The sequence below is a fragment of the Drosophila persimilis genome, unplaced genomic scaffold, assembly GCF_003286085.1.
Source record: "Drosophila persimilis strain 14011-0111.01,24,50 unplaced genomic scaffold, DperRS2 tig00000780-arrow-arrow-pilon, whole genome shotgun sequence".
Lineage (NCBI taxonomy): Eukaryota > Metazoa > Arthropoda > Insecta > Diptera > Drosophilidae > Drosophila > Drosophila persimilis.
This window is the reverse complement of record NW_020825353.1, coordinates 734156-990521: the sequence shown is the minus strand read 5'-3', so window position 1 is coordinate 990521 and position 256366 is coordinate 734156. Positions and strand designations below refer to the sequence as shown.

The following is a 256366-nucleotide window of genomic DNA, read 5'->3' as shown; positions in this document are numbered from 1 at the left end:
CTTTGTTTGTGGGTTGCACGAACTTTTGCTTTGTCTTTAATCCCCGCCGAAGAAAGGGAGAATCCTTTTGATTGAAATTTCCCTCTTACTGCTGGCTGAGTGCAAAGGAACAACATCCAATTTACACAAATGATATTGAACCGAAAAAGGCAGAAGAGAAACCACGGACCGGCATAATTAGACCTTGTCACGCCCGGGACGAGACCTGGAGCCCCTCTCCCTCTCTCTCCGAACATGATTTGCATAAAACTCGGCCGGGGAAATTTTAAAGCCTCGCTGACCTTTCGTGTATCAGTCTGCAACCCAAAAACGAAAACTCCCCAAAAACAAAAACCTTTTTAATTTACACGACACGTTTCTCGAGTCGCATTTTTTGTCCGGGAATACTCCTCACTGCTGGGCCAACAGCAACACCTTCAACAGCAATAAAGCCGAAAGCAATGCAAGAAATATTGAAGCAATCAAAAATGTAAATGTCACTACGTGAATTGTCAAATGGTAAGAGCTAAAAAACAAATCCTTCGCTCAGAACTGCCCCTTGGGCTCTTTTCTGTTCTCTGAGTGGGTGGGCCGATAAATCTGCTTTAATTTATGTTGTTGTTGGTTGCGTATTTATCGCAAAAAGTTAATTGCCAGACCGTGCTCTCTATTAATCATATTTCGTAATTTGTTTAGCCTAATTAGCCATATACATAGATGGAAAACCGGGGGGAGTAGTCCCCATGAGATAAGCCACAGACAGGCTTTGGCCTGGATTGCGGATCATTAGCGAGGGTCCGAAGAGTCTTGTAGCACTTCTGGCACGTGGAGAATGTTGCGAGAGGTCAGTATTAATTAAATTTAGAAGGATATATTCATAGGGTAAATTTTTCTCGGAATTAATTTAATATTTAATTGAACTTCGTAGATATGTTCAATTAAATTGTAACCATATCTTCCAGGATTCTATTATTTAAGATTATTTTATAGGACAAAGCTTCATGCTGAGTCAATAAACTGCTTTAAGAATAATTTTAAGTGAAAACAAACCAGACCTTCAGGTTTCAGCAGCCACTGCTTGAACCAAACCTTCAGGTTTAGTGGGGAACTGCTTTAGAAGTGAAAAGAACCAACCCTTCAGGTTTCAGCAGCGCACTGCTTGATCATATTCTGCGTGAGGGGAAGAGCAGCCATAACTTAAGGTAAATTCAACATTTGAATTCTGATCTGTTTCTCCAACATTGTAGCATTGTCATTGCGTGGTCTCCCCAATCCGTTTCTCCATCACAGTGTCAGCCTTTGGACGCCTTTCGCATAATCAAATTAAGTGACAGACAAGAAAATAATCTTAGCAACAATGCTTGTACGACTGTGTACTCGGGTTTTGTACCCGAGAGTGGCATCTGCATCAGGTTCCGTGTTGCAGGCAAGTCAAACATTAAGCGAAATGTCGCCTAGCTATTATTCAGCCATTTCGTGCCTTGTCGACAAACAAAATTAACAGCCAGCAGAAAACATCTACCAACAGGCAAACACAACACACACAAAAAGAGAGGAACGAGTTCGAGTATAAGCCACTCATAAAGTTTCGTAACTAGGCAGGCTCCGAATCTGAATCTGAACCTGAATCTGGTTGCTGTTTGGCCGGAGGAACTTCATTTTCGTTCCTTGTCGGCTTTTTTGGTTCTGTCCCAACAAGCGCGCGATTTTTTAATGCACAATTCTTGTAGTGCTGGGAGAATTTCGCTGTACTGTACGAGTACCCACTCGCTCCCACTTTCCATGGACTCGTTGTGTTGCTTGTTTTGGCCATTAACAGCAATTACAAAATGGGAAAAAAACCTGCCAACAAAAAAATTGGGAGTGGACGCTGGGCAAGAGTAAAGTTTTAATTATTTGGACGTCGCTTTGTCCCTTAAGGTACTTTTTTTGTATTCAGTTTTTGTTATTTTTGTCGAGGTAAACTAATTATGCAGCGACTTCTGTCTTCTTATTTGTAATTTTCGGTTTCTGTAATCACAAGCCCCGCGAAAACTTGCGACTTATCAAATTAAAGGCGATCCAAGTGCGGGAAAAACCTGCCACCAAGAAAATCCCATCGCCCACAGTGGCATACGAGAATGTGCCTGTCGAAGGCGATAACATATGCCAGGGATTGCTTCGGCTCCTCTTTGGCATTTGGCAGCTGCTGGTAAGCAGCTCACCCTTTTATGTGTGCGCGCGAACCCAAAATGGCCATTTAAATTGTGCATCTATGCATGAAATACGCCCTGAAAGCATTTCAGATAAGCGGAAGCTAACAAATAACCAGAACGGGATCACGTACATGTGTGTGTGGGGCGGAGGAAAGCGGAAACAAGAAGCGTTGGCAGTTCAGGCGCTAATCAGTAACCGAGAGACGTTTATTCAAGACGTAATGTGCAGTTTTACAGGAAGAGAGGCGCGGAGTAAGCCAGGGGAACCGAGCGGTAGGCCAAAGGATTGGCCAGAGGGGCAGCGGCATACTTGGCGAGCACTGGAGCAGCCAAAGGAGCAGCAATTGGAGCGATCACGGGAGCAGCAGCGATTCCATTGTAGTTCCTTGCAAACACCTGGCTACTGGTGGCGGTGACAACAGGACCAGGAGCAGCTACGATGGCGGCAGGCGCAGTGTACGCCAGAGGAGCACTCAGGAAGCCGGGCTTCGCAGAGGCACAGGCCAGGACGGCGAGGATGACAGCAGCCTGCGGATGGAAATCGATTAGGTAACGGACTCTTAGTCTTTCAAATTGCATACTCACGAATTTGAACATTTTGTTGGAATGTTGTGAGCAGCTCGGGAACTTGAACTTGTCTGATGTCGCCTAACACCATCCCGGGCGGTATTTATACCATGGATACAAGACGGGACTCCGACTGACTCAAACTCCGACTTCGACCTCGCATTTAGTGGCCAATTCGAAGCGCTGTACATTCAAGAGGGGGAAACACCATAAACACCACAAAGTGCAAGTGAAGCGGGCCAGGCGTGGCATTTAAATGAACCACATAAGCGTACTCGTACTCGTTGTGGACATAAGTCAAAGCTGCAGACAGACTTTGGGTATAAATAAGCAGAGCTAACGGCAGTGACAGTATCAAACGCAATCATCCCTCGAAGAAGCAAGACCAAGATGTTCAAATACGTAAGCTTTTCTTGAAAGAATGCTGGATGAGCCGACATTGAGCAACGTCTTTCTCTTCCACATACAGGCTGCCGTCATCCTCGCCATCCTGGCCTGCGCTTCTGCCAAGCCCGGCTTCCTTGCTGCTCCTCTGGCCTACAACGCCATTCCTGCCGCTGTCGTTGCTGCACCAGCTCCTGTTGTCACCGCCACCAGTAGCCAGGTGTTTGCAAGGAACTACAATGGAGTTGCTGCTGCTCCCGTGATCGCTGCAGCCGCTGCTCCTTTGGCTGCTCCAGTGCTCGCCAAGTATGCCGCTGCTCCTTTGGCCGCTCCTTTGGCCTACCACTCAGCTCCCCTTGCGTACTCAGCGCCTCTGGCTAGTCCTCTGGGTTACTCATCCCCTTTGGTCCATAACACCTATAACGCATTTTCTGCCCCCGCACCGGTTCTGTTGTAAGAATCTAGAATAAACAATACAAATCGTTGAATCCATAATTACCAGCTTTTCACATGGCGGGGACATTCTTAAGTGAATCATCAGCTGTCTAGGGTGAATCGCAAACAAGACGGGAGCCACTGTCCATATGCACGGCACTCCGTTTTCCCCGTGTGCATGCAGCTCACGTAGCCAGCGGACGAGTTATTAGTCACTGGTGGTCGCCGCTGGATGCGTGACGTTCAAGAGTGCCCAAAGAGTTTCGTTTGTCAGGTTGTTTTTTGCACGAAAGTTTAATTGGGCCAAGGTCGCAGGGCCGCAAATGGTTTTTAAAGTCCAATGAACTTTCTAAAGCTTCATGCCTGTTCGTAGTGAAATATTGAACAAGGGCCCATTGACACCGATTTCAACTGCACTGTCGGCAGCGACGAAAATAGATGACTTCCACAAAATAATTAACCAGGGGGATATTTTGTCAATTCAATCGGAGTGCGAGGCTGTAATTGAATTTTTATTAGCACGAATAGCAATTATGATTTTAACAATGAGAAAAATATATATAAAAGATAAGATGCACAAATTCGAGGATGAGTATTATCTGCGGAGATATATGATCTTATATAGTATGCTATATAGTATATACGATGACGTTTCTGGAGTCGAAAATACCCTTTTATTCAGTGGCCTGCAATAAGTCCGGATTTAAGTCCCATTTGAATCCAAATCCCTTTGGAATACAATTCGAGCCCTTACAGCGTTTAAAAAAGGCAACTGTCCATGAATGACGGCTCAAATTGGTAGGACTACAGACCGACAACATTATATGCCACCAAAAATAAAAAACCGGTATTTAAAAAGCAAATTATATTTAAAAAATCCTTAAGAAACTAAAGGTAAGAAACACTTAGGTACAAGGGAAAGGAAAAATTCGACACTGAGGCAAGGAATGCTCCTTACGAATGTGCACTTAGAGATGTGTACCTGAACAAAGAAAATTCCGAAAAGGAGAAGCAGTCGTTGATTGAACGGGACTGCATCGACGAGGTTTGGGCAGGCCAGTTTGCTGCCAGTGGGCGAAAAATAAGGCTCTTCGCTGCTTGATGGCTATCAAAGCCCCCAACGGCATTCATCGAACTGAATATCAAAACCAAAAAAATGAATTGTCTGATCTTATTTTTAAGGTCACAGGTAACCCTTCGACCTTGACATTATTGTAGCAGCTTACCGAAAGCTGACCAAATAAAATTACACCGAAAAACAAATCAATTTCGTACAATTGAATCTAACGAACAATGGACACCAGCTGCGGTCTATGCTGAAAATAATTTGTATATCATTTACGTGACTTGCATTAGATAAAATTCGAGCTGGAGAGCGTTTTTAAGGCCTTTGTTTAAGTGCTACCGTTAAATCCAATTAGTAAAGACTGAAGTCCTTCCCAAAAAGTAGCAAAGTCGAAGTTTCTTAAATTCTGATTTCGTTTATTGAAAGGTTCTTAAAAAAGGACCGGGGCGTTATAGGCCAGAGGAGCTGAGTAACCCAGAGGACTAGCCAGAGGCGCTGAGTACGCAATGGGAGCTGAGTGGTAGGCCAAAGGAGCGGCTAGAGGGGCAGCGGCATACTTGGCGAGCACTGGAGCAGCCAAAGGAGCAGCGACTGGAGCGATCACGGGAGCAGCAGCAACTCCATTGTAGTTCCTTGCAAACACCTGGCTACTGGTGGCGGTGACAACAGGAGCTGGTGCAGCAACGACAGCGGCAGGAATGGCGTTGTAGGCCAGAGGAGCAGCAAGGAAGCCGGGCTTGGCAGAAGCGCAGGCCAGGATGGCGAGGATGACGGCAGCCTGTATGTGGAAGAGAAAACGCGTTGCTCAATGTCGGCATATCCCGCATTCTTTCAAGAAAAGCTTACGTATTTGAACATCTTGGTCTTGCTTCTTCGAGGGATGATTGCGTTTGATACTGTCACTGCCGTTAGCTCTGCTTATTTATACCCAAAGTCTGTCTGCAGCTTTGACTTATGTCCACAACGAGTACGAGTACGCTTATGTGGTTCATTTAAATGCCACGCCTGGCCCGCTTCACTTGCACTTTGTGGTGTTTATGGTGTTTCCCCCTCTTGAATGTACAGCGCTTCGAATTGGCCACTAAATGCGAGGTCGAAGTCGGAGTTTGAGTCAGTCGGAGTCCCGTCTTGTATCCATGGTATAAATACCGCCCGGGATGGTGTTAGGCGACATCAGACAAGTTCAAGTTCCCGAGCTGCTCACAACATTCCAACAAAATGTTCAAATTCGTGAGTATGCAATTTGAAAGACTAAGAGTCCGTTACCTAATCGATTTCCATCCGCAGGCTGCTGTCATCCTCGCCGTCCTGGCCTGTGCCTCTGCGAAGCCCGGCTTCCTGAGTGCTCCTCTGGCGTACACTGCGCCTGCCGCCATCGTAGCTGCTCCTGGTCCTGTTGTTACCGCCACCAGTAGCCAGGTGTTTGCAAGGAACTACAATGGAATTGCTGCTGCTCCCGTGATCGCTCCAGTTGCTGCTCCTTTGGCCGCTCCAGTGATCGCCAAGTATGCCGCTGCTCCTTTGGCCGCTCCAGTGATCGCCAAGTATGCCGCTGCCCCTCTGGCCAGTCCTTTGGCCTACCACTCGGCTCCCCTTGCTTACTCAGCTCCTCTGGCTAGTCCTCTGGGTTACTCAGCTCCTCTGACCTATAACACCTATGGCGCCCTTCATGCCCCCGCACCGGTCCTTTTGTAAGAACCCTTCAATAAACGAAATCCGAATTTAAGAAACTCCCACACGTACTTACTTTTTTTGCAACACCTTTCATTTGTCTAAAAAATTTATTGAAATGATTTCTTGCACACATCAATTGAGTTGGATTTTGAAGTAAAACCCGCCGTATACTTGGATCCAAATACATAGATGGCTGAAGTGGAAATTCATTGGGCCTTAAAGTCTGTACGCTTTCTGCGTACTGGGTGGGGTTTTCATTGCTTTCACTGTCATCGTGACCTCTAGCCATATTTTGTAAAAATCGCCTAAAGTATTGAATGTAGTATTTTATTTATTTTGTAGTATTTTATGTTTGGTATTTTGGATTGGTAATTACTTTGCCAATAAATACTACTACCCGATACTCAACGAGTTTAGGGGTATATACGATTTGTGGTGACAACGAATGTGTGTAACACCCAGAAGGAAGCATTTTCGTCCGCCCTCCGTCCTTTCAGATAATTCAGAGAGAATAACCAGATTGGATAAGATCGGTAGCATCGGATCCTTATAACCAGAAGAAACAAATGAAATTGCAGTGGCTACCAATCCCTTGCATGCGCTCTCCCTCTCTCTCTCATACACCTTTCCTCGTGCAGTGTGCGCACTCTGAGAAGAAGAGAGATATAACAATATAATTGTAAAGAAAAAAATAACATAAAAACTGATGTACTAAAAACTGCCAAACGGTTTGTCTGGTATCGCTAGGTACAGTTAAAATAGCAATTTTGGTTCACTCCATGTTTCCGTAACATATTTCCCTCCAATTGATTGATTTATTTCAACTTGCTTTTATAACTCTTATTTGAGGTCCATGGGTCTTAGGGCCTTTGTTTAAATTCCACATTAAAATCCAATTAGTACAGATTGCAGTCCTTTCCAAAAAGCAGCAAAGTCAAAGTTTCTTAAATTCGGATTTCGTTTATTGAAAGGTTCTTAAAACAGGACCGGTGCGGGGGCATGAAGGGCGCCATAGGTGTTATAGGTCAGAGGGGCTGAGTAACCCAGAGGACTGGCCAGAGACGATGAGTAGGCTAGGGGAGCCGAGTGGTAGGCCAAAGGAGTGGCCAGAGGGGCAGCGGCATACTTGGCGATCACTGGAGCGGCCAAAGGAGCAGCGGCATACTTGGCGATCACTGGAGCGGCCAAAGGAGCAGCAACTGGAGCGATCACGGGAGCAGCAGCAATTCCATTGTAGTTCCTTGCAAACACCTGGCTACTGGTGGCGGTAACAACAGGACCAGGAGCAGCTACGATGGCGGCAGGCGCAGTGTACGCCAGAGGAGCACTCAGGAAGCCGGGCTTCGCAGAGGCACAGGCCAGGACGGCGAGGATGACAGCAGCCTGCGGATGGAAATCGATTAGGTAACGGACTCTTAGTCTTTCAAATTGCATACTCACGAATTTGAACATTTTGTTGGAATGTTGTGAGCAGCTCGGGAACTTGAACTTGTCTGATGTCGCCTAACACCATCCCGGGCGGTATTTATACCATGGATACAAGACGGGACTCCGACTGACTCAAACTCCGACTTCGACCTCGCATTTAGTGGCCAATTCGAAGCGCTGTACATTCAAGAGGGGGAAACACCATAAACACCACAAAGTGCAAGTGAAGCGGGCCAGGCGTGGCATTTAAATGAACCACATAAGCGTACTCGTACTCGTTGTGGACATAAGTCAAAGCTGCAGACAGACTTTGGGTATAAATAAGCAGAGCTAACGGCAGTGACAGTATCAAACGCAATCATCCCTCGAAGAAGCAAGACCAAGATGTTCAAATACGTAAGCTTTTCTTGAAAGAATGCTGGATGAGCCGACATTGAGCAACGTCTTTCTCTTCCACATACAGGCTGCCGTCATCCTCGCCATCCTGGCCTGCGCTTCTGCCAAGCCCGGCTTCCTTGCTGCTCCTCTGGCCTACAACGCCATTCCTGCCGCTGTCGTTGCTGCACCAGCTCCTGTTGTCACCGCCACCAGTAGCCAGGTGTTTGCAAGGAACTACAATGGAGTTGCTGCTGCTCCCGTGATCGCTCCAGTCGCTGCTCCTTTGGCTGCTCCTTTGGCTGCTCCTTTGGCTGCTCCTTTGGCTGCTCCAGTGCTCGCCAAGTATGCCGCTGCCCCTCTAGCCGCTCCTTTGGCCTACCACTCAGCTCCCATTGCGTACTCAGCGCCTCTGGCTAGTCCTCTGGGTTACTCAGCTCCTCTGGCCTATAACGCCCCGGTCCTTTTTTAAGAACCTTTCAATAAACGAAATCAGAATTTAAGAAACTTCGACTTTGCTACTTTTTGGGAAGGACTTCAGTCTTTACTAATTGGATTTAACGGTAGCACTTAAACAAAGGCCTTAAAAACGCTCTCCAGCTCGAATTTTATCTAATGCAAGTCACGTAAATGACATAAAAATCATTGTCAGCATGGTCGGCAGCTGGTGTCCATTGTTCGTTACATTCAATTGTCCGAAATTGATTTGTTTTTCGGTGTAATTTTATTTGGTCAGCTTTGTACACAACTTGCAATAATGTCAAGGTCGAAGGGTGACCTGTGACCTTGGAAATAGGATATTCATTTTCTGGTCTCTGACCCATTGCATGCCAAAAGGAAGCGAGCAAACTTCTTCATTCGCCCGTGGTCATGAGCTTTTTAATACCAAAATGTGACAGTCGCACCGTGTAAAATGATCTTCACTGGCGAAAAATGTCTAGAAATCAGCAATTGGATGAAGGCGGGGGTGGGCCTTTCCTCTTTTGCTGGGAATTATTATTAGGTCGAGGGATACTCTGACGACTCCACGTCGCCAGCGCAGTTGGCGCAAGATGAATTCAAAGCAGTTTTGTTTCCTATAGAGCTTTATATTTATTTTAAAAATATTATTAAATTATCACAGAGGAACGCCTTAAAAAAAAATTGGTTGAGGGGCTGCGGCATAGCCCAAGGGTGTTGTGAAGGGCAATGGCGCAGTGGCAGCATACTTGGCAATCAGAGGAGCCCCAATGGGCGAGATGAGGCGTGTGGCAATCGGAACTGGAGCTGCAACCGGCAGAGGGGCAATCACGGGAGCCGCAGCAATGCCATTGAAGTTCCTGGCCACCACCTGGCTGCTGGTGGCGGTTACAACGGGAGCAGGCGCAGCAAGCAGTGGGGCGGGCACAGCGGACAGTGGAGCCGGGAGGAGCACTCCTGGCTTGCCGGCAACGCAGGCGACCAGAGCAAAAACGACAGCCACCTAGTAAGACGGAATAAGATGATGTTCTAATGTTCAGGAGAATGCTCTACACCACTTACGTATTTGAACATAGTAATTCTTCGGCTTGCGTTTGTGGTTGCTTGAAGAGCGAAAATGTGTTTGATGCCCGGCCATCGTATTCGATTTATTTTTATAGCAAATCGTCAAGCGAACGTGACGAAGGGCCCGCAGGAAATTAGCATTCAGAGCGCACGCCTCTACGGCTAGCTGTAATAAGTGCGCTGTTTTAGTTGCGTGGCTATATCTGTGCATATCTACGCGTTTATGAAGTGCAACAAATAGACAAAGTAAAGAATTTACAGTTAAAGGTGAAGCCAAGTCAGGGAATCAAGATGAATCTTTATTAAAGTTCCTCCACAAAATATCTCTAAAATATTGAACTATATCAAAAAATCCTAGCGGTATATTTGTGTACCTTTATTACCCAAGAATTTTCGAGCTTAACGCCAGTAACATTCGTCAGCTACCTCCGCTGATTAGATAGAAAGAAAAACGGGAAACGTTTTTCCATATAACAGCTTGGAAAATGAGCAGAAAATATTTTATATATTAGTACAAAAATGTTATGTCCGACTCACTTCGCAGAGCTTTGCAATTTGGTAACGTAGCGTCAGCTCATATTATGGCTTATATCTTTAAGCCCGTACATTCGATTGTGGTCCTTTTTTTTGCCGAATATTGAGTTGTTTAATTACCATGCAAACATAAATAAAACCCTTTCAAAATTTGATTTTTTCATTATGTTGTTTTTTACATTTTATCCTACAATTGTCACATAACGACAGAATGGTAATGCCACCTTTAAAAAAAAGAGATTTTTAGCATCATTCTCGATTAATCATGATTTGATTTAATGAAATATGAAACAAATTGAAATTTCCAATGAAAAAGAAGAGCAGCGGTCTACCATTTTTATTCACAAGGGTCTAACCCTTGTGGCAGTCAAAAATAATGTTGCCATCTGATTGCTGTTTCCCGAATAAGCACCTTCTTTCTTTTCTTTTATTGACTTTCGGTATAAATTAAGCTATTTGTTGTAACGTTTTCTAAACAAACCCCAAAAGGTCAGTCAACTACCTTAAAACCGCATCCAACCTTGACCCAAATTGTGCAAATAAGCCATATTGTAATGTCTCCAGCTATAGAGTCGAATTCCGTCCAAGAGTCATTCATGTGTGTGTACTTTCTGCTGACCAACGTTTGTGGCCAGGGACGTGCTCAAAGTGCTTAATTGGCCAGGTTCCATGGGACTGCCAACAGGTCTCTCTCGCTCTATGTTCGCCTCGGGCCAAAGACAAAGGGTCCATGGGTGAGATATTTTCACTTGAATTATTGTTATCACTATTTTGTTACATTTTAGAGATGGCAGAAAATAAATATCGAGTAGGTAGAAGGCGGCCCAACCAAAGGAAGCCTCAGCTGGGAAACAGCATTTTTCCTTTCCGATTAACCTACTTTTTTCTTCATATGCCTGTCATCAACCAAATGAGGTAAATGCGGTAAATTCCCCCTGAAATCAACAATGCACAATCCCTGCTCTTCCAATACAAGTAAGCCAGACTTACTGACTGACTGCATCAGTCCAAGTACGATATTTGGCTGCCCTTCGGGTTTTATGCTGTCCCTCAAAGACCTAATCAAACCAACGAACCACCAACCACCAACTAATATTTGCCGACACTTATAATGGGCCAATGGTCACGTTGCCACCAGAATTTCAAGTAGCCACCGACTCGCCCACGTTTTGGTATAAATATGCCAGTGGCTGCCTCCACTTGTCATCAGTCAGCGCTTCGCTCTCCACCCTACAAAACCCAACCAGCCCAGAAAAATACACCAAAGTACCCTCAACAATGTTCAAATACGTAAGATTCACATTTTTGTTAGGTTTTTGATGACTAACTAATGGAATTTCTATATCTTATACAGGCCGTTGTCATCTGCGCTCTGATTGCCTGTGTGGCCGCCAAGCCGGGACTACTCCATGCTCCACTGGCCGCTCCCCTGTTTGCAGCTCCTGCTCCCGTTGTGACTGCAGCCAGCAGTCAGGTGGTGGCCAGGACCTTCAATGGCATTGCGACGGCTCCAGTGATTGCCCAAGTCCCCGTGGCTCCCGCACCAGTTCCAGTCGTTAGGACTGTTGCAGCTCCTTTTGCTGCACCTCTGGCTGCTGCTCCTTTGCCGGCTCCCATTGTCCGAACTGTGACAGGTCCAGTGCCGGCACCCTTTGCAGCTCAATATACCGCTTCCTTTGGAGCTGCCTACGCTGCTCCCTTCGCCCATCCCTATGGTACACCTGTCATTGCCAAATACTCGGCTCCCTTGGCCTATGCACCAGCACCACTGAACTATGCAGCGCCCGCCCTGTGGTAGAATTAACCAACAAACCGTCCCATGTGTGTTCAATGACTGATAGCCCATAATAAAAATCGTTTAAATTGGTGAAAAAAAATTGCTCCCATTGTTTGTTCAGGCCACAAGATTGGGCTGGTTTTCAGAGAGACAGAGAGAGAGAGAGAGAGTATCCTCGAAGAAAAATTTATCCCGCAGCATAAGTAAAAGTAACAGCAAAAATCTAAATTCTATTCAATCTGTTTTATAGATTAATTATTTGGAAAAGCATTCAATTGAAATTGAATTATCATTTGCCAGACTACTGTGGACTGCTGCTCAGGATCCTCTATGGAAGTGAAGGAAGAGCATTCAACTGCGAACCTCGGCACTTTTAGTTTTCATCATTCTTTCCTCCACTTTGCTCTAAAGTCGAAACCCCACCTCTGTGCTCCCCCTTATGGAAGGACCATGTAGAGTCAATCGTTTGTGTCGCGTCGTCGGGTCTTATTCGGGTCATTTGTGTTCCATTGTCCCACAGCACAGTGGCCCCGTCTACGTTTCTTAGAACGAATTATGGCACATGAGTCGGTGTACCGGTGGGTGAATGGTTTTGGGTGGTGGTGGTGGGTCACCAGGTTATGGGGGGTCACCTGCTCCAGCTCCTGCTCCTATGGCAAATCGTTTTTCATTCCCTTTTCATCGGCATTGGCCATTCATTTGGCTTTGGCAAACAATGAAGGAAGCGAAGCGCATTGAATGACCAATAAATGTTAAAATAATTTCTATGCTCCCTTTTAACAGAATTTTCAACTTCAAGTTTTCCGACAGCAGCAAACGACAGGAAAAAAGGAAATTGGGAAAGTAATGCAAAGTAGAAAGCGAAAACTTAAACAGCCAAAGAGATAAGAGAAAAACATACACGCAATTTCTCGCTCTACTCTCCTCCGCACACCCCGTACTTTCTGGCTGGGAATTTTCCATGTCGACGTTGGTTGATTTTCAACAGCAGCGCAAACGCAGCAAAGTTTATCCTCAATTAAACTTTTTGTTGTTGCGGAAAATTGCGCTTGAAGTTGGGTCCACATCCGTCTATGTGTGCGTATGCTCACACACATGTGCTAGTGTATGCGTATAGGCCATACGTCCGGACCCACGAGCCAGCTCTACCGCAATCCTCTTCCCATCTTATCCCGCTGCCGTTCCCGGTACCGCTCCCGCTCCCATTTCCATTTCCATCCTCATCTTCATTTGTTGGCTTAACTTTTAACTCCACTTGCCTTAATTTTCGGGCCAAGTTTATTGTTGTTGCTCATCTGCTCGGCACAATTTTTCGGTAATTTCCGCCCTTGTCTATAGAAAAAGTACCTACGAACTCTTCAACTTCCCCATTACTCTCCTTTCTTTGGGTGGCGGACTGGAGCGGATGGCTTTTGCCTAACCATCTCTAAATCTTAGAATTTCATTAGCCAGCCCGCTTCGTATGCGTTTTAATTTGTTGCATCATTGCCTTGTCGAGTTTTTCTTTTAATTGATCCAATATCAAGTTCTGGCGGGCTTCTTCAAGCCGTACTTCTTCATTACGGGTCAAAAGTTTTTAATGCATATTTTCGAGTAATTACCAAGACTTTTTCATTATGTTCTGCACCATGTTTTCGCGGCTTATTTGCGGCTGCGCTGCGGTCCATTAGAAGATGCGATTATTCAATAAATGCATAGATAAGTATTTGTAGATGGAGATAGGGATATTATGTAGAATATGTTACCTTTTAGGTTTGCTTGTTCTCGTTCTCACATTAAATTTTCACGAATGTCCTCGTCCATTCGATGCCTATCTAATATCACGCATTGCTCATTTCGATATCTGCTTGATATCCAGGAAACACACACACCGCTGACTAAATTCTTAAAGGACTTTACCATCGAATCGTATGCTCCTATGGTGGTAAAAAAAAAGTAAAACCGAGCAGACAAAGCGAACGAGACGTTTGTCGAACCCGTTCTCGGTTGCGGTTGCTTAGGCCCCTTTTGGATCAGTGCGGGGAGGAGTGTGGGTAACGGACATGGCCAAATAACGGCACTCAGTCACTCAATGCGGTTGCTTAGCCTTTCAGCTACAGACCGCAAAAATCCTGCAGCCTTTGCTGGCATTTGATATGACGAGAAGAGGAGCGAGAACGAGGACGAGAGAACGAGCACGGAGAATGAGAGCGACGCGCATTGCACGGCGTTTGGTATACGGAGTACGTGATTTGTTTGCCAGAGCAATTTACATGCCCCGGCAATGGATGGATGAGAGATGTGGCACCACAGCGATGGGCTGATGGCGATGGGAGATGCCAATGGAGATGGAGATGGAGTTGTCGAATGCCGGATTCTTCTGCGTGTGCTGCGTGGTTGTGGGTTGCTGGGTGTGGCTGATGCCACTTTGACATTTGGCACCCTCAAAAACCAGAAGAAATCGCGTTCTCGCGTGAAATTTTCAATTTCCGTAAGCCAGGTGGCGTTTGCTCTCTGCATCGAAACTTTAATCTCGTAATGCAAAGCGATGCGTGGTTAAGCGTCTAAATAATGAGCGGCTGTCGAAGCTTCGCGGGCGATAGGGAGACGAGACCAATTTGCATTCACGCTAAAACCAAAACCAAAACCAAATGCAATTGACATGTCACAATGGAACGACGCGGGGCGAAGCTTAATCAGAACTAATAGAAAAAAGCGCTCCTGCCATGGCCAATGAAACAAAAAGCTGCGAGATGTCTGGTCCTGGTTGGTCCTGGCTGGTTCTGGCTGGTTCTGGCGCCGCTTTGGTTCCTGTCAATTGCAATGAGCTTGGGGGATTTCGCTGAGCTAAGCCTTTTCCAATGAATGGGGATTATTGCATTGATTTTTGTCGATATTACGCATACGCAGCAGCGTGTGTCAAAGGTGCCACAATATAGGGAAGAAATGAATTGAAATACCCTGGGAATATAGGTTGTTTGTACGGGCATGTACGGGTACTATGTATGTACATATATCTAAGTATTGTGTGTATGTACATATCCCTTGAAGGGTAAACTAAATGGGAATTTTTCACTTAACTGCATTCATCTAAAAGGACATCAAGATACGAGAATTTTCAGCAAATTTCTTGCCTCATAGCCTAAACAAAGGAAAGAATTTCTCGGATTGCCTTCTCTTCCGGCTATCAACCCTTTCTTTGTTTCTATGTGTGTGCGTGCATGTGTGTATATATGTATGTATGGGGAATGAGGGAGAAAGTTTTTCCCGAAGTTTTTCTATGTGGAAGTCTTGTCCCATGTGCGTGAGGGGGGGCGGCGGTGGTGCGAGTGTGCGGGGGTGCGGGTGCTGACACAGCTTCTTCAAATCCGCTTTTGGTAACGAAAACGAAAAATAATTAATTAAGAAGTGCAAATCATAGCAAAATTATGCGGGCTGCCAAATTAAAACGAAAGCAAACGCCACCAACAGACACATCACAGAAAGCCAGGAAATTGTGGGGATGTAAGCAGAATTACAGATGTGTTTTCGACGGCGGCGACACGAGATGAAAGATACACAAAGTGAAAAGGAAGGAGGTGCTTCCGTCCATTGGAAAAGAAAGTTAATGAAGGATTGCGCTGCCTTTCTGCTGAAAGGTGGAATAAAGTTAAGAGGATATATTTTTGTATATAGACATGAAAAAGTACTGACACATGGAGATGTTAATAGAAGAAGAATACATATCCAGAAAGTGACGTATCGATTGCTATTCGAAAACTCCAGCAATAAAACTTACCCGCAACACGTTCCAAGTTTATAAATTCGCAATCTAAAGAACAATCTGTCTGGCTCTAATAAACTGCTGGCCAAACAATTTGCGGTCTGATGACATATGTATGTACAGACTATCCTGCACAATTTCTCTTTCTCTGCCATCAGAGGGAAAAGCGAAACTCCTTGGGGAAAAGTGTGGAAACAAGTGCAACTGCCAAGGCTATTTAAAAGCATCAACCTCAACTCCAGCTCTCCGTTCAACTCCTTGAGTGTCAGCTTGGATTTGGTCTTGGTGGCCACCAGTGATGCAGGGGACCGAGGCTGAGGTCGATACCGGGGCCGGGGCCGGGACCGGGGCCTCCTCGCCAGTCACAACACCTGAGGGCTCCAAGAGATAGAGAGTATATTCCGGCACTATAATCACGAGAGGAGTTCCCTGGGTCGACTGTATCTGTCTGTGTATTTAAACTTTTGTAATAATCTACGGCAAATGCGCAATGTCAGCGTCTTTAGATGGGAGAAACTCCCTTAACCAAGCTAAAAGTTGTGGGGCGCCATTTTGCTTTTGCTATTTGTTTTGCGACTTTTGTTGACGCTGTCTCTGTCTCTGTCCCCGTCTCCTAGATCCAGATCCAGTCCCAGATCGTCCTCCCTGATGCTCCCATTGCCTGGCGGCGCACAAACTTTACCTTTGCCCAAATTTCATTTGCAAACATTCCGGGAGAGTCTGCAAATTGAGTGTTTAATTGCAATGAAGTTGCATTCTAGACGTCAGTGGCAACATATGCATCAGACTACCCCAGGAGTCGCTCCATGGAGCGGAATCTCTCTAAGCGCCCGACCAGCTATTGTTGCAAATTCCATGCCATGAATAAACTGCCTTGAATGTGGGAGTGGATGCTTGAAAGCAGTTTCGGGTGGATGAAATTGAATTTCGTTCCACAATACTAATCCAATTAATCCAGTTTATTTGTAGTATGCAATTCTTAGGATTCTTTGTAGGCTTATGCATAATTTCTCCATGAGTTCAATTTAATTTAAAGTATTTATTAACAGTCTAAAAGCATATAATAGCCATTTAACCCTAGGACTGCATCACACGTCATTGCGTCTAGGGGCCTAGTGTTGGCAAAAAGTTGAGTTTATTTCGAGCGTAGGTGCATCTATACAGAATATTCTATGAATTCATTATGGGGCCCTGAAGACACTACTAGAATGTGGCCTATAGGCCTATATATGTTTATAGGCCAATGTAATAGCCTTTTTGAATTTAAACTGCCGCGCGTTTGCTATCGATATCGGAATAGACGAACTGACGCAGAATTGGCTTTGTAAGGAATTGTAAAAGAAACTGTCTTACCGCCAAGACGCAATGACGCAGCCCTAGTGTGCTCTTAAATATTTTCAAATAATCTAATCTATATCTATATACTAATTTTTAACTGCCTTCCAAAGACAACAGCTCCAAAATTTCGAAGCCAGAGTAACCCCATTAAATTGGCTGTGCGGATCGGCTCGTCAAATCGTATAGATAGTAATGTGGTTGCGATACAAAGAATTACGATGCAATTGGGTATACTATTTGTGATTTTTCGAGTGACTCTACATTCATCCCTTCATCTTTTTCGGTGAAATTTATAACAATGTTTCATTGACCAACACTTCAAATTATTAAGTTCATTTTATCCGATATTTTCCATCGAAAAAATCTCTGACTGGTAGATCTTTTGGATGAAAAATAAAATAAAATTTCATGAAACGGGGGATGTTTTTTTTTTGTGTGTAAATTAAATTGATTTTGGTGAAAATTCAGTAAGGCTTTTGGTTTCACATCGGTTCTCTAAATGTTTGGGAGTTTTCTGTGAGAAAAAAAAAGGAAAGCAAAGGAGGCAAACGTCACATTTTAATAGCGCCAGAAAGGCGAAAAAAAAGTGCTAATAAAACGAAACACAACTAAAAATTAAAATTCTCGGCTTTTCACCTAATTCGTTGCCCGTTTTTCAGACATTATGGCGTGTCTAAGAGAACTGAAGCTGGAGATCAAGACCCTGGAGAAGATTTTTACGAAGGACCACGAGCGCTTCCAGACCCTGAACTCCAGCCTGGACGAAATGGAGTTTCGATTCATCGACGCGGCTGGCAAGCGATACGAAATCATGGCGAGCATTACACCGGATTACCCATCGTCGCCGCCAGTCTGGTTTGCCGAGAGCGAAGAAACCAGCGTTGCCAGTGCCGTGGAGATGCTCAGCACCACGGATGGGCCCGACAATCACCTGATCTGCCAGGTGCGCATTCTGCTCCGCGCGCTGTGCCAGCTGTACAATGTCCCAATGCCGGGCGATATGGACAGCTTGAAGTTTCCTCTGGACGTGCCGCAGGATGAGGAACCATTTGGATACTGCGAAGAAGGCGTCTCCGATGAAGTCGAATTCGGTTTTCCTGCTGAGGAAGTCGACGAGCAGGAGAGCGAAGGCGAGACCGAGGAAGAGGGCGAGGACGAGGACGACACTGAGATAGATCTGGCAATAGAACCGGTAGTGGATGATGACAGCAATAAAGGCTTAAAGAAAGAGGATTTGGCCACACTAAACAGACTGCGTGGAGAGCTAAGGAAAACCCATTTGGAGGGTTCCCAATTCTGCTCTGTACAGTCATCTGATCGCTTGATGAAGGAACTACGCACTGTTTATAAATCGGATTCCTTCAAAAAAGATATGTTTTCTGTTGAACTTGTCAATGACTCTATTTACGAGTGGAACGTACAGATCAAGTCTGTTGATCCGGACAGCCTTCTTCACAAGGATCTGTTGAAGCTGAAGGAATCTGGCGAAGACGGAACCATACTACTTCGCCTTAGCTTCAACGATAAGTATCCATTCGAGCCGCCATTTGTCCGAGTCATTTCTCCAGTCATCAAAAACGGATATGTTCACTCAGGCGGTGCTATCTGCATGGAGCTGCTGACGAAGCAGGGTTGGAGCTCCGCCTACACCGTGGAAGCGATGATAATTCAAATAAGCGCCACCCTCCCCAGGGGAAAGGCCCGCGTGATGTTGGACCCGCCATTGCTTCGAGAAAGTATGTATAGTCTTCCGCGAGCCCGGGAGAGCTTCAGGCATATCATGAAGTATCACGAAAAAGGTGGCTGGTACACACCCCCCAAGAGCGACGGTTAAGGGGAAGGAATCACTCTGACAATGCAACCCCACCCACGCCACATTCTACAATACCAAACACACATTCTAAATGGGGTTTAAAGTCGTTTAGAAAAATCCATTCAATAATTCACTAGCAAACGAGTAAAAAGTAACGTTTAAAACACATTAGTAAATATTTGAAATGTAAGCATGAGCACAAGAGCACAAAAATCAGTAGATGAAGATCACAAATTCCAGAGTTTATTTGTACCGGAAAATCACCACTGTAACATCAAAAACTATAACACATACCAAAATAAGAAAGTAATTGTCAACTTGAGCACGAAATGAAATGATTAAAAAGAGCATTGGTCTTAGAATGAAAAGAGTGAAAATTCAGGATGAATATTTATCAAAATGTTCAAATAAATCATAGTTTAATAGAAATGATTTTTTGTATATACATATGTATACCTTTTTTGGACTAACTACTATTAGAGGGGTTGGGTTGGGAGCTTCTTTTCCAATTTTCTCTCGCCAGACTTGCTAAGCCCAAGAGTATGCAGCTTTCCCTTGGAAGCTATCGAACACCTCCGTCGCAGCCTGAAAGTATGCAATCATTTTGTGCGCTCTGGTAGCAGCTGATTGCCAGCCGGTAGGTTGCGCGCTACCCAACACTACAATTTTAATCAGAGTGAAAACAATGCCATTGCGCGGGATTATTGTTATTTTAGTTGTGTTATTCGGTCCTAGTGGAGTGATATTGGGAGATTTGGGGTCTGGAAGGCCCCATGCCCTTCTGCGCTGGCTGGGGCACTTCTTCAATCTGGAATAGGATTATCGTTTCGCCCGCAAGCCCGAATCGGTACGTATCCCTTCCTGTTGGAATCCAACACGCTCACTTTTGTGTCCTTTTAGGCAAGTCTCAAGCTGATTTTTGGCTAAACACCGCAGTGCACTGGATGAATGTAATTTCAACATTCAACTTTGAATAGAAATGATGAAGGTATGTATGCATGTGATCTACTTCAGTTTCCCCAGTGCGCTGTTGCCTCGAACCTCAGACCGCCTAACTCTTGCTCCCCCGTCTGGGGATCTTGGATGAGATGAGCCAATCATTTCACTTACGTTTTCATATTGTCAAGCGTCAAAAGTAATTTGCATTTAGCAAATATTTGCGGCCCCGGCCTGGGCCCGGGCCGCAGGAACCTCTCAGCCATTTACCACTTGACGGAGAAACATCAAAGTGGCATCCCGCCATGCGTGTCAAAGGCGTCGGCATAGCTTTAAGTGTAACTTCCTTACCGTTTCGTTTCGTTCCGTTCCGACTGTCTGTCGTCGTGGAGTGCCACGAGGTGGGGCACCGGCACCCTTTCTCTTTTCTCCCCGCCTGTGGCGTCTTTGCGGTGCGGAGGCGTCAAAAGTGACGCCGCGTCAACAGCGGCAATGGCAATGGCAGCGACAGCGGGGATGGTATGCGACGTGGCCTAAAATGAGGTTTCAACTCAAGTGTTCGCCAGGACTGGGCCTCAGGCCGTGGCTAATTTTTTGATGGATTTTCTTTCCATTCCTGTTTTTTTCTTTTTTTCTCTTTTTTTTTCATTTCTGTGGTGTAGAGCCCTCTCCCTCATCGTTTATGTGTCCGTCTCCTGCTCTGAGGCTTTATGGGCGCCTCTCCGTATTTTTTCAGTTGGGGAAAACTTTAAAATGGATGCGAATGCATTCGACAACTTCTCACCTGGCCGATCGAACCGTGTCCCGAGTTATTGTTTCGCTCGCGTGTACGGTGGCGATAACTTTTGTGTGATTTTTTTAGGCGGGTGGCGGAATTGGTGGCGCGACTCGCGCGGGCGAGGCAAGTGCAAAAGCCTTGCCAGTTTTCGTTGTTGTTTGCTTTGAATTTTTCAAATCATGCCTCCCTCCCAACCATTTGGCAAAGCTGTTTCTCGTCTACGGCTGCCTGCCGCAATGCTTCTGTGCATTTTGTTGCACTTCGGTGTGGCGATGCGGTACGGTGTTGCCGTTGCCCCCGTGGGTGGTTCAATGAATTGTGGAATCGATGGACAGACAGACATATTCGATTGAATCCCTGTGGCCATGGAGCCGTCAGCTTCTTGAGTGCAGGGTGTCTAAGTCGAACCTGTTTACTCCGCATTTTATAAGCAAATTGTTAAAAACTTGTATATCATTCGACGAAGGAATTTTCTGTAGCCGCAGTTCTTAAACTATGGAAAGAAAGGCTCCTAGTATAGAACATATCCTTAAGATAAATCCAGTTTTTACCCGATAATCTCTCCCATGAGGAAGTTGCCCTTTGTACAGGCGTGTGGTTCCGAATAGTAGTTCAAGGGCTCCCAACTCATAGGCCAACCCTCTGGCACCTTTTTCCCACACATTTTTTCCCCAACTTGTTAGCATTTTTAAGCGCCAGAGTTGTGCTGGGGAAAAAACCTCTTTGTTTTGCTTTTGACGATGGCTCTGCTCTGTGTCCTTCTCGAATCCTCTCCTGCTCCTGCTCCTTATCCGGCTCCACATGGCTGCAGAGGGCGCGTGCACGTGTTCAATAACAATTGTGTTGCATACTTTAGTGCAGCAGGACGAAGGAATCGGGGCAGGACTCCAGGATGGGCGGGCATTACGTTTTAAAGTAGAGTCTGCAGGCATCGCAAAGCAGGACGAGACGACCAAAGCGTCAAACGGTTTACAGCAAATCAATTAGAGCCGAGAACTTTTCCCAGCGCTAATTGCAAGAGATTTTCCTTCTCCTTCTCCTTATACTTCGCCTGCTGCTTCTCAGCTGCTTTTCCTAGTTTTCCTTGTTGACTTTGTTGTTTGAGAGCGCGCGCTGAGCGGCAGCCAAAAAACTGAGAATGAAAATAAAATAAGTTTCAGTCGGACAAAGGATAGCCCGTCTCCATTCGCTCTCCCTCTGGCCGAAAAAATTGTCGGGGATTTATCATGGGAGCGCTTTGTAAGGCTTTTCGGCTCCGTCCTCACCATTCTCGGCCCGGCCATGTCTGCATTGCGTATTTCCTATTCGTGCAGCTGGAAATTAATGTGCAAGCCTTTTAATTACACGACAAATAAGCAAACAGCCCAAAAACTTTTGCTCACTTTGTAAGAACTTGAAGATAGAGTGGCTATGGAGACCGGATAGGGGGGGGTGCGGATTGCAGGGACGGCCTCAATGAGAGATGAGAAAAATCACTTTGAATTTTAGGGCTGCAGAGATTTCCCCAGCGAACACTCGAATATTCGATCATCATTTATAGACGGGACCATCCAACAATTATTTCCTTGTGTCTCTATAGATGAATAGATGAAATGTTTCATAAATGTGTCTAAGATGTAGGTCGAAACCATCAGAGATCATGGATCAGTGATCAAGAAAGCGAACTGAAAGGCTATCCCAAGCCTCTTGTTTTCATTGAATTTTTCCAGCCCTGATTGCCCAAAGTCCGCAACATTAGTTTGGCTTATTTAAGCCAGTTTTTATGTGTGTGCACTGGCCACTAATTAATTTGGCTTTGACAGAAAAATAGTGGCTAAGAAATGCCTGCTGCTGCCTGGTTTCGGGGACACACTTTTTGTGTGTTTGTGGCAATGCAGTTGATTCATGACTTTTTTGCAGCAGTTTTCCAGCGTTCCCCCTTATTTAAATGTAAAATCATGGGAAAATTTATCAAAATGCAGCTTAATCAGCTTTATTTGCATTGATAGCATTTGCATTGCATTTTTCAGCGAGTGGAAAACAAAAGGAGCTGATAGACAGAGAGTTGCGGGGTTGAGGAGAAACGCAGCATGGCGTAAAATGCATTAAAAGCGAGGCAAACAAGTCGGACCGGCAGCAGCAGAACTCCCTCTCTAGTAGGACCCCAGTCAGAACTCTGCGCCGCACCTCATTCAAAAGTTATGCATTTTCAAGTGTCTGCGCGAAGGTCCTGGCTGCTTGACTGCTGGACTGCTCCTGCTCCTGGTCCTGGTCCTGGCCCTGGTCCTTGTCCTGGATTGTAGTCCGTGTTCCCAATCCCGGACGGGACGGCTGCTCCTGTGCCAGCTCCCGCTGTTTACAAAGCTACTTAATCGAAGTGCTACCAATCCCGCCGTCGCCGTCGTCGCCGCCGACGCCGCTGGCATATCCTGCACATCCTTCCATCCGCCTCTCCTTCTGTGTACATTAAATGCAAAAATGTTTTATTATTTTCTCCTTTTGGTTTTACCAGGTTTCAGCGTTTTTTCCGCTGCATCCATTTGCGTTCTGTTTGCTTCCGGTTTTCATTAATGGTCTTAACATAAAAATACAATTTGCTGACGTTTAACTGGTTTGGCGAACGTTAATAAATTTTTAAGCGCTGTTTGATTTCATTTTTTCAATTCCCCCCGTCTCCCACCCCCCGTCCCGTCTGTACCCACCTCCCCACAGTCTTTCCCTTTGTCTGCCTTCTCCAAAATGTATTGAATATTGATTGATTGCATCGCCGCGGCGTGAAGCTACTCCACTCGTGCTCCAAGTGTGGGGCGACACCTCAGGCTGCGACCAAGGTGCTCGCTACCATCCTCATCCTCCCGTGCTTTTTTAAGTGTGCGGCCTAAGGGGCTTCCGCCTGATCACCCTTCCAATCAATCTGTTTACGCTTTTGGGATCTGAAGCATTGGTATGGGTATGCGGCATTGGGGCATGTTTCGCTGCGTGTGAAGACTGAGATTGCTAGACGCTTATGGGTTGGACACGGAATCAGCTTATGATGATGAATCATTTGATTCTGTTTCGGAGAAATTGTTAGCGAAGAGATTGAAGACATTGGAGGCAGGGCAGGTCAGGGCAGGGTACCCCTCACTGGCAATTAGCCTTTCTTGTTGAATTCAAACGAATGTTGTTGGGCAAATCTGAAAACAGAAGGGCGTAGGAAGGAATGTGTATTTCATTTACATATAGAGATGAAGCAACAGCTATTTCTCTGGCGATAAGATTTCAGTATATCTGTAACAATTCGACTCTCACTCTCAGCAAATAAAAGGAACAAATAAATGAGAATCAATCACTACTTATCTGACAATTATCTCTGGAGCATCCCTTCGCATTCCTTTTCTAACCGCAACCACAACTCTTAAAATTTTTAATTAGCACAATAAAAACTGTCAAACATTTCTGTTAATTCGATTAAACAGTGAAAACAATGTCTGACATCTGACAGCGCTGACAACTGCAGTGCCTATCCGCACACAGCACTGCACCTGTTACTGCAGCAATAAGCCAAAACAGAAACTCGAATTCCCCTCAATAGTACTCCACAGTAGACAGTACACAGTGCACAATACACAATCCACAGGCCATACTCCAACCCCACTCTGTCAGCCTTTTCATTTAATTGCGGTTGACTTTTGGGGTTTTGACTTACAGAAGCAGAGTGTCAGAAGGTGGTAGGGGGTGGGGGAGGGGTCGGTGGATGGGGGAGGTTGCGGCGAGATGGCCCAGTGAATCGGAGAGTGTGTGCCCCTCTCTCACAGTCTGCCACTTGGCAACAAAATGCCAATCATCAATCAAGGTGATTTGTTTCAATGCCCCCCAGCCGCACATTTCACGCTGTTGTGCACCACTCCAGGATCCTGGATGGACAGACACTGATAGCGGTTGGATAGGGGGGAGTGGCAGCGGTAGGGGCAGCGGCAGTGGCAGTGGCAGTGGTAGTGTGATAGGGTAGGGTATCCAGAGGTTCATTCAGCTTGGCACATGTGGCCAATCACTTGCATAAACTTCAATTGCTCTCTCTCTCTCTCTCTCTCTCTGTCTCTCTCTATCTCTCTCTGCCTCTTGCCTGGCAGTTGTTGTTCATCAATGAATTCAATCACGAAAATGCTGCCCCATTTGCCTGCTGTCCTCCTCCTCACCACTCACTCAGAACCCACCCAATACATACCCCAAACAGACCTACAGACACAACACACTCCTTGCCACACGCTCAGTCGTTGCATATTCATGAGGCAGCAGCAAACGTTGGCCGCCTTCTTGTTTGAGTTACTGACGTGGCTTTGATTTAATTGCCTTGATTTTGTCTATAATTTATTTTAAGCCTCATTCCCGACAGACCCACAGATTTCAACGAGCGCCATTTTTTCCGGCACAAAAAGTTCTTTCTTTTTGTCCGAGCAAATAATTCGTTTGACTGCATCCATGTGGAAGTGGTCGTTTCTGATTTTTGTTTTAATGCACACAATGCTACCAAAATGGCCCCAAAAATGTGATCTATTTTAGTGCATTCCACAGTCTGATATAGAACCGTCTCGTGCGTAAAATTGTGCAAGTATTTCCATGGTAGTATTTCAACCTCCTTCCTGTGCGACTTAAACCGCAACAACACATTTTTTGACGCTTTAAAAAGTGTCGGGGGTTACCGCCACGAGCATTTTATTCCCCGTTCACTTTTGTCGCCATTTTGCTGCACGCCAAGACCAAGAGCAAGTGAGAACCCCCCAAGACCAAGAAGAAGTTGTAGTCTCCCAGGCATCGCTCGCACTCTCTCTCTCTCTCTCTCTCTCTCTCTGCTTCGCTCTGTCACACTTTTTCTACCGTTCTCTGTCTCTTGCTTGCAGTCATGTTTCATACTTTTATACAGATTTTTTGTTTTTATTTTGCGTGTAATACTTTTTTTTTGTTAAATTCCGAAAGAGGTGTGCGCATAAATTTTTCGGTGCCCTGCAGGCGAATTCTTTATGCAGAATACTCCGCAGTAGCAGGGAGCGAAAAACTTCCCGAAAAAAAAATGGGGAGGAGCCGAAGAGCAGCAGCGTTCCAAGGGAACTAAATTCAGTTTGGGGCCAGACTGATTGTAATTTCATTTGGCTCCTCTCCGCCCACATCCTTCCATCCTTCCATACTTCCACCCACCCATCAGCCATTACCGATTTTGGTTATTCCATTTTCCAGGCGACAACAAATGTCATTTCCTGTCGCGTCGCCTTGTGATTTGTGACCCGAGAAATCGTAATCGCACTTTATCTATTAGTTACATTTTACCCCGGCCTGGACCTTCTTCCCTTCCCTGTCCTTTTGTCAGAGTCCCTGTCGTCGTCCTTTAATGAAATTTACTCGGGTCGCCCTCCGTTTTCTATTTACTTTTGTGGCACAAAATTAATAAAGGCACAAGGAGGTGGGCCGGCCCCTTCATCGGGCAGCTTCCTTTGGTCCAACGGGAGGAGGGGCCAAGTGGAAACTTAATCCCCAAGGAAATTATGTGAAAAATGTGCGTGGGTTTTGGCTTTTGTCCGGCACTTTCCCTGCTGATGGCTGGGCCGGCGAATGGGGTGGGGGCATGGGGTGAGGGGATGGATCCCTTTTCATTTTCTAAGTTGTTAAGCGGCGAATAGCTGCAAATATTTTTGCTGGCCAACTTAAAACATTCAAACATTCAGCGTAAGGCAGGAAATACGAGCATAAACTGTTGGCAGTTGGCCGTGGCCCGTGGGCGGTGGGCGGTGAGACGGGTCGAATCAACGTGAGAGCAACGTGACCCCTTTTCCGTTTCGGGTTGCCATGTTTAGGGTTTGTCTTTTTTCCATCTCTTCCCCTTTGAATTGGAGGTTCATTTTTAAGCTGCGCAATTATCATTAAGTGGTTGGTCCCTGCCGATGGTCAGTGGCGGCGTTCCTTGAGAGGGTTCGTATAGTTCCATATTGCCAAACTGCCAAAATGTCATTATTGGTATCTAAAATATCCAAGTATTTGTCTATCCCATGCATCTGAGACCCAAAACCTGATGATAGATCCCCCACTATCCCCAACTTCGCCCCTGCCTGGACATCCCCTTTTCCCCTCTCTCTTTATCTTGTATTTTTTTCTTGTGCCTGGTTTTAGGTTCTTTTCTGGCAATTGTGTAAAGGTTGCCGGCAATTTTGTTCAATTTGTATGGGTCTCTCTCTTTTGTGCAGCTCTTCGTGTGGATGTTTTACGGAGCGAATAATTTCCATGCCACGCTGCGTATGAGTTATGCGAGTCCTGCATAATCCAGCCAGCACACACATAAATACATAAATACATATGTATTCACGTTCGGCAGAGAGTTGGTCGCGTTTGATAGATGGATTTGCTTCTTTGCGTGCAGGGGCCCGCAATCAGGACAATTGTATTGGGGCCTTTGTGAGGCGCCTCTGACAGACCAAAAGTGTCAATTACAGACACGGACACACATACTCGTACTCGTACTCGCACTCGCACTCGTACTTGTACTTGTACGATAGGGGCGGGGAGTGACAGAGAAACGGAGATGGAAGTTTGTCCTAATGCTTATGTAAATGTCAGGTCATTGTTTTGCCACAGACATAATGCCGTAATTAGGCAGCAGCATAAGCAATTAATTAGGTTCGTTAATGCGAAACTAAGTCAGAAGTAGAGATGAGTTACATAAAGTTGTCTTGCGTTTAAAGTCGAACCATACGCACACGCAAGCATGCACTGTAGATTCCTCAATGAGAAATCACTACCTATACAGCGATGGAGTATCAATGTACAACATTCAATTCGAAAATGTCGGCAATTAAATAAAGAATTTGCCTTTTCCTGCTCAAAAATATGACTGTATAAAACGTAATCAAAACCCAGCCATCTAGAAAATTACTTGGTTATTCCCTGATTGTGTGTGATAATTAAATATTCGACATTAAGTCTCTGAGCTGCTGCTGGTTTCCGAATGCATCTAAATAATCACCAGGTCACCAGACGGCAGGTCGCCTCTTCCCCACCGTAGTGGGGTCCCCAACACTCCTTTCAACGTCCATTCATCACCTGTGTTTGTATGTGTGCGCGTGTGTGTGTGTATGTACGGAGCGACTGCTGAGTGAGTTCTGTTTTCCGTCTTTATTTCATTTTAATTACATTGCATTTAAATTTTACATTTGCTCGGGGCGAATGATTTTCCCGCCTGCCCCAGGGCCCAGGTAGTCAAATCAGGCGTATGATAAATTGATATGCATTTTCAATACGATTACTCTCACATATATCAGGGATATTCTGAAATATGCATACGTACGTACATATGCGTGCTTATCTGTTCTTTTCGCCCTACAATAGATATTAATAAAGTTTAATGCATAAATTCTCTTTACTTGAATTATTCTTAATTACACACCCGCCCACAAAATCCTGAGAAAGTGGCTTGCAAAATCATTTCAAGAGAAAACAAACCAAAACCTTCTGGTTTCAGTGGCGAACTGCTTGAACCAAAGCTTCAGGTTTAGGTGATGAACTGCTTGTAGGATCAGTTCAAGCGAGAACGAACCAAACCTTCAGGTTTCACTGGCGTACTGCTTGAACCAAAGCTTCAGGTTTAGGTGATGAACTGCTTGCAGGATCAGTTCAAGCGAGAACGAACCAAACCTTCAGGTTTCACTGGCATACTGGTTGAACCAAAGCTTCAGGTTTAGTGGATGAACTGCATGCAGGATAAGTTCAAGCGAAAACAAACCAAACCTTCAGGTTTTAGAAAAGGAACCAAACATTCAGGTCTAGTCGATCGACGGCTTGATCGAAGCATTTTCCAGTATGTTTCCCCAGGTCTAGCTGATAAATATTCAATATTTATTTAATATTAAAACCTATCTCTCAAGAATTTTTCAATCAAATCATCCAGATTTTATTCTTTTCTTAAACCTTCTCGTGGTAGTAAAAATAGCAAACATACATATGTGGAAAAATTGAAATTTTAATTAAACTTCAACTGAGAGTTAAAGCTATGGTCGAAACGAACGGTGGATGGGGAGCGGGCTTCGTTTATCCAGAAACCAAAAACCAGCCGCAGAGCAGCGAACCGTCGACCGCCGAAACATTTCAAAGACAAGCCACCAACAGCAGCAACATCGACAACATCCACAACATCCACAACACATCCTCACGCCAGCATTGGAGAGGATGACGACAATGGATTAACTCAAACCTGTAACTGCCTGACCGCACAGACACTGAGGGGGAAAGGAAGAGAGTGGGAGACAGAGTGGGAGCCACGAGTGGGTCCAGTTGATGGCCACATGTCACAGACATTATGGAATCATGAACTTACATATGTGCACCTGAATGTGTTCGTGCGGGCGCGAGGGGCAGGAGTAGACTCCATTTTGCGGTGGCGAACAGCGATTGCGGTCTGATTGGAGATGGTTTCGTGATGGCATTCCAAGGTGTTCCGGGCTCAGTTGCGCGTGTAATTCTCAAAACTAATTATTGAATGGAACTGTTAGCGGTAGTAGATCCTTCTTGAGATATGGTATGAGAGCTCCTCACGATGCCATAACTAAGACCCCCAGACACATGGCATTTCAATCATCAATCAAAGTGTTTTGTTACGACTTTCATGCGTCATGTTCATGCCTCGCTGCTAGCCCAGACCCATTTCATTCTCTTTCTTGTACGTGGAGTAACTGCCTCACAGCCTGGTCATGTGTGTAGGTGTGACACTGTGACACAGCAGACGACATTTATGGTGTCGCCGAGAAGGATTCGCATCAGAGAGCCGACAGACAATCAATCACATGCTCGAAATCAATTGCGGAATTCTCGAAACGAGCCCCGGTCCTCGTTTTCAATTTCATTTTGCTAAATATTTATGAGGCTAGCAGCTTCTTCCGCCTACTCTCGATTTGTAATCCTAATGAGGCGTAATTAGAAAAACATTCGATTCCGTTTCAATCGTATCAATCAAAAGGCCATAGCGCTTTTTATCAGCCCGTCGCCCCCCCGGTCCCCCCCGCCCACTGTTTGACCATTTTAACGAAACTTTAACAAACTTAAGTTTCAATTTTCTAGCGCATTATTGGTAATCCCTCTAATCCTCCGCCTCTTTTTTTGTTTTGTTTGTCGTTCTTGATTGCTGCTTAAACTTTTCTCACTTTTCATCGCCCCCACTTGTTTGTGATTAAGCTTTATTGTAAAGAGCTTTTTGTGCGCCTTTTGATTTATAGATATTGGATCATGCCACACCTCCACCCTACTCCCAGTCCCAGTACCAGTCCCAAACCCCTACCTATGCCCATGACTCCTCCTCCTGTGGGACACTTTGTATATGGAGTGTCGGGCACGGAGTCCATGCGCTCGATAAGCTGCTATGGAAGTACAGTATTCAGAGGAGTTTCTGAACTCAAGCTGGGACCTTATCAGCGTATTCGCTATTCGGTGTAGTCCCTATTTCGGTTCTGCGAATTCTGTTTGCGCCTTTATTGCATACTTTTAGGCGCACCCGAAGTTGTTTACTGCCAAACGCCAGACCACCCTTCCGTCCTTGACAGCCGCACAATTTGCTGCTGCGTTTTTTCTCCGAGCCCTCGTACGAGCACGAGGGTACGAGTATCTCTCAGGGCTTGTTTGTCTGCTTCTCTTTGAGGGCCCGGGTTCTCTCTCTCGCCTGCCGCCCTTTGTCGGTGGCAAAAAGTTTGTGCACTGATTGCAAACTTGTTTCAATTGTTTCGCAGACCAAACCGAAGAACTGGACTGGACTGAAGGTTCGAGGTCGAGTCGGGGCAGGGCAGAGCAGAGCAGAGCTCTGGGTCTGGGTCTGGCTGGGCATCGGCATCCGCCATGAAAGTCAAGGCAAAAGTCGAGCGGCAAGAGCAGCGAGCACTTGCATATTTCTGTGGCTTAGTTTCCGTTTCACAAACGAAATGAAATGAAACGAACGGCATAAAAACCCATTGAAAATTTGCATACGAAAATGAAATTCAAATAGGTTTTCCATGTCCCTCACAATCAGTTTTCCGGATGAGACCAAGCCACACAAAGAATAGAGGAAACTTTCGCTTTTGCTTTCCGTTACTCCTGCGGACTGTGGTTGTTGCTGCCAATGCTGCTGTTGCCAATGCTGCTTTAAGCCCGATATTTATGATCTCATATTATGCTGAGGGGATATTTCATATTTGTAGCCCAATCTTCCCTTTTTGACATGGCTATTTTAATCTCAATCTTTTGACAGGACTTGTTTGCCAAAAGCCCCGCTTGGGCTTCTATGACGCCTGTTATCAGCGGAAAACGAATTGAATGCGAAGTAGTTTTTCATTGAACGTTTCGCCAGGACTTTGAAATGCAAATTTATCCAGTTTGGTCCTTTGTCTCTCTCTGTCGTACTCCTTCTTCCTGCCTGGAGGCTGGAGGTCTGGGTTACAGACACTCGAGCGGCTCGAAAGCTAATAAAATGCAAATTTTTCATCGCGTAAACAAAGTAGACGATGTCTAGAGGTGGAATTTGCAGGGTGGGAATATCGTATATCGCACCAATACTCACCTTGGGTCCCCAATTCGATCAGAATTACAATGGATAATGGCATTTCTAATTAATGTTTAAGCCTCTTCAATCTCCTACTCGTCGCTTGGCCCAGCCTCTGGAGCGTCTCCCATCTCTAATTGTCGATGAAAGCCGAATCCCCAATTCATTTCCATCAAAATCGGCTTCAGATTCGACTTTGGGCCTCGGACACTGGGAGGCACTCAACAGCCAGGCCAGCCATTGATTTAATGGTAAGCTGTTGAATTTTGATGGCTTTTAATTGTCTTAAGACCAGTCGTAGTTCAGCAAAAATCCAATCAGGACTCCTTTGATAGAGGCGTTGCGGAGAGGGTGTTGAGTGTGGAGAGTGGAGAGGGGAGAGGAGAGACGTACTGTTGTCAGCACAATAGTTTGGAATTCCACTTAATGCTGACTACTGACCCACTTATTGGTCACTTCTGTGGCAATGTTTCCGCTGGCCCGTCCACCGCTGCCAGGGGCTTCAGGCCACCCAAAAACCACTTGACTAAACAGCACTCAAATTTGATTTTGATTTATGCTCTGCTGCTGCTTCTCCATTCTCCCTCTCTTTGTCTTTCCCATCCTCATCCATTCCCATGCTCTTGGCCATCTCTGGGCCCTTCATCCGGGGCCAACTACAATTGCAGGCTCATAACTTTGGCATCTATCGTCCTTTCATTCGTTCCTTTCATATTTACATGCTTCTTACACGCGCATTGGCGTGTAACGGAAATTGAGAAGAGCTCCTTGAACGGGGCCCCTCTCTCCTTCGCTCCCTCTATCGCTTTCTCTTTCAATCTTTCACCAAAAGGGTTGTCCGAAAAGGTTGCCACTACCCACTATCCCCCAACCCTCAACCCCGAAAACCCCAAACCAATAGAAAGCTTATGGAGCAAACGTTTTTGGTATTTTATATTTTTTTTTGTTTTCCGACTGCATCCTTTGGCCAAGACACGGACACTCCAACTCCGACTCCAGCCCCCTCTAAACCCCCTCAAAACACTCACAATGGAAAATACAATTTTCGCAATCTTTGCTTATCTTTTCATCTCTCTCTGTGGCTGCTTTTGCTGCTGCCTCGTTGCTTGTTGCATGATTCGCTGTTGCTGCTGCTGTTGTTGTTGGCCAACCAGAAAATCGGTAAAAAGCTAAGGCAACTGGAAAAGAGGGTAGGGCAGGGGGTAGGGCTTGGGTCCTGCGGGTGGGGAAATATCCTTTGTTTGTCGGCATTGCCGGTAATGCCAAGTTGTTGCAGTAAGCACATAAGCATCAGTTATGAGCGAGAGTTGCTTCAAGGGTTTCTCCCTATTCAGTGGAATGAGAAATAGTAGGATCGGATTTGAGGAGTAAGCAAATCGTGGAATTATTGGTATTATTTATGGATAATAGCACATATGCACCATGTACAAACAAAGACCCATCAATTCCAATGGTACACGATTTGTGTGGGCTGGCTTTTGAGCTGGCTCCAGGCCCTCTTAAAGCTCTCTTAAGTCCAAAGAGAAAGCCAAACGTACTTACGCAATGGAGTCGGAATAGTCTTGTCTGTTCTGCAATCTTTGAGCTTTTACTTACTTATATTTTAGGCCCTAGTCACAGTTATTATTTTAATCTTACACATACAAATACCGTCACGGATCGATAAATATATACCCTTATTGACACTGCCTCTAATTTCCTAAAATTACCCACGCATTATCATCTGGCAAAAGCTTTGATTGGAAAAGCCCTGGATACCGCACCTGGAATGGGATATCATTTCCATTTTTTACCATTCTATTTTGAGAATTTTGTAAATTGTTTTTTCCTATGAACTTATGGAGCCACCCTCATTCGGCCTCTTCTTCTGCCCTTTGTATTTCTTATTGCTTTTCCGGGTTTTATTGTTGTCATAATGTGGTGGCTTGTTGCTGTTCTTCTCTCTCTCTCTCTCTCTCTCTCTCTCGTTGGCCCCGTAACACCTTCCTTCTCTTTTCCTTACTCCCTCTCCATATATATGTATATCTCTGTGTCTTGTACTGCTTTAGAACTATTGCCAGTATTGACTACTCCGCTTGTTCTTTCCACCTGCGCCCATCCGCCCCATGGACCCATGGACCCATGCTCATCTCTTTTTCTTTTCATTTCTGCATTTTTTTTACTGCTTAATGCCGGGACATGGACACAGAACACCAGCATGCGACGGGTGGATGCAGTCCACTCCACTCCAATCCGCTGCAAGGATCCAACAGTTTATGCTACCTTTTTGTCTTCTCGGCATACCATACCGCTCGGCATTCGCTCCCGCCAGCTCAACCATTTTGCCAGGCTTCTTTGCTGCATTTTTTATGGGCAACACACAAAGGTGTATTTTACTTGCCATAAGCAAGGATTGCATACATTGTTTCCTGCATAGTCCTTGTATCCTGGCTGATGTTCTTGTTTCTCGGTTTCTTGGTTTATGCGTCAAATGAGGATATTCAATTTGAGCTTGATATGCATTTTATTATTTGCCGGAGCAGCAACGCGAGGGGTCAGGCAGGGGGGATTGAAAATCAAAGCAATCATCATGCGCCTGAATGGATCCAACGGGGAGTCTGAGACTCGATTACATATTTACTCGAGTTACACCTGCAATATTCTTATGATTCATAGGGCGGCTCACGTCTTGACTGCAGCAGTTTTCTCCAGGATCTCCGGTATCTCAAATGCCTTCGTCTAACAATACGCACGCAATTACCGCACGACCGCAGGGGGAGGGGGCAGGAGGGCAGGACGGCAGGAGAGACAGGGTCCATGGGCGAAGAAAACTTCAACTCCCCAATGCTTGACGAAAGTTTCACAGTTGTCCTGATGATGATGATGGCGATGGCGCCGGGGCCACAAACTTTTGCAGGGCTCTAATTGCCCAAGTGGCTTTCGAGAGCAGCGTCGTCGCCACGTAATGGAGAAAGGAGACCGAAACTTTTTCCCCAATTCGACAACATCTGCTCCATCTTCAGATCGTGCTCCTCTAGGGCTCCTTCAGCAGTCCTTCTCCTGTAGTGCTCCTCCCACACTTTTATTTCACTCACAAAATGCACAATCAAAGCTGACCGTTGGCGTTATTAACACAAATGAAAATTGTGCAACATACACACACACACACACACCCACGGACTTATAGCCGTACCTGTACCCGTACCCGTATATCTCCCTGCCTGTTACTTATATTTCAATTTATTAGATGGTCAACTTTTGTAGCGGGAAGTTACCGGAGGTGCAGGGGCAAGAGCAGGAGCAGGAGGCCAGGCCAGGCCAGGCCACTTGCCCTAATGAAGTTCTGGATTACAGAGAGATGCGAGATGCAATCAGAGAAACTTCCTCACATATGTATGTGTGTAGGTATGCATTCACCTTCGTATCCCCATAAAAGTTGCACCCGGTCAAAGGCCAAGACCGGCTCCTCTTTATGCATATTTACATTTTACCGGCACTTAACCCCCTGGATCTTGCATAAGCTGAGTCCGAAAACGAAAGGAGTACGGATATGGCCAAGAGAGGAAGTACATACGTACCAAGGGTAATGTGCAAAGGTCCCTAAAATGGGAGGATATTCTGGTCTCTTGGGTGCTGCAATTATTTGTTGTAATTTACTTTTGTGAATACGGTCTTAACTAATAATTGATGGACAGTGTCGCTTAGTATTTGTCAGGGGGCTATTTATTTGTGGCACCTGGAAGTGGCAAAGTCAAGCCAATTGGCGAGATCAAAGAGAGTGACAGGCAAGACTGCGGCAAGCGTCGGAAAAGTATTGAAATTCCACAAGATCTGGCTGTTTCAACATTTGGATTTGTTGAAGGTTGCTACCATTTGAAGGATACCAAGACGCTGCTACATCCTTTAGTACTAAGACATGTTACACGATTCGGACAAGCCTGGGAAACCAAAAATTCTATGAGAGTTTCTTGTGGGTTCATCAGAGTTCAAGCGAATCACTGCAGTACTGCAACTTGGGCCTAACCGCAAGCAATAACTAGCCAGCAATCCTTCTGCTAGCTGGGAAAAGCATCCACAAGCAAGGACAAAATTGAACCTCAAAATAATTTCCGCTGTGTATGGGACATGGGACCCTCAAAACATTTCATTTTAAAATGGAGACAGAACCAACCATCAGAAGCAATATTCAACAGCTTGCCGTTAATTTGCGAGGCGTCAGCAGCAGATAGAGAAGGACCCAAAGGAGAGAAGGACTCCCCAGTGGACCTTCCCCACTTCACTGACCGATTGCCCCATTTCCGCAATCATTGGCTTCATCAATAGCAGAGACAATTTCTGATCTGACGAAGGAATTCAATCTTGTCGCGTGCTAATGCCCCCCACATTGAATTTTTAATTTAATTTAGCTGTAAGCAGACAGCAGCACACACCCGAAAGGAAATGTGGTGGAGCGAGGCGAAAGCTTACAGAAAAACCAATTTGTTTTATTAAACTCTTGGCGTTGATTTTTGCATAGAAATTGTCTAATCAAAAACAAATTTCATTTGAATAGTGTTTGATGTCGCGACGTGACTGGCTTTCGTGTCCTCCGAAGACCCTCCCTATGAGATCGTTGCCAGGTGATAGCCAATAACGAAAGGGAGGAGCAGAGAGAGGGGGGCGTACGCGTAAGACTCTCCAATCTTTTGAAGGTTCAAAGTTTTACCGTCGCCGCAAAACCCACCAGCTCTCACACCTCCTCCTTCTGGGCAATGGCAACCGCAAGCGGCAAGAATTATGCTATTAAATATATTTTTTTCAATTAGCCCCCGTCTCGCCATGGCCGTCACGTCCTTTCGGTTGTCTGTCAAAATATATGTACACAATTTGGTTTTTTTTTTGTTTTTTTTTGGCGTAAGCATCATTATTAAAAAGGCCGCACGCTGCGTGCAATTTCATTTTGGCCCCAGACCAGACCAGACCCTAATTAGACGGCGACCCAAGACAAGAGAATCGGGGGAAGGCAACAGTCAAAAAAATTGGAGAGTTTATACGATGCAAACAAATTTTAATTAGAAACCGCAAAATTAACTGGAGAAAAAGTGCCGAAATGTGAGAAAGTTGAACCGCAAAATGTTGCCAAATTATGCGGTTGCACTTGTTCTCCCCTCCTCCTCATTCAAAAAAGAAAGTTTAAATTAAATTTTCCCGTTTTCGGGTTAAAGTAAAGATGCTCATTGAATTTCCATCAAAATTCAAGGCAGATATGCATATTAATATCCAGTAAAAAAAATCTCATAAAAATAACATAACATTGCAGCATGGTTTTTTCGGACTCGCTGCCACACGTTGCCAGATTGCCACATTGCCACATTGAATATTCATTGTTAATTGAGCTGTAAAAAATGTGACGCTTACAGGCCCTTAATTGTTTACTAGCAAATATCTTTGGGCCACGGACAGAACTATTAATTGGAGCAATCTTCAGTCACAAAGCTTGACAATCACGGCACCAGTGCGAGAGTATTTTCCTCTGCTTTTCAGCCCCATTCAATTCCATGGCTGTTTGGTACCGAGGCTGTTTGCCATATAAATACCAGCGGGTAAACATTTCTCGCCCATTTATATCCATCAACTGCCAATAAATCATTACAAAAAATCGTTTTGTGCTAAAAAATATATATATATGTTGGTATGTATGTGTGTGTGTGTGTGTGTGTGTGAGCCATTAGTCATGCGAGTGTATTTTTCGGGGGCAGGGGGGTCTTTTGGAAATCCCGCAAACAACAAGAACAAGAATTGTTCAATATTTGCCAACAAGCATTTTTTGGTAATGTTTCAATTAACTTGAGCAAAAATATTTATGAGTCTCTGCCCTGCCCCATAAAACGTTGTTGTTGGGAATAAAAACGCATTGAACGAGCCGCACACTCCGTCTCCCTCCTGCCCATGTATCAGGCTCTCTCCTTCCTGCTGTTGCCACTCTTTTACTGCCATAAACCGACAACATAATTTGCGTCTATTTGAAGCGTAGCATACTTTTTAGCGCGCACACACACAGGCACACAAAAGCAATCAAGTGTCGCAGGAAACAAAACACACAAAATGGGAGAGTCTCGCTCGAGATCGAGTGAGAGGTCGTTGGGCAACGGAAGCTTATGCGTGACAAGCAACAAAAACATCGGCAAAAATTTCGTTAATGTCGCTGTTCCGTTCCTCAAATCCCTTTTGCCCGTCGAATCGTCAATCAAATCCGGAGCATACTTTTAAGGGCACTGAATTTTGTAGCATCCTTCTGCGAGCAGTTCTGATTGTGTCCTGGAATCTTCTTGCAGAATATCAATTATTTAGCATCCTTGCTTGAGCTTAGGACAAGTTTGTATGGCTCAGCTTTATTTCTCTCTTAGACAATGGCGAATTTCACTTCCGGAACATCCACAACCACCCACACCCACCCACACACACATGCACAACACCCACAGACAGAGAGAGGCATAGGCCCTGCTACTAGGCCCGGGCCACTGATGTAGACTTCATCAGCAACGGCTGGCAGCCCAAACGACCAAAAATCAATGGGCTGGAAAATATTTATGATGCCCACACATATGAGTGGGGAGTGCCTGGACTCCCGAACCCCTGAAGACCCCTTTGCTCACAGCCTGCTCTCGCCTTTCGCCTTTCGCCTGGTGTGAAGTTTGGCGAAAATGGCAAAAGTTGACAGTTGCGTATGCAAAAGTGTGGCAAGGGAAGTGGTCCAGGGGGCATGGTGTTGGAAGGGGACAATTAACAGGGCATAAAAATAAGTTTGTGCAACTGACTCGGCTCTCTTTTTGCCCTGTGCCTCTGCCTCTGCCTCTGCCTCTGCCTTGCCCCTCTTTTGTCACACTCTGTGGAGTCAATGAATATTTTGTGCAACATTTTTGCAGGGGGGAACAGATGCAGACGAGAATGCTCGGCAGCCGCAAAAGAATTTGCCGCTTCAATGGTCTTGCAGAGGCATCCACATCCCCCCTGTGCCTGTGCCCGTGCCTGCCCCAGCAACAGATTTATAACTATATAAATCGAAACCGAGTCTAAAAGAGCTGCCATTTTGTTTTGGGTTTTTGGTTTCGTTGTTCTGTTTCTCTCTCAATGCCCTTATCTATTTTTTTTTTGCACCCTCTCCTGCTTCTTTCTCGTCTGCCTTTAGACTCCGCTGTCTCTGTCTCTGTCTCTGTGATTCCTTATTTTCTTTTTTTCGTTGTTGTTCTGCTGTTGCCACTCGTCGAATGTGTTTTGCCTTTTGTCCAAAATTTATTGTCTATGTTTATGGCGAGTGGGGGCGATGCCGGGAGTTGCAGCATACAAATCGTTTACTTCTTACAAAAGTCTATCGATCTCCACTACAGAGAGAGCCAGCCCTCTGTTCGTTCAGTGCCTTGTTGTTTGATTGTTTGCTTATGGGGTTTTTGTCTTCTTTGAGAATTCTGGGAGTCAAAGTAATTATCTTGTAACGGAAATAGATATTGGAGAAGCACTCTGTGGGACATTTTTGTAATTTTACAGTTTCACTCGTATCTGTCGGCTCACTAAAGAGAGATTCCATAGCTGGATTTCGGAAATTCTCTGGTATATTCATGGGGTCAGTTTTGAAAACATATTCCTTTGCAGTAAAAACATGGAAATTGTTTTTGGGCTGTTGCTTCAGGTTGGAGTCCCGATGTTGTTGCTTGGGCTCTCCCCGAATGCTATGTGTACTTTGGCCACAAACAAAACATGGTCGTAGCCAAACATAAATGTGGCCTGTAGGCGTTGCCCCTCCCCCTCTGTTCAGCCGTACACACGTGACACACGACTGATTGATCATATATTGTGCATATAAATATGAATATAAAAATGATACGAGATGTAAAAGAAGGCCCATTGCCATTGGATGGATTAACCCTTGAGCCTTATATGAAGCTGTCACAATTTAACTAATTTGATGCGACAGAACAGATGCAGACGGATGCCTAAGAAACTAGTCAAACAATGGAAATCGATTGGGAAATGGCAATAACCTGTAACCGGTTTAAAGTTGGATTGCATTTCCCCAGTTTAATGAGTGTACAATCATCTTGTTCCTTTCTCTCGAAAAGATCCTTTCGGCCGGCTTTGTTGCTTAAAATCTCAATCAAATTTACATTCGCCGTTTCGCCTCATGAGTCATATCCTTATCCTTAATACACAGCTCCATGCCCTGCTCATCTGCCAGCACTCCTGGGGGGCTCCTGCATTGGCAGCTGGCCGTAAAATACTTCCATTCCGGCTTCCGTTGCACATTTGCACAAACAATTGCTGAATGGACCGCAGCAATGGCGGCATCCTTTTCGTCCTCGTGCTTAATGGCCTGAACTGCTGTTTCGGGAGGTTCCTTTCAGAGCAGAGCAGATACGATTGGGTGCCCCGGCCTGGGGGAAATAATTTTTATAAATATTTTTCACTTGGACAATGAGCAGGTCCAGGAGCCAGCACCCAGCCAGCAAGAGGGGACGAGCACTACCTGGCGCTGCCTGGTGCCTGCTGTCTGCCGCCTGCCGCTTGCCGCATGCGTTTGGGGATGTGCTGCTCATCAATTGACACCGCGCGTTGCTTTTAATTGTTTATGCATGGAGTGTAAATTAAAATTAAATTGACTGTGCGGCGCGGCACGGTGCAATGTTTCACGTTAGAAAAGCTTTTCCCCCCCCACCGCCCACCGCGGCACTTTCCCACCTCCGCATAAATAAATAAAAAATGATCATGGCACACAAACTTAAAGTTGGATGCAACCTCAGGAATGCTTTTTCTCTCTCCATATATATGTACATGCATACATTTTTTTATTTATATATTCTCCATTGCTGTTGCCGTTGCCGTTGCTGTTGCTGTTTCTGTTTCTGTTGCTTTTGTTGCAGTTGTTGTTTTTAATTAAGTTATAAAATATTAATTTGCCGTGTTTTTATGGTTGTTTGTCCACGTTGCAGTGGCGCGGCCGCCGCTGCTGCGGTTGACATGCATTTTGTGGTTGCAATTGCACAGAGTCCCCCATTCCCGGAACCCCTCTCGCAGCGGGCTTGTACTGCATGTGCCGCCGCCAGAGATGCGGCAGTCTCTCAGGTTTATTACGTAAACGCCTCCAGTGCAGCATTCATCCTCCACTATTCTCCCACCACTATCCAGCATCCAGCATCCTTTGCCCTTTATTCCTCCCTCTCTCTCTCGCTCTCTCGCTCTCTCTCTCTCTCTCTCTCTCTCTCTTTCGCCGCCTGTCAGAGGTTGCCTTTTAGCATTTTACGCGTCATTTAACCCGCTTCGATTTGCCGCTGCCTTTCTCCTGCGCGCCCTGCTCCATTCCAATCGTATGCAAAAATTCTCCGATTTCTTTGAAATCGCAAAACCGGCATGGAGTTGACAACTGTTGCCCGGGCGGCAGAGCGCTGCAGCGGCTGCCGGGCTGGCTGGCTGGCTATAATTTGCGATGGCATAGTTGGCTGCGTGTCGGGTTGCTCGGCCCCCCCGGTTAACTGGTGCTGATTGACTGGGCTTGCCAGTGTTTGTGTGGATGGAGCCCCGCTTATTTTGCACGTTTTTAATTCTACCCCTAACGAGCTCCAGGGTTAATTCTGGCTTAACCCAATTCCCAATTAAGTGTCGAGCACTCCGTTTCATGTAAGATGAATCTCGATTCAATCTGATTATGGCTTGCTTTCATTACATTTCCGATGGAATTTCATTGCCCGGGAATCCATTTTCCCCTTTCGTTTTACTTTTCCTGTTCCTTGTTCTTTTTTTACTTTGTAATTATCTTAATTTAATTTTAAATGTTTTCTGCATATCGTGTTGGGCCAGCATATGATTTATGTAACCTTTATACGTATGTAAGCGCCGTTATTGTTATCGGAGCCGCATTACCGTCTCTGTCTCCCTGTCTTTTGCTATCACTGTTTGCGTAAGAAGCGAATTGATTTCTTGGTTAATGCGGGGATAGCTTTCAATCGTGTTCTCACTTGTCACGAAAGAGGAAAAGAGGGGCGACCAACGACCGCTAGTCATGTTCTAGTGTGACTTCATTTATCCCCTTGCCAACCACCTAATGACATTTTTCCCTTTTTGCCGCCACATCTCTCTCTTCTCACGCCATCGCCAGCTGTTATGTGTATCTCGCTCAACGGATAGATTTTCCTACAGTCTATATTTCAAATATTTAAAGATACCTTAGCCGTTAAGTGTTCCGTTCAGCAATGCCCTTTGCGCGGTCTGAACCCCGCTTTAATAATCCATTTAAGACGCTTCCTGTCTGGGTTTATCTCTTCATTCATTTTAGTTATTCATTGACAACTTGATAATCCCCTGCAACTGTTAATCCCATCTCACTTTTTCCGCTCCTCTGCTCTGGTGCTCTACTGTTGTTCCAGTGATTCCCGCTGCTCCACTGCCGTCATCCACTTCCGACTGTTCGTTTCTAATCTTACAATTCCACAACCTAACCCAACTTTCGTTGTTGCTGCTGCTGCTGCTGCTGCTGCTGCTGCTAAGGACTGTAACATGACAGCTGTCATATGTTGCCATTCCTATAGATACCCCTGCATAGTACAGTGTGTAAGAGTATGTGCGTATTTCTGTGTTTCGGGGAGGGGGGCGGGAGACTTATATATAGAACACATTTCATGGCATACCCGTGCTCGTAGTTTTTTGTTGGACTCCCTTCCATACGCTCTTTTGCCTCCCGGAGATTCCTCCGCTGGCTGGCTTTTGTTTTCTGCTGCGTTGTCTCTCTGTGTTCGTTATTCAACCGTCTCATGCACAAACACGTGCTCTTTCCGAAAGCTCTCACTATGCTCTCTCTCTCTCTCTCTCCCTCTCTCTATCGCTCCGCTGCTTGCGCTCTCGTAATCCACTGCGAGCGTAAAAGCGCAAAGCTTTCTGCTGCTTTCTGCGTTCTCTCTTATTCTGCTCTCTTCTGATGGCTGACTGGAAGTCGCCTCAGTTCTTGAATAAAACATTTCCTTTCCCTTGTCGGGATTCGTTATACTACTGCTCCACATTTGCCCCATGTCTTTGGCAGCATGTGGAGCTCTCGGCTTCAAAGTAGGATTTTTGGGGGGCGTTTTATTCGACCAATCTATAGAAATCTGTTGGCTCTGTTGAACTGATGACGCAAACACCTGTACAGGGTACATTCATAGAGCATTGGTGCTCATTTGTGAGATGTTTTGATGCTTAAAACTTTTTTGATTCCCCTCATTTTATGAACATGCTCTAGCCACCATTTCCTGGGCAGTGTCTTTCCTTAAATCCTCCTCCATTTCGTATTAAATAACATCCTAATCATAATCAATACCTGTCAAATGCACAAGCGGCCAATTGTTTTATCCACAGAGAATGAGTAAATAGCAACAGCAACAATATTCAGAAAAGGAGCAGACGACGACATCCGTTTTGGTGGCCCTTCAATAATGACATTTTCCAGATCCCCATCAGAGTGGGACAAAGACAGGCAGAGAGAAGGAGAGACGGAGAGACAGAGAGACAGCAAGGGAATCTGGGCTCATTAATGTCTTTCTATTTTTTGGTTTTTTCCTTTAGCTCTGCTTTTCTTCGGTGGCCAAACTACTTCAATTATTTGCTTTCCTTTCATTTTTTTTGCCATTGAATAGAATTTAACGCTCATTGTTTGGCTGTTCCTGGTCCCACACACCCGCCACTCGCCACTCGCCACCAGAAACGGACCAGAGCCCCCATCATCATCCACAGCCTCAGCATCAGCATCGTTTGGAGCGCCTTTGTTCTATGCTAATTAAAAGAATTTCCAGCAGGTGTTTGAGGTTTGTTCGGGGCAAAAAGACAGCAGGAGAGCAGGAAAGCAGCGGGAGGAAGGGGAGGAATAATGGAAAAAGGGTCACTGGCAGCAGCATTTAAGCCATTGTTAAAATGGCCTCGCCTGGCCTGGCCTGGCCTGGCGCGGCCGGAAAATGCTGAACAAGAAAAAAACTGTTGCTACAACTTCCGCTTATTAGTTCACACGTTTATTTATAGCTAATTGATTTGAATTGATTTGCAATGACTTCATTTGTGGGCCAACTTCATCTTTGTCCTCCCACTTTATATAGGTTCAGTTATCCGCCCTCGCCCCCTCCCACCACTTAATATTCCCTTTATTATTCTGCTGCTGCTGCTGCTGCTTCTGCTCCTGCTCCTGCTGGAGCCGTTCTTTTGTCGAGCACTGGCCCAGAAAATGTATTTCTTTTTGGGTCCTAGGCATTTGCATAAAGTACTTTTCAAAGAAATAACAAAATAGGAATTGCAGACTGAATTGTAGACTGTGGCGCGGCTCTTAAATGCTCATCGTGTGTTCGTCAGGCTAAAAATTATCCCCCCCACCCCCAATTTGTGGTCTATCCGTATCTCTGACAGTTAACGAAGTGTAAATATTTGTACAAAAGCATCTGATAGAAGTGGTTTGCATTATATTTGAGCCGCAGAGTGTTTTCCGTAATGATCTATTTGTAATTTGTTTTTAATGTGAGGTGGTATTTCAGTCTGATTTCGTTTTCTTTTGTCATTATTCTGGATGGTGTTTATCTGAAGAGATTTGTTAAGTTTAAATGGTTTTTGATGGGACAAAACGATTGATTTAAGGCGGTAGTGCATTTCCTACTAAATAAATGTGTATTTATTTCGCATGTTTCCGCATTGTCAGGTCCTTTCGTTGGCTTGTTAATTAATGTCTATAAATATGCTAACAAGCTCACACAATTAGCCATACAAAAAGCCCAGGTGACAGCCTGTCGTATGAGTAATTTGCTTTATATTTACTTTAGCCGCTTCAGCCAGGCGTTTAACGAGCCCAGCGACTAGACGTCTTAAGCTAAAGACGCCTCCACACACCACCCATCCCGGGAAAACTCTCTTCGACGGTTTGGTTTTTCTTCACACAAGCATCTTGTACGAGTAATTTCAATATAATTTTCTTTCACGCAGGACAGGTAAATACTCTTAAATATTAAGGTATACGAGCATGGTGACGCACTGCGCTTGTGGTGCATACATATATACATACATCTGTGTGTGTGTGTGTGTGAGTGGATGTGGCTGCAGCTGCTTTTGTTTGCTAATATAATATTTTGTTGCATACTTAGCAGCGCTCGCAGCAAAGCCAGGTCCAGGCTTTTACCTTGATTTTACCACTTACCCTCCCTCCCTCCCTCCCTCCAGCATTCTCTGTGGGTGGCTCCTTCTGGTGCTTATTTGTAAGCTTCTGCTTCTGTTTCTGCTTTTACTGATTTTGCAGTTCACTCAACTTTTACTTTGGCCTTTGGTCGGTTACCTGTGCAAAGTCTAGACGGGCTAGCGCACACACACACACACACTCTCAGATGTACATGCCCTGCCATGCCTAGGCATGCCTCGCATGCTTGTACTCGCACAAATACCAACCTAATATGATAGACGCGTTAAAACCCTTTTTACTTTATTTTACTTCTTTACTTTGCTTGGCTTTTCCTTCTTCCATTTTTCCCTTGACTTGGGCCGCCTCCTTTTTCGTGGCTGCGTTGCTGTGGCAATTTAAGGCAACAAACATTAAAACGATAACAAATTTCCACATTCCACCGTTGAGATTACAAATTACGACACAACACATAACCCATGGCCAGGGGGTTAGACGGGTGGCTCCAGGAGAGGGAGTGGGCCAAGAGAGGGTGGCATCATAACTTCAAAACAGTTGCAATTATATAATGAGGCAGCGGGCTGGCACTGAGAGTTTGTTTAATCCAACATATGTCGGCACTTGGCCTGCGAGGGTCGACACAACAGCCTCTGCGTCCCTCGATCCCGATGGAAATGATAGTTTTTCCCACAACTTTACATTCCTCCCTCTCGGCTCATGTGCTCTATGGCTCGTGTGTGAGTTTGCTTTGGCTTTGCCCCCTGCTATATGTTTTTTTTTTTAGTTTATCAGACATTTCCTGCGGCGCTTTTTGCGATTCCTTTTTGGAGTAGTGTGAGGCGGCGGCGGCGGAGGGGGCGGTATGGGGGAATCAACTTTTGCAACTATCGGAAGTCGTTAACGCCTTCACACAAACAGCGGCAGTGGAGCAGTGGTGGTGGCAGTGGCAGTGGCAGTGGAGCAGTTGGCCAGCCGTCCTCCTCCCGCCACACATGTCTTCCCTTCATTAATGGGAACAGCAGTAGCTTCGCTTCACTACGCTCTCTTTCTGCCTCTCTTGCTGCCAAATCTTTCTGGTTCCTGGTCAGGGGCTGCCATGTTTGATTTCTTGCCTCATACGAGTACTATGTGGGTTTCTATGTAGGCTAACTTGTGTTTCACGCTGTCAACGCTGTACACCGCACCCGCCTCCCCAAAAGGACACCCCGTTCCGAACGACCTACTACGCCCACAATGTTGGCACATTAATTAATTGAAATGCTGCAGGCCGTGCAAAGAGCGAGAGGGAATCACCAGCCACCAGTGGGTGTGAGCGACAGTCAGAGCGAGAGAGAGGCCGGGGGAGAGAGAGGAAAATAGTCCAAGTGCTAGAGCGAGAGATGGAGTGTGTTCGTTCTGCTTGTTAGTTTAACTAGCGCTTGGCAATTAAACGAAAATTAATTATGCTACCTCGGAACAAGGGACACCCGCCAGGCGGGACGACAGGCATTCGGGCAGGCAGGCGGGCAGGCGGGCTGGCAAACGTTAAAAAGCGTTAACCTTGAACTTAGGAACCGCAATTTAGTTGAAACACTTGCACGCACCCATACCAATGCACACTCGTGTACAGGTGGCATTAAACATGCAAATTACCGAGTGCCTTAACCCTTGTGAGAGCTTCAAGCGGTTGGACTGCAGTCTAAAATGGGCTTCAGAGATGTGTAATTATGGGGAAAATAAATAAGTGTTCTCCTTGCCGCAAATTTACATCAACAGACTGCAGTCCTTTCGCTCACTCGTCTAAGGTTTAAGGTTTCAAGTAGCCCGAGCACTTCCTGAAGAAGCCAATCAGCGAGCCCTTCTCTCTGGTCTCTAGGCCAGCGGATATCCCCCGACCGCCAGTTCTCTATCTTTGGCTAATACCTACTTAACTTTGACTTTGGTGACAGGCGACGGCTTTAATCAATGCCACGTCGTCTCTGCCACCAGCGGCGCAAGGTTAAGAAGTTCGCCCTGGACACATAATGCCACATCTATCCCCCAGTCTGTGTCGCTGTGTCTCTGTGTCCCGCAGTCTCGCAGTCGCGCAGTCTTCACTTTAAAAAGTGAGATGGATGGCATTGGAAAAGGCCCGAGAGGGCGAGAACGAGGGAAATTCATAATCCGCGCAAATCATTTTTCATTTTTTCGCTAGTTCTCGAGCGGCAACGGCAGCGGCAACGGCGATGGCCAAAGTATTCCGGCCATCAATCAATTTCATGCTGCTTGAAGATGTAAAACTGCTTAAGTTACGTTGTACTTACATTTCACTTCACGGACTTCTAGTCCGAAGTGAAGTTTTCCCACCAGCTCCGGCTCCAGCTCCACCGCCAGATCCTCCTGCTCTGCTTCTATTGGTTGCCTTTCACTATATTTTTTCTACATTTTCTTTTGGGGCTAGTGTGGGCTTGTCTAAAAAGCCAAAAGTCAGGCAAGCATAAACTCATTTTTATGCCCACTAATGGTCGAAGGACATCCTGGGGTGGATTGGGCCGAGTGGTAACTATAATCTGTGGGAATACCGCCATTACTTTGAACCTTTTCTAGGATATGCCCTGCGTCTCTTCCCACTCAAAGAAGGTGCCTTCTCACTTGTTAAGTTTTCGCCTGGTCGTTACGTTTCGTTAGTCGTCTGGCCAACTTCTTGTGCTCCTTCTGGCTGTTTGTGGCTCCTCCTGGCTTCTCCTGGCTCCAGCTCTGTCGGGACTTCTCCTGGTCTGGTTATTGGTTCGCTTTTGGCCTCCATTTCGGTAGCTGGCGGCTACCTTGTCGCTGCTGTTACATTTTATGATTTATGCCTTGTCCGGCAGTGTCATGAGCCCAATTAACATTTTGATCCAGTCCAGCGGACCAGCATTTTCTGGCTTGTCAACATTTTCGCTTTTTTGGTTTTTTGCTTTTTTGCTTTTCGTTTTTCCCCTCTTCGGCTTTCCTTTTGATACTCCTAATTTGATTGCTAACTGTGGCTCTATTGCATTTGCTTGGTGCTGCTGCTTCTGCTGCTGCTGCTGCTTTCTGTGCCAAAAGTTCACAGCAATTATTTGCATATGGTAGCTCCCTGGGTAGTGGGTGGTGGGTGGTGGGTGTTTCGAGTGGGTCCCAACCTATGCTTCCAACTCTCTTTGCTCATTTGCTTTTCACAGTCGCCGCACAAAGTAAACTCTCGTTGAGGGCCAGCGGCTTTTATCTTTTTTAATATTTTTCCCTCTTCGTTTTTCTTTTTTTTTTTTGTTTTTTTTATCAGCAATTGTCTTGAGTGCAGTGGGGGGAGAGGGAGGTTTGGGGAGGTACTCGACACATCAATTAGCCGAACGGTTTCGGGGGAGCGCAATCCCCAGGTGTGGACGAGTCATGCACTTTAGACTTTTGTAATCGCTGGCAACACACAAAAGCAACAGCAACAAGAGCAACAAGAACAACAAGAGCCTGGAGCACGCATGCATAGTTAATAAATGCTAACAGGAAAAAGTGGAAAACTGTTTGGAAATTGAAGGATAGATGTGCTTAGATGACTTCAGTGCATTTCATCGCTAAGACTTTATAAACACGGGCACATCTGATTTGATCGTTTCAGAAAAAGTAACATTCAAAGAAGATTATCATGAGGTATTTGGCAATGTGATTCGTTCACCGTGACATGCTATCCGTAGGTCACGCCTGCATCTCTGGTACACGCACATTCTGTTTAATCTGCCGTTAAGCCAAAATGGTTTGCCACTCGCTCCTTCTGTCTCGACTTTTGGCAATTTAGTTTATTTATAGCTTCGCAAAATATGAGCTCATGTTCGAGCCGCACTGCTCTGTCTCTCTGTCCCTCTCTGTCTCTCGCTCTTTCTGAGTACTAACATGCTATGCTGACACATCATAATTTCTGCAAGTGTATGCGTGGCCCTGCAAGTGTTTGTGCGTGGGTGTATGTGTGTGTGTGTTTGTGCGTGTTCATGTTTCCAGTTCATGTTGTAATATTTTAATGTGCGAAGCGACAACTGCTGCCGTTGTCGTTTTCAAAGGCAAACACCACTGCAGAGAGCGTGTGCTGGGAGTCTGCTCAGCCACACCCCCTTTGACCCGATATGCCCGCCTCCCACCACACACAGAATTAGGTATAAATCAAAGATTCTGATAGCATTAATTTAGCTTTTTCCCAAGGTCTTACATCATTCCAATATGCTGGCAAAACGATCACAGTCGGAGTATTTTCGAGAGAAGACATTTGCTAAATTACCCAAGACATATATGTGAATATAGGTCCCTGATGTTATCGGATGAGTCCTTGGAGCTGCAGGAACGAGCATGAACGAGAGTGGGTTTAAAGGGAAATTGTGGAATCTCTTGGAAACTTGTGAATCTCCAAAATAAGTAATAATTAACCTTTTCGATAACCCACATCAGTTTTCCAGTGGCCGAATCATTCAATTTCATTGCATTATCAATTCCATGCTCGCTGTCAGTCTCCCACCGGGGCCTCAGGGGACGAATCAACAGACCTGAAACCCTTCTCAACTGTTGGGCGTCAGCATTCCATTCATCATCATCGCCTGGCACTTGGCAAATTTGCACAGACCCAAAGAGAGATAGAGCCAGAGCCGAAATACAATTAAAACCCAATCTAAACTCAAATTTCAAATCACAAAAGTTATCAGTTACCTTTCAGAAAGCAGCAGCAGCAGCGGCAGTGGCAGCGGCAGCGTCCAAACTTTGGGAGCCCAGTAACTGCAAGTTTGCTGTTGAATCTTTGGTCAAAAGACACTGAGTCCTGTCTGTGGCCCATACCCACGCACCTTTCGGCAAACACACTCAATTATACACAGACACACAGGCTCAAACTTTGGTGGAAAACTTCTCAGCCAGTTGGAAAATCAAGCGTATCGGCATCTCTGGCGTTTGCTGGGCCAGCCCAGCCCAGAAGTGCATTTCTATTTCCTATTCAAAGCTAGTTCCAATTGATTAAGTTTCTGGTTAATGGCTTGTTTGGATACCTGGCAGCAGGCGATATTGATGTGCGATATGCAACATTGGGGCAGATTGGCCACTGCCTCGGGGGTCGACGCGTATCTACTAGTATTTGTCAAGTGTGTCCCTTTGGCTTTGTGTGTGTGTGTGTGTGTGTGTGTGCGTGCAAAACTTAATTCCGCATAATTATTTCGCTTTATGCCATAAAGCAGATTAAAAAACTTTTGTTTTTAATTAGAAGCGCAGCTTCGCAAAACAAAAGAAAGCCGCGCGCCAGGAGCGGGGCAAGCAACTTGAGAGTAACTTTGCAAAACATTTTTTTGTGCGCATATAAATTACATGGAAAGAAAAGCGTGAAAAGCGCGAAATGCGCGGCAACATTTTTGTGCCAAAAAAGGAAGAGGATGAAAAAGTACGGGTAAAACGCAGATGAAAATCAAAATTAATGCAAAGCTCTCTTCTACTACCAGACAATGCGGCGTATGCGCAATGAGCTCGACAATTCTGCGGAAATTACGCATACGCCTCGTGATGGCCTGTGTCTTGTGTGTGTGTGTGTGTGTGTGTGTGTGTGTGGGAACCCTTTAAGTTGCGCCAGAGAATGTGAATTAATTTCATTTTAATTAAGTTCCCATAAGTTTATTAAATTCAACTGGCAAGCCCCAAAAACACATCAACAACCGCCAAAACTCAAGGCGACAGCGCGACCAAGAACTACAAGGATGGCAAAGATGACGACTCCTGGCACATAAAACGTTTCAAAATTAATTAACAACCTATTTACATAGACATTTTGACGGTTTTCGTTGTTTGGACTGTGTGTGTGCCTTTCTACATAGGTAGGGGCACGGCATAGGCAGGACGAAGACGAAGACGAAGACTAACACGAGCACGCAAATCCTTTGACACAGGCTCTAGGCTCATTGTCGGAGAAAGGACTTGAAGACGACTCAAATACATATTTCTGAGAATTGTATTGGTACAACAGATTGCTTTCGGTGGCAAACTTCTCCAAAGGAAGAAGAGTTCAATCTCTACGGAAAACTTGCTTACTTTGCTCTTCAGTCCCAATATAACGTTTAGAACACTCCCTGCCGCTGTATTTCTGTTTAATTTCTATCTTTTGTGCGTTTTCAATTAGTATAAACTTTTAAGTTAAGCAAATGTTTGGCAAAGCCCTGCTCTGCAAATTGCCAAAACCCGTTCAACCAAATTAGTTGTTCAATTTTCCAGTATCTGCCCGTCCGTCTGTCTGTCTGTCTGTGGCGACGGGGGAAATTTTGTGCTTATCGTTTCATTGTTTATGTTAATTTTGGCTCATTTAATTTTAGTATTTTACTGTAGGCCGCCTGTAGCTCCATAGCTCCATAGCTCCATAGCCGCCCCCTGGAATGTGTTGCGGTCCGTTTATCGTCCGATGCGAGAGGCAGCAGAAAATGAAATGCGGTATGCAAATTGTGACGTTTTTGTAAAACACCAAATAAGCTTCTAATTAAGTTTTCATGATTGCCGGGGCATACTCGTCGTATAAATGTTATGGAAATGTTGTGGAAGGAGGGCCCTTATCGAATGGGCTTTTGGTTGCACGGATTTAATTGGAAATGCTTTTTGGCCAAGTGGAAGTGCTGCGAAAATTCTCTTTTCGGGCATAAATTAAGGGATAATCTTTCCACAAATTAAATATCTTAAAGTTTGAGAACTTATTCCCTCCCCAAACCCCCAATAAATGAGTGTCAATTATGAGCTGAGCTCAGCTCCCCACCCCCCTTCTTTGGGGGCTTCTAATGGCTTAATGCAACGAAAACTCATTCATCAACTGCAAATCGCTGGAGAATTCTCTTTTACTTACCGCCCGCTGGGTTTTTCCTCTCACTTTCTCAATGCCATTAACTCATTTTGCATGTCAGATGCGCTAAAAACAGAAATGTCAATGCATTAGGTTGACTGTCTGCACCTACCGCCCATCCCATCCTGCCAACCTCCCAGCCATTGCCCTCCCCAGAGACTTGACACCAAAAATACAAAAAAAAAAACTAAAAAAAAAAGATGGAAGCAAAGTAAACCAACATGATTCTAGAGTCAGAACGCTGCCACGGCTTGGCCTGCTCTCATCGAAAACAATGAGCAGAAATGTCGTGCATAATTTAAGGGAAAATTCTTTGGGAAAACGATGTCAAGGTACGAGCGAGTATTGCTGAATGGTTGCCGGCGGGGCAGGAGGGCTGCCGGCTGCCGGCTTCGGGCTTCTGGCTGTTGGCTGCTTACTGCTTACTGCTGGAGGCCCCCGTCGGTTATGGCAATGATAATGATGGCAGATTTCCCAGAAGGGTTTCGCCGTTTTATTGCATTATCTGGAACTATTTGCATTCGACAGCAGCTGTGAAAATGTGCGCGTAAAACCTTTAAAAACGAAAGTACAGCATTTAAGGAAAGAATAAAATTAACATAAATTTGTGGTTTTAGAAGAGCTTTTCTGAAGATTTATTTGCCGTTTAAGGTTTAATAATTTAAGGGGAAACCTTTGGTAATTGCTTCCCTGCTGTAAGGTTACATTTGTATAAAATTTGCGCTTTTTGTGAGGTCTCGGGTGTAGCCTCGACTTCTACTTCTTTCATGCATTTACGAGTATTTGCCATTCAAATGCAAACGCTTTGCTCATGAAACTCAGCAATTTACAAATAAAAATATTTAAATAAAAGTGAGGATATATATAAAGCATTTGTCAACGGTTCCGCTGGCCTGGCCCGGCCCGGCCCGGCCCTGGCTTCGTCCTCCCTTTTCCTGTTCCTGCCGCCTTTGGCAAGTCATTGAGGCGGCTCCAGGTCCTGGTCCCGGTCCTGTTCCTTGTTGAAAGCTGCATTTCCGGTCACTAATACAAGAGTCAAAGTACAAAGTTGCTCGGCTTGGCCCGCCCGCCCCGAGCTGCTGCTCTTCCTGCCACGGCACTTAGCCAACGCCATTTTGGGGGGAGGCCATATCTGCGTCTCCTGTTTCCAGCTCTCCATCTCTCCATCCATTGCACTCCTACTCTCTCTCCCTCTCTCTCTCTCTCTCTCTCTCTCTCCTATCCATCTATAGATCTATCTCTCTGTATGTCGCCGTGCCTCGCTGATGATTTAAGTGCACTTTGATGCACATTTTTCGTTGCTACTTGCAACAGAAGCAGCAGAACAGTAGTAGTAGACGCAGCGGCAGCGGCAGCGGTAGCGGTAGCGGTGGCATCATCGTAGGCACCAGCATCAGCAGCTGCCCCAGATAATTTAATTAAATTATACGCTTCCTTACGTGCGTTGGGCGTTGGGCGTCGGAGAGATGGGGGGATGGGGTGGGATGGGTTGCTGGGGCAGGGGTGCACGCCTTGCCTCGCTCTCCGGGTTAGAGAGTAATGGGTTAAGGGGGCAGCTCGCATTTTAATAAGGTTTGTTGGTTAGCTAGTTTTGAGGTTGAGCTGAGTGTAGTTTTGGCTTAGTTTTATGTGCACTCCCCGTCCTCGTCCCCGTCCCCGTACCCTTTGTGCCACAAGCCTTTGGGTCGGCCAGCCATTTGGGTTGGAAAGCCAAAGCAAAGCAAAAGAGTGGCTCTGGTCTGGGGTCCTAGGTAAATGAACTTAAAGCGATATTTTATCAATCCGTCGGCTGTGATTAGGGCTTACAAAAAACGCAACTAGAGAAATGTAATCTTTGGAACCCCTTTTGGCAGCCATAAATCAACGTCCTTGGCTGTCAGGACTAGCACGCTTTCGTCATAATAGGAATATATTGCATTTGTTAAAATATTATGTGGAAAGCAGCTCCCAGCCGACAAAAAAGAGTGAAAAGTTATTCGTCAACGTCATAATGTTGCCTGTTTCTGGGGCTGCCACATATGAGACAGTTCCACAGGCTGCAGCCAACATCAAACATATCCAAGCAGCCACAGTCACAGCCACAGCCACCGCCAGAGCAACAGCAACATAAACAGCAGCAAAACTACAAAATACTTACCCAAAAAAACATAAAGTAAAACATATATTTAGTGTTCATAAAGTCATAATGTTTTCATTTCATATTTGAAGCCTTGCAGCCACAACTACCTCTTCTTCTGTTTGCAGATGGTCTTAAAGTGCTACGAAAAAAGTAGGAAAGGCCAGGGAAAGACCAAACCTAACCTGCCCAAAGGTAAGCAAACTCTCCCCAAAAACACAAAAAAAAAAGAACAAAATGCCAGCAAAACAAACTTTAACTTCAACACACACACAGAATGTCTTCATTTTCACCTGCTTTCCTCTGTTTTCCTCTGTTTTCCTGTGTGTCCGCTTTTCAGCTCACGCCTAACACAGTTACAAATGTGCAAAAACAGCAACAAAAGCAGGGGAGAAACCTCAGACCCAAACATATTTGCATAAACAGAACCTCAGTTTGATGGCCCTGAAGGCCCTGTGACCGACTGTGCGTTGCCCCACTATCCAGTGAAGTTTGGGAGCCTTCTTGTAGGAATACTTATATGAAGAGACCGCCAGTCTATTTTCTATAGATCTTCACCCAAGCAGGGTATATCCACTTCGGTTTTACACTGGATATTTTCCCTTGAAGTTTTCTCAACATTTCTTGTTTGTTGCGTTGCTGTTGCCGCTGCTGCTGCTGCTGCTGCTGCTGTACTTGTGCCATCATCAGGTTAGTGTTTAACCTCTGCAGAGTGCTGCAGTCCACTCAAAAAGTCTTTGACTTGCCATTCTTCTACCCTCCCCAGCGCGCTCTTCTGGCCAGGCCAAGAGCCAAGAGGCAAGAGGCAGGAGCCAACCAACCAGTAAACCAAGGCAGCCGCCAGTCAGCCAGAGTTAACCAGGCGCCACCGCCATTCTCATCCGCATCATCAGGACGGTATGGTGGCTCGCTCTCGTTGCCTGGCTTTTAACCACTCGGCTTGCTCTTTAACGCGTTAACGGGTTAAGTTGCCTTTTGTGACCATGTCGCTGCTGCTGCTGCTGCTGCCTCTGCTCTGCTGTTGCTGTTGTTTTTGTTCAGCTTAAAACAACACAAATGCCGTCGCGGGTCATATGTAATTAGTCCGGCCCGCCCCTCCCTGGCTTTGTCATAATCTGAGAGCGAAATGATCCTGTGGCCACACTTTAAAGTCAATTTTGAGGTTACCGTAAGCCACCGCAGAAGCCAAACCCCTAATCGACGGCAATTATGAAGTGGCGTGAAGATGGAGGCAAATTTTGCGACTCCGGGAACTCAATTTTCGGGCTCTGTTCCAACAACTGCGGCTACTTCAATTCTTCAAACCGTTCGCGCTTTTCCCCGTATTCATTTCACTTGCAGCCTTGCCCCCGGGACGAGGCAGAGGCAGAGGCACAGGCAGAGGCAGAGTGCGGCTGCGGTGAGTGACAGTAGCTGACGGCCCCCCGATGTAGGCGTGTTCTGTCTGGGATGTACCCCCTTCTGTTGCCTCGCCTTTGCCCTCCGATCCTACTGCTGCTGCTGCTGCTGCTGCTGCTGCTGCTGTCTGCCTGCTGTCGCACAGCCTGCGGTGCTCTACCGTCCCTCTTTTTTTTTAACTATTTTTCCGTGTGGCAGGACTTTAATTTTTGGTGGGTTAGTAGATTGGAAACTCCCTCGGCTTTCACTGGCTTACGAAATGCAATTTCAGCCCCTCTTTCCTGTTGAATGTTCTGTCCATAAGCATATAATGAGTTCAGGATGGAGTTTGTAGGGCTTTTATGTGAAGAGGTGCGCAAATTGGTAGATATTTTACAGGGTTAAGGGAGGCCAAAACTTTCCTGAACCGCGGGGACAGCTTTAATTCGCCGTCACATCTGATAAAGGATGATATTTCCATCGGTTTAAGCCCTCCAGTCTATCCAAATCGTAAGGAATTTAGATATTCTATCTAAATATTAATCTGAATACACTTTTAATGTTCTTTAATCACAGCTAACCCGAAAACTCTTTGGAATTTCATAGACCATCTCCATTTCATATTCCAGTCTTGGCCACAAAGGCAGATCAGGTCGCAATCTTTATTTGTGGGGACCACAAGAGGACCATCTTAAGGGCCGCGGAAGGGCTAAGTTTCCTCCATTTTGTGGTTTTCATTTCAGAGAATCTTTTCCACGCCCTTTGCGGCATTTTTCTCCCGCAGAACTTTGTCATAATTTTGCAGCAAGGCACGTCGTCTGTGCCACGGCACGGCACCAGCCTCGAGCCTCGGGCTGCCACGGGTCCTGGCTAGGCTGTCAGCGTGATAACTCCTTTTCGTGTTAAACATTTTCAACTTGGCTTTAGAGTGTGAGTGTGAGTGTGAGTGTGGGTATGAGTGTGAGTGTGAGGGCGAGGAGTTGTATGGGTTATGCAGCAGCAGCTGTCGACCGTGTGGACACACACCAACAAGCCCGCACTCGCACTCACTCTCACACTCACACTCACAGTGGGGAGGACGACGCGTCGCTGTCGACGGTCACACTCTCAGGCGTCCGTTGCATGCCTCGTCCTGGTCCTGGTCCTCGTCCTCGTGCTCGTCCTGGGCCACGACTCTTTTGGAGTCAACTGCATGTCAGTTTTGTTCGCTCCTCCAGCTTTCGCCTGCTTTTGATTACAATGCTGGTTATGTTCTCCGTTCTCACTGTGTGTGCTGTGTGCTGTGTGGAGTGTCCTGTGTGTTGGTAGCATCCTCCTGCTCGTCCTCGTCCCCATCCTGTTGGCTGGCATCGTTTGCCTCTGATAACACGTTAAGTGCGCTTGTTTATCCTGCAAGATAATTTGGACAAGTGTCACCTCTCGGATTTTCACGCGCCGGCTAAAAAATAAAAAGCATCCGTCGTCAGCGCCCAGGCAAAAATGTCGCAACTTTTATGAAAATATGAAATGCAAGCCGGTCGGTCGGTAGGTCGGTCGGTCGGTCGGTTGCAACAGATTTTCGTTGCTGGCAGCAACACAGGGTTAACTGTTGGCCAGAACCAGAACCAGAGCCAGAGCCAGAGCCAAAGCTAGACAGCAAGGGCCAGGATCAGGTGCAGCTCCAGGTAGAGCTGCCTGCGACTTGTCTCATTTTATTTTGCGGTCTCTGGGCGTAATTTTGCCCGGCAACCGTTTGCCTGGCATACTTTTTCTCCGCGCGGAGGCAGCAGCACCAGCATACGCGTAATTGGTGTTTGTGGTTAGTTTTTGGGGGCAGGATCCGGCATAATCAGGCATCCTGGGGGAGGGCCTGGAAGATGGCACTTTAATATTAGTTTAGACTGACAGCAAGCCCGGCATAAATGTCGCAGATTTGCAGAGCGGGAAATTAATGCCGCGACGCATAGGGAATGTGTTGAGTGACCTAAGCCATCTGAGAATTACTGGAAAGTTTTGCCGGGGTTTTAATGGCGGAAAGAGTGGAGCGGGAAGCGGGAATCGAGAAACGGGAGGAGCTAAAGAGCAGCAGATAAAGAGCTCCCTGATATTCGAATAGTTACACTGAGATTTAACAAAGCATACCAATCGGTTTGCTACGAGAGTGGAGATGGTAAATGGTAGATACTATCTAATTGGTGGTTTATTGGTAATGTCAAACTGAACTAAACTGATCGCTGGTGATGCTGCTGCGACTCTCCTCCTACGACTGTCCGCTGTCACTCTTCTTCTCTGATATGCCCTCCTTCTGCTGTCACTGCATATTTGCTGTCGATCTGCCACTCATCTGCTGTCGATCTCGCTCTGCTGTTACTGTTGTCCCCATCGCTAAACCCCTACTCCATCAAAAGGCCATCTGGCCCACACCTTCCTAAAACTCTAAATTTAATATATTTTAATTATTTTAAAGTGTTTTACTTAGATTAAATATGTGCCGAATTGATGAGACTTTTGAATATTAATGGGTGTGATTCTTTTTACAACGCAATCTCTTCTAGAGACTTCACCTGAGACCTCCCTTTAAGACTGTAAAAGATATTGTTTGGGAAATAGGGAGACAAAGAATAAAGATTCTGATTCCAAGTATTCTGCGCACCAGATGTTCTTTAAAGTCAATGCAATATTTTAGTTAAAAAAAAAAAAAGCAACGCACAGTACAAAAACGAATATGAAATCTGTATTGTGTGGCTTTCAATCCAATCTTCTTGGTGGCCAAGTATGGTGTGCTGGCATCGGCCATCAGCAAAATCAGCAGCAGCATCGCAGGACCCTGGCGGTACATGGCAGTGGAAAAACTCGGGAGGCCAAAGGCCCACGACGATGACTGTCAAGGGAGTGCTGCGATTCAGGAAGCTGCAACGATCAGGATCAGGGCCAGGATACAACTTTGGATGCGTAATATGCCACCGTATCGATTCCCACCTCCTTGAAGGCGTCTGTCTATGCCTCCTTCTGCTGCGCCTCCTTCGGGGCGTACGCCCCTGCTTGTTATATTGATATATGATGATATTTTATGTAATTCTCATAATCAAATGTCTGTTAGCATGTTTGGAGAATGCCTGAACATACCATAACCCATAAACCATAAACCGGAGCCATAGCCATAGCCATAGCCATGGCCACAGTCTAACAGCGAAAATCTAAGCTCAAAAGCCACGAGCCATCATCTGCATGAGGTTTTAAGGCTGGGAATGCGCATGTCCAACCGAATCTCTGACACATGGAGCGTTTTTTGACAGCCATCAGATGTTTTGGAATGTTGGCGCCCAGACCCACTCGCAGACACAGACACAGGCACAGGCACTGGCACAGACACGACACACACAGATACACGCGTGCACGCATACACGCCAACACGCCAACAGCAGTTGTTTTTGTTAACCTTGCCCAACGACGAATGACGAAAACAAAACAAAAACGTGGAGAAGCCAACGGTTGGTGGAACCAGGGAGAACACGTGCATGGGAAAAGAGCCTGGGACGACACGGAAAGAGCACAAGGGACAGAGAGAGAGGACCGAGCGGAGCAGGCGCGACCAATCAGCTGAAGCTGAATGGAAAGTGCCCGAAGAGAGAGAGCGAAAGCAGTAAGAGAGAGAAAAAGCCCGAGTAAAAGCTTCATTTGTGGCCTGCCTTCTTTCAGGGGCGTCCAGGATTCCGATTCTCGAGTCTGTGGCCATGTCACACCGTTCGAACGTCAGTAGTTGGAACAAGGACGCGTACCGTGCACGAAGACCTCGCGCACAAGCCACACGGAAATCTCCTCTCGTCCACGTTGCTCAGCCAAAGAAAAGCCCCCCGCAATAAATATACAACAAAATTCTAGGAAAATAAGCAGAAAAATATCACCATCCGCATAATTATACCACAATTCCAACTGTCAATTTCTGCACCGCAAGATGAGAGAGAACCCCACCGTGTTGTAGTTTTTTTTTTGTGATTTCCCAAAAAGAAAGTTGAGAAAGTGGCCGTTACGTGTACGCAACGTGTTCGTGTTTCGTGTGTGTGTTTATTTTTTTTGTTTTATTGATCGCGCGTTAAAACAAAGTTCAGCGCAACAAAAATTTAGTTGAAAAAAATGTGGCCAGAACAGTGAGAGAGACGCCTCCCCGCCGAGAGGTCTGGACCAGTGCAATGCAGTGTGCTGCTGGCAGTCAAGGTCGCCGCTTCTGACCAGAAACATGTCACAGACAACAACATAGCGCCAGCACGAGACTCAGCCAGAAATAATAATATCACAGAAGAAACCACCAACCACCAGCCACCAGCAATAAGGAAGCATTTAAGGCGTTTTGAAGCTACTTGAAGCCATCTTCGGCGCATCAGCACAAAAACACACACAAAAACTTAAAGTAAGCGAAACCAAAAAGAAATTCGAATTTTCCCTACGTGTGACGTGTGTGGCAAACGGGGCGGGGGGGGCGAGAGAAAAGCATCCATTCTCGTTTCCTGTGCTCTATCTCAGTGTCAGTGTGTGTGTGTGTGTGTGTGTGTTTTTGTATGTGTGCCATAAGTTTATCTTTTGCTCACACACAGAGGGATATGTACATAATACAGATCCAGATACAGGGGCAATACAGGGGAGAAGGCAATCCCTAAGCCGGCTACAAAGACAAGTCTGCCTGCCACTAAAGAAAGGCAGCCAGCTTTTGTGGCACTTTTGTAGGACAACGAACTACTAGAAGTATCAACTGTTGGATTATTTTCGTATTGGTTATTTTTGTGTGGGTGGCAGAGGGCGAGGGGGACTGACATAGTTTTTGGCCTTTCTACTTTTTGGCAGGTAGGCCCCTGCATAGCGCAACTACGAGCATATAAATAGCCGTGTGGCAGGTCGGGGGACTGAGATTTCCCAAGCCAAAGTGCTTAACTAATGAAAATTGGACCCGGAGGCCTTTCACTGCACTGCACTGTCTGCCAGCAAGTAGATAACACAATTTCTTTATTGTTTTGCGATTAAAAGGACAATTACTGAATTTCATTAAGGAAAATCCTGCGAAATCCGATTAAAGTTATGGACTAAGAGAACGCCTGGCGTATCTACAAAAATTCTTCAAAATCATTTTTGCGTCATGATTTTGCTGATTTTCAAGAAAGTTCAAAGCTTTTGAAGGAGTTTTCCTCGAGCTCGTCTCGAGTTAATTTCGCTTTAAACATTGTTGATGATGCCCCCATAATGTTTTATCTCCATTCGCCCTCTTGAACTTTGTCATTGTGCCGCCCGAAGGAAGGAAGGGGGGGGGGGGGGGGGGCCCCCCCCCCCCCCCCGCCCACACGCCCACATGAGTTATGCATTGTATGCTGGGGGGACGGGACTCCTTTTGCTCTTATCCAAATATATTTCCATCATCTTCTGGATTTGTGTGTTGCCCAACGCATTACGGCAAATATTTGGCCATTGGACAACATATTCCTGTGTTGTCTTTTTCCGTGTTTTGCCCATTCCGTTGTACGTGTACGTGTACGTATACGTATACGTATACGTAACGTATTCGTATTCGTATACTCGTACTTGTTTGTTACTTTGGCTTGTGGGCTCTCCGAAAACGAGGTCAGAGCAGCAAATCCAAGCCGTAAGCTCTTCCCAAAACAGCTGATGTCAGCATAAAATGTGTGCACGTAACGTGTTCTTCTTTTTTTTGTTTCTGCTTTAGACCCAGGCCCCAGGGGCAGACATACAAGTGACCAAATTTGTGGGCTGTGCGGACTGTGTGGCCTGTGTGGATGTCTAGTTGTAGCTGTAGGTGGCAGCAGCTACTCGACCATGGCCGAGAGCAGTGTCAAAGACTTTTTGCCGGGCTTTGATTTATCAGCAATGCACCCCGGAGGCGCTTGTCACACACCAACGGGCCAGCACACAGTTCCCCGGCATAAATTAAGTGTTTATTTTGGGCCAGGCCAGGTCTTCAGATATCGTTACATTTTATGTAACTAGGAGCTCCAAGCTCATACATTTATTGCATCCTCTTCAGGCACAGAGAAGTACGATTAGTAACGCGCACATATTTCAATGGTACACGATTTGTTCAGTGTCTTTGTCTGGATTCTTGTGCCCCGAAGCTCTTCATAATCAAATAAATTTTGGTGTGACTAGGTCAAGTGGTTAAATGGCACTATATGTGATCCTACATTTGTATTTATGTGTATATATGTATGTACTTCCCCGAATGGGATTCCACCAAAACCTCTTAGTCTGTACTGACCTGCTCCCAGAGCGAAACCCCTATAAATATGACTAATAAACATTTGTGTTACCGCTCGGCCACACACACAAGATTCATGTTATTTATATAAGCTTCTTCTATATTTAAAGCTAATGCCATATGCACATTTCAATCTCGTGGCAGCCAAAGAGGGCGCAAAAAACCACTCAGAGAAACGGAAGGAGAGAGAGGGGTGGGGTGGGGTGGGGCGGGGGAATAAAAAGGAAACTCTCGCTGATTTATGTGCTAGTTTTGCCAGCGATTTTTCTTCTCCTGGTTGGATTCGTTTTTTTTTTTTTTTTTTTTGTATTTTGTTCATTCTTTTTTTGTAGCACTTTTCCCCGTTTTCCCCGTGTGCCGTTCTCTAACTAGTTTTTGAGAGTTGTGCAGCAGCATTTTACTCCAATTAAATTTTCATGCCATATGAGCATTTTGTACAGCAACAGCAGTCGGGGAAGGAGCAGGAGCAGCAATAACAACAGCGGAAAAGGAAAAAGGACGAGAGTGGCACACAACGCGACGCTATTTTCAATTTCCGCTGCACAGAAGCCGAGAAAGGAATGCGATTTTTAACACAATTTCACTTTGCAGAGCGAACAACAACAGCAGCTGTGTGTGTGCGGTGTGTGTGAGAGAGTACTTGGCATAGAAATGTTGACGACTAAAAACAAGAGCCCTATTGCCAGGCCCAACCCCAACCCCAACCCCAACCCCATCCCAATCCCAATAGCAGCCCGATTCGACCCGACACATCGACCCAGAAAACCCTTCGACTGACTCTCCGACTGACAGTTCAAGTCAAAATGCCCTTTTATTGAGATTTAAGCTGTTTTTGGGTCATTTCCGAATTGTGTTTGTGCAACAGAGAGTGTGACAGACAGAGAAAGAGAAATAGGGTGAGAGAGAGCGAGAGAGGGAGAGGCGCAGCGAACGATTTTAAATATTAAAAATCCTTGTAGAGAAACTACTACAAAAGCAGCGACCAGCGTATAAAAATCAATATCAAGCAGCGGCCAGAGTTGAAGGCTAAACGGGGCCTCGGCCGGCTCCGGCTCGTTGTCCCTGCCCTGGCAAAATAAAAATAAAAACGAACACAAAAAAGGCATTTAGCCAGCGACCAAAATGGGCATTTTGCATGCATAGATACATAGATAGATAGATACATGGTAGCAGCAGAGCAGCGGCACACAGAGGATGTGTCGGCACATGATGAAAAAGGATGCGAGCACAGAGCACACACACGTCTCGTCTCGTCCCTGGAACAAACAACACATAATACACAAAGCCAGCAACAGCCCAGCAAAAACACAGAAAAAACATAGAAAACTTTTTAAAAAGCTTGTTTTATTGGCATTTAGCTTCTACTTGTTTGAGAACATAATATACAACGTGATATTGTAATGTAAATTGTTGAACCAACACAAAACAGTTTTTTCTGCACTTATTTGTTTCATTTTTCGTTAACTGAAGTTGCAAATGGCTTTCGAGTGGAAATTCGGTTTCAAACAAGTGTTCCCTCTGAGCAAAAAATCATGTTTGGAAAGTTTTCATGTGGAAATAAACAGAAAATCTATTTTAAAATAATACAATTGGTTTATTCTGGAGGAATCAATATCCGCGTCTAATAAAGATTTTCACATTCAGAGAAACACCGAATAAAAATAGAACAAAATAACAGAAGCCAACCGATGGGTTTTTATAAAGGAAAGAATTATCGAAATATTCCCATAGATAGAATCCATCCGGATTGGAAAGGTTCGAGTACCTTTTATAGCCTCAATCAAATTTATGATTCCGACATACCATTATCCAAAATGATGAACCGAACCATTCCCTGGCCAACATAATGGATCAAATATATATTACCCTAATGTGACCGACATTTTATTCGGGGGCTTCCGTGATACTTTCACTTTCACTTTGGCTTTTGCCCTCAGCCCTTTTAATGGCTCTTGTTCTCCCACACCCCTTTGTAGGCCATTTCTGTTTGGGGGCTTGCTCTTGGCCCTCTCGCGTGTATGAGTTTAATATATCGTGGCCATATAATACGCGTATATGAGTATGTGCTGTGCTGTTTGCTGTTTGCTCTTTGCTCTTTGGCTTGCATGCTTTGAGCCCTGTACCCGAGCTGGCTAAAAACAAATTACATATGAGTTAGCCCGCTCCGCGCTCTTTTGGCCCAGTCCTTTGCCAGTCAGGCAGTCAGGCAGTCAGCTTCAAGGCCGCAACAGCGGTCAGGCCATAGTCGGTCAAAGTTGGTTTTTGTTTGGGTTTAGCTTTGGACTTGGACGTTTTGCAATTACATTGTAAAACATTTCTTTATGGAGAGCCGGGAGAGCCAGGCCAGAGCAGCGGGAACAACGCCCGCTCTAATGAAAAATGTTTCAAGGCAGTGGCAGTGGCTGCGGCAGTGGCAGCGGCAGCGGCAGCGGCGCTTGCTTTTCATGTTTTCATAAATAATTAAATTTCTCGTTTTGTTGGCTCTTTGTGAAAAAATGGGCACAGGGTCGCCACTAATTAGGAGCGTATTTCATTTGGACGTCTCTTTCTCTTGCTGCGGAAAGGGTGTCCCCGCCCCCCGCCCCGAAACGGATGCATGAAATTGCCTCTGCTAGAGAGACATCAGGAATAGAGAGTAGCTTTCTTTCGAACTTCTATGGGCAGGACCTTAGGCCAAAGACAACTTTAGATGGTCTCTTGGTCTCTGTTGTTTGATTATTTGTATCTTTGTGCAATGGTTTAGCTCTAGGCAGAAGATACAACTGCCATTTTGTCAGATTTTTCAGATACATCAGTTGTTACTGGAACTATCCCACGATTGATGCTACCTTAAATGCTCTACGATGCTCAGAGGCCCCACAATTATCCCTACAGCAAAAACAATCTGTCAAAGTATTGTATATGTAAGACCCTACCCTGATTAAATCGATGACAACTTGTTCATACAAGTTTCATTTTTCTTAGCCATCCTTTTCGTTTCTTTTCGTTTCGTTTCGTTTCTTTTCTTTTATTGTTGTGTTCTCCCGTCTAAAGCGAAATTGAACTGTGCCATTGGCAGGCCCAAGAGTGCTGTTGTTTGCTGTTATACTCGTACAGCCACGCCCCCTCCTATAGCCACATACTCGAACTATGGCCCGTATTCCCGCTCCCCTTTCTTATGGGGACGTGTCCGTTGCGCTCTGTTTGCGTGATCCGGAGAAATGCAAGTCCATGCCGGACTGCCGAGCCCCTGGCCGCAGTGTCGACTCGACTCACATACCATTTCATTTCCCAGCTTTTCTATTTCACTTTATTCGTAGAAGGAGAAGGAGACTGAGACGGAGACAGAGACGGAGTCCCATTCCGATTCCGATTCCCATTCCCAATCCGATGCTCTGTGGCTGTTGTTGTCAAAGTTTATAAGTTTCGTAGAATTTCTGGGGGAACGGCTTCGGTTTTGGCCGACGTCCCACAGGCCAGGCATCAATTTGATCAGCTTTGGCGCCAGTCTTTAATATGTTTTCAATTTATTTTGCAGTCTCTTCATATTTCGAGGAAACCTCCAGCAAAGTTTATTGTTTTTCTTGCTCAGAGAGCTTGTTACACGCCATTTAGTTTCACTTTGCATACTCTCGTACTCGTCCTCGTCCTCGTCCTCGTACTCGTACTCGTCTGTGAATGCATCGTCGGAAAAATGTTTGCCAGAGGAGCAGGAGCCACAAACAAATGCGAAATGCGAAATGGGAAACGGGAAAATATTTCGACTGCTCTTAAACATTTTCTTGCAGATTGCAATATTTTGCTCACACACATGACAGCGCCCCACTGCCTCTTTCGCCCCCTCTCTTTCTGCCACCCTGTCTTTCTGTCTGGGGAAAAGTTGGGAAACGAATTTTCTTGGCCAAGGCAATTGCTTTTTGTGCCTTGCATTTTCATAGCGTTTTTTTTGCTCTTGTTGCCATTTTGCTGTGCAGCTAATTTGAAAGTTTTCTTGCATATATTCTAGTATGAGAAATGAGAAATCAAAAGATTCTCGAATGTTTTCGCTTGTCACAGAATTTGTTTTATAGCCCCCAGAAGTTTCAGTTTTCGGCTCTCAGTTTTTTGTTTTCGATGTTTCGAGTGAATGTACTCGTAATTTTATTGACATTCCTAATTAACCATAAATTGAGAGAGTAAAATGAAATTGAAAACCCATTTTGCAATCAAACCGTCGTTTGGCTTTTGTTTGATTACAGCGGACTGTTATCTATTTGCTGTCACAAAAATGCAATCAATTAATTAAAGAACCAGACAGAGTTCACGCTAAAAAAAAAAACAAAATAATCAATGGGAATTTATGTATAAATATTTTGCCAAAAGCGTTTCAATTGGAAACGCTCGAAAGCCCCCTCTATCGCCTCTGAAATCCACTGACAAAGCAAAATTGAAACGATATTTTTTAGTGTGTTATTTGATTTGCATAAAGGACAAATAAATTGCCAAGATAAAATTCCACAAAACGTATCGGAACACATGTGCTTGAAGCTACCACAGAAAATACGTGACACGAAGCACAGGACCGAACAGGACAGGACAGGACATCAAGTGCCAATAAATACCAGAGATATCACAATAAACACGAACCAGCCCCCAAAAAAATGGAAGCCCCAATCAAACAAGCAAATAGTTAATAAACAATTGCCGGACAAGAAGCTGGATGAGGCATGTGCTTTCTATTGAAATTTTATAAGCATAGATGTGTGTGGATCACAAACAATTTCAGCATCGCCTACAGTAAAAAGAACCCCATTCGAAATGGCTTCTCCCCTTTGAATACCATCGCCCAATTACCGACTCTCCATCCGCCTTTCTCTCTGACACTTTCTCTCGTTTTCGCTGATGAGAAATTGCATTTTCTAATACGCGCCAATACCGCCTTGATTGCACGCCCCGAAAAAACTAGGCCACAGAATACGAGTTCGAGTACGAGGACAACAAAAACCAGAAGACAAAAAATTGAGAAATTGAGGACGTCGCCTTTCGCTTTTATTTCCCAGCACTCTTTCTCTACTCCTTCTCCTGCCGCTGCTCCGGCTCCGGCTCCCGCTCCTGCTCCTGCTCCTCCTCCGTTGGCAATCCCCCCTGCGGCAGCTTGTCAAGTGGCTGCTTCAGAGCTTACGGCTCGACTTGCAGAAATGTGGGCTAAGTTTCGTCGAGCCGTGCTCTCGTCCTCCATATTGATTGCATTAAAGACGGGGCAAAATCGTTTGGCAAGCGCTACTAGCGGATAGATATTACGTATACGTATAGGGACAATACATTAAAATTCAATTTACGTTCGCCCCGATTCTGGCGCTGCTGTCTGACAGTTTGAACTTTAATTAAAGCCACCAATGACAGGGTGATAAGGGTCATTGATTAGGAAACATGGTCGATTATTTGCGCAGGCACGTGTGCACACATACATCCACGTAAAAAGGATGGAACCCCCACTCCTCGCCCCCTCTGTCATACAGACAGAGAGAAAGAGACAGCCGCATAATCAAAAATCAAGAGGGAAAAAAGTTAATGTGGCTAATGTAATTTATTGTCCCAGGCGTCGCCGCAAATTGAGACGACATTTTTTTGGGGGGGGGGGGGGAACAAGCGAATGCTTTCCTCCTTTCTCTGAGGCGAACATCTCTCTCTAAGATACGAGAATACATACATATAGAACATCCTGAATATTCAGGCGCAAAACATTGTTGAAATTTTTTGACTAATTAAGTCGTTCGGCGGCGGTGTCCTTCCCGTCTCCGGCCCTAATGTCGGGCCAACACGCAAACACGTAGACAATCAACGCCATCAAAGGCAATGACAATGGGACACCAGACCCGACCCCACGGCAGAGGTAGGGTCCGCTCCAGAGGTAGATTCAGTGGCAGGCTTAACATATTTGAAAGTTTTGTCGCAGCTCTCGGAATGGAATGGCTGTTCCTACTACTGCCATTATTATAGTTATTTGTCAGCATTAGTGCAGTTTGGAAAGTGCCGCTGACTAAACAAATTAGCACATTTTCATGTTGTTGTGCAATGAAATTGTAGGGAACTTGTGGAGTGGCCTAATGAGGGCAGAGCCGCCTCGGCAAAGAGGTAAATGACTACAAATGGGGCTGTAACCATTAGTTGGCGGAGTGGCGCTGGATTTTGGGCGAATGCGAATGCGGCTGGCAATAAGGAGGAATCTTTGAAAGCGGATGGCGTTCTATGGGTGATATGGGAACATTTTCATATGCGATGGTGCAAACTCGGAAATTTTAATAAGAGCTAGAAAAGAATTTAAGGAACTTTCATATAAATCAGCCATTAAATTCCATTAGTTCTCTGATATTCGTACAATCACCAGTCTTTGTTTCATGGCAGACACATTCTCTAGATTTTTATTTCAGTTTTTTGTTGTATAAAGTGCTTTCCCATCGGATATACACGTGTGCTTTTAATTAAAGCCACAAAAATGCAGCACTCAAGGGGCAGGTACATAGATACACATATGTATAAATATATATATACATATATGTATGTATATAGAGAAGGAGACAGAGAGACACGTTTTACTGCAAGCAATTAAACCATCACGCATACATTATAATTTTATTTTAATTTTAATATTTATGCGCCTCCCCGAAAGGCGCACCTGTCGCCCCTGCACCTGTTTTGTGTGCCATAAAACGGCGCCCAATTACTTAAAACTAACGAAAAATATCCCTCCCCCTCCCCCACCAACCCGACGCCACAAACCCCAAACATTGTCCCCAAGTCCCCAAAGCCGCACAATTTTCCTTTCATAAATATAAATATCACACCTTTGCGCCACAGACCTACACTATGGCCAAAAACCTTCATGTATTTATGTACGTGTACGTATTCTATACTCATATATCCTGTAGCATTTTTCGCCTAGTTTTTGGGGCTCCTTGCGGGGCAGGCCAAGACAATGAAAGCGGCTCCAACTAGTTTAGTTATTCGTATTTGAAGCCCTGCTATCCCTGCGATCCCTACTGTTCCTATCCTTATCCACATCCACATCCCGAAGTAGTGTGCGTAGTGTGGCAACGACTAGAGTGTATTCCAAGTAATCAAAAATGCAAATCGAGCCCATGAATTTCGAATTAGTTTTTAGCCCTGGCGCAGCAGCAGAAGCAACAACAACCACCGTTCCTGAGGCTGGAGGACAGACCAGAGGCGGCAGGGATGGTGGCTGTACAACCAACGCGGATTTTAGGCTAACGAACACACGTACTCTCCTGTACAGGGATATCCTGGCAGAGCCTCCCTGTCCTTCGTTTACCCTCCAGCTGTACGTGTAACAAATTTGTATCAGTTAGGCCCCGTGGCCAAGAGGATTCTCCCGGGCAGCGTTTACCTGGTAGCGTAACCAAAACCTACAAAAAAGACAGAAACGAGAAAATAGTTCACGGCGGCATGGGCCTTAGAGATGGGAAACACTCTCAAATTCGCGGTTGCCTCCATCCGCAGTAGAAATCTGCTCATCTTTAGAGGAACTGGACCTAAGAGCGTGCCTTTTACTGATGGAATAAGGTGTGAACATGAACAAAAGATATCTCAAATATCTATATATATACATCCCGCGATGAGAAGCCACCAGCCAGCCAGAAAGTCGAAAAAGCGAATTGCCATCTCTAGTGTGCCGGAGAGGATTAGATCACTGTGGGTCTTGTGATTTGTGGCTTCTGATTCTGCCTATCGCTGCCCCTGCCACCAGCCCCTGCCACCAGCCCTTGCCACCAGCCCCTGCCACACTCTGTACGTGACGCGTATTTCCGCAAGTCTGCCTATCAAATATAAAGTGCCTGCAATTTATATTTCAACACTGTGGCAAGTGGAAGGGAGGCAAACCAGAGCCAAGCAAATCAATGTAAATATTTTTAAGAGAAACGCAGGAAAAGAGAGAGAGGAATAGTGGTGGGGGAAAAAGGTTAAGGAAACCGTAGAAGAGTAGACAGAAAATGGCATTGGCCTGCACTGAAGTCAAGAACTGCATTTGTCGGCTTTTTGGGTGTTTTCTTTCTATTTTTTCCGGGCTTGGTTTGGTTTTGGGAGCTTCTTCTGCTTCCTTAACCATTCCCAGTGGCATTTTCAATTTTACTTTATATGCAAATTTGGCATTTTGTAGCAACTGCTGCCATTGATAGCTCTCCGTCTGAATATCCCTCCACTTCTCTGCCTTCCCGTTCCTTCGCTTTCCACAATTCCGGTTCAGTCTTTTCCCAGTTTGTATCTCTTTTCCCGTTCTGACCCTGTATTTAAGCCTGCTTTGCGTTAAGGCCCGGCATTGCATTTGAATTTCTATAAATTTTTCATTTTCTATTTAGTTGCACCGCAAAATAAAATGAAAAGAACCAACTTTCCCCCACAAACAACAACACCAATAACACCAACACCAACAACTACGATTAAATCCCCAACAAACATTCTTTCAACGTGTTTACGGCTTTATTTTTATTTAATTTGAAATTTATTTGTATGTGGATGACATTGTGGATATTTAAATAAATTAAATATCATGGAATATCATGGAATACAAGCTTAAAGTTTCAATATTGGCCTGAATCATTTATGAGGAGAGTCCTAATGCTGCAAAATAAATGCTTAATTCTGTTAATACTCAATTGGGGATTTCTTAGTTTCAAATAAACCCCTATTTGCAATTGGATACAACTTTGAGATACAACTTTATCTTTGGCAATGTTCTGGGGTCAATGCTTTAAATATATCCCGATACACATATACATATGCATGTATGTTATCGAATAGAGACACAACTACGGAATGTAGCCTCTTTAGGAGGGCACTCAGGCACGTCGACTCTATTCGCACACACAACACCTAAAAGCAACGTTTCAGCCACCAACTGCCATTAATCTAAGACACTGGTAAAGCCGCCACACGTAGGATGGTAAAACCCTCCTTCTCCTTACCCCTTACCCCTTGCCATTCATGCCTCATGCCTCGTGCCTTCTTCTTGTACTCTAATGGCACTCTGCTGCTACTCCTGCTGCTGCTGCTGCTCCTCCTGCGACAGAGTCTAAAAAGCCGACCGAAAACTGTTTGCCATGGCCTGACACTGCCACCGCCAACGCCAACGCTAACGCCGCCGATGGGCAAAAGTGTCAAAGTGCTAAAGTATGTTCAAAGATTCATAAGATTAAACGCAAAAGCCTGGGCATCGCCCCAGCACCAACACCAACACCAGCAGCGGCGCCATTTCCATCTCTATCTGCCTCTTAAACATCTCTATATCTATCCCTAGTTATCTTTGTGGTGTATTTAGCTGATAAAAGGTAGGGGATCCAGTGGCAGAACATGGAAGCTCCCTCTCGTCATCTGCATGCCAGTAATTCTTTTCTGTTGTACCAGAATTTAGATGTCGATTTGCCAAGGTATCACCAGTAGATATGTGGCTGCTTAAATGCGTATTTTCTCCTTAGAGAGTATCGCAAAGTCCACTCATTTCTTAGAGCTTTTCCTTCACTGAATGTCTGACGGGGCGTATGCGTGATATGTGGGTGTTAGAGTGTGTTGGCGTGTGCCTCATTATGCCGGACCGAAGCAAAGAAAAGAAAATGGAAGAAAATGAAAAGAAAAAAGTACTCGCAAAGAAATCTGCAGTCTAGTCCCCGGCCCTGGAGGCAATCGGCGTTCGGTGTGGCGTTGTCTGTGGCCAGTCCTTGAACCCACCTCAAGTTTTCTTCTCCTTTATTTTCGGCCCAGGCCAATGCATGCAGCAGCATTAGCTGCTCCTTATCTCCCAGGGAAAGTTCATTGGCCTTTTGGGTTGTTCTGGCGGAGAAATGATATGCAGAGATAGCGTGAATTTCAATTTGCACCCTTTACCGCCCAGCTGCTTGCTGCTTGCTGCTTGTATCTTTTGCTTCTTTTCCGGATTCCTGGCGAAGTGAGCGCGAAAAATTTAAATTGAAAATGCAAAATGCTCATATGCAATTTGTTCGGCTTTCTGGCGTAGAGGCAGCGGAGCGGCCTTTTTACGGCTTTCGCTGGGCATAAAAACGGTCCACGACGGCGCGCGGTCCCTACATTGTTGTCAGTGTTGTATGTAGCTTGGGCTACACAATCGTTTGCTTTACGAGCGGAGCTCCACGCCCCGCGCCTCTTGCCCCTCCCCCCATACACATGCTTACAGAACCAAAAGCATTTGGCATTTTATGCGAAATGTTTTCTCAGAGAAAGAACCGTCCGGGATTCGGCATTATAGTTGTATGAGACTGCTGCCTTCTCCCCACTGCCACTACCACTACCATGAGAACTGCCACTACCACTACCAATTCCGACTCGCAACTAAAAATTCCCCGCACACTCCACTCCACTACACACGCAGGAGGAGATCCTGGTGCTCCCAGAGGTCCCTCCGCCTTGGCTTTAAAATTAAGTTTACATTTTTAATGTGGCAAAAACTCGCAGAACTGCTGGATGGTGGCACTCCGTCAGTTTTATGTGTTGCCAACTTTAATGGTCATGACTCTTGGTATTTCCCGCCAGCACGAGAAATAGTTAAGGGCTAGGGAGGTGGCGAGTATGTGGCAAATAAGTCATATCATAGGGCAAATGACTTTGGGTGTAAAATGCGAAAGGAAACTTGATTAAATTTCTGTGCAGGCAAGTGGAACATAGTGCAAGACAAATGGCCAAAGATAGTGCTGATTATGGCCATATATCTTGAATCCAAGGCCATCATCCAATGCGCTATCTTCAATGATGACAATGAAATGTTCGTTTATTTTGTCTCCTCTGATTAATTCAGTTCCAGCCAATTCCCAATTATATATTGCTCATACGCCGCATTGTCTCCGCCGCAATACATCAGAGGGCGTACCCTCTGCCCGTCTCCCTCTGGGGGCCGCAGCTTGATTGAGTTCCGCGTTGGCCAAATCACGTTGCAACGTTGCCGCACAGAGACCATGCCACGATGCCACGATGCGACGATGCTGAGCGAAAACGAGAGGAGAAACGAGACTCATTAGACCGAAGCGTGATGCGTGACACCAACTTTAAATTGTGCAAAGACAAGCGGCAGGACCTCGTCTCAATCCTCCTATGCCCTGCTCTCCTCTCCTCTCCTCTCCACTCCTCTGCTGTCCACCACACCCTCTCCCTTACATTGCAGGCGTAATCTTGGCCATTACTCAAAAAGTAGCTTCCCACGTAGACAGCGGAAAAGCAGAAGAGAAAAAAAATGGCAACCAGCAAAGAGCTACACTGGAAGAAAAATAAACCCGCATGAAAAATGAAATTAAAGTGAAAAATCATTTGCAGCAAGCATTAAACAGATCATTTTAGTAGACTCAAGGTTTAGCATAAATTTAACATGTCTTGAGGGCTATTTTGTGTTATTTTGGGAGTCTGTTTTCATTGTGTGCTTTCCCATTTTCCCTATGTGTAGCCTGCTCCTGCTCTGCGGATGACATTCGTAGTCTGTTTGTGTTTGTGTTGGCGTTTTTCCGCCGTTGCCCAGCAGCGTTTTCCCACGAACCCGCACTCCAACCCCTCCAGCCCCCCAGTGTTCTTCTGGTCTCCGTCTCCCGGCCTTGTGCCTTGTGCCTCTGTCATTACCACCGCTTCCACTCTGGATTTCGCCTTTGAAATCACAATCCACTGCCGCTCCTCTGTGCCCCTCTCGCCTAATGGCTTTGTTATGCTAATTTCTGACGCCTTCTGGCCATTGGAGGCGCCTCGCCTTTGGCCTGTACTCCTCCCCCTCCCCCCACACACAAGTGCTGTTCCTTCTTAATTTAATTATAAATATTATTATTGTTTCTTCTTCCTGTTTGGTTCATTTTTTTATTTTGTTTTTAGCAAAAATTGTTTCATTTCCAGGGAAATGGAAAAAATACAAATGTTCTCATTTGCAGCATCATTTTTAGAGTAATTTTTACCAGCAAAAGAATTTCCATTTTTTCTCTCCTCTTTGATGGAGGTCTTCTCGTCTTCTCCTCTGCTTACTTTGAGCAGCTCCCAACATTAGATTCGCTTTTTTTTTGGCCTAGATGCGCTTTATTTACGAGGTTTCAGAGAAGGGCCAGGACCCAGGACCAGGAACATTGTCATCGCCTGCGTCACTGCCATTGTCTCCCTGTGTGCCAGTCATCACCTATAGCTGTCTCTGTCGCTCTACCGTCTTCTCCAGCTGTCTCTCTCGTTCCAGAGGGTGAAGGGGAACTCTGTCATTCGGTAAAAGCGACTTACCCCGTAAGCCTTTCATAAGCATCGCATAAATTCATTGTCAATTGTGGCAAATTTTTACCCAGCCTGTCCTTCATGTCCTGTCATGTCCTGTCCTTGTCAGTGGCCCTGCCTCATGGTAGTTCCATATGTAGTTTCCGTTTCCTTCTCTCTCTCTCTCTCTCTCTTTGTAATTGCTTGGGTGTGAGTGCGTGCGTCTGCATGTGTGTGTGTGTGAGGAGACTTCAAATTGTAACTAGAATTTGATTGTGTCGAGGCATGAGAGTGCATTGATTGGATTAGCTCAGGCAAAGGCTGCTGCTCCGACTGCTCCGGCTCCTGCTGCTCCAGCTCCTGCTGCCTTTGGTCTGGTCTGCCTCTGTGGCCATAAATGTAATGAAAGACCTTCGAATCACGACAATCTTTGGGATGTGCGGGGAAAACTATGTCGTGGAAAATGGCCATGGAAACGGAAATGCGAATGGGAATGGGAATGCCAATGGAGCATTGAAGTAGCTAACTGCCAGGAAGCAGCCTTAGCAGCATCAGCAGCAGCAGCAGCAGGAGAGGATCAACGAGAGCCAACAATGAAATGGAAATGGAGGAGATTTTTGTATAAAATTACTTGGCGTACATGGCCGCCATTCTTCCTGGAAGCTTCTCTCTCTCGTCCAATGTTTCTTTTGCTCCGTTTGGTGGTGCCTCTGGTGCTTCTTCCTTTGTTGTTTGGCCTCCTCTTCCTTCTTTAGCTTTCTTTCTTCCTTTTTTGCTGGCATGTGGTCAGGGGATAGCTTACAAGCCATTTCCATGTTTTTCCTGAACCTGAGCGGGTGCTTGTGTTGCCAGCGATTATCCTTGGACGCCATCCTTAGTTGGATCTACTATTATCCTTCCTGCCTGCTCGAGTGCAACTGGAATCTTAAGCTCAATCAACCAGGCACATTGAGCGATGGCATTGAATTAACTTTGGCTCTAGTTGCTGGGGGTGGGTGGAGATAGTTTTTGATTTGATGATATTTTTCGCCAACATCCAGTGGAGTTTAAAATTAAAATTCCGTTAGCCGGAGATCCTTTTGCACCATAGGTGCCAGCATTGCATTCCCCATAGAATTTAAATGTATTTTTTGCCCCATGTTCAAGTGAAACTTTAGACATAAAAGGCAGCAGAGGCAGCAGAGGCAAAACCCTCGAACGCCATTTCTCTCTCGCACTTTCCACCCTTTTGGCTTTTACTGTTGTTGCTGTCGAGCTGGCTAAAACCGTGCAGACATTTGGACGTAACTACTTGAAGTTTTATGCCTTTTTTCGCCCTGGCCTGGTCTGGCCACACACACACTCGCACTCACACAGTGACACACTCGGGGGAGAAGTTTATGACTCATACGTGTGGGATCGGGATCCTTCGTATATTGAAAACTCGGCATTGTTATGACTTTGAAACAAACTGTGGGCTCTCTCTCGCCCTTTCCCCTTGTCGCCATCATCATTGAGCCTCGTCCAAGTTAATGGCAGGTGAAAAAAAAGAGGAGGGTAAAAGATGCAGAGGCAGTGGCAGCAAAAGAAAAAAAATAAAAATGGAAAAAGGAAAAAGGAAAAAGAAAACTGTTATCGGTCTGCGTTCTCAGAAGCGCACTTGATTGCTCAAATCCTTTGTGTATCCCCTTTTAAGCCTTTTGTTTTCCATTATATGCCGGAAGTGTTGTAAACACTTCAGACCAGGACCAGGCCCAGGCCCGGGCCCAGGCCAGAAGGAAGAACGGCTTTGGGGAAGAACTAAAAGGGCAGAGAAAAGTCCAAGACAACATGCTGAGACAGCGTCTTAGGCGGAATTCCCCCGGACTTCTTTCTATATGTAGATTTGACGACATTTTTAATAAAAGTAAAGCAGCCGAGTAGGCGAGCAAGCGAGGGCACACGGAAATAAAGCATAATAATGTGGCAGGGAGACAGCGCAGGACCGACGCGTGTCTAGCGGGAAAACACTCATAACGCTTGGCTTCCCATTCCCGTTTTATCTCTCCCGCTCTCTCGCTCCATCCGTGCTGTGCTCTGCTATGCTGTGCTGTGCTGTGCTGTGCTGTGCTGTGCTGTGAAGGGGAATCCCCCTGTGGGTTCGTCCTGTCAATATGTTTCCCGCTCGACTTGTGCTATAATTGTGTCCTTCCCTCCCCTGAGTGGAACGGAACACTTGCCATGTGTGTGTGTCGTCTTTCAGCGAGGGTTAAGGAATGAAGATAATGCCAGCCGGGACACTTTCATATACTTAGCCCCTGCTTTGGGGACACTGCCGTCTGCTGCTTGGGGTCTGACTTCCCCTGCTGTTCTCCCCCTTTGTTCTCGAAACTTACAAGTGGCCAACGGGAAATACTTATTCCGAAAGCTGAAAGCTAAAATAATTAGTTAGAGAATGGGGCGACGGCAAAGGCGAAGACGAGGACGAGGACGAAGCCGAAGGCAGTTCCAAGAGATAAAAAATGAGAAAGTTGTGAGGTTACCAGGGAATTGAGAAATTAGGGGAATGTCGAGGAGTTTGCAGATGATGTTGGAAATGTTTTTGGTTTTGGAAACGGGACCCACATGGTGGAGGAAATACACGAAGAGTCTTGTACATTTAGGGAGAGAAATGAACGAATGAGTTTAAGAAGCATTAGAAGGAAGCCAAGTTACTTGAAGGATATGCAAAGGATAACTGAGAGCTATCTCCCTCAATCTATTTTCCAATGAAAAGTCTAAGGAACGCACTCATCTGGGTCACCTGACGGTCACACACTCAGCCGCCATCTCATTTTCCAGTTGACTGAAGCCCTTTGATTCCTGCACATCACCTGACAATTTGTTGACTCAACTAATCTCCATTCATCGCCTCGCTTTCGCCTCCGTTGCAGGTTTGCCCAGCATGGGGAGACGCCACAAACAACACTGCCACCATCCCATGCGGGGCTCGGCGTGGCAGCTGCAACTGCTGCTGCCCGCGGTGCTGCTGCCGCTGCTCCTGTTGGCCACTCTCGGTCTTGCGTGCCGCGTCTCGGAGTTCTCCTGCAAGGGCAGCGGGAACAGTGGCAACATTTGCGTTCCTCTGGACAAATACTGCGATGGACGCAGCGACTGTGCCGATGGCAGCGACGAGCCCAAACATTGTTCGGGTGAGTAAATCATGACAGCTGGGGCCCTATCGAGAAGGCTCTGTCTACATAAAACCATATATATATATACCTCCTCTCTCTCTCTCTCTCTCTCTCTCTGTGCACGATGACAGTGTGCAATCGTACATATTACGGGGATATTGGACGCACCTATGCCATAAAAGTGCCAACGCCACAGTGGAATAAATTGCCGTTCCTCTGTCACTTGACATTCACAGCATCCGGTCATGATCAAGGCGACATCGTTCAGGTGAGTAAGGGGACGCAGTAGCGCGTGGAGGGGGGTGGGGTGGGGGGGGGGATGGAGTGGGGGCTCGGTACACTGTTCGGAGTGTTTGCCGGGGTTTTCTGTTGTATCCGTTGTCCGGTGTCTGCGCTGTCCGTTGGCCCGTTGTTGGCTTTAGTGCGCCCGTAGGCCAAAGATTAGCCGTGCGTCAGCGACATAAAAGTGCACTGCACACACACACACACACACACACACATAGCCATGCACTTGGCCAGGGGGCGGGGGAAAGAAGAGGCGAGGCGGAAGAGGACACTCTAACAGGAACAAACACACGCCGACACACACACAGACAGTCAGACAGAACCACTGGAAGGTATTGTCAGTCAGCGCCACGCACAAGTGCCCCACCGTGAAATATTTCGAGACATAGTATCCTCCCGCAACCAAAGGCACAGTCGTACATATCGGATAAGAGCCTGCCTGTGTGTGTGTGCCTGCCTGCAATCCTGTACAAGCATGTATGTATATGCAGTTGCATTGACACAAGTTTTCAGATTTAAAGAATTTAATTTATACACGAAATTGGTGGAAAAAGAGACACAAATCCCCTGTTTATTTCAGAGATTAGAAAATCTTTCTAGTTACCAGTACTTCTTTGTTTTTGTGTATCTGAACCCCAATTTTGCTTCGAGAATTATCATTCCTTTAATCCCCAAAACATAAGAAAAACATAAACTTTTATCTTGACGTACGGAAAATACAGAAAATCCGTCTATCCCCGAATGATTTCCAGCCCCATCTGCGAGAAGTGCTATTCAGAAATCATATTCCCCTTCTCTGTTACGGAGTGCAGCCCATTCAAGTCTGTGCTCCGATTGTCGCCCCGATGGCATATCTCCTGACATTTTTGGGGTTTCTGGGCATTCTGTGCGTGCTTCATTAGGACTCCCCCGAATGCAGTGGGGGCCGCCCCCCCCCCTCCCGCTCTTTAAGTCGAGTAGCAGCTCTTTTAAAGAGCCTTTGGGGACCATGGCGGGATAGGAAATCCAGCAAAACGAGCAGCGAGCAGAGAAGAGAGAAAAGAGCACGGCAAGGACTAACGTTGACAATGAAATTAGACACGCTTCAAAACATTTTTGGCGAGCTGTCAGAAAAACGTCAATTTCAATTTCGAGAATAATTGATTTCCCAAGCAATTTGCGTAAACATCGCAATGAGCAGCGCTCCTCAGAGCGAGGGATGGAATGGTACAGGGACTGGTGCTGGGACTGGGACTGGGGCTGGGACTGCGAAGGGGATCGCCCTTTAGCTCTAGCTCCACATGCAAGACCCTCCAGGAAGTTGTAATCGTAGCAAAAACAGTTACCCATCCACTCCCCAATTCGTCGCACATACCCCTACATACATACTTATCTTTCCATAAGTAGACGAAATGCTATACGGATATGCGAGTGTGTATGCAAAAAGTGTTCCTTCTTCGGCTTTGCACCTTGCACAAATCTGTCATGCATAAGTTATAACTTTTTATTTTGTGTTTCCGCATTTGTAGACCACATTTTTTGAACCTTAACCCCGTTCCCCCGTCCACGTTTCTCCTCATCCCCGTGGCATATAAATCATGTGGTTGGCTTTCACTTGGCTTCCCTTTCCTGTTCTTCCCTCGCTCTCGCCAGGACTCTGCCGTGCTGCCATTTTCCTGCTTCTCACCCTGGGTGCGTCTGTGTGGGAAATTGCTTGAAATAATAATGTTAGACATTGGCAAGGACGTGGACGAGGACGAGGACGAGGACGAGATGTGGGCGGACAGCGCTGGTTGCTGTTGCTCCTGTCTGTTTGTACATATTGATTGATGATTGTCAGAGCCCAGAGAGAGCCCATCCCAGTCCCCGGTGCCCGCTCCCCGGTCCCCACCCAACCCAATGGCGAAGTTTAAATTGCCTGGGACGTTGCCATTTACCCATGGGCTAATTTTTAATGGAAATACTGAAATACTCGTAACTTAACCCAAACTCTGCAATTTGTTTGCTTTAATCAAATAGCCCTCATTCTTCCAACTTTTTTCACGCTCTTTAATGGCCCGAGCATGAATATACACACACACGCACACACATATACATTTACACATACACAAAAAACACCAGCCAGAATAAAGAACCCGATATCTCTAGGCATGAATCAATGGAGTTTTTTTTTTTGTACTATAAATAATTTCGGCGTGGAATATATTTTTTCGCAGTAAATTCAAAATATGTATTTGCAAAAAAATTTTTTATCAGCGCTCAGTAAGGGAATATTTGTTTTTATTATGGCAATTAGGTTGAATTTGATATGGAGTTTGTGCGAATATCTTCAATAGACGACTTTTTGAAGTGTTTTCCCGATATTATTTGTCAATTCCTAAGTGTTTTATTGTGTCGGAATATTCGAAATAAAAAGCACGGAAGTGAAAAGGGTTGACACGACTTCACATTCAAATAAACACTTTTGCTGGTGATGAAAACTTTCAACAAGGTTTCTCGCACTGTCAGGTCACAAATCAGAAAATTCTGTTGGCCATGAAATATGGGGGGGGGGGGGGAGACTCCACAAAAAAGCACACAGCACAGCAAATAACAGCACACATAAATTACTTGGCTTCATTTGCCCAAGGGTCCAGAGCAAGCCAAACTTGAAATGAAAAAGTTTTCCCCCGAATTTCGCACTGTGTCCAGTGCAGCTTTTAATGAAGCCACAAATGCCATGCCAGAGTCCCCCGCACTTTCATTCAGGTCCTGTCACTTTTCCTTTGTTTAATATTAGAAATTGGATGGGATCTCTGCTCTCCTTTCGGCTTCGTAGAGAGGTGTTGGAATGAAATCTGATGCTGCTGCTGCAACCCTTTATTGGAGTTTTCTTTTCAATTTTCAGCACACACATAAATACCAACATTTATTTGCATATTTTATTGGGGGAGAAGTACAAGTGTTTTCCCACATATGTATGTACATGCGAGTACATAATGTACAGACGAATACATATTGCATATAAGATTAGACACTTGACTTTCAGCCACGCAACATCCCGCTCCGACCTTGACTTGACTCCTGGCGGCATCCCAGGCATTCTCTGGGAAACTGCGTGTGTGTATGCCTGTGTGTGTGTGTGTGCCCAGGAATTTTCCTTCTTTTTTTATGGCCAATCAAATATGCAAACAGTGGGCGGATGCGGACCAAGCACAATGAGGCGTGGTCCCTTACATTTTTTTCGCAAATGGAATTTCATTTGCATAACTTTAAGCAAATATAAAATATAGTTTTAATACCCTGGAATGTTGCGGATGAGCAGAGGTGTATAAAGGATTCTCGGCCTAAAATAATGCAATATATTTACACAATTTAATGTCTCTCATGAATCTCCTATTAAGTCATAAAAATCAAACATATGTAATAGGGTACCCTTTAGTCGCCACTCTATTAATGTTTGTACATATTTATATGCACGTAACATTTTTTTGACCACATATTCCGTTTTGGCAGATCATCTTTGATGGCTTTACGGTGGGACGCTTCGACGAAGGCATGGTCGATACGGATGTGGATGGCTATGAAACGAATCTAAGTCCCACGGGCGAGCTGCCCGGCTGCCCCGAGGGCTTCATGCAGGTAAGAGAGCCAGCCAAAAAAATTTAATTTATTAAAATGTATATTGCGTAATCATAAAAATAGTTTCGCCGAGCAACTCCCGTGGGACGATTTGCACTCCATATCTCTGTGCTATAATTTTATGCCCCAGCCGAATGAGGGGAGCTGTGCGGGGAGCTGTGAGGGGTCCTGGTCCTGTACTTTGGTCCCTGCCATGATTGGCAGCTTTCGTCGTCGTTGGTCTTTCGTTGTCGTCTCGGCTTGTCGTTCGATTCAATCAATGTCCGAGCAATTCTGTAATTTTCTGTTTGGTCCTCCGTTGACAAATACCACATTAGCCCGGCAAATTGAATTGAATTGTACGCCTGTGTGTGTGTGTGTGTGTGTCATGTCGATCCTGGGGATTGGAAGCTTGAGTGCTGCTCGTGTTGCTGGGTGCTCATATCAATTTGCCCTGCCCTGCCCTGCCCTGCCCTGCTCCGCCCCGCCCATTCCTGTCCTGCCCTATCGTCACTGGGACAAAAAGGAAAACTATTTAACATGTACTCGTAGTACCAACATGTATAACAACATACTATAGTACGAATATAGTGTGTAGTGAGTAGTGTGTGGTGTGCATGTGTCGTGTGTGTATATATTTTTATCGCAAACTTTGCGGCTCCATTTGGGTAGGGTCTGGGATCTCCTTATCGTCGTAATGCCAACACTAAAATCCTGGCTAAATAGAATGTACAAAAAAGCCCACTAAATCCCTGTAATTGACTTGTGCAATATGTTCCCTCCCCCACTCTCTTTTTATAGCTGTATCTGTATCTGTAGCTGTAGCTGTAGCTGTATCTGCATCTGTATCTTTATCTGTGCTGGTTTTTGGGGTTGACTGGCATTGGATAAATTGCTTTTGATACACTTCTTGCACTTCCCTTACTGCCCAATGCTCCCTGTTTTCATTTGAAGCTTAAATAAAATGTTTGTACAAAGTGTTGACACTCAAATGTATCTGTTTTGGGCTTTGAATCATTTCTAAATAAGCTCGTATTCAGAATTGAAAATGATATCCCGAAGTGTGCTGCATTTATCTTTTAATGAATTTAAATCATTTCTGCCTAGATTCTATGTTACTTTGTTGTTTCTTCATTCGGTAAAGAGTTTGCCTATATTATTTATAGATTCTCTTTTTCTCCATCAACCTGTACAGGCCTCTCCGATTGCTAAAAGTCGGGATTTTCATTGGTTTCATTTCCCTTCGCTAACTAGTTAGCTCTCTCTCTCTGCTGGAAAACCATAAACCTCTATTAGTTTAGCTCTGTAGGCTGTAGGCTCTGTGTCAGGCGGGGATGGGATGCCTGATGCCTGATGCCACGTCCCTGCCCCACCGGCTGCTGGCTCTTTGTGCAACAATAAATTTTAACAAGCGTGGGGCGTGCGCTGACATTTTGCGGTGCTCGTCCCCAAAAACTACTCCGCTCCGATCCTCTCCTCTACACGTCCTGTACTGTCCTGTTGAGGTTTCATTTGGCGCTTGACATGTGTACAGGCTGCAGCACCAGCAGCAGTGTCACAGTTTTCGGGGTATCCATGGACAGGGGAGAGGGCGAGGCAGAGGGAGAGGGAGAGGGACACCCCCTCTAGTCCTTCCGAGAGTTGCATGTTTCCACCGAAAACCCAATTCTTTGTCATTGTTGTTTTGTTCTGTCTTTCGTTTCAGTTTTAAAATGCAGTTAAATATTTTCAATTTTTTTGTGCCGCTGCCCGGCAGCGTTGCCCCTCCTGCCATGTCCCTGTTCATTGTAGTCGTTGCAGTTCTACTACGAGTAGTAGTGTAGTATATGGACCCGTAACTAACCGCAGGTTTGTGTTGTATCCGGGTCTTTTTACACATTTCCCTATCCCCTCCATCGAAGCTGGGTGTGCCTCGCTTTACTTTTTATTTTCAAAACGTTTTTTCAGTAAGGGCAATTTTAACTGCTGACGCGGTTTTTGTGGCACCGCCCTCCGATCCCTCGAACTTGTATAAATAATGCGTGTCATGGCCTGGCCACATAAATTCTTGACCGAAACGGAAAATTTATATCCGCTGCCGTTCGTTCCTCTATATATGTACATATATATATATCGTATATCGTATATATACGGGTGTGATTTGGTCAGGCCAGGCCAGGTCAGTTCAGTTCCAGGAATCCGGAGCCCGCAGCCCGGGGCCCGGAACCCCAACTTAAGAGCTAGCCTGAAGTTTCAGTTTAATCATTTATTCAATTTAGTTGGACATTCTGTCTCATGCATTTTGTAGCAGGCCAAAAAGGGATACAGGGACTGTGCTGCCGCTGCTGCTGTCCTTATCTTGACCTTTTCTGAATTATTTTTAATAATTTAGCAAACAATCTTTAGGCCAGGCGTCGCTGTGCGCTGCTCACAGTAAATAAGTACATGTGGTGTTCGCTTTGCAGGGTATTAGATGACCCAAACCCCCCCGTTGACATCGATTTAAAACTCTCCCTGGCCGCCCCTTCTTTATTTGCTAATATTGCTAATCATAAATAATAAAGTTTATGCATAAACGTATTAGCCTAAATCAACAACAGCCCCCAAGGAGGGGGGATTTGGGCAGCAGCAGCTCTTCTTGCTGTGTGTCCTTGCGAGAGCAGCTTGAGCAAATGACTCAATATTTGACAATCATAACACTCGCTTAGACCTGCTCCTCCTCCACAATTCCTCCTCCTGCAGAGAGCCATCCTCGTCCTGGCCATGAGACAACAACAGCCCAAGGACTGGAAGCAGCTTGGACATGCTCAAGTTTGTCGATAGTTTTTATTGGGATATACATATATATACACAGACGATATACATGTGCAGCCAAGTATGTACATCCAGAAGTTTGCCTTGGATAAGCTCATAACTCAACTCGAGGTCTTCTCCGTTCAACTTTTGTGGGAAAATTTACGATTTTTGTCAAGGAAAATGTCTCCAAAGGTTAGAATACTTTTTTTATTTATTTATTCATTTCTAGCGATTTATGTGGATCGGAACGGCATTTGTATTGCAAATTAAAAGCCTCCCATGGTTTCATAATTTATTTGTAATATGCCAAATGCTTTAAACTCCAATAAATCTATTGTGGACGACAGTGGGACACTGGGACAGTGGGACCTGCAGATAATGCGCTTAAATTGTTTCACAATTAAGTGGAAATACATACACTCGTACTATCACAGAAGGGTCTGAGCAGGGAATGGCTTCCCTTTCTGTGACAAGCGGCAGCTTTTGTCCATTGTTGGCAGATTATGAAGCGAGAAGAGGATCCAGCGGATGCCAGGACACATCAGCGCAATGCCGATAAAACTTTTATCGCTCACTGCGTGTATGTGTCTGTGTGTGTGTGTGTGCGTGTGCGTGTGCGCGTGTATGTTTCTGCTCTGAGCCCCGAACAATGCAACGCAGGGCGTGGCCGAAATGGATCAGAATTAACATTGAGTTGCACTCAATACTTAATGCTTTCGACACAATGCTGCTGGAAGTGCACAACTCAGCTTAACAGCACAAAGCGAGGCATATCTTGTTCTTTTCTTTAAATTTTGCAATTAAAATATTAATATTCTCGCTTAGACTTAAACAAAATAATATGACAAGAGCGCAAATTGCAAAAAATCGTAATTCTTGTCATTAATATTTGATTTAAATATATATCATATTTAAATTAGGTATTTTCTGAATAATATTTTTGTTAAGTGTTGTATATTTAAATGAAATTGAATTGAATGTGAATTCTATTTAATTTCAATACTTTTTTTATATAAAAACGAAATATATAATTAAAGTATAATTTTCTGCAATATCGTATATTCAGTGTACACCAATCTCTTAAATTATTCCACTCCTTGTCACATTTTAGCCTACATAAAATACGCCTGCTTAAGCAGGGCAAAACTCTTTCGACTTTTAAGTGCAACCAAGAAACAATAAACAAACAAGCTGAACTTTCAATTACCTTTGTGTAAGACCCCTGGCCAGACAAATGTGACTATTCCGACTGACATGTGAGCAAATGTTTGGGCAAAAAGTCGGACCATTATTAGCCTTGGCCCTAATCAAGGAAAATTGCTTTAAGATTTAACCCCAAAGGCGGCAAGCAGGCCGAAAAATAGCTGCATGGCTACAATAATAATTCAATCAATTTAAAACCAACACAAAACGAGGCAGAAAAAGCAAAAAAGGCAGAGAAGATAGGGAAAATACCCAGAGATAGATGGAAAATGGTAAAAGAGAGGGGACCCCCGCATACACACACACACATACATACATACACACACAGATAAAGACGAAAGTCCAATAATTCGTTATGAAGTCGATGCTAATAACGCTCCAATGCACACAATGGACATGATGACGATGATGAAGAGGACCAAGGATTGGGAGAGGCAGACGACTAGGAGCAGGACCTCGGACCCCGGACAACGGACAACGGACACCGGACTCACTCGAACTCGGCCAGAGTTTGCAATGAATTTACACAAAATCGAAATCAGAAAATTACCATTATGCCAGGCAGCCGAGCCTGCTTGTGGTCCTGCCACAGCAGCCCCAAAGCCCCGCCCTATCCCCCCATTATCCTGCAACCATTTATCCTACAGAAAGATGGAAAGGGATGGCCAAGGGACGACTGGCTCTGGTCATTCAATATGACAGTCATGGCCCGGACTCTCTATCTATCTCTATCTATCTATCTCTTTCTCTCTCTCTCTCTCTCTGTCTCGCTTTCTCTCTGCAACTGCAACTCTAACCAGCTACAAATATTGGCCAGACGTCGATTGGCGACTTTGCAATTACAGCAAAAATTGTTGTTTGAGTCCGGGGCCGGCCGCAGGACATGTCCTGCATAAGGGTCTCGGGGCCAGCGCTATAGACACGGACGACATAGGCACTGCACAGGACATCACGGTCGGACCATGGTTCAGTTCAAATAACCCATTAACTAAAAACTTAATCAATTGGAACCTCAGTGTAAATGAGCTGCCATTCCCATTCTCGACACTGCCGCCGCCGCCCATCATTGCTCGATGCTGTCTGCTGGCTGGCCACCGACCTAGGCCACAGGCAAAGAGAAAAAGAGAAACAGAGGAAAATCGGAGAAAAAAAATTGTCCACCCCTCGCACTAGTACTGGTCCTTGCCATGCCATGCTGGTATTAGCCATATTAATGCTGCCTATGCGAGGCTCAATAAATGTCAGTGGCCCCATGGGCGGAACGAATCGTTTGTACCTCCTCCGATAAAAGGGTAGAAGATTTTCCTCTGAGGGGTATGCTGTAGCACGGATTTGGTTTGGTGCTCATTAAATGAATCCTTGAATGAATATAGAATGTATTACTTTGCTGAACGAATGATTGAGAGAATATATAATGACTCCTCAAGGAGATCTGTGTGCCAAATGAATCACAGGATGACTCCATGAATGCATCTGAAAGAATGATTGAGATTCTGTCAGATTCCAGGGCACTGCCATACTCCATCACTTTTGATTCCCTTCCAACTGCTCGGCTGCTCGGCTGCTCTTTTTGTGGGCCGCCTCCACTCGGAGCATTAATAATTTATCCGCTCTACCGTTTGCCTGGCTTTAGGCGCCCTTTTTTTTGGTCGCAATGTAAATACATTTATGGGCTTGGTTTGGTGTTCAGCCAGGACTGGCTGGAGTTGGAGCTGGTGTCCTCTGCTATTCACTGGGCAGTGTTGTTGCAGCTGGCTGCTGGTCGCACACCTTCGACAATTGCCAACAGTTTTTCGCATACAAAAAATGGCAGAGATGGCCCAGAAATATATGGCGCACATAGTTCCAGTTCTTTATACCGTTGCCGGTGCCAACTGCATTCGAGGAAAGGAAAACAATCAAACATTGAGAGCGCAAAAAATTACACAACACTCCAGCCATATTCGTAATCCATTAGTCCCTGCCAGATGGTCGGCAGGGGCATCCCGCTGTTACGCTGTTTCGCTATTACGCCGTTCCGTGTGTTTATTAATTTTGTATGCGCTTTTCACTCATGCCAATAAAATCAATAAAGGCACAGGACACAAGGCACGGGGCACGGGGCACGGGGCACAGGGCACATGGCATATCCAACTATAACTTAACCCAATTTCCGCGTAATGTTACACGGCCCTGGGAGGAGACTGGAGTGGGCTTTAAATGTTGCGTCAGAGCAACATTTTGCGGAGCCGTGCAAATTGCTTTTAACCTTCCTGTTTGCGTCGTTGCTGTGCTGTGTCACCAGCAACGCGGTGAAACAAACTTGATTTTTAATTAATTAAATTTTTATTTATTTACTCGGCAGCTCAGCGAATTGGGACGCCCGTTCACCGGGGGCTCGTGGTGCGGCAAGGCCACAGGACCGCAATTGTATTTCAGCGAAACATCAACGGTAACGGCATCTGTGAAGGTGAGTAAAAGTCCTCCAGTAATGCATTGCCGAGAGTCCATGAGAATCATACTATCTTTAATAAAAATGTATCCATAGAAACGTGTAAAGAAGATTAACAGATCTCCCAGCACTCCCTTCAAGAACCCCTTCATCTTGAATTTCTTCAGCCAGAGTAGGGCCTTCTCTTCAACCAAGAGCTTACGTGTCCTTTCTGGCAATTTTTTCATTTTTTTTTCCAATTTAAAATTGAACAACTTTTGCAGCACGCACACACGGCGTATGCGTAATGTTGACTTGAGGCAGGCAACAGTCGACGGCAGCGCGGCTGCCATTGCCACTTTTTGATTAATTTTTAAATAAACGCACGGCCATAAAAGTTGGCAAATGGACAAGGGAATATAAGTATAAAGGACATGTCCATGGGCATATCAGGACGAGATTCTTGTTTCAGTTGCCGTCGAGTTGCCACGCATAAATTATGAAAATTAATAAAAATGGATTCTTTGCGACAGAGAGAACTGGGTTGGTTTGGTCTCTGCCTCTGTCTCTGCTTCCTCCAGACACTTTTCTGCAACGTGTTGATGAGCCGTTGACATGGAAATGTGGAAAAGTGGAACTGCAAGAATGGCAGATTGCATAATTAAAGGAAAATTGCGCGTGGAGATGGCAATTCTTTCGCGCATTAAGCAGCAGCGAAACTTCCAGCACTTCGACGACAAAGAATATTGCGTATTTCCACTCAGATTGCACTTTTCGGGGATCTCAATCTCAATAAATTTTCAAATCGCATTCAGTTCTTACTATTTCCTCGTTTTTTCCATCCTTCTTTTTAGGTATTTCATCCGCCACGCAATATACGAGATGAGAAGCCTTTTGAGTTCAGCATAAGATATAAATTTATCAGCCAGTCGGATGCAGTTGTAAGGTAAGTTCCCCTTCCAGCCCCATTGCCCCAAACTCCCAGCTCCGCGATGAACTGACAAACTGCCAGAGGGTTTAGAGCAGCATTTCGGGAGAGGGACACTTGAACAGTTTTCAATAGATATTCCACCTGCTGGGAGGCACTCTTCGGTCCCACCTCGCAATTGCAATGCCACCAGAGTGCCTTTGGCTTCTCTCATCTCCCATTTGCTGTTATTTCTATTTCTAGTTCACCTCTAAGGCTGCTTAGAACTGCTTAGAAATCCTTCGATCTGAGAGAACAATGCCATTTGGTCGTCGCCCAGGGGATGGGCGGAAGGTGAAGGCGCGGCCCTCTGTGCCTGCATAAAACATGAGCTTTGTACTGACTCGGTTCAATAGATTTTCATCCTCACCTCACCTAACATGTACGCGTACTTGTTGTCCTTGTTGTACTTGTTGTACTTGTTGTAGGGCAATCCATTTGTGCCCCGTGCCCTGTGCCCTGTGCCTAGGCATGTGTCAAATTTGTATCCCTCTCTCTCTATAGTACCTTCCTTTTGAATGTGTCGCGTTTTTTGTTCAGCAAGAAAGCGAGTGAATGAGAGGTACTACAATAAATAGAAATTGAAATGTATTTTACGCTTGAATGAGCTCCACACAATTTTCATTGGAAAGAGAGAGACCGAGCAAAATACCGAATAGAATCGCCGAACTGTCCGATCGTGGTGGTGCGCTGTCCGCTGTCCGGAGTCCAGAGTCCGAATCCTGTGCACACCATTAGCAAACTAAACAATGGGTAGAGGAGGGTGGACCCCAGGTCTGTGCTGCCTGCCGGTAGCACATTTTATGCAAATTTTCCCGCTCTTTGTGTTGTGCCACTGGCCCTGGCCCCAGACTTAAATACCATTCAGAATGTACTGCCACGTACACAGCGAACAGAAACCGTAACTAAATGAAAATTCTATTCGTACAGCACTTACTGACCCTTTTGGCCGGGCCCCTCTCTTTTTCTCTCTCTCTCCCTCTCTTCTAGATACGGTCTGCCCGATAAGCCGCTCGAACTGGGCCGTGTCACACCTGGCACCTATTGTACGAGGCAATTCGATGAATGCTATCGTAACAAGTGTCGCCTGCAAAGTCCAAATTATCCTGGTATGTATCCGAGGAATGTTACCTGCTACTGGACCATACGACAGAAAGAAGTTCCCACCAGCAAACATGCCATGATTGCCGTTAGCCAGGAGAATCAGCACAAGGCCTTAGTGAAGCGGTAAGTAGAAGGCAGGATTGCAGGACGGGGCATATGACGGGATGATGGGTATAGGTATGGGGCATGACTACCGAAAATTCTATGCCACCTGCATTGGAGAGCATTAAATAAGCATTACCATTCTGTCCCGTCCAGTCCCGTACCTGTCTCCGCATCCCCTCCCTTTCAATGGATGTGTGTGTGTCTGGGATATTGGGATATGGGGATATGGGGATCTGTGGGTTGCATCTGCATCTGCATCTACATCTGCATTTGTATGACAAATTTCAATTTGGCAAATTGCTAAGCGAAGTTCGAGTTTGCAGTTTGTTAACTGCACGACAACTGCAAAATGAAACTGTTTCATGTCCGAGAATGTTAAGCATTCTGTGCGAAAAGTTTTGTATATTCCAATTAAATGCAGCAAAACACACACACACACACACACAGACACAGAAGGCAGAATGCATTCCGTATGCACATATAGAGAGGGATCTCTGACTAACTGAATGACTGACTGTCTGACTGACTGTCTGACTAAACATTCAATGTAATTTGTATGCAAAAACGTATTAAAAGGAAACATGTGAAGTTTTTTATTGGATTGATGGGATTAGGTGAATTTTTTTTTGATATTAGCTTCCATTTATTTCACATTCCAATTTATGAAAGGAGAGCCGGCTCCCACGCCCCTTCCCATATTTATAAGCTCTGACAGGCCATTAAGTCATATATGTATGCGAATATATCTATATACAATCCTTTTCGATTTCGGTGCAATGGAATTGTTTTCATTGAATTTGCGAATTGATTGCTTACCCATTTGCGATTGTTTCTTTTCTGTTTCGTATGGTTAACCTTTCCACTCTGTCCTCTCTCGTACACAGGTCAATTGCCAGCTTCAATAAGACCTCACGCTCCATACGCGCCTGGTCGGACTGCACGGGCGAACGTGATCATCTCATCTTCTATGACGGCAGCTCCACCAACGATCCCGTGCTGGCCAAATACTGCGGCGGCGATTGGTTGCCACGCGTCGTGTCACGGTAAGTCCCAAGAAAGGCGCCTTTTCAAAAGTTTTTTACCCCATTGCATGGGTTACTTTTGTGCCATGAGAACCCTAGAGAAAGAAAAAGAGAAAGAAAACGCAAAAGAGAGCGAGAGGGATGAAGAAGAAGAAAGAGTGAGACAGACAGAGGACATTTATTTAACGCCATTTCTCCCTTTTATGAAAAAGTTAAATATGAGCACAGCAAAGCTCATAATACATTTACAAGAAAAGATAGACAGACATTTTTAATGAGCATGTGTGTGTGTGTGTGTGTGTTCATGTCTGTGTATGGCTGTGTGTGTGTGTGTCCCACAGTGATGAGAAAACAGCTACTTGGTAGGTGCTGTGATTCCTGTGAATGTCCCTGTACAAAAAAACGTGATGCTCGGCCGCGAAGAAATATTGAAATACTGTGATCCGACACCGTATCTTATGATAGAAGCCCTTGAGATTCCCTGCCAAATAAACTTCGAAGATGCCAAAATTACGAGCATCGTATCGTGAATGGTTGGCTGGACTCTTCTCCTACAAATGTATAGCCCCGAACTGCCAAATAACTGGCAAGCTTTGAAGACCAATCAAAGTCACTGGAGGCCTGATCTATGAGTTCGAGCATATCCCCCAGCCAGAGTGATTTCTCAATCACAGTGATTGAGAGCCTTTTTCCGCATCACTGGTGTAAGTGAGTGAAAGAGCCCCAGTCCCATTCCCATTCCCAGTCCCATTCCTACTTCCATTCCCAGTTCCAGTTCCAGTCCCAGTGTGAAGACCGCAGTCGAGTAGTGCACTGCACTGCAGTTTTGGCCTGGGGCGCATGTGTTCCAATTCAGTTACACATAGATACAAAGACACACTAACACACACATAGGCACAGCTTTAATCTATGTGTGTGTGTGTGGGCCTTACAATTGTGCGCAATGCATTGCAATGCTTAAGCAAAAACCGGAAATTGGGTTGGCTCTGCAGACAGTGCCAGACAGACAGACAGACAGACAAACCATCGGACGAACAGACAGACAGACTGAGAGACATAGAGACGAAAAGTGAAAAACAGATACGAGATACCAGATTCAAGATACACTCACACACACACACACACACACACAAACACACACACACATTGAAATAAATAGATTTATGTTGCCGTTTGGTTGGAACTTTGGTTCTGTTCTGCTGCCATTTCTATTGAAAACATTTTGATGCATATGATTTATGCAATGGCAAAATTTTGCTCATTAGTTGCCAAGTTTCGCCAGCATTTACTCGCACGTTCGTACACATAGAGATCGTCAACCATAAATCCTTAAAGACAAGCGACTCTCACAAGCAATTCGCAAGTTTTCCCAACTCCCAAACACACACACACTGGAACAGTGGTACTGCGGCTCTGCGGCTCTGCGGCTCTGAGGCTCGGCGGTTTGGAGAGGTGGCTTTAAGTAATTGAAACGCAGCTAATCGGTGTAGTTTTAGTTGCTCCAACTATGTATACACTGGTAGTACACTGACTCATTAGTGTGCGAATTGTCTGAGGTGATTGCTGAATTGCCAAAGTTTATACAAGTATGGTTTCCATTCGGCTGAATTGGCTCAAATAATTTACTAATTGAAAGCACTTTATACAAAAAGTATATTTAAAGCTAGAACTTTCTTTAGAACTGTGCTTCCTTCCTTGGAATTGTGATTAAATCGTTTTATTATCATGGAAAATGATACTTTTTGTACGAATATAATTTACAATGGCAATAAAAATTTAACTCCATTTTATAGCCTATCATAAAGAACTAGTCAGTACAGTAACATTCATATGTATACATACGTCAACCGGAAGCGGAACTAGTTAATTTTCGTTTCGATTGCCATAAATTCTTGCAGGTCTGCCTCTCGAAGCACTTAAAAACACTTTTAGGACATCCCACAGAATGCTCGAATGCAGCTCTCAGCCACGCCCACGCCTTTACATGACATTCAAGTGGCCTTCGCCTCTGCCTCTGCCACAGGACGACCTCTACCCCACCCCCCCAACAACCCACCGCCCGCTTGGCCATTTATCTAGCACTTGAGAATTTGTTTTTGTTGTCTTTCGGCCAGGGGCAAAAGTTTGCTCTTTTGCAGAGAGCCTCTTGAGACCTGCACATAAACTTTGATTTTTTTTTCGGGCTTCCTGCGTTCTATCCTCCACAGTGTCTCTACAGCTGTCTGCCCGGGCAGCTGTGCAAATATGTAATATTTCCAGGGGATCCATCTTGATGATCACCATAATGGTTATGGGGCTGACGATGATCGCTTTGCCTTGTGGCCCTTAATCTCTTAATGAGTTGCACTCTCGCATTTATTGACATCCTTTCCGTATCCTTGGGAAAATCCCATAATCATGCTCACGCTGCTTCTGCACAGGTGCGAGGGGGCAGAGGGGGCAGAGGGACGGTGGAGCGCATCAAATATGCATAGAGCGTAATATGCACAAGATGGAGAAAAACGAAAAAGTCGAAAGACGAAAAACGAACGACGAAAGATGCTCCGCTCCGAAAGCTTGATGGAAAAGTGGGTGGGTGGCCGAGAGAAACGGCATTAAGAAGCCAGCCTCGTAGCTCATGCAACATCTTTCCAGCTGCAGCACCTTTAGCTCCTGCCAGCCCTCCTCTGTCACGTCATACGCGACATGAGCATACGAATTATAAATGCATACACAGAGGAGTGGGAGAGGGTCGCTTCCAGCTCCTCAAACATTTCCACCTCTACTTCTCACCTCTCAGACACGGGACTCACTCCGACTTTGTACGAAAATCGCATATGCATACAGGAGAGAAGGCGAGGAGACACTTACAGAGAACGAAAGACAGAGGGAGAGGGAGAGAGAGAGTCAGAGTGAGAGAGACAGGGTGAGGAAAAGCCACATGAAAATTATTAATTTTGCAGAGCAACTTAAAATTGCAACAAGCTAAAGGTGCCACGAGACGTTGGTATTTTATTGGAGCGCCTCTTCGTTCGTTTCCTTTTTTTTGTGCTTTTTGTGTTTTTTTTTTTTTTTGGTAGCCTTGGTGGGTGGAAAAGCTGGTGGAAAACTTGCAGCAGCTGTTGCTTTTCCTCTAAGTAAATGTTAATTTTTGTTAGCAGTAAAAGAAAAACTCAAAGCGATAACTTTTTAAATTGCATATTAATTTTTTATGGCACAAATTTTCAGCTTCCTCTGCTGCCTGCTTTTTTCCGTTCTGAGTATGCACTTTGCGGATTAGGCTGCCGGGGGGAAGCGCGTGGGTGGAGTTTGGTGTCAAGGATGTTTGCCCATGGTTAATAATAATTTAAGGTAGTTGATGGTTTACCCTGCAGGCGTTTAAAGTTTCAGGGCCATTCAGGAATAGATAGCTGCAAAAATCAGTGGCTGCTTACATAAATAACGATTCCGCAAAGTAGAGAACACGACCGCTATACTCTTTCGTAATACGCTTAGCCCCCTTTCGTAATGCCACCAACTAAATTTTGTGTTTCAGTGCGACTTGCACAAACATTCCGGCTCCATTTCGAGCTGGTTCAATCAACTGCCTAATGAGCTCCGTGTGCTCTTTGGGTTTCGCTCGAAATCGCGGAAACGCATCCGAAATTGCGTATAATTCACTAAGGGCTGTGTCCTTTAATCACTTGAAATTCCCGTGTACTCTAAGGCTCTCCAAACACTAGCGGACACCTGCCTGTGAATACCCAGACTCGCGTTGACCGCAATGCTGGAGAGAATTTTGAGTGGCGACGGTGCTGTGCTGCCATTTGCGGTCTGGACACCCTGACAGGAACGACAGGGAGGGGTTTTCGTGTATTGATAACCGACAAAGGCGAACCATGAGAGCAACTAAAGGCAGGGCAAATGGAGTACGGGCTTACGGTGGAGGCTATGGGCATGGGCATGGGCATGGGAATGGGCATGGGCATGGGCATGGGCATGGGCATGGGCATGGGCATGGGCATGGGCATGGGCATGGGCATGGGCATGGGCATGGGCATGGGCATGGGCATGGGCATGGGCATGGGCATGGGCATGGGCATGGGCATAGACATGGCTATGGGTTCGTGTTGATTTCACGACACCCACAAGTATGCCGCAGGCCATAAAGTAACCAAATGCCACGCAAAAGCACACAAACGCTGCCCTGGCCCCTATATACGCACACCCACACACATGCTGTGAAACAGGACATTCCCCAAAACAGGACATGCCCCAAGTAAGCAGGACATCCCCCAGGATAAACGGCAGGAGCTGGGGACCCAGGACACAAGCATTTGTGTCGCTTTATTAAAAATTAATTCACTTTTCATTTGCAGTTTATTGCACTTGGCACTGACAAAAACGTTGTTGCAGCTGTTGTATGCCCCATCCGCCCCATCCACACGAAGCACGTTTTCCTTAAATAATAAGGAGCTCCCACTCGGCCACACTTACACGTATTAAAAAGCCATTTTGTTGGCCATGTTTGATGGCTCTTGACATCGTCTGCGTGGGAGTTTCCTTTTAAGTGCTTCTCAGGTCCTGGCTTAGGCGGGTGCGTGAGCCCCCTGCCAGGTCGTGTGTCTCAGTTTCTGTTTTATTTCATGTCAGGCCATATTACGCATACGCTCCGTGTGCACCTCATGGTTGAGTAATAAAAATTCAATTTGATGTTTAAATTGAAAACTTTGAGCATAATTTATATGGATACGAACGAGGCATGTTAAACAGGAAGTGAATGAGGGAGTACTTGATAAAAACAACCCCTCCCTCTCCGCCTCTGAAAATGATTGAAGATATTCTTCAATAGTTGTGCATTTAGTTGTACTTCTCAAGAAAGAGCCAATTGCTCGAAAGTTTTATGAACACTCTCGATGTCATTGCCATTGCTTGGAGAGCATAAAATCTGGTGGCGTCGCGCCGTCTACTGCCACAGACAGACGGAACTGAACCCGTTCTGTTTCATAGAGGTGACTGAAACAGATTTGCTGCAACACACCCACCACAGGCGACTACCATTTCATAATTTTGGCCAAAAAAAAACATACGAAAAGACAAACGGCTACATTTTTGGCCCGACTCGACTGTTACTTTGTTATGCCAAAAAATTTGCCTAAAACTTTGTCGGACTTACTCCCCATTTGCCAGGCAGCAGGCAAGACAATGGCGAAAAAAGTTAATTTGGCAGCAAAAATGCAAACAACCAGACGGCGGCGACAAGAGAGCGGACAGAAGAGCGGAGCGGGCCAGCGGACACTTTAAATAGCCCGAAACAAAGCAAAACCAAAGCGCAGAGTGCGCTGCGTCATACTTTTGGGCGTGGCAGTCAGGGATTTGGCAAGACGCCCACCAAACGTTGGTTGTTTGGTTGTTGGTTGTTGGTTGTTGGTTTGTTGCCTCTTTCGTGGCCAAAAACTTTACGACTTTCTTGTTTGCCGAATTGTGCAAATTAAATTTATGTGAGCACAACTTTTTTCACGCCTCTAATTGGAGTGCCAGTGGCCTGGTTATGGCCAGAAGAGCGCAGCACTCGATACAGCAGCAGCTGTCAGATGGGGCGTATGAGCAATGTGGAGAAAACTTCTGAGATTCTTAGCAGTAGAAAACGGGCACGTAATGCTATATTTAATTAAATTCAACTATGAAGATTATTGCACTTTAAGATTTTACTGATGGGAATATCAATTTCCTTAAAATCTCAATTAATTTCCTTCAAAGAAACGGCAGCTTTTAGATTTCCCAGCAGACGCACACAGCAGACGGTGATGAAGAAGTGTAACTTACTCGTTTGATAATTCAAAGAAATAGAATATTATTGCATTTTAAGAGTTCCATGTTAGGAGTTCATTCCAAATAAATATGTGTAAATTCGAAAATTCAATGGAAAATATATTAAATTACCCCTCTAATTCTTTTATCTGCCAAGATATTCTGCCAATTTAATATAATACTGTAAATACAAATGCAAATCATTTTCATTTCAATTTTCCTGTTTTGTCTGTGACTTTCAGTGGCGCAGAAATGCTGGTCGCCTTCCACTCGAGCCCCTTCTCGGCCCCGTTGCAGCAGGGCATACCGAATCGGGGCTTCGAACTGGATGTGGACATACTCTTCACCGACTCGGACTCCTACGACTTTGCCCAGGGCACCAAGAACCTCTGCGAGTTCCACATAAATGCCTCGAATCCAGGTAAGAGAACACACAACCAAACAAACCCAGAAATGAATATGAATAACCATAATTAATGTCAATTAATGGCGGGGCTCAGGCTCGGGCTCAGGCTCAGGCTCAGGTGAAACACGCAGAATGGCTACAGTGAACTAGGTCAGCAATTTGCAATTCGCATTTTCCCCAGTTCCTTTTTGGTTGTCCGCCATTTTTTCCCGTGTTTCTACTGTTCTCCTTATCTCCTTTTTGTTTTCTGCGTTGGCTGTTCATTAAATGCGAGAGTTGTTCATTCTTCTTGGGTTTCTCTTGTTTCTTTTTTCTTTCAAATTATTATTTATATTGCTTACTGATTAATGCTGCTTGACTGATCAGAGGAACTCTCCGTGCTCCAGGCTCTGGGCTCCGGGCTCCGGGCCTAATTGCCATACGGCAACCGGAGAACGGGACAATCGCAGGTCGTGGGGCGCTGCGAATGGTTGCAACACAAGTAGTTCGGGAGTACGAGAGCACGGGAGTACTCGCTGCTGAGCTGGCGCGACGGGTCTATTAGCCTTTGGCTCTAATCCGTCCGGACTAAATGAGATTTTAATTAAATTCAAGGCCAGACGATGACGATATACCCCAAAACGAAACGAAACGAAACCCAAGACAGCCAACTCAGACAGCCAAATGGCCATTTTAGGCTTGACTTGATGGGAGCCACAATGAAAGTATGAGTAATTGCCTCGGCCTCGGCAGCACATAATCTTTGATGGGATGGTTTTCCTTAAGGAATAATGGAGGGAAAAAGCTTAATGGAGAGTGGATCATATACAGATTATGGCAGAAGGGAAATACGAAATAAATGGCCACTCTGAGTCCCGCTTTGTTGCAGTCAGCTAAAATTGCTAAATTTGGTTTAAACTTATGGTTCTCTATGATTTAATAACTAGCATAAATGTTGCCGTACCATAATTGAGTGGAAATTAAGTCTTGGAACAACCTCCAAGTGCTCATACTCTCATTAATTAGTATGCCCCAATCCAGAGGCCTTCTCTGCCTTCTTCCCATGGCTTTCGCAGGCTCCCTAAGCTTTCCACATGGCTTGGCTTGGCTTGGCTCTCTTCCCATTACTGCCCAGAATCTCCCTCTCTGCTGGTCAGCAGTCTGCATTTAATTGAAAAATTATTAAATGAAATTTCAGTCTGTCCTGCCATCCGGCCACCCTCCCTGCTGCCTCGGCCTTGCATCAATTTGGTGCAGCAGCCGCAGGAGAGACGTCCCAAAGTAGGCAGCGCCATCGCAGCAAGCCAGCAAGGCAGCAAGGCAGCATAGCAGCCGCTAATGTTCATTAATTTGCACTTAATAACTTTTGAGTGGATTTTATTTTGCTGGCCAAAACCGAAAACCGTTGGCTATTTATTATTGCTCCTCTACGTTTCTGCGTTTTTTCTATCTTAACCGAAGGGAAAATCCCATTTGAAATTAGTTTTTTGGTCGAGCTGGCAATTTTGGCATGCTTCGAAGGAGGAGGAGGAGGAGGAGTGGGTGCCACCAAATCAACTCATTTCCAGTTTATTTTTTCCCTCCCTTCCTCTTCGTCGTCGTTTTGGCCTTCTTTACATAACAGCTTTTCTATGCCTTAACGTTTTTCTTTACTGTTTTGCCCGCGTGTTGTTTTTGTGCTCATTAACTTGGCTTATATATCGCCGTGTTGCTGTTGTTGTTGTTGTTGTTGTTGCTATTGTTGTTGTTTTTGCTTTTGCTTAATTTTTGACCGTTTAACTTTTGTGAAATGCTTTTCCTCCACCCGCTTTCAACCCCATTCCCCTCCCCCATGACTTTCTCACTTTGGTTTTTGGCCTAATGCGTTGGCTGGGAAATCGAGCAGATGTGTCTGCTGTCATTAGGCGGTGGATGGTGGGGGCCTTGGAATGGGTATCGTATCGGCGGCCTGGGGGCAGTCTGTTGCTATATCTATCATAGTTATAATCTGTTTCCGTCTTCCGGGAACGACGGACGATGGGCTCCGAGAAGACGGTTGAAAAGGAAGTCTTTAAGAAGGAAAATCTCAATTTCAAGAATTTATGCTGGCCAACAAGCGTTACCAGGGGTCGCTTGATTTCGATTCGTTTTATTATTATTACGAAATTCGTTCGTAAAACGTTCGGAAATTTCTCTAAAATATTCCCCAATATGAGAACCTCAACAACAAATTAATCCCAGCTCTCCTGGAGCTAATAAATCAGCGTGGAGCGTGAAACACCAGTGCGAATACTTTGCGAGCAAACTGTACGGTCAAAATGGGAAATGTGCCAAATACTTTTGCTGTTGAGGGTGTGCAACATTTTGCGGCGAGTTCAATTAGTAGCACGGCTGAGGGGCGCCCAGTACTAGGAGAACGGTGGCGTTGCGACGACCAACAATTCAAGCAAACAAAGCGGTATAATTGTTTTGTTATCGACAGACCCAACCCATGCAGCCGTTCACCCGTTCCCCCGTACACCCCCACCCCCCCACAAAAAAGAGGGTAAAGTGGCAGCAGCAGCAACGCGATACAAATAAATTATTGCGGGGGTCCAACATGATTTTAATTAAAGTTTTAACGAAAACCAAATATTTATCGTTTCATTTTGCTTTCATTTGTTCGCTCTCTGTGGTTTTTCCCCCTCAGTCGCTCTGGCACCCACACCCCTCACACACACACACACACACAACATCATTAAGCATGGGAAAACGCAGAAATTCAATATGCATTTGTATTTAAATATTTGAAAATGTTAGAGGAGCAATCCAAAGGCGAGCAACGACAATTTATTATGAGCAGCAAAGGTCATTTCAAAGTTGTGCATAATCATGACTGTGTGTGTGCTTGTGTGTGTGTGTGTGTGTGTGTGTGGTTTTCCATACAATTTTCGTAGAATTATTCAATGCAAATAAAGCGCTGGGACAGAGCAGCGTATGATTAATAAACTGCAGACTCACAGGCAAATGAAGATGCAGATGCCATTGGCATCGTCCGATGGATGGATGGACGGATGGAGGCTTTCACATTGAATTTCACTCAGTTCGTTGATTGCGTAACAAAATCTGTTGCATATTTAATTGGGTTTGATTTGGCCATAACTTTTGCCATTACGTTTAATTAAATGTAGAACTTTTCAGCAACTCACCGAGTCCTGCTCTGAGTGGGAAATAGCTGCGGGAGGACAGGCCCAGCACAAAACACCAAAACTCGATTTTAATTAAACTCTGCTGGCTTTCACAGCCATCACTGACAGCTTTTGTTAGTTGGATTCGAAAGTATGTGCGAATCAGAAACGTTAACCTGTGAGTGCTGCGAGGCATTAACCAAATGTCGATTCCAGGACATTTCATGAATGCCCCTCCTCCTCCAACTCCTCCTCCCCGACCCATGCGCATAGCTGAAGTGATTGTCATAGTTGCCATTCGCTTATCCAATTACCCAATGCTAAAAGGATTTCTCCGTCAGTCAGCCAACCATATCGGGCCCAATCAATATTCCATTTCGGCATTTCATTCACAATTTCAGCAGCGTAGCTTCCCTAATTAGTCCTAATCAACTCCAGCCAAACATTTCATATGCAATAAACGTCCATAAAGGCGGAAAAGCTGTCATCGGGCCATTGCCATGGCAACTGGTGCTCGCCGCCCAACATCCCCCTGGATGGTCACCCAATAAAAAACGAGCAATCAATTCCCATATGGAAATGCTACAGGATTCCTTTTAGATCATTAACGCATATGCAATGAGAAGGGTGTGGAAAAAAAGTTCAGTTCACATCAGATACATCAGAAAGGATGGCTTTCTAGGCGTTTGAAATGAGAGTTATTAAGGCACGTATATTTTCCCTCTTTCAATAGAAATCTTTCTTCTTCAAAACTTTTTTCCATTCGAAGTACACCCCTCAGAGTACCCATGCCGCCCATCTCTGGCAGATAGATTTCTGCAATTTGCCAACTCTGAGGAAGTTGTTTTGACATTTTGCTATTCATTGATTTACGGATTATTGTTGCTGACTCCAAACAGGCCTGAAGGGCAGTGCTGAGGGCCAAGTGCTCGACTATCGAATGGGGCGGCCCCAAAGGATCCAGGGATGGAAAGTTCTCTGAAGACTCTGCGTTCCCTCCTGCTTTGGCTGTCTACCTCAATGCCATGCCGCTGTCGGCTGTTGTTACACCTAAAGTTTTCTAAAGTTTTGCGCCAAACTTTAAGCAAAATCTTTTCATTTTCGTTGTTTTCTTTTTCATTTTCAATTTCGCTCTGCTTCTGCTTGCTTGTGGAAATTTTCCTTTTTAATTTCATAAAGTCAACAGAGGAAAACAAAGAAAGGGAAAGCAAACAATGAAGCGTGGCGACTTGAGTTGAGATGGCGGGGCGGTGAGTGGTGGCACAGGGGGTTTCATTGTTAATGTGCAAGTAGTGCATGAGGGGTGAGGCTGGCTGAAGAAAGAATTATAATTTATACAATTTGAGCTGTTCTGCAAAACGGAAACGTTGACCAACGAGGTTAAAGGTTAAATGGTAGCCAGCATTGAAATCTTGGCCCACAAAAGGTCAGCAATCGTATGTGTAAGCCGTCTACTTTTTTGTATACTCGTACTCGTAAGCAAAAATGTGTTGAAATTGACGAGAAACGGAGTTTCAGAGGGAAATCTCCCCACTGGAATCTTGTTTGGCGTTGCACTGAAACCATAAACCGAAAAGCACACACTGAAATGAGGTTAATATCGGGTTGATTTGTCAGAATTTCGCTCCGGTGTCGGTGGGGCAAGATACTGGGTGCAATGGCAGAAAATTGGAATGTAGGGATGGTGGGATGGTGGTGGTGGTGGCGGTGCATTGTGAGGCTCGCAGAGCTGCCGCATATTTGCTGTTTAGTTTGCTTATTGAGTTGCAATTTTGTTTGCAATCAGCGGATGGGAAACGTGGGGAAGCAATTGAAAACAACAACAGATGGCAGGAGGGGGGGGGGGGGGCTCGCATCGGTTCGGTTCGATTCGGGTGAGGGTGAGGGTTCCGACATCATCCGGGGATCATTGTGCAAACAACAAATTAGCATATTTGCACATAGCGGCAACATTTTATTTGCACACGTATGTGTGCCTGTTTGTATGTGTGTGTGTGTGTGTGTATGTGCTGCTTGTTCATGTGTGTGGGTGTGTGCCTTTATGTAATATCAATATTTAAATGTGAATTTGTCAATGTAGAGCAAAACGACTGCTTCTTTTGCTCCTGCTCCTGCCATTTCCATTAACTGTGTGCCATTTTTTTGTTTTCTTCCATATTTGATGTTTTAGACAAATATTGAAAATATTACAAAATATTTGCTCTAAAATGTAGCCATTTTTGCTGATTTTGACGGGGCTATAGCATTAAAGAGAACGGAACGGAAAGGAACGGAGCGCGGAAACCATTCATTGGTTTTCCCTGATTAAAACACTCCACACAATCAATTGGCTCAAAAGCTTTGCCAACTTAATTTTCCATGGGAATTAATTATTGGGGCAAACATTGTGGGCCATGCCTATGCATACATTTATTAGGATCCGCTACTCTTGCCCACAAGCCCGGGAATGTTTGTAATTTTTGGTTTGCTCCACACAAAAGCATAATTAACTTGCTTGATCTGATATATGTATGTACACACATATGTACAAATGTATGTATGTGAAACTCATATTTTTGTTTGCTTCTCATTTAATATTTATTACTTTTAATTTGCTTTTGCTTTTGCTTGGCGGGAAAATTATTTTTGCGTTCTCTGGTTTTCTGTTCGGTTTTGGTCACAATTCCATTTCGGGCTGCATTTGCATATGAGTATATCAATTAGGGGATATCATTTCGTTGTATTATAAAGCAAAAGCAATAATTAGCGATTTGGGAGTACGGTTTCAGCGGGAAGAGGTCAAGCCAAAAGGCCAGGGGGAAAACTCACAGAAAATCACAGAAAAACCAACCACAAATAAAGCCCTGGCACATCATAATCACATCTTCCCGTTAGCAGCAGCTCTAATATCAATAAAACCAAAACAAATCAGCAGCTATTATATGGGCACACATCTATGGTCTTGCGGTAATAAGTCGGTAATCTGGTAAATATGGTCCTTTGGTTTTCGTCCTTTGTTTCAAAGGTCCGCGAATTCAGACCAAGACGCCATCTATGGCTCGGTTACGTCGGCTTGTGATCTTCATGGCCATAAAGGAAAACACATTTATCTGTTATTGGCATGACTATAAACAAATAATATCACGATCCACCTCATCTCGACCCCTTCTCTGTCATTTTTCCCTTCTCCCCTCGATCTTAGTTATTCGATGCTTCGATTCAAACATCCCTCAAACAGGTATTCCATCCATTATCACTGCCCTACAGATGTGTGCCTGCATGGCATACAATTTATTAGCAGGCCACAAAAAATGTATCTTAAATTAAATAATAATCAATTAAAATGAATAAAAAACAGCTCTAAATTATAAATGCAAGCGTGAGCGACGAAAAAATAACAAAAGCCCAGAGGCATTGGGCATACTCGTACTCTTACATATCTATTTTATCAATTGAATGTTGAACGTCCATTGGCGTTCGTTGCGTCCGTTGGCATATGGCGTTCTATCGGCAATTCAACAAAAACTGATTCAGACCCATCAAGTATGCGTGACAATCCATTAAGTGATATACACACACATACATGCATATGTGTATGTACATACATACCACTGTGTAGCATTTTAAATCGATGTGATAGAAATAGAGCAGGTGGAACCCAATTCGGGTCTGGCTAATTGTTTGAATGTGTTGAATGTAATGCAGCATAAAGCAAAAATAAACAGGCTGTGCGGGGAACAGGCTATGGATAGAGATATAGCAGATGCACATATACATACATATATATATATATATTTATCCACGTAACAGCCTGCGGGGCGATTCCTATTTAATTTGCACGGGGGTTTCCCCCAAATCGAAAAACAAGAACGGAATCCAATAAACAATCAATGCTGCAGGGGAAAAAGCATGGGGAATGGCCATGGAAATGCTACTCAATCAGCTCCAGCTACAGTCCCCTGATCCCACTCTGCCTCTCGCCCCTCCTCGCTCTTTCTCTCTCTCTCTCTCAGGCCAATCAATAAAAGTAACACCCCATAATTTAATGCCCCAAATGTGTTGCGACTACATTTTGCGGTTTTTGGCATGGTGCGGCAAGGCTCGAACCGGTCCGGCTGTACTCCATCCCACCCCAAAAAAACACAAAAGCCACCGCCATTGCCATCGACATCGCCATCGCCATCGACATCGCCACCGCCGGCGGCCCAAATGCACTCTAATAATAAATCGCAAAAATAACAATTTTATAGCCAGCGCTTGCGGTTTTCCCGTATACTACCTGGACCAGAAAAGAACTTCTCCATATAGAGAGGGATAGCCTCTACCTCTGCCCTGCCACTTCACACACACAGACACACACACACCTGTCCGTTGTCCGGGTAGTGTTGCCACTCGATAGTCACACTTTATGGCCAGCTGATAAGCATATTATTATTATTGCTACTATTACACACCCACCGCACACATCGCACACACACCCATTCCCATTCGCATTCACATTCTCATTCTCATATATATGTACACAGTCATTCCGAGCCCGACTTTGGCTTGAATTATTTCCGTATATGCGAGTATAGGTACGTACGAGTGCGAGTGAATATGTGTGTACACTTATTGTTGTATGCCCCACGCAGTTGGCGGCGAATGTGTCGAAACGAAATTTATTACAACGAAGTCGTGCAGCTGTAACCAGCAGCGCCCCAGCCTCCCAAAGATGGTGCCGTGACGTGAGTGATGCGTGAGGGAAACCATGGGATGATGGCTATAGGCAATGGTAAAGAATAATATCCAATCTACAAGTGAAATGGACTCTCTCTCTCTCTCTCTCTGCAGCTTAAAGATCTTTCCCAGCAATAGTACTTGGTTATGTAGTAAAAAAGGAAGGAAAAACTTCTGTGTGGCAGCACGCTGCCATCTCTAGATTCGAGCGCTTCCAGCCATCTGTTAACTAATTCACATGCCATGGCAGGAATGGCCAATGATTACATTTCATGTGCCATATGAATTGCACTGCCCTCGAAACACACTCTCGTATGTTCATATCCGAATACATACGCACCCACAGATACGATATGTATGCACATGTATGTGCACACACACACACACATATACTCGTACACTTTTATGTGTGTTTGGCTGTCGGTTGTTTGAAGCATTTTAGTTGTTTCTATGTGAAAATCAGAATCCCCCAGCAATTCCCCAGCCAGCTGAAAAATGCTATTGAGATTTCTGTTGACAGTTTGGACTGCAAAATTTAATGAACGTTCACTTTGGTTGATCCACCCTTTAGAGAGCAGCCGGCAGTAGGCCGGGCAGTAGGGGCATGAAAATGTTAAATTCATGCATTTGAAATGTGGCTAAAAGTTGATTTGTACATTTTGAATATTCAAATGGAATAAACAATGCTTTTGAGGCCATTTAAATTCATGTAAAAGTGCTTTATTTCTGTTGAATATCAGAAGCCCCAAAAAGTAGGCAACACTCTTTCGATGCTCATTCTACTTTCACTTCCTTGACGGAGGCGGATACCCACTCACATGCTTAAAGGCCACTTTGCTTTTATATGCCACAACCAGCGAAATGTGACAATAAAAATCTCATAAAAGTGTATTACTTAGCTAGCAAGACCCTCCCCCCCCCCAACAGCACACAAAGCGAGCACGAACGATACCCTCAGGAGGTGGAACGGAACTCAAAATGGCTCCAGCAAACACCCAACCCCCAATCCCCAACCAGCAAACCCCAGCCCCCATCTGTTCCCCACGATCTGCGCTCAGTCGGACGACAACTTTTGCTTGGTGGCAGCAGCAACAGCAGCAGCTGCAACAACTTTTACACTCTTTCTTTGCGCCGTCTGCCCCTCCGTCCGTTCTGTCGTCTGCCACTCGATGCGGCACGGCACACATCAAAAGTCTTTGGGGCTCCGCTTGCTCTGTTCTCCGTCCCGGCGCGTCCCTCTCTCTCTTCGGCCTGCATCGGACAAGTTTGAAAAGCTGTCGCAGTGGCTAGAATCGACGCAGGTGTTATCATCGATACCGTTGACAATTGTTTCCTTTATATTGACTAGCACTTCAGGCACTCCAGCCACGCGTCTGCCAGCCCCTCGCCTCATCACTCACCATGTCGCTGCGTGCCACAAAACGTAGCGACTTTTGCCAATTGAAACGCCGAGTAGAAGTTGCCTCCTCTGCTCTTCTCTTCTCTCCTTCTCTCCACCACTTTTCGGTGGCGTTGTTTTTCGTCGTTGCCTTTTTTAATTTGTCACTTGAATCAAAAGTTGCCAAAGTTGTCCCTGGCTGACGGGCCTGGAGTCTCGTTCTGGCTCCCGCTCCGGCTCTGGCTCCGGCTCTGACTGTGGCCCGGTCTTGTTCTCGGTCTCGGTTTGGGGCTAGAAGCGGAGTCTGGGACTGTTAGCTTGGTTCGTTGCTTCTTTGTTGCCTTTTGACAACTTTAATTAAAGCCGAGTGCGAGAGTTGCGACATTAGGCAGCTGGAGGAGCTTTAACTTTGTATTTATTTCAAATGTTCTGTAAAGTTTGACTTGGTGCGGGGGCAGAAGCGTTTTAGAAGCGACTGGGGGCTACCCTGCACCCTGTACCCCGCTCTAAAACATTGATTCTCCACATTTACCAATCCCAATGCTTGATATGCCCCCACCCAACTACAGGGTATCCAGATTGATGCAAAAAAAAACAAAAAGAAGAAGATAAATCCCTCTGCCAGCCACACATTGTAAATTAACCTAAATCACATGTAAGCCGCTTGTCATACAACGTTCTTAGAGCATATTAAAAAACGTCGAGCAGGACGAGGGACTGTACTGTACTCGGTAACAGTTTATATAAGTATCTGTGTACGTGTATCTGTATGTGTATGGGTGTATGGGTTTGTGCATATTATAATCTCTTGTCCCTCCCATCGGCCATCACCCATCACCTATTCTCTCTCGTACTCATACTCATACTCACACTCATACTGACTCTATTTTTTGCCTTCTTTTACTCTGCAGATGATGTGCTATTCTCGCGTCGCGGCCGCATGGGACGCATTGTGAGTCCGCGTCACACGCTTCCGCCGAACACAACGTGCACGTACCACTTTCACGGATATCCTGGTGACCTGATTTGGTTATCGTTCACCAGCTACAATCTGCAGATCCTGCAGCAGGCGATACACGACAACAATACGCTGGGACGGGTAAGTCGACGACAGGGGCGGGTGGGGCTGAGGCTGGGGCTGGCGCTGGACGGGTGCTGGTGCTGGGGCGTTCGGGTACAACATTTAACAGAATGGGTGTCGTCGGGAGTGGGGTTATAGTTAACCGTTTACATAAATGCATAAAATTGATGCCCAGAAGGGAGGTGGTGCAGGGTGGGGCCACAGTTTGCTGCATGCATTGTCTCTTAAATGGATTGCGTCTACGCCAGCGGCGACTCCTCCATACGCCGCCCATTGTCTTCTCAGTTGCTCTCCGTCCGCCTCCGCCTATCCCTCTCTATTGTATGTGTGCCATTAGTGCCAGTCGGTCGACACTTTGTCTCTGCTGGCTAATTAAAAATGCAGCCATGGAAAATCTCTGCATTAAATTTATAATTAAGTGAATGCTTAAGCAACTCTATCACATGGGAGCTAGCCGGCCGCCTAGCATTCTGCATTCTACGTTTTCATTCTCCAGTCTGAAGCCTTCTGCCCCGCAGGCCAAAGAAACTGCGTCAAAATGCGGCACGGGACAACAACGATGGCCATCATAATGTCCTTACGCGCGCTCTCTCTTTCTCGCTATATACGAGCGTCTATATATCTCTGGCCCCCTCTCTGTCTCCATCGCCGTCTCTTTCCCTGCCTCATCATCGTCCTCATCATGGCGTGTGCATTTTAAATGTTCGTTGTTCGTTATTCGTTATTCGTTGTCGCCTGCCTAACGGCCTGTGAATTGTGTCAAGGTAGAAAGTTGAGTTTGCACGGACGGGCTGGGCTGTGATAGCGCGTAATGTCGGGTCAGTGAGTGTTTCAAAGGCTGCATCCCCATGGCGGTCGCCAGACCCCAGGCCCCAGATAACTCTGAACTGAATGGTCATTTAGGCTACACCGCCGTCACGAGAAAGTGCATTTAAGTTGGAGGCTCATAAGGAGCAGCATTTAGTTGGGCCAGGCTTTAAGAGGCTTTCAATGTTACCTTTTATAATACGAATACCTAAAACAAGCACATGCCTTTTTTCTACATTCATATTAGTTTTTAGAACTCAGTTTTAGCTGCTTCATTTGGATGATTCAACAATCAATCGATATATCGACTACTGTGATGAATATCCTCTTTAGTTTCAATCGACTATCCTACTCTGTTGATTTGCACCTCGAAGCTGATCTTAAAACACCATATCTGGTGTTTCTTATGTGCTTCTAAACTTTACACTTCTCCCCTGCGAACCATTGACATTGTGATATCCTCTAGTTTTCCATTTCAAGCCTTCGAAGTGCTTCACCAGGCGTTTCTCACCGACTTTAAATTACCAAATTAGTAGCTCTCCGAGTCCAAAGTTTCGTCAAGTTCTGGACTCTCCTTGTCTCCTGCTGTAATTCCCCCTTGAACAGATTCCAAAACTCTAGTCAATGTGGGGGGAGATCAGAAACCGCGATGCGGAGTGGATGGAAGCCGGAACAACATGTCAACGCTTTGCGTGGTCTCATAAATGTCGTCGCATTATAAGTATTTCCCCCCCCCGTTCCCCACCGCCCCCATTGCTGTGGATCCACACAGCAATCATTCTGCTTCCGCTAACGTTGCCGCTCCACTCCCTTATTGTTTTTTGTTTGCGAGTTTTAACTTTTCTTCTTAATTTAAAAAGTTTGCTTTTCCTCGGTTTTTCATTTTTTCGTGTGTGCGTTTGTGTTTTTTTGTCCGTACTTTTGATGCCCTTTTGGAGGGTATTACGATTGCCACTGGATGTTTGTGGCACGGAGAACCGTTTTCGTTTTGTTATAAATCGGAGTCCAGAAGATCGGGCCACTATATCGTATAGCTGTAGTGGAATCTGCAATCGATGGATCTTTTATAAAGATACCCTTTCCTTTTTTTGATTCCTGTTCGAAAATTCGCATTCACTTGTTTGGGAGTCTGTTGTTGCCCTCGATACTGGTATATATCGCACCCGCTTACTGCCTCCATCGCAATGGCACGCCCACGTTCCACGGACCTCAGCACTCTGCCTCCTGCCGCCTGCCTCCTGCCGCCTGCCTACTGCCTCCTGCATTATTTGCCCATACCGCCGTTTGTTGTACCTGATGCTGGTTGTTGTTTTTGTCACTTTTTGTTGCTGTTACAAAATTCATGAACTGTTTTTGCAGCTCTTCAGGCCCCCGCCTCCGCCCCCGCTCTCCCTGCTTTTAGTGCCTCCCTGCCTCCCGCTTCTGTACCACCCACTGGATCCTACCTCTGCTTACCGCCACCCACACTCCCGACAGCCCCTCTGGTTCGCCCGTTTTGTGTTTTATTTTACACATATTTTTGTTCTGTCACTTTTTATTGTACTCCCACGTTTGTGGATGTTAAAGAGGGAGCCGGGGAGAAAGGGAGTCGCAGAGAGATGGAGAAAGTTGGAGAGAAAGAGCGAGAGACATAGGAGGTCCTGTTTGGGGAGTGATAGCGACAGTAGGTGCCTCTGTAAAGTTGTTTTTCTGTATTTTCCACCATTGCTTTTCATTTTTCTTTTTGTTTTTCGTTTTTTGTTTATTTGTGTGCTGCTGGCAGCTTTTCATTTTTCGCAGTTTAAAGTGTAGGTGAGACGACTGCAATTGACACGGACAGTGAGCATCCGGGGGTACGAGTGGGTGTGGCAGTACAAAAAAACGGAGCAAACAATTGTGTTGGGGGGGGGGGCTGCCTTACACTCTCTCTCTTCCTCCCTCTCTGACCCTCTTGACGGCTCTTCTCAATGGGGGTTACCATATTAATTGGAACAGAAATTCCACAAGCGCTTTTCGGTGCAAGATATGCTGAAACCGAAAATATATGAGATGCCTCTGCTTTATTTCGGATAAACTCTCATGTACTCTGGCACTCGAATGTGCGGCTAGACAGCGAACGACCTTGAGAGAATGAAAAGCTGTTGCCCATTTATCTGATTAGACGACAGGTGTTTCCAGACAGAAGTTTCCAAGCAGCGGCGGAAGGGGTGTTGGAAGAATGTGGCAAGGTAATCAAGGTGCCGCATGTGTGGCATGCAGCTATGCACGTACATCTCTATGTGTACGCGTGTGTGTGGAATTTATTAGTGTGCTTCTGTCTGCATGTGTGAAATATATTTTATTCAAGTTGAGACTGGAGAATGCGAGAGTCGGCAAATATGCCAAACATTGCAGATGTTTTCGAGATCCCTCCGTTGATCTTCCCTTCCGCGGCAGGTGTTCCTTAAAGCACTTCATATCTGTACCAAAAGCTCCAAGAAACGTACATCTTTAGGCATTTAACGGGGCCAATATATAGAAGAAAAGCAACGCAGTTTAATTACAAGATCATTTCGCCAAACAACTTAAATGGCTGTCAGTTAGTTAGTTTCTTGTCCAACTTGGAGCCAACAACTGGGCCGGAGTCCGGGGCTTAGAGGCCGGAGTCCGGGAGTCTGTTACGCCAGTCAAGCCAAGCCACAGCTGTTTGCAACTGTCTTTTCCATTATTAACACAGTCAACAATAATCAGGGCCTAGGCGGAATGGAATGGAATGTCGGAATGTGCTGGAGTTCGGGAGTGCGGTAGTGGCGGGGGAAAAACATAAACCTTGTCAGCAGCCAAGGAGGCGTCTAGTGAAAATATTTAATGCCTGCAAACAACAGCAGTAGCAGCAGCAGCAAGGAGGCTATAAAGAATCTGGAGAACACAACTACCAGAGGGGTTCTGAGAGTAGTATGCGGAGAGTAAGAGGGAGAGAGAGAGGGGTGAGAGAGTGAGAGAGGGGACAGTGACAAACGACAAATAACTCACACTTGGAACTGTTTGAATATGACATGTGACAAACGAAGAGGAGACGAGCAGCAGCGACAGCGGCAGAGGCAGCGGCAGGGGCAGGGGCTGAACTAACAAAAGAAGAAACAACAAGCCAGAGAGGAAAAGCATGAAAAACGCGTGAAAAGCAGCACGGTCGGGGTGTAGGGGTGTAGGGGTGTAGGGGGAAAAACACGAGTACAAAAAATAATGTCAACAAGAGAATTAAACAATAACATGTGTTCCCTTTCTTATTTTGCTCCTATTTCCTTTCATATCTGGTGCTGGTCCCCCAGAGCGATCTGCCGCCTTGGATAACCCGCCTGCGGATGTGGGACAGCTATGGCACATATGTGCCCATGAAATCGACAAGTTCAACCACCGGACAGCCGCCACCGCCACCGCCAGTGGCCTCCTCGGCGGACGGAGGGAAGCCCACGCTATTGAACCAGAGCAACTACGGCAGCTACTACTATAGTGCCAGTAATCCGAAGCTGAATCGAAATCTGCGCGTCAATATCGACAATGCCTGGAATCCGGTGGACACGTACATCTACGGACCCACACAGTCGAGTGTGTTCAACCAGGAGAACAAGTACAGCGGCTACCAGGGTGGTGCCGGTGGTGGTCCTGCCGGTGGTGGCGCAGCCGGTGGTGGCACAGGCAAGCAGTTGACCAGCGTCAAGGACAGCCTCAACTACATTTCCGGCGGCAAGTCCTCCGTCAAAGATGGCGGCGCTGGTGCCTCTGCTGCCGCCGTCCTCAGCTCGGACAGGAACAACGCCGTCGCGCTGATGAGCACCAAGGGCAAGCGACGCCTCATGCTGGAGATCTACGACTACGAGACGCCTAAGCTGTGCGATCACACGGCCATCGGGAGTGGCGTGAGCGGCAGCAGCGCCCTGATGGGCGGCAACAAGCAGCGGCCGTGCAGTCCGCTGGAGAGCTACGTGAGCACGGGCAGAGATTTGGTAAGTCCAAAGTGCACCTGTGCCCCCGAAAAGTAGGCAATGCTTTACTCAAAAAAAGGGGGTCTCCAATGAGAAGTGTGGCATACTTTCGGAATGTAAGCCACTCCTAAGTATTAAGCTCGAATAAATTGTTCAAATTACATAGTGTCAAGCTATCGCAGCGCTATTCAATTTGGTCACCGGCACGTGACGTTTCTTGAAGAACTATAATACAAGATACTCTGAAAGAAAACAGACAACAGACAGGGCCTGCAATACGTAGCCAACTAAACAGCTCTTGTAGCTGATCGAAAAATGCTACCCCAACGTGCCTTGGCAAGCTCCTGGTCGCTGCTTGTATTGAAAAACAAGCCAAAGACTTTTCTAATTTGTCAGCTACTGCTGTTTGTTATTTCGTTGTGGCCCTCGGGAAAAAAAGAAACAGAACTTTGTGACTGCACCTGGCCCGGTCGAGTGCCGAGTGCCCAATTTGGCACGCCCAAGGGCTCTCAGCAGCAGAGCACAACATGGCACAGCAGCAGCTGGGGACTTTTTTTGGCAGTATGCAGAGCATTTCGTATTTGCTTTAAACTTGACAAAATTAATCAAATTAAACACTCGACTGCACTGCCAGACGTGCGCAAATAACGAAGAAGAGAGGCGAGGCGGGGCGAGGCGAAGCCTCGGGGCGGGCGCCAAATTCAAATTCGCCAAAGCACAAGAGCACACAAAGCCAAATACAGAGGAGGGGGTGTGTGGAAAGCACAGCAGAGTGGGGAGCGGCGAGTGGGGCTGATGCAAGAGCACTGATGGCATGCACGGACAAACAGGCAACCGCAATAAGCCTGCTTAGCCTTTTTGACGGCGCGGCGGCACTGCTCCTCGTTGCCGTCGCCGCCGCCGTTGCCGTTGACAAATATGAACTGCAAATATTTTGATGCCAAATTGAAGCCTCCCCTTGCATTGTGCATCTCTCTTTCTCACGGTTTGCCCGTCTCTTTCCCATTCTCTTTGCAGAAACTGGAGTTCCACACGCATACGGGAACAGCCTTGTTCCCGGCGCAATTCGCTTTGAACTACGAGTTTGTGGACACGGAACAGGGTGGGGACACCTGGCCAGGCAGGCGAGGCGAGGATCCAGTGCCGCCTCTATGCACCCGAATCTTTCGGAAGCGCAAAGGCAACATCCAGGTGCCCCGGAACGTCTTCCTGTATGGCCGAGGCGGGGCCAAGAACATCACCTGCCTGTACAGGTTCGAGGCGGGTCCATCGGAGCGGGTAAAGCTGGTGCTGCACAATGTATCCTTTGGCGAGGGCACCGCCTGCACCACCGACTCAGATCTGCATACGGGCCGGCCGCGCTGCAATCAATTGGATCCAGAGGGTCGCATTACGGAGCTGCGACTCTTTGATGTCCCCTTCCGAGATGTCAAAATCCAGCTGGGATGCTTCTGCGACAACTCGAGTGCCCTGTACAGCAATGCCCCGCTGACGTTCGTCTCCCACTCGCGGATTATGGAGCTCAGCTTCACGGTGACCCGACTCAACATCTCCGAGGACTTTGCCGATGTCTTTTTCTCCGCCTCGTACGAGTTCAAGCGCCAGCCGGACTGTCGCAAGCAATTGAAGCTCAAGGGCGCTGGTGGCGAGGATGAGCTCAAGTATCCGCTGAAGACGCAGGATGCCAGCTGCGAGGGCCTGGCCTGGTACATCGAGGCCCAGTCCGCCGAACGGTCCCTCTTCGTCCAGACCTGGGGCGCCTATCTACCTGTGGATCCCACATCGGAGGATGCCATGCGGTGTCACACCAAAAACCGTCTGATGATCTACTCGGGCAGGCCGCTCAAGCCCATGCGAGTGGTGTGCCCCGCCCAGAGTGGGCCGAGGCCAATGTCCTTGCACATCTTCTCCGAGGACTGGACCAACGGACAGCCTTTGTTCATGAACAAGTAAGTAGAGAAGCAAATGCCATTTCAGACCAGAGCATTTGGGTACAATTGAATAGAACAGAAGCAATAGAAAAGCAGAGAAATTCCTTCCCACATTTTAGTAGCTAAATGGAAATATATGTACCAGTATGTTCTGATTTCATCCCACTCCACCTGCCATACCAATTACCCATTCTCCGCTCCCAAAGCTGCCTAAAAAAAGGAGGAAAAACTAAGAAGGCATACAAGCCTAATGGCTCGGAGACCCGTTCCATTATCAAATGCATACCTCGTGTGAGTTAAGTCAGCTCGAGCAGCGCAGAGCCCCTCGTTTGCTCGACACAGAAAGCCTCTTAGCCTGAGTATTTTTCAGCATTTTTCGCACAAAACTAATTGCATTTTAATAGTTGCTAATATTTCAAAAAACTTTTGCACTGCTGGCACTATTGCCAGCTCCCCTCTGTACTCGTATAAGCCGCTCTCTCGCTCTCTAGCTCTCTCTCACTCTGTCTCTGTCTCATGAGCTCTATCAAAAAGTCCTGCTTAAAAATGCAATAACAGGAAATGGCTACGACGGCAACAAAATACAGGAAATTGAGCGCAAAGAAATATGCCATGAGAGAGGTAAAAAAAAGAAAACGTAAACGTAGACGAGGTCCAGGCAAACAAACATGGCCGTCAGACATGCACACACACACACACACACACACATAAATGCAAACAAGACCATGGGGCGAAGACATATGGAAGATGGGTTCCGCAGAGATGGGAGTGGGAATGGGAATGGGAATGGGAGGAGGCTGCAGGTGGCACAGGTATGAGTACACTCCGTGTGCTCCGTATGTGCCCCGGCAATTTATGTCCAAGGTGCGTGCCACCGAAATGAACCGTTGAACCGCTCCGAGAGCTCCAAGCCGGGCCTCCACTGTGCCACTCCCATCCTTTGCGAAAGAGTCAGAGGAGCAGTGTCTGCTCCGGTCAGTGTGTCTTCTTTTTAACGTGTACCCATTAAATTTTATGGTCAACACTTTTTTGTGCCTCTTTTGTCCATGTTTGCATTTTGCTCAATTTTGTCGCCACAGACCATAAAAAAGAGAGACAGAGGAGAACGAACGACTGGGCAAAAAAGGAGCAAACAGCAGGCAAGAAGGAATGTTGCATTGTGGCCGGGCATGTGAAAACATATTTTTATGGGACCCCAAAGGGTAATTGGACATTGCACTGGATATCCGGGCCGGCTAATGAGCGTGTCGAGCCATTTTAGATAATTAATTGTGAGCTTTTCAACTCGACTGTGAATTAAAATTGACATTCTGACAGAAGCGCATTAAAGTGCAGTATGAAAAGGGTTCAGTTAAATATCCGGAAAACTATTTTACATAAAAACTATAGTCAGGCAGGCTCCCTTTTTCATTTACTTTTGCGGACTACGTTTGCAGCCAAAGCGTTTCGTTTTCGTTTTAAGGTTTTGCACCAAAGCGAAAATTGTTGTTGCCCTGGCAATTGTTTATTAAGAAAGAAAAAATTAAATTACCCTGATAAGTCATCTATCTTTTTCCTTTTGCAATTAAGGATCGTTTCGTTGTATAAAAAGCCGTTTTCATTTCGTCAACGAAAATGTTTTCGTTTTGAATGTGAAATCGGGAGCCCCAATTTATGTGTATTCAAAAGTAAATCGGAAAACTTTTGTGAATGTGAAAAACAGAGCCTGGCTGATTATAATGATTTGTCTTGTACCTACATACATGGTACATATTAAGTATGCGAAAAGGCTTTCCTTTTAGGGCCCCTTTTTAAGCCCCTTGATGAAGTATCAGTTAATTTCGTTTCCTTGCCTCAATTCCATTTCGATTCCTCTCAATGCATCGCATATTGCCTCCTCTTTCCTCTTTCCGCTGAAATCGCAGTAACTTTGATGGCTAAGTCCCTTAATACCCACCCCCTTCCCCCCTACCCACCGTCCGCGACTTAAGGCAACTGAAAGATAGATATTTTGTCTATGGCACAACTGGAAAGTTGTGCGTAATTAGTTGCACTTGAGCAACTAGGCTGAGGAGATATCCGCAAAGGGAGATCTATGTACGAGTATATCCGAAGGAAAGGGGCAGGTCCGCCATTCCACGGCCAGAAACTTGCCACGAAAGTTATGTAGAGCATGGCATTCGTGGCTGGCTGTCTGGCTGGCTGGAAGAGGGGCCGGGAGGCTCTTGCCAAAATGTTTACAACTTAGCTGAATGTTTTTTCCACTCTCTCACAATCCAATTTCCACCGTCTTCTACCGTGCAGGCCCATCAGTCTGGTGCTGGAGCCCATACTAAAGGAGCCCGGCGATATAGCCTTCACATGGCTGGAGATACACCGCACCAAGAATGCGCTGCTGCAGCAGTTGGACCTGCATGTGAACGCAAGCGTGACCACGGGCCTGGGCTCCGGCTCCGGCTCTGGCTCTGGCTCTCAGCCCTCTGGCCATAGTTCAGGCTCTGGCGGAGTGGTCGGCACGGGCAGTGCTGGAGTGGCCGGGGCTGGCGGAGTAGGTGGTGGAGGAACTGCCGGCGCTGGAGGCTCAGCAAGCGGTGCTACGGCCAACGAAACCCTGAACGAATTTGGTTTCTATCCCAAGGAGTCAGATTGCGAATACAAATGTCCTGAAATTGATGCATGCATAGCAGCCAGCCTGTGGTGTGATGGTAAGTACAGATTACATATTGCGGCAGAAACAGTTCTCTCTCTCTCTCTCTCTCTCTCTCTCTCTCCCTCTGTCTCTCTTTGACTGTGAGAGGAAGCGAGGGCTGATTTATCCTTTGTGAAAAGCTATCACAAAGAAAATAGTTATACTTAAAGCGTATCTCCTCTTCATATTTATCCAAATGTAGTCATCAGAATCAACCATTTTTCGATATGGTCAATCAATCAACCAACAATCATCGTGTCCTAAAACATCCCATCTATGATGCATCCATCCAAGAAACTCTTCGAGACAACCTCGTTGCCTGGAGTTTTGCATTATTTGTACGTGATTTGGCGCTCGGTTTTCGTTTCTCATTTCCATTTCACATTTCTCATTTCACATTCCACATTCGCATTCGCAATCGTATTCTCGTGTTGCCTGCGCCTTGCAGTAGGCAGCACAAAATTTCACTTGTGGCCAGGTCCTGTCTGTTAATTTCAATGCAAGCTGTCCACGTTTTTGTAATCAGGCAAAGTTTCCCCAACAACTGCACCCCACTGTTGCTGTTCGCACTCCCAGTCCCGGTCCCAGTCCCAGTCCCAGTCAAAGTCCCACACCCAATTCGTGGTGCTGCTGGTTGTTAGTTGGTTCGTTGGTTGGTCGGTCGTTTGGTCCGTCTTCTGGTTGTTGGACAAACCCGCAGCAGTAAGACCAAACCCCAAAATGTCTTGCGCAAAAAGTTTGTCCCCAGTCCGGTCCAGTCCAGTCCCGTCCAGTCAATCCGAGCCGTGGCGAGTCGAGTCGAGTCTGGCCCCTCAGCAACCCAAATAGCCGCAACAGCTGTGCCAAACTTATTTGTGCTGCACTTGAGAGATGAAAAGTAGAAGAAAAAAAGCCGAGAGACAAAAGTGTGGAAGATACCAGTTAGTGACTAGCAAATACCCTTCAAAGAGTCGGGTAAAAATAATCTTTGTACGGAGCAAACATTGAAATATATTCAGTTAAAAAAGAGAGCTGTACAGGACGTTTTCTGAATAAAACAAGAACTGTTGAGTCTTTCTTAGCACCCTTTCCAGCACTTCCTAGCACTCTTAGTCTAGTATAAACCAGAAGAGTTTCTTAAAATCTAGCAATATCGAACACATTCAATAGCAATCCCAATATACCCACATATGCAACCTGCATTTGGTGGGGGGCAGGGGCAGGGGCAGAAAAAAAGCACAGGCTGGCCTGGACTTTGGCTTTTAGCTTCAATTATTTATGGGCAGCCAGCCGGGACTGCAGCTGGAGCTGGTTAACCGCAAAAGCCAGGGCATTAAACAAGCTTTTGGCCCCGACGGGCCACTCAAGTGACACTGCATTCAATTTGTAACCTTAGAGAAGACACCTCTTGCATCGCAAGAGCCCAACTACCACCTCCCACCACGCCCCTCCTCCCCTATCCACTTTCAGTTTTTCAATCAACCTATGAATCTGACTGCAACTCTCTGCCTCTCTGGCTCGGCTTACAGGTCATCACAACTGCCCCAGCGGCTTCGATGAATCGGAGGAGGAATGCGGCACCGCCCGTAAGCTGCTGGAGTTGCCTGGCGGCGTCTTTGCGGCCCTGGGATGCATCGCTGCCGCTCTGACCGCATGCCTAATCTTCTGCATGTTCGGGCTGATGCGAAAGCGCAAAAAGAGTGTGGTGCAGAAGGGTGGCGGCGTTGGCGGCGTTGGAGGCGTGGGCGTGGGCATTGGCTTCATGAATGGCGCCAGCAATGGGAATGTATCGGCCGCCAGCATCGGCACCCTGAAGAAGGACTTCAAGAAGGAGGCCCTGTTCATCGATCCGGCCTCCTGACACGGACTCCAGCCGGTCGAGTACATACATGTGGATCGGGAGACCACCGTGTGATATGTTGCCGCCGGCTGTGGCATGCCCTACGACGAGCACCTGGAGCTGGGAATGGAAATGGCCTGACCAAGCGATCAGCAGAGTGCCCTCGACACAGTTCAGGGTCTGGCCTGGAGATTTTAAAGCTACTGAGAATGACGATGAAGGTATATGAATGGATTGGAGGCATGAACACTATAAAAAACTAAATTGTATGTCGATAACCTTTTCTAAACGCTTCTGGGAGTAACCAATCGACTAGGAACGTGCGAGTGTATGGTGCATAGTCTTAGGGACATTCGATCAGCCGATTGATCTATTTATTTCATTTCAGTTTGTTATTCTGTCTTTATTGTTTGGGACTTCTAGTACCACAGATCTAACTGTATATAGTTTGAATATATTTTATGTATTCCGTTGGGATAGAAGTCAAGAACAGGCAGATTTCAGTGGATTTTATACGAAATTAGGGACAGTGATAGCAATTTAAGTTTATTTTCCTCTAAAGAGAATTTTTCATGGCGTGCGAGTATGTTTCATAAAGAAAACCATTCAATATAAAGACTTTTAGGTCCACTCTTAAATACATACTATACAAAACAGCTTCAAGCCTAGATCAACGTACATTTTGTTCTCGAAAAGTGATTCCCTCATCTTGACTTCACAAAATGTCTGTTAATTTGAGCTGTCTTCTTTTAATCGTCTCCATCATTTCATTGTTTGGGATTTCATGCCTCAACAAATCCGAAAAGCAGTAAAAAAAAAAACTATTGTAAATTAGGTACCTTTAATAAAGTTAGTTGGGATAGAGAGCAAATAATTCGAGGGCAGATAGTAGAGGAAGCCTTCGGCATAAGTAACATATTTACCATATATAGCACATAGCACCGATTAAAAGGAAGTTAATACATTAAGCAAATACATTTAGGAACTAAATGCAAAAAGATCAGAAACTACAATGAAATTGTATAGAAAAGAGCAACTCAAAGAGCAGATCCTTAGGCATATACTCTTTTGGGCCGCTCTGGTATTAACTTCTAAGGAACTAGGATAAAAGAACTAGCGACATTGATTGGAATGAGAATGATTGGAATGATTGGGGAAAATCTCGACAGTGTTGTGATCCAAGGCATGCACATACTGAACTATGTTTAAACACAACCAAATCGCAAGCATTTACGTGGTACTACATAGTCATGATTCGATTTGCGATACTTGAAGAGCTAGGAATTAGCTAGTATATAGTCTATGAGGAGGGTACGCACTTTTTTTTGGGTTTTTTATCGTAAAGCACACTCTCACACACAAATAGAGCAGATAACATCACTTAGTGGTTTATTAAACATACATACATACACATATACAATCGTATGGGAAATATAATTGTTATTAACGATTAAAGTAGAGCTCGAAAACCAGAGTAATGTTCACTTATTCAACTTAATCAAGAGAACTGCCACAATATTCTATAAGAAAATACAAAAACCAATTCGAATATTTATGTAAATATATTTATCGGGCGTTTATTTTCAGGATCTTACTTTCTTATTTTTTAATTGTTTTTTAAAATGTTTGTAGCTGCAATACATCATATTCCTAACTTAACAAAAATAGAATAGAATAAAATATAGAAAAAAACAAAAATGTATGCAAGCCCTAGCATTTAAGCCATGGCATGGCCCATAACCCATTTAAACAATCAAACTTTTGGCAGTTGATAGGATTAAGCAAACACCAAAAAGAAAATGCAAAAAAGCAAAAAAAAAAGACAAAAGTACTTTATTTTATAGACAGTAAAACTAGGAAAATAGAAAAAATAAATATTAAGACCTTCGGTGGTCTGCAATGAAAATTTTAAAAATGTAAGAGCCCTGCCATATGCAGACAAAATCCATTAAAATTGCAACTTCCATAAAACATATATATAATTTAGTCACCATTAAAAACCCGAAAAAGAGAAAGAAGAAAATATATACACGAATTAAATCAAATATTTTCAGTTGCATTTTTTGGTAGAAAATAACCCAAATATTTATAGCCAAAAAAAGGAAGAACAAAACAAAAAGGGACGGAACGATGTGCACTTTTTACAATTTTATGAAAAATAATGAATTATTATTTCCCAAACACAGACACAAGCAAACATACATATATGATATTTTACACACACATTTGTAGTATAAGAGACAAAATAACAATGAAATATTCGATATACATACATATACGAGTATATACTCGTACATAGAAGCAATGGCAAGAGAAAAGCCAAAAAAAAAACGTAGTTTTAAGAGCAGCGCCCAAGCTGTTACTATTTTCTTGGCCACCATCGTCGTCGTCGTCGTAGACATCATCTCAATCATCAGTTCGGGGTTCAGTTCCTTCTCTCAATCCAACCAAACTATGGTAATTTCTGTGCCAACTGTGTTTAAAGTAGAATTCGAAGATAAAATATGACAGCGCATAAAACTCTACACTACATGTAATTTATTTGAAATGTTCGAAAATAAAGTGGAGAAAATATGGAGAGAATGACGGCGGAAGAAAAGGAAAATTGTGAGAGTGTGAGATGGTAAATAATAATAAAATACAGACAGCTGTGTAAATAGTCGAAATGCGTACACACTACGCATATTTAATTAAAAAAAAGAAATAAACAAAAAAGAAAAAACTGCATACATACATAGATAAAGATACACAAAAGAAAAACACAAAAACATAGGGAAAGGGAAAGGGGAAGCGCAGAGAACTCTCTCGCAATTGCATTTCCCCTATTTTTTTTTTTTAGTAATAAATTCTCCTCAGTTTGCAGTTCGATATATAGAGTAAAGTAAGTTTCACTTGTATGATAAATATAACTAAACCAAACATTTATATAGAGATATTATACGTACATATATGAAAAGGAAAACCCTAAAATAATGACGCACTGAATCAAATAGATGAAACGAGTATTTAAAAACCATGACAATTAAAACCAAAAAGAACTTTAAACAAAAACGAAATTCAAAATACACCACCTGACTTTATTTATGGCTCTAAATTGAAGTGCGGGGTTGGTCCAAGTTCCGGTCCGGGCTCCGGGATCCGGGTTCCGAGCTTCGTGTGACGCCAGGGGGAAAACCGTAAGCCAAAACTACGGCAAACTCAAATCGTGCCACAAATAGCTGGCAGCCAAGTAGGCCACAGATTTTGATTGCCCGCATCCGGGGCAAGTGGACATCCCGTAACCTCGACATCCTGCACATCGAACAAAATGGTGTTAAAGCCAAAGCCGCTCTACGCTGGATGCTGGACGCTGGAAGCCTTTGGGCGTGGGTTCTATGCTCCGGTACGGCTCGGATTGGGGGTTGGGTTGAATAGGTTTCTCCCATAACCCGCATAAAACATAGCCACCAAGCGGCATGCTGTGTGCTCTGCACAGAGTGTATGTACTCTCCTCCTCCACCTTTTGACCTCTCTCTTTCTCGGTCTCTCGGTGCTGTGACTCTGTTTATTGCCGCTAGGTGTGTTGCTGGCCACTGGACCTGGTCGAAAAGCGTTGATAAGCGACAAAAACCCGGGACGATGTCAGCGAGGGGGAGCAAGAGAGTTGTCACGAATTTCTATTAAAAGTAGGACATTTTAACCATAAAAAGGAGAAAAGGATGGGAAAAACACTTCCAAAAACATAAGTACATCCCGGACAGTCGGAACTCCCACGATCCGGAGAAATTAATGCGCAAATAATTAAAATCCTTTTTTGCCTCGAGCTTTTTCTCGGGATTGATAGAATCCTGCCAATCGATTGGCACACGAAAAACGGACATCCATATGGCTTCCTCCCGATTCTGCAAATGGATATCCCTCACTGATCAGGGCCCATTTGGCCGAGATATAGCAGCACAATCTTTTTTCCTGTGGCAATAAGTAAAATGCTGCGTTCTTCCTGTACGCCATATGTATCTCGGCTTAACGGCGGCCGATATATTGGTAGTAATATTATAAGTGTCCTACATCTCAATGTCTGTACTTTCCTAGCAACCCTCGATGCACACACACGCATAACTCCCCCACACGTGAACACATATGGGCACATTTGTATTCCTATTTGCTCCTCGGGCCAATTGAAGTTGTTTACAATCGAGTTGGCAGCTCAGCAAAACTGCCACACGCAGGGGCAGTTTTGTTCTCCAAACAATCCCGCTTTCGACAACGAAAAACAGCAATAGGACAACAAGAAGCACTTGGCAGCAGGAAAACATGAAAGATACCAGCAGCAGAAACCAGAAGAACGAAAAAAAAACTTGAGGTAAGTAACAGTTGATGGACCTCGAACCTCGAACTATCATCAGGGCATCTCTCCAGCTCTCTGGTTAGGCAATACTCGTGGAAGTGTGATCACAGATCCCAATCGATTTGTCTAAATCATCGCTTCAATTAGCCACTGGAATTCTTCTTTATGAAAATGACTTGTCATCTGCTCGGCAATATCTTTCTTCACTCATTTCTCTTTCTTTCTTGGTGCTAATTACAGAAACTTTCAATTATTACCAACCATATACATACATACGAGTATATGGCCAGTTGCCGGTAGCATTTTTTCATTTCGTTTTATTTTTTCTATTTAAGTTTTAGTTTTATGTTGACGCTGGCACTTTTTGGTTTTTTGCCTTTGTTATCGAGAAATTTACACGAATTTTCAGCTTGTTGAAAAAATCGCAAAAAATATATAGTCTAAACAATCAGCTTTTTTGTTGCCGAACAAAAGTGTGGATCTATGCAGATAGTTGTGGGTAAATGCTTGAGTCTGGCACAGCCGACAGACGCCATTTGGTGAACAAATCAGCACAGTCTGGTGCGGAGGTATATGCTCTAAAGGTATAAGAATAATAACTTCTATTAATGTACAACTTCATCTCAATGGGCTATACAATTTTATGAATCTGGATGGTTTAAAGTTCGTTTTTAATAAAATAATAGGTCATTTGTGGCTTGCACTACTTCACAGAGCTACACCAAGTCTGTCAGCATACTTCCAGAGCCCACTGTTGCCACCAAGTGCCTCTAAGCCAATGAGGGTCAATGAGCTTTGCGGACAGAAAGTGCGAAGGCTAAGAGAACACAGCGCTTCTATAGAAATTTCAAAACTAACTCTGCGCAAAAATTATACAAAAATCCAGAATAAAAATGGCAGGCGAAAGACTGATAGAGAAGACCAAAAGAATCGAGAAGAATCTATTATTTATGCCCGACCGCCAAAAACGCTAATAGATGGAAATTACGAAACCGGGAAGGTCAGCATTCGACCACACCGGCCATTAGGGAGGAGAAGTTCAAAGGTAAACCTGTTCCTAAAGCTACTCCTCCGTGAAACTAAAATCAGCCAGAAATGTTCTTTCTGCCTACGTGGTGGAGAACTCATAGGTTTTAGGTATTTTTTGGGCAAAAGAATATTGAGGTTGGCCAACTGTTTCAACAGGTTATGCATTGTGCTCCGGAGGATATTTGTACAGTTGCCTGAAGAATTATGCTCCCTACCCTCCACTACCTAAAATAGTATGTATCTCAATATAGTATTGTTTCAACATGAACGACCTAAATAAATATGCCTAAGTAGATTAATGTCAGGGGACTGGTAATATAAAAATGTTACCACAAACAAATGGACCACAGTCACGTCCCATAATATTCAGTTCGGCTTAGGGCAAAGAGACGACTGCCACAGAGCGAAAGATCGGGCCAAGAGAGCGAACGAAAGATCTGGCCAAGAGAGCAAGTCGCAAAAGAAAATGGTAAAAGCAAACACAACAACAATGAACGGTAAAAACGTAAGCGTTAAGCGGCCGACGCTCGTGCGCCGTCGCCGTCGACTCAAAGTTGGCCAAAAAGGCGGCCAAGTGCCCCAAGGAACATTCAGTCAAGCCGCGAACGTTGCAAGCTCCAGACGTCTGTGTCTCTCGTAGCTCTCACAACACAAAGAATTTTATTTTAAATTTATATTATTTTTTTATGTTACTGTTTTATTTTATTTAATTTGTGTGATCACCAGTGATCTATCTAACGCGGGAGTGCCTGTCGATTTGCAAGTGTATTTCGTTAAATGTCTCTGGGCGCCGATCGTTCGTACAAAATGAAGCTGCGTGATGTGGAAAACGCCTTCAAATATCGCCGCATACCGTATCCGAAGCGGTAAGTGATCCAAGCGAGAGATATCTTTCTTTCCTTACACCCCAGAATAACAGAATAACAGAATGAAGTTTGTTTGAAAGGGGAAATGCACTGAGTTCCAGTTTCAATTTAATTGAAAACCGGTCATAATTGCCTATTGAATGAATCGAGTACTCCGTTGCTGGATTGGCTGGATTGCCATGGCTTGGTGGCTGAATGACTGCTTCGCACATGAAGATGAAGACTTAAAGGCGATCAGATCCGAGTTTTGCTCTCGATTAACTTTCCGTTTTCGCAGCTGCCATTTTGGTCAGCTAAAAGTGAAAGACATTTCAGGGTCAGCGGAGTTAGATACATACATACATGTACGCGAATATAATTGAAGTAAAACTTAAGTTGATCTCTGAAAAAACTGAAATTTTTTCGTGAAATTTTAAGTGCTCCCAGCACCAGCAGCAGCAGCAGCAGCACAGTAATTTCAGATATTTCTATTAATCTAGCCGGTACTGCTTTTTTATTTTTCAATTATTGCTCTACTTTAAATGCTACAATTTTTGTGGTGCTCTGCTGTTTTTTGGCTCAATTCTTCTCATAACTCATTTGGTGTAGCACCTTGGGGCCGGCACACAGAGATGAAAAGAAACCCCAAAGAAAAAGAAGGAAAACCACAAAAAACTTCAACTCAACTTCAACTATTTCAAGTAGCCAAAAGACCAGAGCCGTTTCCCCCTCTTGGCTCACATTTTTTACTGTTTGTTCTGGCCTTTTACAGAACTCAGCTAACATCGGATCGGCTTGTGGCCCGTCGCTCTGACTGGCCGCTCATTAGTTGATGGTCGACGGACGCCCCGGCAGTTTTGACCATTCAGAGGTGTTTGGGCCACAGATCTGAGCCACTGCGTCCGCTGTTGTGCAATGTTTGTGTGGCCCAAAACAGCCAAACTGTTGCAACGAGTGCGTCGAGATGTGAACTAATGATACGCTGAATATACACATGCTATGGCCTAATTGGCTTTGGGCTAAGACATTTTCAAAAAGGGTGTGAGAATTTACTTTTCATCAACTTAAACCCAAACGGAGTCGTGCTGAGGGTCTAAACGTGGGGGCATGGGAGGAAGCGTTTGTCTTCAGACGAAGTTTTGCAGCCAAATTATGAAACGAGCCTGGGAATAGTTAATTAATTCTCCCTTATCCCATGCACATGGACACATGGACATGTGGACATATGGACATTCCGCATGGGTTTTCACTCGATTATTTAAAGAACAAATTATTATAATAGTTAATGTATGAATTACTGGCATTAATTAAATGCCTGATTTATGGGCAAACATGTGCTTTGTGTACTTCATTCACGCAGTTGCATTCATTTCACGCTCATTTTGACAATTTCCGTGCAGCTGCAACTCTCAGTTGTTTTCGGTCTTTAGTCCTTTGGTCGATTTGTCGGTTGGCCAGTCGCTCAATCAGTCTGACAGGCTGGAAGCCTGGCAGTCAGTCAATCAATCAACTGATGGGTAAACATTTATTTTATGCTACAGGGCAAAGAACACTTTTTTTTATACGTACATAATTGTTGTGGTACTGCATTTTAGCGAAAAGACAATCTTTTTGTTTGTGAAACAAAATAATGCAAATATTTAAATATTGATATGTGATTTTCAAAAGGGGGGAAAAAATGGCATATTTCAAACAACACGGGTGCATGTAGTTGTAGACGTTATTTACACAACTCCTTTGTGCATTTACCAATTGATATTAATTAATTTAATTAATTGGCTCGGCTTAAATAACTGCCGGCCAGATGTTGGGCAGCTTCATTAACACTCGCCCGATACACGCGACACACGCGATAAACCGAGTTCAAAGCACTTAAAGCCCGAAAATGATTTTAAAAGTCAATAATTATTGAGCGTCAAATTGTCAGAATCCTAATATGGTTATGCCATAAGCTTTGCCTTCGCATGAATTAGCATAAATTCGATTTTCCAGTTTGTTTTCCCTATGGATTAGGGCTTACCTCATAGCCGTTTTACTCTTATTTTCATTGCAACTTGGAGCGTGACTGAAATTATTTAGAACCGAGCGACACAAAAGCGGGTCAAGAGAGAGAGAGAGAGCTCTCTCCAAGCCGGGCTTACAGCTTTCTGGCTTGCTCTTCATACTCTCTTCACCGTCTTCTTCTGTCTTTCTTTCAATCAGCCGAAGCCATGCACTCACTAACGCACACTCATACACTCACAGAAACATTCACACACTTGTAAGTGCCTCCATGCGATTTGTTGGATTTTATTTCGCACTTTGTTTGATTTTATTCGAGTTGTTGCAATGGAAAAGATGTTGTACATACATACATACATATGTATGTACGCTTTTCACGCTGCTGGCGGGCAATGGGAAAGCTAATTATTTCAGCATGAGTACGGCGGGTGGCAAATTACTAAAGAAGAAAATTTAAATGCCTGTCTCTCACCGCGAAGCAATCAACGCTTTTGTTCATCAATTTGCCACAGGTCGTGTATTTTTCAAGAATAGTGGGATTTTCGATTCCCTCAAGCCTCAAGTTCAGCCACATGTTGCAGAGCATTTTGCTTGGTCGTAAAAAGAGAGAGTCGCACTGATGTTACCCTATATTGCTCGGCGTGCAGATGCACATAGGACGGCTATCAAACGCCCTGTCGCCACGTGACCCAAAGAGCGCGAGACTGAGAGAGTGGCAACAGTGGCAAAATAAAATTTAAGTATTTATTCCTACTAAACAATATACAATATATGTGTGGAAGTACATATGGAGCAACAAAGGCAACCTTTAGCTACCTTTGGGCCCGCACCTTGCCCAGTTTTTGCTGAATTTTCACACCTAACCCGCATGATCGGGAGTGAAACTCCCTTTCCGCTCTCACCATATCTCTCCCCATACGAATATGTACCATTTCCAAATTTCGCACGCAACTTTTGGCAAGTGAAAGCCCACTAAATGTTTACATGCTTTATATGTATCTGTAGTATGTAGTACATCATAACAATTTATGACCGCAGCCGTTTAGCACCTTTTGGACCAGATGACTAACAGTTTTACCAGCCAGACCAATTTCGATTCCAATCCCCACAAACGCCCACGGCCAAACAGAGATACTCGTAGTCCGTAGTCCGTTGTCTATAACTATATGACCGTTATTAGTGGATCATAAAACAAAAACTTTGGTTATGCCTGTGTGGAGTCCAAAAACAACGCCCCCTCCCATAGCCTGGCCCAACGCGTTTGGTCCCCAACGGGCAGACATTATGTAAAACGGTCAAATGTCGACCTGGGACAAAGTACAGCGAAAAATTCGCATTATTTTTGCCATAGTATACAGTCTATAAGAAAGGCAAAAGCTGATTAACACAATCATGTGAAAAATGTGCAACACTTTTTTTGGGCTAAAAATAAAACAAGTGAAAAACTACGCTTCCACGGACACAGAGACGGCGACGGAGACGAAGACAGATGGAAATTATGTATATACATAGCTTTCACTTTGCGTACAGATATGGGCTTTGGGGCGAAATAGGCGTGTCCAGTAATGCGTAACAGCCCGACGATGATGACGTTGATGACGATGATGATGACAATGATGAATTTTTTCCTTTGGCCAGTCACAAATTTGTCGAGCCAAAAGTGCAAATTGCTCGACGGAAGGTGAAGCTGAACGGATGAAGGTGCAACTAGATCATGGAGTACGGTTCAAAGCCGTTGAAGCACCTCAAAGGTTATAGGGTAGGGAAGTACTAAATACAAATATTCAAGTTCAATGGAAAGGGCTCTTGAAATAAAAGTCATATTTTTTATCACTGTTTCTGCGACTGGGCCAATTCACACCTTCATGAAAGAAGCAGACACATTTGCCTTAGCTGCAGTCGTAAATATTTGCTGCAAACTTTACATGTCGTACACTCAAGCTGCATATTTAAACAAAAATTAGATTCTTCACTGATATTTAAACAAAAAATCGCAATATTAAACGTAACATTTCGTGCTCAAATGCCACCCAAAGTGTGTTTCGTCATAGATCTTTAAGCTTGGAAAGTAAATAGACTTCTCTACTTAGATTCGCATTAAGATTCGAGACAGTTCTTTTGTCCATTCTCATTTCCTGCTTCCCCTTTGATGTGGCTAGAAATTATCCATGCTAATTAATCTTTTGACTGTCATAATAAGCCCTCCACACAATGTATGTATTTCTGCACTTCCTAACCAAACTCCAGACTTTCATCTAACAAAATCTTTATGCAACATTGTACTCAAACAGCAGACAGAAAAAAAAAAAAAACAGAAGACACAACCTTTCCATTTTCGTTTTTCCCGAAACATTTCAAGATGTTTGTCTGCTGTTTTTCGTACTTTCTCATAAAATTTGATTGTTTTTGATCAAATATGCATGCAAAATGCTATAAATAAGAAAGAAGACGAACGAACGTACAAAAAAAAAAAATAAGTAAGTTGCGTTTGTTCGTTTGTTCGAGTACGGGTACGAGTACGAATACGGGGATAAATGTTTGCGAGTGTTTTTAAGTTTTCCAAATGCAGACGAAAGCAAATTTAAATTTAATTTCTTCTCTGCTTGTCTCTCACACATAGCGAAAGTGAGGCTACCCCGGGAGGCTCCCACTGGGTCTTCTCCTTCAGTTTGTAAATCACTTTTACAGAAAAAAAAATAAAAAAAAAAACACTGCCGGAGATTTATGGGCGCCGGCTACTTAGCCGAGCAGAATATCTGATGTCGCTGGGAGCTGATGTCGCGGAGCGTGGGACATGTCTGGGATGCCCAAAGAGCCCCCAGGTGGGTGGCAGTGCCATTAGACATTAGAAGAGTGATTCCCATTGTTGGGTGAAAGCATACCATACCTACATATCTCGTATCAATTGGTCTACAATTAGCACTGGGATCTTTGACGGATTTTTCTTTTCACTTTAGTGGGCTCTAGTGGGCTCTACTGGGCTCTACTGGGCTCTTGATGGGCCTTAGCCAAAAGTTTGCTTCCCTCCGCTTTGCAGTTCCACTCCCTTGCACTTGAGATGCCAAAAACCGGAGCTCACACACCATAAAAGGCCTTTTCATCAAGTCGGAAAAAACAGTCTAAGAGAAGCCGTTCAAACTAGAAAAAGACTGCAATAAACCAGTTTGATATTTAGTCTTTGAGTTGGCAAATATTGGCCAAGACCGAAACAAATGCACTTTCAAATGCAGGCAGCCCAAAGCCGAGTAGCCGCGCCAATGCCGACTACGCCTCGCCTCGGATAGATACTCGTACATAGTAGATCTAGAGTCGTCTAGAAACCGACCCCCAACAATGGACCAGGCCGAAATTGAAATTGTAACAAAATGCTCACGACAAATATGCGGTTTCTGTCTGTCTGTCTGTCTGTCTGCCTGGCTTACAAGTTTTTCCTCATTTTTACCCCGGAATCTCTGCCTGGGCCTGTGCCTGTGCCTCTGCCGCTGCCACTCTTTCTGTGGCGCCTTTGGCTGTGCCACTCCAAAAGCTGCCTCATGACGTAATGACCACATGAACCAGGCCCGACCAAGTCATGTGCCGCCACTGCCGCTGTTAACTCTTTGGGCCTCCCAACCGCAGCGGAAAAGCGGTCCACAGCTCGAGGAGCATCCCGCGAGCCTTACTGTAATTAAATTTTTTTTAATTGCACTCACTGCGGGCTTTTAATTGCCAAAGGCATGACAACAAGTAAGCGTGCTACAAAATACAAACACAAATCTTAAATTCATTTGCTTAGAGTGGACATTCCAGATTTGAATGGGGACAAGATTAGAGCGATTATAGGCCACTAATACTCACCAGCTGAAATGTTTTTGGAGATGGCGCAGATGCTAAAATAAGCCGATAATATCTTGGGAAATCCTTCCCCCACAACGCCATTGCCCGATACCTATTTGACAGTCTCTGTTTTCAAATAATTTCTATATCTTATCCGACCTGAACAATCATCTCATTTACTTATGGCTCCATTAAAGCATGAATTTGATTGCCTTAAAAACGAGCCAAGCCGTGTCGAATCCATTGCAAGAGCGACGTGAAAGAAAGTAAATTCGATCAAGTTGCTCCCTAATGAACACCCCCAAATAGGAGGCGATGCCACGCCTCCCTGTCCCGCGCGTACCCCTTGCTTAACCCGTGGAACGTTTACTTGCATCTTTTTTGGTGAAAGGAGGAGGTTGGCAAATCAAAATTGATTTTAATGATGCCTTCGCCCCAGCACCAGATCGGATATCGACATGTTCAAACATCATGTTCGTAAATCATAAATCTTGCTATCATCTCTTTTTGTTGCCAGCAGGGTCGAAATGGCAGGCATGGCGCATGGCGGGGATGGACGGGGCTAGGGGTAGCTTATGCCCCACGTGCTGTGCGGCCAAAATTGTTTCCCTTCTTGGGGCATATTAGGGCCAAATTTCGAACTCCGAATGAGGAATGGCTGTCAGGTGCGGGTAACGTGTCGAAGATGCCCGCTCGCTGAGTTGGGTGGCCACCAGCTGTGCGTGGACTCTCGACTGCAACTGTTTTAGAGTCTTGAACAAATGTTTGGACATTAGGTGGAGCTCTGGTCTGGTGGCAGGTGCAGCCCGGCGGACCCATGTATGTATGTATGTACGTACCCCCAATGAACTGCCTTTCACTAAACAAAAGCCAATAAGAGACTACAACGTTGCCAGGTGAGTCTGACTCTGAGTCTGAGTCTTTGTCGAGTATTTGCTTGGCTAACATGCTCGTACAATATTTTGTTTGTCTGTTTGCCCATTGCATTTTGATGGGTCCGATAATGGCAGCTTTAACATAATCCCTCCCCCCCTGATATCCTCTCCACTCCTCTCCTCACCGTATCTCGTATCTTTTTAATTAACCAAAGCCAAAAGGGGCTTACATATGTTTTTGAGGGGATTTTCGATCGTAATAGATTGAAAGTAAGTGAGATTTCCATGTACCGAAAAAGACTCCCCCAAGGCATGGATTTTGTTCTTTGTTGATATTTCAAAGAGTCGAAAACTTTCCCCCATATCTTCGGATTACAACACACCCATATCGCTCTTGAAACAGAGCTCTGTTCCACTTTTTCTATATTTCTTATGGGGCCGGAAACTTTTCCTGTATATATCTGGCACATCCTTTCTCTATCGCAGTCCCAGTCCCAGTCCCATCCACCCTCATCCACCAATTACCATAAATGCAATGACAAATATCGGAACAGCAAAAAAAAAAGATAAAAACAAAAAAAAAGAAACCTGCAAAGGAAATTGAATTGCTTAATTAATTTAGGCAAACATTTTCGAAAACAAGCTGAGACACACTCCTCGCACACAAAGAGATAAGAAAGACAAATAAAATTGAAAATAAAATTTAATTTTAATGCAGCTTTAGTCTCGTTTAGTCTCTCGAAGATGTCCCACAGGATGCATACTCAGTATATTTTTTGTCTACTCTTTGAAGCAAGTTTTTCCCTCCTCAGTTGCTGGTTAAACGAGTTGCCGACGAACTCCGAGACGATGGCGACCTACTTTGGAGACCAAGACTGGGACTGGGGCTCCGACTGGGACTGGGGCTTGTGGCTGTGCCAGTGCCAGTGCCTGTACCAGTGCCTGTACCAGTGCCTGTGCCAGTGTCTGTGCCTGGGCGGTGGCAGCTTCTGTCGTGGCGCCACTTTCTTTGGCGTCCAGTTGACTGGTTGACACCAATTTGAATGGCAAGTTTCGGTCTTGCAGGCAGCCGCCTGCTACATTCTGCTCCGCTCATTTTTACATCACAAATGAGCAAAACCAATTGGGTTGTGCCATGTGAAAGTCATGGAGTGATACAAATACAAAATACTTGATACGTGGCATATCGAAGGCCTGCCCACCCCTGAGGTGGCCACCGAGCTGGGATAATAGGTAGAGAGACCTCCTCCTGCGGTGATTTTGGTTTACGCAAATTGATAAGTGGCGCAAGTGGCGTTTCGCCAAGGAGATTGCAGTCTTTGCTGCAGAGAGCGGACTATTTCCTGGGGTTCAATTAAAATGAAACTGGCGAGTATGTCGGCGACTTATACATGTATGTATGTATGTACATTGCACATTTATCATACTATATCTCACTAAAAGTGCACTTCTTTGCATAGCCCTTGGTATTGACTTATTCCCAGTCTGCTTGCCTGTTTGTCTGCATTGCAAATTAATCATTATAATCCCTTTGTCAATATCAATTTTCCAACACTCAAGCCCTTAACAAACACTCCCTTCAGGTAAAAACAACAATGCAGTGTTCAGTTCTCTTAAGGAGTTCAAATTTCCAACCCAAGACACAATCCTCCTGGTCGTCGTCGCCCCATAGGAGCGCCACCACCTGCCTTGCCTCCCTTTGGAGTCCATGCAGGCGTTAAATGAGAAGCGTTTGACAACGACGATGAAGCCTCCAGCTGGCAGAGTTGCTCCAGGTCCTGGTCCTGCTACACAGCGTCTCCTCCTTGTTGGCGCTGTTGAGATCAGAAATTAGTGCGCCAAGTTGCTTGGCCTCTGTCCCTGCCTCCGCCCATATTCTGAGCCCTCCACCCGCCCCCTGCACGCCCACCATACACACGTGCAGACTCGCTGATACTCGCACACGCTCAGAGATACACTCAGAGATACGCTCTCACACACACACTCACAGACACAGAGCAGGCAAAAATTAATTGCAATGCCGCAAATGACAGCGTCAAGTAGTAAAAGTAAGCACCGAACCGAACCGTGAAGGAGTGGAGGGGGGAGGGAGAGGGGGGGGAGAAGGAGCCCTAGCCAAGTCGAAGGAGCAGAGGCTGAAGGCTGAATTTTTGGTGGCAAGCAACCGGATGTGGGCTTCTGTAGGGGGCGTGTCACGTGCGCCAGTTGCAACAAGGAAGAGCTCGTTAAAGGAAACGACAACGACAACGATGGCGATGGCAATGGCGACAACAGCAACAACAACAACAACAACCATCTCGAGTTGTTCTCTTCTGTTGTTGAGTGCGTAAATTTTGTTGGTTGTTCCTGTTGTTGTGTACACAAAATGTTATTAACATTCGCTGCAAGCTTCACGTTCTGGCACCCAGTCAAATAAGGAAGGGCACAAAGATAGAGTGATATACAGAAAGACATAGAGTTAACCCCACACAAAGCGATAGAGCTAGAGAGAGCAGCATCCTTTAAGCGAATTGTGTGCATTAAAGCTTCTCCTCCAACTCTTTACCACATTTCATGGGTGTTGTTTCTTGGCAAAAAGAGTATTTTGTGCTGACCCTGGAGGTGGCACACATAATTAGCAGGAATACCCCCATACTGATCATCTTTTAGCTGACACATGGCCATAATCCTCAAAAGCAAGACAACCTACAACATAAACAATATAGCACCATCATTACAATGCCATTTTGAGCTCTTCCCGCAGCTCCACAAGCTCCTGATCTCATTGCCCATTATCGCAATTAAAATTATAAGCCTTCGCAGTGAAATCGGCTGCCATAACAGTTAATTGTTTACAATTTGACCCACAAAAGCCATTTGGCACACCACACACTCCACTCCACCACACAAAATCCAGGGCTATTCCACACTTCAGCAACCCTGGCTGATTTATGGCCATGAGATATGAGATTCGTTAATTGTCGTGGAGCGATGACAGCCAGCCCAAAACCATCATCATCTCACTCAGCACAGAACTCTAGCCCCTTAGCAAAACAAATGACAATTGGAGTGTGTTAATAGACTGGCAGACACAGCATGTTGCAGGCAGCAGCAGCATGCAACATCTACCGCAATCTGAATGCCCCGAAAAAAGGTGAAGGGAAAAGCATGGCTTCATGAATTCGCAGTTACATTTTTGCCACAAGTTGCCCCTAAACTCCACTCCACCACTCCACCACTCTACTACTCCATGCCACATCCACAAATGTGTTGTGTACTTAGGACTTTTATGTGCAACCTGGAAAGGCAGTAGGGGTAGGATACACTCGTACTCGTGTAGTCGTGAAAAGCCCGCACGTAGATTTTACAACTTAATTACAAGTCGCGTTAATCCAAGCCAAATGAAGCTTCACCTCACTCGCTCGCTCCGCATTTGACAAGCACACGGAATGGGAATGCGAATACGAATGAGAGGGAGAAGGAGAATGGGGTATAGGGTATAGGGAGAATGGAACTTGTTCACCAAAAGTGAGTTAGATGACCTTCTAATTGGATGGTTTATTCGAAGCAGCTTTCGGTTAACTCTAAAGAATTTCCGCGCAATTTAGACCAGAGAAACAGATTTATTGCCAAATCAAATTCAAATAAAGATGCAGTCAACGAAAATCATTTTGTTTTAGTGCATACTAGTTTATGGCTTACATAAATCCACTAATAAAAATCCTTGGGATGCCATACATTAAAGAGAAATGGCTTGTAAAAAAACAGCATTTGAGAAGAAGAGGTCTGTTAAAATGGATCAGATCAACATGGATCAATGTCAGATCAATCACAGATCACGCCAATGCAAAACCGCACAAATTATTCAATAAAACCCTCAGATATTTCCCCTAATACTTTCAGCTACTTCATAGAAATTTTGTCTATTATTTGATTGCGGTAAGACAAAATTTGCAAAACAAAAGAGCAAAATTGTCTTTGGCTTTGGCTTTGATAATGATGATGGCGATAATGATGTTGTTGGCCAAGATTGACACTTTTATCCAACGACCATGACTGTGACTCTGACTTGGACGCAGCCACAGCCACAGCAACAACTCCATTTGCAGATACATACGAGTATCTGCATCTGTGTGTTTTCTGTAGCTGCATATCGAGAGAGGAAAAAACAATTTGTCGCAGGGGGGCACTGATTCGCAGCGGAGCGTTGCCGTTGCCGTTGCCGCTGCACGTTCCCTGAAAACGCCGCACAATTTGCAATTGAAAGTTGAGTTGCTTTTTGTTTTCTGAACAGAGAGAGAAACAAAAACAACAACAAAAAAAACTAAGCCAAGTATTGATCGAATCGGACTTTCCCAGGCTGAAGATGATGACCGGTGCGGACAAGAGTTCTTCTTTGGTTTTATTTCACTCTTTTGTTTTATGGGATCACGTTCTATAAGAAACATGAAATATTTCCAACAAGCCAGCTGATGGATAGACAAATGTCATGAACAATCAGAGATGGAGAAAAAGATTCAGAAAGAGAGAGCGAGAAGGAGAGGGACAGGGAGAGATGCATCATGCTTGACCAACCAGCTGGCACGCTCGGTCCTGCACAGTCAAGTCCGTGCGTGTTAAACGCTACTTTAAGCATACGATATATGTATGTACATATGTGTATGCACGAGTACGACCTATCCTACGATATTGCTGATTGCTTCGAAATTCGAATGCAAAGGCGTGAAAAGCCTTACATTCCTCAGGTCTGATGAGGCCACTGCTCGACAGCATCTCTCCTCTCTCCCCACATAGTCGCTGCCTAGTCTCTGGGCTGTGCTTAACAGATTTGTTTGATTATCAGTATTTTCGCTCTGTGTGTGTGTGTGTTTTATTTATTTTTTTTTTGGTACGGTACGCTTGAACTGGTAAAGTCATTAACTTGTATTTTGACCATGCAATCCAAATATTATATTACACTTGAGCGTGCTGGCTGGCCGTTCGTACAGCGAAGAAATTTAAAATAATTTATAATAATTTCTGACAATTCACCGTTCGGTTAATGGTTATTTGTATGTGGATTTCGGGGCTGAACGTATTGAGAGTAGAGCAAATGAGTGGATAACATGGACATATCTGGGATATCTTCTATGAAGTCTTTTCTCTATTGGGAGAAAAATGCACGCAGCCAGTTAACAGAATGGCCCTAATTAACCTTTTTAGTGAAGGCTTTCCAATCGCTTCAAACCCGCGTCTTTATATTTAATGAAACGCCTGTAAACATACAAAAAACGATGCTCTAATCGTTAATCCCAAACTGTACAGTGCAGACCGCATGTAAACTACATTAAAACCCCTTTAAAAATGAACAACAAATGTAGCCAAAAACTGCATAAAAGTCGAAACAAATTTTGCTGGACCTTCGCTCTTTATTTAAACAATGTTCAAAAGCTGCTTTTCTGTTGGGGCTGGTGCTGCCACATCATTTTTTATTCCCTTTGCTTATTTACTTAAAATTTATAACAATTACTTTACCACAAAAACAGCGCGCGGCAAACGGCGGCAACAGAGAAATGAGAAAAACTGTTTTTTGATGAGTTTTTAAACGCTGACAGAGTCTTGTTATTAGAGGAAACAAACCACAAAAAATAACACAAAATGGGCAACAGCAAATGCAACAACACAACAAACAAGAAATGGTAAAATGTAGCTCAAAAATGGCATAACATTTTCGGAAATTAAAATAAACACGGTTCCGATCTCAAGCAATTGGCGAGCTTGTTGTTATACCCTCATTAGCAGAGGACATTAGCTAACATTTCAGCAAAAGGAAGCCTCCCCAAACCCAGTGCACGGTGGAGTGTATATTGATAGTTGTGATCTAGTGCGGCCTGAACTATCATCGTGAAGGTGTCATCGGACACGAGAGTATCGTATGCTTGGTCTGGGCCAACCCTCTGCTTGCTTCTTTTGTTGCTGCGGCTTCAATTAAATCATATGCCGTGCAGCATAAAATTGTTACTTTTGGAGCTACTTATACAATACAATACAGTATTTGCCGCCCCCTGGCCCTGCCTCCCTCTCCCACCCTACTATCTGGGCATATAGATGGGTACGTGCAAAAACAAAACCGAAAACTGAAAACTGAAAACTAAAAACTCAAAAGAAAAACAATTGCATAAAAAATTCACATGGCTCGAATCGCATCACGAGGCTCGGCTCGGCTTGGTTCGGCGTCTCGTTCGTTGAGATTATACAACTTTCTAATCAAAACATAACTTTATTGTATTATTACTCCCGATGCGATGTGCGAGTGGTACGTATATATATTTCTGTACTAGTATTTTTTGTGCCGTCACTAAATTCAATTGCTCAATTGGCTTAATCAGCCGAAGCTAAAAACGTCAAATAATAGTTTCCAGCTGTTGCTTTGAGGCTCTTTGGGGCTTGACACAGCGTTTCCGGTACGCACTTTCAGTGCGGACTCTGAATTCTGTTCCAGAATTTAAGAGCTGCCCATAAGTGGGTCAGCAGCAGAGTGAACTCTAAAATGATTGAGAGAAGCACGTAGAACGTTTTAATTACAATTGGCCTAGTTTCGAGTCGAGATTTTGACCGTACGTCTACTGGGGCAGCCGATGGATATCTACGCCATGGACCCTGCTATCAGATTTGAGTTAATAGTTTAATTGAAAGCCGCGTTGAGTATTGTCCGAAACGAATTCGGGCGGATTTTTCAATGGGCTGTTGGCCAAGCCCTTCAAAGATGTGATGAAATGTGAACGGGGCTATTTCATTTGGTGGGAAAACTTGGCCTAAGCCTATACCAATTACTGTAGCAATTGAATGCTTCAAGTAACTACCTTTAAGTGAGAGATTTCTCATCGCAAACTACAGCCACCTTTGAACTGATGGCTTGAAGTTTTCATTAATTCTACTTATCGTGCTGACAATTTTCTTCCACTCTTCGGCTGTCAATGCACGGCCACTTTTCTTTGCACGCACAGATGTAATCTCAAGAAAACTCCATCAAATGACCCCAAATGTTGCCATTCATTTCGGTTAGGCCTAACGGAACCCCCAAGGCGACCTCATTGCACCTCTCTATGTGCCTCGTGCACGGTTTTCATGCGACCTTACACAACCAACAACCAACAACCAACCACCATCCACTGCGGAAGGCCTCATTAACTGACCTTAGTTGACAATTTGAGTGGGCCTCTGTGCCTGTGCCGGACCAACGAAAATTGCCTAATGAAGTGCTCACGGAACCTCAGAGTCAAGCGAAAGGCTTCCCGAAAAAAAAACGGCCACGGGTAAAAAGTTTGTTGAACTTTAGCTACGCCGCAAAAATGCGCAAAAAAAATCAATTTCTTTGCATATTAAATCAGGCAACACATTGTGTGACCCGGGGCCAAACTAGTTATAAAAAAAGATCTGCCGCCACGCCGGGGCGAAGGCTTTGGGTTATGTCATGGAGCCTCATGAGCCAAGCCAAGCCAAGCCAAGCGAAGCCATTTCTGAAAAATGCTAATGATAGAAAAGAGAATATTTTTCACAAAGTCAGGGCCAGAATTTCTTGTTCCTCGATCTCATGGCTCCATGATTCCATGATTCAAATTTTATCTGAGATTCATGCGAGTTCTTTCAACTTGTTTATCCACTTCTAATGCCGCAGCCGGGGGCAAATCTATGACGGGTTCAAACACCTTTCGAAATCTGTCTAATGCGTGTATTGATTATGGCAGGGGGGGTTGGAGTGGGGCTTCGACTGCTTCTCCCCATCCAAAAATAAGACTGATTGCGAAAGAAATCTTCATGTCTTGAACAATTTGTTGCGCCTGCTCTGCCTGAAGTATGACTTGGAGTTGGAGTTGGAGTTGGAGCTAGAGCTGGAATGGAAGTTGCTTCATTGTATATCAACTGAAGTACATTCCGTTTTGTCGTTTTTTCTTTTTTTTTTCCTTATGGATTGCGCATTTTGCAATCTTCATTTCTAATGCCTCGCAACTGGCTGCAATTTTGTTGGCCGCATGCCGTTTTACTATTTGATTAGCTGGAAAATTTGCCATCGTTTAATTAAATTAGTTGTCTGTCTGCAGTGTCGTTGCCTGTCTGTGCCTGCGTATGGGCATCCAAATGACACTAAGCGGAAATGGCGAGCAATTTGCATGCAACTCGCAGGCTGTTTAATGCCGTTTCCATCTCTTTTCCCCCAACATTGGTATTGGTATTGGTATTGGTATTGGTATATCTCTATCTCTGAATTGAACTGAAGTGAAGTGAAAGGTGCGGCCTGTTGGATAGTATAACATGTTTGGAGCAGAGAATGGAGGTCTTGGACATTGAACTCGGTGCGATTCTAGGCTGGGGTTCCACGATGGGAAGCACAGATTGCCCAGCTTGTAGAAGAGCATGATCTGATAGAAAATGTTATGGTTTTGCAGATATGTATATGAAATCTACAGAGGATTTGAAGTGTGAGAACTAGGTACATACATACATACATATGTATGTATCTAATGATAGGCAAGATACAAGACAAAGAAGCGCATAATTTTTGCTTAAAGCCCGCGAATCATTTCCAGATCTTCTGTCTTTCTCTTTAATATTCCCCCCGATCTTTGGCACCCACATTTCAATCATCTTGATAAAGTTTCAGCCAAATGTAACAACTAGAATTATATATAGCCTGACATCAACTACGCCCCTGTTGAAGGCAATACCCACCAGCCATTACTCCCACGATCCCCCGACTCCGAGCCCCCAACCACGCCTACACACTCCACACACCCCCAGACCCCAACAAAGAAAAATAGAGCTCGTATCGCATACAGATACGCACATACTCGCAGAGGAGGAGCGAGAGAAAAAAGCGCTAACGAACCGAGTATGGTTCGAGGTCCCTGGTCCCTGGTCCCTGGTCCCGGGTCCCGGGTCCCTAATGGCCTGCACATGTGCTACGTGGCAGCAAACGAACTGCAATCGGACCCAAATCCAACACCCCCATTCTATTCCACCCAAGCGTCGCCACTAGCCCATGTGAGTGTGTGTGTGTGTGCGTGTGTGTGTGTGTGGATCCAGCCAAATGTCCAAAAGAAATCGACGCAGTCACGTAAAATTATTTTAATAATCACATAACTTTCGGCATTTACACGCCTGGCGACCCGTTGGGAGTACGAGAGTAGAAACGAGAACTGAGAACCGAGCCCAGAGAACCAAACAAAATGTCAATAAATTCCGTGCTTTCTGCAACAAACAAAAAAAAAGAAAGAAAAGCAAAGTTTTGTAAATGCACAAGACGAGGCCCAACCAAGAGGATGAGGAAGGGGAAGAGGAATGCCCATGTTTTGGTGGCAACAGCGCTTAAGTGGGATTTGCGGGCCACTTTAGCGTCAACTTTAACAATAAGTTGGCCGAAAAAAGAGGGCGCATAAATGCGAATCGTCAGGGCCGACGAGAGACATTCGCATGCACATAAGCCACAAACTTTTGGCGTCAACTGTGGGCTAATGAAATGAAGCCTCCCCCAAAGACAACAAAAATAACCAAGCCCAAACCCAAACCCCACTCTAGTTAAGAAGTTGAGCCAAGTCCACACAGCAGGTGACCATCACCATCATCGCCATCGCCATCGTCCAGCGAAAGCGCCTTATGGCCAGCCCTGGGCGGGCCCTGGTGACTGTTTCAGCTACCAATCTGCTGTGTATTTGTATGGCCAAGAGATACATTTCATGAAAGTCAAACCAGCTCAGACCAGCGAGGTCTGTGATTTTCCTTAGACCCAGACCCAGACCCCCTCCATATCCATCTCCATCTCAAACTCCAACTCCAACTCCATCTCGACGCCAGTGCAGTCATTTGAAATAAATTACTCTGTGCACCTGATGACAAACTAAACAAGACCCAAACCGAACCGAACAGAAAAGATCCGCGACCAGGAGACTGGGTCGTATTTGTGTTCCCTTCTATGGCCGCATTTATTGTCATTATTATTTTGATACCGTTTTTTAAGGCCGTCCCGTCCGAGACTTCTGTTATATCTGGTCCGTAGATTTATGCCAACAAAAGCGAACAATAAAAAAATATTTATTCACATTTTTTTTTTTTTTTTTGGTTTTAATTTTGTTTCTTTCTTCTGCATTTTTCCCGCTGTCCGGCTGGAGCTGTTGGACACCAGACGGGGGGACACCGGACAGCTGCATTAAAAAAGTTGCCAAAGAAAACAGTTTGCATTGCAATTTTTAGTTGGTTTTATTTTTCATCGTTTTTGTTTTTTCTTTCGTTTTTTTTTTTCATTCGTTCTTCCTCTTGCTCCATCGTTTTGTTTTCTTTCTATTTCTTTGTGCTTCTTTCGCTTTGTTTTGTTATCAACGTTGGGCAAATATAAAAAATATAAAAATAGAAAAAGCCAAAAAGTATATACAAAATATAAGATAGATATAAACATATATACGAGTATGTACACTACATAAAAAATGACCAGGCCAGGGCGAAATGCGGGCTCCACAAAAGGTTCTCCGGTCTGTTGCAACTCGGCTAAGCCCTCCCGTGTGGCAGGCAAGTGGGTCATTGTTGCACGACCAAGAGCACGAGTGTGGCATGGATTACCAACTCCGGGCCACAGTAATGCCAAATCTGATTGTTACGAACTCAACTATGGAGTATGGACTGAGTCTACGGACTTGTTAGCTGCATCCCAAGAAAAGTACAAAATAATATCTCAAGAAACTACAGCAAGATACTAATATTCCTCAGTACCTTACATCATTTCTCACTTAATATTCCACGCATATGTAATTCCATAATTTCTTATAGAAATCTTTGAATAATCATCAAGTTATTGATGGTCATTTGATCATCTATGCGACGTATTTAGCTTATTAAATGAAACCACAAATCTGTCCCTTAATTCTGATTCCGTTCTCTGAATTTTAAACGTTTCGGCTTCCCTCCCGCCAAAATGCCCCAATACCTGGACTGTACCGCATTCGTGACAGGTAACAACTCCAGCAGGTCCCAACCCTCGGGACTGGGTGGAACCACCCCCAAAAACCTATCCCGCATTGTTTTGTTAATTTCTTTTATAATTTTTCCAGTCTCTCCCTATTCTGATGCATTTCTTGTGTACCCTCGCCGATTTTTGCTTTGTTTCATTTTGTTTTCTTCTGGCTTTTCAGAACTTAATTAAATGTTGTCACAGCGCACACTTTGTAGTCGCCGTCGCCGTCCCAGGGCTTGTCCCTTCCCTCCGTTCCTAACCAAAGGACAGAAACGTTTCGGTCCGTTCTGTTCCTGTTGCTGTTGCTGTTGCTGTGTGCGACAGCAATTCGAAGTGTAAATGAAATAATAGCTGCTAAAAACCAATTTGGCGTAAATTATAAAAGCTTAATGGCCATTATAAATAGAATCTCTGTTACCATACCAGACTCCGTTCCGTGCTTCGCAGGCCCCCGTCCCTTTGTGAGGGGAGCTGTCATTTAATCTTTGACTAACAATTTGTGCCCTTCTATTGCAGATCCGTGGAACTGATTGCCCTGCTGGCCATATCGTGCACCTTCTTCCTCTTTATGCACACCAACAAGCTGAACAGCCGTCTCAAGGAGATGGAGGTGAAGCTGCAGCCCTCCGAGTTCTCCGCCCTCGGCCTGACCAGCAATCACGTCAGCGGCCACGATGCGGGCAGTAAGTAACCCCCACAGATACATATCTAACGCATCTCCATCTCCACCATCATCCCAGCCCAGCCCAGCCCAGCCCACAACGAGCCCAAGGCCGAATTGTGGGCCAAATTTCGCGCTCGATTGCATTCGCGTTGCGTATCAGATAAAGGCATCACTTGTGTACAGGAAGTATGGCAAAGAAAAAACATCGTGAAAGAGGGGGGAGGGGGGTTTCTTCTAAAAGGTTCGACTAGAAGATGTTCTTTTGAAACAGGTGTAATAGTGGAATCAAACATTAACTAATGACACACTTTATAGAAACTTTAAAAATGTATTATAGGCATTTAAATATTATTCATATTCATGGCCTACATGGCCCCCCCACCCCTTATGGCTGCCTAATATACCCCACCGGGCAGACCCATTAGGTTGTACAGCTTTCGAACATCGGCTACGCCCAATTGATTTTTAATTACCACATTGACCCGTGGACCTCAGACCTCAGGCCTGCAAATGGCAAAAAAGAACAACTACAGTGGGACACCTTTGTTAATATTTTTCCCTGGCTATGGCTCTGGCTCTGGCTCTGGTTCCGGTAATAAATTAGTTGATCGTTTTAGGCTAAATTAGTGCGCATGCTTTATGCATGAATAAATAATAGAATATTTAACGGAAAGACACCCAAAATAGTACATGTATCTATCCCCTTTATACAATAATCGGATTTTGTGTGCTGTGGAATAGCACTAATAAACTCTCAAATTAATATCAACACAATACACTAGTATTGTCGATGCATCCATAGATAATCGTAGTTGGTGGCACGAAAATATGTGCGGCATGGCATGCTTTTTAATTACAATATGCATGTGTTTACATAGATGATACCTCGCTTCTTTTTTTATTTGTGCATATTTTAGTGCATTAATAAATTATGTGTTTAGTTGTGCCCCAGTGGGAGGTTGGGGGGCATCCTCCTTTTATTTGGAGGCAATTTAACCTTTTGACATTGCGCTAAGCGCAGTTTTGTTTTGTGACTGTGATGAAAAATTCAGCATATTGATTATAATATTATTAATTCAATTAGCAAATAACACAAGGGGGAAATTTGTGGATTAGGTGTTTGTATGGCATAATCTTATTTCTGGGCCTTCGGTACAATTTATCAAGAGAAACTCTTTCAAAACTCTTTTCCCACTTATCCGTAGATCAGTGTATATATGTTAGCCCCCCAGCCAGTACTCAGCGAGTACTCTCGTTAAGATCACATTACCATAGACCTCAAAAGCAATCACTTGACACTCTTCCCTCTCTAAAATGTTTGCCGAACATTCTCCAAAGCCAAACAAAAGCCGAACCAAACGCCATTTCAATTCCATCAACAATGAAAACGCATTCAAAAACTGAGTATAAAAGAAGTGGCAAAGCGGAGATTTTTCAGAGCGGCACTTGAGATTCTGCCACTTGAGCGAGATCACTTCGGCTAATGATCATCGTCAGTCGCGGACCGTAATTGGACTAATACCTCCATCATTAGGCAATGCTACTTGCTGAAGCTGAAGCTGGATAGGAAAACCGAAATCAAATCAAAACTTTCTGAAAAATGCTAAAAAAAAAAAACAGACCCCCTAATTTCCATGCCGGAAGTTTTGGGGCTCGCTTAGGCCGTGCAACTCAACTTGCAAATTAGACAAAAGTTGCCCCAACAGCAGCAGCAACAGCAGCTGCTGAGCCACTGACGAAAGCAACAAGGTGATCTCTAGGGGAAGACTGTGGCAAGGTGATATCTGGGCAGAGGCGGAGGCGGAGGCGGAGACGGAGGAAGTCTGGGGAACTGAAGACTTCACGCCTTACTGCGGTGATTGCCAACAACAGCCAGCTGGCAGTACAGTGGAACAAAGGCAGAGGGGCATTGCCGAAGACTTCCACAGTAAAAGATGATGATGATGATGAAGTCGAGTCAGATGGGACCATCCAGACCGGAGTGCACTTGTGGCACAGCTGGTGCCAGTGCCAGTGCCAGTGCCATATCCATTGTGGCTGCTGCTGCTGCCGCTGCCGCTGCGTCTGCGCACGCGTCAGTTGCACCGCCTCGTGCACAGACGACAGTTACAAATTGTCCCTGTTTAGGCCCCCTCCAAGGCAAAATCCGGCTAATGGCCAAAAAAGAAGGAAAAAATTTATAAAATGAAAAGAAAACAAAGCAAAAGTGTGTGACGTTGATGGAGGTTTTCTTGCGCTGTCTGTCTGTCTGTCCAAAAGCAAAAAAGAAAGAAAGAAAACAAGTATCTGTAAAATGCACAAACGGTTTACCTTCAGCCATACGTATTCATTCATTCATAAATATTTCATTTAATTGACTCACACGACTCGCGGGGGTCGAGTGCGAGATAAAGATACAAATATGATGACGTACTCGTACTCAACATGCTCGTTCAGGCCATCATCATGATGATGACACCGTTAGCCGGCTCTTTTCTTTGGCTGCGTTTTGTGTGCCAACATTGAACTTGACTTGGGCTAATTAACAGCTCTGAACGTTGCAGCCAAGTTGTGTTTTTGGCTTGGGGCTGCGGTTGATGTCGTGGTCTAATGGCCACATGGAAACATGACGGAAACATGACTCAAGTTTAAGATTCTTTAATGGATTGTTGTGTGAATTGGGGAGACGGCTAATGAATGAGCTGAGACGAACAACGATTGCTGGGAAAATCAATAATACATTTAAACAAGAAAAAGGCAAAATAATAAAGGATGACAATCCTTCACAATCTTTCACAATCCTGATGAATCTCTCAGTCGATGAACAAAATAGCAATGAAGAAGATTGATAGACTGATTGACTGATGGATAAACTGCCCCACAGACAGACAGCTCGTCCACAAATCAATGTCAAGCTAGATCGTTTACACCCTCGAAGAATCGCTTCAAAAGCCATCCCTGACACAAAAGAGTAGACCCAATAAAACCCATCAGTGCTCTACCTGTCGCGATTCATTGTCTCCGATGGAAAAAAGCAGTCAACCCAACAATTGTCTACACCTTTAACTAGCACAGCCGAAGAAGAAGAAAAATAAAACTAAAGTGTAGCAATGCCAACTTTGCCCCTGGCAAAAATGCATAGCAAACCAGTTCTTTGCGCTCACTACCGAACCGAGCAACTTTATTTTCAATTAGACGAGACCCCGGCCAAGAGTCGGATCCATAGACGAATAGCAATACTCGTAGCAGTACGAACACCTACCCAGTTCGTTAGTCAGCCAAACCAAACCAAACCAAACCGAATAGTGCCTAGAGTTGTGGTCCAATTTAGCGGAAAAGCTGCAAACAGGCAATTTTCTGTGGCAGGGGCGTTACCAAGGGGTTCGGCTAATCTTAGAGTCAGGTCTTGAGATCGAGAAAGAGGTAAGGAAACATAAAATTAGACAAATGAACGAACTATTGGGCGGAATAAGGCTGGAAATTAGATAGATTATTATAAGATGGAAGAATTATAAAGAAAAATTAACCGGAAAGAAACCCATAGAGACGTTTTCAAGTGCTTGCAGATCCTTCATCAACAATAAATGGTTATTGAATCCGATTCAATAAGAGAGTGAAACGATCTAGAAGGGAATGATCCACAAAACATGTAGGTATGTCTTAAAATACCAAGAAGGGTTTGATAGATTGGATATAGAGTAGAAAGGAGTAAAAGATGATCTGATAAAAGATTGTATACACAATTTCTGGTTAAGCTGCATCATCGACCAGCACTCCTTCCCAGTCCATCCCCTCACAGCATCCCCTGCTTAGAACAAAGCCAAATGCGGCCCCACCTCAGTATGATTCCACTTTTTCCCATGCATTATGTGCATGCACCACATGTTACGTTGTTCACCTTCAGCCGGCACCTGAAGTGGCCAATAACCGGAGCTAAGCTCCGACTGAAGGTCGCTTTAGAACAGCAGAATAAAGAATAAAAAAAATATCGAATTAACCAGATCACAGCCAAAGTGGAAGAACTGCATGAGACAACTGCATGGATGTGACCCAATTTCCTGACCACACAAACAAACCCCGAAAAAACACAGAGATATAAAAGAAGAGCAGACTTCTATTTTAAGGTTTCAACCGCAAAATGTGTTTCACTTTTGGTTCAGTGACTTTGTTGTCGGTGGTTAAGCCGGAGAGAGAGAGAGAGCGAGAGGGAGAGAGAGGGAGAGAGAGTGAGAGACACGGACCAGCAAACCAGTTGGCCACCACTTTCATTCACATTTTTCAGAGAAACTGCCCAATTGACCAAATACAACACAACGAATCTGGTTTACATGCAATTGGAGTGGACACGGGACTGGATACGGGCCTGGTGATACACACTTCCTCGTTCAGTTCGGGACGAATTATGAAATACTTTGCCTAAAGAAAACACAAAAGTGGTGCGATCGACCCACACTACACTTGAAAATCAAGATGTTTTCCGCATCAGCCTTCCTTTATATCTCTCTCTCTCTCTCTGTCTCTCTCTGTCTCTCTCTGTCTCTTTCTGTGTGTGTATAGACCTGTCCAAATGCTCGATTACAGTCATTTACCATTTGCTGCTAAATTGTATTGTATGCAGTGCCCACGTTCACGTCTGGCAAAACTGGACAAATGCCTAGACATCAACATTTTAATTGCCCTCACGACACCACCGCCATCAAATGGACACGCAAAAGTTTCCATTTGCATGCGTTTTGCGTTGGACGCAAGGATGGGAGAGGGAGTGGTAGTGGTAGTGGGAAACCTTTCGAAATCTGAGGATGATCCCTATCGCATCCTAAGTGATTCGGAAAAGTGAAAGGAGTCGCCATGAGCTTGCATATTTATTGCACTCATCGTCATTTATTTATCAAAGCTGAAAATGGCTTCAGTATTCGACTTCCCCCCATTCCAGATATTGCATAAACAACACCTTTTGGGCTCCAGAGGAAAGTAAAAGTATTCGGTATTACTTCCTTCCATTTTTTGGGAGTCCGTTTCTAAGGTCATCGGAGGTGTGATGTAAATCGATGCAACTTGTCATTCGTAAGACATCGCAAGACGTACAACGTCAGCTGAATAGAGTCATGTTTCATAGAAAAGACAAACCAATATCTTTAATTGATTAGTATGGGAGCTCTTTTCATTACAAAATAAACTACGACTTTGTATATTATTATCGAGTGATTTATTAACTGGCTCAACCTTTCAGAACACGACGATATCAACACTCTGCATGGCACCTACCAATATTTGAAAAGCACTGGCCAGGTAAGCTAATGAAAAACCATTCTATAAATATCTTGATATGAATATCTTGCATATTGCCCATCATATCGTAAACATTATTGCATACATTATTGGCTGGCCATAAAGCAGAAACAAGTAAAGCATCATCGATGAAACTCCATTAAAAGCGACCTATACATGCGGAAAGGTAGCTTCAGCTCCTTGGTGTTTGATATTGCATATATGCCTGACCGGAATGCATACCCTCCCATACTCTCTGTATCTTTCGTTCATACTCGCTGCCTCTCTCTCTCTCTCTGCGGTTCATACGCGCTGCCTCTCTATGTCCGGCATCATTGTGGCTCATCCAATCGCTGTAGCATTCTTCTTCTTAGCCCTCACAAACACAAACACCAACACACACACAACATACAACACAAACAACACCTACATATTAGTACTTATGCAATCAGTTTAGCTCTGGTAGTCTATTAGCTATCCCTGTATCTACAATCTACAATCTACCTATAGCTATGGCTATATAGCTGTCTATCCTATGCAGTTCTCTCTCCTTACACTAACACAAACGAAAATTACACTTCGACTCTGTCTTGGAATTTTGTCAGCGCAGTTTGAATCAATATTTGTTGGTTTTTTTTGTGTGGCTAGTTAGTTGCGACATAGAAGCGATAGAAATTCGATTTATAAAGATTAAAGTAAATGAGCAAATGTCCCAAAGGTAAGTTTCAATGATGGCTTTGGCTATGGGGAGGATTATTATTTATGCCCACATCCAGCTGTGCGCGACTTTGCGAAATCCTCAATGCGAAACCCGAAAAACTATTTAAGCTGATGGGATGCGATGCCCATGCCCCCAGTCTCTCTCTCTCTCTCTCTGTTGCTTCCCAAAAAAAAAAAAAACCGCTTAAAGTCTATTTTTATACATATATATATGTTGTCCTACTTGTGTTGACTCGTGTTCATGTTCGTGTAGCTTTGTGTGTTCCACTCAATCCGCAAGAAATTATCCTACTCCAACAAGCACTCCAGCACTCCCCAACTTTTGCAATCCGGCAGCTAACACACCTGACCGCCGCACAGCTGAACAACACACCGCGTGCCCAGCTGGACACGATATTCTTCAATCGAGTGACAAAGACCGGCAGCGAAAAGATGATGGAGTTGCTCAAGATCCTGGGCAAGCGGAATGGCTTCGAGGCCCGGCGCGATGTCGAGGGCTTCTACGAAGTGGTCCTCATGGATCCCACCTATGCAAAGAACTTCCTACACAGCGATGTGCTAAACAGCACGGGAGCCAACACGTATACCAAGCATGTGGCCTTCATCGACTTTGATCTCTTGAATGAGCCCTGGCCCATCTACATAAACTTGGTGCGCGATCCCATCGAGCGTTTGGTCAGCTGGTTCTACTATGCCCGGGCCCCCTGGTATCTGGCCGAGCGGAGGGAAACCTTTGGCGAAAAGGCTGTTCTGCCCAGCGTGGAGTGGGTCAGGAAGGACTTCAATGAATGCATCGAAGAGCACGATCCGGAATGTGTGTACGAGCAAATGGAAATGGGAAATCTGGGCGATCATCGAAGGCAGTCGTTATTCTTTTGTGGTCACACGACCTCCGTGTGCATGTGAGTAGCAGTCGAGATAGGATCTCAGGGGGCATCTCAGTATTTTGCGATGGTAGTCGATGAGTTGTGGGGGGAATAGCTAGAGATCTTTGGGGTACGTTGGGCAAAGCAAAGAGGATTGCTTGTGACATTTTATGATCCTAAAAGCACTCTGAGCTTTAGAGTATACATCTATTTATGTATATATGCCTTAGATCTCTTCAATCCCTATCCCAGCGCAACACCATCAATCTGCTCTAGCAACTGTAGAATACCCCATCAAAAGTACACCCGATGTATGTACAATCCCAAATACACTTTCTGCAGGCCCTTCAACTCGCACGAGGCGATGCAGCGGGCCAAACGGAATGTGGAGGAGCACTACGCTGTTGTGGGCACATGGGAGGATACAAACACCACTCTGACTGTACTGGAGGGCTACATACCGAAGTACTTTGCCGGCGCCAAGGAAGAGTACTATGCTCTGCGCAGCCGGCTGGGAAATGTTAATCGCAACAATTTCAGGCCCACACTGAGCGAGAAGGCGAGGGCCCTGCTCGCGCGGAACCTGACTAGGGAGATTGAGTTGTATCAGTTTATCAGGCATCGACTGTATAAGCAGTATATCGCATTGAGGCTGGACCTAGATCCGAAGCTGAGGGAAGCAAATTAGTTGATTAGTGATAGTGTTTCAAGAGTAAAATAAACTGTGTTAATTTTCGTACTGCTTGATCTTTCGGTATTTCCTAACCACGTCCTAGCTTGGGTAAACTTTCGATTGGGTTAGTCGCTCTCTCTCGATAGACGAGATGCTAATTCGGCCTACCATTTGCATGTAGCTACGTGGATACAATGTGCATGATCGCCGGAGCAGCGAGGAGGAACCAAAGCATGAAGAGGGACACGGACATGGACACCACCACGATCATCACTCGAAGCAGCACCAGCATCAGGTGCCTCACAAGGCGCACCTGCACAAGGCCCCACATGACAAACAATTGGCCCTGCCCGAGGAGAAGCCCCTCCAAGATGAGGCTAACTATGGGGACGATGAAGATGATGATGATGAAGATGAGGACGATGCTGATGATGATGAAAAGCATGATAGTATTGATGGCATTGATGGGTTCAATTTGCAAGCCGATTTACTGAACAATACCAAATACGCCGAAGTAGATTTCGTGTTCTTCAATCGCGTACCGAAGGTAGGCAGCCAATCGCTGATGGAGCTGATGGCACGCCTGGGCAAGATCAATGGGTTCAACCATGCCCGGAACAAGGGCGGTGCCCACGAAACCGTCTTGATGAACAAGCAGCACCAAAGCGATCTGCTTTCCGATCTCCTAACGCGCCCCAAGCCCCACATCTACAGCCAGCACATAGCCTACATCAACTTCACCAGATTCCATCTACCGCGTCCGATCTACATTAATCTTGTACGCGATCCCATCGATCGCATCATCAGCTGGCATTACTACATACGTGCCCGCTGGTACTATCGCGACATGCAGGCCAAACTGGGGGACAAGGCCCCGGCCATGCCTTCGGACGAGTTCCTAGACATGGACCTGGACACATGCGTCCGCAACAAAGATCGCCACTGTACTTTCAATCAAATGCAGATCAAGAACGAAGCGGGTGATCACCGTCGTCAGACTTTATTCTTCTGCGGCATGAATCAGAAGTTGTGCATGTAAGTAGGCAGTAGATAGGGCAGTAGATACTCGTAGCTCCCTCTGATCTTATCCCAACTGCAATCCCTGTTAGGCCCTTCAATTCGGAGATGGCCATGCAGAAGGCCAAGCGCACTGTGGAATCGGAATATGCCGTGGTTGGCACCTGGGAGGACACAAATATCACGCTGGCCGTGCTGGAGGCCTATATACCACGATATTTCCGTAATGCCAAGGTGGCCTACTATCGTAAGCACTCTGACTAACTTTACTTTGCCACGAGACTTGACAGAACTTAACTTTTAGTGGGCAAAGATCGTCTGTCCCGCGTTAATCGCAATAATGTCACACGCATCGTGAGCGACGAAACACGCCTGATCCTGAGGAAGAATCTGACCAACGAGATCGAGTTCTACGAATTCTGCAAACAGCGTCTGTACCTGCAGTATGCCGCTCTAAGTCATGGCAAGGGCTTCGGGGAAGACGACTATCTGCTGGTGCCAGAGCAGCGCAACGACTACAACGAGGAGGAGTATTAGGGACAGAACAGAGCAAGAATAGAATCGCGTAGGAACAAATTTCGATTAGACCTAAGCTAAGCCATGTCCACTGTATGATTAAACATTTCAGGACTATATAGTACACAATAATGTTTTGATTGCTTTTTGTGTGAATCTCTTGCTATGGCTTTGTGTGTGTGTGTGTCTGTTTCTCCATGTATATAGCATCTCTATGATGTCTGTCTTTTATGGTTACCTTTTGCGGTGCGCATCTACTACTCTACCCATGACCTTTTGCAGCTGTGGCGTCTGAACCCAAAGTTCCTGAACAACACCAAATACCATACCAGAGATATACTCTTCTTCAATCGAGTACCCAAGACGGGCAGCGAGACCCTCATTGAGCTGATGCTCCGCCTGGGCGAACGCAATCACTTTCAGAACGCACGATCGCCATTCGCAAAGCCCACCGGAGTCTATTGGTCGTTTGAGAAACAAAAAGAGGAGGCCCACCGCATTCTGGATCTGATGGAGGAGGATGCTTTCGCCTATGCCGAGCATGCCAACTATGTGAACTTTCGACAGTTTCACCTGCCCCAACCCATCTATATCAATTTGGTAGGAGCAGGAGCAGGAGGAGGAGCTGGCGTTTGTTTATTGTGTGTTGTTCCTCAAAACTTCCCCAATTCCCTTATTTGTGCAGGTTCGAGACCCTGTGGAGAGGGTTATTAGCTGGTACTACTATAAGCGTACGCCGTGGAATTCGCTGCAAATGTTCAAAATTACCGGAAAATTTGAAAATCGTACCCATTATACGAAAAACTTTGAGGATTGCGTGCTGAGCCACGACTTCGAATGTCGCTATGATTACGGCCTGAACTTCAAAGACGATCCAGCCGATCATAAGCGGCAGAGTTTGTTCTTCTGCGGACATGCCCCCTTATGCGAGTAGGTAGTCCCGGATCCATTCTAAGTTAATCATTTCCTCTCACATTAAGATGATTTCTCTTTGAACGCCAAGACCCTTCAATACGCCCTCGGCCGTGGCCCGGGCCAAGCAGAATGTTGAGCGTGACTTTTCGGTTATTGGCTCCTGGGAGGATGTGAATGTTACCCTGGCCGTGCTCGAGCATTTTATACCACGTTTCTTTAGGGGCAGTACCGACCTGTATTATGGTAAACCTTACTTATAGTTCCTTGGGGCTTGGCTTGACCGAGAATTAAATTGTCCATTGTCCACTTTCCTGCAGAACCCGTCAAAGGCCTGGCCTTCAAGAAGCGCAACACAAACCACTGGAAACCAAAGATCAGTGAACGGATCAAGAGAATAATGCGGGCCAATTTCACGCAAGAATACGAGTTCTATCACTTCTGCAAGCAGCGCTTGTATCGGCAATATTTCTCAATAAATAGACACTTGGATCTGTGATTATATCACATTATTTGTTTAATTTTGATTATTGAGTAGGATAAGAACAAAGATTGGATCAAGTAATCAAGAGCTTCAGCGGTCTTTTCTGTTCCACTAACTTTACTCATTCAATGCATCTGTAATTCTAGCCTAGAAGTTTTCATCTGCGTTTTTTTCTGCTGTTAAGGAATTCGAATTATTTCTTTCACATTTAAGCTGGTTGATCTTGTTCCTGTCCGACTGAATAATACACCCAAAGCCGAACGGGAGTTCGTATTCTTTAATCGAATTGAAAAGACGGGAAGTCAGTCGATGACCCGCCTAATAAATCAATTGGGCCTGCTGAACGGCTATGAGACATTCCGCAATGTGATACAACCAAAAAGGGCAATGACAGAGAACTTTGAGGAGCAAAGGGAATTCGTGCATCAGCTAACGGAACTGTCCGAACCGTCGGTCTATGTGGAGCACGCAAACTGGGTGAACTTCACGGTACACGACATGCCCCGGCCCATCTACATCAACCTGGTGCGCCATCCCATAGAGAAGGTGATCAGTGCCTATTACTACCTGCGCCACCCAAAGATCGTGGGCCAGTCCGTGAGACGCAACCCCAATAAAATAGTCCAGGATAAAACGTACTATGATATGAAATTCAACGACTGTGTGAAGCAGAGGATATCCCCCCACTGTGTGTTCGATGCCCACAATCGTTTCAACGGCGACTGGCGAAGATTCGCCTTGAAGTTGTGCGGTAATGCGCAGATTTGCGAGTAGGTTTTCCCTATAGAGAAACCCCCTTTCTACTTTCTCTGCAGGCATAATTCCCTTCCATTGCTATCGTTATTTAGGCAGTTAAACTCCGAGGCTACAATGCAAATGGCCAAGATGCATGTGGAAAGGGAATACTCTGTAGTGGGCACCTGGGAGCAGACGAATATCACACTGGCCGTACTCGAGGCCTACATACCGCGTTTCTTTACGGGTGCCACGAAGGTCTATTACTGTAGGTCCCCACTGATTTGCTAAATGTGCTTCGAACTCATTGATATATTTTCACTAGCCCAAACCAAAAAATTTACGGTAAACACGACCCCACATGACAACAGTCTGGATGAGGAAGTGGAGCGCTATCTCAAGGACAGCTTCAAATTTGAGCTTGAGTTGTACCAGTTCATCATGCAGCGCCTGTACATGCAATATATAGCCATTAATAAGAACCAATTCATGGACATTCCTATCTAGGCAACTGATAAACTTATAAGACTAAAACATTTTTTACATAAGATGAAATGATATGATACGAGTACCAATAGCATACTATACACACAAATTTCCCGCGAGTCTTTCTCTCTTTCGATACTAATCCTTTGTCGAGCATTTGGTTGGCTTGGATGCTTGAACCCACCATCACATGTGCGCCTCTCTGCAGTCTTTGTCTCTCTTTCTCTCTCTCTCTCTCTGTGCAACATCCTCCCACTCAAAGGTGTGCGTGTGCCTTTGCAGATCCTTCAGTTAAACGCACAAGACCTGAACAATACCCCCAAGGCTGACATCGACGTGCTCTTCTTCAATCGCGTACCCAAGACGGGCAGTATGCAGCTAATCGAGCTGATGCGTCAGCTTGGCAAAGTCCACGACTATGAGGTGGAAAAGGATCCCCAAAACGGTGGCGTCCTACCTATCCTTGAGCTGCCCGAGCAGAGCGATATGATCGAGAATATAGTCAACCTGGAGGATGGCACTGTCTTTGCCAGTCACGTCAACTATCTAAATTTCACAAAGAACGAACAGCCCCGTCCCATCTACATCAATATGGTGCGCGATCCGGTCGATCGGGTGGTCAGTTGGTATTACTATATTCGCGCCCCATGGATCTTTGTGCCCGGCCGCAGGCGCAGCAATCGGGAAATGCCCAATCCCAAATGGGTAAACACCGAGTACGATCAGTGTGTGTTGAGTGGCGAGAAGGTCTGCACCTACATCGAGGGTTCGCTCCTGGAGCATGTGGGGGATCATCGCAGGCAGATCCTATTTTTCTGCGGTCACGATGAGTTCAAGTGCACGTGAGTGTTGTCAGGCTTCCTTCTCTCATTCTGTCAGTCACAATGCAAGACCCTCCCTACCACCCCCTTAGACCTTTCAACTCTCGTCTGGCCCTGCAAATTGCCAAACTGAATGTGGAGCGGGAGTACGCTGTTGTGGGCACCTGGGAACATACGAACGAGACTCTTGCTGTCCTGGAAGCCTACGTACCCCGCTACTTTGCGGACGCTTCCAAAATGTACTACTGTAAGTCGGTTCGGACGAGACAAATATCTTGGGTAACCTAAGAAACTGCTTGATTACAGCTGGTCTGCATGCGGAGAAGCAGAACGATAACCCCATGAAGCCCCACATATCGCAGGAGATTCTCGATATGGTTCGTCGGAATTTCACGCGTGAAATCGAATTCTATCAATTCTGTCGCCAGCGCTTGCACAAGCAATATCTAGCACTGAAACTGAACGATCTTAGGCGCGTGGACAAGTCTTTGATTCAATTGGAGGCGGCCAATGATATGGCTATCAGGAACTAGAAATACTTAGGTTAAAAAGTAAATTAATAAAGCAAAGGAGAAGTACTTTGAGGGCTTACTTATATTACGATTAGGGGTTAGGGCAAGGCATAACTTTTATTCCGCTTAAATGAAACTCTTGAAAGGTTTCCACCTATCGCTTAATAACCCGATCTAAAGAGGGCAAATCTATTGCGTATCTCTCCCTCTCTCTGTCTCTCTCGCTCTCTCTCTGGATCTTAAAAAGGTAATAACTCTGGGACCCATTGAACTAAGAGCTAACCATGGCCCATCACTGATCAATCCCTGCTATCATATCTATATAGCTCAACCATCTGAGCGCAACGAGGCTGAACAATACTCGTAACGCTGATATCGATGTTCTGTTCTTCAATCGCGCCGCCAAAGTAGGCAGCGAGGCTATGCTGGAGCTGTTGCAAGCTCTGGAAAACTATCACGATGATTTAACCCTTGACAGAACGGGTCTCTCAAAACCCACTTCCCGTCAGTTGAAGAAAAACGACCAGCGTGACATGGCTGAATATGTCGCTGACCTGGAAGAGGGCTCCATTTACATAGAGCACATCAACTGGATAGACTTTGACGAGTTCGATCAGCCCAAACCGATCTATATAAACATGGTGCGGGATCCGGTGGAACGGGTCATCAGCTGGTTCTTCTACGCACGCGGTTCCTATAAGAATGCAATCGAGTACCGGAAAAAGCCTAATTTGAAGATAAAGAAGGAGTCGTGGTATAAGAAAAACTTTAATGAATGTGTCAAGAGCGGGGATCCGGAATGTCAGTATATACCCCATACGGTCAAGGATGCCGTGCCCAATTTTAAAAGACAAACCCTGTTCTATTGTGGTCATCACGATGATTGTATGTAAGTACAAAATGGATAAGGGAATATGGAGTTATAAATGGGTTTCTACTGCAAGGAAGTAGAGCTAATAGAGCGCTCATCTTTTAGTCCCTTCAATTCGCCGACTGCCGTGCAAATGGCCAAGGAGCATGTGGAACGGGACTATGCAGTCGTGGGAAGCTGGGAGGACACGAACATTACATTGACCGTCCTCGAGCGCTATATACCGCGATTCTTTCGCGGCGCCAAGCTGATGTACGAGAGTAGGTCAAACCATTTAAAAGTATAGCACATTCCCTTATTGAACTCGAATACCCCCATCCAACTTCTAAACAGTGAACAATAACAAGATCGTCAATCGGAACAAGAACAAACGAAAGCCGTTCATAGAGCCCGAGGTGAAGGCTATGATACGCAGGAATTTCACGAATGAGTACGAGTTCTACTACTTCTGCAAGCAGCGTCTGTACAAGCAGTACTTGGCCCTCAACCTCAACGAGCTGGAAAGGCATGGTCTTCTGAATTAGTTGAGAGAATTAACTGGGAGGCTAGACTAGACGTTAGCTGGTGATATACAAATACTTTCGAACAAATTTCCACTTAAATAAACAGTAGATACTTTAGACTAGACCACACTCTGTGTACTCTGTAAATCCATCTTGTGTGTCTCATCCTTTGTTGTGTAGCATGGCCCCGAACCGCTTCTAAACCCTAACCCTATCCCCTCAGTTAGATGGCCTAACGCCGCGTCGACTCAACAACACAGCCAAGGCCGAAATGGATCGCCTGTTCTTTCCGCGCTGTGCCAAAGTTGGTAGCGAGGCCCTAATGGAGTTCATGCAACATCTGCAGGATATCAACCACTTCCGAATCGACGTTAACGGAGTGGATAGACGCACCAGTCGCACCTTGAATGCCATGAGGCAGGAGGAAATGGCCGCGTATATCTATAACATGGACGAAGGCTCCGTCTATATCGAGCACACAAACTGGATCGACTTTAACGCCTATAACCTGCCCAAGCCGATCTTCATCAATATGGTGCGCGATCCAGTGGAGCGCATGATCAGCTGGTACTACTACATACGCAACTCCTATCGCAATGCTATATTCTATAGGAAAAATCCGTTGGCACCCATCAAGCCAACAGCCTGGTTCAAGAAGAGCTTCAACGATTGCGTTCGCAGCGGCGACCAGGAGTGCCAGTATATTCCACTGACCGTGAAGGATGCGGTGCCCAATTTTAAGAGACAATCGATATTTTTCTGCGGACACGAGCCGGATTGTCTGTGAGTTCGTCTCCAAAAAGCCATGAGATGCACGCGAAGTCATGCTCAACCTTGACCTTGACCCTTTCAGGCCCTTTAACTCGCCCCTGGCCGTTCAGATAGCCAAGCGTAGAGTCGAAACTGAGTTCGCTGTGGTGGGCACTTGGGAGGAGACAAATATCACCTTAGCCGTGCTGGAGCACTATATACCCCGATATTTCGCTCGTGCCACAATGATCTATAAGAGTAAGAAAATCCCGACAGATAGAGAGAGTTAGCATATGATCCATCTTGTTTCCAGTCTATCAGGACAGTATAATAAATCGCAATCGGAACAATCGCAAGCCCCATGTGGATGCAGATGTCCGGGCCATGGTCAGGCGAAACTTTACCCATGAGTATGACTTCTACTACTTCTGCAAGCAGCGTCTCTATATGCAGTATATCGCCCTGAAACGCACAGAGTTGGAGCGTTACTCACATCTATAAGTTCTCTTCTTATTTTTTTTTTGACTGAATTTCCTTTAGTTTTTGTTAGTTTCTCAGTAATTTTTTAATTAAAAACTCAATAGACATTGTTACTAACCGTAGTTGAGAAATGTTAGCCTCCAAACTCATGGGAACCAGTCGTCTAACCCCATGATATTACTGAAAACCCCAGCTCGCATCTCTGAGCAGCGAGAGGCTGAACAACACCCGACACGCACGGCTCGAGGTGGTCTTCTTCAACCGCGGCGCCAAGGTGGGTAGTGAGGCACTGATGCAGCTGACCGAGACGATGGCACCACTCAATAATATGACCGTGGTGACCAAGGGACCGATTGACATTAATGCACGTATCCGTGCCCCCAGAGAGCGAATGCTTCAAGCTGTTTGGGTGGCGGATCTAGAGCCCGGAACTATCTACATCGAACACTGCAATTGGCTGGACTTTCACAGATATCAGCTGCCCAAGCCCATCTACATAAACCTGGTTCGTGACCCCGTCGAGCGGATGATCAGCTGGTTCTACTACATCCGCAGTGGCTACCGTAATGCCATTATTCACAACCGTTTCCCCAACACGACCTTGAAATCGGAAAAGTGGTTTAAGAAGAGCTACAACCAATGCGTCCGCAGCGGTGATCCCGAGTGTCAGTATGTGCCCGACAGTATAAAGGACACGGTTGGGGATTATAAGAGGCAATCGCTGTTCTACTGCGGCAACAATCGGGAGTGCCTGTAAGTAGCCTCTAAGGGAGGATTTGACTACCTTTAGAAAAAGACTTAGCTGAAAGTGTTTTCCAGGCCCTTTGACTCGCCTCACGCCATTCAGCTGGCCAAGAGGAATGTGGAACGGGATTACGCAGTGGTGGGCAGCTGGGAGGATACCAATATAACCCTGGCCGTGCTCGAAGCATACATACCCAGATTCTTCAGGGGAGCCAGGCAGGTCTTTGAGTGTAGGTTGGCGTTGGCTAGCATTCTGTTTTGCTTGAACATTTTCCTCTGGGATTGCCTCTGGGATAATTAGTTTAGCATACACTATCAAAAACTCTGTGTTTCATCCAGCCATATTCTTGTGCTTGTGTCTGTCTTTATTTTGGACCTCAGTACAAACCGAAAACCTTCCCAGCTACGACGAGTCAGACCAATTTATCTGAACAATACACGATTTGCCGGCCTTGAGGTGATCGTCTTCAATCGCCCAACCCGAGTGTGCACAGAGCAAATGATGCCCCTACTGCGGCAGCTCTCTACCATGAACGACATGAATGTGGTGCTCAATGGACCAGTGCGAACCATGAACCGAACCCGCACCGAGAAACAACAGGAGACCGAAATTGCTTGGACAACCGAATTAGAGAGTGGAACGCTCTATATAGCCCATTCCAATTGGCTGGACTTTAAGTCGTTCGGTTACAAGAAGCCCATATACCTGTCGATGGTGAGAGATCCCATAGATCGTGTGGTGCACGACTATTATAAGCGTCATTCGAGGACGAAGCGTCAGATCTATCGCCGCATGTTTCCAGGACAACGTGAGAGACCCGAAGAATGGTACCTCCAGAGCTTTAATCAGTGCGTTCGAAACGGCAGCCCAGAGTGCCAGTTTATCCAGCACTCGGTCACGGACTATGTGGAGGACTTCAAGAGGCAGTCACTATTCTTCTGCGGCAATCATCTGAATTGTTTGTGAGTAGAGTGGGGAATCAAGGATCAACTGAAGTGTGCCTATGTCTATCCCATCTGTAGACCCTTCAACTCGCCCCATGCTGTCCAAGAGGCGAAAAGTCGTGTGGAGAAGGAGTACTCTGTGGTGGGAACTTGGGAGGAGAAAAACATTACCCTGACTGTTCTGGAGAAGTATGTCCCTAGGTTCTTCAATCACGCTCGTTTTCTGTACAAGTGTAGGTAGTCCCAGGGGTTTAAAGTGTTCAAGCAGCTCAAGTACCCCCCAAGTGGCATTATACTATATGGAATATCCTCTTTCAGTGCACAGTAATAGCATACGAAACCGGAATCGCAACAATCGCAAGCCCCGCGTAGATCCAGACGTTAGGGAAATGGTGAGACGGAACTTTACCAATGAGTATGAGTTCTATTATTTCTGCAAGCAGCGTCTGTACAAACAATATTTGGCCCTGCAACTCGAAGATAACCTTCGCTAAGGAAATACATACTTCGACTCAATATTAACCAAAGAATTTTTAGAATGTTCTCATATCTTCCAAATAAATACAGTTGGTGCCAAAACAATTGTGTCTTTTATTAGGTGTAAGAAAAATCTCTTAGGTCAAGACCCCCCTTAATACCCCTTAATGCATATCAAACACCAAGGATCTGCAGGTAAATAATGAGAGGAAAAAAAAGATGACACAAATGTGAGATCCTAGTTTTATTCGAACCAAACGCTTTCTCCATTCACAGATGTCGTCGCTCAATGTTCGGGACCTGAACAACACCCGGCTGGCGCAAATGGAACTGGTGTTCTTCAATCGAGTGCCAAAGGTTGGCAGTCAGACATTTATGGAGCTCCTCCGACGTCTATCTGAGCGTAACAACTTTCAATTCCATCGCGATGCAGTGCAAAAGGTGGAGACCATCCGCCTGGCCGAGGATCAGCAGCAGGAAATGGCCGAGGTTATCAGTGAGCTGCCCGAGCCCTCGGTCTTCATCAAGCACGTGTGCTTCACCAATTTCACCAAGTTCAATCTGCCCAAGCCGATCTATCTGAATGTGGTGCGCGATCCAGTCGAGCGCGTTATCAGCTGGTTTTACTACGTGAGGGCTCCCTGGTACTTTGTGGAACGTAAGGCTGCCTTTCCCGATCTACCGCTGCCACACCCGGCATGGCTGAAGAAGGACTTTGAAACGTGTGTCCTGAGCGGAGATCAGGAGTGCACCTATACACAAGGTGTCACGGTGGAGGGCATTGGCGATCATCGCCGCCAGAGCCTGTTCTTCTGCGGCCATGACTACGAGTGCACGTGAGTGCTGCCGCCGGTCCCAAGCTATCTGAAACTAATCATCTTTCTGTATACGTTGCAGTCCCTTTAATACGGTGGGTGCCTTGGAGAAGGCCAAATTTGCTGTGGAACAGCAATATGCTGTTGTTGGGGTGCTCGAAGATCTCAATACAACGCTCTCTGTGCTGGAAAAGTATGTGCCACGATTCTTTGAGGGCGTCCGCGATATATATGCAAGTAAGTTGTCGAATAACGAGATCATAAAAACTGGGAAAACATTTGCAGAGTCAACGAACCTTAATTGAAGTGTATGAAAAACGATCCCACTCAGCTGACACATTCAGACACATTCTTTGTGCACGAATCAGCGCAATAAATGTGCGCCACTTGAGTTCGTCACATCAGAACTTGATATATCCATGTAACCACAGCTCTGTATAAACTTCTCGTCTTACAGCCAGTGCCGAGTACCTAACGAAGATCAACAAGAATAACTTTAAGCCACCCGTCAGCGAGAGTGTGAAGGATATAGTGAGACGCAACTTCACCAACGAGATCGAGTTCTATCAGTTCTGTCGCCAGAGGCTCCACAAACAATATCTGGCCGCCCATCTGCCACAGCGTATTATCACAGACTCGGCACATCAGCCCGGCCTTGGTGGTAATTAGGATCAAATATTGCAAATGCATTGTATAGACGAACAAACAAACACTCAAAATTATACTCGAAACTGTAGTCAGCTAAGAAGTTCCCCCCATTATCGTATGTTGTAGCAAATTAATTGTTTTCTCTTGTGTATATTTCAAATTGGTTATCAAAAATACATCTTATATTTATATTGATTAGTGTGTACTTAAGGTTAGAAAGACCTGAATTCGAATTGTGATGTCTTCAAGTGAACTGTTGAAATTTTTGTGTTAGTATTCTAGTTTTAAGAAAACGTATGATGATAGAATGTACTAAATAATAAATGATTATTCTAAGAACACTTCGGCTTTGGACTCTGTTTGTTGTCGAACGGGGAATAAAATCAATAATAAAACTGAGTTTTGTTCTTCAATCAATGTCTAAAAAAAATGTCAAGAGTAACACAAGAATACATACTAGGCAAACAGAAACATAAAAATGGAACATAAAAAACAACGAAAATTTCTCTCAATTCTTAGAAATTATTGTGAAGATTGTGCTGCGCATTTTCATTCCAATGTAAAGCACTTGTTGAATGTTGTTGCACTCAGACATCGATTGATTTTACGCTTCTTGCTATAAATAAAACAAAGAAATCACAAATCATTTCCGAATAATAATATAGGTAGTTTTTCATACCGCTTATCGCCATACAAAGCGAAAGCCTTATCGGGCTTCATAGTACTGCCAGGTCCCTCGATGATTCTGCTAACGGGTAAGGCATTGGCACCTGAACAATCGAGAGATGGCAGTTCGACAACGCGTTGAGGTTCACGGATATATGCGGCCATTGGATCATTTTTGACCATCTCCAGGATATAGTCATCATCCAGATTCAACCAGCCAGCGTCCTTGGATCGAAGGTCAAACATCTGCGGCGCCAAACGCTGTACCAAATCCACGAAGATCTTTTCTGCAGCTGCATTTTTTGGATGCTGATAGGCCTCAACATGGAGACGCGCTCGTGCCGCGAACAAAGTATAGATGCGATGATAGTCATCATAACGATACTCAATACGTTGGCCGTCCTGTGATATGCGTGATTTAAGAAATATATTATCAAAGTCCATCTCTTCAGGGCCGAGTATTTTGAGACGTTTATTGTCGCGTCGGAGGTAGTCCCACTTGTCCACATCCAAGCCGCAGCGATTATTGTGCACGATGTCAAAGATGTAGGCATGCCCCATCATTGGAAAGTTCAGGTACTCAGTGTCGCCCAATATTAATGCCTTTATTAGCCGAACTCCACGGCCACTACCTTCATCCCGCAAAGCCACAAGCTCCGGGTGGCGGGCATCATTGAATATGCGATCCACGCAGTCCAGAGCATTTTCCTCGTGCTATTGAATGAAAAGAACAAGAAAAAATGCAAAAAATAATAATACAAGTTCGTCCAAGACCACGAATCTTACATTGAATTTGTTATGGGAAGCTTTTTCCCAGGCATGCGACATCGGTCCGTGACCGATGTCGTGCAGGAGAGCTGCTATCTCTACCGCCTTTCGACACCAATCGGGCAGCTTAGTCTCATATTTAGAGTTGCGCTCAATAGCTCTCAAGTGCTCCTGGGCGCTTTTGTAGGTGCTGGAAGAGATCGGCTTCAGAATTAGGTCGAAATTATGATGTTTGTGAGGCTTACCCCAAACAATGATCGTAGCGTTTCTGATTAGCATGTGGTGCTATCACCCACGCCACTAGGCCTAGCTGATGAATCTTCTTCAGGCGTTGAAACAGCGGGTGCTCCACAATCTCCTGTATGTGGCTCGGCAGCTCAATAACTCCGTGCACCTCATCTTCGATAAGCATCTGAAAGGGTGGGACTTTAGACTTGCTAACTGGTTCTTTATAAACTCTAATAAATATATATATAAATCTTAGCGGCTTATAAGATCAAGCTCATGCTTCTGCCGCGACTGGCTAGCTCTAACTGATAGGAATGGGTTTCCCCCAAGTGAAGAAACTGTCACAGATCAAACCCATTTTCAGACACCACTCAGCTACACGGCACGCATACTAATGCCACAGCGCAGCTGAGGGACGCTACAGCTGGGCCGCTACCATGGCAACCACTTACATACGGGAGTACTGAATGCAGGGGAGCTTGCTGGTGCAACAGTTGTTGTTGTTGCTGGCATGGTTGTTGGGCGCCATGGTCGCGGTAGTCCCCGGAAAGAATGAGGCTGGCGGACATTCTGAATGGATTCCCGTTTCTTGATCGAACGATTGCGCGACCGAAATACAAGCTAAGCCACGGACACGACGTTTTGACGGCTTCCTCAAACTTTCAATTTATTAATGTCATCGGAAACTTGCCAAAAAAAATATATAAATATGTAACAAGTGTGACCGCGAATTTATTGATAAAGTAAAACCGTATGACCCTCAATATATACCAAAATATACCGTCTCATTTTCAAAATATACCGTAAATATGCCGAACTTACTACATCTTTGTGTAGTTGAAATGTAGCAGAATTAAAAAATCTCCGTTATTTAAACAGAATAAAAATAATAATTATTATTACTCTTGTAAGTCAATCCTATCTTTACTTATCTTTACTTAAACTTACTGACTGAACAGCGGTAAAATTCCTTCTTTCACTAGTCGACAATGGCTTAATCGTTCTCTGTCCATTACTAGCTCCATTACTAGCTCCATTACTCCATTACTAGACCTCCAGCCTTGAACTCGTAATTTTATCCGATTAATGAAATAACTTTTTATATGACTGGCTAATTTTAGGGACTCCCTCTTTTTTCATTTTGTCTAAAATTAGGTTTAAGCAGCAAAAGTTCAGCAAAATTGTACCTTTTTTGACATGGTAACTACACGATAACTACAGATAAAGTCGACTGGATAGTCGGTGGAGCTGCGCGCCAAAGTTGCATTTTTGGAAGGTCAATGCGTGATAAGAATATAAATGCAATCCAGGGATATGCATCAGTTGCTCTACGATTTGAGAGAACGGAAATGCAAAAACCTGCGAAGGAAAGTTTCTATACTCTATGTTCCTTAAAATAACTCTAAAAATTAAATTTAATAGTCTTCGTCCGTTGCGGGGGCGGAAAGATGCTGATTATGTAACAGCTACAGGATTGTGAAAGACGCAAGACAATCGATATTATAGGCAAGAAATTGTAAAGAGCATACTTTTGGGTGGAAAATGCATGTAAGTATTGGGGGCCATACCGTATCAATTTGTGTATTAAATATCATTCAATTTGTTTCTAGCACAACAAAAATACAACAAACAAAGCAGTCTATGGCGGAAAACATTACAAATTTTGCGACCAAGTGTCTCTGTCGCGAATTGTACATACTACATCGTAGTGTAGTTGACATGTAGCAGAATTCGAAAATGTCTGCAACGTGTGTTTTGTATGGACCAGTATGGACCGTTACTTTGTTATCATAGCCGTATACCCGATTTGTTTTTCCTTATCGCTGTATAAGAGATATGTATGCGGGCCAATCGGGCGTGGAATCCCTCTTGATGATAGCGAAAAAATATGGGAAAATCAGAAAAAATCGAGTCGGTCCTGCGGCTTAAGCATTAATCTCGGTGCCCACCTGATATCTGGTATATCTAGGTGTATCATCTATCTATCTATCAATAATAATAGCTTGAAATGCTAACTGAAATGAGTTAAATTAGTTCATTCATTGTCTAAGAGTCTAATTAGAGACACCTGTGCCGAAATTTCCAACTAATTGCAGTTAATTTATTGTCATGTGATGAATAGAGCCGAATTTAAAGCAAATATTATTCGGGCTAGGTTTTCTGTCTCTCTGTCACACTAGGGGGCCATCCAGGGGGACCCGCACGAGAGGGGAGGTGGAGCTCAGGCGGAATTGAATTAGTTGTGGTTCAGAGCGCCGTCGCAGAGAAATGAAAGCGAAAGTAGTCGCTAGTTGACCCACAGATGAAAATGGAACAGCAAAGAGAATACTGACAAGCAAAGAGAGAAGAGAGCAGCAAAAGAGAGGGTGGTGGCACGACCATGTGTTTGACTGCATTTGCATCTGTATCTGCAGCTGTATCTGCATCTGTATCTGCCTCAAAGAAATGCAATGCCCATGTAAATGGATCAAGAATTTGCAGCTACTGAAGCCCCGAAGTCAACGCACTTTAAAAATAATAATGAGCGGAATGTACCATACACAAATATGTGTGTATCTGTGTGTATAATCCTCTCAGTTACACTGGCCGGACTGCTGGCTAAAAAGAAAATAAAACAATTAATCGTAAAATGAAACAAACAACAAAATTGAACAAACAATTAAAGAATGCAAATATAAACCAAACAAAAATGTTCTGAAGAAACAAAACAAATACGATAGAAATGCCGGCTCCACACATGACGGACGGGCAACCGACCCCAGTAGAGGAGCGATAGAGATAGTCACAACTGAGAGCCAACTGAGAGAGAGACGCTAAAGGGAGAGTGCCCACAGCAAACAATTGCTGCACAGTGGGGCCAAATTATCAATTGCGGTAGGTGGAGTTGAATTGTAGAAACGTTAAACACAATTTTCTTTGGCTATTTTTCGTTTTTTCGCCATATGTAAGTAAATTACATAAAATTCAAATTTATGGCGAATACATGGCGAAATACATATGTATGATCCCCTTAAGATACACTCAGAGCCCGTAGGAAAGTTGGATTCCACACATTTCAGCCACTGTGCCAATTGAGTTTCCAACATTCTCTCAATTGTTTGCCCCACTGCGCTCTCTGGCGTAGCCACCCAAAAACCGCCCACAGAGACAAACACAGAGAGAGAGAGAGAGCGAATGAGAACAAGCAAGGCGACCTGGCAAGGTTGCAGCTTTTGGCGATACTGCCTCAGTTGCCACACGACAGGACGGCCAAACGGGCGATCCAAAACGAGATTCAAGAGAGGCCAAAGCCGCTTGCAGCTAAAACTAGATGTTCGACAAGTAAATGTATCTTTGAGATACAACGATATGAAAATTAATAATAATTAAAGCGCAGCGGCTCTCGCTCTCTCTGTGGGCTGTTTTTTTTTTTTGCACGAAAAGAACAGTAGCTGAAACGAGAAATAATACGCGAAATATTTCTCAAAAAATCTTTGGTATCTGTGTATCGGAGAAAAAAAAGAGGCCGCCCCGCCGCGCCATGCGGTTGTCGGCTGTCGACGCTCTGCTCTCGCCTCTCGGCCGCCAGTGGGCGAAAGACGCAACTGCTGCGACCTTGCAATGCCCTTGAATGACACTCTTATTGCGACCAAGTCGCCAATGTTGCCACTACAACGGGCGCTGCTGCCACGGCTGCCACTCAGCGCTGGCGCAAAATCATAATAAAATAAAAATAAATATAAAATAAAAATACACAAAAACGGATTCCAAACCAAAACAAAAAAAATAAATAAAAACTTAAGATAACCGTGAAAATCTACAAGATATTGTCCGATTTTCGTGTGCAGGCCGAGTGAATTTTTTTTGTAGATTGAGACCCTTCCTCTCAGAACCCTGAAACCAAAACACACACCGAGTCCTTATCAAAACCAAAGCCTTAACCCAAATCAAAAACTTTTGAATGGAACGCGAGTGAAAAGATATAGTAGAAAACTATCCGGTTTACTTTTTTTTTCAAATTGAAATAAACAATTTTTTTCTCTTAAAATAAATGAACTGCAGAAATAAATGAAATAAAACATATCTGAAGAAAATACAAAAATTCCATTCAAGGAAAGTGTTATCTAAGCAACTAACGCCCTCTGGCGGCCCCCAAACTCAAAAGTGAAGGTGTATATGTGTGTGTGTGAAAGTGAGTGAAAGTGAAAGTTCACGTTCAGACGCAATCCTTCGGTGACCTTTCGCCCCACATATTGGGTCACTTTCTTGGACGACTACATAACGACAAAAAGGCACGCAATACCTAAAAGGCCGACCGCCACATTTATAGTATGCTATATAGAGAATTGGTATATGTAGGCGATATTTATGCGACAGCTTTTGACAACTAATTCTTTTTTTTTATTGCTACGCCTGTGCGAGAGCGAGAAGAACTTTGGCAAAGGCCAAAAAAGGAACGCCTTGGAATTATATTAAAACTACAGGTTGGTAATCATTCCATCATATTTCCTACAATATATGTAAATACATAAGTAAGGTGGAAGCATAATTAAGTGCGTGTTCTAGATATATGTATGATAATGTCGTATATGCCAAACGATTGCGTGATAATTCTTGCTTGCTCTTTTTGCAATTACCATGTGCGTGTATCCATGAGATACATTTGACATTGATTGTGGCATCTAAAGTCATTGCGATGGAAGCTGAACCAAAACATGAATTAAGCCGGAGAGCGAGAGAGAGTCGGAACAATTGGGGACAAGTTCAGGGAGTTCAAGTTTCATCTACCAGACTATAAAAATTAAGTTGAATTATAGTCTTGCGTATTCTATAGATTGGAATATACAGTGGATAAACCGGTTTATTGTTCTTCAATTTTCCGAAAGAAGTTGAGAATCAATTAGTTTTCAATGCAGTTTCTATGCAGATTCCACACAGCTTCTTATTATGATCCTTTAATCAGACGAAAATGTAAAGTAATAAGGTGCAGCCCCACCAGCTTTCTCATATATTAACGCACTTTCCTAATATCATTTACGTTTTACTTTACGCACCCAAATGCTTACATAAGAAATCTGACTTTCTTGACGTACTTCCAGGACGTACTCTTCCTTAACCATCCCCAATCAAAGCAAAACAATCCAAAACAATGTCTCGTTATCACAATCTATGGAAAAAGCAATCGCAAACCCCACATCTTCAAACCCAAACAATAATCATAAAAGGAGGAAAGCGAAAGTATCTGCCCCCACCAGTAGTATCTGTGTGTCTGTAACTGTGTTTTCAGACACAGCGCAAGCGTTTTTCCTGTGGCTTTGTTTTTGTTGCTGCTGGTCACGGCTCTTGGCTTTGTTTGCTTTTGACATTTCGTTGGGTAGCAATGTCATACAAATATAAATAAAAAATAAAAAAAAAGCATACAAAAAACACGCGCCAGCCGAAAAGCAGAAAAAATGAGTGAGAACACCACCCCCACATCCACGGGACCGGGGCACACGCACTCACACAAGCGCAGAGTATCTGTTAGATACAACAGCAACAAATTACCGACAACAAATTAGCGCTTGGAACAAGGCTCGTGAAAGCCATTCCGTATACTCTGTATATGTATATATTGATTGTTATGGAGTTCCGATGCAAATCGATTCCCTTCCCCAAAACACAAACCCTAAACCAATCCCAAAACCAAAACAAGAGGCACGCAAGTGGAGTGCGGCGCCGCGCGTGTTACGTAGGTCCGTCTAAGTTTTGAGCTAATTTACCATAAAGAAATATATATTCTTAATTTCGGTTTATTTATAAATAAAAGGAAAAGCCAGTCAGACAGTCAGTCAGGCAGTCAGCTGTTGTGGTTTGTTGATGGAGGGAACACACGTATTCGAACACATATAGTACTATATGTATCTATCTTTAAAGCGTGGGCGGCACTTGCCGGTCTGGGCGTTTTTGACAGGAACTTATGCCTGATGATATATGCGACAGTGAATGACAGCGTATAAATGTTTTCTAATGAGCCCTGGTGCTCTATACAGTAGCACTATCTATCTGAAAGTATTTCGAAGTATTTGCACAAATTGCCTTATCTTCAAAGTCCAGAATCCCCCTCGAAGATCCGCTTATATGTACCTTTAAATTAACTTACCATATTTTTAGCTATACATTATTCCATTATTAGATTAACCTCAAACATTTTTAGCACCAATCTTATCTTATCGCCACTCGTTGAACAGATCAAAAAACGAATAAATGTCTTAATTAATTGATTGTTAGGACTTTAATGACTTCTAGTTGTGGTTGGATCTGTCTAAACCTGTTTGTCTAGTGGGGCAGTTCAACGATCCGCATAGTATCAGCTTCTTATCAGCTGCTGTCTCCTACTGTCACCTACTGTCACTCATCCGTCCAACTTTAAATGTTGAGGCCTGCAAAATCAGAACTGCAAACTACTCCGGCGCCTGTGTCCAAACAATCACAATTTGGCGCTGAACCCATAAACCTAATCGCAAGTTTAACCACCAACAAGCAACAACCAACAACCGACAACCGATAGGCTGATTAGATGCATATCGCATATCGGCCAACATGGCAACCCACAATCACAGCGGGCGCTCGTCCGAGGCAGAAACAGGCTTAGAGCTGAGAGCAATTAGACACGCTGATCAATAGTCCCCTTACCCATATTTATGGTATTAGTTATCTGTCGTGTATTTGGTTTATCTTTGGTTTATGTGCAAAGCTGGAGATATGACAGATAGCAATATGTTCGAGTACTTACCAATTTATTGCAATAATCCCAATCTGTTGAATGGCATAATCGAAATGGGAGTAGCCTGCAAATACTTTGGTTAAAGAATATTGGCTTGAAGAATTTAAAGAATCTACACATTTTTATTCTATATATTTTAATACATTAATTTCAAAGAGAGTTTGAATTCAATGCGAACATTCGAAATTCAATTGTATGATAAACCGTTTCGCTAAGTGTAACATCCCCCGTTCGGAAGGGTGATCCGAAGAGCAGTTAGCTAAGATTAATATTGAGACAGACATTCGAGGCTGGCGACGTCACTGATCACGAGCATCCGTCTATAGAAGCGACAGCCTGACGGCCGCTGCACAGCATCGACATCGCCAGCGCCATCGCCATCGGCATCGGCGGCGGCTGCAGTTACCTTTTGGGATGCACTGCGACGATTACACATACACCCTGAGATACAGATACAGATACAAATACAGATACTGATACAGATGCACATATACAGATGCAGATGCAGCCATGGATGGATGGAGGGAGGAGTGTTGGACTGCGGACTGAGGGCGCGATCAGTGTGAGGGCAGCAGCAGCAGACAGCAGACAACGTTGGCTGGTGTTTGGCTGCGATTTGCGATTCTGGTGCGCTTCGATTTCGATTCCGATTCGATCCGAACCGATCCTATATTGCCTTATCAATCAGGTTGAATTTTGCTGAATGCCAAAAACAAAACAAAACAGATCGTTTTTGTATTCAGTGCACGCCCGACACCGTGACGCTGCAGACGTGGTGCAGTTTCGAGTTCGAGTTTCGAGTCTGTGGATGTCCGATGTCCCAGATGCCATCTGCCCGACGCAGTAGTTGTTCCTTCGGTTCCTTCGGCGCCTTCTCAAGGAATTAATTTCCACAGACAGACCACTAAAAGTTTGGCTCTACCAGCGGTGGGCTACCAAGTGGATCGATTATATCACCAGATAGGTCTGGCCGCCGGGCGAGTGTAAGTGAGCCAGCGCACATCCAGGGAGAGTGCACTAGGGAGAGTATGAGTATCGGCTCGAAAAACCATTCCCGGTCCGGGTCAATTCCGATTGCTATAAATAAAATTGCAAATTTTGTTATCAGTTTTCATAATCGAAACGACGCCGCAGCACGATTAAAAGTGCTAGTGCTACAATTGCTACACCAACAGAACCCAGAGCCCAGAACTCATCGCCCACTCGCAAATATCATGTGTAGTTCAGGTGATAAGCCGGCGACCGGCAAATGCTAATAGTAGGCCTAGAAACATCTAATCGAACGGCTAATGGCGCATCTATATAACTTGTGAAAAGCTTCGGAGGAGCAGTGACTAACTAATTGACATGACAAATGCATCTGTGCGATCCCAGAGATAAGCTAAAGCCACTCTCTGTCTGTGTATCTGTGGCGCATCAAAGCGTGTCCGATCATCAGGTTGTAAATACATATTTTAGAAGATCTGCGAGAACCTCTGAAGGCTCTGAAGATATTCTATATCTATTTTCCGATTGATTGCCCATTACAGCGACTATGGTATTGAATTCAGCACTGGTAACGGATCACTGATCGAAGATCGTGTTTCATGTGTGGATGAATAAATGCATTCGAAAGTGCGCCATTGGAATTTGACTTGCTGATTTTGAAGATTGGAATGTAAATCTTTAAGATAATTGTTTATTACAATTGAAGAACTGCATCTTACACAGATTCGAAATTTCGCAAGCATCTTCGAGTGATATTTAAGATTTTGTTTTAGTTTCAGTTACTTTTGGGGTACTCTTCAAGGCAATGAATATTTGTATCCTAGGGGTGTAGCTTAGCTCCACTTTTGAAACGGTTTTGACAAATGCGCACTTCTTAAAACATACATAAGAAAAGAGCTTATTAAATTAGTAAATAAACGGAGAATGTAGGTATCTTTTATCTACAGAATTGACACCTCAACAGCACCTTGACTTCATTCCACAGCACAGACAGAGACGTGATGTGAACCAATCAAGAATAATGCAAAGTTATTTTTATTGCGTTAACCACTTGAAGTAATATCAATTCCACTACATTTCCACCAATTTAATTCAATTAAGCTGCTTTATGGCTCTGTCTCCCAATTCTACCCAGTGCGTGTGGGGCTACTTAAAAGAGGAGCGCAGTACAAGTATCTTTCGGTTACGGTCGAAACAAGCCAAAGATTCAATGATTCAAGCCAATGAAGAAAGTGGGCAAATGCCAAAAATAATACAACGGAAATGTTACTTTGGCCATAAAACAGAACTGAAAGACGACAAGACATATGTACGTACATATGTATGTTGTCGTAGATCTATTTATAGAAGTCTTTTCATTTTGTTTCTATTTTATTTATTTTGTTTGTTATGAATATATTTCATTTATGTTAGGCTTGCATTATCAATTATTATTTATATGAGTAATATTTTTTGGGAAAAAATAGAGAGAAAGCCTAAGGGTAATATAAATTTAAAAGTAAATTTACAAGACTTCGATGAACTCTCCTCAGCCATTTTTTCTCTGTGATTCGGTGATCTTCTGTTATTTACCAACTCATTATGTCAGGCTCCAATGAATCTTTAATTCATAAATTACTTATTCCCGAGTACATTTCTCTCTTAAATGTGTATATTTTTAATTTTGTAATCTGTTCTTCTTTTTTTGCGTTTCTTGGTCCAACGTCATCTGCACCCAAAACGCATTTAGCCTTTTGGCATACGGCCAAAAGCAATTTCAACCTATCTATAGGGAAAAGAGAGAGACGAGCAAAAAAATGAGTAAAGGTACTCATGCCGAAAAAGAAACTGCAATCTGTCCATCCCCAAGGGATGGCTGTGAATCATGAAATATGTTCGGCCATAAGGTGCCACATCAACTCATCTACAGAGGAATTTCTATATAATATCTGTATAAAATACTTATAAGCGGACAAGCAGGCAGTTGATTTCATTTTAAGGAAATTTCAAAGAGATCGGCATTTTGACCTCCTTAATCGATCGATTGTCCGACGATCTTTTATTTTTTCGTACAACTCTGTTCAGCTCATTTTTTTCGTTTTATTTATTCTTCTGCTTAATTAAATTTCCTATGCAGGCTGCCAAAAATAAAAAGTAAAATATTTAAAACCGAAAAACGAGACAAAAAATAGAAAAATAGAAAAGTAGAAAAGTTGAAAAATCGGGCGAAAAAGTAGACAGAGAATAAATGCCGCAAAAAAGTTCAAGGCCAATTGACTCTGTCTCCTCCTCGATTGGCGCATCTAATTTCGAATGGCACTCTGTCTGATGTCTTAATTGGGGGCGGTACTTCCTTCCCCTGTCGCTATCTCTGTCTGGGCATCTGCCTCTCGATCGATCCTTCTCTGTTAATGGGCGTGGCTTGGCTTTTCACCTGATCAAAGGTATAGCACGTGCAGCGAGCGTTTCCCGAAAATGAAAACAATAGCAAGCCCATTTGCCAAGAGCAAAACAGAGGGAACAAGAAATGTTAACAATTTGTTATGGTGTCACCTGCTTCAACTTGGGGATGTCATCAGGTCTGTCAGTGTTTTCATCACATGATTTATACTAAGAATCGACTCACGCAGGCATATCCTTGGCCTTTCACTAAGGACTAATATTCATATTTATATGTGAATATCGGGAGATACGATATTCTTCAATATACAATCTGCACATAAATTCCTTAAACGATCTATTAAAGTATTAATGACAACCCGCTAAATCAAATCATTTAAAAATAGAACGGAAAATATGCGCTGCAGTTAATAAAAAATGATATGGAAATCTATATATTTTGCCAGCTGTTTTCAAATCCAAAAACATTGAAGAAAGGAAAGAGAAAGTGACGAGTAAAATTTATTTGTTTACTTAAGCCAAAACAACAACAGAAATTGCTCAATATATAACTCACGTCATACATTTGGGTGATATTATATGTACGTATAATTGCAGATATTCCGGAGATCCGTTGCAATACTATATCCGACTCTGTGTGTGTGTGCGTGACGTGACGTAAATGAACGATCCCGGCGATATACCACTGACACACACAAGCACGCCGGACAGCAGGCCGCCCTGCAGCATTATCTCAATCATACCAACCATAGGGATGTCCTCATGCCGTGGCCGGGCCGAGGCATTCGCACGGAGTCTGTCCTCCAAGCTGCGCACCTTGGGATCACAGGTAAGACTAAGAAACTTTAAGGGTTATCCTTGTGTGGGTGCCAAGATATTAAACTCGCTATGGGTGGGGTTTATTGAACTGAACGGCATTTCTATCTAAGGACTTTGTTTATGTGTTTCTGTTTATGTGGAATTCTTGAAATACTCCTCCTTGCCGGACTCGTCCGGCTGCATGCCCTTGGTCCCTTTCTTCCAGTTGACAGGGCAGACCATACCGAACTCATCGCTGAACTGCAATGCCTGGACCAGACGCAGTGCCTCGTCCACACTGCGACCCACGCCATTGTCGTTGACCGTGATCTGGCGCACCAGACCATCGCGATCGATGATGAAGGTGGCCCGCAAGGCCAGGCCCGTCTTCTCATCCAGCACGCCATAGTCCTTGGCTATCTTCATGGACTTGTCGGACAGCAGGGGTATGTCCAGTTCCCCAAGGCCGCCCTTCTTGCGCGGCTGAGCTATCCAGGCGCAGTGCACAAAGTGGCTGTCCGTCGAGCAGGCCATCACCTCGCAGCCCACGTTGCGGAACTCCAAAGCCCGATCGCTGAACGCCTGCAACTCGGTGGGGCAGACATACGAAAAGTCTGCCGGATAGAATACCAGCAGCACATATCTGCCACGCAAGTCGCTCAGAGATAGATCCCGTAGACCTCCGGCTACGACCGCAGTCGTGTGAAATTCCGGAGCCATTTGTCTCAAACTTGGCATCGTCAGCATGGCGGTGTTGTGGGATTTATTACAAAATTATACGAGTTACGGTTTTACACTAGTACGACGACTAGCTCTACTGGAATACTGATATACTGATCAAAGACTCTGATTTATTTGGTGCGGCCTACTATGTTTTGGAGCATTTCCCAAATATTTAGAACTTTGCTAATCGAAGTCTCTCTCTTTTTTGCAGGCAAACGAGGAGGGCGCGGAAAATCCCGAGGACGAGCCCATCATAAATGGCACCAATACCAATACCTGGGTGAATGCCCATGACTCCGAACAGACTGTGACCGATCTGCAGCCGCTGCGCCACGAATCCGATTCGTTCTTCGACTTTGACTGTGAGCTGGAGTCGCCCGGGAGTCCGGTGGATGAGTGCGAGTACCTGCGTCTGATTGAAACCGCCTCGAATACGCCACACAACTCGACGGCCGAGTCGGGCTATGCGTGTGCCTCGGCCGCCAGCAGTCACAGCAGCAGCACCGCCGATGGACCCTACTTCGATGCCACATCAACATCCACATCGGCCGTCGGATCAGTGGCTCCGGATCAGATACTGGTCACGGTAAACGCACAGCCCCAGGCCCCGGAGCCCAGCAAGCATCCAGCCTCGGAGTTGACTGACTCTGTGAATGCATTGCCAATGAATGGGGGACACGAGCTGACGAACGGTCAGCAGCAGGTGGTGGAGCAGGAAAAACAGAAAGAGACAGCTGAGAAAACTCAACCACAGGAGCTGGTTGTGGAAGTGGTGGATCAGGAGGATGAGGATGAGACGCTCCTGCAGGCACAAATACTCAGCGAACTGCTGCAACAGAGTGACAGCTTCAAAGCCAGCGGCGGTATTGTGGCAGAGGCTCCCCCAGAAGAGCCCTCTGCCACTCTGACCAATGGCCACGTGGACGCAGAGGAGCAGCTCGAACTGAAAGCAAATGAAGAAGAAGACGTGAATAAGGCCACTCCCGACAGAATCTTGGATGAGAGGGTCTACGATGTCCCGACACCCGACAGAACCTTGGATACCTCCCCATCGTCGGATGGGGGCCTAGACGGTGCAACCGACGCCCATGCCTCCCCCGACAGCGGTGTCGATGAGACAGACAAATCGGTGACAGCAGACACCGGCAGCAATCTCACAGTGGATGTGGATCTGGCCCAGCTGGAGAAGGCCAAGCAGGATGCCGCCGAGGCGGTGGAAAAGAAGACGAGCCACAGCCAAGGCATCGACACCACAGACGATGAAGACGATTGCCGGCCCCAGAGGGTGAGGCGCTGCTCCTCCTTGAAGACGGGAAAGACGCCACCGGGCACGCCCGGACGCAAGAAGATCGTGCGATTCGCCGATGTGCTGGGCCTGGATCTGGCCGATGTGAAGACCTTCCTGGATGAGATACCCACAATACCCAAGTCGGCGTTCGAGGATCTGGAGATACTCGAATCGGAGCCGCCAATGCAGATGGGGCCCAAGTCGGACAAGCTGCTGATGCCGCTGTTCCAGCAGCCGGGCGGCCTGCCCACATTCCTCGATGCGGTCAGGGAGAAGCAGGTCTCTCTGGAGAATGCCGCCGTCTCGGACAACATCAACCAGACGATATCCGGATCGGTGCGCGTGCGCAATCTCGACTTCCACAAGTCAGTGCACATCCGCTACTCGCTGGACGGCTGGCGCAGCTACGCGGATCTACAGGCCAACTACGTGGAGAACTCCTGCGATGGATTCTCGGACAAGTTCACCTTCGTGCTGTTCGGCAATTCGCTCCATGTGGGCCAGCGGCTGGAGTTCGCTGTGCGCTTCCAGTGCAAGGGCCAACAGTTCTGGGACAGCAACTACGGGGCCAACTACTGCTTCCAATGTTTGCCAAGCTCGACGCATGCCACCATCGCATCGCCCCCGTCCGTGGTGACTGGCGCCGTGACCACGCATCACAGCACGAGCATGGTCGGCCTGCTAAGCCCCACGGCGGGCGATGCCTGGTGCAGCTCCTTCTACTAAGCGTTTGGCGCGGCTCGGCAGACAATCCGGAGCGGGCCCATCCCATGGCTGTGGGCTCCCGTGGAGGCAGTAGTATGCACCCCCACCTCGAACCTCGAACCCCCCCCCCCCCAAAGGCGCTACGCCAATTCCTGGAATATATATCCATATTCCTGGGCCTTGACGTGGCGTGTGCCAGATGATATATACATACATACAACCATAGTGACATACAACACTTCAGATGATCGGCCAGTTAGATCAGAGATCGAACAAATCCAGGTCCCCTGCCCCCCTTTGTGTGTAGAGCAGAAACAGAAATTGTTTATATTTTTATAGAGCGAAGGATGAATTGCAGGATAAGGAGAGGGCAAAGGAGCCAAGGGAGCTGGAAGAATGAGCCAGAATATAAACCAGAGTAGTGCGAAAAAGATGATAAAAAAGAAAGAGAAGGATAGATGAAGAGCCAGCAAAGTTCGAATGAATCCCAAAGATAGCTGTTAGTCGTATGTTATAAGAAGAGCAAGTGATAACAAACTAAAGAATATCTGATCAGTTTCTTCAATGTCTTCTTCTGTTTTCCGTTTTTCCGCTTTTCCGTTTCCCCCGAATCTTATTTTGGTTATTTTACTTTTCCCCAAGTGCTTGTTGAGTATGTGGAAAGGGTTTTGTGATCATCTTTTAGCCACAATTTCGATCAATTTCGACCCCATAGAACAGTTCCAATATAATTCTTGTAGCCCTCAGTATGGAGCACAGCATCGGAGCACAGAGACCAAAGTCGAAAGTTAACTATAACTGTAACCAACATCCATTATCTAGTCAAATCGAGTTTACTTTTGAGACTTCATGGCTAGAACCTGTTTAACGATCTTTCTCTTGTCAATCCATCCATCCCGATCATGGAACACTTTCCATTGAAGCGAACTTACTGAACAACAACGCCAACTTTTGTTTATCTTAAATGTTGAATTTCTTTTATTGCTTTTTGTTTTGACTATTTTTTTTTTTACTATTCTTTAATTTTAATTTAAACAATATTTCAATATTTTCTATGCAATATCTATCGTAATATTACATATATATACAAAATAAAATAAATATAAATTTTAGTTAATTTTCTTTCGTTGATTCTTTTCATTTTATTTTTGTTCCATCTGATGCAAAGCGAACTCTTCTTATCCACCAGATCCACAACAACAACCACTACTACTACTATATATATATATATAGCCTACGAGTATATCAGGGATTAAGCGTATATATCTACGTATAACAATTAAATGCAAAAACACAGCTACCTCAAAGTTTTCTTAATGAAAGTCCCCAACAAAGAGAATAGTAGTTTAACAAAATATATTACTAAACAAAATATTATTAAATATGTTTATTGCATAGCAAAAATGTAAGAGAAAATACCAAAAACAAAAAACCAAAACAAATGCAAATGCAAATGCAAATAAAAACGAACTTTAAAAGTTACAACTATTTACAGACACATGTATGTTACAAGAGCAACAAAAAAAAAACTCGAAGAAATATTACAGCAAGTCCCCTCCCTCCCCTCGTAACTAAAAGTTTTAGACTGAAGCGTGAGTATTTCAAGAAATTGCTATGAGATCCCTGCCCCAATACCGAGAAATATGTTAAAGTTTTTGTGGGCGGGGCCATGGACGGTTCCATTTCACACATAACAAAAGGAATAATAAAGAATTCATACTACAACAACCAGAAATATAATGAGAATAAAGCTTTTCTTTGGACTGGCTGGAGTAAATATATGTGTCTTTTTCTGTGAAAGGCTGCTCAAAATTTAGGGTTTATTTTTGGGAAATAAAAAGGTATGCAACATACATGCGTATTTCAGCAAGTAAGTAAAAGTTTTTATATATTCAATTGATGGTTTCCAACTCTTGGATATACATTTTTTAGCGTGAGTTTTATTGAGGGATTCACAGTATTTAGTTTTGTTCACGAATTCACTTTTCATCGTTCCATCGCAACGACCAGCGCGGGGTTGGGCCTGTGAAAGTTCTTTCAGCGCACCCGAAAGAGAACAGAACTCATTCATTGATTATTATGCAAATCGTATACACATTTTATAAATAGTTGGCTTGGTTTATTAAACAAGAGGCATTTGCATAGAATACTCGTATATGAAAGACAATAATCGTTCGCCAAAGTTTATAAATCTCGAATGAGCTATTCCAACGGTAGTTTGAATGATTCTCTACCATCGCTTGCCATTCTCTTGAATTTTGTCGCGATATAAAAAGAGCTGATGATCATCTGATTTTGGTTAGTTGGCAGAATGAAGTCGCGTTTAGTAGCTAGCTTTTCGAGTTTCTGGATTACTTTCGGCCTGGGAGTGCTGCTGGCAGGAGCTGAAACCTTCGGGCCGCGCCACATCACGCTGATGACTGGCAGTCCCGCTCCGGCTCCGGCTCCGGCCCCGCATCCATCACCACCGCATGAAGTGATCATATCCGAGGACTACGATCATCACGACCACCACCACCATCATCCGCCGTACCCGCCGCCTGGCTATCCCTATCCCCCTCCGCCGCAGCATTGTCAGTGCCCCCCTGGACCGCCAGGTCCACCAGGGCCTGTGGGAGCGCCAGGCGTTAAAGGATATCCAGGGATGAAGGGTCCCAAGGGTGATCAAGGGCAGAAGGGACCACCAGGCGAGAAGGGTTACCCGGGCTTTCCAGGTCTCCCCGGTCCTCCAGGTCCTTCAGGTCCTCCCGGTTTCCCAGGCTCGCATTCATATCGGGACAACTACCCACCACCAGCACCACCGCCTTCCCATGGACATCACGGGGATCACGGGCACTATGGGCACCATGGAGACTATGGACACCATCGCTACTTCTCGAATGAACAGTCCTATGACGAAGACGAAGACGACTACGAGGGCCACGAGCGTACCTTTGGTGAAGTAGAAGAGGAGTCGATTGGCCACCAACCAATCCTCTTGGCATTCAGTCATGTGGGTAATCCATTTGCCACAAATTCAAACAGAAAACAGATTTAAAATAAAGTTTTCACTTGGTGACAAAGGGGAGAGAACTTTAAAATAATTATGGCGAGAACTCTGCAACGGAAAGATGGAAATAAAACAACAAAAAATATATATATTTCGCTTTTGATTCGTAACTGGTTGAAGCCTTGAAATCCTTGGGCGAGTTGAAACCTGACCAATATTGAAGTTAAAGGTTTCCAATACTAAAGAGACGAGAACTTAAGCAATAACTTCTTAACTATTAGCAAACATCATCGTCAATGGTGGGTTCTTCGTCTCCATCATCTTCATCGTCCTCCTGGTCCAAGACTGTTTGCGAGGCACTAATCTCCACGAAGTCATCCTCCATGTTATCCACAAAACTGGACACCCTACAAGTACAAAGCAAACAATCAAATACAGAGCAAAGTTTTTTCGTTGTCTTCCTTCACTTTTCAAAGTCGCATTGCGGCAGGAGGCCTTCGTCCTTGGCGGGAATGAATCTCATCAGAGTGCAGAGTCGAAGCAGGCCGAGGAGCAGCAGGAACATGCCAGCCACATAGCTGAGCCACAGATTATGGGGATAGAGTATCAGGCAGATGCCAATAATCGCATAGATGGGAGTGGGGTGCCAGCCGCCGCAGAAGGCGGACGACACCCGCCAGCAGCCCAAGCAACTGTAGGACCCTCTCGAGCCCCTCTGATAGTTATCCCTGGATCCAATTAAATTCGAAATCATAAGTACATATATATAGTTAATATATATAGGGAGCACTCACTCGGAGCACTGGAGCTGCAGGAATAGGGTAAACAGCCACTTGATCTCGATGAACATTACCAGCAGGGCTGAAAAACTGACCAGAAATTAACGGACTTCTCGGTGGGACTATGGTCCCTTAACATGGCTTACAGTATATAGAGTCCCGCCTGGAAGCCATGCATATAGACATCGACGCCCACACCGCAGATAACTGGAATGAAAAATGGCCTAAGAATGTTGTTTTAAGAAGGAGGAGGGTTTCTGTTTGGATATCCTGTATCCTTGAATGGGGGCCTATAAAATAATGTGATTGTGTCTAGGCAAATATATTTATAAGCATATTTATTGAGTTGGGGCCTTTTTGTCCACTAAGCCAGGGCCATAAAATGTAATAAGAAACCACTGAGCAAAGCGCGAGGGGTTTGACGAGTTTTTGTGAGTAGGAGATACACATTGGACTCATCTTTCTCCAAACTGCTCAAGCAGCCCCCTTAAATATTCATATTCTGACCACATTATGTGTCCCCCCCCATCCCGTTGCCGTTTGTCTCTTCCGTCGACCACTTTCAATGTGTAAGATATGGCCAACAAAAGCACCCATCCCATCGCATCCCATCCCATCGCAGTTCAGTCTCCAAGCCACACAAAAACTCAATCTAATTAAGTTGTTTTTATTATGCCAAGCCGCGAAAAACAAATCAGATTAAACCAGTTAGAGAGATACATTCATTCCTCCCATATTTCAGTGGAGACTCTGAACCAAACCGAGCCGAACCGAAACCAATTACATTAAATGCTGTGAACAGAATAAAACCGGGGGCCGAAAATCGAAAAAAAACATGCAAAAAATTATCTGGATAATTGAAGGAGATGGTGGGGGAAATAGATTCTGGTGGCATCCGCTTAGGACGAGAGGGAACATGGCGAAATGGCTGGCGCCAAAAGGCGCCAACAACAAGGCTCATTGTCGAGCGTATGGAAAAGTTGCTGGGGAGAAATCGAGCAGGGAAAATGAAGCTGCTTTTGGCACAGGATGCACGAACTGTGAGCTGCAAGCTGCATGCTGCATAAAGGCCAATGCCTTGTTAATGGCTCTGACACAGGATTTCCCCTCGAAGACCCCCCTTTCTCAGCCATGCTTCGGGGTTTATGAACTATCAAGTTTTCCACTTTTTTATTCTGCTGTATTTTTCCATTCATAATAGAGAGGGACCCCACAACAATTTTTAAGGAAATTAGTTTGAACTTGACCCAAAAGTTTTTGTTATGCTGCAGCCAGCCATTTATCATACGAGCATGCTGAAAAGGGGGTGTGGAAGTGGCCACATTTTCCATTATTTTAAACACATTAAGGGCCATTTGGAGACTGGCTGCTGGTCCACTGACTGGTCCCACTGACTGGCCATGATAAGCGGTTAAGTCAAGTTTGATAGCTGCAGCAGATGGCCAAAAAGGTACAGCAAAAATGTTTGAAAGCCGAAAGGAGTTCCTTTGTTAGATATTCAGATAAATGATGGAAAGATGGGTCATCACAAATAAGATCTATGGAAACCATGATGATTTAATAAACTGATTTAGCTTCATAAAGTGCCAAAAAAGAGCAGATGTAAACCTGTTTAGAAGCACTGATATGAGTCATAAACTCAGTACAAAACAAGTAAAGCACAATCAATCTATAGAAATTCCCTCGAAAAGAACTTTGTAAAAAAAAATTCTGCAAAGAATATTCTTTTTATTATATTCTCAGAATTTCCATTGAATGCACACACTCCCTCCAACCTACCCTCCGGCTATATATTTCCCACAATTCGTCAGGAATAAACATTCCAAAAGCGACATAACAGCAGCATGCAACATGCATTTATTCATGCACATACATCATGCCAGGCCTTGCCCATGCCATGCCGCCTCTCTCTATGATTGGCATTATCTTGGGCATGGGGGCTGAGCAGGGTCTAGGTAGTGAGGTCCACCTGGGCCACATTTATATTATTTCTCGTGAATTTACAGAAACTTGTGCTTACCGAATGAAGTCAGCAGACCAAAAACCCTTATCACAGGACGCAAACACTCGCAAGGCTCTGGGGGCTGGCGACGACGATGATGACGGTGTCCACGGCGATGTAGCTGCTGCTGTTGCTGTTGCAATTGTATCTGGCTCATGGCTTAGTGTTCACAGTTTTCTATTAGATTTCCTGTTCAATTGCTTGGCTATTTTCACTTGGACACTGGTGTAGCCGGAATAGAGCTAATATAACAATCATAGAGACGGTATCCACATCAAAAAAATCCAGTTCGTGCCTGGCATACAAAGTACATATAGATCTAAGGGAGAATTCTAACGACCAGCATTTCTTTGGCAGCTCGTTAAGGTTTTAAATTTCAACATTTAACCTGCGGCATACGCTGCGTATGCGTAATGTTAGGTCCCAGTGACACTTTTGCTTCCATTCTCCTGTCTCTCTCTCGTTTTGAGCATTTAATCACTATGTGTGTGTGTGTGTGTGTGGCAACTAATGTCCGCAAATTACCGTTACCATTCGCACTTTACCCCCGCACGTCACACAGTTCACTTCTGTATTTTTTTGGGTTCTTTTTTTGAGTTTTTGGGGGCCACTTGACTTTATGGTCGTGTGCCTCTAAACAACGAACGTCCGCACGCTCCTGGCAGCGACAACAGAATGAATGGAGCAACCATGGGGCAATCGTCGTAGTCGTCGCTGTCGTTGCCGGAGTTGTCGGAGTCGCCGCTGCGGCTGGTCCTGCCCCGACTTTGTAGCCAAAGCCAGCCAATGGGGCAGGCGCTTCAATTGAAATATTCGAGTTGATTTGTTCTGAAAGGACACTCGGTGTTTATTCCTCTTTTTTTGTAACGTTTTCTGCTGTGAGTTCGAATGAATTTGCTTCCTTTTTTTGGGTAGAGATTTATAGAAAACGTCACATATTTTGGAGGCTTTTCTTCTGCGTTTCCCCAAAAAAACTAGACTTTTTGAAAAGATTTATTTAGCAGAAGCATTTATTTCAACGTATTAAATTTACAGTTTAGATTAAATATAAATATTTTATATGAATATATAGTGCATTAGCAGAAGCGCATTTGCCCTGTCGTCGTTATCCTGCCGCTTTCTCCTTCTCTGCTTTCTAGCTTGATTTTATTTGTCACGTTGTCCTGTGTGTGTTTCTCCTGCTGATGTGTGTGTGTGTGTTTCTCTCTATGTGTTTGTGCTTTCATCGTGTGCTGGTACTCTCCTCCTCCCCCACCATGAGCCCAGGTTGGCTACGTTTCAGTAATTTTCATAACTGGCTGCAAGAGGAGCGCAGAGGAAGCGGAGGCACCGAGAAGACGGCTCTAAAGACGGCCAGGAGAGCTGCTGAGCAATTGCCAAGTGCCGGGCGAGTACCCCAGAGTGTGGACAAAAACATTTTCGGCAGTAGGTCCCCCACCATCTCCCCCCATACATTAACCCTGGAATGGAGACGGGGAGCTGGTGCTGGAGGAGATGTAAATATTATTATTCTTTTTTTAGCGCCCTGCTGCTCCGTGTCGCCCTTTCTATTTTGTTGTGCATTCGGCGAGGTGCCCCTTCCCGTATCAAGCGACTTGTTTGCATTATGCGGCGTTAATGACATCCAAAGACACAGAGAGCGAAGCCGCCTCCAGAGTGCGCGAGAAAGCCCTCTCCAGTGCCTTTTTCCATCTACAACATAATTCACAGCAGACCGAGAGGGAGTGCTAATGATGCCACCAGTCCCTCCACGATTTACTTGGCGAACTCCTTGCGTCGCTTCATTATCTTCGCAATGCCAGCCACCATGGCCACCTCTGGCAGCGCCAGCTTTGAATCCTCCTGGAAGTCGCAGCGCCTTGTCAAATGCAACCAGGTTCGTTCTGGATTCAGGGACAGAGGCATTTGCAGCCAACTTACGTAGTCGATCTTCAGGGACCCCGTCAGCAGCTGATCAAACGGTGTGTTTCCAATGAAAAACATGGACTTGAGCACTGAGGTCTGGGCCTCCTTGATATTCTGCCCCTGGACACCTTGAAAGGGACTAGGATCGTTGTCGCCCGTTCCCAGTTGTTCCAGCAACCAATCCCTGTTGAATTTCAGATAATTGTAGACCACTTTGAGGGCCTGCTTGCCTATATTCGTGGTCAGTACATCGCTAACCAGAACCTCTGCTATATAGTCGGCGATGCCCACATCCAGTTCCATAGCATAGTTGTTGGGTGGACTATGACTCAGGCGATCCGATTCGGCATTGGTTAGGTCGTCCATTTTGACGGTGCTCACGGCACTCATGCCGCCGGCGCCACGATTGCTGCCGCCGGGTGTGCCACCAAAGTCCGTGTCCAGATTGATGCTCTCCTTGGCCTGCTTGAGGAACAGCTCTATTTGATCTGTGTGCTTGTCGTCCTCGTCTATGGAGCAAATGGCCTCCGATATCGAATAGCAAATGGAGGTCTTGACTTCATTCTTGGCTGATGGCATAAGATGTTAATTTTAAGGTGGTTTGAAGTCCCTCCTCTACTCACCCTGTTCGTGGACCTCTGCTGTCTTGATCAGCTCCGTGTAGAGAGCAGCAAAGACCACCTGCAGCAGCACCGAATCCCCCAAAGGTCGCGTCGAAACCGGTATGATGTCCTGCAACAGTGAGGTAATCTTGTACAGACCCTCTGGTATACAATCCCAGATCTCGGAGACACAAGTCAGAGCCAGGGACATGGCCTGGTACATGCTCGCCCCATTCTCGACGGCATTGATGAGCATCTCCACTACGCAGTCGAGCACGGGATATACAAAATGCATGATGGCCTCCAGCCAGGGAGTGCGCTTCTGGTTCCACACCTGGCGCTTGTCCAGGCAGTCGCTCCAGCCCGCAATGGCATGTTCCTCGAGGGTCTTGATCAGACAGGACTTGATGTCCACCGCCTTGCCAACGGCCACGACTAAGTAGGTTAGGGAGAGGACAATCTGATAGTTGGCTTGTCCCACGGGATCTGAAATTATATGTGTATCCGTATTCCAGGAATCAATTGAGTTTCATTCAATTACTCACCTATATCGTCTGCTATGGACTCGGTGACATTGAAGCACTCCCCGCGGCACAGAAACGCCTCGCACTTTGGTGGTGCCCCCTCGGCACTGGTGAAGGAATGTTTGGCCACATTCTTAAAGTTCTCGGAGGACGGTAAATGCTGCATCAGATGTCGTATTATGATGCCAGTGAGGAAGGCGTCTCTCATCAGCAGAATCTTAAGCAGAAAGGACCAATCTGCCTCAGGAAAGGCAAGTAGAACTCTCAGGTCCAAAGAAATGGCGGTGTTGGTTGTGAGATCAGCAAATTCCGTGACCCATTGACAGGATTGCTCCTTGGGAAAGTATCGCGGTAAGGCAAATATAATCCATGCACTGGGCAGGCCATGGCGAGAGCTAAACATCTCCATGTTGTCGAGACCCTTGCGAAAGACCTGCAAACAGAGGCAATTCAGAGTCTCTTTTCATAGGCATAGAGTTCTCAATTCACCTTGGAGAGCACACCCAAGGGAGCACCGCGCAGCAAGAGACAGTAGAAGAGTTCCCGACACTTGGCGTGGATGTCCCTCAGGATAACGCTCTGGTTGCTCAACTGCAGACCCACATATGCCTCGCCACTCTCGCAGATGTGTGGCAGCAGCTCGGCAATGCACAGCAGCATATTGCAAATGTCCGTCAAGTGCAGCTGCGATCGAGCCACACTGGTCACGATCTGGGTATAGCGGACAGTCAGCACACTGAGCGTCTCGTTCAGCATTCCGGCAAAGATCTTCTGGGCCATTTTCGGCGGCACCGAGTTCCACAGATCTGTCTTGGAGCCACGCATATAGTGCCACCACATCTGTACAGTGTAGGAGCCTCGCTCCGACTCAAAGAAAGGTTGCGTATCCTCCCAATGCAGACAGTCGGCGTCTTGCATGATGTACAGCAACAGAAGGCGACAGTGCAGATCGAGGAGACGCTCTGCCAATGCCTCCGCCATCTGGGCATATTGCTTGAAACTCAGCTTGAGGGCTCCGCCCTTCTCATCGCCCTTGGGCGGAACGATCGTGGTGGTGGCCGCCTGCATGTAGACACTCAGGGAGTTCTTCACCAGCGCAGCGGCTCCAATAGTGGCCGTCAGCACAGAGAGATCAGCATGATCCAGAGACTCCTGCGATAGGCGATGGACGTGCTCTAGAAGTAGGTCTGCCGATCGGCAAACGAGTTGAACGAACTTGTCCGGATCAGAGGCCTTGACAGTGGCACTGGTCTGCAGAGGAAACCAAAGGTACTGGAGATATACATACATTTATTACCAATCGAATCTTACAAAATCTCCTTCATTCAGTTCCTTTTCGGTGTGCAGAAGTCCCGAGTGTTTCCGGTATGAGGCAAAGTACTCATCCTCCCACCTTTAACAGTTTATGTAAACCTTTATGATTTAACGTAGAGCAATACTATTTCAATTAAACCCACCAACGTATCAATTTGATCGCCGCAAAGGAAGCATACCGTGGAAAATCCAATTTCCCACCCACAACGCCCGAACAAATGGGCTCCTGCAGCACACGCTGATGTGTCTGTGTTTTTGGAATGTTGTAAGGGATAGTTTATAAAAAGAATGCCAGTGGGTAAAATGGGTACCTGATAAAACTCTAGATCTCGTTGCAGCAGTATTGGCACTCGATCCATTAAATTTCCCTCTTCAAGAACTTCCATTTTGTTTTCTTAGGTATTCCTTTACTTCTGATGTCAATGAAAAAAGTATTCAAGCAGCAAAAAGTGGGTGAACATTTATTTAACGAACAAACATTTGGAGCAGAGTTCATAGGTTGTCACGGTAACAGACCGTTGGAGGCATTTAAAAAGGAAGGAATAGAAGGGAAAACATCGTGTACTTGCGTGTGTTTCAGTTATGTTTTAAAGTAAAAACTATCTACTAAACTATTTCTACTATCTTTGAATAATTAAACCCAGAGAAAAATGACCTGAGTATCGAAAAGCTACACATAGATTTCCAAATGTATGCCAATATATTTGCACCGAGAGTGGATATATGATCTAAATATTTGAAACAAAGGACAAAAGTCTATGACATCCACAACTTTGAAGATACAAGAAAACCAAATATTACCATATCTACCAGATTGCCGAATGTAGATCAGATCGGATCATTATTATAGCTAGAATGAACAAATCCATCGGCAATGCCTCATTCTCTCTCTTTTTTTCTCGTGCAGTGTGGGCCACTGGCGGAAACAAGCGAGAAAGCAATATAACTGGTGTTGTTGTATGAAACGTGTGAGAGAGAGAAACATTTGTAGCGGAATAAAAATATTTTAAAATTCAAAAAATTCAAATTAAATAGGTCATAGGATAGAGATAAACGAAGCGCACGAATTAGTGCACATTAGAACATTTGAGTACTTGGGTTGTTCATGACTAAGAGATTTTTATCAGTCTATGATCCCTTGCTGGCTGTGTCTATCATTCTATCATGTGACTTGTCTCCACTGTTGAGCTGATCGTTATTTTTGTTGGCTTTCTTACATACCCGGTACACGAGGAGCTTAGGGATATTTTGTGGTGGATATGTTTCGACCCCATAAAGCCGTGTCGATATAGAGCAACCAAATTCTGTATTCAGACTCCTGTGAGTTCGAAATTTCGCCCGCTTCCTTCTGCCCCCACAAAAGACAAAAATCTGTGGCATCCACAGAAGATACCAAAAAAAACCTAAAACGCAGAATCGCATAGAAGGACAATTTCGACTACACTACCGGAAGCTGGACCAGATCGGATTATAGCCAGAATGAACAAACAAACTTAGTTCTCCGTCTCTCTCTCTTAATCGTGCCGTGTGCGAATGACATTCAGAGATGACAGAGAGACACTCCTGTTGAATGTGTTTTTCGTATTACCATGCCATTTTTCTGTGAGTGTATTTCCTTATTATATCTTAAATATTTTCAAATAATATAGCCCCTAGTTACCGCCTAATTGTATTCTACAGAATTGTATATCATTATTGTACATGCATCCATCCAGGCATACATACTTTGTCCATATATAGTACATACATATGAAGCTGATAAGACCCTTGACTCTTTGCCGTTCTCCTCTCTTTACATTTAATTCAGTTTACTCTAGAGATAAGCTGCCACTTTAATGACCAGCCGGCAGAGAGGTGGTCGTCAAGCACTCGGCGCATTTAGTTGATAATTGACCAGCGACGTGGGCAGACGAGGATACGACGACACTTTGGGCACACAATGTGAGTATTAAGTGGGATGCTATCAGTGGATGGGCCCCTCTGCTGGGGGTGTGTGGGCCTAGCAGTCAGACCACGAAAAATTGTTCAGTAAACAAGCTGAAACCGGGCGGAGCTGCCTATCGCTCGATAAGCGGCGTATCAGGGCGTAATCAGTAATCCATAAATCTCGCTCTCCTCCAGCATGATCGCACATTTGAGACACTTTTCGAGGCTGGCCGGTCGCGGACACAGCCGCCTGGCCTCCTCCGCATCCACATCCTATCTGATCGACCAGCCGGAGTACGGTTTCCTTAAGGAGCTTGGCCTGGAGATCAACAATCCCGGCGTCTACTCGGGCCAGTGGCAGGGGCGTGGCCCGACCATCACCAGCTACGATCCTGGCACCGGCCAAGCCATTGCCACAGTGCGTCAGGGAACTGTGCAGGAGCTGCAACAGGCCATCGGCCTGGGCGTGGAGGCCTACAAGCAGTGGCGCCAGGTCCCCGCCCCAGTCCGTGGCGAGATCGTTCGGCAAATCGGCGACGAGCTGAGGAAGTACAAAGAGCCCCTTGGAAAGCTGGTCTCCCTGGAGGTGGGCAAGATCTACAGCGAGGGTCAGGGCGAGGTGCAGGAATTCATCGACATCTGCGACTATGCCGTGGGTCTGTCGCGGATCTACTCGGGCCAACTGATCAACTCGGAGCGGGCCGACCATACGATTCTTGAGGCTTGGCGACCGCTTGGACTGGTCGGTGTGATCTCCGCCTACAATTTCCCCAATGCCGTATTTGGCTGGAATGCCGCCATTGCTCTGACCACCGGCAACAGTGTGCTCTGGAAGGGAGCTCCCAGCACGCCCCTGGTCTCGGTGGCCACCACCAAAATCGTTGCCGAAGTTCTGCGTCGCAACAATCTGCCACCCGTCGTGACCCTCTGCCAGGGAGGAACCGATGTTGGCCAATCGTTGGTGTCTGACAAGCGCGTCAATCTGGTTTCCTTTACGGGTAGCTGCAAAACGGGCCAAGATGTGGGCGTGGAGGTGCAGCGGCGCTTCGGCAAGGTGATCCTCGAGCTGGGCGGCAACAATGCTTTGATCATCGATTCGTCGGCAAATTTGAAAATGGCATTGGATGCAGCTCTCTTTGGCTGCATCGGCACCAGCGGACAACGCTGCACCACCACCAGGCGCATCATTGTCCACGAACAACTGCATGACCAGTTTGTCACGTCCTTGGTGGCCAAGTACAAGCATCTGATACCCAAAATTGGACACCAATTGGATGGGCAGACGTTGGTGGGCCCCGTGCACACCCAGCAGAACGTCGATAGCTATAAGACCGCCATTGAGGAGGCCAAGGCCTTGGGCGGAACTGTGGCTTTTGGCGGCAAAGTCCTGGAGCGATCGGGATACTATGTGGAGCCCACTGTCATCACGGGTCTGCCGCACGATGCCAGCGTTGTGCATCGCGAAACGTTTGCCCCCATCGTGTATGTCCTGAAAGCGAAGAGTGTGGACGAGGCCATCTCCTGGAACAACGAAGTCGAGCAGGGTCTCTCGTCGGCCATTTTTACCGAGAACATCAGTCAGGCGTTCAAGTGGATCGGTGCCAGGGGCTCCGACTGCGGCATCGTAAACATAAACACCACCACAAATGGAGCTGAAATCGGTGGAGCGTTCGGTGGAGAGAAGGCCACCGGCGGAGGTCGAGAGTCGGGCTCGGATGCCTGGAAGCAGTACTGTAAGCGGGCAACAATCACGGTCAACCATTCCGGGGAACTGGCCTGCGCCCAGGGCGTCGTTTTCAATGTGGAGTAGGAGAGATAAGAGTTGAGTTTGAATTCTTTCCTCTATTATTTAAAGTTTTTTAATAATATAAATAAATGTAATGTCCAAAGAAAATGCATACGCTGCGCAGGCTAATCCTTGCCGCTAATATCAAACCGCCAGAAATCCACCTCGATGTCCTTTGACTGACGTTTGTGGAACTTGTAGCTGGCCTCGATGTTGTACCTTAGTTCGGCCACCACAGAGCCGCTGGCTCCCCACTCCTCGGACTTCTTCTGGATGTAAGCGCTGTCAAAAGAGAACCGAGATGAATCACTAAAACAGATGGGATACCACATGACATCCACTTACCGTGTAGAGGTTTTGTGCAATGAATAGACTGCTCCTGTAGCCAATCGCAGACCTACCTCCAGAAATTTCATATCCATGCCGGCATTGTGCTTGGTCCCAAAGGGCGGATTCATAACGATTGTGTCGAAAGTTTTCTCCCACTTGCTCCCCGGCAGCTGCAGGACATCCGCCCGCACACAGTCCACATTGGGCAGCTCCATTTCCTGCACATTGTTCCTGTAGATGTCAACAGCATCTCCGTCCAGCTCAAAGCCAACAGTCAGCTGGGCACCCAGCAGAGTGGCTCCTATGCTCAACATGCCACAGCCGCAGCCCAGGTCTCCGACGAATTTTCCCTCGATATCATCATGCTGGGCCTGCATATGATGTACCATACATGCTGCTATGTGTGGAGGCGTTGGATACTGTTCCAGCATGATCTTCGGCTTCTCGAATCCATCGACACACTGCAAATACTCCTCCAGTTTCTTCAGCTTAAGGCGGGCCATGTTTAATTATGGGAGTTCGGTTATTTGGGTGCGATGTGGCTGGCCGTCGTCGTGGCCGGGGCTGTGGTCGTCGGTAAGGGCTCCAGGCGAGGAAGCACGGGAATGAAGCTGTTTCCAAAATACGAATCTTGGGGGATAAAGAAGCCCAAAGTGGTGGAACTGGTAGGGTTAAATGCGGATCGGGGCGGCGTGGCATTTGTGGGTAAGCCCACGCCCTGCGGTAGGAATTCAGGTGCTACTGTCGGCTGGCCGAGCAACTGAGGAGAGGGCATCTACATAAATTGAGAATAATTGTTAGTAAAAAATACGTGAATCCTCTGGAGAAATCGACGTGCGCACTTGATTTGTGTTGCTCAGTCCCAGGTTAATTATCCCGCCAGCAAGCAGCTGCTTTTTGGTCTGGATGTCCTCGAGTATCTTTCGGTTTGTTTCGGCTTGCTGTGCACTTGTTGTCGGAAAAGCCATGAAATAAGTGAAAATTCTCTGAGAAAATGAAGAAAGAAATGAAAACTATGTTCTTTGAACACCGCAGCCTTTGTGAACTGTGAACTGGTTTACGGAACAGGTTCCTCGAACTGCTAAGCTTCTTATTTCGTATGTTTTTTTGTACCTGTTTACTAACTTTTCTAATTACATTTAGTAATTATTTGTATTACGTATGGTATTACCATTTTCAAGCCACTTTAGGATTATTTCGGTTCTAAAAAGGTCATTGTTGTTTGTTCATTACCGAACTACTTGAAACCACTAGTTTCGGTGGTTATCCAGCCCTGCCATTCACCGCGACCGCATTCATTTCGAAGAACGTGCGCTGGAAGCAACAACAAAAAAACTCTGACAATTACAGTTAAGAACAACAACACAACAAACAGTTGCAGTATTGTTCGCAATCTTCGCCCCTTCTCTCGAATACAGTTAATCAAGTGCGTCTGTGTTTCGGCTAGGCAACAACTGTGCAGCCATGAGTATGAGCGATGACGACAGAGATATCGATATTGAGAGTGACGTAAGCAATTGTAAACTACATTAAAGTACATATAAACAGATGTATATGTATACCTAATGTATATATGCATACAAAGTTGTACAACATTAATTCATATCTTCCAGGACGATGGCGACTCGGATACGGGGTTGGGCTCGTCTCGTCACACGAATACAGCAAATTTTACACAGGTAACAGCTATAAAGGGAAGAAAGAGGCAATGCCCAGGGTATATTAGCAAGAAGGTAGCCTAACCTTGGCCCTCCGTCTCGCAGACACACAGAAATTTGTTCTCGTTGTGTGACAGCTAGAAAGAGATGTTAGACTGCCTAACCTTCCATTTAATATACCCTGCACCTGCGCACGTTGTCTTTTGTTGATAAACAACACGCACATGTAGTTGTTGGCCTTAACAAATCCCCCGTCCCCCCCTTCCACCTTCACTGACCACACCGAAATATTCTTAAATAAATATTTACAGGCCGAGAAGAGAGCACATCATAATGCGCTGGAGAGGCGAAGAAGAGACCACATCAAGGAGAGCTTCACCAACCTGCGGGAGGCAGTGCCCACGCTGAAGGGGGAGAAGGTGAGCGCAACAGTTGGGTGAATCACTCGAGCCTGTAATTGTATCAGACTTTTCCACAGGCTAGTCGTGCTCAGATACTCAAGAGGACCACGGAATGCATACAGACGATGAGGAAGAAAATCAATGAAAATCAAAAAGACATTGACGAGATCAAGAAACAGAATATCCTACTGGATCAGCAGAGTAAGTGTTCGAAGATGTATCTCCGCATCAAGCAACACACTAACACTGACTCTTTTCCAACAGTTCGTGCCATGGAAGGTGGCATGAATGGTGATGTCTACCCCGATCTCCTGAGCGAGGATGATGTGTGCAGTGACGACGTAGAGGACGAGGATCTAGAACTGCCAGATTCCAGTAGGCGCAACAAAAAGATGAAAACTTTCCACGCATAGCTGCCAATTATGTGAATTATCATATTAGCTATAAGGCCCCACGAAATTATGTGGATTATCATCAGATGGGCATCGAGTCCGAAGTGCGTCCCTCCGTCACCACCAAATCCTCCAACTATACCTTAATGCGTGCATGTGTAAATCTTTTGTACTTTGAACAAAGCTTTGCTCCATTAATTAATAAAGATTGTTAGTATATATTTTAGAAAGTAACAGCGGCCGACTATTATTTGAACTTTAGCGTCAGCCAGAGCAACAAGAACACCACAAGCACAAAGAGGAACATGTAGCACATCTGTTTGGCCCCGCCACCCTGTTTGGCCAGGCGGACGACTCGCGTCATTGTGTTGCCCAGGAACCCCGATGTCCGATCCATGTCGTCGTCAATGCCACGCAGTAGCTTATCCTGGTAGCGCACTTCGTTCCCAATGTCAATGGTTAAGGACTTGAGGGCGCCTATTTTCTGTTTGAGCTCCTCGGCGGCGCGCTCGTTCTCCGCCTCGAGCGCATCATGACCAGCCGGACTGGGACCAGATGGCTGTTGGTTCAGCGGTTGGTAAGGATAGTTGTTGGTGCGTCGCATGTTGCTCCCGGTGTGTGCCAGTTTTGCATTAACTTATTTACTCTTGACGGCCTAATGGAGAGGGAGAAATTTAAATTAAAGTGACACGTAAACGAAGAAGACGCCTACCCAGAGGCGAAGCAAATATGAAGGCTGTTGCTTTTTTTGCCCACCAGTGGCCTTCTGACCTGACTTTTGACACTCAATTTGGCTTACTATGACTCAAATGAAATACATTTAATTTGGCCTAGTATTATCTGTCTGTCACTCTTCGAAACAACGAACTAAATATGAAGAATTTTACCTAAGTCGTTATTTTTGCTTTCCCCACAAATGATATTCCTCGATTTTTATATTCTGTTTAGTCTTACTAGCTAGTTGGGACACTCAGCAGTGAATATGTAATTTTATCCGATAAATTATTCAATATTATACAAAATTGGATAGTTTTAAGTAATCCCTTTTATTCGATTGTTCATAAAATAAGGTTTAAACAAAAAGGGAGTTCAACAAAAATAATCTTGCCGTGTATAACTACACGATTTGTTCATTGGTGTGTTAGCACAACGAGGTGAATTCATAAATACTGGAAAATGCTTAAACATATCAGAAAATGCACAAAAATACTAAACAAAATATACTAGAATGCAAGGTGTGTAACCTAGAGAGGAAGGAAAATCTTCTGTTTACTTTTTCCACTTGTCATTCACAGGTTTACGTAGAATTGGTTGTCACAAATACACTTACTTGTTTTAGGTTGGTTTGCAAATCAATAAGTATAAAACATTCAAGCCTTCGGCGGCCAGACCACAAGTGCGTCATTCATTGTAGTAGCCAATAGCCACTGGTTGTGGCATCGATTTCCACTGACCCTGACCAAGTGCGCTCGATTTTATTGCTTCGCTTCTCTCTGCATTGCATCGCTCTCGCCCTCCCACTCTCCCGCTCTCAGCGATCAGGAAACAATCAGTTTGCGTAATATACAACAATAACAATTAAATGTGATAAGCCTGGGGGCACATTGAACCATTAAACACCGCGAGTGAATCCCAGCCATAACTATAACTGATAAGAGCCCTTACGTTTGTTAACTCTTTGCCCAGATTTAGCATGACTGAAAGTTTGGAGGACTCACCCGATGCGGGGCTGATGGGCTCCATAGCCGAGCTAGGGGGCGTATCGACGGAGGCACTGCGTCTTCTACTAACACTTATGGCTGGTGAGTATTCCGATCGGTTAGTATTTATCAAATTTAACTTCTTTGTCTCTCTCTCCTTTCCAGGCTATCCCATCGCTGCGCTCTACACCAAATATGTTGCAGATTTACCCTTGAAGATGCTGCATCACGTATTCTTCTTCACCTGTGGAGCTGGCCTCTGCTACTTCAACTACGGCGTCGGCACATATCACTCGCTGCTGGGCATTCTCGTAACATATCTGCTGGTCCTGTTCTTGCGACAGAACATCAAGCTTTTGATTGGGCTGAACTTCGCGTTCCACATGACCTACTTGCTGCTTGGCTACTTTTACACATCCAGCAACGAGTATGACATTCTGTGGACGATGCCGCACTGCATTTTGGTGCTGCGCATGATTGGCTTCGGCTTCGACATCTCCGACGGTCTCAAGTCAAATGAGGCTCTGTCCAAGGAACAAAAGGAAACTGCTCTGCCGCAGGTGCCATCGCTTTTGGAGCTCTTGGCATTCGCGTACTTCCCCAGCGGTTTCCTGATAGGACCTCAGTTTCCCATGCGTCGCTACCAGAACTTTATCAACGGAGACTACCGAAGGCACGAGGGCAATGTGGAGGCGGGCATGCGTCGCCTGGCTGCTGGCGTGTTCTATCTAATCGTTTGTCAGGTGGGACTGAGCGTCCTGCCCGACTCGTACTTCCTTAGCCCAGAGTTCGCCAAGGTGGGATTCATCAAGCGGATCTACCTGCTCGGTTTTTGGGCAAAGTTCAGCCTGTACAAGTACATCTCGTGCTGGCTCCTCACCGAGGGCGCCCTCATCTACATTGGTTTCACCTACAAGGGCACGGATGAGCATGGCGAGCCCGACTGGTCTGGCTGCAGCAATGTGAAGCTGGTCCTGCTGGAAACGGGCAACACCATGGAGCACTATGTGCAGAGCTTCAATGTGAACACGAACCAGTGGGTGGGACAGTATATATACAAGCGCTTGAAGTTCCTCAACAATCGCACGATCAGCTATGGAGCGGCCCTGGGTTTCCTGGCCATCTGGCATGGCTATCACAGTGGCTACTACATGGCTTTCCTCATGGAGTATATGGTTGTCAGCACAGAGAAGCAGGTGAGTGAGGCTCTCATGATCTTTAGATCCAAATTTAAGCATTCCCTTTTTTCAGATCACAAACTTCTACGACAAGGTTGTCCTGCCCCGATATGGTAACTTCCTGAACAGCTCGGATGTCTACAAAATTCTGTACTTCGCCACCCTGAAGTCCTACAACATCGTCTACATGGGTTGGTGTCTGGCATCCTTTGTGTTCCTCAAGTACGAGCGCTGGATCGTAGTCTTTGAAGCCGTGAACTATTATGGCTTCATCTGGCTACTCATCTGGGCAGCCTTCTATCAGAGCTATCTGTACTTGTCGCGCTTCGGCGGCAAGAGCAGTGCCGACGCCACCGGCGGGAAGAAGACTCAGTAGAAACGAAGAGTTTTTAGTTTTTGCCTCACGAACATTGTTTGGAATTAGTACTAATGATGGATCCATATTCTTTTTATTAATCTACTAACCAAATCAAGTAGTTTCCTACCAAATAATATGCCACTGTAAACGGAGATTTGTTAAACACAAAAACACACGCAAATATCGATTCGATTGCCTAGTCAAAGGAGAGGAGAACTTATCCCCAAAATACACACGCAGTGTGTTTCATAAAGAATGGGACAGCTGTCTTATACTGCCCGAAGCGCACTGCAGAGTCTTAAATATGTAATATGATACCTATAGATTTGTAAATTATATAAGTGTTGACACAGCAAATGTTCGTTCAATTAGTAACTAACCAAGCCCCGCTCACCATCTAAGACTTCTTAATGCCCACTTGTATGATAGTCCGGAGGAGTCGTAACTATTTCTTATTTTGTTTGCTTATCCTGCAGCCATCTTAAACGAACACCACCCGACGAGACTTAAATCTAAGCTATAAAGACAATTTTATACCATACGCAAAGATTCATACATATATACATGTACTATATATATTTTCACATGCCCACGGAACATCCTGTCGGAGGAGACCGAGAGACCGGGAGAGACCTTTGCGAAATGTGCATATCTTCATTGATAGCAGGAGAAACACGAAATAAACGCAATTACCTTATTTTTAGATACAAGGCGAAGACTTATTTATTGAACAAAAAACTAGAAATATCAATAGAAATTAGAATGTACTGGGAGGATGCTAGGGGACTTAAGTTAATGCTCCATGGCCTCGGCATCGCCGCCGCCAATATCCAGGCGACGCTTGGACCCACCGCCACCGCCAATGCCAAAGTCCTCCTCCTTTTCGGTAATCTCGCTGAACATGTAGTCGTCCTGGTACTCCTTCAGGATCTTGCTGGAACGATTCTCGTCCAGGAACAGCGAATAGACCTTCTTGACGTCTTCGGTGTTGACCTCGGTGGCCTTGCGACGGCGACAAACCAAGTTGGCCGTGGTTATCAATTGGATGGCATAGCGCAGACTAGTGTCGGTGGCGATGCGTGTCAGGATGGTCAGGGCATCCGGGTGCATGACGCAGTCCTCCTCCTCGCAGCGAATCTTAAGGATCTCCTTCACCTCCTTCTCCGAGTAGGGAACGGTGCGTATGATGATCATGCGATCGAGCAGATCGATGGGTATGCCATGGGGACTGCGGTAGTTGGTGCCGCGAATGCGTGTGATGCCGCGATTGGTGGCCATCACCACCACCGGAGCCATGTCCGACTCCAGGGCACGATTCAAGTACGAGAAGCATTCAATATCCAGCATGTGGACTTCGTCGATGAACAGCACTCCCGGATTTATCTCGGCCTTGCCCTCCTCACGCCATTCCAGCACCTTGTTGTTGATCTGGTCGCGCACCTCCTGCTTGATCTCGCCAGTGTCGCCCGAGAACAAGGCCAGGAAGCCATGGGTGCGGCTGTTGATCACGTCGATCTCGTGGAGGGTCACAGTGTGGACCACTTCCTTGCGCTTCTGGAGCTCGCCCTCGGGGCACTGGACAAAGCGTGTCTGGGCCCCGGTGGCATCGTAGTCCCGGGCACGGGTGAAGCTGCGTCCCAGCTTATTGACCTTGCCGGATGCCTTGTCAATGGTGATGACATCGCCGGCCTGGATCTTCTCCTTCATGAAGCACTCGATGATCTTGTTGCCCAGATCGTAGTTGGTCTCCATCTCAGTGGTCTTCAGGGTGACCTTGCCCACCTTCTGGCCAGTGCCGGTGGCCGGGCGTTCGATCTGTATCTCCACCACCTCGCCTTCAATGATCTCAGTCTCCTCCTTGATGCGCACACCGATGCTCTTGCGCAGGGCCTGGGACAAGGCCTCCGTCTTGCTCATCTCCAGCGAGTAGATCTCCGAGCCAGACATGCTGGTGAATGGAGTCTCAGTGCCCAGGGCCTGGGCCATGCCCACGGCAATGGCTGTTTTGCCGGTACTCGGCTCGCCAGCGAGCAGAATGCAGCGTCCGGCAATCTTTCCCTCGCGCACCATCTGCACAACGACGCCAGCGGCACGGCGAGCGTCCTTCTGCCCCACCATGCCTTGCGACACAGCACGTGCCTCGAGGACATCGTCCAAGCCCAGTCCGCGAATGTGCGAGTGGGCTCCAATGCGCTCAATACGCGTTATGTCGCGTACTTCGATTTTCTCGGCTTCAGTCATTTTTATTTTAGGAGAAATTACTGGAAAGTTATCTTAGTTGATTCTATGCGGCTGCTAGCAAATTGTTTATAAAGTGAAAACCAGTTGCCTAGGATATGAATGTGAAGTTTTAGTGCCGGGCCGCGTTGTTTCTAATATTTGTACGGTAACAGCGAACCCTAAAAAATACTAGAAAATACGACAGAAATATACCGAGTATACGGTCTCATTTTCAAAATATACCTTAAATATACCGATGAATATACGAAGGGAGCTTTATTGGATTGTTTTTAAAATTCGATTTAAGCAAGAAAGGTAAGAAAAAATGTTAATTTCTATGTGGTAGCTACACGGTAGCTATATATTAGCTACATATTGGTTGTAATTATCAGCATGTAAACCTGAAAAATAGTCAAATATACTAGAACTAGAAAGAGACCAAATTACGCCATCTGTTGTTATTTTTCATAATATTATCGATTACAACACTGTAACAGCTGTTCTGACTCGTTCCTCCACCGTTTTCGTTGAACAATTTTATGTATTTTTAAGTTAAAACCAACATAGAAAATGTCGTTTCTTGCGCAAACTGTGCGCCAAGTGCTGCGCCAGGCCCCGACACGATCTTCTGCGCTGACGGGTAAGTGCAGCATAAATAAAAACTCCAAACAATATGACATAACCATTCCCTATGCGTCTCTCCCCCTCCCAGGCGCCATGCGCTCCTTGAGTCTGGCACCGGCTTTGTGGCAACAAAACAAACCTGCCACCGCCGACGCCGCGATTGATGTGGCAGCCATTGCCAAAGATCAGCAGAAGGAGTGCCAGAGCATCTGCGAGAGGGTCAATCAACAGGTGGCCAAAATGGAGCAGGGCCGCCTCTTTGCCGTGGTCCATCTCTGTGGAAAACAGTTCAAGATCACCGCCGGCGACATCATCCTGGTGGAGGGCTACTGGCCGCCTACGATAGGCGACGAGATCAGCCTGGATAAGGTACTGCTGGCCGGGGCTCGCGACTTCACCCTGATCGGACGTCCCATCCTGGAGTCCGGCCTGGTCACAGTGAAGGCCACCGTTGTCGAGAAGACTCTGACCCACACGAAGACACACTTCAGGAAGAAGCGCAGGAAACAGTATATGCGAATCAATTTCCAGCGTTCGCCCAATACCATGATACGGATCAACTCCATTGAGCTGGCCCGCCCAGTGGATGCCAGTTCAGAGGCGGAAAAGGAGCCCTCAAGGCGCTTGTTTTAGTTTAAAATCTGTTTTTTTTTTTTCTTTTTGTATTTGATCGAATGAAGTGATTTCCGTGACCAGATACTACTAAAAGCTGTTTATCAAGGAAAATATATCCAAATCTATGATAAGTGTTGGTTATAAGTTTATAAATTGGCTACTTTGTCGACATCTGCGTGATTAGCCAGGGAAGCGCCGGCTCTACCGAAACCAGACACCGCACCAAATTGACTGCTCGGCTGGCTTTAGGAAGATGGTGTTGCCTGTAGCCAGTGTGGGTCCCAGTTTCCATTACATCATCATAATGGGTAAGTTCCAGGTAACGATCTGACCGCAAACACGTACCTGAAGTAATCACCGTGCATGGTGATAGTCTAGCTATGGTTCTTACTGGCCCAGTCGGCAAAGCAGCGCAGATTCTTCATGGCCGTTGGGAGATCCGTATCCAGCGTGGTCTGCTCTGTAGTCGGATTGTTGCTCCGGGGTGGTCTCAGGAGTAGTGGGCCACAACTGCGCCAAAGAGCGCCGCAGGTTGTGTTGGCATCGCAACTGCAGACTCTGTGGCTCGACTTTAACTGTAAGTGCAAAGAAGGTGAAAATTACGGAATAGCCGTGGAACAGCGGCTGTTTTTGGGGAGTGCCCTGTGCCATCAGGACTTACTGTCATTTGAAGCCACTGTAGGCAGAGGCACAAGGCACTTTTGCTCATACAACAGTAGCATAAAAAAACGAGTATCGTTCCAATTGCTCAATTCTTTATTCCGTCGAATATTACTAGCTATATAGAATATTTAGCCATGCCCACATAATTTTATACAATTGATGAATCAATTTTCTACTTAACTGGCTTATTTTTAATACTTGCTTTTTTTGGATTTTGCTTGAAAAAAGGTTTTAACGAAAAAGGTCGAACAATTGAAACGTAATAAAACGTAAGAGAAAAATCGTTCCAATTGTTCAATATCTTTATTCCGTTGAATAATGCTGCCTAACTAAAACCTTTAGCTCTGCCCATGTCATTTAAGACCATTGATGAATACATTTTTTACCTGATTGAGTACTTTTAGGTACTCTCTTTTATTGTATAGTGTATAAAACAAGGTTTAAACAAAAAAGGTCAACAAAAAAACAGTGGCAACGTAAGTGAATATGAAATGTCACGTCAACCGGAGTTTGGGCACAGGTATACCCTATTTCGTTGATCTTTATGAAGAAACTGTTTTTCCAAGTGGTTTTAAAACGTAATTAATATAGAAATTATTTCAGATTGTTATGTTTTAGACATATTATTGCATATGATTAGGGTCTTGTGAATATATCTTTCTGGCAGCACTGTCATTTTAAAATATTCCACTCGTCTGGCAACCTTTTTGCGCTTACGTTTTTGTGTGTCTGGCAACGATATCAATATTTTCTGATTGTGGGGCAGCCCCTGGTGCGCAATTCAAACCTTTTGAAGATGGTTGCCCTTCTACTGTCTCTTTCAATTAGAAATTCCACTTTCATCTTGATTCAATGACTTTTACAGCTGCGTCGCCATTCCATTTGCCGTTGTATTTACCCAAAACGCCAACCTACTTTATGTGCAACCTCTCGTCAGCTTCCCGCCGCACACACGCACACCACACTCACCCCAACAAAGAGCAGTCGCAGTCTCTAATGAAGCAGCAGCAGCAGCAGCGGCAGCAGCAGCGGCAGCAGCAACCACTGCAATTTTAATGACAACCTTTTATCGTCTATGTTGTTGTTGTCATCTTTCATTAAAAGAGACGGGGCTACGGTAGCTGCTACCCACCAGGTGAGAGGCTCCTGCTGGCTGCCACCTTCTTTATCAGCAGATGTAAGTTGGTCCTGAGTCGTCTGCTGTCGTATTTGTTTGCGTTTCTGTTTCACTTTTCACTAACCAAAGGCGTTTACTTTTGAGCTTTTACTTTTCCCTGGCCCCATTCCGTGTGGCCTTTCCGGTTTGCTTTACATCCGAGTGGAAATGTTGCAGATCGGGTTGAATGCATGACCTGGACCAATCCATACGTTTTTTAAGCCAACTCAGCTTTAGACTGTTTTCCAAATCAGTTTAAGAAGGCTCGGACGAATCAAAAGCCACTCCAGCTCGGCCGCTCTCTCTGAGATTATACTATAGTCTGATCCAGTAGTTCTCCCGCCCCGCACCGTCCCTCCCGGCCGTCAATCAACCCGCCTTAACCATAAATTAAAAGCGACACCTTCGTGTCTGGTCATATCAGGTCTGGTGGCACCTTCTAAATAAAATCACTTTCGCTCCATATAAAAATGCCATTAAAAATTATGGTCCACCTCTCCTTCTGTGCAGGGCTCCTAGCAGAAGGCAGGATGCAGGAAGGCGTCCTAGGGGCGATGGTGCCACATCAAATTTGTCGCAAATTGCACACGCAGCAGCACCAGCACAAATTCAATTGTCGACACACTTCCGGGCAAGTTTTGCTCAAATATCCATCACATCACATCACGGGATACGGTGTAACGCTGCACTTTGCCGAGCGACAAATCAAATTTCAATATGGTTTTGGCAGAAAATAAATATGTAGGTACATGGAAGGCACAAATTGAAACGGTTTTAGGTGATAAAATGTTCCACCTGATGCTACTCCCATTACCCCATTCCCCCGCTCCCCCGTTCCCCTGTTCCCCTTTCCCCTACTGTTTCTGTTGCTGTGGCTGTCCTTATCCTGATTATGTTATTTGCCCAGGGAAAATTGCATTTGATGTGCGTTAAGTGACAAAACGGAAATTGCCACCGAGCGGATGCCGGGTTTGTTTGTCTTCCAGCGTCCTTTCTCCACCTAAGCCCACCCACCCATTCCTGCGCTTTCGTACTTTCGCCCCTCGCAGCAAATCCCATGTAAATGCGGCTCAAGCTGGCCAAAAATTTTCCGTAAATTTATGCGTAGAAGCGTGTGATGCATGGGTGGGTGGCGCAAAAAGGGGCAAAGGGTGAGAGTGGTCGAGGAAGGATACACTCTGTGTTATGACCACCCATCCATCATCCCGGCATCACTCAGTTTTGACATATCATTGAAATCTTATGCCAACGTCGCCGTCATCATCATCTGTGACGTTTCATTAACCCACCTCCGACCCCCACCCTGTTTTTCCTGCCATCCCCCACGCAATTCGAAGGCCGATGATGGGCCAACGGGTCGATGGGGGGGGAATGTGTTAATATCAACAAGCGAAAACTGTGCGAACGCAATCTACCGATTTCCGCTTAACCAAGCCAAACATTGCATTTTTGATTAGAACCCCGGTCCCCGGTCCATGGTCCTCGCTCGAGTCGAGTCGAGACGAGCCTTTTCGCGCCCTCAGGCTGGTCAGATCCCCAGAAGAAGTGACAGAAGGGTGGGGAGTAGATGGAAAAAGATTCCAAGGGAATGTTAATGGGGGTGGCTTTGTGGGCTACGCCTCGGGGTCTTCGGGGGATGCAAACAGAAACACAAACACAACGCTTAAGTGTCAAAGTCAGGGGGCCACTGGTGGGCAATTGATTCTAATTCCAATTTTATTGGACTTTTCTACATTTATTCTTCTTGTTTGAACAGGGATCAGTGCTCTTAAGGATCAGGCTCCGCATCGGACGCGGCATCGGCATCCAAGTTGGTCGATTCAAACTCAATCTCTGGATTGTCTTCCAAAAAGAGTTTAACATCGTTTATCACGGCCAGGTTCATGTTCTTCTCGGCCAAATAATGCACTACACAATAGGGCGGCACGACATCTTTAGCCTTTGGGACGTACTTGTAGCCATCGTGGATGCCATACTTGCGGAACTCGCTGAGAGTTATTGTCGAATTGGAGGTGAGATAACTACTCAGCATAACCACGCAGCTCAATGGTTCTTCTGGATTGTCGCCACCAGTCGCCATCTGTTCGTTTGCTTCGTTTGCTTCCTGTTCGCTCATTTTAGAGAGGGGCCTGAGGGACGCCAGTCTTTTACTTTTCAAGCCCTTGAATGCGGCTAAAACTATCACAAAACTTACGTGCTATTATCTGTATATTTAGAGCAAATACGTCGTCTCTTGGAATTTCCGAATGATTTTACAGTTTTCCGATATACTAACGCCTTACGCCTGTCAAAAGTGGCAGGTAGGGCAAGAGGAGGGGGATCTAACCTTATTTTTGTATTACTAACAGCTTTGGCAAGGCACACAAAAGGCTTACTTTTCGGTCCTTAAAATTCAACCACAAAAGTCGGTCCCAAGAAATCGAAATCAAACGAAAATTTAGATGTACCCCTGATTCTGGAACTTTGCCATCGACCCTCATGCAAATATGTATTCCTATCGCATTATATATGGATCCAAGCCCAGACCCCAGCCCCCAATTTGCCCTAAAGCATATTACATTCAAATTATAAACTCACATATCATTCTCCATTGAGGGGATGATGATGATGATGATGTTTTCTGTCACCTTACGCATAACTTGAAAACTTTTTCCATGCAAATTATGCAAAAATATGGTTGGGGGAGGGGGAAAAAAATGCTTGATCTATTCCTTGGGGATATTTTTCTGTTCACTGAATTGTTGTTTGCGATGCCAAAAAGAGTGATTTTTCCCCGATTGAAGAGGCCAACGAAGGGTTGTGCCCAACCAACGCCTCTACCGATAACCATCTCTGATGATGATGGGTGATATGACAATCTAGTATGTGCTCCAGCTCCAGCTCCACCCCTCTCTGCACGTGTCACAATTCGAATTTAAATAAGTTCGACAAGCAGCAAAGTTGACAAACAGTTTGGCTTCCCCATCGACGCCACTCGACTCTTTCCTGGTGCCAGCTTTTAATGATGAAATTTCAATAAATGTCATTTGGTCCTCGGCAAAGTGTCAACATGCCACCTACCACCTACCACCTACCTCCCTACCCCCCTACACACCCTATTCCGATTCTCTTTCGTTTTTTTTCGAAGGGGGGAACGAACACCAGCTGTCAGGCCACGGCTTTCAATGCGTTAATAATGACAGTTTTCCCCCAATCGCTTTTCTTTTTTGGTCTGTGTGTGTGAGCGCTGTCTAACTAGCCTGGGCCCTGGGCCCTGGGCAGGACTCGCCCGCAGTGCCTCTCACTCGTCGAGTTCTGTTAAATTTAATTACTTTTTCATTGCTCATACGCACTCTGTGCGCACAGAAAGTGAGGCGGGGCAAGCGGGCGAAATTGTGATTGAAATTCGTTGAAATTTGCATGTTACACGAAGAAATTGTCAACTGCAGTTTGGCTCTGAATCTGATTGCAAGCGGGGTCCTTCCATGGGTCCGTCTCCCAAACACGTCATCATCATCAAGCAGCACCACCACCACCACCAACCTCCATCGATAGTTGACAGTTTCAGTAGCCGGCAGTTGTCGTTGCGTTTTGTCACAATGCCATTTAATATTTGGCCATGGGAACCGGCCCTGCCCCACTGGGCGGGGCGGTGCAGCCACTCGGAAATTGTTGGTCGTGACAAAATATTTGATCATGTATTCGTACAGCTCCCTGCCTATATATATGTATACAGCATTTCAATATTGAACCTGCGGATGATTCTATGCATCCACATGGGAATTCTTGGCACAACAATTTCATAAAATGTATGCGCTTTAACATAGTTATATTTAGAAAAAGATTAAGTTCGTTAACAAATTAGTTTGAAAATAGGTTTTGGCACTCAATTTTGGTTGATATGTAAATATGTAAGTATATCTAAGACTGGGTGTGTTTTTTCTGGAAATTATAGAAATTAATTTAGTGTCTTCATCTGGAAAAATGAGCACATAGAAATGATTAAAGGTTTTACTTCATTTATAGAACTAATAGTCTTTAACAGGTCTCTAGTTTTCGACCATCCTCATCACACTTTCATAGTGTCTAATAAAAAGAAAAATTCACGTGTCCCTTCTTCAGTTGTGCCCTGTCGAAGGGGTTCTCTTGGTTAAAATGTTCAACCGATTACTCGTGCTGCAACATCTAAATGGAATTATTGGCTGGATCATCGTCTTTTTGCCGTGAGTCCTCGACTTTCAGTTCCAGTTTGATCTTCAATGGTGCCTCAGATTGGGAGCTTCCTTTGATCTTCTTTGGTGCCATAGCCTGGGTGCTAGTCGATTCCACGGATTCTATCTTCGGTGGCGACATGCCCTCTGGGCTTTCCAGTTCCAGTTTGATCTTCAGTGGTGCCTCAGATTGGGAGCTTCCTTTGATCTTCTTTGGTGCCATAGCCTGGGTGCTAGTCGATTCCACGGATTCTATCTTCGGTGGCGACATGCCCCCTGGGCTTTCCAGTTCCAGTTTGGCCATAGACTGGGTGCTAGTCGATTCCACGGATTCTATCTTCGGTGGCGACATGCCCCCTGGGCTTTCCAGTTCCAGTTTGGCCATAGCCTGGGTGCTAGTCGATTCCACGGATTCTATCTTCGGTGGCGACATGCCCCCTGGGCTTTCCAGTTCCAGTTTGGCCATAGCCTGGGTGCTAGTCGATTCCACGGATTCTGTCTTCGGTGGCGCCATGTCCTCAGAGCCTTCCAGTTCCAGTCTGATCTTCAATGGTGCCTCAGATTGGGAGCTTCCTTTGATCTTCTTTGGTGCCATAGCCTGGGTGCTAGTCGATTCCACGGATTCTATCTTCGGTGGCGACATGCCTCCTGGGCTTTCCAGTTCCAGTTTGGCCATAGCCTGGGTGCTAGTCGATTCCACGGATTCTGTCTTCGGTGGCGACATGCCCCCTGGGCTTTCCAGTTCCAGTTTGGCCATAGACTGGGTGCTAGTCGATTCCACGGATTCTGTCTTCGGTGGCGCCATGTCCTCAGAGCCTTCCAGTTCCAGTCTGATCTTCAATGGTGCCTCAGATTGGGAGCTTCCTTTGATCTTCTTTGGTGCCATAGCCTGGGTGCTAGTCGATTCCACGGATTCTATCTTCGGTGGCGACATGCCTCCTGGGCTTTCCAGTTCTAGTTTGGCCATAGCCTGGGTGCTAGTCGATTCCACGGATTCTATCTTCGGTGGCGACATGCCCCCTGGGCTTTCCAGTTCCAGTTTGGCCATAGCCTGGGTGCTAGTCGATTCCACGGATTCTATCTTCGGTGGCGACATGCCCTCTGGGCTTTCCAGTTCCAGTTTGATCTTCAGTGGTGCCTCAGATTGGGAGCTTCCTTTGATCTTCTTTAGTGCCATAGTCTGGGTGCTAGTCGATTCCACGGATTCTGTCTTCGGTGGCGCCATGTCCTCAGAGCCTTCCAGTTCCAGTCTGATCTTCAATGGTGCCTCAGATTGGGAGCTTAATTTGATCTTCTTTGGTTGCACCTGGTGCTTCGGCTGCCACATCTTCTCAATGGCTTTGATGGTTGGTGTGAGGTCCATTGTCAGTGAGGCTTCGATTTTTGGCTGTACCATGGCTTGGTAGCTGGTCGGTGCCATGGATTTGGTGCTCGTTGGTTTCTTCACTTGGGGCTCCTTGCCGTTTGCATTCGTTGCTTTTTTTCCCAGAGTATTCGCTGGTGCATTCGCTGGTGCACTCGCTGGTGCATTCGCTGGTGCATTCGCTGGTGCACTCGCTGGTGCATTCGCTGGTGCACTCGCTGGTGCATTCGCTGGTGCACTCGCTGGTGCATTCGCTGGTGCATTCACTGGTGCATTCGCTGCTTTGCGCTTCGGCGTCTTGGCCTGCGGTTCGGGTTCAGTCGATCGGTAACATCTCTTGTAATCCTCGATCATTTCAGCCAGTTTTTCGATTCCCTCCTCCACTGCCTGCATGCGCTGATCGAAAGTGGGTGGTCGTGATGGCCTCAGACCGGACTGGGCAGCGGCCTGTCATGGAAAACAATTAGATAATGATTAAACATATGTGCGCTGCTATTCTTCTGGCTTACCGCTTGAGCTTGCTCTTGATCCTTGCGTCCAGCATTCATTTTAGTGGTTTTAATAGCAAAATTAACAAAGAAAGGCACAGAATAAAACAAATCGAGAGCGCAGAAATTTTTTGTTTACCAACACACGGAATCAGCACTGCTTTCACATTTTCTAGCACTACATAGATGGCAGTTAGGTTATGGCCGTGTGCCACTAAGCTTGAATTGAAGAGCGTGAGACCAACCTCCAGACAGGCCTCCAAAAGGATGCAAAATTGGATCGGAAAAGTGTAACATTCGATCATTTAGGCCGCAGAGAAGCAGAGGCTCCCAGCATTTATGTCTCTCACTCTCACCGAGAAAATGAGCCGGAGTTAGAGCGCGGGAGTTAGCCAGTCTAATGTCATAAGACACTATTTTCGTTACTGATTAACGATACCCTTACTGATAGTTTGATCGAAACCGTTCTGGTTTTAGAAGGCTGGCAGCTTTGCGACAATTTGTGTGAAGAAAAGTTGTCAATTATTTTACAGAAGTTTCCGAATATTCATTGAGTGAAAAGTTCAATTTGGTTCAAGTTTTGCTCACGGGACCGTGCAAATATTTTGGGGTAAGTAGTTTTCGAGTATTTTTCAGATTTGCTGTGGCCAGAAAATTCTTGTCGTGTCATCGGACACACCAACACACAGGCAAATACATATGTGGATAATTATGTTGAATAATATAATTATTTAGCTCTTCATTAAACACATTTTGCCAGGCAATTGAGGGTTTTTAGTGTCGTGTGTCCGTGGCTCCGTGTGTCGTGTGCAGATCCGAAAATTTAATACGTCATTATCCATTGTGGGGACCAAAAGTGGCAACAGATTTCCATAATGGCTATTTCATTGGGCAGTTATTGCTGGTCTGCCTACTCCTCGCATTTTACTTGCGGTTTTGTCCCACCCAGAAGGTGGCCCTTGTGGCAGCCATCAGCCAGCAGCCGCACTGCCACTTCCGTCTGTGGAGTCGTGAGTGAAATATTAAAATTCAATTAAAATGGCGTTAATTCCAGCAACAGAAACATCATCAGCAGCAGCAGCATCAGCAGAAGAGAAGAGAAGAGTCGGCGCATGTCGACTGTCTGCCCAGCGCCTGTCATAATTGTCAACTCTTCAGGGCCGGGACCGGGCCCGGTGATCCGACGGACAGCCATGTCATGTCCCAGGCAGTGCTTCCTTTCCGCACTTTGGCATAATGATGCTCATCAACGGACAGGTTGGCCAGCCCGCCATCCCGTACTGCCCCTTTTGTCCGCTGATGTTTTGTGTCCGCCTCTCAATGGCATCAATGCTGGCCGCTGATTTTCTATACCCCCCCTGGCTGCTCCTGCTCGCCTTTTTGTTCGACTCGCATGCAAATTGCACTTCAGACAGCCATTTATCATCAATGGGCTAGCAGTCGGCTACAGGCTACAGGCTACAGCCTCCCCAGAAGCAGCATCATCCCCAGTCATCAGTCAGAAGGCAGTCCGGTCCAGTCCAACGGATATAATGGTTAATTAATAAATATGTGTATTTCCTCCTGCGGCATGGCTCCTCCGATTGAGGCTCGGAAGAAGCGAACCCTTTGATATAGAATTTGTATGGTGCTGCTTTTTGCATGTAAAAGTTGCCTTGAACCTTTTTTTTTACGTTGATCTGTTAGGCCACTGACCCACTCGTGTATGCGGGTTAATAGTCGAGTCCGCCAAGAAGAGATTTGCACATTCACGGATCAGCTGTTCCCTAAAAAAGGAACAGTGTGACCATACTGAGCCTGTCAGAAATGGGCTATAAAACGACTGACAATGGAAATTGCACTCATTCTGATAATTATTATTTATTTGTATTTAATTTAAAGTTTCATTAAACAAATACCATGGATAAGATGAATGTGCATTCAATCGTTGAGACAGCCGCCGAAATTGGGGGTCCAAAAAAGCAGGTGGGTCTTTAAAGGACCAACCATTCAAAAGCGTTTCTAAGATATAATTTTTTACAGGACACCAAAATGACGGTGATGAGTCTACAGGATTGCTGCAAGTCTGTGATCGAGAAACATTGCCTCAAACGTGTCGATAAGGCATCGATACCCTCCTCTCTCGGACCAAAGAAGGAAACGTACGCCGGGGCTGCCAAATTTCTGATGCCGGCCGAAAAGGCAGCTCCTGTATCGCCCATGGCCGCCTTCAATGCGGCATTCCATTTGGCCAGCGATATGAAGATGTGCCTCATGCCGCAAAAAAATTTGGAGCATTTTCAAATCCGTAATATCCAGAAGGATTAGCATTTTAACACTCGATTTTGACCCCCCTTAAAACAAAAATATAACCACAAATACTTTAGCTACAGAGATTGTGTTTCATAAGGAGCTTAAATGTAAATTCTAAACACACTCGAATGATTTATTAAAACTAATATGTATTTAGAGCATCTTAGAAATCTTTTTAATTGATTAATTGAGGTGTTTAAATGCTAAAACGAATAATATAATAATCGACTTTGGTACATAATACTTGTTTGGTATACATGTTTTAAGAATCGCTTAAGCGATAATGAGTAAATTTTTGGAAATATTCAAGATATCATATTAAGCAGATAACTATTCAAATTTAGCAATCGAAGCGAACGCAGTGATTTTTTGGGATGACTCTATTTAAGCATTTTGAACAGATTTTGAACAGAAACGAAGCTCATCACCAATATGTTCTCTGATGAGTTTTAATAACATATGTATATCTTTCAAGCGGTACCCCGTTCTTACTCCTACGATTTCTAAGATCTTTAACAATATAAATAACTCACGCTGGAGTAAGATCTGAGGATACGAGGAGCACTCACAAAAGAAGTTGCTATTGTTTTTGCACTTCGAGACGGAGAAGATCAGACAAAACGAGCAACCAGGAAGAGAAGAAGAGCCCACTTTAAGCCTCTCTGCACACAAACCTCTCTCCAAGGCACTCTCTTCTTTGGCAGTATGAGTGGGAGAAAGACGAGGAGCAGAAAGCGAGCAGAGCAATTAGACAGAGCAGCGGGAGAGCATATGTATGTTGTATATGTATGTAAGTAAGAGCAGCAGCAGGAGAGCCTGGAATGAGCGTGTATTTTTTACATGCATCGCTCTCTTTCAGTTCCAGCTTCCAATCCCGGTTTGGAGTGCACGGCTACGCCTTCTTTTGCCGCTTTGGGATCGTGAAAAGCGGGAAAATTGTGAAAATTGGAACTGGACAATGAGGAAAAAAGGTGAAATTGGCGCTGGAAAAGAAGATCACAGGAGGTGTGAAAAGCAGGGCATCAGTGGTTGTTTGTACAATCGATTGCTTGGTCTCGTAACGAGACTCTCGTTACGTTTGTGTCGTCTCGTACCTTTTGAAGTCGTCGTACGAAATGGTTCATATTTTTCGGAGCAGGTGAGAGTACGTGGGCTGCCAGTTGTATCCGTAGCCTTGGCTTTTTTAGCATGACCAGGTCAAAATGATCGTTTCCAACTAAAAGTCAATATAATATAACCATTATTATTATTTACTAGAGGGTAAGCCCCCTGGGGCCACGACGACGATCCAAAACTCCTTGATACAAAAGAGAGATATTTCATTTGCCATGGACTAAGGATGAGAATTAAGAATGGTAACGAGTAACGAGTGGTAAGACTGATATAACTTTTACTCTTAGAAATGTTTGTACTATGATTTATTCGCTTCTTTCACTGTCTTTCAAGGTTTGCTGTATTCGGATTAAAGAATTAAATGTATCTGTTTAAGAAGAAGGTTTATTTAACCTCTATCTGCCAAGGGAAGCCGATCCCTTACCCAGGTTAGCCCTTTATTTGCACCTTTCCCCCTGCTTATCCTCGGGTAAAACGGCGACCTGCCTTCGTTTCCAATATTAGTTGTATTCTGTATGCTCAAGCACAGCCCCTTCAAGTACCTGTGCCCGACTGTCGACTGTTTGATTAGGCATTCCGGCAGTCGAATAAATACCAATAAACACAGAGCCAGACTGCCAGACAGCCAGACAGCAGCAACAACTTTGGTGCTTCACAGCTTCAAGGTGTCAACTGTACACGCACTCACACTCACACCCACTCACACCCACACCACCACTTGAATCATCCCAAAAGGGAGGGGGTGTGGTGTGTGCAAAAGGAGGAAACTCCTTCACGGTGAGTCAATATTGGTAGTCGTTTGGCAAAAGTTTCACTAACAACTTTTTGGATTCCTTTCCTTTCCTTTCGATTCGTTTCATTTCGTTTTTTTGCGTCTGCGAGGGGCGTTCCTGGTCTGTCCCGAAAGTCTGAGGCTGCCAATGGCGGAGGTCAACTTATTGGCTCTTGTTTTGTTCAATTTTTAAATTTTATTCCTACATAGTTTTCCGATAGAGCTTCGCTCGTATCGCAGCCTTCGATGTATTGTGTCCCATACCCCGTATCGACTGTGGAACGCCTCATTGATTGCCCATTTAGAACCGCAAAATTTAATTTATCTGCCATCAGTTGATGTTCTTGCGGTTTGCCAAAGCCAGGACCAGGGCCGGGGCCGGGCAGTGTCCAAAATGATATCGAAAGAAGGTTCTATATACATATACCTATCTATACAACACCCCAAAAATCCCCCCCCCCCCCCTCATGTCTGTGTGGGGGGTCCCTTTTGTTTGTAAGGGGGAAAACCCATGTCAAAAATTGTACAACAGTTCTGGTTCCTATTTTTTTTTTCTCTGCTTTCGTTTCTGATAACATTTTGGGACGGCTGCCTGGCTGTGTATTCATGTGTGATTGTGTAAGTGGGTGTGGGTGTGTGTGTGCGTGTGCTTGCGGGATGTTTAAGATATCATCTGTCTCTGGAGCAGTCCCCATAGACCGACCCCAAACCCGCAATCGAACGACTGTCAGGCACTTCCGTTGGCTGCCATTGCCACCTGCTGTTTGACACCTAAATTCGCTTATTGTTGCCTGCCCTGCCTTTGGATTTACTTTTATGAACTTGTCCGCTCATCGGGGAAATCTATATCTATCCCATACACACACATGTGTACATATATGTATGCGTGTGTGTGTGTGTGTGTGTGTATGTGTGTGCTAGAACTTCAACACTTCATTCAATTCGTTTCAACAATTGAAATGCGATTAGCGCCAAGGTGCACAGGGAACGGAGACCGTACGAACGAATGGCATCCCATTGGATGGCGGTAGGATGAGGGGGATGAGTAGGGGCTGCTTTTTGGGTTGGCTACATTTTTGATTTATGTGAAATTGAGTTAAATTCATCCACACACATCCTGACCCGCGGCCTTTTCCCTCTCTCTCTCTCTCTCTCTCTCTCCCATTGTAGCTGAGCGCGTCCTAATCAAGGCTATTCACTTGCCATAAATCAAATTAAATGGCTGTCACACATATCGCCTGGCGCCAGTGGGGCCTAAAGCTCCTGCCCCCTGCCCCCTGCCTCCCGCCTTCTGCCATCCAGCCTAATCCTACGCTTTGTCCTGCTGCTCTGCTCCTCCTTCCTGCCAGCAGCCACTACATTGTCATGGCTGTTGCTGTTGCTGCTGCTGCTGTCAGCTGAGCATAATTAAAAGCCAGGAAAATTGTGAGGAAAATATATGTGTGTATGCCCGCGGAATTGGGGATCACGATAGTGCCACTATAGTGCACGAGTGGTGTCAGAAGAAGAGAGTGCTAATGGGTATAGATTTGTATAGAATTGTTCTTCGAAGGAGAGCACTTTCTGCAGTTAAAAGAGAGGGAGTAATACTTGTTCTATGATGATTGGTCTAAGGAGTAGTAGGGAAGTAGGGATCTACATTTATTGCTTAGAAGCTTAACAATTTCCCCTCTCAAGACATGTCTTTAAGTCCACCTAATAGCATTGACCTCAAGCAAATCTCCATCTGAAACATCCTGCAACCTTTCATTTAATATAAGAAACTCCAATCTCTTTTCGTCTTTCCCATTTCACACCTTCCTGATTAGCTTTTCATACGTATTCCATGTCGCCTGCCACACCACCGATTTCGATGCAATATTGCCACCACCCCCGCTGCGGCTGGTTGGGGTTGGGGTTGCTCTTGGGGTTGGGGTTGGGGTTGGGGTTGGGCTTGAAGTGTAGCTAATTTACTGAGCCTCCAGTTCTACTGCTGCTGCTTGCAGCATGGGCAAAAAACCTTTTGACTTCAAAGAAGAACTGTTGCTTGGAGTGCGTGCTCTCTCTGGGTCCTGGAAGGTCCAACAATGTTGCCAAACACTTCACGTGGTAGGCTCTCTCGCTCTCTACGGGGGGTGGGGGCTGGGTGGGGGGCTCCCGGGTGCGCGCCTTTGACACTGTCAAACGGGTCTCCACCTACACTCCGCCGGCTGCAAGGCATACCACGCCTCCTGCCCCCCTTGAAGTGCATTTGTTTTTTGGCTTTTGTTTTAATTGGCTTGCGCCCGGACTTGAAGGAGTCGCTGTGTGTCCTGATCCTGCCTCGGCTGCTTTACTCCTTTACTGCTTTTCGCTTAACAAACTACATTCCTCTCTCTCTCTCCGCCCCCCCCTCGCACGTCCGCTTCGCTTCGCTCATTAAACATTTACTCTCAACGCTTTGTCGGCGTGAACTTTGATGTTGACTTTGGGTCCCCATGTCGTCCCCACAGGTCCAAAAGGGCTACAGAGAGAGATAACCACTTGAGATTGCATCTCTCTGGCAAGCCTTTGGCTCCAGCTCCAGCTCGGGCTCCTGCTCCTGCTCCAGCTCCAGGTCCTGCACGACTCCCATGACAACAACTCCTTTCTCCAGCTCTCTTTTTGTGTCTTTTGAAAAGTGCATTTCTGCCGCAGATTGTGGCGCTCGTTTGGTCCTTGGCACATTCCAACAACCCTCTGGCCAACCCAAGCCGCGCCGAGCCTCTTCTGTTGCAGTTGCATCTTCACTTGGTGGCGTGTGTGTTTGTGGCATGCATTTGTCACATTTCCAAAAAAAACAACCTTTTTTGAGGATGGATCTACATTTTCGAAGATTTCTAGTAGTAGAACCCCCCATTCTTTCTTATCCCCTAGATAGACAGGGCTATTCCGATGAAAAAAGCTTGTGGAGATCATTAATTGCCCAGAATTGGAACAAAATCAGGTATTTATGTAGAAAAGGGAATACAATTCTGCCTTTCTTTTTGTAGAAATAATAATATTTTTCCAACAATTAACACATTTGTATTTTCCTTTCGTAATCGTGGTTTTTTTCGTGGCAACTGTACCCGTTCAGTCATCGACGAGAAAACTTTAGTTTCAAAAACAAAAAAAATCAAACTTCAAAACTTCCATGTCATAAATCATAAGGCTTTGGAGCTGCCGCTAGGCTACGAGTATATCCAGGACCACGACCACGACCACGACCACGACCAGGACCAGGACTTGGCAAAACTATACACAATGCACAATTGCAATAGAGCGGCAGGAGCCCCCTTTGTCAGGCAGTCGTGTGTGTGACGTGTGTGGTGCGGTGTGGTGTGTGGATTGTGTATGGCAATTCACTTAGGAGTGGATCTCAGGCCCCCCACACCCACACCCACACCCACTGCCACACCAACCCACCCAACCCGAGCTCCCAGATCCACTTGCAACCTCACTTGGCATCGTTTACGAAGCTATTCAGTATGCGACTACCTGTATTTATGGCCTGTAGCCTTCGTCCTGGGCCTGTGCCTCGTCCTGGGCCTGGGCCTGGGCCTGGGCCTGGGCTTTTATCTGCCAGCGGTAGTTACATTCCATTCATAAATATTTTTTCATTCACTTATTTGCTACCCCTCTCGCATATCTCTCACTCCCTTTCCTTGCCACATTTTTTTTTTGCGTTTAGCTTTCACCTGAAGTTGCAATGGAGTTTGAGTCGCTTTGGGAGCCCTGTGCCTGTGCCTGTGCCTGTGCCCGTGCCTGTCCCTCCCCGCTGCCATTCGTTATTGTTGTTATGCCGCGACTCGCTTCGAGTTGCATTTTAAGCGTTGTTTTTGGATGGGAGTCCGGGGAAGGGAAGTATCCATGAGGCCGCGCCATTGTTTGGCATATGTTTGTCGTTTGCCTTTGATCTTTTGCCAAAGTGAAAGCGATTGCATCTCCCGGACTAGCGGAGATAGTCAAGCTCCTCTCCACATTCCTCCACTTCAAGTTTGCCTTTGGCTCAGATAATTGCGAAAAAAAAGAAAAACAGAAGCGGGCTAAGACCAGGCCGCAGTTTCACTTCTAATTAGAAATATATGTATCTACGCATACACTCTTTCAGATATCCTTTGAAAGTGCAATTAAAACAGACGCCAACTGTTGGAGGGCCTTCAACTTTCGCGTGGTTTCTGTATATTTTGGCGACTAATTAGGATATTTCGACCTAACCAGGCGAGAGTTCAAATTGAAGGGCAGCCGGCGGCCAACACAAGTGCATTCTTAGCCAATAAGAGACCTATAGTTGGGGCTAAAAAGATACCCAGTAATTAGAACTCTTGCCAGTTGGAGAGGGGAGAAAAGCAGCAGAAACGACTCAAAGTTATCAATGTGCTTCCTCGTTTCTTTGCAGTAGCAGACAAGTCCGATCTTGTCTTTAGAGTAGCGCAAAAACGAACGCCGATTTCCGATTAGCGTGCAGTCAGTAAGAGAAGGAAAGATCACACAGCACTTTAAACCTCTCACTCGCACCCCTTCACTCCACACATACACACCCACAAATTTCGATCTACTTTTGCAGTAGGCGAGAGAGCAGTGGAAAGGGCAGCAAACGATGGTGAGAGAGAAATACATATGTACTAGGTCCGCGGGGGAATACATACATATATGTATATACACATATAGGAAATATTTACCGTAATCCATGCATTAATATTTTCTAAACGCAGCGGCAATTTTTCGTTTGGTTTGGTCGCGTGGTCACGTTCACTCTTCTTTTGCAGCGTGAAAGGGAGAAGAAGGAAGAGGAGCAAAAGGAGAGGAGAGCATCGAATGGCCGAGCACTAATCCATCTCTACCACTCTCTCAGCTGCTTAATTTTTTCCAACCAGCCCAAGCATGCGTTCCCTTCGCGTTTCGGGTTGTGAAAAACGGGAAAATGTTGAAAATTATACCCGAAAAGTATCGCGAAAAATGTGTGGTGTATGGTGCTGGTATATAATAATAAAAATAACCAAAAACTTTTCAAGCGTAAGAAAAAGTGCGTGGGGGCGGTCCGGCAAGCAAAAAAAAAGGTCCGGAAATATGTGCAACTGCAGTAAAATGCATAAGTGTATAATAAGCATATTATTTTAACGATTTAACAATTTTTGGTACGCGAAAATGTGCGGAGCGCCTGTGTCTCACTTTATTTTCGTGTGTGCGTGTGCTGAAATATGAAAAAAGGCAGATAGTTTTGTCCCTTTCCCACTCCAGCATGTAATGTAATTAGCGCAGAGAGGAATAAAAGCCACAAGGAATGAGCGAGCGCTCTCCATGCAACTGTGTCACGCTGAGGCTTGATCTCTCTCTCTCTCTCTCGTTTGCTTTGTGATCACAAATTTAACCGAAATGTGCGAGCATCGTGGGAGTGTTCCGACTCCAATGCCTCACCTTATATTGTTATACCCAATATGTGGGCTCTTATTGGAATCGTTTGCTGGGAAAAGGCAATCATAAAAAGGTACTGTTTATACGGTTATCTCTGCATGCTTCTTAATTTTATATGTATATTATGTATGTATATGGTCGTGTTGGTAGTTAAATGATTTAACTTAAATCTGCTATATTGCCCACCTAGTCGTTCAGCAATGAAATCTTTTATTGCTTCTTAAAAACCACCAAAACTCTGCCAATTAAGGGAGAAGTTGGGCAAAGTAACAGACAGGAGCGTCGCAGCGCAGCGCACATGCAGCCCACCGCATGCTTATTTAATCATTTATGCAGACCTTATAAATTTTCATTAAAGTTTGATACAAAAATCTGCTGCTGCTCCTTGCCGCTGCTGCTGCCTGCGCCCAGAGCAGATGTTCTGCGGCCCCAAAGTTCTAGTCCTTCTGGAGTCCTGGCAGGAGTGTGTGTGTTGTCAGTCAGTGATTATGTAAATATTTCAACACAAATTAAAATCATAATTAAAATTACAAAAAGCTGCCACAGGCAACACATGGCCTGTGGTGGATGCGAATGAGGGATGGGCAGGAGAAAGGTACTCCAACACGCTGGGTCTTGGGTTCTTCTGCTTAGAAGGAGGCTCCTTTCAGCACTCTCTCATTCAGCACTCTCCACCCTCTCTTTGCCAGCCTCTTTCTGCTCTTTCCATCTGTTTCTCTAACGCCTCCTCTTCGTTCATGTGTGTCTTATGGGAAATTTAAATAAAGTCAGCAGGCAATTTATTTGCATTAACATTTTGTGTGTGTGTCCCTCTTACAGTGGGTGTTTGTGTGTCTGTTGGTGTGTGTGTGTGTGTGTGTGTGTGTATCTGTGTACGCCGTATGTTTCCTGCTGCTGCTGCTCCTGATGTCCATGTTTGTGTGAGATGCAAATTTTTGTTCGGTGCGCCTGCTGTCAGCTTTGTTTGCCGCTTCGCTTCGTCGTTTTGTCGCCGTTGCCGTGTTCTGCTTCTGGTGCTGTGCTGCTGGTCGCTTCATTGCATTTTTTGCAACATCCAATAAAATCATCGGGAAAAAAAATTTGCAGCAGCACCATGGTGACTGCCATTGTCGCCCACTTTTGCCATTTGCTGATTTATCGCTTTCCTGCAGCTGCAACAGCATAGCCATCCACATCCACAGCCCATATCCGAGCGCCGCCCAAAAGTATGCTACGCTTTTCTGCATTTCCCACTATAAATCAAAAGCAACAACAAAGCACATCTTTTTGTTGCCGCACAAAATTGTTGTAATTGTTGCAGTTTTTGTTGTTGCTGTGTCCCTTGTATTTAATCATTAACGTTTTTTTTTTTCAGCTTCATCCATTTTTATTGTTATTAATTAATCAGTGGAAAATGCTGGAAAATAACAAACAAACAAAAAAAGAGTGAGAAAAAAGTTGATGGTAAACCAAGTGCTGAAAATTGGTTAAACGACTTTTGGCATGCACTGTACGATGGATACAGGAGATACATGAGGAATCCATAAAATAGTCCTGTGGTTAGGTGCCACATTCTGGGGGAGGGGGGGAGCAGTAAATTATGGTGTATATACATATGTCTTCTACATTTATCAGTACATATGTATGTATATTTAATATATAAACCACAATTTATAACCATTATTATAGTTTATTACAATATGAAAACTTCTGTATAATTAAATAACGTTTCTTGTGTACAAAAATTGAATTTTAAAGTTGTACGAAAATACTATCTGATTTTCAATCAATCAATCGTCAGTATTTCCATGAAAATTGTTGTAAAAATGCTCCACAAACCCCATTTGACAACCATTTTCAAATTAATTTTCATTGAAAAAAGCAGCTTTCAATGACACACACACACAGGAGAGTTAAGGGCAGTAAGAGCGAAATTGAAAGCCCCAAAGCAAACACTCCACCATTCAGCAGACAGTTAACAGACAGACACCCACAGTTATTGTTTATAATTTTATAATTTTAATTAAATAACACATCACACAGACACACACACACACACACACACAAAAAACGAATCAACTGATGGCTCACTTGGCAGCTGGCAAGAGATTGAGCGGAAGGATGAGTGAAAGGAAGTGAGTATGAATGAGTGTTGGTGGCCTCATCATCAGTTTCAATCAGGCGTTTCCTTTCCACAACGGAATTTCCCTTCCATATTAAGAATGGGATGTGGGTGTGGGTGTGGGGTGGGGTTGATTCTCTCTCATTGAGGTCACTTCACATCTGACAAATGTCAAATGGCATTTAACGACATTTGCACAAATCATTACGATTAACAAATGGGAAAAAACTACAAACAAATGAGTGTTCGTCCCATCAGAGGGCAAACATCATCGCTGAGGGTCTGACGGGGAGACATGATGGAGAGTGCACTTCCCACTAGCAGCAGAAGCAGCACCAGCAGCAGCCCCTGGATGATGATGATTCTTAACTCAATTCCCCGACACTTCCACTGATTCGTATGTACCTCCCCCCCATACCCCAAAGCCCATACCCCAAAGCCCATACCTCTTCACGCAATGATGTCTCTCTTGTTTATCCAGCAAATGAAATATCTTGCGGGCTGTTCAAGCGCCTCATAAAAATGGCAAATTGAGTGTCTGCCCCCGTTGGGAATCGGACAGCGCGAGTGTACACTGTACACAGTACACTGTACAGTGGGCGCCCCCTCCTTTGGCTTTTTAACAAATTGTTTTCGCAGGTAAACAATCGCTCGTTTCGGGGCCATAAAATATGGTTTGGAACAACACAGCACAACGCAACACAAAACATTCCTTAAGCTCATGCGGTGCGGCGGTGCGGCGGTGGGGCGGGGGGGGACCTTTCCGAAATAGCAATAACTAGAATTTCTAATTGCAATGAAAACACATTTCCCATCGCTGCAGGTGGTGCCACCCCCAAAAGTGAACCACGAAATTTGTGTATCAATGAAATTAATTGTTGGGGAAAATATTATGCCAGTGCCGATTGATGGATGGTGTGTGGGTGGGGGGCGGCGGCCTTACCGAGTATATAACTGTGTGATAGGGCTACGTACTCATATGATGAATCATTTGTTTGGCGGTATGAGTCAATGAGTAATTGGTCGGGATTAGGGAGAGGGCTACAAAAAACAAGAGCCGCCTTGAATTTGGTTTCTGAGATCTAGGGGTACCATTACACAGTGCGACAAAACAAACTGTTGGAAATTATACGAGCCCCAAAGTATTTTCCTAAAAATTCGAAAACCTTCATCGCTGCAGCTTTGAACTCCATTCGGGTTTAGGGATTGTAAAGATAAATGCATGGCTTTTTATTTGATGTTTAATTTGTTTCCAAAAGCTGGCTTTACCTAAAGAGAGAGAAATAGAAAGAGTGATCCGACGGCAAGGGCCGCGGCTCTACTGTTATACCCGATACTCGCTCTCCTCCGCCAGATATCGCACACTGCACGAGGAAGAGTGAGTGTGAGAGAGAGAGAGATTGAGTAAGCGCGTGACTGGACGTTTCCTAGTCACTGAAACTTAATTTGTTGCTCCTGGCTATAATACCGGTCTGATCTAAGCTAGACATGGCAATTTTCAATGATTCTGCGTTTTCAGAATTCTGGATGCCACAGAGCGAGGCAAGATTTGGAAATACACTTGGAACAGTGACATATCACAGGAGTCTGGAGAGTCTCCGAGATGTAGGCGCTCATCGGAACAGACAGAAATAATTAGACTCGGCTATATCGACTCGGCTATTGATGCTGATCAAAAGTACATATTTATACCTTAAAGGGTTTAAAGGGTACCCAGTTCTCCCACAAATCGAATATACCCCAAACCTCTTTGAGCATCGGGTATAAAAAACTCACCTAAGGGCAACTCTCTTCAGGGAGAGACCTGATAACTCTCCAAAATTGAAAGCCGTGAATTGAAAGATCTTTTTAATTATAGATAACTATCTATGCCTTGTACGAGTATATTCCTAAATGTACCTATCAATGAATCTACCGCTTACCAATCAATCCGCCCATCCATCATCGCCTCATCAACCCATGTCTGAAGTGTTTCCTTTTCCTTTTCGCAACCACACATTTCCCCCCTTCCTTCAGCTCCCTCAGTTCCTTTATCTTCCCAGTCCATTACCCTAAACCTCATGTCCAATGCATGTCCTGGCCATGCAACCACTCCTCCCTCCTCCCTGCCCCAAAGCCCCAAATGCAGCTCAACATTTGTCAACAGCAACACAGCAACGACCAAGAACGGGGCATAATTCGACCCTTCAGGTAGCCACTTGGCTGCGACGACTCTCGACCACATTCTGTACTGTTTTAGGCCGGCCGGCCGGCAGTTGGTTCTTGGTTCATGGTCTGGTCTCTGCCATTAGCAATATACACTGGTAGGGCCAACCCGATGGGGTGGACGCAACCCCCTTTTTGAAAAACAAACCCCCTTTTCATGACTTTTGTTTTTGTGTACTTGCGAGAGATGGAAAAGAGAGTACAGCTGAAAGAGAGAGCGAACGACCTGCGCATTGAGTGTTCCATATTCCAAAGTGGGATTCATTCGGTTTCGGGCCTAAAAATATGGAATATCTTTGAAATTATCACCAAGGAATGGTCTCTACTTTTCTATTTTTTTAATTTAAAATTTCATTAAATCCTATTTAAATCCCAAAAGTTTCATTCAATTCCGTAAAAAAATTCAAATCTAACGTTCTTTTCCCCCTTACGTTACGTTTCTAGTGGTTCGCCTTACGTGGTTTGGTTAATGTTCCATTTGCCAAAACGTTTCGCGAGCTTGCTGACCGGCGCACAGCTGTTCTCTCTCTCTCTGTGGCTCGCGCTCTCTCTCTCTTTGATTTTGCAAAACAAAACGCGTCGCTGGTGGCGGCCGCTTGGAAAAGTCGCCAGAAATGTCAGATTCGAAGTGGAAATCACCGGAAAAACTACATAGCGCGGCTGAAACACACAGAAAAGCGACTTGGAGAAAATTTCCCATCATAAAAATCAAGAGCAGACGCCAGAGGAAGCAGAGCGTCAGCGGCAGTGGCAGCGCGCGGAATGCGAAACGCGAATGAATGCGACAACGAATGCTGATAACAAAGCGTGCGACGCGTTAATAACAATAACAAAAGCAGAAGAAAAACGAGAAACGTCAGAAAAACAAAAAAACAACAGAGAATCGCGCGTTTAATTAACGGACTACTACGCTAGCAGCGCAGTCGACGTCGGCGTCGTCGCGTATGATAGTGTGGCCATAGTGTGTATGTTTTTTTGTGTGTGTGCGTGTGCGTGTGCGTGTGCGTAGGAGTTTCTTTTGATATAAAAACTGCATTTGATTGCATTTTCGGCGGCATTTGCGAAACGACCGGCCGCCGGCAAAGAACATAAAAACCAAACAAAAGCCAAATCGATAAGCAAAACGGTAAAGCTTCTCTTTTCTTTTTAAGTGCATGTGTGTGTGTGCATGTGTGTGTGTGTGTGGGGTATGTGTGTGTGTATTTGTGTGCGAGCGCAGCTGTTGATGAAAGTGAAGCAAAGGAAAAATCATTCACATTTTCCAGCCGGGAGGGGGGTGGGGGGCGGTCTGAAAATGCGAAAAATAACAACAGCAGCAGCTAACGCAAAGCAACGGCGGGGGACACAAAAGAGAGCAAGAGGCAAAAGAGCTAAAAACTCAGACGACGCCAAGTTTTTGATACCCTTGCTTACACATAGGCCATGATGGTTACTAGGAGATGTTTGTAAGGCAGAAAATAAAGCAGAAGCAGGAGCACAGGAGTCTCCATTTCTATAAATTTTTTAAGCCGTATATTCATTTGAAATTGGCCGAAAAACCCTCCAACAAAAGGAAACAAATTGCAGCGAAAACTCAGCAAAATTATATCAATATCTGATTAATGTATTACGGGTTGTATCATCTTTATGGGAAATTCTTTCAGGATATTCTAAGAGAACTGTTAAAATTGCCTAAAAATAGTCAGCTCTGCAAAAGTATATATATTTCAATCTGATCTCTGTATCAAACAATGGTTTCCTTTCGGAACAATATAATCCAACAAAACTTTGAAATCGGATTTCGCAGAATTGGCCTTTCTATATATTTCCTAGAAACGTATGTATTTTCGCAAGGGTATCTCAATCTTCGACTCTCGAAAGCTGGTCTCTTCTTGTTTTTGTTGCGTTTTCGTTTACTTTTTTTCTCTCTCTGCTGTTCTCTGTTTTGTTTTTGTATATTTTACGAGACGAGTTTTACAAGCCAGACGTAGTTGTTCTTGCTTTTGTATCTCTAGTATCTAGATACTTTTTTGTGCAGCTTTTTGCCGGCTGCTGCTTTTCCGACCTCCCCCCGACTCAGCTTTAATTTCATAAATTTATACTAAAAAGGAGTCTGCAGTCGCACGAGAGTTTCCTTGGACTCGAGTCGCACTCGGATTGGCATTCGGATTCGGATTCGCATGTCGTAGAGCAGTCAAAAGTAACACTCAACTTTCGCCCGTTCGTTCCGTGTTCCGTGTTGCGGGTTACGGGTTCCGGGTACCGGGTACCGGGGGGGGCTTCTGTCTGCGTTTCTCTAATTGAGTTTGTCTGGAGCTCTGGGACTGGATATCTAGGCATGGGCGAAACGGCAACGAACACACGCATCCATATCAGACCAGGTCCAGGTCCAGGGCACAGGGCACAGGGCCCACCGCCCAGGGCTAAGGGGGAGGTTGGACTGGCAATGGCAGGGCTTAACCCATGTGTGGGCACGATGGTGCTTGTAAATTATGCAAAATGATCAGGGAATGCTTTTGTGATAAGTGAAGAAATGTTTTCAAGGCAAATACCACAATTACTACAATGTTTAAGGCTAGATATTTTTGAAAAATATCAAGAATCTCCGGCTAAACAAAGCATGGATCCTCGCATATCTCAAGACTCGCTCTCCCGGAGATTGTTTCTATTTATATTTCTGTTTAAATTCCAGTCGTGTGCTTTCAGACATAAACGCCACTGATGTCTCCATTCTCGTACATATCTTTCCCGTTAGACACAAAAAAAATCCCTCAATTTTGTTTGAAACAACTTTTTATCATTTCTCTTTTTTTGGGGGGGCGATTTTTAAAGGGTTAACACACGCTTTACGACTACAAACAACTTTTTTTCACGTTAACTTTTTGTTTTGTCTGTGTTTCTGGTTGGTGGTCCTTGGTCCTTGGTCCTTTTATTTGGTGAAAATATTTCGGCATTTTGTTGGCATTAAATTGTCAGTGAAACGAGCTTTTGGGGGGCACGTGGCAGGGGGCAACAATTCAAAAACGTGGAACTGCCACTAAAACATGCCAAAAATCGCGCGCATTTAAAATATTTGCCCCAGAGCCGCATTGAGAGTTAGCCAAGCGAAGGAAAGGAAGGGCAAGGGATTCCTGGCATTTGGCTGGGATTTGATTTAGTTGTTGGGTCGCCACACCTGTCCCGCCCCCCCCTCCCCCGCGAAGAGCCCCACATTTGTGTGTCTGCTGCCTGCCACGTGGATGGGCACATCTCTCTTTCTCTTTGGGGTTTATTTTAATTGCTTTCCCACTCCAACTATAACTAATTTGAAATATTTTCAGATCAAATGTGAAAAATTACTATTAAAAAAAAACAGAGGAAAAAACACGAAAACACTCGATGTAGAAACATCCAAAAAATATACGCAAAAATGCAACCATTCCGTTCCGTGCCGTGCTAGCAAATCAAAACGTATACGAACCAAAAAAATATACATAAATATATCTATATCTAACTATAAACCCAAACGTATTCGAAACGATTAAGTGTCGTTTAATAATTGCGGATTCGATGAAAGAATAAGTGAAGAAACAGATCTTAAGTGCCACATATTTGAAGGTAAGTCTTTTGCTGATAAATCAAGGAACGAACTTTCGGCTTTTGGGTTATAAATGTTTCATGGTTTACTTTGGAATATTAAGTGGTTTTTTGGGTATTTTATTTAATTTGGTATTAAATCTGAGAGGTCTGAGTAGTGCTTATTATTATTATTCTCATGGATATTATGGCTTCTACTCAAAATATGTCCAGAAAAATTTGCTAAGAAAGCTAGTAATTTCACGCTAGTGGGAATAGAGATAAAAAATATCAAATACTTGCAAATAATTGCCCAAAAAGTTCATGATATCCGACTTATTTTAGACAAATGAAATGAAACCTCCTATAAATGGAATATGTACAAAAAGCCCATATCCCTTCTAAGCGGCTCGACCGATTTTTATGAAATTTTGTTTTGAATATTTAGTAGGCATTAGAATGGGTTATAGAGTATTATTCACCTTCCTACCACCAGCCACCATTTTTAAATCGGTATCATAGTATTTTTTTATGAATAATATGAAAATATCTTACGTTTTTTGTGACTGGGAAAAGTTTAGATACTTCACTAATCATCACATGTAAGAGCCAGAAAAAACAGTCATCATTTTGTCCGCTTTATTTCTTTGTCTGGAATATTCCGCTCATCCGAAAGTGCTGATTGGTGCACTGTCCTGCCCTCAAACTCAAACAAGAATCAGATGGTAGCAGAACAATCGAAGCGCTTGCTCTTCGGCACGGAACCACATTCAAAACTGTTCCTGAAGTCCTGTCGCACATTCCATTTCGATGGCTCCCAATGACATCGTTTGGAGCAACAGAACTAGTTCAAAAATGGTCTGCCCAATATACAAATATTCGCCTCATGAAATGCCTACTGGCTTTCCTGCTTCACAGCTTTCTTGTTATGATTTCTCGTGCATACTTGTACGAGTATTGTACGAGTGCGATTGCCTTTAGTGTTTCCTTTCTGGACTTCTGTTTATTGACTTCAATTTGGTTTCAAATACCGAACCCCCGAAAACTCAATTGCAGGAGGGCAAGGGAAGAGGCACGAGTGTGATTCCTAGACAGAGAGCGGCAGGAGGCAAGAGCCTGGCCATAGCAAACAGAAGTACCATAATCCAGAAAACACCATTCAAGGGCAACTTTCACCGGCTCTCCAGTGATGGCCACAAGGATGGGGGGGTGAGGGCGGTGAGGGGGTGTAAAAGGAGAGGTCAAACTACCCAGCCACTCGGTACACAGTTCTCCTTTCGTGATGGCTATTTCCGTCCGTCCGTCCATCCATCCATCCATCCATCCATCGCTTACCGTCTGCCATTTTCATTTTTTGGCCAACAGCAGCAGCTGCCCCTGTCTTTTGGGGGTGGGGGTGGGGGTGGGGACGGGGACTCTACTCTGCCGCAGTGGTCGGCCACATTGGCAGTTTTTGGGTCTCCCCCATAGACATTGGGACATTGGGACATACATCACAAGCCCAAGTTCAAATTTCCAACTTCCTCTGACGGTTTTCCCTGACCCCCCCCACCCCCCTTTTGCCGCTGCCTCTGCTGCATCTCCCGCCGCTTTTTATGAGTGGCAAAATTGTTGTTATTTTTGCAGAGTTTTCCCCCCAAAAATACAAAAAAAAACAGCACAAGTAAAAGGAAAATAAAGAAGGAAATTTTTGAAAATGCCTGCCAGAAGAGGGAAGAGAGGAGAGGAGAGGAGAGAGGAGAGAGCAGAGGCAAAGCCAGAGCCAGAGCCAAGCGGCAAGGACATGGACATGGACATGGAGTGAAAACAGCCATAGACGTAGTCGACGTCTCGCACCTTCCACCTTCCACCAACCACCCCCAAAAGTAGCGGCGGCATCCAAGTCCGTCGACCCGGGGCGCCCACATAACGATGCAGCAGGCGGTGGCAGTCGGTGGCAGTCGGCAAAGGCAGCCCAGCATTTTCAACAATTTCCACATTTTATCTAACCAACCCCCAAAGTGTCGACTGCAGGAAAAAAAAAAAGGGAAAATCCTTGCGGGGGAGAGAGCGCCACAACAAGAGAGGCGAGCGAAGAGAGAAAGAAGAAAGGAGAGTGCCAGGGACTGGAGAGGGGACGACTCCAGAGAGAGCGAGCCGTAGACGCCGTGGATGCCGCAGACGACGCTTTGGTCTAGTGTTTGGCTGTTGTTGTTGTTGTTGTTGTTGTTGCCATAACCTTGGCAGGAAAGGGTATAGCCGTAAATTTGTTACGCCTTTATTTTCGAAATGAAGAGCATAAAGAATCAAAGACCCAATACAGGCATAAAGTGTTCCTAGATGTTCCTCCTGGAATGTAGACGATTCGAATGGGTTTTGAGCTCATTGTTCTATGAGAACTAAGCTTCTCTAGGAGATATCTTGACGAAATTTCGTGTCTTGAGCTCCTGGAGCTGTAGAGGAGAGAATTCTGGGGGTATTCCAGTGGATTGTTCTATGAGAACTGAACTGCAATTGAAAATATTTCGATGAGATTGTATGGGAAGTCTACGATGCTTGGTATATGGTCTTCCAACTAATTTTTCTATGTGAAAATGGCTTTGAAATTTTGCATTATAGAGGTCTTTGAGGTCTCTAATGGTTTTCATGTACTCAAAGTCCATGTGAAATTCATGAAAATATAATTAAATTCTGCGACTATTGTTCAAAAGAGATATTTCCACGAAATTTGTAATCTAGACTATAAGATCTGGGCTTCTTCCTGGCTCTATGGAGTGTATTCCTTATAAAACCCGATTCCTGAACGTGCTTTAGAGTTCCTTATTGACTAGGGGGCTTTTTTTCTCTGAGGATTCACTGTATTCAAGCGTTTTCCTCTGAATTGTATCTTTAAATAATATTATTCGTTAAGAATTGAGACGCAGCGAGAGCATCACAGTTCCCCAGCAACAAATCATGGCATACCCCGACGAAAACTTTTCAACTTTATCCTTGAACTTTTGGTTTGTTGGTCTTTCGATTCCTGTTGCAATATTTTGCTACGATTTGGTCGTTTTTCTTCTCTTTTGCCCACCTTTTGCCACCTGGCAGACAAATCACACAAAATGACACGACGAAACAAAAAGCCGACAAGAAAAAGAGACCAAAACAATTCCAAAACGTGTTTAACATTTTTCCATCTTCATTTCGCATTTTAAACAATTTTTCTTTTTGGTCTCCAAAGATTTTCCTAACCCTAACAGAGAGCGAGAGAGAAAAGTTTGGAGAAAATTGTTTTTCCTTTTTTTTTTTTTTTTTTGCTTTAATTTTCGGCAATTTTTCTTATGCCAGAAAGAAAAATCGAGTTGTCGTTTGTTCCGGCTACCCGCCCGGTCTGAAAATTCGGGGGTGGCTTTCCTTTTGGCTTTTCCGTGCTTTCCTTTTTTTGTGCTCGGGGTTTTCCTTCTTGTTTTTTTTTTTCTTGGTTAACTTTTCTCATGGCTTTCCTGCTGCTCTTCGCTGGCGTTTCCTCTACTTTTGTTGTATGTTTATGCGCTACGCGTTTTTCCTAAGATTGACTTTGACATTAGAACCCCCCCCCCACACACACACACACACACAAACACACACACACACACATTTGTTGGCGGGGGGGCTGGCTTTCGACACGCTTCGTCCTGTCGTCCTGTCGTCATCGTCATCGTGTTTGTTGGCCGGGTTCTTGTCCGCCATGTTGTTTTATTTTAGCACATTTACGTCATAATGGCATTTCCTTCCTCACTCTCTATCACCCTCTCTCGCTCTGTGTGGGCTTTCCTTTCCCTTTCAGCCTTCTGCCGGGCGCCCTTTGAGACTTTTCCCCTCTTTTCCACTTGTGGGCTCGAAAATTTTCATTGTGTCTGTGGTGCTTGGTGCTTGGGTGTCCTCCATCGACTTCTTAAATTTTTCGCTCCTCCTTTCTTCTGTGAAGGTCCTTTATCGTTCGGTCTGTCTGTCTGTCTGCCTGTCTTTTGTTGTTGTAATTGCTTTCGGCTTTATTGTTGCCCCATTCGCATTCTATTTTCCTGTTTTTCCTGTTTATTTAATTTGATTTCATTTTGATTTTTATTAGTTTCCCATGCGTTCTGCCCTAGTTCTAGAGGCGGCAGCGTTTTCCATGTTTTCCCTGGGCTTTCCCAGTCTGTAATTTAAGTTTTTCTCCACCCCTTGCCTGGACATCCATCCAGCCACAGCAGTCGGCAGGCGGCAGGCAGCAGCATTGACAGGCGGCATTGACAATGATTGATTACCCACCCGATAGCCCGAAAAAAAAAGAATTGGGAAACCAACAACCAACATTTAACGTTAGATTTCTCCACCTGCAATACCCCCCCCCACACAGACACACACAGACACAGGGAGAGGTGGAAATACTTCATTATCTTTTCTGTTCGTTTGCTTTTTCTCCCCCGAAAGTTAATTGTAATTACACCCAAGATACGATTAGTGGAAACGATTAGATTCGATATTTTGTTGGCAGTAATCTGATTTTGGATTTTGTAATTTTGGTTGTACCTTAAATTAAAGACAATTAAAGGGGGACACCAAGCTGCCTCCAATGATAACGGCAGAGCACACGTTGGGCAAGAGTGGCGTGTGGGGTGTGGGGTGTGGGGCACAGAGCCGAGATTTATGAAGAGGCCACTCATTGAATTGGTGCCATAGAACAACGGTTCGCTTGACAGTTGGTTGAGATTTACGATGGAGGCCCATCAGTGGAGGAATGAACGTAACGGAACGGCATGGAATGGAATGGAATGGAATGGGGAATGCCTGAAGAATGGCTCTATCTGGTAGCAGCAACGTGCTTTGGGTAATCCCTTAAACTATTCAGAATGTTTCAATATTTACCTAAAAAAACAACACTTACGCAGGTATGACAGCTCTGTCGGCCTTAACCAGGGTTGTAGCCACTCTTAACCCACCAAAGCACACAATCTTGAGAGTCTTAAGAACTGGCAATACACTTTTCATCAAATATCCCCCCCCCCCCAACTCATTAATATCATTCTTTACGCATCCCCATGGGGCGAATAAACCTAATTTTAGGCCCCAAAAGTGACACTTACAAATATTTTATGGGTTGGGGTGGCAGGGACCTCCTTGAACAGCATAATTACTGCAGTTCTTTGCCTCATTATCCAACCCCAAGGAAAAAAAAAAAAAACGTCAAACAGGAGACACTCCATCTGGCTGGGGTGTCCTGGAGGGGACGGGAACCCTTGTCAAGTCGTGACGTGTGAACGCGTCTTTATTAATCAATTTCGAATGCGCATCCGTAGGAGTGTCTCTGCTCTCAGAAATACTGTAAGTAATTAAATTAAAACGCTAGCATGTGTTTTTTTCGTGCACTCTGCAGCATTCTCCAGCATCCTGCGGCATCTCCAGCTCCAGATCCAGCTCCAGATCCAGCTCCAGATCCAGCTGCAGAGACAGAGACAGCGACAGAGACCCTCCTCGGGGGGATTACCCGCAGACGTTTGACAAAAGCGCTGACAGCAGCTCTCGGGGATCGGGGCAGCAGCGGCAGACAGCGGCAGACAGCGGCAGAATGAGGGGACGGACGGTGGTTGACAATGGCATTTAATCAATCAATTTTGAACGGTAATCAAGCGGCGAGGACCCCCAAAAGGGTCCAGAGGGACCCTGCTCCCGTTGGCTCTCTCTTTGATTGATTGGTTCGCCGTTGTTTCGGGCTCAATGGATCTCTCACGCGTGGCTCGGACTTGTCGTTCAAGTTTAATTTCAAATTATAAATATGCACGGAGACAGCCGGCGTTGGGAAAAACCATCTGGCGATTGAGGCATGTAATTAAGTGATTAGCACTGCCACTGCCACTGCCCCTGCCCCTGCCACTGGCACTGCCACTCTCTCTCGCTTTTAGTTTAATTAATTTTAGTCCTTGTTTTTCTCCGTTGAAGATGGATGGATTGGATGGGATTTGCCAATCAATGGAAAAACCAATCAAGCTGAAATGATTGATAAGAATAGTACACAGAAAATGCTAAATGCGATTAAAGTATAAAACTGGGAATGCCTCTGATTTCCATGGCAGATTTTAATGGCAGATTGGACAATTTATTGTAAAGAAAATTATATCTAGAGTTTCTCCACAGTTTCACTATCGAAATGCTCCTTTTGTAAGGCATGGCATCACGTGAATCGCGACTGTAGTGTGCGTGCGAGTGTGACTAATTGAGAGCATGATTTTCTCCACTCTCCAGCCGTTGGCTAGAGCGGGACATCCAATCCGATCTGCTCTCCGACAGCTTGTTCGTTTCATTCCACTCCATCCATGCGCTCTCTCTTGCGGGATCGATTCTATTGCTTTGCCCGTTTCGTTCCCTTTAGATCTCGCGCCATTCGCGCGCGCTCTCTCTCTTTAACCCTATAATGCCTGCTAGGGCTTTTTGATAATACACTTTGAAAATATACAAATTATGGGATAAAATTCAAATTTTTAAATGTGAGACTTAAAAAATTATTAAAAAGCCAATATTAACTCAAAGTTTTCGTAGTATATACGTACAAATAATAGAGAAAAAACCTCAGCTAAGAGATTAACACAAAAAAAAAAACCTCCACTCTAAATGCAAATATATGCCGCAATGAATGCTCTATAATTTCTCAATAAATCCCATTTGCATATAAAACCAGATACAAAAACACGCCCGAGAAACCAGAAAGAAGAAAGAAACGAATTCATTTAGTTGGCACCTTTTCGTGGAGTTTCGGGGGCAATAAAAATACCAAATACCAAATAGACAATTAATTATGGTGCCACAAATAATGGCAATAAAAATTAATAAGCATTAATTTGAGTTATGAAAAGAGGTCTGGTCCGTGGCAGTAGCTCCTAGAAAACGTCTCCCCCCCCTCCCGCCCCTCCCCGCCCGTGCAAAAACTTTTCGACATAAATTTTGATAACGAAATTTTCGTGAGTAACAAATCAGCGGCGGGAAAACTGCAGTTTGTTTTGGTTGCCGCCGGGAGGGGGGGTAATTATTATTTATATTATTATTATTTTTTTTTTTGTTGGGTGGTGGGTGGTGGGGGGGTAAACAGGTGCCAAAAGAATGAACTTTTCCGACTGCGTTTGCCAACTATTTTGCTTATCTTTTTGGAAAACTTTTCACTGGTAACAGAATAGAAACAGAAAGAAATGTTTGTTGTACAGCGGCATTTTTCCCCTTTGAAACGACGAGAGAGAGAGGGAGGGGGAGGAGGAGGGAGGGGAGCCAGCAGCAGCTTGATTGGAGTTCGCTTGGCACCCAAAAGGCCCACAAATTGGCGCTCTCAGGGAGAGATCAAAGCCGGTGCCGCGCAGCCCCTCTGCCCCCCCCCCCATCTATTATTTATGCAGATGTTTCCGCTTACATAACCATCGGCTTTGGCGTCGAGCATTCGATAGGTCTTTAAACTGTTTTGATCGCTCTTCATCATCGGTTATTCCCTGATCAAAAAGCGTGAAGCCAAATTATTCAAAAATTGTGTGACGGGTGTTGGGCTCCCCGATTCATTGACACCGATTTGTCTCTGTTTCTGATTGATATCCGTAATTAATGACAGCAGCAGCACCACCATCCGAGGACCTCCAAATGAAGTGCAATCGTTCAGTACTCGACTCTCAAGAGGCTGAAGTTGTGCCACCCAGGGTTCTGAGAGGCCTCTCAATGAGAGTTTTTCGCCACAGCTAAGCCACACTGTGAGTTGCACTCAGTGCTTGTTCCACCCAGAGGTGCCTCTCTCTTCCATCATCAAACCGTAATGCAATTTCCTTTCGGGGCAAGCGTTTACGTATCCCCCGAAAAGCGAGAGAAACGGCAACAATATGAAGTAGCAACGTTGACAGCTCGCTGAACAGCAAACACAAAGTGCAACAGAAGGCAGACCAGACACTATAGAGCTCCCCCCCCCCCCCCCCCCCCCCCCGTCACAGAAGAGGGCAAGTGGCAGGCTTTTGGCATTCCCCAAATGCAGTTGGAGCTCGGAGTTCGTTTGGCGACACTTTCTGCCAACATTTTTGGCAATAGTTGGGCCATCTGTGTGTGTGTGTGTGTGTGTGTGGCCTCCGTCCCCTGCCATCATCATCAACGTTATTGCCACAAAATGTCGCGCCGCAGTTGGTGCCCCCGTGTTGTGCCTTAACAGGAGGCCAGACTGTGTGTGTGTGTGTGTGTGCGGCTGCTGTCGCACTTCATTTAAAACTTCATTACATGACGCCATCAACATATCTGTTGCAGCTTCTACGGGGTCTGCCCTTTGGCAGCCACTGGCTGCACCACATGAGAGTGTTGCAACAGCCGTTGCCAAGTGGCAAAACCAGTTGGAATCCAAAGCGTTTGTCTCATTTCGCTCCCGTACCATGCCGTGCCGTTCCGTTCCTTTCCTTTCGGTCCTTTGCTGCTTTCCCGTCCATTCCTCTTCCCCTTTTTCCGTTCCGGTACTCTTCTGCATAATTGAAAAATTATTTTATATGGAAATTCCACTCAACACGCACACACACACACACACACACACACACACACACACACACAGACACACAGACACATTTATCCGAGGGAAAACTTTAAAATTTAATAAACTTTTATACGCACCATTTATACAAAATAAAAGAGCAACAACAACAAAAATATATGCAGGGGAAAATCAACCGCGAAACATCAAAAGTCAATTTGTGTGTATTTTAAAAACTTTTAATGCACGCACGGGGTGCCAGACAGCGGGTGCGGAGGGGGGGAGAGGGGCAAAGGACAGTGCGGTACATAAATGTGGCAATTTTACGCTTTTCGGTGGCGTTAAATTTTAATAACGGGGCAATTCCGGGCCAAACGAACCAGAGTTGCCAGCCGCCATCAACGTTTATGCGGGCCGTCGAAGCGGCGAAGCGCCACGCGGACAAAAAGCGTGGGGAAAACTAGAAGTTTGGTTACAATCGGTTACACTCTGGGGACTACTGCAACTGGTTTTCCTTTACGGCTAAGCCACACCGGGAGACGTAGTCAGAGGTGTCAACCCTGGTTACCCTCTACTGCTAAGCAACACTGGGAGAGGTAGAAATCACTTATATTTGAAATACAACTCTCTTTCCCAGTGCAACTTAGCCGTAGAATATGGTGTTTGACTATTTCTTTGATTCCTTCAATTGAATTCATGAATTCTTGATACACAGAAACGTTTTCCAGTGCCGCCCCCCTGCTCTGCTCCCCCGAGAGTGTGTGTCCATCATTTTGGTCAGCATTTAGTGGGTCTGTCATTCCGTCAGTCTGTTGTTGGCCCTGCTGTCGTTTGCCCGGGCCTGGCTAATAGTTGTGCGGTTCGGTTGTTGGGTTTTTTGGCCAATTATGAAAATGACAGTCCTGTCTGCCGGTCGCTGCAATCCTGGAGGACTGGCGGACTGGTGGACTGGAGGACACCCCGAAAACCGAGCGACCTAATGTGATTAGCATAACAGGCCAATAGAAGCGACAGGCAGCAGCAGCAAAAGCCCAAATTAGTTTGATTAATCGGCATTTTGGTCGGTCTCGGGTCTGGGGTCTGGGGTCTGGGGTCTGGGGAATTCCATGGCTTAAAAGCTGGAAAATATTTTTTTTTTTTCTGGTTTGAAATGTCGAAATTTTCCATAAATTTCACTTCACTCGAGTACATTTGACGTATGCAAAAGGGGAGATTTATTTATTTATTATCTTGTTAAAAATCCAACAAAAGCATCGAACAAACAAATGCAATTAAAATTTAAAAGAGGAAAAACCCAGAGCCCAGATCCCAGATCCCAGAGCCCAGAGATGCAGAGCTGAAAATTTATTTGCATATGTAAAATACACAAAAATATCGTATGCTTTTTCCCCATATTTTATCACAAGGGCCTTGTCACCGAGACACTTGAAATGAAATTTAATAAAAACAATAACATTTTGTGTAATTAAAGATATGTCAAAAGAGTGTGTGTGCGAGAGAGAGAGAGAGAGAGAGAGAGAGGGATAGGGGGAGAGATGTGTGGGAAAATTTGATTGAAAAGTTGTGTAATTTTTTGTTGACATTTCTTAAATGAAGAATGACATTTGTTATACAATATATGAGCTAATTAAATGAAATTATACGGAAACGGGAGTACATTGAGTATTGGAATATTAGCGATTAATTTGGGCTTAAAAATCCATCAAAACTAGATGAAACTAAAACTAAACACAACCATAGTTAAATTAAATATAAATCCGTTTGATTTAAACAAAAATGCATTAAAAAATCATTTTTATACCGCCCATATTCAATTTAAATATTATATTGTACAAAAGTTTTGGGCTGGATCGGTGCGAGTGAGCCGGGGGCTGACAGGGGCCCTACCCCCAGTTTATTATATTAAATTTTTAGGAAAATAAATCTGAAAATATTTCATTGAAATAAAAAAAAAATTATTTCTTATGGTTTCCACTCTGGGATCGATTGGATGGATCGATGCCTAAACAGTATTCCCTCTGCTCAATGAACTGCCCAAACAATTCCGTTTCTCCGTCTTTCTATGCCCGAAACACCCCACAAAAGTGTCAATTTCAGGTTAATAATATTTCGAAACGGGAGATGGAAAAAAAAGCCTCTTATAAAATTATCGACCAAAATTGTCTCTTGCCCACGCAAATGAGAGAGAATTTCCGCAACGAACGCGAGAACGAGGCATGACAAAATTGAGCCGAGAGCCGCATGTCAATTGATCTGCCACCAATTGAGGCATACAGCAGATACCCCTCCCCCACCACCGTCAGCCGGCTCCATTGTAACCTGAAGACTGACGCACATTGAGAAGGCGTTGAAATTGAAATTGTAGAGCGGACGAGGTCGCAGTCCCCAGCCCCCCAGCCCCCCAGTCCCCAGCCCCCCAGTCCCCTGCCCCCAGATCCCAATCCCCAATGAACGTGAGCGTGGAGCAAAGCTGCGGCTTAAACCCCATAGAGCCGTGGAAGGGGGTAATGTAAACAAGACCACAAAGGTGTGTAAATAATGCGTAAAAATAATAACCCAAACAAAAACATAATTTGTGTTGACTCTTTTTGAAAATTTCTATCCGCAGCAATTGTCCAATCAACTTTTTGTCCGAGAGTCGGGGTGTATCTCGAGTGTCGTCGCGCTGGGGTCTCGGGTCTCTGGTCTCTGGTCTCAGGTCTCTGGTCTCTCTGGGGCTTATAATTAAGCCAAAAGCTGTTGAAATGTGATGCCCACACCACCTCCACAGCCCCACACCTTCAGCTGAGACTCTCCATCGCCATCGCCATCGCCATCGCAATAGCCATCGCCTGTTGAGAGTCTCAATTCAATTAAATTTTCCAGGCAACACCAAAAACAAATGACTCTATTTTCCCGTCTCGATTTCTGTTGGCCATAACAAACCAGTTGGCCAAGTTAAGCGGCCAGCCGCAGGCCATACTCAGGCCTAGAACGTGTCGCGTCGGGTCTATTAAAAGCGCAAACAAGTTGCAAAAATTGCCCAAATACAAATGCTAAATTGCAGGTCGAAAATGTGCAGCAAACTGTGGCAAGTGGCTGGCGGCTAGTGGCTAGTGGCTAGTGGCTACAGGCTGGTGGTAAATGATGTTAATGACAAATGGGATGGACAGGCCCCGACTATTTCGTGGGTCTGCTGATGACCCACTTGGTCCGCTTTTGGTCATGCCACTTGCCACAAGGAGACACTTCAAGCTGTAAAGAATAATCGTGTGTCTGCCGCATGGTTGATGCCGATTGAGTGTGTCAAAAGTTCTCTCTTTGGAGCAACAGATGGAGAGCATACCACCCTTTGATGCTAAGACACACTGGGAGAAAGAGAGAGAGTTCCTTGTGGAAGTGTGGAGTTCTTTCGAAGAAGGTTTCACTGTTTGCCACAAAAACTTTTGAATTTCTTGATTATCTGCAGACTAAAGCCAACACCCACCCATTCTGATGGGATCAGTATTCCACTTGTGAGCATTTCATCTTTCCTTTCATAGAAACCAATAGAAACTGTAATTTTGCCACCCCAGGTCCACACTCTGGCAATGAAGGTCATTCGGGGGCCGTTCTAGTCGCCCATCCCCCATCGCCCATCGCCCATCGCCCATCGCCCGTCGTCCGTCGTCGTCTTGAGCATATCAGTGCCTAAAAATCGTCAACCATTAAAGGCGCAGTATCCATTATAATACACAATAGTGTCATTGCCCAAAGAGGGGCAGAGTGGCAGAGTGGCAGAGTGGCAGAAAGAGGAGAGTGAGGAGAGGGGGATGGAATGGAGTGAAATAAGGCCTTTGCTTAGTTATATAATGGCTCCGTCCGCAGCCCCCACACCCCATCTCAGAAAAAAATGCTCACAAAAAATGTGAAATATTTAAGGCAAAGTGTCACATAAAAATGACTTATCTGCTTGTATCAAGTGGGTGGCTGGTTGGGGGGGCAGCGGCAAACGGCAAGCGGCAAGCGCCACGCGCTTGGAAAATTGTCAAAATGTGGGGATGCTTGGGGATGGATTGGGGATTGCCCTGGAGCAATAGCAGTGCCAGTGCCAGTGCCAGTGCCAGTGACAGAGCCACTGGGAGCCTCAGCGACACTGCGTTGGTCGTCATTTTATCTTTATGCGAAATCCAGTTGGGATTAATTGGTGGAGCCGAGAGGGAGTCAGAGATGGAGACTGGCATACGCGGGAGTGTTTTTTTGTAATTTAATAATGTGAGGCAGGCCCTGGGTGGGACAAGACTTGCCCGAGACGTTTGAATGCCGTTTGCCTTGCCTTGCCTTGCTATCGTTATCATTGCTGTCCCCCAAACAGGAGCTATTGTTGTGGCACCTCGTGGCAGGGTATGCGGGGTATACAGGGCCAACTCGGTTGGCTTGATTTCTCCCAAGGGCTCATGCGGTGGTCGGCCCACCGACAAAAAGACGAAGAAGAAGAGAAAACAAAGCATAAACAGGCGATGCCCAAGACCACCCTGCTATTCGTTTTCGTTCGTTCGGCCTCGAGAAAGCCGAACCCAAAGTCCGCCGCTGTGCAGTCGGCTTTGATTTTGTTTGCATCCGAGTCGCCTTATCTGCTCGATCGGCTCCGCTTTTGACTCTCGCATTTCTTTGCGTCCTTCATTCCATTGATCTCTCCGCAGCAGCAACAACAACAGCAACCACAAGGCGGAGATGTCGCGCGCTCTCTCAGGTTACGCTCTCAGAAAATGCATACAAAACATTTACATTGCAACGGGACTTGTGTTATTTGTTATTGTTAGAGTCTCTACGTTGGCTTGGCGACTGCGGATACAGGGTATCCTATGATCGCATCTGCTATCCCTGTCGTTCCCTGCAAGTCCCGTCGTCAGTCCATCATTCATTCGTTCAAGTGGCTCGCTCAATTTGCTTTCTAGCTGCTTGCTCTCTTAAATCGCATTAAATTGGGCGCCCGCCCTGCCTCAATGCTGCTGTGTCAGCATACAATTTGCAAGAACTGTACGTACTCGGCACATATTTACAAATACATATAAATTCGTACTTGTATCCGCCTCTAAATTGAGTTTTAGTGCATGTTTACCCACGCAAATTGCTCGACGACTGACTTTGCCATAAATCTAATGTAAGTGCGATTGAGGCGGCACGGCACAGCAGACTGTGGGAGGCAGGGACGGGCGGGCGGTCGGGTGGGCAGACCATTGTGTCACAGTGGGTGTGGGATGGATGGGGGCGACAGGGGATGTATCTACTCATATAAGACGGATTTTTTATTTATCTCTCTCCCTCTCTCCCTCTCTCCCTCTCTCTATCTTTTTTATTTATGCAAAATAAATTATAAGTATTATGTACTTGACTATTTATTGCTGACAACGAGACTGCAGATAGTAGAACGGACGGCAAGACGGTATTGGATCCGATGATGGAGCGCTGCCAGCTGTGGGGCAGACAGACAGCCAGTAGAGTGGGGTAGGGGGGCAGCAGCATCTGGGGCAACTGCAGCAGGCGCCATTTTAATTAACATTTATTCAAAACTCGCTGTCGATGGCGTCAGAGCTTTAACTAAACGGCAAATACATGCTGCAGACACTGTAATTAGCCAAAGAGTGTACTGGAATACCCCATACCCTATAATTAGCCAAAGAGTGTACTGGAATATTCTATACCCTGTCATTTGGCTGATGAAAATCGTTTATGGCTTAATTCTAGTCAAACGTGATATTTTTTAATAAGAAATCCTCACTTAAAACTTGGCACCACACTTTTGGATGCTTGGAAATTTATAAACTTTGAGTCGAGAGCGTTGGAGGAGAAGGCAACCTTTCAAATAGTTTTCAACCATCAGAAGCGGCAGGAAACTGGGAGCCTGGGCGGCTGGGAGTCTGGGAGTCCTGGGAGTCTGGAGCCTGGAAGCCTGGAAGCCTGAGTTTAGTTAACTAATTAAACCAACTCAAATAAATTGTATTTTCTTTACAAACAGCACAGCCCCCCCTGCCCACTGGCCCCACTCGAATGTCTAAGCAAATGCATTCGCTTTGGCCTATAAAAGGCAATAGGCTAATTAAAAGAATTTGCCGACTTGTTCAGCAAAACACTCAACACTCTCTCTGTCTTTCCCTCGCTCTCCCTCTCCCTCTCCCTCTCTCTCTCTCTGTCAGACACTCTATAATCTAGGAATCCAACTATCAAGTATGTTCTACTAAAAAGAGAAATGCAAATGGATTTCTATGTCAATTGAGACGAGAGTCGAGTCTGCTCCCCCCTCCTCCCCCCCACCATATCATTGAAGAAGCTGCCTTCCAACAAGTCACTTGTCAATGCACTTGACTTATTTTTCGCCAGAGCAAAAAGAAAGACGAATATAAAATTGTTTACAGCTATTTTGCATACAAATTGCTTTAGTCAATAACTGGGGGAAGGAACACACACACACACGCACACACACATATGTATATATTATATGAAATGTGTAAACGACTCTGATATGTCATTGTCAGCGGCAGAGCCAGAGCCAGAGCCAGACCCAGAGACACTCTCGTGTCACAACTGGCGTATACTTGATGTACTCGCACCACCAGTGCACTAGTGGGGGGCATACAAATCAATGGGGCTTTTCGTAGTGCCACACGAAGCTTGAATTTTTCGGAGTAATTTTGGTGGTGAAAATTTAAGTTGGTCAATTGTGGGCTACACCTGAAGGACCGCCCGTTGCCTGGCCATAAATTACACCAACCCCCCCCCACCACCCTCAAAAAAAAACAAAAAAACAAAGGGGAGAAAGACAGATAACCCCTCGGAAAATTAAATCAAGACCCAGGGACAAAAAAGACTGAGCACTCCGTACTTTTGTTTCTGTTTCTGTTTCGGTTTCGAGGACGTGACGCTTAGAATTTGCATGTAAGAGTAAAATAAAATTTAATTACGCTTGTCGCCTGTCAGTCCTCATTAAGCCAGAGAGCCGGAGAGTGCCAGAGAGCGACAGAGAGCGACAAAGGACAAGCACCAAGGACCATGAGGAAAAGCGGGCAAAAGCGAATTGCCGGACGAATTACACGAATTCAATTAAGAGCGTAGCACTGAATGGTCTCAAACAGGTGTGAGGATTTGGATTTGGATTTGGATTTGGACAAGTTCAGACAATGAATTGAAATGGGGCCATCCCACTCGGACCCCATCCGCATGATGTGGGGCGAAGCCAGTGTTTGCTTGGCCTGGTTCTTGGAAGGACACAAAAAGTTGCACAAAAACTTTGGAATTAAAGATTTGCTCGAATTATTTGAGTACTCAATAGTCCTGCATTACCTATAGGAATAATTGTGGAACCAACAAAAGGCACTCTCGTTGTAACTGTTTATCTAACGAACTGATATTAACTATTATTTATTATTATTTTAAATTATTTATCAAACAGAAATTTGTATTTACTTATCGAACAAGTATCGATTGAAAAATAACTTATTTATCGAAAAACTGTCGATTCAGCTTAAAGAAAATGTCTATAAAAATGATCGACTGTTTATCGAACATATATCGATTATTTATCGAAAAACTGTCGATTCAGCTTAAATCAAATGTCTATACAAATTATCGACTATTTATCGAACATATATTGATTGTTTATCGAAAAGATATTGATTATTTATCGAACAAGTATCGATTATTTATCGAAAATCTGTCTATTAAGCTTAGAAAAAATTTCAATAGCTAATAGAACAAATATCGATTATTTCTCAAGCGTATATTGATTATTTATCGCACAAATATCGGTTATTTACTATTTATTATTATTATTTATCGAAGAAATTTCTTTTATTTATCAAACGGTTATCAAATATTCCCTCTGCAATCTCAAATCTAAATCACATTTGCATGCGCTATTGGAAGCATATTTTTTATATTGAATTTATCCCGTAATTGGAGCATAAATATGTACATCTAACCGTATAACCGTTTATTCAATATCTCATCTAATTGGCAACTAATTCGATCAACATCCCATGTTAATTCCTTTAGCCAAACCAAAATTTTTCAATATTTAATCACTTAAGCGAGCGAATATTGAACAAGCCGCCATCTAAACCAACAAACGAGCGCCCAACTCCAAAGTGCACAAAATCCCTTTCAAATGCCAAAAATTTATTAAGTAAATTAACCGAAAAAAATGCCCATCAAATGAAAGCGACAAGCAAATTGATAAAACACGAGAGGTGGTGGTGGTGGGGGGGAAAAAAACGTTGTCAAAGCTGAATATAAAATAAAATTGCAAATTAGTTGCATATTTTGTGATTTTAATTGAAATTTCATATGCCTATGCGCCCAGAGCTCCAGAGCTCCAGAGCCCAGGGGCCCGCAAAAACTTTCTGTCAATCCCCAGAAAGACAGGCAGGCTGGCAGTCGGCTCTGTACTCTGTGCTCTGTGCTCTGTGCTCGGTGCTCTGTGCTCTGCTTTGCATATCAATCTAAAAATCAATTAGAACTTGCCCAAGCATCAGCCCCCAGTTGGTTGAACTTTTTTCATTAAAAATAAGCGCCTGCTTGCCGCCTGGCCCCTGGATTCTGGATTCTGGATTGGTAATGCCAATGGATGAGAGACCTGGCAAGCGGACAGAAACTTTTCCACAAAAATGTATAATTACTGGCGTTTACGTAGCGCCGTAGATGCTCTTCTATCCCTCCAAACATCCTCCAAACATGTTGAATATCTGCTTTTAAAAACAAAAAAACCAAAGCCCGCTTACAGTTTACATTTGAGAAACAAAAACAAGAACCAAACCCACACACAGAGGAGAGCACACGCATGGCTCTTTTCCTGGTTGGTTTATAGAAAAAATTTGCATAAAGTGCGCATAAATTATGGCGGGAAAAAAAAGTTATAATACCATACTTACAGGACGAGCCTGGCAGAGCAGAGCAGAGCAGAGCAGAGGGATGACTCGACGACCCAGACCCATCCTTGTCTCCTTGTTGGCTCTCAGGTGTGCCACCGGTGACAGAAACTGAACAACTTTTCAGCACAGACCCACGACGCAGGAGGCAGGACTGGCTCCCTGCTTACAGTTGAGCACAAAAATATCCAAACACCAGGCAAACAAATTTGTTTTAACAACATTTTCATAAAATAATGCAAAAGTTTGTTCTTGTTCTTGTTGCCGTTGCCGTTGCCGTTGCCTCTGCCGTTTCCTTTTTGACTATAATTCATTTGAGAGAGCGCCACGCCACGCCACGCCAGGCCACGGACAGGACTCTGTCCGCGGACTGTCGCAGCTGCTCCTTTAGTTGTCGCTCAGCTGCAGCTGGACCCCAGTGCTGGAGCCCTTGACTGCCTATCGATTCATGGAAATAGAAGTTTTCTCTCAAACTAAATGATGAGCCGCCACTTGCAAGGCAACTGCCAGTTAATTTGGAGGCTTAGATGACTGAAGGACTAGTTTCATATAAAGATTAATGGTTATTGGGGATCATCAAGGCAGCTGTTCGACCGAGGAGTCTTGGCTATTATGGGATAATCCAATGATTATGGTAATTACCATGACAAGGAATTGGTTTGGCGGTTGAAAACAGATAAAAGAGGATTGGGAATTAATCTATTTTTTAATATAATTAATTTACTTTATTTAATTTACAACTGGCACCCAATCGTATGGGGGTTGTATGTAGACTTTTGTCACCCATTGAGTGCAATCTTATCTGCTCGATCTGATGTTCTTTTCGCTCTCGCAATTCTTTACATAATTCATTCCACGCAGAGCGTCAGAGACGTGCAGAGCGTAAAACGTTTGTCATCTCTTTCTGGCGCCTGTCTCTCCGAGCGCCGAGAGAGAGAGTGGGTTGGTCCGCTTCCGCAGCTCGCTCTCTGTCGGGTCTTATTTTGCTTCGTTCTTCTCTCTCGCAAAGCGCTCTCAGTTGTGCTGAGCGGGAGTTTGCGGAAAACCTTGTATAACCGACGTCATCTTATTAACAAATTCGTCTTGCTTCAATCCTTTGCTCTCTCGGCCTCAGGCAGAGCTTATTTGTAAGAAGCTTAAGCAGACATGGGAGTAACCAACGCAACAACAACAACAGCAATACCTCTCTCGCCGGGGCCACGCTCTCAGCGAATGCAGAGCACTTATTGATGTTTCCAGGCTCACTCGACGACTGTTGTGCCCTCTAATATGTAATCTTTGACATTTATCGGTACTACAGAAACCCATTTTACCCCGCATCTAGTACAGGCAGTTATCTTGGGGCTTATTCCCCCACTAGACAACAAAATAGGTCCCTCTTCAAGTGCAACCCTCAATATAGCATTTTGTAACTCTTTAAATTGTGTGTATACCGACTTTTACATAGTTAATGGCCGTGGCAGTGGCCATGGCTTTGCATTCTTTCCATATCAATGCCGTATAGAATAGGATACAAAAAAAAAAATAGTTGCTCTAGCGCCACCGCTAACCGTATCTCATACCCTGGCCCTGGCTGGCCCCCCACCGTTGGGATTCGCACCAGCTGCACTTTAACTAAACTCTAATGCAAAATTCATGGCCAGGCCAGGAAAAATAACCAGAGCGACCAGAGAATGGAGAATGAAGAGTGGAGAGTGGGGTAGAATGGTAGAAAGAAGAAGACTTGTCTGCATTTACTATGCAACCGCAGAGAGTGGAGCTCGAGTCCGGAAAAATGACCAACCAGCCAAGCAGACGGTGGCGCTTGGATGGCGATGGTGACCACAACAACAGCTTGAATGGGAATGGGAATGGGAACGGAAACGGACTCCCATTCAAATTGGAGGTCGCTCGTCCTCTGTTTGAGGCTTATAAACATTTCATGATGGGACGACCTCCACACAAGTGAGCAAATGACAGAGGGCCATTTTGTTGCTGTTCCCTTTGATTGATAACGCTTGCCAGGACCTTTCCACTTAATGAACTAATAACTCAAAAAAGAAAGAAAAAAAAACGCTCCAAGCCAGTGAAGGCCTTGAACAAAAACAAAAACAAAAAAAAAACTAACCGCAAATTAGCTTATTTGGCATTTTTACAGTCATTTCATTTAATTTACACAAACAAATTTGCGCCCTGGCCAGAGAAAAGCAGACATCCCAGACATACAGACCCCGGCCCTCCGCCCGTCCGCCCGTCCGTCCGTCAGCCCCATAAAAGTAATGAAGCTGTTTAGGCGTCTCTAAGTAGTCGTCCGGAAGTCGGCAAACGACCCCAACGACAACGATGGCTCCTCCATGTCTTGTGTCAGCAGGAAAATGCCTCGTTCCGCACTCGGATACGCTCTACATCCGTGATACCCTAGGAAAACGAAGGGCGGAGAGAGAGAGAGAGAGAGAGAGAGAGAGGGAGAGAGCTCTTTGTCTTCAGAGTATCTTTTGGGCATCGGCAAGGGTATGTGCAACTTCGAATAGCCCCAAATGGAGTCCTCTTTCGTGGTTTCCTCCGCCCCCTTCTGGCCATTGCCGTGTGGGAGTGGTGCCAAAGACTGGCATTAGTTTGTGCCTTCTGCGTTCATTCAAAATTCATGAAGTTGGCTTGAAGTTGGCGCCGTTTTTATGCCCCCCCCCCCAACCAGCCTGCTCCCGACCACCGTCCACTAAAGAGGTTGAAAGCTTTTCCGCACATAACACCACGATATTGCTTAACAAAATTGCCATAAACGTGGAAATTGCAGCCAATTGTTCGGCGTGGGACGGGGCAGGGGATAGCATGTTGTCTTTTGTCTCATTAGGATTGCTTTTTACACCTTTTCGGATGATGATATTTGATGATGGCCTGTCTGCCTGTCTGTGGATGGATCAGCCGAGAGCCAATTAGCGAGGTCTGGAAAACGAGTTTTTTGTTTGATTGAAATTCCCGTGCTTTTTCTTTTGTAGTCCCTGACAGACGGTCCAACTATTTTGCATTAACTTATTGCCCTGTCGCCATGGCAAACACCACCTGTGACAGCGTGGGCCGGGGCCGGGGGGGCGGCGGGTGGGGTGGCATCTCCCCAAAATAATGGAAAACTCCTTGGGATGCAAATTGAGCTGTTTTATGGCTTAAGAAATGGCTGAGGGAGAGTGAAAAATGCTTAAATTTTGAGGAGTATTTCTGGAGTTTCTGTAAAGAAATTCAAGAAATATCTGAGAGGATTATAGCCTTCATCTTCCTGCTGCTGGCTGTCAAAATTGTGAAAGCTACTTTAACCGGAACCGTCTTAAGCTGGCGGCTGCTTCCAGCAGGCCTCATCCTTTCCTTACGGGCTAAAATGCCATTTTACTTGCCATTTTTCGCTCTGCAGTCAACTTCTTTTTAATGAAATCCACTTTCATATGTAATTTTGCCATCAGTGGAAGAGAGAAGCTTTTCCAGACAGGAGACAGGAGACAGGAGTCCATGTCGATGATTTTCCCTGCCAAGACAAAAGCCCGCACCACCACCACCACCACCGAGGACGTCGACGAGGACGATGTCGTTGACGACGATTTTCGCTTTGTGTCTGGCCATAATTTCCCCCAAGAGCTGCTGCCTGCCGGCGGGGGGAATGGGGGGGGGGGGGGGGGGGGGGGCGGTAAGGACGACTTGCCGCAAAGTTAAGCAAAACTTTGTTATTTGTTTTAAGTGGCAGGTTGTGAGAGACGGCACGCTAGCTCCGAGGCAAGGAGCTTCCTTATTGCCGCTGCTGCCGAGGCTCCTCCTGTTTCACGTCTCGTTCTCGTTCTCATTCAACAGTTCATAAAGTTAATTTTACCACAGAAATTATATTAAAACGATATATGGCCTGGCAGGTCAAAGGATTCTTTGCCCAAAAATGTCAACTGTGTGTGTGTGTGTGTGTGTGTGGGAAATGCAGAAAAAGTTATTGGAATTGGAAATGGGAATGGAAATGGCATTGGGTTAAGACAAGAGGAGACTTTTTTCTCGTAAGACACCGCTGCGTATGCGTAATTAGTCGCCGCCTCCTTCAGGTGGCTTATTTATGGAAATTAAAGCTCCAATTCTCAAGAACTTATTGAACTGTCAACCTTAAGCCAAACAAATGGCAAAAATCAGGAGAAACTATTCCGCAAAAGTTGCGAGAGAAATCAAAGCACAAGTCAAGAACTTTTGATTATAACAAATGTTTTTCTGCAGAGACGGAGAGACAGAGAGACAGAGAGAGAGAGAGAGAGAGAGATGGATGATGATTGTTGGGATGCCAAGAGAGCAGATACAGATACAGATACGAGTGCGTGTGTGTGTGTGTGTGTGTGTGTAGGCCGCCTTGCCTCAATGACAGTTGATAATAAATCTCCCTCTCTCTCTCCCCCTCTCTCTCTCTCTCTCTCTCCTCGTCTCTGTTGGTCAGTGCCCGCCATGCGCCATTAGGAATGTCTTTTGGTGGGGAGGGCCGTGGCCGTGGCGGTGCCGGGGGGACGACTCTTGGCCACACAAATAATTCAGTAGCAAAGTAAATGTAATTTCTGTTTGGCACGAAACAACTTTTTCTGTCTGTGCGAAATGGTTATTTCAATTTGAGGGCTTTTGTGTAAAAGATCCATATAGATAGGATGTGATTGCCATTTAGGAATGGCAATAGGATGGGCCAGGGGCACAGAGGGGGAAGTTCTTGTGGAACTATGAACTCTGAGACTCTTCAAGAAAGCCTTCGGTGCGCCTTTCTGCGATGGATTTTGATTTTTAGATGAAAGCCAGGTGTTCAAAGAGCCACACTATAGCCAATGGCTATAAAATCGATCGATATTATGATCCGTTAGCCCCATAAATAGCCTCCTAAAACCATCTTTGAGAGTACAGGGTATACACAAAAAAAAAGAAAATGGAAAAAGGAAGCAAAGTAACTGCCTGTCACAGGCCATAACTGGACAAGGCTCTTACCACCATGGAAAAGTTTGCCATTTCCTCGTAGTCAATGACAGACTCTTTTCATTAGGCAAAAGGAGGCACTCGATGGAAACTTTGTGGGAAGTTGTGCCTTGTTAAAGCTGGTCCTAAGACTGGTTATGGGGCTGGTATTGGTGCCGGCACTGGCACTGGCACTGGCCGTGGCACTGGCGCAGGAACCCATGGGTCTTGGCCATGTGACATGGCCAGACATTCCACAAGTCTACACGGAAAAGTCCAAGCATGTAATGGCATGTGTTTTCTCGGGTCTCCAGGACTCTCTTGGCCGCATCTCGAAACTTTTCTCGACTAACAAACATCGTTTCGTTTTCTTGTTTCGTTGCAGGAGACTTTTGTTTGGAAGCCTTTAAGCCACCAGCAAAAAAAAGGAAGCCCCAACCGAACGGTAAGTGTCAAAAATTCAACCCACAGCCCCCTCCCCCCCCTTTTGTGCCTTGTGCCCCCGCGTGCTCGTTCGCGAGTGAGTGTAAGTGAGTGACATTTGCCGGGGCGCCTAATTGTAGGCAATTAATTTCTGGCACATCAAAGCGAAACGAGGGCTACAAGAAAGGATGGTCGGAAGGAAGGAAGTCCTAGCCGGCAGGAAGAGCAAACAAGGAAGAGAACAAGAGCCAGCCAAAGGCAAATGCAGCTGGTGTCCTCTTCCATTTTCCCTATACTCTCTTGGGGGTTGAAACGGCGACGACTCTTGGCCAAACCGCACCTTTTTAACCCTTTTTTGTGGGACCCAGGACCCCCCCGGACCCCCGGACCCCCGGACCCAGACACACAGAGAGAGAAAACATCGAACCGGAAACTCAATGCAGCTCTAATGTGATGGACAAACAGGCGATTCCAGAAAGTCCTGGCCATGTTCTGGTCGTGGTCGTGGTCGTGGTCCTGGAAAAGCAATTTGCTTGGGCGTTAAGTAATAATGAAGCCAGGGAACGTAGCAAAACGATAGCCCTGGCTATCATGGCTCCCCCTTTCTTTTTTTGGAATACCCTTTGCACAGGGTACTGCTGTTTGGAGCAGAAGAAGGCCCGTCTTCAGCAGCTGTTTGTAGCTTTCTATGAGAAAACGAGAGATGAAACTTTTTACGGATCATACTCGTTGCTTTCAAACGGGTATGAGTCGTTGCTGTCATGCCACTCGTTGCTGCTGCGCTCGCTACTGCTGCACTCGTTGCTGTCATACTCGTATTTGAGATACTCGTTTATATCCTTTCCATTTCTTTCTTATTCGTTGATATTGTTCTCGTTGTTTTCATACTAGCTGCTTTCATACTCGTTGCTGGTACACTCGTCGCTCTTTGGTTTCTATATTAAAGGGTATCTATAACTGTTTGACTCTTGCCGTTTTTTCCCGTATGTTGATGTCCTCCTCTGCTTCTCTGACCAAAAATTATGGAGCAGGTCAAAGGGTGTGATGGCCAAATAAAATATTTATGAATTACCCCAACGAACGACGAACGACGAACGACGGGACGAACCGAGCGAACGAACGAACGAAACGAATGTTTGGGTAGCGATTTAATTGCATTACCAGAGGAGATATCTACGAGTCGATAAGTCCTAGGCAGGCACCCCCACAACCAACCCCCCCACGAATAAGTAGCATGTAAGTGGGGGTTGGTTTCGGGGATACTTTTGGGGACTGGAATTGGAAGTTCGGCTTTTTGGGTAATTGTGGCTACAGGGCAAAAGGCATTACAAGTGTAGGAACCTGCTGCTGCTGTTGCTTCCTCTGGGGTGTGTGGGGGTTGTGTGAGGGAGTGGGGGGGATTGTATGGTTGTATGGCCTGCGGACTCAACTGTATGCTGCGGCGGAAAATTTGCGAAATCAATCGTGTGGAAATTGTACAAAATGGCTTTTCGAACACTAAATCAAAGGGAAGGAGAAGCCACGGCCCCCGCACCAAGTGGCAATGAGTTTGACAAAGGTTTTAGGCTGGCTAAAACGTGCAGAAAGGGAGCGAGAGAGAACGAGGAGCAGGCAGATGAAAGCACAGGAGGAATTAAATAGAGAGCTTGATTAAAGGAATAGCTGGGGATTGGGGACATATAGCTCCAATAGCTGGAAAGCTCGAAAGCCAGGTGTTCAATGAGCCACAATCTGGCTGTGATAATAAACCGATTGCCATCGATTAGTTTTGATCATTATTTATGAGGCTGAAGAGTAGAAGAAATAAGAGAGGAAATCAAAAAACAGAAATGCCATAAAAAGAGTTTCCTTCTTGATTTTATTTCGAAATTTATTTGCCTTCTTTTCTGTTTTGTTGGTTTCTGCTGTCATTAAATTCTATTTGAAAAGACATTTCGCATGCAAATCGCAAGTGTCTCTCCCCAGCTCTCTCCCCAGCTCTCTCTGTGTATCTTTCCATCTCTTTTTGCTGCTGCTGCTGTCTCTGTTCTTTTGTATCTCTAAGCGTTAATGTGCTCAATTGTTTGCCTCTGCCTCGTGCCCCGTGCCTCGTGTCTTGTGCCTCCCTCCCGGCGCGCCGTGTCATTGTCATCGCTGCGTTGTGAAAATTAATCAAAAAAACTTTTACCCAACAAACATTTTCAATTGACAATTTAAACTTTTATCTGGGAGAAGACATTTTACATAAAAGTTTTGTGTTAAAAATGTTGGGGAGACTCCCAGCCCCAACACCAACACCAACCCCAACCCCTAGCCCAACCCCCACCGAACTAAAGATGAAAAATGCCGACTGGCTTCTGCTGCTCCACCAGCGTTTTCTTTGGGGTGGGGGGGGGGGAGAAGGGCAGTCACTTGAGTAGGCTGCTCACAGAGGCTATCAAAACTTTTGACGCTCGAACACTGAAGGAAGACGTAAAGGTACAAGGGGCCTAGTCCTGCCGGCACTCGGGGAGAAGTGTGTGGAATGGGTAAAAAGTGGGGCCGGGTATCCAACCCCTTCCTCGAGGCGTTGACGATGTAACCAGAACCCGGAACACTCAATCCCAGACGCACAGCAACCACCGACGTTTATGCGGTGGACAAAATGAAGACATCGAGGGGTATATCCTTCCATTGGGCTTAATGCCAGTGCAGTTTCCACCTTTTTTGGTGCCGCATAAACCCCCCTCTTGAGTTAACGTAACTAACCCGAACAAAAGTGCGTTTCCTTTGGCCCGGCTGTCGTATTTATTTACATTTTACACATAAATGCGAGAATGCCAGGACGGAGCAGTGCCCCGTGCCCCGTGCCCCGTGCACCGTGCCCGGTGCCTCGCATGAAACATGACAACAAGGCGCAAAATTATGCACAGAATCCTTCAGATGAAATCCCAGCAGCGTTAGCCTTGTCAGCGATGCTGTTGATGTGTGTTTGTGTGTGTCTGACAGCCAGCAACAAGGTGGGATGAAAACAGGCAACAGAAGCAGAGAAACAGCCACAGATAGAGCCAGAACCAGAGCCAGAGACAGAGACAGAGACAGAGTCAGGGACAGAGCCCAGACACAGACACAGACACAGACACAGATACAGAGATACACAGCCACAGAGATACAGGACCCCAACACGGGAGCCGCCACAGCACATAGGAAAATTCAATATGGCGTCAGGGTTGCTGCCGCTGCCGCTGCCGCTGCCACGGCCGCTGCGGCTGCGGCTAACTTCTGACGGATGACTGCCTGCCCTGCCCCCTTGCCCCCTGGAAAAATAAGGCAAGAAAAACGCCAACAGCCACATCAAAACTGAAGCGATTCTGTGGCATCATGTGCGTGTAGGAAAAGTGTTTTCTCTTCTTATTCTTTTGGGTGGGTGTTGAGGGGAAAGTGATATGCTGTTTAGGGGGGGGCCGAAGATGTGGCTTGTATTTAATGCATATGATTTTTAGGTTTTTCCCCACTGAAAGAGAGCCCTGATATAAAACCTAAAGACTTTGGAAGGGAGAAACCTTAGAGACGGTTTTCCTGTGCAAGGACTCGCAGGCATTCAGTGAATAATTCCTTCGTAGCTTCGCCTGAATCTTATCTGCGAAATGTCACTCCACTCTCTCTCGAGAGTCAATCACTGCCGCACTCTCTTGTCTGTGATTTCTTATTGGGGACTTTGTTCAGATTTTGATTTTAGTTTCCCAAATTGAGAGAAGAGAGCGAACACAGCCTTTGAGGCCCAAACGGAATGCTGCAAAACTTTTGCAGCGAATGCGAAACTTTGAACATAAATTGCTTATCGCAGTAGGCATTACCATTTCCATTTCCATTTCCGTTTTCCCTGCCATTCCTGGGGCCTTCGCCTGCAACAATAATTTTCATTTATGTGAATGCCACCCCGCCCCCCTCCGCCCCCCTCGTGGGCTGTGTGTAATCCAATTTTACCTAACAACAATTATGGAAAAAGGCCTAGCGCCAAAAAATTATGTATTATAATTTATGTTAATTACTCAATTACATTTTGAGCCCACCCACCCCCCGGCCCCGGCCCCGTGCTGCCACTTGCCCCAATTATAAATTCCAAACACAAATGCGCCTCATTAATAAATATGAAAGCGTCAATGGAGGAAGGCGAAACGACACTATCGGCGAAAGGAGAAAGAGGAGAAGAAAGAGTGGGTGGAGTGGATGGAGTGAATGGAGTGGGTACAGTGGGGAGTGGGGAGTGGGATAGGTGTGTGGGCGTGCCACATAGATTACGCAAGAAATCAATATGCAAATGGGGGGTGGCAAAAAGGGGTTGAAGTACCGCCCCAGAAAAAAAGTGTCGCTGCAGAAAGAACGAAGAACTCTTGACTCCCTGAACTGCTCCTGAAGTGCTCCTTAAATTTAAATAAATTACACAACGTTCGACTTTTTTTTTTTCCCACTTTTTGGCATAACATTTTATGGGGTTCCTGCCTGCTGCCTTCCCCCGGTTTTTTGGGTGGGGAGGAGGTTGACATACGAGTGGGTAATTTTTCAAGGGCAACTTCTCTCGAAAGGTAAAAACAAAAGGGAACCATGGCAGAGCAGGGCTGGGCAGAGCAGAGCAGGGCAGGGCAGGCCTCTGCCTCTGTGTGTGTTTTCTTTGGGGCCCTTCTCCTGGTTCCATTTTCCATGCCACTGCCAGACCTCAGGGAAAGATTAATGAGTTTTTTTGACAGCGAAAAATTAGGCAAAATGTGATTTAAGGGTTGCTCGAGAGACCCCACCACACCCCTTTTGCCGCCCAGTCTCGCCCAGTCGCCCATTGCTGTGTGGCGTGGTGTGGCGTGGTGTGGCGTGGTGTGGCGTGGTGTGGCCAGGAGATAAGCTTATGGGCCAGGAAAATGTTTGGGGCAAGGCAATTTATTTTATTTGCCAAAAGACGATAGTTATACGATGTAGAGCACGGCAGTCGGCAGTCAGGCAGGCACTACTATTTATTTGATGATGTATTTTTATTACAAAAGAATTTATTAGATCTCTGCAGCACGGAAAAACAGATGTTGGCCCAGGCATTCTCTTTTCACTTAAGTGTGGGGTTGGGTGGGGGAATATTTATGGTTTATTTGTTGGGGAACAAATGAAGGAAAATACATACGAGTGTGTCTGCAGAAAGGGAGTTTTGCTGGTGGAATGATGATTATTCCATTGAATGCCTCATAACCTGACTTTTACTGACGTATAACCCCACTTTTTGCCAATCTAACCTCGCTTTTTTCAATCTAACCTCACTTTCACTGCCTATGGATGAGTCTTTGACTTTAATCACATATTCTGAGTAGTTTTCCAGCAGACTCCCGCTTTTACACAATCATAACCTCACTTAAACTGTACTTAACATCAGGCACCCTCCTGCTGATGTTTTTGCAACCCTCGGAGTTCGGTTTTTTGCAAAGAAAAGCCGGAAAATTGCCTAATAATGCATACTAAGTGGCGAGTCCTGCCTGGGCCTTTTGCCCTTTAAAGCTCTGTGCGCCCCATGGAAAAGCCATCAAAATTAACCCGCAACGATTGCCAATTTTCCTCCATTGAAGATGTTCTTCACACAACGCATTCTCCAGCAGCCAGCACTTCCTGTCGCCTCCCATCTCTTCTCTCATTTCCGCTTCGAGCAGCCAGTCGCTGACAGCTTAATGGCAGCCCGTCCCGACCCCGAACCGGCACAACCCAACCCAACCCAACCCACCCAACCCAACCCTACCCGACCGCCTGCTCAAGCATTTAACAAAAAATGAAAATCAAAATAAAAGCGAGAAAAATGAAAGGAAAAATCTCGTTTTTATTTGAATATTGCAAAGAAGATTCTTTGTAATCATTTGATTTACAGGCTGGCAGGCGGGGCGGTCGGCCCTCCCTCCATCATCCGCTATTTTTCTAGCACTTTTATGCAATCTGCTAAATGAAATTGTTTGTCAATGGTTTAATTTTTCAAAAGCCAAATGATTTTCATGATTTTTCATGATTTAATAAGCGATATATTTATGCATTTATTTGACGATTGAAATGTGTGTGTGTGAGGAAACATGCAACATGCTGTGGCATTCACAATTCGAATTAAAGAAGAGATCTGTTAATAATCCTCCTTATTGGTCTTTGGGCTCTTTGAACACCTGGCCTTCCGATCGGACTCCAACGCAGACTGGGTATCAAAGTGTCGACTCCACGCCATTTCGACTGCTTGATTGTGCAATTAATCAAAAGAAAAAAACCCAACCCCAGAAATGTTAAAAAATATTTCAAATTTCGTATTTAAATTCCAACGGAAAACAGCGCCTCTCCATCAGCGCCTATGCTCTATATGTAGTCGACCCATCGATTTATGGTTACGTTGAGTGCTTTTTGGGAGATCAAAGCGAGGGGCACATATTGCCATCAATTTCTTCGTTTCGCTCGCTAATGAGCTAAATTTGATTTTATTGAGTTGTGCGAGACTTCCTGGGGAGCGATGCTGAAATGTATCTGAAACGTAGAGGATCTGTCTCTCGCACTCGAGAGTTGCTGAAATGCCCGTTTCTTTGGGCTTCCGTTTGTTTTTTCCTTCTGTAATATTTGCCCTTACATTATTTATTGGGCATAGATCTTGTACTTTATTCTGGGATTTCAATTTGAATTTTTCTACAGTTTTTAAAGAGGATTTCCATGCCTTTTCTTCAGGGGGGGACTGTCTTGGAACTAAAAGGTCTCGAATCCCGTTGACCTTGTTGCAGCGGTTTTCCCAGGAGCCAGCCAGGAGCTTCCCTTCCCCCCTCCGCCCACCGAATACGGCTCCCTCTTAGACTATATACAGGCATTCTCTGGGCAAATTAATAAATTAACTTCCTTGTGTCATAAATCATTTCTGTTCTGCAGAACATTTTGCGCCATTAAGCAACGTCGTTCGTGGGCTGGCTGGCTGGCTGGCTGGCTGGCTGGCTGGTGTGGTTTCCCTCCTTTTTGCGGTGCTTTTTCACTTACCCTTAAACCAGAGAAACCAGGAAGAAATAGAGTGAGAAGGAGCCTGCCCAAGAAACCGCAGAACACCATCATGGCCATTCCATCATCATCGTCTTCCACAGCATTCCATGGATTTCATCTGATGAAGAAGGCCTCGTGGCATAATCAACGTGTTACAGCTGCTGCTCTTCCATTTGGGGCCATAGGCCTACTTGGAAACCTGCCATGGACCTCGTCCTCCCCCCCCCCCCCCCCCCCATCCAATCATAATTTGTGCTTTACATAAATTAATGACCAACCCCGTTTTTAGGGTGGAATGGAAGGATGTCTGTTTTTGATTTCATTCCAAAAAAAAAACCAAAAATATATATATATATGATTTGGGAGGAGGAAAAACCGATTCTTAAAGGTGTTTGGTGTTGGCCACTTTCTCTTTCGGGGGTTGACCCTTGCCACAAGCCCCCCTCCCTCGAAGGTTATCCCTTCAGTGGGGGTTCTTCCTTGTTCTGTGGCTAGATTCGTGCTCCGTTCTTCTTTTGAATCTCTCATGGATGGGTCGTACTACTTCCTCTTCGATGCTTCTGTTGCTGCCCCCTTCTGGCTGCTTGCCCCTCCCTTCTACTACTGCTCCTTCTGGCTGCTGCTCCTTCTGTTATTTACACACTTCTTCATGTGTTTTATGGCATGTTCTTCTTTGGATTTTGGGCCGTATGGGGCGCCTGCTACCCGCCTCAAAGATTTATGAGTTTGTCCTTGGGGTTTATGTTTTTTTTTTTTTTTTTTTTGGGGCAGGGCAGGGGCGTCTGCCCCTTGTATTAGTTTTCCGGTAGGGCGGGTGGGGGTATGGAAAATATCTCAATATGAAAACCCAACTAATTTCTTAACTAAATTTTTGGATTTTTCCCGAATTGAGTCGTTTTCTTTTTGGGATCAAATCAATACACAAGATTTTCCCGGGGCTTTTCCACGTTGTAATTGTCGTAAAACTTTTCCCTCGCCCCCCCCCCGTAAACCCCTTCAAGATCATAAAAATTATACACAAAATCATAATAAAAATGCATTCATAAACATGAAATACGATGATGATGATGATATGGGGGGGTGCCATGCCCATGGGGTGCCATCTAAGGGCGGCGCGGGGTGTGCTCCTAAGTCCTCTATTAAAAGCGCATAAAAATAACTTTTTCCCCGGATTTTACGAGTTCTAAGCCCCAGGCCTAGCCCCACAGAGAGGCAGAGAGTGAGAGGGGGAGACAGACAGTGATACCCCCATCATCATCATCATTATCATCATCATGTGGTCTCTACTGTGTCTGTGTGTGGCAGCAACAGCAGGGGTTGCATGGTGGGACCCCTAGTGCATTGCTTGGGTTAATTAAATGACGCCAGTATTTAGTTTTTGTGACTGAGCGACTGCTCCGCTGTTGCACACGCCGCACACGTGTTGGCAATTGTGTGGCATGCACTTTTCCCCCTTCACTCATGTGCCACTGATGGCGCACGAAATGGTTTATGGGCTGGCAATGAATTAGATACGAGTCTCATAAATGGATTACTCCAAAGCGTTTTTCCCATTTAGTAGAATTTATATTTCAGAATTTAATCGTCGATTCTCCATCGCAGTGAATATTCCATTGGTCTTTTAGGTCGATTGACGGGGAATAATCAAACAAGCATTGCTCTGGCATGAATACTGCCCGAAGGCCAGTCTAATGGATAAGATCATTCTTTAGGATGCTCCTTTGGCAGTTTTCTTTGTGGTGGACACAGAATTTTGCCATCTATTTCCTGGCAAACCATATAGGCCTTTATTGGAAGGAGCTCATTTAGGAGGAGTCCAAGGTTTCCCACCCCTAACTGCTAAGCCACGCTGTGAGAGAGCTAAAAGACAGTTATTTACATATATCCATCATTTATTGAGAGTTTCCTCAATGGCAACATACCACAATCTTCAGTTTGTACCGTTTTTCCATTCCAATTAAAACAACAACAACAAAA

The 256366-nt window shown here is 45.2% G+C and overlaps 33 protein-coding genes and 1 pseudogene across 40 annotated transcripts; 20 read left to right on the top strand and 14 right to left on the bottom strand.

The window, feature by feature from the left end:
* Nucleotides 1-2405: 2405 nt before the first annotated feature.
* Nucleotides 2406-2780, bottom strand: LOC6602403 (cuticle protein 16.5). Its single transcript, XM_002027372.2, has 2 exons — nt 2760-2780; nt 2406-2702 (listed from the first exon to the last, which is right to left on the bottom strand). Exons 1-2 carry the CDS (start codon nt 2769-2771, stop codon nt 2406-2408), a joined length of 309 nt encoding a protein of 102 aa, XP_002027408.2. The 5' UTR covers nt 2772-2780.
* Nucleotides 2781-3079: 299 nt separating this feature from the next.
* Nucleotides 3080-3582, top strand: LOC113566562 (cuticle protein 16.5-like). The gene is made up of 2 exons (XM_026992657.1): nt 3080-3143; nt 3211-3582. The coding sequence occupies exons 1-2, from the start codon at nt 3132-3134 to the stop codon at nt 3580-3582; spliced, it is 384 nt and encodes a 127-aa protein (XP_026848458.1). The 5' UTR covers nt 3080-3131.
* A 1474-nt stretch (nt 3583-5056) lies between these two features.
* On the bottom strand, nt 5057-5536 carry LOC6602376 (cuticle protein 38). The gene is made up of 2 exons (XM_026992782.1): nt 5473-5536; nt 5057-5404 (listed from the first exon to the last, which is right to left on the bottom strand). Exons 1-2 carry the CDS (start codon nt 5482-5484, stop codon nt 5057-5059), a joined length of 360 nt encoding a protein of 119 aa, XP_026848583.1. The 5' UTR covers nt 5485-5536.
* A 299-nt stretch (nt 5537-5835) lies between these two features.
* Nucleotides 5836-6321, top strand: LOC113566575 (cuticle protein 16.5-like). Its single transcript, XM_026992781.1, has 2 exons — nt 5836-5856; nt 5914-6321. The coding sequence occupies exons 1-2, from the start codon at nt 5845-5847 to the stop codon at nt 6319-6321; spliced, it is 420 nt and encodes a 139-aa protein (XP_026848582.1). The 5' UTR covers nt 5836-5844.
* A 954-nt stretch (nt 6322-7275) lies between these two features.
* Nucleotides 7276-7761, bottom strand: LOC113566574 (cuticle protein 16.5-like). Its single transcript, XM_026992780.1, has 2 exons — nt 7741-7761; nt 7276-7683 (listed from the first exon to the last, which is right to left on the bottom strand). The coding sequence occupies exons 1-2, from the start codon at nt 7750-7752 to the stop codon at nt 7276-7278; spliced, it is 420 nt and encodes a 139-aa protein (XP_026848581.1). The 5' UTR covers nt 7753-7761.
* Nucleotides 7762-8060: 299 nt separating this feature from the next.
* LOC113566573 (calphotin-like) lies at nt 8061-8575 on the top strand. Its single transcript, XM_026992779.1, has 2 exons — nt 8061-8124; nt 8192-8575. Exons 1-2 carry the CDS (start codon nt 8113-8115, stop codon nt 8573-8575), a joined length of 396 nt encoding a protein of 131 aa, XP_026848580.1. The 5' UTR covers nt 8061-8112.
* Nucleotides 8576-9235: 660 nt separating this feature from the next.
* LOC6602375 (cyclin-dependent kinase inhibitor 1C) lies at nt 9236-9636 on the bottom strand. The gene is made up of 2 exons (XM_026992778.1): nt 9625-9636; nt 9236-9565 (listed from the first exon to the last, which is right to left on the bottom strand). Exons 1-2 carry the CDS (start codon nt 9634-9636, stop codon nt 9236-9238), a joined length of 342 nt encoding a protein of 113 aa, XP_026848579.1.
* Nucleotides 9637-11439: 1803 nt separating this feature from the next.
* On the top strand, nt 11440-11959 carry LOC6602374 (calphotin). Its single transcript, XM_026992777.1, has 3 exons — nt 11440-11451; nt 11516-11754; nt 11896-11959. The coding sequence occupies exons 1-3, from the start codon at nt 11440-11442 to the stop codon at nt 11957-11959; spliced, it is 315 nt and encodes a 104-aa protein (XP_026848578.1).
* Nucleotides 11960-17552: 5593 nt separating this feature from the next.
* LOC6602373 lies at nt 17553-19175 on the top strand (annotated as a pseudogene).
* Nucleotides 19176-29767: 10592 nt separating this feature from the next.
* LOC113566572 lies at nt 29768-32225 on the top strand. Its single transcript, XM_026992776.1, is given in 4 exon segments — nt 29768-29906; nt 31885-31997; nt 31999-32121; nt 32124-32225. Coding segments are annotated over 4 exon segments (477 nt in total).
* Nucleotides 32226-58564: 26339 nt separating this feature from the next.
* LOC6602372 lies at nt 58565-117867 on the top strand. Its single transcript, XM_002027367.2, has 14 exons — nt 58565-58875; nt 75810-76067; nt 76181-76317; nt 79809-79934; nt 86236-86340; nt 87156-87247; nt 88259-88495; nt 89362-89520; nt 95511-95689; nt 105787-105974; nt 110051-110725; nt 111722-112653; nt 114919-115319; nt 116812-117867. Exons 2-14 carry the CDS (start codon nt 75821-75823, stop codon nt 117141-117143), a joined length of 3810 nt encoding a protein of 1269 aa, XP_002027403.1. The 5' UTR covers nt 58565-58875; nt 75810-75820; the 3' UTR covers nt 117144-117867.
* A 5330-nt stretch (nt 117868-123197) lies between these two features.
* Nucleotides 123198-160933, top strand: LOC6602371 (heparan sulfate 2-O-sulfotransferase pipe). 2 transcript variants are annotated; one of them, XM_026992744.1, is made up of 6 exons: nt 123198-123344; nt 141492-141658; nt 146849-146907; nt 159675-160234; nt 160296-160450; nt 160671-160933. In XM_026992744.1, the coding sequence occupies exons 1-6, from the start codon at nt 123256-123258 to the stop codon at nt 160880-160882; spliced, it is 1242 nt and encodes a 413-aa protein (XP_026848545.1). In that variant the 5' UTR covers nt 123198-123255; the 3' UTR covers nt 160883-160933. The 2 variants fall into 2 exon arrangements, with proteins under 2 accessions (XP_026848545.1, XP_026848546.1); XM_026992745.1 differs by lacking the exons at nt 159675-160234; nt 160296-160450; nt 160671-160933 and adding an exon at nt 147943-148512.
* On the top strand, nt 148786-150699 carry LOC6602370 (heparan sulfate 2-O-sulfotransferase pipe). Its single transcript, XM_026992766.1, has 4 exons — nt 148786-148992; nt 149327-150180; nt 150255-150409; nt 150467-150699. The coding sequence occupies exons 1-4, from the start codon at nt 148786-148788 to the stop codon at nt 150697-150699; spliced, it is 1449 nt and encodes a 482-aa protein (XP_026848567.1).
* On the top strand, nt 150763-153316 carry LOC6602368. Its single transcript, XM_026992765.1, has 9 exons — nt 150763-150771; nt 150961-151278; nt 151364-151608; nt 151682-151836; nt 151911-152085; nt 152221-152227; nt 152288-152844; nt 152923-153077; nt 153135-153316. The coding sequence occupies exons 1-9, from the start codon at nt 150763-150765 to the stop codon at nt 153314-153316; spliced, it is 1803 nt and encodes a 600-aa protein (XP_026848566.1).
* Nucleotides 153466-154649, top strand: LOC6602367 (heparan sulfate 2-O-sulfotransferase pipe). Its single transcript, XM_026992764.1, has 4 exons — nt 153466-153487; nt 153558-154137; nt 154209-154363; nt 154423-154649. The coding sequence occupies exons 1-4, from the start codon at nt 153466-153468 to the stop codon at nt 154647-154649; spliced, it is 984 nt and encodes a 327-aa protein (XP_026848565.1).
* Nucleotides 154955-156124, top strand: LOC6602366 (heparan sulfate 2-O-sulfotransferase pipe; the record flags this gene model as incomplete). The annotated part of the gene is made up of 3 exons (XM_026992763.1): nt 154955-155517; nt 155605-155759; nt 155833-156124. Coding segments are annotated over 3 exons (909 nt in total), but the record flags the coding sequence as incomplete, so codon positions are not given.
* On the top strand, nt 158392-158943 carry LOC113566568 (heparan sulfate 2-O-sulfotransferase pipe-like; the record flags this gene model as incomplete). The annotated part of the gene is made up of 1 exon (XM_026992746.1): nt 158392-158943. A coding segment is annotated over one exon (552 nt), but the record flags the coding sequence as incomplete, so codon positions are not given.
* Nucleotides 160934-160995: 62 nt separating the features above from the next.
* LOC6602363 (deoxynucleoside triphosphate triphosphohydrolase SAMHD1 homolog) lies at nt 160996-163195 on the bottom strand. Its single transcript, XM_002027358.2, has 5 exons — nt 162976-163195; nt 162541-162707; nt 162314-162485; nt 161541-162241; nt 160996-161477 (listed from the first exon to the last, which is right to left on the bottom strand). Exons 1-5 carry the CDS (start codon nt 163090-163092, stop codon nt 161411-161413), a joined length of 1224 nt encoding a protein of 407 aa, XP_002027394.2. The 5' UTR covers nt 163093-163195; the 3' UTR covers nt 160996-161410.
* A 3063-nt stretch (nt 163196-166258) lies between these two features.
* On the top strand, nt 166259-177265 carry LOC6602388 (glycogen-binding subunit 76A). 2 transcript variants are annotated; one of them, XM_026992640.1, is made up of 3 exons: nt 166259-166986; nt 173232-173463; nt 174367-177265. In XM_026992640.1, the coding sequence occupies exons 2-3, from the start codon at nt 173296-173298 to the stop codon at nt 176167-176169; spliced, it is 1971 nt and encodes a 656-aa protein (XP_026848441.1). In that variant the 5' UTR covers nt 166259-166986; nt 173232-173295; the 3' UTR covers nt 176170-177265. The 2 variants fall into 2 exon arrangements, with proteins under 2 accessions (XP_026848441.1, XP_002027392.2); XM_002027356.2 differs by lacking the exon at nt 166259-166986 and adding an exon at nt 169950-170251.
* Nucleotides 173493-174251, bottom strand: LOC6602362 (peroxiredoxin 1). Its single transcript, XM_002027357.2, has one exon. The coding sequence runs from the start codon at nt 174177-174179 to the stop codon at nt 173586-173588; it is 594 nt and encodes a 197-aa protein (XP_002027393.2). The 5' UTR covers nt 174180-174251; the 3' UTR covers nt 173493-173585.
* A 1194-nt stretch (nt 177266-178459) lies between the features above and the next one.
* On the top strand, nt 178460-179185 carry LOC6602387 (collagen alpha-3(IX) chain). The gene has a single exon (XM_002027355.1). The coding sequence runs from the start codon at nt 178460-178462 to the stop codon at nt 179183-179185; it is 726 nt and encodes a 241-aa protein (XP_002027391.1).
* A 229-nt stretch (nt 179186-179414) lies between these two features.
* LOC6602386 lies at nt 179415-182075 on the bottom strand. Its single transcript, XM_002027354.1, has 5 exons — nt 181937-182075; nt 180063-180123; nt 179932-180006; nt 179605-179865; nt 179415-179544 (listed from the first exon to the last, which is right to left on the bottom strand). Exons 1-5 carry the CDS (start codon nt 182073-182075, stop codon nt 179415-179417), a joined length of 666 nt encoding a protein of 221 aa, XP_002027390.1.
* Nucleotides 182076-183673: 1598 nt separating this feature from the next.
* On the bottom strand, nt 183674-186649 carry LOC6602385. The gene is made up of 7 exons (XM_002027353.1): nt 186575-186649; nt 186407-186510; nt 186261-186342; nt 185439-186200; nt 184971-185382; nt 184447-184911; nt 183674-184392 (listed from the first exon to the last, which is right to left on the bottom strand). The coding sequence occupies exons 1-7, from the start codon at nt 186647-186649 to the stop codon at nt 183674-183676; spliced, it is 2619 nt and encodes an 872-aa protein (XP_002027389.1).
* Nucleotides 186650-188156: 1507 nt separating this feature from the next.
* Nucleotides 188157-190083, top strand: LOC6602384 (putative aldehyde dehydrogenase family 7 member A1 homolog). Its single transcript, XM_002027352.2, has 2 exons — nt 188157-188204; nt 188385-190083. Exon 2 carries the CDS (start codon nt 188386-188388, stop codon nt 189997-189999), a length of 1614 nt encoding a protein of 537 aa, XP_002027388.1. The 5' UTR covers nt 188157-188204; nt 188385; the 3' UTR covers nt 190000-190083.
* Nucleotides 190012-190816, bottom strand: LOC6602383 (methyltransferase-like protein 5). The gene is made up of 2 exons (XM_002027351.2): nt 190321-190816; nt 190012-190257 (listed from the first exon to the last, which is right to left on the bottom strand). The coding sequence occupies exons 1-2, from the start codon at nt 190806-190808 to the stop codon at nt 190101-190103; spliced, it is 645 nt and encodes a 214-aa protein (XP_002027387.1). The 5' UTR covers nt 190809-190816; the 3' UTR covers nt 190012-190100.
* Nucleotides 190817-190822: 6 nt separating this feature from the next.
* LOC6602382 (SOSS complex subunit C homolog) lies at nt 190823-191291 on the bottom strand. Its single transcript, XM_002027350.2, has 2 exons — nt 191148-191291; nt 190823-191080 (listed from the first exon to the last, which is right to left on the bottom strand). The coding sequence occupies exons 1-2, from the start codon at nt 191271-191273 to the stop codon at nt 190829-190831; spliced, it is 378 nt and encodes a 125-aa protein (XP_002027386.1). The 5' UTR covers nt 191274-191291; the 3' UTR covers nt 190823-190828.
* Nucleotides 191292-191656: 365 nt separating this feature from the next.
* Nucleotides 191657-192990, top strand: LOC6602381 (protein max). Of its 2 annotated transcripts, none has more exons than XM_026992733.1 (5): nt 191657-191814; nt 191919-191984; nt 192275-192382; nt 192430-192565; nt 192629-192990. In XM_026992733.1, the coding sequence occupies exons 1-5, from the start codon at nt 191770-191772 to the stop codon at nt 192775-192777; spliced, it is 504 nt and encodes a 167-aa protein (XP_026848534.1). In that variant the 5' UTR covers nt 191657-191769; the 3' UTR covers nt 192778-192990. The 2 variants fall into 2 exon arrangements, with proteins under 2 accessions (XP_026848534.1, XP_002027385.1); XM_002027349.2 differs by having other exon boundaries at nt 191664-191814; nt 192442-192565.
* On the bottom strand, nt 192955-193728 carry LOC6602380 (BET1 homolog). 4 transcript variants are annotated; one of them, XM_026992737.1, is made up of 2 exons: nt 193711-193728; nt 192955-193411 (listed from the first exon to the last, which is right to left on the bottom strand). In XM_026992737.1, exon 2 carries the CDS (start codon nt 193358-193360, stop codon nt 193004-193006), a length of 357 nt encoding a protein of 118 aa, XP_026848538.1. In that variant the 5' UTR covers nt 193361-193411; nt 193711-193728; the 3' UTR covers nt 192955-193003. The 4 variants fall into 4 exon arrangements, with proteins under 4 accessions (XP_026848538.1, XP_026848537.1, XP_026848536.1 ...); XM_026992736.1 differs by lacking the exon at nt 193711-193728 and adding an exon at nt 193644-193687; XM_026992735.1 differs by lacking the exon at nt 193711-193728 and adding an exon at nt 193528-193566.
* A 446-nt stretch (nt 193729-194174) lies between these two features.
* Nucleotides 194175-196702, top strand: LOC6602379 (lysophospholipid acyltransferase 5). Of its 2 annotated transcripts, none has more exons than XM_026992732.1 (4): nt 194175-194219; nt 194443-194558; nt 194622-195652; nt 195708-196702. In XM_026992732.1, the coding sequence occupies exons 2-4, from the start codon at nt 194450-194452 to the stop codon at nt 196008-196010; spliced, it is 1443 nt and encodes a 480-aa protein (XP_026848533.1). In that variant the 5' UTR covers nt 194175-194219; nt 194443-194449; the 3' UTR covers nt 196011-196702. The 2 variants fall into 2 exon arrangements, with proteins under 2 accessions (XP_026848533.1, XP_002027383.1); XM_002027347.2 differs by having other exon boundaries at nt 194190-194314.
* LOC6602378 (ruvB-like helicase 2) lies at nt 196687-198314 on the bottom strand. Its single transcript, XM_002027346.2, has one exon. It carries the CDS (start codon nt 198231-198233, stop codon nt 196785-196787), a length of 1449 nt encoding a protein of 482 aa, XP_002027382.1. The 5' UTR covers nt 198234-198314; the 3' UTR covers nt 196687-196784.
* A 443-nt stretch (nt 198315-198757) lies between these two features.
* Nucleotides 198758-199582, top strand: LOC6602377 (39S ribosomal protein L21, mitochondrial). The gene is made up of 2 exons (XM_002027345.2): nt 198758-198852; nt 198925-199582. Exons 1-2 carry the CDS (start codon nt 198783-198785, stop codon nt 199467-199469), a joined length of 615 nt encoding a protein of 204 aa, XP_002027381.1. The 5' UTR covers nt 198758-198782; the 3' UTR covers nt 199470-199582.
* A 3386-nt stretch (nt 199583-202968) lies between these two features.
* LOC6602339 lies at nt 202969-203515 on the bottom strand. Its single transcript, XM_002027343.2, has 2 exons — nt 203465-203515; nt 202969-203399 (listed from the first exon to the last, which is right to left on the bottom strand). Exon 2 carries the CDS (start codon nt 203384-203386, stop codon nt 203039-203041), a length of 348 nt encoding a protein of 115 aa, XP_002027379.1. The 5' UTR covers nt 203387-203399; nt 203465-203515; the 3' UTR covers nt 202969-203038.
* Nucleotides 203516-205434: 1919 nt separating this feature from the next.
* Nucleotides 205435-207371, bottom strand: LOC6602343 (fibrous sheath CABYR-binding protein). The gene is made up of 2 exons (XM_002027341.2): nt 207333-207371; nt 205435-207270 (listed from the first exon to the last, which is right to left on the bottom strand). The coding sequence occupies exons 1-2, from the start codon at nt 207369-207371 to the stop codon at nt 205435-205437; spliced, it is 1875 nt and encodes a 624-aa protein (XP_002027377.2).
* Nucleotides 207372-207874: 503 nt separating this feature from the next.
* On the top strand, nt 207875-209712 carry LOC6602342. The gene is made up of 3 exons (XM_002027340.2): nt 207875-207921; nt 209193-209276; nt 209334-209712. The coding sequence occupies exons 2-3, from the start codon at nt 209211-209213 to the stop codon at nt 209616-209618; spliced, it is 351 nt and encodes a 116-aa protein (XP_002027376.1). The 5' UTR covers nt 207875-207921; nt 209193-209210; the 3' UTR covers nt 209619-209712.
* The last annotated feature ends 46654 nt before the right edge of the window (nt 209713-256366 follow it).

Bases quoted from the DNA above. Each gene is read 5' to 3' on its own strand.
- LOC6602363 (XM_002027358.2), bottom strand. From the start codon at position 163,092: ATGTCCGCCAGCCTCATTCTTTCCGGGGACTACCGCGACCATGGCGCC. The intron at 162,708-162,975 runs GTAAGTGGTTGC...CCACCCTTTCAG, and splicing joins TGCATTCAGTACTCCCGTAT to ATGCTTATCGAAGATGAGGT. The intron at 162,242-162,313 runs GTAAGATTCGTG...TTCATTCAATAG, and splicing joins CTTCCCATAACAAATTCAAT to CACGAGGAAAATGCTCTGGA.
- LOC6602372 (XM_002027367.2), top strand. From the start codon at position 75,821: ATGGGGAGACGCCACAAACAACACTGCCACCATCCCATGCGGGGCTCG. The intron at 79,935-86,235 runs GTAAGAGAGCCA...TTTACTCGGCAG, and splicing joins GCCCCGAGGGCTTCATGCAG to CTCAGCGAATTGGGACGCCC. The intron at 86,341-87,155 runs GTGAGTAAAAGT...CCTTCTTTTTAG, and splicing joins CGGTAACGGCATCTGTGAAG to GTATTTCATCCGCCACGCAA.
- LOC6602371 (XM_026992744.1), top strand. From the start codon at position 123,256: ATGTCTCTGGGCGCCGATCGTTCGTACAAAATGAAGCTGCGTGATGTG. The intron at 123,345-141,491 runs GTAAGTGATCCA...CTTCTATTGCAG, and splicing joins CGCATACCGTATCCGAAGCG to ATCCGTGGAACTGATTGCCC. The intron at 160,451-160,670 runs GTAAGTTGTCGA...CTCGTCTTACAG, and splicing joins CGTCCGCGATATATATGCAA to CCAGTGCCGAGTACCTAACG.
- LOC6602374 (XM_026992777.1), top strand. The intron at 11,755-11,895 runs TGCTGCTCCTTT...TGTCATTGCCAA, and splicing joins CCTTTTGCTGCACCTCTGGC to ATACTCGGCTCCCTTGGCCT.
- LOC6602343 (XM_002027341.2), bottom strand. From the start codon at position 207,371: ATGAATGCTGGACGCAAGGATCAAGAGCAAGCTCAAGCG. The intron at 207,271-207,332 runs GTAAGCCAGAAG...TTTCCATGACAG, and splicing joins ATCAAGAGCAAGCTCAAGCG to GCCGCTGCCCAGTCCGGTCT.
- LOC6602380 (XM_026992737.1), bottom strand. From the start codon at position 193,360: ATGCGACGCACCAACAACTATCCTTACCAACCGCTGAACCAACAGCCA.
- LOC6602383 (XM_002027351.2), bottom strand. From the start codon at position 190,808: ATGGCCCGCCTTAAGCTGAAGAAACTGGAGGAGTATTTGCAGTGTGTC. The intron at 190,258-190,320 runs GTAAGTGGATGT...CTCTTTTGACAG, and splicing joins TTGCACAAAACCTCTACACG to CGCTTACATCCAGAAGAAGT.
- LOC6602384 (XM_002027352.2), top strand. From the start codon at position 188,386: ATGATCGCACATTTGAGACACTTTTCGAGGCTGGCCGGTCGCGGACAC.
- LOC6602368 (XM_026992765.1), top strand. The intron at 151,609-151,681 runs GTAGGTAGTCCC...TTGAACGCCAAG, and splicing joins GGACATGCCCCCTTATGCGA to ACCCTTCAATACGCCCTCGG. The intron at 152,845-152,922 runs GTAGGTTTTCCC...ATCGTTATTTAG, and splicing joins GGTAATGCGCAGATTTGCGA to GCAGTTAAACTCCGAGGCTA.
- LOC6602370 (XM_026992766.1), top strand. From the start codon at position 148,786: ATGTACAATCCCAAATACACTTTCTGCAGGCCCTTCAACTCGCACGAG. The intron at 148,993-149,326 runs GTTAATCGCAAC...ATTTGCATGTAG, and splicing joins TGCGCAGCCGGCTGGGAAAT to CTACGTGGATACAATGTGCA. The intron at 150,181-150,254 runs GTAAGTAGGCAG...AATCCCTGTTAG, and splicing joins ATGAATCAGAAGTTGTGCAT to GCCCTTCAATTCGGAGATGG.
- LOC6602342 (XM_002027340.2), top strand. From the start codon at position 209,211: ATGGATAAGATGAATGTGCATTCAATCGTTGAGACAGCCGCCGAAATT. The intron at 209,277-209,333 runs GTGGGTCTTTAA...AATTTTTTACAG, and splicing joins TTGGGGGTCCAAAAAAGCAG to GACACCAAAATGACGGTGAT.
- LOC6602385 (XM_002027353.1), bottom strand. From the start codon at position 186,649: ATGGAAGTTCTTGAAGAGGGAAATTTAATGGATCGAGTGCCAATACTG. The intron at 186,511-186,574 runs GTACCCATTTTA...CCAAAAACACAG, and splicing joins GAGATCTAGAGTTTTATCAG to ACACATCAGCGTGTGCTGCA. The intron at 186,343-186,406 runs GTGGGTTTAATT...AAACTGTTAAAG, and splicing joins GCGATCAAATTGATACGTTG to GTGGGAGGATGAGTACTTTG.
- LOC6602339 (XM_002027343.2), bottom strand. From the start codon at position 203,386: ATGAGCGAACAGGAAGCAAACGAAGCAAACGAACAGATGGCGACTGGT.
- LOC6602379 (XM_026992732.1), top strand. From the start codon at position 194,450: ATGACTGAAAGTTTGGAGGACTCACCCGATGCGGGGCTGATGGGCTCC. The intron at 194,559-194,621 runs GTGAGTATTCCG...TCTCCTTTCCAG, and splicing joins TCTACTAACACTTATGGCTG to GCTATCCCATCGCTGCGCTC. The intron at 195,653-195,707 runs GTGAGTGAGGCT...CCCTTTTTTCAG, and splicing joins TTGTCAGCACAGAGAAGCAG to ATCACAAACTTCTACGACAA.
- LOC6602388 (XM_026992640.1), top strand. From the start codon at position 173,296: ATGAACGATCCCGGCGATATACCACTGACACACACAAGCACGCCGGAC. The intron at 173,464-174,366 runs GTAAGACTAAGA...TCTTTTTTGCAG, and splicing joins TGCGCACCTTGGGATCACAG to GCAAACGAGGAGGGCGCGGA.
- LOC6602377 (XM_002027345.2), top strand. From the start codon at position 198,783: ATGTCGTTTCTTGCGCAAACTGTGCGCCAAGTGCTGCGCCAGGCCCCG. The intron at 198,853-198,924 runs GTAAGTGCAGCA...TCCCCCTCCCAG, and splicing joins ACGATCTTCTGCGCTGACGG to GCGCCATGCGCTCCTTGAGT.
- LOC6602367 (XM_026992764.1), top strand. From the start codon at position 153,466: ATGCTTGAACCCACCATCACAT. The intron at 153,488-153,557 runs GTGCGCCTCTCT...TCCCACTCAAAG, and splicing joins GCTTGAACCCACCATCACAT to GTGTGCGTGTGCCTTTGCAG. The intron at 154,138-154,208 runs GTGAGTGTTGTC...CCACCCCCTTAG, and splicing joins CACGATGAGTTCAAGTGCAC to ACCTTTCAACTCTCGTCTGG.
- LOC6602378 (XM_002027346.2), bottom strand. From the start codon at position 198,233: ATGACTGAAGCCGAGAAAATCGAAGTACGCGACATAACGCGTATTGAG.
- LOC6602362 (XM_002027357.2), bottom strand. From the start codon at position 174,179: ATGCTGACGATGCCAAGTTTGAGACAAATGGCTCCGGAATTTCACACG.
- LOC6602381 (XM_026992733.1), top strand. From the start codon at position 191,770: ATGAGTATGAGCGATGACGACAGAGATATCGATATTGAGAGTGAC. The intron at 191,815-191,918 runs GTAAGCAATTGT...CATATCTTCCAG, and splicing joins ATATCGATATTGAGAGTGAC to GACGATGGCGACTCGGATAC. The intron at 191,985-192,274 runs GTAACAGCTATA...AAATATTTACAG, and splicing joins ATACAGCAAATTTTACACAG to GCCGAGAAGAGAGCACATCA.
- LOC6602387 (XM_002027355.1), top strand. From the start codon at position 178,460: ATGAAGTCGCGTTTAGTAGCTAGCTTTTCGAGTTTCTGGATTACTTTC.
- LOC6602382 (XM_002027350.2), bottom strand. From the start codon at position 191,273: ATGGCTTTTCCGACAACAAGTGCACAGCAAGCCGAAACAAACCGAAAG. The intron at 191,081-191,147 runs GTGCGCACGTCG...CAATTTATGTAG, and splicing joins GACTGAGCAACACAAATCAA to ATGCCCTCTCCTCAGTTGCT.
- LOC6602386 (XM_002027354.1), bottom strand. From the start codon at position 182,075: ATGAGCCAGATACAATTGCAACAGCAACAGCAGCAGCTACATCGCCGT. The intron at 179,866-179,931 runs GTGAGTGCTCCC...AATTGGATCCAG, and splicing joins CTGCAGCTCCAGTGCTCCGA to GGATAACTATCAGAGGGGCT. The intron at 179,545-179,604 runs GTGAAGGAAGAC...TTGTACTTGTAG, and splicing joins CCGCAATGCGACTTTGAAAA to GGTGTCCAGTTTTGTGGATA.